We start from the raw sequence: 288,358 nt of genomic DNA, 5'->3' as shown, positions 1-288,358 counted from the left end.
CAGCCCTCCACGGCCAGGAACAGGTTCAGCATGGGCTGCACCACTTTGTCTGCATACACTTAATAGAGCTGTACCAGAAGATCACTCGGGCCCACAGCTTTCCCAGATTGTATTTCACAAATGGCCCCTTCCACCTCCTCGACAGTCAGTTCACGTTCTAACTCTTCCCTATCCTCAGCAGACAGCTCATGAAGGAGGAAATCTTTAAGGGGTTGTATGAGATAATCACGCATGCCATTAAAACACTGACATTAGAACAAACTTGTTGTGACAATGCTTTCTGTTAGCATGTAAGTTGTTACAAAGACTTGCCTTAAGTGCGCGCTGGACTTTGGAATAGTACTATTCCAACTCCAGTCCGTGCACCAAGATGGAAGGTGTTTGACTTAAAATCCAACACCACTCCACAAATGCGCCCCCTAAATCAAATCATTGTAACGACTTGCATGCCAAACGAACGCGTGGTAACGAAGCGTTTGTTCTATTGCCAGCCTTGTAAAGGTGCAGTATGATTCCAGCTTCGTTATAAAGGATGTTTCCCCTTTAAGGAGCTCAGTAGAATAGTCTGCAGTCCTTTCAGAGACAGACTTGTACATTGAGTCATAGTATGCTGCAAAGACCTCTGCAATTCCTTCCCAGTTCTGCATGGGGATTCCCCGAGGTACCTAGGGGCAGATTTATGAAGGCCTTGCGCCGCCGGTGCGTCACTTTTAACATGGGAACAAGTGACGCACCGGCGGCGCAAGGCCTTCATAAATCTGCCCCCTGGGTTTGAAGAATCCAGTTCCTCTCCTTATCCCATTTTTCCTACCAGGAAATCAGTTTGTTTGCTTTATCCCTAACATCATACAACTTACGGTGTGTCACTATTGCATGCATACTGACAATATTTTCAGCTAGCTCTCCAAGCTTCTGTTGTTTGAGGCGTAATTGATGCCCCAGACAAGGACTGTCCTGCGGCTCGCGGGCCTCAAGGGAAGCACATTTTCACTTGAGCGCTACACATTGTAAATTCTGCTCCTTCTTCTTTCCACCTATCAAGGCCTGGTCATAACCCCTCACGACTGTCTTAAATGCTTCACAACAGATGCCGTCAGAGTCCACCGTCTCTACTGCACGACCGATTGTTAGGCTCCAATTAATGTTCCTTAATATAAACTAAGGATTAGCCTAGGAATATATAAATGTGGCTTCTTCATATACATGTGTAATTGCCACACGTGGATATTCAGATTAATGTATCTGTGTATTGATTGAGATATTGATTAGTAATATTATAGAGCCTTAAATTATGCTGCTCCACCCTCAACAATTTCCGCCTGTACAGCACCACTTACTTAGTGAGTAAATCTACATTTTTTCCCCCAAACCAACATCAATGGTGCAATAGTTGTTCTTCTCCTCTGACGTCAAAACATTCATGAAACACTCAGCGACATATGTGGGGTTTGACTCCGTGTTGACTGAATACGTCTTCCCATGTGCCGTTCCTCTATACTATATTCACTGGCCTGGTGGCTGATGATCCTTCCTTCTACTACAGTGAGGGTACCTACGTCACTCGCCACCACTAATTAAATGCAACGCTAGAGCATTTAGTATATATTTATTGCATAATTTGGAGTATGAAGAGGACCAGCCTGTAAATGGCACACTGGAACTTGGACACTCCAAACTCCATTCTAGAATGCAAACATCAGATAAAGACCTGATCACTGGCCTACTAACCACCTTGACTAGATGGCAAAATACTAGAGTCGGCAGCATCTTTCTTAGGCTAAGGGCCAGTGATACTCAAAGTACGGCTCGTGGGCCGCATACGGCCCTCCTGACTTTTACGTACGGCCTTCCTGACCATGGGCGTCCGCAGGGGAGGGCAAGGGGGTGCGCTTGCCCCCCGTGGATCGACGGTCCCATTCCTTTTGGTCCGTAATGTTCAAGATTACAGCAGGCTGGTCCCCTGCGAGAAGCCCCAGGAGTTTAAATGATCTCTCACTTGGGGCCTCTCGCACTTCTCTTTGAACTCTAGAGGCTGCAGCAGCCCCTCCCCGACCTCGAGCAGACTGTGGACAGGCCCATTGTCATTCTCTCTGCTGCTGATCATCACATAAAGAATGACAATGGGCCGTCTGCATTAAACGTGCCTTGAAGGCGAGTGAGGAAGTTAAAATGTTGCCCCCCCCGGAAGGCGAGTGATGAAGTTAAAATTTTGCCCCCCCCTGAAAACATTTCTGCGGACGCCCATGTTCCTGACTTTTACATACGGCCCCAGGACAACACTAGCATCGAGCTACTGCTTACTCAAATCAGCACTAATATTAAAAATATAGTTTAAAAACTGGCAAACATTTAGTTAAAAGCTAACAGCCTGATTCATCAAGCTAAATTGCACTCGCAAAGGGCAAGATTCTCAGAATCTTGCCTTTTGCGAGTGCAATTTTTGCATTTGGGATTCATCATCCCAAATGCAAAAATCGCTATTTAAGAATTCGCATATTTGCGAGGAATTGGATTTAAGGAATCTCTAATAGAGATTCCTTAAATGCAATTCATCAACCAATTAGAAATAGCGAAATCGCAATATTTGGTCTCAATTTACCACCAAGTCTGACTTGGTGGTAAATTGCGAAAATAGTGTAAAAAGCACTTTAGTGCATTTTTTTCTTTTGCATGTTACACACACACATGTCCTTTGGACATGTGTGTGCGCAACACCTGTTCAAATGTGCATTTAAGGGGTGCTACAGGGTGTCCTTTGGACACCCCTGGCACCCTTAAAATCGCTATCTTATTTGCGAGTAGCAAATTGCTACTCGCAAATAAGGGATACTCCCCATTCATTCCTATGGGCCTTTTGGCCCATAGGAATGAATGGGGAGTTATTCCTTATTTGCGAGTAGCAATTTGCTACTCGCAAATAAGGAATGTGTAGGAATCGCTATTTATTTAGCAATTCCTACATGAATACCGTTTTGCGAGACCTCAATAGCGAATCGCTATGATTCGCTATTAGGGGCTCGCAAAACGGCCCCTTGATGAATCAGGCTGCTAATGAAGTTAAACAAATGAAGCAACTTCGGGGGTTCTGTACTTCTTAAATTTAGGAACACCTTCATTTTTAAAAACATCTTGCAGCAAATGTTCAAATATGATAACGTCTCAATACATCAGATTATATCAGTGCATTGCATTGAGAAGTATTTTTTAAAAACTGATAGTTTTCTAAAATTAATTTGGAAACATTCATGCTTCCCCCCCTACGCTGGCAAGTCAGTTGCTATGCGCCCCTTTGGTTGGCCTGGCTTGCTATAATACATGAACAACATTATCATTTATTAAATTAAACACAGGAGGGGGATTTGTACAGCGCACACCCTGAAGCCATGTATTTCGAGGTGCTCCTATATGTGATAGTGAAGAATAAGTAGGGAAAATGAAATACAACAATTGCTTAGGATCACACTATTTGGATAAGTGGGGAAGCCTGGATTTGTACACAGGTTTTCTGGCTTCACATTGTGCAATTCAGTCACTATATATGCATGCTTATCTACCCATACAGTGACCCCTCCAAGTTGCCACCCTGTTGCCATCAATGTGGCCCTTGCTCACACCACAGAGCAAACTTTGTGACCCCTCAGAAAATGTTTGTGAGTACCCATGGGCTAAGCCGATTCATCCTCTTGACCAGCATATCGCTACCGTGTTCCTTGATGGTGCCATAGACTCGATTCCACAGTGTGGCCCTAGAGGCCTGTTTCCTCAGTTGGGCAAAAGACTGTCTGGTGCTTTAGATCAGACCCTTTGCTTCAGGGTGAAGACCAAGGCTTCTAATTCTGCTTTTTTGGGGGCGGAGATCTAGAACCACTCCACCAGGACCTATTGCTATGTCCTCCGTGTACCCTACCTCAGCCCAGCTTTGTCAAGCATCCAACTACACTAACAAGCCCTGTCTTCCGCATAAAAGCCAGTCTCTAAATATGATTGCAGCAGGCCGTGAAATTGACTGTTAGGGTAATGGTGTCACTTTAGATGGGTGTAACCTTCTATTACTATCAGAATCAGCTCTAATTTTTGCAGTTGCGCTAGTTCAAAATCGCTTCCCGCTCTATACACATGTTCATTATATGGGCGTTGGCTATTCCTCAGAATTATCTAGAATTGTCAAAGGAAATAGGAGCCCCGCTGCATCTCAGCTTCATATTACGTCTGCGGGTCTCCTCTTCTGTCGCTCGGGCGACGCTATAAAAACAGTGGACACACTCCAAACTGGAGATTGCTGATACTTTGACCCCTGAGGCGTGAGCCGGGTGGTTGATACTTTTAATTGCTCTTAAAATCTTTTTGTACTCCTTCCCTTTGTGTCCTTTCCCTCCCCCCGGCATCAGCGTCTCGCGCTGCATACCACCGCGGCGTTTTCGAATCACGCACCGATATTAGGGTGTAGGATTCTGCGCCCTGTTAATTTTACCATCTATACACTCTGCTGGTGTTTGGTAGATTACTTGCCTCCCCCCTCACCGACTGGCCGATTGTAGGGCCGTCATCTCCGGGGGACCGAGCTGAGAGTTTAGTGGTGGCCATCTTGGAGAGGGCTCTCCTCTTCTGTCGCTCAGGCGACGCATAAAAACAGTGGACACACTCCAATCTGGAGATTGCTGATACTTTTACCCCTGAGGTGTGAGCCGGGTGGTTGATACTTTTAATTGCTCTTAAAATCTTTTTGTACTCCTTCCCTTTGTGTCCTTTCCCTCCCCCCGGCATCAGCGTCTCGCGCTGCATACCACCGCGGCGTTTTCGAATCACGCACTGATATTAGGGTGTAGGATTCTGCGCCCTTTTAATTTTACCATCTATACACTCTGCTGGTGTTTGGTAGATTACTTGCCTCCCCCCTCACCGACTGGCCAATTGTAGGGCCGTCATCTCCGGGGGACCGAGCTGAGAGTTTAGTGGCGGCCATCTTGGAGAGGGCTCTCCTCTTCTGTCGCTCGGGCGACGCTATAAAAACAGTGGACACACTCCAATCTGGAGATTGCTGATACTTTGAACCCTGAGGCGTGAGCCGGGTGGTTGATACTTTTAATTGCTCTTAAAATCTTTTTGTACTCCTTCCCTTTGTGTCCTTTCCCTCCCCCCGGCATCAGCGTCTCGCGCTGCATACCACCGCGGCGTTTTCGAATCACTCACCGATATTAGGGTGTAGGATTCTGCGCCCTGTTAATTTTACCATCTATACACTCTGCTGGTGTTTGGTAGATTACTTGCCTCCCCCCTCACCGACTGGCCGATTGTAGGGCCGTCATCTCCGGGGGACCGAGCTGAGAGTTTAGTGGTGGCCATCTTGGAGAGGGCTCTCCTCTTCTGTCGCTCGGGCGACGCTATAAAAACATACAGCTATGGCTCCGCGCAGCGGACGCGTACAGCGGGCGCGCCGTACGCGCGCCGGAGTCAAGCCAGAGTCCTGCCCGCCTGCGCTCGTCCGCGATCGACCGGGGCGCGGGGCAGGACCCTCTGGTCCTTCAGAACCAGCTGTTTTGCAGGGTACGTTTAGACACCGACTATGCAACACCAAAATGGACCTACTATCATTCTGTCAGACACCGGATAGTAGCTGTCTCCACACTTCACTGGCTGAGTCATTACCCCCCTATTACAAGACGTGTAATCAGACCTTGCCATTGTTTAGAAGGGAGATAAGGGAAGCAGCCAAGTTAAAGATGCTACTACTGAATTGTAGGTCTATGAAGAAGCATAAAGTCGAGATACATGATCTATTGGTAAACAGAGACCCGGACGCCATGTTCCTTACTGAGACATGGCTGGAAGAAACATCTTCTCTGGAGGTTCTTGAAGCTGTCCCCCCTGGTTATAGTCTTCTGAGACTAGATAGACAAAAACAGCGCGGGGGGGGGCTAGCTCTAATTTACAAATCAGAACTAGAATGCACTCTATCAAAAGCTACCCTACCTAACAGTGAGTGCGGCTTCTTTACCTTAAAAGCAGATCCTAAAAACATGGTTAGTCGATTATTGATATATCGCCCACCAGGGGGTGTTGCTTAGTTTGGAAACCAACTTTTAGAGCTAGTAACTCAACCAGCGATTAGACATAAAAGATTTCTTATCCTGGGAGACCTAAATCTCCATTTTGAAGATATAGATTGTAGTGAGGCACAAACCGTGGTTGCAGCACTGAACTCCGTTGGGGTCAGTCTGCTATCCACAGCCCCCACGCATCAGTTGGGCCATACTTTGGACCCTATTTTTTCTAATTGGGAAGGCATTAAGGTCCTACCCCCTGTCCAATTGATCTGGTCGGACCACAGCATTGTCCCATTTGAAATAGAAGGTGAATCCCCACGAACTAAATCTAAAAAACCTTTACCACAGAAGCGTAGGGTTTGGAAGAAATTTACTCCAGATCTATTTAAAGCTGCCCTATTAGAACATCCCCTGCCCCTAGGTAACACTCTACAGGAGGCATGGAATAGTTACGAGAACTGGATGTCCAATGCCCTGGACGAGGTAGCGCCCTGGACGATTAAACCACAGATAAGGCAATCTAGAACTGCCCGTGGTTCTCAGAAAAACTTAGATTGGCTAAAGCTAAATGTAAAACTGTGGAGCGGAGATGGAGGCAGAACTATGCTCCAGAACTCAAATTAGACTACAAAACAGAGCTAAAACAATACCAGAAATTGGTGAGATTGGAAAAAAGTATCTACTTTAAAAATAGAATTGAGCTAGCTGGTAACCCCACCAGAGAACTCTTCGGTATTTACAAAGAACTCACGGTTCCATCCAGGCTCGAAGCTCAAGATACCTACTCTGCTGAGTTGTGCGATCTTGTAGCTGATTTCATTGTGGATAAGGTTGACAAAATTCATGCCTCCTTTACAGATAGTAATGATCCCCTAAGTGATCGCAGGGATACTAGAGCCGTCTCCACACAGAAACTCCATTTTGCATGCTTCAAAATACCTGATAGACATGAACTATTAGGTATTATTAACAGCATACAATCTGGATCTCCCTGTGATGCGTGCCCAGTGGCTCGGTGCAAAGGAGTTATGAAGAGCGTATTAATCGACTATATTAGCCACATGGTGACATTGTCTTTTCAGGAATGTCACGTACTCGTAGCGTGGAAAACAGCACAGGTCATTCCTCTAAAAAAAAAAAAACAACATTCCCATCTCTCAACTCCCAAATCTCCGCCCCATCTCCCTTCTCCCCTTTTGTGCAAAAATTGTGGAAAAGATTGCTAACAGGCAGCTCATGAAATATCTGGAGGAGGAAACCCTCCTCCATCCGTCACATTCGGGATTCAGATCTGGCTACTCTACTGAGTCGGCCGTTCTGTACTCCACCGAGCGCCTTAGGCAGATAGTGGATGAAGGTGAGACAGCAGCGTTGGTTCTACTAGATCTGAGTGCAGCGTTTGACACCGTGCTGCACACAACGCTGCTGTCTCGCCTGGTGGAGATGGGGGTGACAGGATCAGCGCTTACCTGGCTACAATCCTTTTTGGCCAATAGAAGTTTTCAGCTGCACTGTCCACCCTTCAGATCTTCCCTACGGAAGGTAAGCCATGGGGTTCCTCAGGGCTCAAGCTTGAGCCCTACCTTGTTTAATATCTATATGGAACCTCTGGCTCACGTGGTGGAGGCATTTGGGGTGGGCATTGTTAGCTATGCTGACGACACCCAGCTGATGTTTAAGCTCATACCCGACCGCAGTGAAGACGCCATCAACTTTTCGAACTGTATGTCAGCAGTAGCAGTATGGATGAACAACAACTGCCTGCACATTAATGGCGAAAAAACTGAATTACTGGTGGTCGGGAGAGCGACATCAGCATGGTCTCGCCTATGGTGGCCCATTGAACTAGGGAGCCCTCCCATTCCCGTGGAGTCGGTAAGAAACCTCGGCGTAATGCTGGACTCTGACTTTTCTTACAAGGCCCATGTTAGTAAGGTGACTGGGAGGTGCTTTGGCTTATTGAAGGTTCTCCGGAAGGTTCTAGATCTTCTCCCTACCGGAGCTAGAAAAACCATTGTCCATGCCCTGGTAACTCCACACCTTGACTACGGGAACGCCCTGCTGATAGGGCTAAGTCAAAAAGGCCTTCACCAACTTCAGTGCGTGCAGAACGCTGCCGCACGCCTTGTGCTTGGGCTTCCGCGCAGAGCCTCGGGGAAGACCGCTCTGGCCAAGCTCCACTGGCTTCCAATTAGGGAGCGGATTAAATTTAAAGCCCTATGCTATGCGCATCGCATCGCCCAGGGCAAAGGACCTGACTATTTAAAGAACCTCCTTATCACACATCGCCCCACCCGGAATTTAAGATCATTTGGCGCGATGTTGTTTAAACCTCCCCGTATCTTCAGGGACAGAATGGGCGGTCACTCCTTTAGGTACCTAGCCTCCAAACAGTGGAATGCACCCCTGCTTCATCTTTGGATGGAACCTTCTGAATTAAGATTCCGGGGAAAACTAAAAACTCTTATGTTCCCTATCGTGTAAGCCCCCTAAGGCTTGTTAATATCTGCCTCTTGAATTCTATCAGCAATTAGCGCGGGGACACACTGTTCTTTGTGTAGCCAGGCGCTTTACAAATGACTTATTATGACGAGTCTTTACATGGGCAACTAAGGGACATTCAAAGTTGTGACTGCTGTTTGATTCAAAGTATGATGTGGCTAATCAGAGCAGTGAGCATGTTGCTGGGGCATGGCAAGTGGGCAGATCGTGTGGCAGTAAGGAGATAGTAGGAGATCTTAATCAATAAAATAGGTTTCCTATGGTGTTTGTGTGGTGATTAATGGAAGTAGTGATAATGCATGGAGTGACGCTAGGGCAATTTTCCTTGGAAAGTTTGTACGTTCTTTTTTGTTTTTTTATGTTCGTGAAAGGTGCGTCAGTGGAAAGGGTGTCTGTAATGTTTTCTGGGGGCATATATGCATTTAGTCAGTTATTGGTGCGTGGTGGGCGTATCTGTTCTTTTGTAAAGGTTTATACTTGGGTTTTTATATATTATTTCTATGTTTATGTGAGGAGGGAGAGTGGCGCTGTCACTCTGTCTGTCTATGGGAGCGGGCTCTTTGTAGTTTCCCTGTCTGTGATGTAGTGACTGTTCCACGGTTTGTGATGCTTTCAAAATTCCATGTCTGTGTGTGGGGTTCTATGATTTCTGTTGAGTCTTGGTACCTGGGCCGAGCGATTGTCACCTATACCTCTGCCAGGGTTTGTTTACCTTATACACTGGGCTTAGGCCTGCCTTGAAAAAGAGCAACTAATTCTACCAAACAGGGCCTGATCACCATTCTAAATAGTGCATTCTTCAGACTTCCTCATGCACTCAGGAGCTCACAACGGATCAGGTAACATTGTTATGAATGATGGAAAAGCTATGACCTTGGATTGGTTGGGGGAACTCTTTTCATGATATTAGTTAGTGACATTTTTGTCCGTTGTTTATTGACTATGGGGCGCAGTGGATGCGTTGTAGCCTGTGACTGGCTGTGGTTATGCATATCGGTTGCATATATGCTAGCTCGAGTTCTCACCTCATTCCATGTCTTCACTGGCACCTTTTTAAAGTCCTGGGCTTTTCACTTACGTGCCATTGCAATCAAGTGTGTTAATAATTTATTTGATTTGTTAGTAAGCGCAGACCACAACAAAATGTCCAAGTGCTGTACAATTAGCAGAGAAAATAAACTTTGTGAGCAATATTTCATTAGAGTGATGGAGTAGGTGATGCCATTGCGAAATGTAAAGCAGCAATTTGAGCCGCAAAAGTGTCTAGCAACCCACTGGGGAATAATATGCCTTACTTGGGAACTGTGGTACAAAAGGGGGTGGTAATGGACGGAGCATCTGATCCAATAAAACACTCACACCCAGTCAAAAGATCTGGGTTTAATCCATCACCATTCTTTAGCCCACTCTGCCACCCCAGTTCAGACATGGCTATATGCAAATCAGTCTGACCCTGTGCCTCATGGGAACAGTCCAGCCCGAACTGCCAAGCCATGCCTTCCCTGGACCGGAAACAAGCTTCCGAGGACCGGTTTCTGGCATTACAGCTGTCTTCAGCCCGGCTTGCTTGAATCCAGTGGCAAAGTGAGCAAGGGACTCACGTCTGAGCATACTCTGCCACACTTGTGGTGGCCAAAAGCGGTACAAAAGGGGGTGGTAATGGACGGAGCATCTGAACCAATCAAACACTCACACCCAGTCTAAAGATCTGGGTTTAATCCATCACCGTTCTTTAGCCCACTCTGCCACCCCAGTTCAGACATGGCTATATGCAAATCAGTCTGACCCTGTGCCTCATGGGAACAGTCCAGCCCGAACTGCCAAGCCATGCCTTCCCTGGACCAGAAACAAGCTTCCGAGGACCGGTTTCTGGCATTACAGCCGTCTTCAGCCCGACTTGCTTGAATCCAGTGGCAAAGTGAGCAAGGGACTCACGTCTGAGCATACCCTGCCACACTTGTGGTGGCCAAAAGCGGTACAAAAGGGGGTGGTAATGGACGGAGCATCTGAACCAATCAAACACTCACACCCAGTCAAAAGATCTGGGTTTAATCCATCACCGTTCTTTAGCCCACTCTGCCACCCCAGTTCAGACATGGCTATATGCAAATCAGTCTGACCCTGTGCCTCATGGGAACAGTCCAGCCTGAACTGCCAAGCCATGCCTTCCCTGGAACGGAAACAAGCTTCCGAGGACCGGTTTCTGGCATTACAGACGTCTTCAGCCTGGCTTGCTTGAATCCAGTGGCAAAGTGAGCAAGGGACTCACGTCTGAGCAAACCCTGCAACACTTGTGGCGGCCAAAAGCGGTACAAAAGGGGGTGGTAATGGACGGAGCATCTGAACCAATCAAACACTCACACCTAGTCAAAAGATCTGGGTTTAATCCATCACCGTTCTTTAGCCCACTCTGCCACCCCAGTTCAGACATGGCTATATGCAAATCAATCTGACCCTGTGCCTCATGGGAACAGTCTAGCCCGAACTGCCAAGCCATGCCTTCCCTGGACCGGAAACAAGCTTCCGAGAACTGGTTTCTGGCATTACAGCCGTCTTCAGCCCAGCTTGCTTGAATCCAGTGGCAAAGTGAGCTAGGGACTCACGTCTGAGCATACCCTGCCACACTTGTGGCGGCCAAAAGCGGTACAAAAGGGGGTGGTAATGGACGAGGCATCTGAACCAATCAAACACTCACACCTAGTCAAAAGATCTGGGTTTAATCCCTCACCGTTCTTGAGCCCACTCTGCCACCCCAGTTCAGACATGGCTATATGCAAATCAGTCTGACCCTGTGCCTCATGGGAACAGTCCAGCCCGAACTGCCAACTGTGACGGCATCTCACTTAAGTACACAAAAGCACTACGGCTACCAACAGGCCATGTGGGTGGCCACGCCCACATGGGCGGAGAAGTAAGACATTTAATGTAGTGCTGGGAACCTGCCGTTCCGAAAACTCGGCCAAGACCAGAGCTCCTGAAGAAATGTCTGTAGACATGAAACACGTCGGGGAGGACTTGAATATGGCGAAGCACCAGGCTGCTCAACTTTATTTTCCAATAAATTGAAGGCAAGATTCCCTCACCTGTGTGGGCTTCCCTCATTGCAGGCTAACTTTGGGGTTTGATATATATATATATATATATATATATATATATATATCAAATCAAATAATTCACACTTTACTCCTCGCATCCAAGGTTGTATGAATAAAGCACGAGCTCAAAAATGCATCAAAAAGGATTTTATTCCGTGACTGGCAACCAAAAAACTCGACGCGTTTCGGGAAAACTTCCCTTGCTCACTCGTGCTTTATTCATACAACCTTGGATGCGAGGAGTAAAGTGTGAATTATTTGATTTGATGTAAGGGCTCGCCACCCAGCACGAGCCGCTGTCGCGTTGTGGAGGAGTCAAGGCGGCGTTCGGCGTCTGCGGAACTTAATGAGTTAATATATATATATATTTGTATATTAGATATGGCATCTTTCGGCATGTTTCCTCTGACTTTTTGCTTTCTGACCTCTTGTTTTGATGGTATGCTGGACTTCTGATCAGGGCTAAAGTGCATGTGTCTATTCTTTTATATCTAAAACACCCGAAAGGGTTGAGAAATGCAGTCAAATCCTTACTTTTCTCATGTAATTCATTTTAATGATAAGCCGCAGACAGGTCTACAGTGGAGAAAAAGTTTGAACCACCGACAGTAGCCAACATTTCAGAAATACGGGGTAATGGAAATTGGTCTATGACAATATTGTTGTTCAGATGGCGCAAATCTATGCAGAGCCTAATCTTGCCATTAGCACATCTGGCTACCACAATGGGAGAAACCCACTCAGAGGATTCAATCCTTTCAATAATACCTTCTTTTACTAGCTTTTCAAGCTCTTTTTTTAACTTCCTCATGTACAGCTATGGGAATGTTATGGGCTTTGTAAACCTTCGGACACACACCCTCCTTCAAGCGTATTTCATGTTTGAAATTAACTAATTTGTTGATTTCAGTATTAAAAACACTGGGAAATTTTTTAACATCATGCTGCTGATTCCATTTTGCTCACCAATAACCATGACAGGATCAGGACTGTTAGGATTAAGGCTAATATCAAGCTTACCTTGTTCAAACTAGCTAAGCACTGCTGGACCTTTTTTTGAAACATAGGGCCTCATTTATGAGGCTGTGCGTTACTTTTACGCCGCCGTTGCGTCACTTTTTGTAACGTACCAGTGGCGTAAAAAATGCTCCTTGTTGAGCCTTAATTACAAAGTGACGCATCTAGGTAGATGCGTCACTTTGTAAACCCCTGCGCCACATTATACCTGCGCCAGGTATAATGTATGCAAGGGGGGACGTATTGACGCAAGAAAGGGTCGTAGAAGTGACGCAGTGAAATCTATGAGATTTCCCTGCGTCACTTCTAGGACACCGTTGCGTCAAAATCTTGCGCCTGCCTCACAGCAGGCGTAAGACAGACGCAGGCCCTTTCACATGGGCCTTGCCCCATTTGAAAGGATGCAATGCTGGAGTTGCGTCACTTTTGTGATACACTCCTGCAATGCGTCACTTTTGCGCTTACAGATAGGTCAGAAATACTGACGTATCTGTAACTCGTTGCGCAATAATGCATCATATTGTAAATATGACGCATCATTGGGGTCGCAAGGAGGGCGCAATGAAAAGTGACGCATCTCTGTTTTCTCGCAGCGATGCGTCACTTTTCATAAATGAGGACCATACAATTTAGCAGTGCATTGGTGATTTTTGAATCTGAAAATTAGAGTTCTAAAACCAAGAATGTCAATTCTCTCACCTGAATAACCTTCAGGATTGATGTCTGTAATCTCTAGATGTTCTCCTAACCTTTTTGCAAATTGGGATTTCCATACAGTCGCATTTACAATGGAATAAGGTGAACCTGAGTCAGCATATATTTGAATGTTCACACCTCCTATAGTCATGTCGCAAACAGGTTTCCTTTGTTTAACAAGAGTATTATCAATGTTGAGGATGGTGGATTCAGAATCTTCAAGGTTGAGAACAAAAGAATTACTATTCCTACAACCAGAACTGTGTTCTTCTTCATCACTGTCTTCACTATGGTCAATACATTTTATCTTGTTATTGTTGCTTCTATTGCAAGCTGTAGCAAAATGCCCAATGATACCACAATTCGAACATTTTTGTTTGATTGCAGGGCATAGTTTATAATTGTCTAAATGTGATTTATTATTACATCTATTACACCTCCAATTATTTTTGTTTTCATGAACTTTACTTTTAGAAGTAACAACTTGTTTTTTTCTTTTTAAAGTCTTCTCCCTTATATGAATGTTTAGGATTAATTCTAGCAAAAGTTTCATTGTTACTACTGATATCATTACCTTTTACCTGTTTTGCGCTTCTGCACGACATTTCAGACTTTCTCACAATGGCTGAAATGCTTTCAAGATTGGCATTGCCATTAACCCACAGTCTCTCCTGAATGGTAGAGATGTTGACATGCATAACTACTTGATCTCTAATCTTCCTGTAAAGTACCAACTTACAATCAAGAGAAAAGGCCTTAAGAGCAGATACATTATTGTCAACTGATTCATCTGTGTGTTGTTTTCTCTGAAAAATGGTATATCTCGAAATACCTATGCACACTTTGGGAGAACAAAAGCGATCAAAATCCTAAATAGCTTTCTCCATAACATTTCTGTCCCCTTCACCCTCCGTCCTAGGAAATTGATTGAACGCATTGAGTCCTTCAGGACCTAAATAATGTAAGAAAATACCTTTTTTTCTGCAGCTTTCATTTTACCATTAGCATCTAAGGTTTCGATATAGTTTAAAAAATAAGCTTTCCATTCAATCCCAGGCATGCAGGGCGTACTACCAGCAGACCAGAAGCATTGAGGTGGAGACAGTGTATAACCTTGTGCACACATATTTTCAACAACAGAGAAACTTGTTCACTAACTATGAAAAGATAGAAGAGAGAGAAAGAATAAGTAAAAGATTAGAGAAAGAAGAACAGTCAAAGCAAAGTAAGAAGAAAAGAAGAAATAAAATACATGAAAAACAATTAGTTAACATGGAGTAAAACACATCAGAGTTTGTACATCACGCTGTGTAGGAATATAAAGAAATTCCAACAGAAATCGTTAAGCAGTATAGTAGTGGAACACAAAGGGAAAATAAAAAAATAGTATGTTATGTTGTATCTTTGTAATTTGTCTTTAAGACAGGTGCCTCGTGGTAGGAATGCCATGATGTATTGTAGAATGTTGTGAGTGCATCTTTAGAAGAGTGGAGCGGTTGCAGGAGAGGAAGACTGCTTTGTAGCTGCTCCCTGGCGCTCACCTGTATTACCTTAATCCTACAATAAACTGGAATCAATATCTATGATTGATCTTGTTATTACATAGTACCATTTTTTTTTTAAATCCTGGATGGGTAAGTAAAAGGAAAACCAGGAAATGTATGAATAAATGTTCCTTGATGAAAGAACGAAACTAGAAAAGATGCGTTGTAATTGGAGATAGCAGTATGCGATGAAGCTTGTAAACCTTACATCGGTGAACAGGTTGCCATGGAAACTTGAAGATTTGTGCATGCGCAGCGTGAAATAGCTAGCGCGACGTAGCACGAAACACGTTAGTTACCTAACGAGGTAACGTCATTGGAATCCAGAGATAAAGTTCCGCAACTTGAAGTTTTGCACATGCGCAGCGTGGAATGGCTAGCGCAACGTGGTGCGTAATATATTGGTTACCTAACGAGGTAACGTCATAGACCTCAGAGACTGTTCCACAGAAGAACGGCTTCTTGGACTCGGGGAAAAGGAATGCCAAGTGAACCCCTGTAAGTGGAGATCTTTTAAGTAAAACACAGTCAGTATGAAGCTCCACGGAGTTGTGCTCTTCGAAGTAAAAAAAGAAATGAAAACTCCAAAAACAAAGCCACGATGAGGAAATAATCAGAGAGGAAAGTTCAGAGAATTACTAACATTTGTACTGCAGTAGAAAACTCGATCTGGATGGTAAAAATCCACATTCAAATCAGAAATCTGCTCCTTGAATACCAATCCATTGGATAGTTAGATGGTGGTAAATTAAAGGTCTCAAAAGAAGGTAAATGTCTCAAAATAAATGTCTGAAAAGGGGGGGTTTGGCCATGTGGGAAAAGAGGGTAGGTTGGGCCTTTAAGTAATACAAAAGGGGGAATTTACCTATGCCTCTAGTGTTAGTTGAAATCAATTAATGCACAAGAAAGGGTAAACCGAAATTTATTTAGAAAGAACAGCCTCAACACACGAAAATGACGACATTCTAAAAAGACCCTCATATTCCTGATCCCTTCGGGTATGCTGCATCACAGTATGTGCCCTTTAAAAATAATTCGAGCTGGATAGAGGACCAATTTTTCATAAAAAAAATGTTTTCCTTCTTTTTTTTAAAATACAGTTCCTACGGATATGACTCCCGCCCTGATGAGAGTCCTGTGATTAATACAGGGGACTCGAAACGCGTCGGCATCCACTTATTCAGTAAAGGATTTGTGCCACCGGCATTTGCTACATTCCCTGTGCCAAACAATATCTAAACACAGTAAACATTAGAATCATAATGTGGGTGTAATCACAACTGGTTTATCCCCCGGAATGTATATTCATTTGCGAACTGCAGCATTGTTTTTGTACTGTCCTTTGGCAACTGTTGAATGATTTTTTGCATATTAATTTGTTTTCTCACTTAGAGAGCACATTTGTATTGTATCATTATTTGTTTTGATATTGTCTTTGTTGTTTGCTATTTAATGATGATGTATGGCTCAATGTGAAGTTGAGGCTGTTCTTTCTCTGATCTGAAATGATAAATGTTCTAAAATTAAAAAAAAGAATGACATAAATTAAGTGTCAGGGCAAACTAATAAATTTCGGTTTACCCTTTCTTGTGCATTAATTGATTTCAACTAACACTAGAGGCATAGGTAAATTCCCCCTTTTGTATTATCAAAATAAATGTCAGCATGGGAAATTCTTAAAAGATGCTTCCTGTCCTCCAGCTCGTCGCCAAATTGTCAAGTAGGTAAGGAGGTGAAATGTAGATAAAATGAAGATTTAATCGTAGTAAAAAGGAAGCACCTCCGGCTACAACTCTTCCAGCACCGGGAGGCTCCTGGCAACTGACGACCTTTGCTCACAAGCCTGATCAGATGCTCTATTCTAGAACATCTAGCTCGTGCCATGAGGCAAGGTATTCAAAAGACAACATAAGTAAACAATGCGCGTGCATGCAAGCACGTGGAGGAATAGAACAAGCATAATGTAACAGTGTCCCCTGTGTAAATTTTGTCATTGATTGGTATTTCCATGATTGGCTTATTTGATTTACAAGTAAGTCCCTAGTATTGAGAATAAGTGTGCCCATCTCCTGTAAATCAAATGCTACTCGTGGGCCTGCAGCACTGATTGTGCCACCCACACAATTAGCCTTTCAAATGTGACTCAGACCTGCCACTGCAGTGTCTGTGCATGCAGTTTTAAACTGCCATGTCAACCTGGCAAGTACATCCTCTTGCTAGGACACACCCTTCACTTTTATTACATATAGATCACCCCTAAGGTAGGCCCCAAGACGCCCCATGGGCAGGCTACAGAGTATATAATAGGTAAGACATGTAGTGGTGTGTTGTTACATGTCCTGGTAGTGAAATACTGAGGAGAAGGGGAACACACCGTCGTCATCCCTCTCGACGTCGTCGTCGATGCTATCGACGTCGACGGAGACCGGGACCTTTTGCTGGTCTTCCTGCCTCTGGGGGGCCCCCCAGAGGCCTCAGCAGGGGCAGAGGGAGCCTTCCCAACCTGCCCAGACCCACCTGCAGCCTGCAGTCGCCTCTCTTCCAGGTCTTGAAGCCTAATCTTCAGCCTTTCCCTCAGGGTCCTTGCAGAAAAGGTCTGGCAGATGTCACAATCTTCAGGGACATGCTCTTCAGGGAGGCAAAGAATGCAGACGTCGTGTGGATCACTCTTGGCCTTCTTCCTTCCACATGCTGGGCACTTGTCGAATAAAGCAGGCATTTTAGATCCCTAAAAGCCTGAACAAACACACAGAAGTGAAAAGGAATTACCAAGAATCAAATGAGAACACTTTTAATCCAAAAAGTGAACAAAAACTCCAATAAACCCTTGAAAAGGGAGAGCTCAATGCACCAGGGTCCTGTAAGCAGGAGCCGGAAAAAAGAACTGAAAGTAAGTTGGACCTGCTATGCATTCTGGGATACTGGGAGAAAGTTCTGGAAGGTTCTCTGAAAGGCACAGTATCCTATTTAAGCCACATAATGGCAGCCTATGGGGCTTGTCTGTCCATGCCTTCCTCTCTATCATTTCTGAGGGGTTTTGCAGTAAAAGCAAGGGAAATCTGGACAGGCTTTGCTGTTTGTGGATTTTTGGTGGAATTTTCTAGTTGAAGTACTGGACAGTGTAGCCTGTGGATATAGGCTGCATTATTTGTCTTTAAATTTTCTCTTAAGTGTCTTTGCAGTTCTGCAATTTTCTGACAACTTAAGAGATTATTTTTGATTGCCGGGGTCCTCGCACATGGGTGGGACTATTCACTAGATTATGACTATAACAGAGATACCCCTACTACAGAACTGGAGTTACAGGACAGAAACTACTCCTTCCAGTGCAGATTCTCATTTAAAGATGATGGAAAGCTGGAGTTTGGGATGTCTGAAATCACAATTTAAAAATAAACCCTTTAGTAAAGATGGTTTTTAAATTGTGTGTTTGAAAACGCCACTTTTATTAAATGGGCATTTTCTTGCTTAACCATTTTGTGCCTGCATGTTGAATCCGTGTCTGGTTTAGACTGACAGGGCCATTTTGTGCCGTCACTCCAGACACTCACACAAAGGGAGCTGAGGTGTGCCCTGCATATCCTGATGGGCCTTCCTGAGCTAGAGTGGTGGGAGGAATTGTCAATGACACCTGAATAGGGCTGTGCCTGCCTTTCAAAATGCTGTCTCCATCCCGTCTAGTGTGGCTGGGCCAGGGAAGACAGAACTGGTTCTAGTAAGTCAAGTAAGACTTTTCTTTGAAGTTTGCCAAATTCAAAGACTAAAACTGGTACAAGTACCGGGGATCTGACCCCACAATTTCAGAATTCTTATGGACTAAGGGGGGACTTACACTTTGCTGTGTGCTTTGGTGTGCTTTGTTGTGCTGGCTTGCTGCTTCTGTCTTGGGCAGGGAAAGGACTAGACTGAACTTTCTGCAACTTATTTCCTGAGTTTCTTCGATGGTTTGTAGTAGAGCTTGCCTCCGGTTGGAAGTCTCAGGAACATCAAAGACTGCACTGGGAACCATGTGTTTTGTGCGGCAACAGAAGAAAAACAATAATGACACCGTCAACGATCCCTCTGCCAGCTCTGTGGCCTGAAGGCACAGCCCGGAGCATCGCCCCACTTCATAATGCAACCCTGGTCGGACCTCCGCAACACATGGCGCCATCACCGACGTCGCTTCTTGCACCATAACCTGAGGGCACAGCACCTTCATCACCTCGATTCACATCACTGACCTGGAATCACCAACGACGACGCTCCACACCGACATCGATACCGTTGCCTGCACCGTGGCCTGTGGACACCCCTTGCGAGGTGCATGTGACTTCAAAGGCCTGACAACTTCTGCACTGACCTCCGGAACCGATTCCTGCGGAGGCCTGTGGACGCTGGAAACACAGCCTCTTTGGAGCTCATCACAAGGTCCCTGACACCCTATATTTCCAAAGGTACTGTTTGTGGGTCTTCCCGACCCTGTAGCTGGCCTGAACTGTTGGATTTGTTGTTACGATGGCGTAACTTGAAGTTGATAGCTCCAGATGGAGCTATCAACTTCAAGGACCTGTGTTTTAAGTTTATTCTTGAAATATTCATATCTTTATTACTGTCTGTTGGATTGTTTTACAAAGATAAATATTGGATATTTTTCTGAAACTGGTGTGGTGTCATTTTTTAGTGTTTTCATTGTATTACTGTGTGTTATGTGCAAATGCTTTACACATTGCCTCTGAGATAAGCCTGACTGCTCATGCCAAGCTACCAACGGAGTGATCAGGGGTTATTTTGGGTGAGTAACTCCCTTATACTGACTAGAAAGAAGGGTCCTTACTTAGACAGGGCGCAACCCTGCAAACTAGAGACCCCCATTTCTAATACTATATATATTTTAGGATGAATGGATTATATGTTTTGCTGCAAACCTTTGGTCCCAGAGTGCAGTATTCAGCAAGTTACTATGACGCTCACAGGAGCACAATTTATATTATGCAAATGAGGGGCTTTAAAAGCGCTGCATTTTAAAGTAGAGGTGTTTTGCAGTGGCCAGATTGGCTGCACTGGAGCACGGGCCTGTGGTTCAATCCCTGGCACAGGCCACAGCTCAGACCAGTATCATGTGCCTCTGGGGAATAGCTCACTTAATCTCCCAACTGGCCCCCTTAAGGGGTGATATGTTCACGCGTTACAAATATGAATTATTATTATTAAAGAGTGTCTATAAATGGCCAGTGAGCAAGGACTATAACAGTTTGAAGTGCATTGGGCCTCAATACATGAATTGCACCTGGTTCACTGAAATATTATGAATAAAAGATGCTTCGAAGGGAAGTACATCTCTGTTTTCTTTAATACAGTTAGGAGCCTGGAAAAAAATAAGTGTGTGTGTGTGTGTGTATATGTGTATATATATATATATATCACAGAAAACTCCTCAGAAAGCACAGGAGACAGACCACAGGACCAGGACAATGCTGAATTCTTCTTTTTTATTTGCTCATCACCGTGAGAGAGTGCATAACGCGTTTCGGGCTCCCTGAGCCCTTGTTCACATGCAACATTTTGTTTGTACATTTTCTATTTTTATAGTGCCCAATTCTCCCGAGTGTAGCCACCCCTTCCCACATCATGTGACCATAAACATGAAAGACAGATTTATATTTAAAATGTCTGAATCTCCGTATAAATACGTATAAAATCACATGAGAATCTCAATCCAATTAAGTGCTTTCTGGATAAATCCATCCAACATTTTGTATCTAGAAGGGGGCAAAAGAAAAGAGGATAAAGCCATTAAAAGCAATCCCTCTTCACTACCTACAATGTATATCTGTATCTCATACACGGGACTTAACATTTTTCAAATACCAATTGGGCAACATTTTAGATATTATACATTAATTTCAAAAAAGTGCAAACAGTGCATGTCCATAAAAGTGCAAGAAACTATTGTGACCACTATTTTGTCAAGAAGGAAAAGGGAAGGAAAGTGCTAGAGTGCAGTCTGAAATCTACTCGTACATGTAGTACTTCAATCATATAGTATCAACAATTGGGTAATCCACCACATTTTGTTCTATATATACATTTGATAAGAAGCATTTCCAATTACAAGCAAGTATGTTTTTCAATTATTAAAATTCATAAAAACACCCAGTGTATAAAAAAGTTAGTAGAAAAGTAGAAAAATATATCCTATTTAAATATAGGCATTCAATTGCATATATTTACTGAAAAGGGAGAATAGATCAAGACAATTACATGTATTCCGACTAACAGGGACCCTGACTAGACGAAATTAAAAATGTATAGTATAGTAATGTATGTGGAAACTAATTAGACTAAATCACTAGATTGCAATAACCTCCAGGCAACAAGGAACTTGACTACCTGGGGGAAAAAACAGTGATTAGTGGTATAAATTCAAGTCGGGTATCATCAAAATATTGATACATGAGGATTATTAAAGAAAAGTGTGCAAATCCTCTGTGTTGTTAAGGCCATTCGGGCTTTTACTATCAAACTCCAATATCATATTGGACTCAAGCTGTCTCAGTTTTAGATTCCTGTCACCTCCTCTTCTTAATTTGGGTACAGCTGCCACAACATAGTACGATAAACAATTTAAATCTCTGTTATGTACTAACTCAAAATGGCGTGCAACTGGATAACTTGAGTCATGATGCAAAATTGCCCGCAGATGCTGAAGGATCCTGACGTGCACCTGTTTGACAGTACTTCCAATGTAGTTTAAGCCACAGGTGCACGTCAGGACATAAACTGCAAACTCAGTCTTACAAGTATGTTGACCTACAATAGGAATAGCGGTCTCACTGAATGGGGTAGAGTAGTGTGTCCTGTTAACCCCAAATTTGCAGGCCCTACAACTAGAGCATTTGCGGAATCCGCCCATTGTCTGCATCCAATTGGGTTTTTGCTTGAGTTCCGGACATGGTCGGTCCAAAACAGCTCCCATGTTGCGTGCTCTACGAAAAGTTATTGTGGGCTTCGGGGGCAACAGCACTCCCAAAACCGAGTCAGACAATATGATTTGCCAATTCTTAGTGATGATTTTCCTAATTGAGTTCTCCTGATCACTGAATGCTGTAATGAACCTAGGGCATAATTTATCATTGACTTCGTCAACAGACAATACCTCTTCTTCTCCAGCAAGATTGGGTGAAAATAAACCGTCTCGTGGTCTTAAGTCTGCTTTATTTAGGGCTTGTTCAAAAGTTTTCTTAGAGTAGCCTCTTTCCCGTAATCTAATCTCAAGATCCCTTACACACTCAATGAAGTCCTCATTTGTGCTACAAATTCTTTTAAGTCTGAGGATCTCTCCATAAGGGATACTATGAATGGTGTGCCTGGGATGAAGACTGGAGGCGTGTAGGGTGGTGTTCCCTGCGGTAGGTTTCCTGAATAGTGTAGTTTGTATTCTATTTGCATCATCAATGTATATTTTGACGTCTAGGAACTCTACCTCTTTTCTACTCATATATGATGTAAATTTGAGATTCAAATGATTCGTGTTGATATCATTGATAAACATCATGGCCTCCTCCATATCCCCCTGCCATATGATAAACACATCATCGATGTATCTGAGGTACTTGATTATTTTTTCATCTACCCATTTCTTGTGTGTTTTATTGAGGACCTGCTCCTCCCACCAGCCCACGTGTAAACACGCGTAGCTGGGAGAGAAGCAGGCCCCCATCCCCACACCTCGCAACTGTCGCCAGACATCCTTTTCAAAGGCAAAAAAGTTGTTGCATAGACACCACTCAATTAGACTTAGAATGGCTTTGTTGTGTTCATAGAAATGTGCAGGCCTACGACTTAGAAAGTATTTGGCAGCATTGAGACCATCAGTGTGAGCTATGCTAGTGTACAATGACTCTACATCTAACGTCATCAATATCATATCATCCTGCCAATCCACCATTTCCAGTTTCATTAAAAAGTCAGTAGTGTCTCTCACATAACTTGGAAGCAATTTGACAGGTTCTTGCAGGAAAAAGTCTATATACCGCCCCACATTCTCACCCATGCTGTCAATAGCTGAGATAATTGGTCTCCCAGATAATGGTGAAATACCCTTGTGAATCTTAGGTATAAGGTAGAAGATGGGTTGGGTGGGGAATTCTTTGTATAGAAATTTGAACTCCTCCCCTGAGATCAGTCCTTCCCTTCTCCATTTGTTAAGCAACTTATAAAGATTGTCCTTTGCTTGACCATATTCCTTGTTGCTAGACTTGGTGTAACATTCATTGTCAAGCAACTGCCTATGGGCTTCTGCAATATAATCGGATTTTGGCCACAAGACTAAGTTACCACCCTTATCCGCTGTTTTTATCACAATGTTGGGATTAGTATCTAGCTTTTTCATCAATGCAAAATAATTCGCTTGTTGTTGATTGAACTTCTGTCTCTTATTTTTATTGACTTTCTTATAAAGTTCTTTTACCTCCGAAATTACACAGTCATGAAAAGTGTCAATAGCATCCCTAGCCATCAATGGTAAAAAATCAGACTTGCCTTTATATGGAGTCAGTCCTGCTCCTTTCTGAGTCAAATTTATTTTGCTTAGTCGTTGTTGAGTTGATATTTCCTCGTCTTGTTGGATAAATTGCGAGTTTGAAGTTGTGTTTAAATCGTGTAAATCCAAAAATAACGGGACGTCAGCTGCTATTATCTCAGGAGCCCCTGAGATAGTGGCCAAAGTTCCAGAATTTGAGACAGTTTTCAATTTTTGTAATGTAAAGAACTTTTTGAGCTTGAGTTTCCGAATATAACAAAATACGTCAACACGAGTTGGCGCATATTTGAAAGATTGCGATGGACAATAATTGAGGCCTAGTGACAGTAGTTGTTCTTCTGCCCTCGTTAAGACCACATCAGAGAGATTAACGATGGAATTATTTATTGTTGTTTCTTTTTCCGCCAACCTTGTGGCTTCTTTTGCTGTGGTTTTTTGTTTTTGTTTCCGTCGTCTCTCACGTCTTCTTGCATTCCGGCGTTTCCGACTAAGTTCTTTTGTCGAGGTCGGAGTGTTGACAGTCTTTCCGAAACTAAAAAATCAAGCTCCTGCTCTATGTTGAAAACTGTCTCCGGTTGCTGCTGGGTGTATGACCCTATACTTGAGGTACTGGATGCACTTGACAGGGTATTAGAGTCCGTTGATGTTGTACTCAGCGTATCAGTGCCACCCTGGCCACTCCTGCTTGTGCTTACATTATTTTCCGTGGCTGTTGTCGTTTGTTGTTTGCAGCCTTTACCCATATATTGTTGTCGTTTCACATTATTATATTTACGTGCAAACGTGAAAATTTGGCCATTTGCGTAATCAGCCTGGTCCCGAGCAAATTTACTTATTTTCCTCGCTTTAATTTTATCCCTGTGTTTTTTCAGTCTTTCCAGCATAATGTCTTTCAGTTTTTTTGATGTTTCAGTTTCCACAATTTTGTTGATGTCTTCTTGGATCTTTTCAATGGTTACCAGAATTTCTTCCCGGTCTATGGCTGCATATTTCGTTAAAATTCGAACTGAATTCATGGAAGCAGCTAGATGGTTTTCTCCCCATTCCTTAAGCATCAAAGGATTTGGGTTTTCAAAACTGGGGGCGAGTAATATGCGCAACCCTCTTGGAACCCGCCCAACAGCTATGTATTTGGATAACGAATAATGCTCCCACCATTTCGTTATCTCGAGCCGTCTTTGCTTTTCTAATGCTTTATACAATGTTGCAATATTTGTTTCTTCTCCAGTTGATGCGCTCGCTGGGGGCTGCTTATTACCATCATATCCCGGTGCTGAGATCTGGTCGAATAATCCTTCAGCTTCCTCCTCCCTTGCACGGAATTCTTCGGCGGACATGCCTCTCCCACAGTGATGATAGAGCAACATGGTAGTTAAATTAAAATCTTTCACGTTCCAGAAACGCCAGCCACTTTTGGTTTTCTCTTCGTTTCTTTGTTTCTTGAAGCGTTTCAAGCTGATCGGTCCACACCGAAATGTAACTTTCCCACCTCCGCACTGCCAAAAACTAACTTTCACCGTGACGGCGTTCTCACCCCATGTTTTCACGGAGCCCTCCGACTCCGTTTTCACCTGCGGCTCCACACCAGTCGTCGATACAAACTGCTTGGCTGCTGAGGGAGCGTCTGCAAATATCCAACTAGAATACTTCGAAAACTCTCGGCTTGAGAGCAGAAGCCTCTTCAGGGAAAGGGGTCTGTGCACGAAGGCAAAGCCGACCTCCGTAATTATCACAGAAAACTCCTCAGAAAGCACAGGAGACAGACCACAGGACCAGGACAATGCTGAATTCTTCTTTTTTATTTGCTCATCACCGTGAGAGAGTGCATAACGCGTTTCGGGCTCCCTGAGCCCTTGTTCACATGCAACATTTTGTTTGTACATTTTCTATTTTTATAGTGCCCAATTCTCCCGAGTGTAGCCACCCCTTCCCACATCATGTGACCATAAACATGAAAGACAGATTTATATTTAAAATGTCTGAATCTCCGTATAAATACGTATAAAATCACATGAGAATCTCAATCCAATTAAGTGCTTTCTGGATAAATCCATCCAACATTTTGTATCTAGAAGGGGGCAAAAGAAAAGAGGATAAAGCCATTAAAAGCAATCCCTCTTCACTACCTACAATGTATATCTGTATCTCATACACGGGACTTAAAAATTTTCAAATAACAATTGGGCAACATTTTAGATATTATACATTAATTTCAAAAAAGTGCAAACAGTGCATGTCCATAAAAGTGCAACAAACTATTGTGACCACTATTTTGTCAAGAAGGAAAAGGGAAGGAAAGTGCTAGAGTGCAGTCTGAAATCTACTTGTACATGTAGTACTTCAATCATATAGTATCGACAATTGGGTAATCCACCACATTTTGTTCTATATATACATTTGATAAGAAGCATTTCCAATTACAAGCAAGTATGTTTTTCAATTATTAAAATTCATAAAAACACCCAGTGTATAAAAAAGTTAGTAGAAAAGTAAAAAAATATATCTTATTTAAATATAGGCATTCAATTGCATATATTTACTGAAAAAGGAGAATAGATCAAGACAATTACATGTATTCCGACTAACAGGGACCCTGACTAGACGAAATATATTATGTTAATAGGTTTGTAGAGCATGCAAATACCATAATGGTGTCTTGGTGATAATGTCAGATAATCTATCTTACATGAAGGCAGAGTGGTTGAGATGTATACCGCTGAGCAGAAAAGTCAGATTTTTAGCAGTTTCCAAACGATTAGGAAATTAGATTGCTTTTGAAGATGGTCGGGCATTGAGTTCCACCATTTGGATGTAACATGGGAGAAGCTTCTTACTTCCCAGTGTGCTTTTTTAGATTATAGGAGCTCTTATTAATATCAATCAATCAATCAATCATTTCATTTATAGACAGGGCTACACACCCGTGAAGGTCTCAAGGCGCCTTGGGGGTGGGGGGGCTGCTATTGATCGAAAACCCAGGTCTTGAGAAGTCTTCTGAAGGCCAGCAGGTCCTGGGTCTGTCGTAGGCTGGTAGGGAGGGCGTTCCAGGTCTTGGGGGTGAGGTAGGAGAAGGATCTGCCGCCGGCGGTGGTTTTCCGGATGCGTGGAACTGTGGCGAGGGCGAGGTTGGCAGAGCGGAGGCTGCGGGTGGGTGTTTAGAAGCTGAGTCGGTCGTTGAGGTATGCTGGTCCGGCGTTGTGTAGGGCTTTGTGTGCGTGGATGAGGAGTTTGAAGGTGATTCTGTTGTTGACGGGGAGCCAATGCAGGCCTCTCAGGTGGGGTGTGATGTGGCTACGTCGAGGATCAGTGGTGCCGAGGTGTTCTGGATGCGTTGCTGCCGTCTCAGGAGCTTGGTTGTTGTTCCTGCATAGAGGGTGTTTCCCTAGTCATGCCTGCTGCTGATGAGGGCCTGGGTGACGGTTTTTCTCGTGTCGGAGGAGATCCATTTGAAGATCCTGCTGAGCATTCGGAGGGTGTTGAAGCAGGAAGCGGAGACGGCGTTGACCTACTTGGTCATGAAGAGGGCGGAGTCGAGGATGACCCCCAGGTTGCGTGCGTGGTTGGTGGGTTCTGGGGCTGTTGCGATGTTGTAGCGATGTTGGCCCCCAGGAGTCGTCCCAGGCTGAGGGGGTGGGGCCGAGGATGAGGACCTCCATCTTGTCTGAATTAAGCTTCAGCTTGCTGTCCTTCATCCATTCGGCGACAGCCTTCATTCCTCTGTGAAGGTTGGCTTTGGCGGTGTGGGGGTCTTCGGTGAGGGATATGATCAGCTGAGTGTTGTCGGCGCAGGAAATGATGTTGAGGCTATGTTGTCGTGCGACGTGGGCGAGTGGTGCCATGTAGATATTGAACAGCGTCGGGCTGAGAGATGATCCCTGTGGAACGCCACAGAGGATCTCGGTGGTTTCGGAGCGGAAGGGTGGGAGGCGGACGCTCTGGGTTCTGCCGGAGAGGAAGGATGTGGTCCAGGCCAGGGCTTCTCTTGGATTCCGGCGTCATGGAGGCGTGCTGTTAGGGAGCGGTGGCAGACCATGTCGAAGGCTGCTGATAGGTCCAGAAGGATGAGGGTGGCTGTTTCTCCTTTGTCCATAAGGATCCTGATGTCGTTGGTGGCGGCGATGAGGGCAGCCTCGGTGCTGTGGTTGCTGCGGAATCCGGACCGGGATGGGTCCAGGAAGTTGTTGTCTTCGAGGTAGCGGGTCAGCTGTCTGTTGACGATCTTCTCCGTGACTTTCACTGGGAAAGGGAGCAGGGAGATAGGCCGGAAGTTCTTGAGGTCTTTTGGGTCCGCCTTGAGTTTCTTCAGTAGGGCGTTGATCTCGGCGTGTTTCCAGCTCTCTGGGAAGGTTGCTGTCTCAAAGGAGATGTTGATTGTTTTCCGGAGATGGGGTGCGATGGCTGTGCTGGCTTTGTTGAAAATGTGGTGAGGGCATGGATCAGATGGGGATCCGGAGTGGATGGAGTTCATGGTCTTGATGATGTCGTCGTTGCTGACGTTGGACCAGGCGGTGAGGCGACTGGTGCGGGTGGTGGTTGCAGGGGTGGTGGTCTCGGCGGTGGATGTGGGGGTGGCGGTATTGAAGCTGTCGTGGATGTCAGTGATCTTGCGGTGAAAGAAGGTGGCCAGTGAGTTGCACGGGTCTTGTGATGGTGGAATGTCGTTGGTGTTGAAGCTGGGGTTTGAGAGTTCTTTCACGATGTTGAAGAGCTCTTTGCTGTTGTGTGCGTTGTTGTCTAGGCGGTCCTTGAAGGTGGTCCTCTTGGTGCGGCAGATCTTGTAGCCTTCTGGGATGGCTATGGCGATGTCTGGTGCCGAGGTGGCGTTCAGCCAGGTCTCCGTCAGGAAGGCGACGTCGGGGGTGGTTAATCTAGGAGGAGGTCCCAGAGTTCGATGGCGTGCTTGTGAGCGGCGCGGGTGTTGAGGAGGACGCATCGGAGGTAGTTGGGTTCTCTGGTTGATGGTTTGGCGGGCCGAATGCTGGTGAAGCTGCAGATCCGGCAGGTGAAGGGCCCTTGGGTGCGCTTTGGGGTGGCCCGGTAGAAGGAGTGGTCTCGTCTGGGGTTGAGTGCGTGGAGGGTGCTGGAGTCGTAGTGCAGTCTGGTGTTGTGGCGGCTTCGGGGTACCGGGGTTCTGGTGCTGGGTGCGGTCCAGGCATGGACGGGCGCAGACGGGCTTGCTTTTGGCGTGCCTTCCGTGCGCCAGCGGCGTGGTCGCTGTGTGGCTTCCATATGAGGGGCTATGGGAGTTAGGAGCAGCTTGGAGCTGGAAGCGGGGTGGCAAATGGGGCTTAAGGGGGTGGGGCCGCAGGGAGTCAGCGGCGGAAAGCGTGAGGAGTGGGGAGCGGGTAGGAAGCAGAGAGGTAGGGCACAGGGCACTGGCGGCAGAGGAAAGGGCAAAAATAGGGGGCAGAGACCAGTGACGGTGGCAAAGGAGGAAAACAGATGGCACAAAAGAAAGGATAAGCGGTCCGAGGCAGAGGAGAGGAAGGACGACAGCAGTCAGGGGCAACCAGGCGAGGACGCAGCGGGCAGCGGGACAGCGGCACAGGGGGACCGTGTGGCAGCTGAGGGGGGCGACCTACCTGGTGACAGGGTCAAGGTCGCTCCCTTCACCACCGCGTGGCCTCCATATGAGGGGCTATGGGAGGGAGAAGCAGCTGGGAGGCGGGAGCGGGGTGGCGAATGGGGCAGCAGGGGACGGGCCGCAGGGAGTCAGCGGTGGGAAGGGCGAGGGGAGGGGAGCGGGTGGGGGGCAGGGCGGTAGGGCACAGGGCCCTGGCGGCAGAGGAAAGGGCAAAAATAGGGGGCAGGGACCAGTGACGGTGGCAAAGGAGGAAAACAGATGGCACAAAAGAAAGGAAAACGGTCCGAGGAGAGGAAGGACGGCAGCAGTCAGGGACAACCAGGCGAGTTCGCAGCGGGACAGTGGCACAGGGGGACCATGTGGCGGCTGAGGGGGGTGACCTACCTGGTGACAGGGTCAAAGGTCGCTGTAATAGACCACAGGGGTGCGTGAGGGTGAATACCCTTTCTTGAAAGAAAAGAGAACCAACTTGGTGTAAGGCTTTGTGAGCCTAGCATAGGGTTTTAAGCTTAATTTGTGCCCTGATTGGTGGTCAGTGCAGGTCTCTTAGAGTTTGGGAAACTGAACACAAGTTTGGAAGGTTCCTCTGCACCAAGGCTGCTGCATTCTGAAGAGTCTGCAGTTTGTGTCGTAAGTGGTTTTTCGAGCCTACATATAAGGCATTACAGTAATCTAATTTGGAGATAACTAGAGCTATGATAACAGTTTTTCTTAACTCCACTGGGAGGAAGGACATCATTTTCTTCAGTATCCTCAGAATGAGGAAACAGGAGGATGTCATTTGGTTTGTATAGTCAATAAATGCTAACTTATCATCAAAAATGACGCTCAGGATCCTTACTGCCTGGATTGGCAGTGGTAGAGGCCCAAGGTAGGAGGGCCACCATGTGGTATTCCAGTTGTTGCCAGACAGCAACACCTGTGTTTTTTCTGAGTTTAATTTTAAACAGTTCAATTGCATCCAACCAGCAATGCTGCCCATAAAGCTATTAAACTGAGTGGCGACTTAGGGCCCGATAACAACTTTGGCAGTGGTGCGTAGGGTCCTCCCCGTTGCTGCACCGCCAAAGCTGTGGTCAGGCCACCCACCAGATTAGGAGTATCCTTCTGTCTGGCGTGCTTTTTTTTCCTATTCCTATTGTGGTGCCTCGAAAAACAGGCACCGCAATGGGAACACCAAAAACAGTTCCGGCCATGCAGGAACTGGTGTGCATGTTTACCACGGGCTGCTTGAATTTAATTTTATTTTGGAAACTCCAAGCTCGGTCACATGGAGTTACAACAGCTTAAATTCAAATGCCAAGTGCACATTGTACATCTCAATGGTGCAGGAAAAAACAGGGTTACGGAGGACTTGTAAACTTGAGAACCATAATTTACTTGGCATCTGGTGTCACCAGGGGTTCCGGTATTTTAGCTCTTTGCACCGGTAAGAGAGACTTGTCACTTTCCAAAGGTATAAATCAAAGTCAACGACTGAAATGAACATTTTCTTCTAAGCGGCATCTGGAAGAGAAAAAGAACTCTCCTTTATTTTCCATTTTACTTTGGACAGTGTCTGGCAAATGATTATGGGGAGATTTTAATGTGTGTTCCTTTTCGTTCTTTGAGAAACTTGATTTTGTTACGGGCACAATGTATGAACATTTCTGAGCATAATAGGCATACAACGTGACCCAGGCTTTTAAATCTCTGCACCATGTATGTGTGCTGCATGGTGTTTGGCACAAGTTTAAGTTTTGCGGTGAGGACCCGACACTGGTCGTTGGTATTTAACCGGCTGGTCTTCATGGTGTTATAACTCTACAAAGTGCAGACACAATTAGCAGTGCACGTAGGAGTATGATATCTAAAATGAGCTGGGCTTGCATCAAATATGCTATAAAACTAAAACTTTTACAATTCTAATTAATGTTGCATGTATAGATTTGTTTTTCTTTTCTTTTATGTTTATGCAACACGTGATCTGCCTACACTATAAAAGGTGAGCTCAATATAGCGCCCTTATCTGTGCATACTTCAAACAGCAAATATGAATAGAAAACACTTTCAAATGTGTTCTAGAGCTGTGTTAATGATCCCTGACTAATGATTAAAGGAAACACACACAGAAAAGTCAAGTTACAAATAAATATATACAATTTTGTTTAAAGTCCTATTTAATATCCTGTCCGGGCATTTGCAGACTTAAAACAACAACAAAAGGCCAGTATTTTTCTCTTGCAAAGGTAGCAAATATATATATATATATATATATATATATATATATATATATATATATTCTCTGAAAAAAACCATAGGTTTCAGGCCTTATATAGTTAGGAATTAGCATTTTAAAAAACCTTAGAAATTCACTGAAAAAACCATAGGTTTCAGGAGTTATATAGTTAGGAATTCGTTTTTAAAAAACCTTTGAAATTCACTCAAAAAACTATAAGTTTTAGTGGTGTTATAGTTAGCTGGACATTTTACTCATACAAAACCAAGGAAATTGCTCCTATATAGTTAGTTGTATAAACTATATTTCGCGCACCCGCAATCCACTGCTGATGATGTCACATATTAGATCATTCATGACATGACATCACTGATGACATCATCCAGTGAAAGTGGTTTGCTTCGTTATTTAAATATGCATTATATATATAGCAATTTACATTGAAGAATGAGTGGATATATATAAATAAATATTTGGATGGAGGATTTAGTAGCAGTGTAATTGACTGTTTACTTGACCAATTTATAATGTCTCACTAAATATAGTGGATAGTGACTAAACTGTGTGAATATCTGTATCACTTTGTCAGTTGTTGTGTAAACTGATTCTACAGTTGGTTACTAGCTATGTGAAAGTCTATATTAGTTATTGATTAGTTAACTGAGTATTTGTATGGGAGTGTGAAAGTGTGTGTGGTTCGGTGGGGGGTGTGTGACTGTCCAAAGATGTGTGAATAGTTGATTCAGTAGATATATGAAGTTAAAACTACATGTTCTAACAGTTTGGGTGAGGGAATCGCTTTATGGGTGTGGTGATGAGCAAATATATTTCTCAAAGGTACAGGCCCAACAAACTAGAAAAATAAAAGGCAGTGTATGTGTCAGTTGTTGTATATAAATAAGTATACATAAGACACAATGATTGTGTGAGTGACTGTATGGATAACTGTATACTTGTAATAATGATTTTATAATTCACTAAGTATGACTTACTATCTAAATGAATAGAAGAAGTGGTGTTTGTATAAGTGTTTTGCTAAGTAAATATGTAAGTATGATCCATTGTTTGCATAAGTGAGTAGGATGACTTCATATGTGAATAGGATGCGTGCTGTTGTTTAATGTCGATATAGATGTATAAGTATTTTTGATAGTGTTCTATTGTTCATTGACAGCATGTATGAGTGAATCCATAGGTAAGTGATTAGATGTGTGTATACATCTATGAATCACTGAGTGGATTTTTAGATACTTGTATTGCTGTGACAATGGATTTAAATATGATACTCTGTATTTTACAAACAGTGATGAAAAATTGTGATAGTGTATGAAAAGGTGTATGTGATTGTCACGTGGATGATGTCATCAGTGATGTCATCAGTGATGTCATTTGAGATGTCATCAGTGATGTCACTGACCATGTCATGAATATCTAATATGTGACATCATCAGCAGTGGATTGCGGGTGCGCAAAATATAGTTAGTACAACTTAGTTACCATCCCACCTACGGGAAAAAACCACTCGGTTAAATGCCTTCTGCTCAACACGAGATCCCTGGTCAAACATAGTTTGGAGATAGCAGAGGTTATCCAAGAGGAGGATATAAAGATAGCATTTATCACGGAGTCATGGACTGATGCAGCATCAGGTCCAGACATAGTCAAAGCAACCCCCCAGGACTATGTTTGCCACACCCTAAATAGGGACAAAAGGAGAGGGGGTGGTTTAGCGATCATTTATCATAACACCATCAGAGGCTCTTTTCAACCCGGTCCCGCCGGCCTTGATGAATCACTGCTTTTTAACCTCACACTCTCAGATCATCAATCCTTTAGTGGTGGTCTGATCTATAGACCCCCAGGTGGGAAAGCCCAATTTTTCACAGGATTAAATAGGGCACTCGAAGCTGCAGCGTCCGCCCAAATGTTCACCCTTCTGGGCGATTTTAACTTTCATTTGGAAAGTGACGCGGACACAAATTCCCGGGAGCTAATCGACCTACTGAGGGGGATTGATATGACTCAACGGGTATCTGACCCAACACACATAGCAGGACACACCCTAGACGGGATTTTTACGAATCATCCCAACCTAAAAGTGATATCGGTCCTTCCAGTATTATGGTCGGACCACTCTGCAATTTATTTCACGATTCCCCTCCTCACCCCAATGAAACCTCTTAGCACAAGAAACGCCCCGAGACAGGTCAGAAAATGGAAGAACATCAAAGGGGACAAGCTGGAAAATATGTTAGAAAACTCCCTGATCCCGCTCCCCGACAATGTAGAGGAAGCAGCCATGTCCTATACAGTCTGGCTGGACCGTGCCTGCTCTCTTTTGGCCCCCCTCAAATCACCTATTCTACCCGGGCTTCCCCGGCTGCTCCCTGGTTTACAGAACAAATCAGGGAACATACAATACGGTGTAAAAAAACTGGAGAGAATCTGGCGAACGAATTACAGCGAGGCAGACAAACAAACTCTTAATCTAGAACAAAGAAGCTATAGAGAGAGAATTTTGCAAGCAAAAAAGGCCTTCCTTACTAAACAGATAAAAGAAGCCAGCAACACCTCCAAAGAACTATTTCAAACGGTCTCATCACTAGCAAACCCTAAAGCTACAGAAATTCCCCCCAGTCTTCCGCTCTGCGAAAACCTGGCTGGCTTTTTTCGAGAAAAGGTAGAAAACATCTTCTTTTCACTAGATAGCCGAGTTAAAACACCCCCCTCGAGGGAAGGCCCGGAGACACTAGGCCCTTCAGCTAGACTTCAACAATTTCAGCCCATCACTGAAAAGGAAGTGGTAAAGCGCCTGTTAAAAATAAAATCAGGCTCTCCTCATGATCCCTGTCCCACTGGTATAGCCAAACTAGCCCCTGACGTCATTGCAAGTGGACTTACTCCACTCTTCAATCAAATGCTGGAGAAAGGAGAATATCCCTCCATATGGAAGCGAGCATCCATCTTGCCACTACTAAAAAAAACAACCAAGACATTACCAATTTGAATAATTATCGGCCAATAGCTCGACTTCCTCTCCCCGCAAAAATTATAGAAGGCAGCCTCAATTCACAACTTAGCGCCTTTTTAAACACGGGGAATCACCTTGACCCTTCCCAACACGGGTTTCGGGCGGAGCACAGTACGGAATCCGCCCTGATTAAATCAGTGGAAGACATCAGGCAGGTGATGGATGCAGGAGGCAGAGCAGCCTTGATCCTGCTGGATCTCTCCGCGGCCTTTGATACGGTCCACCACAAACTGTTGGTGGACCGGCTGAGGGCCTGTGGTATCCAGGGAAAGGCACTAAACATCCTACAGGCCTTCCTGGCCGACAGAACCCAGGTAGTGGCCCTAGGAGATTACGAATCCCACCCGTTTGTGCTGCCCTGTGGAGTCCCTCAGGGGTCTTCACTTAGCCCAACCCTTTTTAATGTCTATGTTGCGTCCCTGGCCCCGGTGATACGATCGTTTGGCTTTCACCTCACAGCTTATGCAGACGACACTCAGATAGTGGTGTCACTCTTACCGGGAAATATTGAAAATACAGCAGACAGATTTAAAAACTGCATGCGTGAGGTGGATTGCTGGATGGCACAAAACTGTCTAAAACTTAATTCCACGAAGACAGAAGTATTGCTCTTTGGAGCCAGGGATAACTTCTGGTCCCCGAGCTGGTGGCCAGATGAAATGGGTCCGCCCCCCTCCCCGGTGGACAAAGTAAAAAACCTGGGCATTTTAGTGGACAATTCCCTGTCCTTTAAACCCCAGGTTAACGCACTCTCTTCCTCCGTGCATTATGTTCTTAAAACCATTAGAAAAATTCTTCCTTATGTGGAGAAGGAACATAGGAAAACCATCGTTACAGGTCTAGTCCTCTCCCGCTTAGACTATTGCAACAGCCTGATGCTAAATGCCCAGCAGAGCGTCCCTTATAAACTCCAACTATTACAGAACGCAGCTGCCCGCCTGATCACTGACACTCCAAAATTCGCATCAATTAGTCAGGATTTGGTGACTCTACACTGGCTACCTGTCCGCAAGCGAATTGTCTTTAAGGCGCTGTGCATGGTTTTTAAAGCCCTACATGACATGGGCCCCAGATATATGAAACGGCTCTTTCGCTGGCACATACCGGCACGAACATTGAGATCAGGGGAACTGGCCCTGGTCACGGTCCCCAGAACCAAAAGAGCTCGCTGGGGAGGCAGGAGTTTCTCCCTTGGGGCAGCCGAGGCCTGGAACAAACTTCCTCTCACGCTCAGACAATCCCAGGATCTGATGGCTTTCAGGAGAGAGCTCAAAACTTGGCTCTTTACCCACTAAGTCCATCTACTCATACCAGCACTAGCAGCCAGCGCCAGGACACCTCCGGGTAACAGAGCGCTCTACAAATGTGAAAATAAATAAAATAAATAAATAAATAAATAAATACTATATAGGAGCAATTTCATTGGTTTTGTATGAGTAAAATGTCCAGCTAACTATAACACCACTAAAACTTATAGTTTTTTGAGTGAATTTCAAAGGTTTTTTTTAAAAACTAATTCCTAACTATATAACTCCTGAAACCTATGGTTTTTTCAGTGAATTTCAAAGGTTTTTTTAAATGCTAATTCCTAACTATATAAGGCCTGAAACCTATGTTTTTTTCAGTGAATTTCAAAGGTTTTTTAAATGCTGAATCCTAACTATATAAGGCCTGAAACCTATGGTTTTTTCAGTGAATTTCAAAGGTTTTTAAAATGCTAATTCCTAACTATATAAGGCCTGAAACCTATGGTTTTTTCAGTGAATTTCAAAGGTTTTTTAAATGCTAATTCCTAACTATATAAAGCCTGAAACCTATGGTTTTTTCAGTGTTTTAAAAAAAAAAAATTGATTGGTTAACTGGCTTATTAAGTGTATCTTAGTGAATACATATATTAGCGAGTAATGTTTAAATATTTAAATATATGCATGAGTGATGTAATATGTGACGTCATCAGCAGTGCATTGCAGACGTGCAAGTTATAGTGAGTCCAACTAACTATAACGTGGGAATTTCAATGGTTTTATGCGAGTAAAATTTCCAGCTAACTATAAATTGTGTGAAACCTATGGTTTTTTCAGTGAATTTCAAAGGTTTTTTAAATGCTAATTCCTAACTATAACTGGTGTGTAACCTATGGTTTTTTCAGTGAATATATATATATATATATATATATATATAAAATTTCTATGGCAAAATGAAACCCCTCATTTTGTTCCTTTTCAAATTAAATGTATTAAGTGTTACCACTTTATTCCAATCAAGATGACTTCAGGTGTGCCATACTTTTGTCATAAGTAAGACTGTTAGTGTTCTAGTTGTTCTTTAGAACACTCTGGGACATTCTGTCATTGGGCTATAGTTGGGCTACATCTGGCTGATATTTGGGCTACATTTGGGCTCTTTTGTCTCTGGTGGCCATCTTGGGAGACTGCATATCAGAATTTTTTTAATGAAATATAAGAGGATTTGAGAAGTCACTCAAAATGTGCCCTAATTTTTCTTTCTTCAGCACTAATCATAATTTCTATGGCAAAATGAACCCCCTCATTTTGTTCCTTTGCAAATTAAATGTTTTAAGTGTTAACACTTTATTCCAATCAAGATGACTTCAGGTGTGCCATACTTTTGTCATAAGTAAGACTGTTAGCGCTCTAGTTGTTCTTTAGAACACTCTGGGACATTCTGTCATTAGGCTATAGTTGGGCTACATCTGGCTGATATTTGGGCTACATTTGTTTTTTTTGTCTCTGGTGGCCATCTTTGGGCTACATTGGGCTACATTGGGCTACATTTGGGCTCTAACATATATATAGCCCAATATATATTTTTTTAAAGTTAATTTTCGTAAAAACCACTGGAGCACATATCTTGAGACATAGCAAAGGCACATCGGGCTACCAGTCCCTACAATTTTGCCAAGTTTGGTGGAAAACCATTCAGCCGTTCGGGCTAAAAGTGAGTCCAACCGCCCTTTGGAAATTAACATGGGGAAAACACGTTTTGGGACCCCCCTTTTATCTCGGCCCCCGCTTGACGAATCCCCCCCAAACTTTCAGGGAAGGAGCGGAGCGCCGCGAGGCAAAGTTAAGGAAACTTTCAGGAAGATTCCTCAACCGGCACCAAAGTTATTCCCAATAGAATGTTGCGATTTCCCTATGGAAAACAATCCTAACTATATATACCTACTGGCTATCGCCAGTAGGTAATGTGTATATATATATATATATATATATATAAATATATATATATATATATATATATATATATATATATATATATATATATATATATTTTCAAACACAGGTTGCCTGCTATAGACGAGCCCACACAAGGAGGTAAGTATGCCTTTCATTTATTTGAAGGAAGCAGCAAGAGTAACAGCACAGTGCCTCGCTCAATTCTTCTGTCCTGCCGACGCGTTTCGTGCTTGGTCAGCACTTCTTCATGGGCTGTGGGCAATTCAGCTTGCGAGAAGGCACAACGCATTAAATCCCTGCAAATGTCCAAGTTCCCACCTCCGTGGGCGTGGCCACAGAGCGTTGAATCCTGGTACTTGTAGTGCTTTGTATTTTCCCAAGTGGGTTGCGTGCCTTCTCCACAACAATAAAAGTTTGTATTATCCCTGTGGGTTGCAGAGTACATCAGGGCTGCACCCCGCATCCGTTTAATCCTTCAATGGCTTCCTTGTCCTTACGCCGCCTCGTCGTTTGGCGGGGCAGCAGGGCTGCATGAAATGCAGAGGCACGTCATCCGCGGCTCAGGCGGGGCCGCAGTAACATTCAAACACAGGTTGCCTGCTATAGACGAGCCCACACAAGGAGGTAAGTATGCCTTTCATTTATTTGAAGGAAGCAGCAAGAGTAACAGCACAGTGCCTCTCTCAATTCTTCTGTCCTGCCTACGCGTTTCGTGCTTGGTCAGCACTTCTTCATGGGCTGTGGGCAATTCAGCTTGCGAGAAGGCACAACACATTAAATCCCTGCAAATGTCCAAGTTCCCACCTCCGTGGGTGTGGCCACAGAGCGTTGAATCCTGGTACTTGTAGTGCCTTGTATTTTCCCAAGTGGGTTGCGTGCCTTCTCCACAACAATAAAAGTTTGTATTACCCCTGTGGGTTGCAGAGTACATCAGGGCTGCCCCCCACATCTGTTTAATCCTTCAATGGCTTCCATGTCCTTACGCTGCCTCGTCGTTTGGCGGGGCAGCAGGGCTGCATGAAATGCAGCGGGCCGTCGTCCGCGGCTCAGGCGGGGCCGCATAACATTCAAACACAGGTTGCCTGCTATAGACGAGCCCACACAAGGAGGTAAGTATGCCTTTCATTTGTTTGAAGGAAGCAGCAAGAGTAACAGCACAGTGCCTTGCTCAATTCTTCTGTCCTGCCGACGCGTTTCGTGCTTGGTCAGCACTTCTTCATGGGCTGTGGGCAATTCAGCTTGCGAGAAGGCACAACGCATTAAATCCCTGCAAATGTCCAAGTTCCCACCTCCGTGGGCGTGCCCATAGAGTGTTGAATCCTGGTACTTGTAGTGTTTTGTGATTGAGCGAGGCACTGTGCTGTTACTCTTGCTGCTTGATTTTGTCTTTGCAGCCCATTGTTAGTCAGTAAAATATTGAAAGCCCACTTGGGCATTACTTGGACTGTGCATCCGAGCACTGTCGATAAGTTTGTTGATAAAGTTTGTTGACAAATTTTAGTGAAATGCGGAGTAGAGCGCAGGTAATTTACGGAATGCTCGTATTTGCCAAATAACATTTGAATGTTTTTTGCCAGAACCACTGCAATGTACTTACTACAAGCATAATTGTTATGTTGTTTTGCCAGGGAAAATAATATTTTCATTGTATTGGTGTGACTATATGCAAAAACTACGAGTCTGTCTTTCATGCCATTTGACATGTAGTTCATTACGTGCAGTTTCTTCATTTAAAAATGGCCACGCGCTTTTTCCTTTTGTCCAATGAGCAAGACTGCGTGGCAGTCGAAACGCGTTTGGCGGCGGCGGATTAAAGAAACTTTTATAATCCCACAAGCGTCGTAATCCTTTATTTAATAAATAGGACTTGCCCAAGGAGTCCTCCCACAACGACGCAACTTTCGTTCTGGAGCGGGCAGGATATGCTTGAGCAGCACCTCTGATTCAAATAGCTGCCACCCCCCCATATCGCTGGAAGACGGATGTCATAACAAGAAAAGTCAGCACCGGAGAAGAGGAGACGCCTAAGAGGGTCAGAGGACAGCTCGGTGACGCCATCACGGAACCGGGTAAGCCTGACTTACGAGTGCCAGCGGGGGAGAAAGTGAAGGTTTCTGAACGAGTGATTTAACACGAAGAGCAGAACCGGTTGGGATTACAGCTTTTAAACGCTGTTGTAATTGAAAATGGACGCCGCGGAGGTTCATGAGCGCGAGCAGGCGGCTCTCCATGTATTCACAGACATAAGCGGCCAAACTGACGACCTAACAACACCAGAAGCGGGCAGTAAGGTGCAAAACGATTTAATGACAAAGCTAAGGAAACTTGAGAAACTGCAGCGTTCAGAGATGTCAAAATGGTGGGAGTCGAAATCGTTGCAGCGCTATTTAGAAGTGCAGCGAGTTCCCCGGGGCCTCAGAGTAATGGTTGCCCCGTGCTATGTGGACCCCAACCCCGAAATGCTAAAGGAATGGGCTGCCAATAATAATGATTCATCCAGACGTATGCTAGGCATATTAATTAAATATGCCGACATCGATAGGCAGAAGATTTTGGCAGAAATAGGAAATTTGCTTTCTGATTTGAGCAAAGAAGAAGATCAATCGACCATAACTAAATTCAAAACGGAGTCCAAAGAAAGACTAAAGAAATTAGAGACTACTATTAAAGATCGCAAAGCCCTCAAATTCATAAGGGATAAATTAGACTATGATCGAGGCCAAATATATACTTTTGCCAAACGGTATGAGTCTATCAGGCAGCAGAAAACGTCTAAAAATACAACAGGAGCAGACGCACGGTCAGAAGCCAGTAGCCGACTAAGCTCCGATCCCGACACTGACCTAGACGTGAATATTCCTGCCCAGGGAGCAATACCCTCAGTAATAGAAGAATTTGGGTATTTAAACGTGGAGCGAAATTCAATCTGCGTCAAAGGCCACAAACACAGAGTGCAAACGAGGGGCAGCAAAGAGGAAAAGGCAGAGGTCAAACCGCCGGAAGGGGGCAATCCGCAGGGCGCGGTTATCAGAAGAAAAAGAAGAACGTGACAAAGTAGGGGATGACACGAAAGCACTATCCGTGATTGATCTGACCAATATAAAATTAACTGAGGATGAACTCAAGATCCTGGAGCTTGGTCTGTCGTTTTGTCCAGAGGCGGATCTGGATTATGTACAGACCAGAATAGATCTCTTTAAGTTCATAAGACTATTGAAACTTAAAAAACATTTTTTGATGAACCTGAGTCGAAAAATCACAGGCAATCAAATGGGTGAAGTAACACATGTGGATAACCTAGTGGTGGACGATATGGATTTAATGATGAATTTGCGAGCCAGCAATATAGTGGCACAAGATCAAGGGGCCAACAGTATTGCTGAAGCAATTGCCGAGGAAGAGGAAATAGATATCTTCCAGGATGCCCCTACTACTTTTCGGCCAAGTTCAAGATGTATTCCATCAGCAGCAAAAGATACTGTTGATGTATACAATGAACTGGTGCATAATGAACTAAAAAGTTTGGGCAGAGGCATTTATCCCAATAACGAAATGTCTAAAAAGCAAAAAGCGTACTATGCATTGATAAAGAAACTATCTGAGTGTGATAATTGCATTGTACGTAATGCGGATAAAGGGGGCAATGTAGTTCTTTGGGACAGGGAGAAATACCTGTTAGAAGCCTATAAGCAATTGAACAACAAAAAATGCTATATCAGAGTAGCGGAAAGCATGATGGTAAAAAGTAATGAACAATTTAACAAAGAACTACAAAGTTGGTATGATTCATCGTTGATAAATTATGATGAATTCATGTTTCTTAAAATTGATCAACCTACCACAGCAGTATTTTATTTAATACCTAAGGTGCATAAGGATATTGCTGACCCCCCGGGCTGTCCAATAATATCTGCTATTGGCAGTGCTTTGGAAAACACCTACAAATTTGTAGACTCTTTCCTCAATCCACTCACTAAGGCACTCCCATCATTTATACTTGACACCGGGGATTTCCTTAAGAGGATTTATGACATACCCTGGGAAGATGACTATCTATTGGTTACAATAGACGTCGCCACATTATACACCAGTATAAGGCATTCTGATGGCTTACGTGCAGTTAAACACTTTTTGGGGTACAAGGTCTATTACTCTGTGGTCGCATACTCAAATGATTTTACGCATGGTGGAAAAATGTTTGACAAGCAATTTTTTTCTATTCTATGGGCAGCTTTTTCACCAGGTGTGTGGTACTGCTATGGGGACCTGCTTCGCCCCCAGCTATGCTAATTTGCATATGGGCTGGTGGGAGGAGCAAGTTGTCCGGACGCAGTCCCAGAAAGAGTGGGAGGAACATATAGTTCACTGGAGTCGTTTCATAGACGACCTATTTCTGGTATGGAGGGGTACAGAGTGTGAAGTCAAGGCATTTATCAACAGCCTTCAATCGAATGATCTGAATCTCTCTTTTACCAGTTCCATCAGCAGTGAAAGTGTAAATTTCCTTGACCTCAGAGTTTATGTAGAAAATGGAAGGTTGCAAACTAGTCTCTACAGAAAACCCACAAGTGCTAATACATTGCTGCATGCGCAGAGCTTTCATCCCTTGAATTTGAAGTGTAGCATTCCCTATGGAGAGAGCCTAAGGGTTAGGCGTAACTGCAGTACCCCAGAAGAGACAGTAAAAGAACTAGGGGTGCTGAAAAGAAGATTTAAAGAAAGAGGGTACCCTGAGAATTGGATCGATCAGGGAATCTGTAAAGCGTCTAAAAAGAAAAGGGAGGATATTCTATTCTCAAACCAGAAGACCGCCCAACAGAAACAGAGTCAGTGTAGGTTCATAACGACCTTTTGTAAACAACATGTTGAGGTGAGAAGAATACTCAACAAACATTGGCATATCATCAAAAATTATCCCATTCTGGGGAAGGAGGTAGACAGGAGACCGCAAATTACTTTTAGGAAGTCTAACTCTTTCAGAGATTCCCTAGTGAGCAATACACTCAAAAAACCATGCCCGAAAAAAAACTGGCTAACAGAGAAAAATGGATTCGTAAAATGCCTAAAATGCAAGGCATGCACGCATGGTGTAAACTGTAATAAGTACAAATTGGGCCTTTCCAATAGGATGGAAAAAATTAAAGGCAAATACACATGCAAGACAGATTATGCTGTCTACGTGTTGCAATGCCCTTGTGGCTTGCGATACGTGGGGAGCACAATAAATGAAGTGCATAAACGCATTTTGCAACACTTGCGAGCTATTAAAAACTCTGACAGATCCTACCCTGTAGCGCGACATTTCGAGAGTGCACATAATAGAGATACTAATGGTCTTACATATTATGTGATTGACTCTATTCCAGTGAGCTTGAGAGGCGGTAACCGCCTTAAAAAATTGAGACGGTTAGAGTCTCGATACATTATCAAGCTAGACTCAAAACAGCCTAGGGGCCTCAATATTGAGGAAGATTTACATACACATCTTTAAAATGAATCATGTGAATACATATGGGCAGCCGCCTGTAGTAAGAGTACTAATTGATCACGAGTAGGAAGTTTATTGGACAGACATGCACGAAATTCACTGAATTGATTTTGATGATATTCCCATAGAAACTATATTCGAAAATGAATGTTGGCAGAATAAATGTACTAATTTAAGTGATTTTGGCATTTAATGAATTGTGGCATGATTAGAGCAGAATGGCATAGTTGGAGGATGCGTGAGCTCACTTGAGCTTGATTTTGACTTTGCAGCCCATTGTTAATCAGTAAAATATTGAAAGCCCACTTGGGCATTACTTGGACTGTGCATCCGAGCACTGTCGATAAGTTTGTTGATAAAGTTTGTTGACAAATTTTAGTGAAATGCGGAGTAGAGCGCAGGTAATTTACGGAATGCTCGTATTTGCCAAATAATATTTGAATGTTTTTTGCCAGAACCATTGCAATGTACTTACTACAAGCATAATTGTTATGTTGTTTTGCCAGGGAAAAGAATATTTTCATTGTATTGGTGTGACTATATGCAAAAACTACGAGTCTGTCTTTCATGTCATTTGACATGTAGTTCATTACGTGCAGTTTCTTCATTTAAAAATGGCCGCGCGCTTTTTCCTTTTGTCCAGTGAGCAAGACTGCGTGGCATTCGAAACGCGTTTGGCGACGGCAGATTAAAGAAACTTTTATAATCCCCCAAGCGTCGTAATCCTTTATTTAATATATATATATATATATATATATATATATATATATATATATATATATATATATATATTAATAATACTGAAGATCTCCATAATTTTCTGTAACATCCTGATAGATAGCCAAAGCATTCAATAGGCACTGTTTAACTAGTTTTTTAGTTTTCTTCCTCAGCTGGAACTTACCCTACCCGTTCCTTTTTAATTACATGTTTGGAATCATTTTTTATAGGTGAGGGGTTAATTTTAACATTTTGCACATTATTGCACACTCTAAAATTAGCACATTTGCACGCCATAGCCTCCATAGACAGGATGCTATCTAATTGTTTACATGATCTTTATATTGCTTGATTAGCACATATTTAGAGGATTTAAAGCTTATTATAACAGATCAAGGTACAAATTTACTCAGAAATAACTAAAAGATGGCGACAAGGGGACGGTTTTGCTTATTTTGCACATGGAGTCATTAATGAACGATTTTTAAATTATTAGAATTTATTTATTGTTTTAGCATTACTTATTTAACAGTGAATGATAATTTATTGTTATTTATTGTGTCCTGTGTATTTTTCAGAATAGTTATGGAAAAAACAGACTCTTTTCAATGAGCCACTCCGATGTTGACAATCGCATTCATATTAACCTTCCCATTTATGCAGTTAACAATTCAATATGTCATCGTTGAAATGTTCAACATCGTTTACCTGTACTGTATAAATACATGAAATACATGAATTAATGCCAATCAAGACACAAAATATATTTTTTTAATTGATTAATGAATGAATTTGTGAACAGAGGTTAAACAAAGCGCATTTGCTTTAGTATGTTTTCTATGTCTACTGATACCATTTGACAAAGAAAGTGCCTTAGAGTTTAATCACTTTTTTTCACTATGCACTATGGGTATTTAAATAATTTATGGACTGCGTTTCTGTATGTGAGCTAAGTTACAGAGGTAACCGAAACGCGTCATAAAACTGCTGGAAATAAACAAGACCTGAACTTCCACGATAATACTGGTGTCCATATCCTGTTTTCCTTGTGCTGACCGGCTGGTAGCGACAAGGAGGGATTTTGTATATATATATATATATATATATATATATATATATATGTATTACTCAGTACCAGTCCCGGTTGAAGCATCTGAACGGGCGGTCCGAGTAGGGGCTACCGGAAGCCCGATATATAAATACTCCGTTCTGCTCCTTTACAGATGTACTCGGACACAACACGCTGCTCGTGAAGATAATTTTATTGCAGGAAACTGCAATAAAATTGTCTCCTAGCAAGGGGGCCTTACAGAACATTTGTCGATTTTTGTTGATTTTTTTTTTTTCCTTTTTTTAAGGACTTGCCTGCATACATAAAAGACTCACTTGACTTTCTAAACAAAATTGAGAAACAAAAATGGGATCTGGAGTATAAATTTATTGTTTTGGACATCACAAGTCTGTAAACCCAGATAAATCATGAGCATGGACTGGAAGCCGTGACACATTTTTTGAGCAAAAAATCTTTGAAGTTCACTGAACACAATAAAATGATCTTACAGTTCACTGAATTTTGTCTAACCAACAATATTTTTGTATTCGGTGATGATTATTACCGACAAATCTCGGGCACAGCGATGGGCACTTGCTCCCCCCCCCCCCCTGTTACACAAACTTGCTCGTGGGCTGGTGGGAGGAGCAAGTGTCCAAAGTACCAGGAGGTATTGACATGAGTAAAGTAATCTGGTATCACTACATTGACGACCTGTGTATTGTGTGGAATGGCTCGATAGATTTGGCCAAATAATTTATTTGTAGTTTGAATAATAATGTGGTAAATCTGGAGTTCAGTGGGGAGGTGTGTTCAAGCACAGTAAATTTCTTGGATTTGAAAATAAGTGTAATTGAAAATAAACCACATGTGTCAGTGTACTGTAAACCGACAGCCGGTAACTCGGTATTACACGCGACTAGCAACCATCCGCCTAGATTGGTCAGGACTATCCCCTATGGGGAATTCTTGAGATTGAAAAGGAACAGCACGAGGGTATTGGATTTTGAAGTAGCCACACAGGCCAGTTTAAATAGATTTGTCAAAAGGGGCTACAATAGGGACTTTTTGGATGTAACTCTTAATAGGGTTAAAAATACACTGAGGGGATCCCTTCTTTGCAATGAGAAAAAGAACAAGGCAGAGACAGGAGACAATAAGTTCAGACTGATTACCACCTTTTCCAATTAAGCCAATGATTTGAGGAAAATTATGGAGAAGAATTGTCATATTTTGAAAATGGACAGTATGATAGGCTCTGATATTCCAGCTGCCCCTTTGATAATTTTTAGGAAGGCTAGATTGTTAAGAGATAGTCTAGTGCAAAGTAATTTCCAGACTAGTCCTAGCACTGGAGGAACCCTAAGGGAGCTTAGAGGTTTTTATCCTTGCGGGAAATGCAAGGCCTATGCAGGAAGTAAAAGAACTTTGACATATGAGGTGACAGGTCTTAAGACGCCTAGAACCATAAAGAAGTTTCTCACTTGTAATACTACTTATGTGGTGTATTGTTTAGAATGCCCTTGCAGACTAAGATATATCGGTAGTACTATTCATCTGAGAAAAATACGGGTATTAGAACATATGAGGGCGATAGCCAAAAAAGATGCCACCTGCCCAGTCGCAAGATACTTTGCAGAGAAACATGGTAGTGACAGGGAGCTGCTACGATACTATCGTCTAGATATGATTCCAACTAGCATAAGTGGTGGGGACAGGATCAGGAAGTTACGCAGGCTTGAATCAAGATATATTATTGACTAAGAGCCAAAAAGGGATGAACATAGGGGAAGAACTAGCTATACATCTGGGGGATTACATTTGTAACATTGTAGGCTTTGACAAGAAACAAGTGAATGGATCTGTGGATAATTCCGAAAACGTTTTGTAGTACTCAGGACTACATAAAAGAAATTTATAAATCTAATGTTTTATTGGTCGATGATGCATGAAATGAAGACACTACAGGGAAGGCAAGGCCATTACTCGGCGTGATTTTAATTCACAAGTAAGCCATAATAGTGATTCCAAGGCTGGGACTAGTATAGCCGTGTGCAAATGCCGATATACGGCGATATGACTAATGCATTAGGCCTATCTTATTTATATAACCTTTATGTCTAATTTCATTTTTTGATACGGTAAATGGAATATGTAACGTAAATGAATTATATCATACATTGCAACGTAAGGCGATTGAGCATTTTATATATTTTATATATAGGTATATTTATGATGCTATAGACATTGGGATTTTGTCATTTAAGACATGTTCCAATATGGCGTCTGTGAAAGAGGGTGAATGGTCCTTCATATATATATATATACATACATACATATATATATATATATATATATATACATATATATATATATATATATATATATATATATATATATATATATATATATATATATATATTATATATATATTCACAGAAAAAAACTGAGGTTTCAGGGACGTTATAGTTAGTTGGACATTTCACTCATACAAAACGATAGAAATTCCGCTGTTATAGTTAGTTGAGCTAACTATAACTCACGCCCTTGCAATGCACTGCTGATGATGTCACATATGACATCATTCATGACATGGTCAGTGACATCACTGATGACATCACTGATGACATCTCAAATGACATCACTGATGACATCACTGATGACATCTCATTTGACATCACTGATCACATCACTGATGACATCATTCATGTGATAATACGATGCACCTCCTCACACTCTAATATAACCTTTGATACACCCAGTGTTAAATACAGACTACCATTCTTGAAACCATTGACACACCAATACCAGTTACTACATAGGCACTCACTGATTCCTAGATCTACACACACATCCACTCATTCACCCATACAATCACTCATACATACAGTCACTCATCAATGCAACACTATCATATGCACTCATACACCTATACAGACACTCACACACTGCCACTCATCCATGGAGTTACTCACACACCTAGTCAGTCATGTAAAGAATCAATCACACTTCCATTTCCTCATCTATATAGTTATACACACAACACCTTACTTATTCAAACATATATTAACACATACTTACTCTCTTATACAATCACTGATACAAGTACACATTGATCTGCACAGAGTCACACACCTCCCAGCCAGCCACACACACACTCAGTCTCCCATACAAATACTTGGGCAACCAATCAATAACCCATATAGGCACTCATATAGCTACTGATCAACACATGCAGCAGCTTACACAACAACAGACATACTGATGCACACATTCACACAGTTTAGTCACTAACCTATGCATTCAGTAGGACACATTTAATCACTCACTCATAGTCAGTCACGCACCTACTAAATCCTTCATCCAGACACTTATACATCCACTCATTCTTCAATATGTAAAACATATTTAAACTTTACAGAAAAACACAGTCACTGGATGATGTCATCAGTGATGTCATCAGTGATGTCACTGACCATGTCATGAATGATGTAATATGTGACATCATCAGCAGTGGATTGCGGGTGCGCCATATATAGTTAGTTCAACTAACTATATAGGATTAATTTCAATGGTTTTTTATATGTTAATTCCTAACTATATAAGGCCTGAAACCTATGGTTTTTTCAGTGAATATATATATATATATATTCCCACGTTATAGTTAGTTGGACTCACTATAACTTGCGCGCCTGCAATGCACTGCTGATGACGTCACATATTACATCACTCATGACATGGTCAGTGACATCCCTCATGACATCACTGATGACACCATCCAGTGAATGTGTGTCTTTCTGAAAAATAAAAATGTTTTATATATGTATATGTAAAGGTCTGTATGGTTTGGTGGGGGTATTACTTAACACATAGATGCATCCATGACTGACTCACTGTTTGTATGTGTTTTGAAGACAGCATATGTGCAGGACTGTATGGGTGGATGAGTGTGTATATGTGTGTGTTAGTGAGTGAATGACTGTCTCACTAGTGTTTTTATCAGTAACTACATATGTTTTAATCTAGTATATGTGAGTATTGATGTATATAAGTGAGTATATGTGAGAGTGAGAGATTGTAAGATTTCCTGTTTAAATAAGTATGTGTTTCTGTAAGTGATTGTTTAAGAGAGTAAGTATGTGTAAGTTTCCTTAGAAGTAAGGTGGTAGTGTGTGTATAGCTGTATATGCAAATAAATGGATGTTCAATATTTTATTTGCATGTGTGAGTATGTGTGTGAGTAACTTTTGGATGACTGTCGGTGTGTAACAAGATATATAGGTGTTTCACTACATATGATGAGTGAGTATATGTATGAGTGACTATATAGAACTGTTGGTGAATGAGTGGATGTGTATATAGATGGTGGAATTACTGAATTGGTTGTTGTAACTGGTATGGGTATCTCCATTTTTGAAAATTTTAGTTTCTATTTTTGAATATGTGTTTCAAGGGTTACATTACACTGAAAAGAGGTCTGTCACTCTGTCACAAGGATGGTGTCATCAGTGATGTCATGAGTGATGTCACTGACCATGTCATGAGTGATGTAATATGTGACATCATTAGCAGTGCATTGCAGGCGCGCAAGTTATAGTGAGTCCAACTAACTATAACGTGGGAATTTCAATGGTTTTATGTCAGTAAAATTTCCAGCTAACTATAACTGGTGTCAAACCTATGGTTTTTTCAGTGAATTTAATAGGTTTTTTAAATGCTAATTCCTAACTATAACTGGTGTGAAACCTATGTTTTTTTCAGTGAATTTCATAGGTTTTGTAAATGCTAATTACTAACTATATACAGGGCCTCAAACCTATGTTTTTTTCAGTGAATTTCAAATGTTTTTTAATAGCAAATCTCTATAGCTATGAAATATAATATTTGTATAATGAATTTTATATTGAATATTTATGTAATACTATTTTTTATGTATATTTTTCCTTTTTTTAATTTTTTTGCCCTGGAGCGCTCCCGGTGTGTGTACCGGTGAGCGCACCGGTAAGCGCAGATGCGGCGCGCCCCGGTGCGCGTACTGGTGAGCGTCCTGTTAGCGCTATTGCCGCGAACGAAAACATCATCGTGACGTATCGCGTAGCCACTTGATGCGTCTTTTGACGCACGGCGTAAGCGCACCCGGAAGCGCCCGAGCGCATACGATTGCGCAACGTATGCACCCCCGGGCGCGCCCCGGGGCGCGTAGCGTAAGCGCGTCGGGTCATGTGACCTGAAAATAACACTTTTCATTGGTTCAGAACAGTTTGTTTTTCCAAATGATGAAAGCTCCCACCTTTTTTCCTCATTCTCACTTTGTTGTTTGACTGAGGAAGACCTGTTTGCAGACCTGAGAAATGGCTACAGTAGCAGCAGCAGCAGGAGCACCTCAACCACCACCACCACCACCACCACAAGGACCACCACAACACCATAGTGGTGGTGAAGAAGAAGAGGAGGAGGAGCAGGAGGAGGAGGAGAGGCAGTTCCTGCCTGAAGATAATCCCCCCTATAAACCGAAAGAGCACATTGTGTGGGAGTTTTTTAAAATCCCAAGGGGCCTAAAGAAAGTCAATGCGCCAAAACTGACATGTCTGATCTGTGGCACTGTACTTTCCAGGGGGAACCCTGCCAAAATGTATTCTTTTGGCAATAATACCATGATTCGCCACATGCAACGCAGGCATCCAAACAACTATTCTGCGGCAGAGGTCAGAGAACTGACCAGAAACCCCTCCCAATCTTCTCCCAGCACCTCCAAAAGCAAAAAACCCACTCCATCGGATCCAGAGGCAAGGAAGATGGTCCCAAACATCCAAACCCAGTTTGGAGATTTTAAAATAGTTTGTATATTTTGCGGGACTACAATTTCCTATGGAGAACAAAGCATCAAATTGATTAACCGTGCTGGAGACAACCACAAGTGCAAAAAGAAACCTTAATTTTTTCCTGATTTTTTTTGCTCCAGTTGAGCCGTTTACAATTCCCTGTTTTTTGTTTGTCCCCATAAAAAATACAAAAAAAATATAAAATTGTTCATAAAAGCCAAAAAAAGCAAAAAATGTTCAAAAAAACAATAAAAAATATAAAACAACAAAAAGAATAAAAAAACAGTTCTTTTTAGAACTACCTCCAATTTATAAAAAAATGCTACATTTTAAAAAACTCTGCCATTCTTTTTTTTCCATGGTACGCTCCCCGGTACGCTCCCTGGTGCGCGTACAGGGCGCTCCCCCCCCGTGAAAATCGAAAAAAATAATATTTTTTTTTTTTGCCCCGCAGGGCCCTTTTATGGCCCCCACATCAAACCTAGGGGGTATGGGGGGGGTCTACCCTGCCCCCTTTTGGTCATTTCCCCCTTTGTTTTGGCCACCTCTTGTGTCTCGATCCTACCGAGGCACAAGATGGCGGCCGCTCCGGACTGTTTGGAATGTTGACAGACACCCGAGAGCCAATCAGCTTTCCGCTCGCGAACTCGCGTAGCGCGCTGGTGCGCGCCCCGGTGCGCGTACCGGGGCGCGCTTATAGATATATATATTTTTTGGAACCTAAATTACTCAAAATCCACTGGAGCACATATCTTGAGACATAGCAAAGGCACATCGGGCTACCAGTCCCTACAATTTTGCCAAGTTTGGTGGAAATCCATTCAGCCGTTCGGGCTAAAAGTCAGTCCAACCGCCCTATGGAAATTAACATGGGGAAAACATGTTTTGGGACCCCCCTTTTATCTCGGCCCCCGCTTCACGAATCCCCCCAAACTTTCAGGGAAGGAGCAGAGCGGAGCTGGCCATTTTCTTGGAGAAATTCAGCCAATTCCGTCCATCAACGCCAAAGTTATTCCCAATAGAATGTTGCAGATTTCCTATGGAAACTAGGTCCTAACTATAACTACCTAAGCATAGGATTAGCAAAGTGCCATCCACGTCGAGATAGAAAAGGACAAAGTCTTTTGCCATTTCTACAGCAAAGTCTTAAGCATAGGACTGACACAATGCAGTCCTTGCCGAGCTGTAAAATGACAAAAGCCATTTATCACTCCAGGCACAGTATTACAGCTTTCAATTGGTGAAATACCAACTCAAGCCAACCTGAAATGAGTAAAAGCAACACCTGACACAGTGTTTCGCTCTAATTAGAGCTCTTCAGAGAGGTATAGCTTTGTCCAGACACAAGGGAGCACCCAGTATAAGTCCAAACAAAACCCTTTTAGGCATAGAGTGACGCATAAATTATGCAAAAAAAGAAGGCGAGAACTGTGGGTAGTTTTCAAGTTTAGGTGGAAAGCAGCTCCTGTTAGAGCACTCTCAACACCAGCGACACTCTAAATCTGCTCACCTCAAATGTCTGTTTTTCTATCAAAGTCTTTAAGCATAGGATTAGCAAAGTGCCATCTATGCCGAGATAGAAAAGGACAAAGTCTTTTGCCATTTCTACAGCAAAATCTTTAAGCATAGGACTAGCACAGTGCTGTAAAATGACAAAAGCCATCTATCACCCCAGACACAGTATTACACTCATACATTTACTCACTCACCATATGTCCTCATACACCTATACATCCTGTTAAACACCGCCAGTCATTCATAGTTAGTCACACACATAGTCACTCATGCTAATAAAGAATCAAACATCCATTTACTTGCATATACAGTTATACACACACCACTACACGTACTTCTACAGAAACGTACACATGCTTACTCTCTTAAACAATCAGTTATAGAAACAAACTTATTTATACAGGAACTCTTCAAATCTCTCACTCATACTCACTTATATACACCAATACTCACATATACTAGTTTAAAACATATGTAGTTACTCATAAAGACACTATTGAGACAGTCACTAACACACCCATTCACTCACTAACACACCCATACACACAGTCATCCACCCATACAGTCATGCACACATGCTGTCTTCAAAACACATACAAACAGTGAGTCACTCATTCATGCATCTATGCGCTAAGTGATAGCCCCCACCGAACCATACAGACACTCAGACACTCATACTGATACAAAAAAAACAACTAATAACCTATATAGACACTCATGTAGGTACTTACCAACCCATGCAGCCACTTATACACAAAGTGAGAGACTGATACAGACATATTTACACATTACTCGCTAACCCATATATTCACTAAGATACACTTAATCAGTCAGTTATACAATCAATTTTACAAAAAAAACATCCATTTAGACACTTATTTACCCATTTATTCTTCCATCGACCTTGAGATATACATATATAAAAAAGATGTAATTTTCAGAAAGACACACATTCACTGGATGATGTCATCAGTGATGTCATTTGAGATGTCATCAGTGATGTCATGAGTAGTGTCACTGACCATGTCATGAGTGATGTAATATGTGACATCATCAGCAGTGCATTGCGGGCGTGCGAGTTATAGTTAGCTGAACTAACTATAACAGGGGAATTTCAATGGTTTTGTACGAGTGAAATGTCCAGCTAACGATAACTCCCCCTGACTCCCTTATCATTTCTCCCTCTTCCACTCACTCCATAGTACCCCCCTTTACAACTACACACTTTATTCTATGCTCTTCCCTCCCCTTGACTCCCTTACCACATCTTTCTCTGACTCAGTTCCCCACTCCCCCTTAACTGCCCCCACATATTCCCCACAATCACCCTCCAAAACCTCACTGCTTTCTTCAACAACTCACAATCCAACAAATACACCACCTTCTACTTCCTCTATGCCACTTTCACCGAATTGTCTGTCCGAAATGAATACCTTTCCTACATCCTCCTCCTGTTCACCTCCGCTCTCCAAAAATGATCCTCCCCCTCATTATAATCCCTCCCCCCTCCAGGCTTTCCTCCTCATCCTCCACACGTTATCCCTCCCCTAAACAACCCTAACTCGACCAACAGCCCAATAAATACGGACCCATAGCACTCATCAACACACACACTGGCTTCCCCTACCATTGAACTTGTCCTTATGCCCCTCATCTTAGAACTCTCCTCACTCTGAAGCAATATCTCATTCCTTACTGAAACCATCTCCTCGCACAACGACACTCCTCAACACATCCACATATTGTCCGCCAAACTCTATCACCAACAGAAACACTCCTCCTTCTAGAAACTACACAACCAGCACCTTACCCACTCAACCTTCCTTAAATATCCCTCCCTACAATACCAACATACCCACACCGCCACAACTTGGTACTCGCCCAATAACCTCTGAAGTTAACAGTTCGACTAACTTAACTTCTAGCAACTACACAACCAGCACCTTACCCACTCAACTTACCTTAATTGTCCCTCCCTACACTACCAACATACCCACACCGCCACAACTTAGTATTCACCCAATAACCTCTGAAACTAACAGTTCCACTAACTTAACTACCTCTCGCTCACCACCCTCGTCCACTATCCCCCTTCTTCCGACCTCCCCTAGACCACCCCAACAACTTAGACCTATTCCCCCTTGTCCCCCACTACTCGCCCAATAACCTCTGAAGCTAACAGTTCCACTAACTTAACTTCTAGCAACTACACAACCAGCACCTTACCCACTCAACCTTCCTTAATCGTCACTCCCTACAATACCAACATACAACCGCCAAAACTTGGTACTCGCCCAATAACCTCTGAAGCTAACCTTTCCACTAACTTAAGTACCTCTCCCTCATCACCTTCGTCCACTATCCCCCCTACTCAACTGTCTACCATCCCTGTTCTCTTAGGAATAAGCAGACTCCCCCTTCCTCCGACCTCCCCTAGACCATCCCAACAAATTAGACCTATCCCCCCTTATCCCCCCTCCAAATCGCCCGACCCCACTCCCCTCTGATGCATGCTGATTAATTGCCGGTCAGCCTCCGGCCATGCTACTGAGATTGCTGAAACCATTCTTAGTGAAAACATTGACATTGCATTCCTAACTGAAACCTGGCTCACCTCCCACTCCACTCCCATCCTCAACTTGCTTATCCCCCCTGGTTACTCTATCATTAAAAAAGATAGAATCGAACAAACAGGAGGAGGACTCGCTCGTTCATCTACAAGACCCTTCATCCTTTGAATACCTTTGCGCTGATCTCATTATGCCTGACTCCCCCACCACCCGGTTGCACACTATCTACCATCCCCCTGGAAATAACATCCCTTTACGGAAGAGTTGACTGATCTTATTATACAATCATCGCTCTCACATTCTAAAAATCTGTTCCTCAGTGACTACAACATCCATTGGAACAAAAGTGATGATCCTGCTGTCATCCTATTTAATGATACCATGGACATCACCAATATGACCCAACTCTGCCATTCTCCAACCCATAACAAAGGTGCCACCCTTGATGCTATTATGACTAGCAACGATCTGGCCTCCCTCTCAAATATACTTCCGGTTGACTGGTCTGAACACTACCTTATCCTCTTCACCATGAATAGATCCATGACTCTCCCCGCCCCCATCAGCTCTTTACCTAAGAAATCCACATGCAACCTTCACCTTATTCCTCCTGGCGAATTGGAATCCACAATTAAGGCCCACTTACTTCTCCCCCCTCTCTCTGACAGCACCATCGACCTAACTAACCATTATAACAATTCTATTCTTGAAGCCCTCGACCAAATTGCTCCAATCAAACTCAAACAACAAAAAAGCAACCCTCCTAAGTCTTGGTTACATTCTGAACTTAATAACGAAAGACGGACCCTTTGACATTCTGAACCGGTTTGGAGGAATCATCCAACCGTTGACAATCTGGCTCTCCTTAGAACTGCTAGGGCCCAGTACAAAAAACATATCTTTAATGAGAAAGCCTCCTTCTCTACGATCACAACTTGATCAAGCCAGAAACCGCCCTAGAGAACTCTTTAACATTGTTAAAAAACAAACCTCCACTGGCCCTCCTAAAAAATTAGCCTCTATTGACAGATGCGAAGAAATTGCCAGTTTCTTTACGAACAAAATCAACAAGATCAAACTATCCTTCTCTTCCCTCCCACTCTCACTTCAACCTACTCCCATCCTATACACCCTCCCCAACACTCCTAACTCTCCTCTGTCTAATTTTTCCACCCCTCTCGATCCTTCTCATCCCCTCCCTGCTCTCCCCCAACAAGATACCTTTCTGAAAATAAGCCCCGCTGCTAAAAACAATGCCTCATGGAGTGATTTTAGTCCAGTATCTGATTCTACGATCATTAATATCATTGCCAAACTAAAACCTTCCTCCCACTCCAAAGATCCTCTTCCAGCCCTTTTGGTTCAAGAACTTAAATTTATCATTGCCCCAATATGGACCAAAATCATCAACTCCGCTCTTTCCACTGGCTGTGTCCCCACCTCCCTTCAGCTTGGTCAAATCTCACCCATTCTCAAAAATACCACTGCTGACCCCAATGACCTTAACAACCTTTGCCCTATCTCTAACCTTCCATTCCTCTCTAAAGCCCTCGAAAAATGTGTCCTATTGCAATTAGAGAAACATATCGCCTCCTTCAACCTCCTTGATGTTTTCTAATCCGGCTTTAGAAAGGGTTGCATACAGAAGCTGCTATGCTAAATATCACTGACGACATTCATCGCTCCCTAGAAGGGGAATCCTCATTACTAATCCTCCTCGACCTCTCAGCTGCATTTGATACCGTCCACCACCCCACCCTTCTCAACACTCTCAAAGACCGGTTCGGCTTAGATGGCAACGTATTCAAATGGTTCTCCTCATTCCTTCAAAACAGATCACAGCAAATCAAGCTCAGCCACTTTCTCTCTAAACCTCAACCTGTCTCACTCGGCGTCCCTCAAGGATCCATCCTCTCCCCAACCCTATTCAATCTGTTCATGGAACCACTCACCCTCATCCTCAAACAAGCTAATATCAATTACCACCTCTATGCAGATGACACCCAATTATACAGAGACATTCTCCACCTCAATGAGACCTTGACCAGAGTTCAAACCTGGTTCCATCGGAACCATCTCAAACTGAACTCGAATAAAACTGAAATCATCCTTTTCTCCCCCAAAAACAACCCCCTTATCATTCAGCTCTGGATAAATGACATCAAAGTTCTTAACTGCACACTCTCCACCTCTAATTCTGTCAAATCCCTAGGCATCAGTATCGACCAGAATCTAAATCTCATCCCCCACATTAAAAATGCATCCAAAAGTGCGCTTTTCACCCTTCTCCACCTCAAGAAACTTAAACCATTTATTCCAGCAGATGATTTCAAACTTGTTGTCCAATCGCTTGTACTTTCCAGGATTGACTATGGCAACGCCACTTTGGCTGGCACCCCTAAAATCCATCTTGCACCGATGAAATCTGTCCTCAATCTAGCTGCGAGACTCATCTCTGATTGTAAAAAATGTGATCACATCTCCCCCGTCCTCAAAAATCTCAATTGGCTCCCAATAGAAAGAAGATCCACCTACAAGATTGCCTGCATCACTCACAAAGCTCTTCACCAAAATACCCCTTCTTACCTTACAACAAAACTACACAAAGCAGGTTGCTCCCGGTCCCTGAGGAACACAAACTCCCTTGTATTGCTCCCACCCAGACTCAAATGTCAAAAGACCCAATCCCGTGCGCTCTCTGGTAACGCTCCTACAATTTGGAACTCTCTCCCTAAGGATCTTCGCTGTAACCCCTCTTACCCTCTCTTCAAAAAGGAACTTAAAGTACTTCTTCTCAACAAGTATTGGGATATCTAATGTTACTGACCCTGACCATGTTCATTCTCTCACTCCCCCTCTCTTCACCCCCCTCTCTCTCCTAACTTTTAATATTAATTTTCCACTTAATTTTATCTCTCTGTTTCTTTGCCCCCTTAGCCCTGTTGAATGCATTATCATACTGTAACTCTTTTTTTGCTTAATTGTTAATTTTATCTCATTATGTTCACCATCCTTGTAAAGCGCTCTGATACTCTTGGGTCCAGTAGCGCTATATAAAACCTATGAAATAAATAAAATAAATAAACATATAAATATATATATATATTTTTTTTTTTTGTTGCCAAAACAACTTCCAAAGAGAAGAATCAGCCGCACATCACCAGCGAGGTTTGCATCCTGAATTTATTCACAAACGGCAATCCTAACATGTTTCGTTCTTTCCTCGAACTTCCTCAGAGGTACGCCGTAGATGCTTGCATAGTTGTCCGTGAACCCACGTGTTTTATATATATGTGTGTATGTATGTAAACGTGTGTATGTATGTGAATGTATTTTAAAAATACCACAGTGACAATTATACTTGCAGCCGCGGGTCCATGGGCTGTTAGGGCTACGCCCCTACGCCCCAATGGACGCACCGCGGCTGAGGATGACTTAACTGCACGCTATTAATAACGGGTCTAAGAATAAAACCTACACTCATTTCCAGATTGGCGCCCGTTATTATTTTAGTACTAAAATGTAATGACATGCGAAACAGACATATCAGATCGCATCTAATCAACATAGGAACTCTGAACTAGCTGCCACTGCCTTTACCAATATTCCTGGTCTCCGGATCTGTCTAGCTACTTTATCACAAAAAACAAATAGGCATTCAGTTTTCTACTTAAGTGTGCACTTTCCAGTTTGACTATATACACAGACATACATACACATACACACACATATACGTACACACACACATATACACATTGTGTGTGTGTACGTATATATGTGTGTATATTGGAAAAGAGTGTAGGTTTTATTCTTAGACCCGTTATTAATAGCGTGCAGTTAAGTCATCCTTCTAAGCAATTTGTCGATGCGTTTTTATGGTGAGAGCTGGTTGTCTAAAAGATATTTGGACGTGAACAATGATTAGACTTGACTGTGCTCTGCAGCATCTTCTTGTGGCGCTACTCGCCGCCTAGAGCCACCCGGCGTTTATTTGTGTTTCTGGGACGTCATCTCTAGCGGCCCACTGTGTTCTTTCCTCCGGAGCACCGTGGCTCTTGGCTCAAAACCCAACTTGTGCTGGTGCTGCAGAGCGGCACCTGTCTGAGACCGACGCCAGCTGTTCACTGGGTCCCTAGTCACATCTTTCAAGCGCCCATAGTCCGGGGATCCGTGCGAGAGCGGTGAGTACCACGCCTGCAGGGTTACCCTGCAGCATTCCTTGGCATTTAATGTTTGTGTTTTTTTTTTAAGAAGATGGGGGACCTAAACTCCGACGTGTCTTTCGGTACGAAATGTGGTGGCGGGCACTAGGACCTTGCACAGGAAGGATGTATTGGGAATTTGGAACATTTACGTCTTTGTTTTTGGGATCCTGCGTTTTTGTTTGCTAAACTGCTTTATCCTAATAACATTTTTTTGTGGCAGTCAAAAATGTCAGGCTCCGGAACAAGTACTTTTTGTCGGCAGTTTTACCTATTGGGATTTGTTGTTGATGTTGTAGCGATTAAATTTAGCCTGAATGTAGTCTTGTGTAACTAATTGGTTTGTATAAGAAAATACATGCTAAAACTGGGAAATTATATTTTCGGCAGATTTAGTGCACGTGAAACACAGGTGCGTTTTCCAGATGCCGATGCTTTCTTTTAATCTGAGCCCTTTAAATAATATTTTTGCTAAAGCAGCCACACTATATGATTAGAGTGAGTGGATGGTATTAGCAGTACGACCACACGCAGTCTGGGTACGGTGCCTATTCCTCCAACTGATCATGAGAACGCGTTGCACGCTCAGCAGACATGCCCTCATGCTGTCAAAAGGAACTGTTTGCATTATTGAAATCTGCCGTAACTGGCCCTCTTCAAAGTATCCAGAACTTCTTGTTGTGTCCACTCTAGAACGACTACTTGCTGTGACAGCCTTTGGCAAAGTAACGAAAATTAACTGAAAGTGACCAAAAGGGTTGCAGATGAATGTCGGTGTATACTTTAATGCCAAACCGGAGAGTAGACCGTAGGTCTTCGGAATCTTCTTCTAAGCTGTCCTTGATCCAAATTATTCTTGTCTGGCCCCTACCAAAAATGTACAGTTAAAATGGTGGTGGGGAAGGAGAGGGCTAGGTTTGGTAAATTACATTAATCAAGCACTGGCAATGCCAATAGGTCTAGCCTATGGAAGAGCTACCACCTTGCCAATGTGTTTTAGCCTTGTTGTCTGCTGTTCAGTATGACTAAATGTTAGGGGCATAGAGGAGCGTGGAGTGAAGAAGAGTGGCAGGGTGTAGAGCTGAGGAGAGGGGAATACTGTGTTGTGGAGTGGCGTAGAGTGTTTGTAGAGTGTCATAGAGTGTTGTTGAGAGGAGGGGGCATGTAACAGTGTCACAGGGTGGAGTTGCATAGAGTGGAGTGGCGTTACATTTCGCAGGGTCGAGTAAAGTGTCTTGAGGTGGAGTGGAGAGACATACGGAGAGTGGAGTAAAGTCTCATAGAGTAGAGTGGCATAGAAGTAGAATGGCGTAGAGTGGTGAAAGCAAGGTATGGTAGTGAACTGCCATTAGACAACACATTTTCATTGAAAATGACCACTACCTTTGCACACAATCAGTTTTACTGATAAAATGAAACGGCACACAAATGATGTGTGCAAACGGTATCACCTAGTATATTGATCATATTAAAATATTTGTTTCCAGCACACTTAAAATTACAAAATAAATGTGCTTCATTTGTGCTTTCCTAATTCTGATAAAGTCTGAAATATTTGAACAGTTCATTTAGCGACATTTACATTTTGTTGTGTTCTAGGAAATAACCTTTCCTTTCACACACCCAGATTAACTTTATAGTCAGAGAAAGAACAGTAAAAAACACGCTCCCTCCGAAGACAATGCATGACATTTTACCTCCATCTTCAAATGCACAGCAAATGTGACAAGATAATAAAATGTAAAGTCCTGTTTATAGAATGCGAGCACTCGTGCAAAAATACAAAAATCGAGTTAGAGAGCTGATGAACAGGCTATGCTCCACGACAGGGACAAAGACATGCTGAACAGCCTAAAACAAATAAAGCCAGTAAATAGAATGCAAGTTTTTTATTTATTTATTTAAGTTTTGTATAGCGCTAGCTAGACCCAAAGGTATCGGAGCGCTTCACATCAAATACAAATAAGCATCAACAAGACAGGTAGGTCGAAGCAGGGTAGGGTGAACATGGGGAAGTAAAAGTCTATACAATATCAGCATGAGGGCACAACATGGCGGAGATCAAGGGAGAGTCATCTGGTTCTCTCTAGGACCATAGAGATAGTGAACTCTCAAAGTCAGACGAGGGATTCTCGTTACGATCCAGCGCGCTCAAGAAAGACGGCTTTGAGTAGTATCTTGAATTTCGGGAAGGAGGCGGTCATCCTGATGTTGGTGGGATGGAGTTCCATATCTTTGGAGCATTACCCGCAAAGGACCTGTTAGATGTTTTACCTTTCTGTGATTTCAGAGGAATGAGTAGTAGCGTGTTGGAGCTTCTGAGGTTCCTAGACTGACCAGCTCTATTGAGTTTATTGGCCAGATATTCCGGTTTTGCTGTATGCAGGGCTTTGTGTGTGAGGCACGCTGTGCGGAAGTTGGCTCGTAGGTTAATAGGAAGCCATTTCAGATCCTTGAGAGCCGGGGTGATGTGCTCATATTTCTTAGTTCCCGTGACCATTCTTGCTGCTGCATTAAGGGTAGCAGTCAAAGGACCTAGGTGGGATTTGGCTGTTCCAGTCAGAGTAGCAATGCCATAGTCAATCCTGGAGAGTACCAGTGCCTGAGTGGCCTGTTTCAGGTCTTTCAAGGGGAGGAAGGGTTTTAGTTTGTAGAGAAGTTTCAAGTTAAGGAGAGCACTTTTGGCAGTTTTAGAGATGTGTTCATGTCCAGTTTTGGTCCAGAGTGATCCCCAGTGATTTGGCGGAGGTTGTAGGAACAAGAGGAACATTGAGGGCGTTTAAGGCTTTGAGCCATTCAAGTTTTTGGGGATTTTCACTTTTGTTTGAGATGAGGAGCACTTCTGTCTTTTCTTCATTAAGTTTGAGGTGGTTGGATGAGAGCCAATGTTGGACCTCTGAGAGTGTGCCATTTAGTCTGTGTATGTCTGCGATCAAAGTGGTTTCCAGGTAGAGTTGTGTGTCGTCCGCATAGAGGTGAAAGGGGATGTTGGAGTTACTTAGAATTGTAGTTAGGGGCTCCATGTAGATGTTGAAAAGTTGTGGAGAGAGTACTGACCCCTGTGGGACTCCTCTAGTAATGGGGAGGGGGTCCGATTTGAAGCTTTTAATTTTGATTATTTGTGCGCGGTTGTTGAGAAAGGAGGCAAACCATTTGAGAACTGTCTTTTCCAAACCCGCTCTCTTCTGGAGGACATTGAGTAGTAGGTTATGATCCACTGTGTCAAACGCTGCCGAGAGGTCTAAGAGGATGAGGAGGCTACATCGGTTGGAGTCGAGAGACATGTGTAGGTCATCTATCACATTGAGGATTGCGGTTTCTGTGCTGCAGCCCTTTCTGAACCCAGACTGGTGTGGGTCAAGAAGATTCAAGATCTCTAGGTGATGGGTTAGCTGAGACAGCACACATTTTTCCAAAATTTTCGATAAGAGCGGAAGGTTCAAAACTGGTCTCAAGTTGTTCATGACCATAGGGTTGAGGCCGGTTTTTTTTTAGGAGTGGCGCGACTTGACCTAGTTTAGGCAGTCAGGAATGGAGCCATCGCTCAAAGAGCTGTTGATGATCTTGGCCCAGATAGGGGCTAGATTAAGTTTCAGGTCTTTGGTCACTCTCGAGGGTAGCTGATCAAGGGAGTGTGACGAGGGATTAGCAGTGGCAATGAGATCACTTATCGCTTCAATTTGAATGGGTTGGAAGGAAGACCAGCAAGTGGCTGCGGTTGTTGGTCTTGAGTGGGTAGAAGCAGTGAGGAGCAACTCTGTGAGGGCGGCGGGCATGTCGCTGAAAGATCGGTCAATTGAGGCAATTTTGTCGTTGAAGAAGTTAGCAAAGTCATTGCACTGGGATTTGGACGCTGTTAAGTTGTCTGTCATAGGCATGGAAGTTTGGTTCCTGATGATATTGAAGAGTTCTTTGGGGCGGTTTTTAGCCTTGTCTAGAGAAGAGCAGAAGAAGGATGACGTTTTGTTCTTGAAATGATTAAGGCAGGTTTTGCGAGCTGCCTTGAGTTGGTCCCGGTTGAGGGCAGTGGGGTTGTTCCTCCAGGATCTTTCCATGGCTCTTAGGAGTCTACGCTCATCCTTGATGTCAGTGGAGAACCAAGACCTGGAGGGAATGCTTCTGTTTTTTTTTTTAGTTTTCTAGGTGCCAGCTGATCCAGGACGCGCTCCAGGTTGGAATGATAGAGCGAGGTGAGCATCCGGGTTCAGGTTGACCGAATTCGCTCTGGGTAGGGATGCGAGATGGGCTGGGGGTCTGGCGGTTTTTCAGTGGGGCGGGTCTCTTCTCTTACCAGTGATGACTTGGATCGAAGAAAGGGGTGAGGGGTGCCGGGGTAGAGCTTGGGCTGGATGGTTAGGAGGGGGTTTGTAGGATGCGACGAGGGAGCTCACTTCCTGTGGGGGGAGAGAGAGGGAGAAGTTCTTCTGGGACAGTCAATTCGTGATTCAGTCCAGGGTTTAGTGAGAGGAGGCCGAGAGCCTGGGGGGGGACAGGGACCTGATCATGGGGAAGGAGTCATTCCTGATGGGAGGTTGCTGGAGGTGGGGAGGTGAGACGAGAGGGGGGGTAGCTGGAGTTTCTCTAGGGAGGAAAGGGTTTCTTTCAGTCCGAGGATCAGCGTGGCGATCTGGGCTTCTAGAAGGTCCAAGCGATGTGTCATCATGGGAGCTTGGGGCGGGGATGTAGGAGGGACCGGTTCCGGTTTAGAGAGGACTAGGGAGGGAGAGGGGTAATGAGGCGAGTTGCTGTTTGGAGGGATAGTTGGGGAGGGAGTGACTGAATCTGGATTGGGGTTCAGATGGGCGAGGAAGTTGATTGGGGGCCTGGGGTGTTATGTGTTTGTTGGAGTGGGGGGTTGGATGATGGATGGGCAGGAGGGGGGCAGAGTTCTGGAAGGTAGGGAGGAAGGGGAGGTGGCCGGGGGATTGGGAGATGGAAGGGAAGGAGGGGGGGGGGCATAGTCTGTGAGGTAGGGTGGAAGTGGAGGCGGCCTGGGGTGGGTGAGGGGAATTGAGGGCCGGGGCTGGGGGAGGCGAATGACTGGTGACGTGAATAGGCATGGGGGGTGGTGAACGGAGAGGTGATGGAAGCCTGCTCTGCGGCTTAGGGGTTTGACATGAGCCACTGGGGGGGGAGGTGTGTGGCTGGTGAGGGTAGTGAGCAGTAGCCGTCTTTAGAGTGGGAAGAGGGAGTCGAAGAACTCTAGGTTTTCATCTTTCGCCTGAATAAGAAAGGTGCCATTCAGGAAAATTGTGATGGTAATGTCTCCGGAGAGACTGTTGGTTAAGGGGGGAGATAGTTAGTTTCTGGTTGTGGTCTGTGAGGGTGGTTTTTGAGACGGGGAGGAGTGAGTTAAAGATGGTAACCCATAAGTTAGGTCTTGAGGTGTGAAAAATGAAGTCCATTTTTGTTTGCCCTCTCGATGAGCAGTGGTAGGTGTCCACGATAAGTGTTTCGGGATGTTGCCTAATTAGATTCTGTTTAAAGTGTTTTTTTGCTTTGAAGGAGAGTTTTTGTGGGAAAGTTATGGTGTAGGTGTTCTCACCAAGAGGGGAAAGGAGTTTCTGTAACGGGCAGGACTGCATGACTGAACTCATGGCCGGAGGCATCCTGGAGCAATTAGGGGGAAGGGTTTGTTGATCTACTGGAGTGTCCAGGGTAGTTAGAGGTTGGAGGACTAACTGCAGGATCCTGAGAAGGAGCTTGGCCTGAGGCCACCAATGCACCTCTAAGGTCAGAGGAGACGGCACTAGCGAAAGGGCTCCTTACATTGAGGTGAGATTGTTAGATTGTGGAAGAAGCGAAGAGAGTAGTGGTAGGGTCAGGTGGCCGCCATATTGTGGGCCGTCAGCCTTAGGGGGGGGAGAAACGTGCAGGGTGGCGTGGGGGACCGAATAAGGTGCCCTTGATGATTGGAGATTCCACTTTTGCGTTAAGCTCCTTGCATAAAGCGTGATAATTAGGTTGCGGCAGAGACGAAAGGCAGCGCAGCAGGGGTCCAGAGGAGTGTTTCTTGTTCAGAAGCTCCTTTAATCTGAGGTGATGTCCGAGGTGGAGGCCCTATAGGTGCCAGGCAGCTCTTAGCAGTGGATAAAAGAACTGGAGCTTGCGTGGGGGGCGGGTATTGTGCCTGGAAAGCGGTTAAAGTACCCTCTGTTCGTGGCGTCGGGCGTGCGTAGTACTCTGGACGTGTCAGCGGGGGCTAAAATGGTGAGATTCACGATCGGAATCTTTTCAGAGTGCTAGGATGTCCGAAGTGGCAGCCATCTTAAGTTCAGGCATCCCTACAGCAGGTGAGGGACGAGTAGGAGCTTTTTCGAGGGGCTGGGGAAGGTGCCTGCGAATCCGATAGTTAGTCAAGTGGTCGTGACGTCAGGTAGACGCACCTGGGGCCCAGGAGATGAACATCATGCCCAAAGACTCCAAATGTCTTTTGTTTTAGTGTCGAGTCGCCATCTTGGGGGAAGGTCGGGGACCAGGGGTGTGCTTCTTGGTCTGAAGATCCTTTAATTTGCAGTAATGTCCTAAGTGGCGGCCATATTGAAGCCAGGCAACCTTAGGAAAGGGGGAAATGAACTGGAGCTTGCGTGGTGGGCGGGTAGGTGCCTGCAGAGCGGTTAATGCGCCTTCTGATCCTGGCGTCAGGCAGGAGAAGTCCTTAGGTCGTGTCAGCGGGGGCAAGTAAATGTTAGTTACGAAGCGAATGGTAAGCAATGGGCGGAATGCATTCCTAGGTCAGCTTTCAGAATGCCCCCAAGAAACTTTTGGCAACCAGTTAGCCTCTCTACCTGGTAGGCTTCGACCTAAAAAGGGAAGCAGTTTACAAAAGCCAATGTTTTTTCATTTTTGAAACATAAACTCAAAACACACACTTCTGAAGTATATTCTTCTTTTTTGTCAGTGATATCTGACCTGTCCCTAAATGATCAATAAAACAAATTGATGCAGTACTGGCACATAAAAAGTACAGTTTTTAAAAAAGTTAAGGAATGATGCATACCTCTAAGTCTTTTGAGAGCCCAAGAAGAGTGAGATTCACAGATTCTAAATGGTGATCCCAATTAAATTGATTGAAAACTCTTCTCACTGTTACAAAAACAAGCATTTCCGAGCAAATAAGCCCATTGGAGTTAGTGGAAGCATGCTTCTGGTTTGTAAGGCGGTGAGTCCAAGGAAGATGACACTTACCAAAATAGGGTGAAATGAGATGCATGCATGATGCTCACAGCCTGTTTTTAATAGAGGTAGCAAAAAGCAAAGCTCACAGCTACTTTTCTTTACCAAGTGCTTTCTAATTTTTAGCATTTTATGTGTATTTACAACGCTTCATTGATCGAAATATTATTATCACAGCCCTTGGTAAAGAAGGACTGCCCATTCATGCTGCAGGAGTTGTGAGATGTACTTTTTTTTTTGTCTTTCTCAAAGCAACATATCTGACATCTGTTGATTTAGTTATTTTATTAAAACATTTGCCTTGGCACGTTATGTCACCCTTTACTGGGTCAAGGTGAGCTGACATGTTGCAGTAGGCTGGAGTTACTCCCACTATTCTCCTTCCTTGTGCCACTGGTCACCGGTTAAGGGAGACATAGACATATGCGTGGAGAGAAGTGGATGCCAAGTAAAACCCCAAAACTGATATTACCACACCCAACTGTATGCCTGGACCAAACTACTAACCAGTAAAATTGAAATTGAGGTGTGCGTATTGCCCCACATACTCGAAATATGCCCATGTAGAGAATCTTACAATATTTACATTATACATTAAAAATTACACACAGATATGTGTCCTTAGAACATGCACAGTGAAGTACTCGGGCAAGCCTCCTCACCCCCAACCACCCACATATTTTAGATAAAATTGACATTTCGGATTATGCAGCCCAGCTACTAGTGAACATTTTGGATGTGGGTTTCAACTCCATGAAATACCACAAGCCTAGTTTCATCACGTCCTTGAATACTGGAAGACATATTTTGGGGTAAGGTTGAGCTATATTGGTCGTCTTGGGGGAACTGCTTCATGAACTAGCCTTTCCCACCCTCCCTCAACTGCTGCAGTAGGCATCTTGTGCTAAATTGGACAGCATGGAAACCCTAGAGTACAAGACTTAGGAATCCATTAATTATTAACATCTTATTTGATACTTTGGGCACAACAGGGCCACTTGAGTGACTAAGATGTCATTTTAGCATTAGGTAGAAGTAAATCATGCCCCATGGGCCCAATCGAAGACGAGGGACTCCAAAATAATTTTAGTCTACAAAAGCCCTCCCCCATCTCCTACCTGTTTGGTGCCCCCAAAGGAAACCGCTTCAATTTCAAGGTCTTCTCCTCACTTGCTTAAGAGGACAAGCTCAAGTTTCACTATGCAATAGGATAAGAGTAATAAGAAGAATATCGAATCACCAGTACGGCAGTTGAAGTTGATTTCATTCACCAGTACCTAGAGAAAGCTGCAAAATGGTTGTGTTGATGCCAATGAAAAGTAAAATATTCTTGACTGAAATAACTCTTAAGTGTGAGGTTTCGATGAAATTTGGGTGTAGCGGTTGCAATACTGAACTCTGTGTTATTGTTGCTGAACTCATTTTGGAGAATAGGAGGGTCCCAAAAGAGAATTTGGAAAAGGTTTGTACGAGACCATCTTAGTTTTCTTGATGATATGTAGCTAGAGGGTGGCATCAGTGGCTATGGTAAATCAGAGTGACTTGGCTTTGGGTGAAAGCTGGGGATCAAAACTGTACAAGTTCGTATTGAGCCAGGGCTGAACTAGTTGTTGTTTATTGCTCTTGGGAAATTGCAGTTATTCTGTATTGATGGAGTTAAGCTTCATGTAGATGCTGAAGATCCAGAACTTGCTGAGGCGTTGGTTTTCATGGAGCAGAGGAGACTTTCAATGATCGTTACACATCATCTGCTTACTGGTGATTTGATGTTTTAAAAAAATGTTTTATCAGCAAATAGTCTCTCAAGTGTCTCCCTCTAATATGAAGGGGACAAGAGGGGGTACTGCACAGATGATCAAATCTTTTGGAATCTGGAGGTGCACATGTGAGCAGACTGGTGTCAGTTGTGTAGGTTGGAGAAGAACCAGTGAACAATGTTTTCAGTGAATCCGGTTTGAGAATTGAGATTTAGTAATAATGGGAGGCAGGGGTCTTCTTTGTCTGTGGCCAAGATGACGTTTGTAATGACATATTTTACTTAAACATAATATCCAGTGTTCCAAGATTTTGGAAATATATTTAATGGAGAATTAAGTCAATATTATAATTTTTCAATTGTGTGTTTTGATTTATACTATTGGTGGGAGTTGTCGTTTTTTATAAGACTATCTCTACTTCTCTCTGAGGCCTCAACTTGTAAGATTGCTGTAGCCTTTCTGCATCCATCCATGTTCTCATTCTCCTCGCATTCACCCAGCTATGTACTAATTAATCCATCCAGACATGCACTCACCATTCCATTTACTCGCTCTCTCATTTACCCATGGCCCACTTATTACTTTAACTGGTGATATTTGCCAGTGCTTATTCATTTGCTGCGATAAAATGAAAGCTCAGAGAAACTGACCGAGAGATGCTAAGAAGAACAATCAAAAGCCCCAGTAAACCTATTTTGGTATTCTTATCCACCCATTTCAGACTAAGAATAGCAATTTCAAGGTTTTGCGTGCACAGTGCTTCCATTATCTCTTGTATTTAAAAACAAAAGAAAATCTTACAAGGGCTTAAAAAACTGCCTGGTACTTACCATTGCTCCAATGTGGCACACATGTCAGTTTAATTATCATTGACTAGCTCCCATGTCACTCTTGTTTCTTAGCTGGTCAACGTCACCCCCTCACTTCAGTCGTCGTACCGTGGAGCCTGGAACAAGTACTGCTTCCGGTGGCCTGTGGCCTTCAACTGGCCACTCATTAATCTTACCTACACTCTCTTACCCGTTGCTTTCCTCTCTCAATGTCGTTGTTTGACCTGCCCCCTTCTCGCCCTCCGTTGTCTTGCTTCCCCCTCGTATGTTGTTTATTATCCCAGACTTACAATACAACCAACAAGGGCAGTGGACCTCCAAAAAGACACAGCACCCACACCGTTATAGCCCTGAATTTCAAAGGTTCGACAATATTTCATGTCTTGTGTACACAAACTTGTATGCAACTTCTGCACAAAGAGGTGCTCCCTCCCTCTGGGGAAGCAAATTGAAAACCTAAAGACCAAGGGTGCACCCCATATAAACAATCGATAAACGCAACTGCTGTTAGCAAGTGAGTAATAATAACTTCTGCCCAAACCAGCCAACGCGTTTTGTCCACTAGACAATGGACTTCTTCAGGGCAAAAATGATGAAGAAGTCCATTGTCTAGTGGATGCAACGCGTTGGCTGGTTTTAAAGAACAATCACAAGAAGCATACGTAAAAGAAGAAGATTACTGGATTGTGCAGGAGTTATTATTACTTGTTTGCTAACAGCAGTTGCGTTTATTGTTTGTTTATGTGGTGCACCCTTAGTTGTTATCCCAAATTGGTTGCTCGTCTGTAGAGAGTACATTGTATATACCTTTAATAGAATTGATGTGTTTTAGAATTCTATGTCTGTATATGGTTCAATGAGTATTCTGAGAATGTTAAAAGTGCATCTTTCATATTTGGTCCGTACTCGGCTTTACAAGTCATGGGTTCCTGGCTTGGAAATAAACTTCCAACTGAAAGACTGTCATTTTGGAAATCTACTTATTTCTACATCTGGAGAAGTACTCTTTACATTGATTGGCAACGAGGATGGGGGGGGGGGAGATGTAAAGAGTACTTCTCTTTACATTGTCCGCGCCCTCCCCCCCATACAGTAAAGGTAAATGCCGGCCTCTATGTGGGTAGGGTCAGTTTGCGCTTCCACCTCATTTGATTGCGGAAATCACACAAGAAGGGCAATCATCTGGCCGGGCACCTTGCATGTGCGCCAAGTCCCTGCTGGGCCAAACCTCATTGAATGCGGTTCAGCGGACAGCTCTTGCTTGAAGTCTAACAGAGGTGCCTGAAGTAAGTGTGTCCTTTGGGAGCTGTCTGTGATCTGAGGAAGGAGCAGGCAGGACCCCTCCCCGGCCCTCCTCCAACCCATTTACCCCACCCAAGTATGCTGTGCCCCTCCTCTCTGAAGTTGTTATAAAAACAGATGTATAGGCTGCTAGCCCAGTGAAGAAGCTGTGCTGGTGGCAATAATGTTAATTCCTGCTCCCCTGCATGAGCATCCTTACATCGGAGCAACCAAGGAACTTACCACGAAGACCCTCATCACAATGTATTCATTTGGGAGCCCTGCAAGGTAAATTCATCATGTTTGACTCTGTTCTTGTTATATGTCGCTATTTCTTTCCAGTGTGTAAAACCGCACTGTGCTATCCGATGCCAAATGAGCTGTGTCTGTTTTTGGTGTAATCTCATTTTATGTGATTAGTTTACAGTTTTCTTTTCCAATTACTTAACTTTTGGGATCCAGATCCATCGGCATTTGCCTTGGGTCTTTTGGCCAATTTCTGACTGGTGGCACTTATAAGGAACATGTATTTAGATGTTCCCCTTCCTTATCTATTTATTCTCCTGACTGAAATATCGCTGTGCCTAGGCATCATGGTTCCTCGTCTGTGGACAAATTGCCCTAAGAGACTGATACGCAGGTATTTGCAATTGTCATTGCTATGGAATTATCATTCATTGTTTGTATTTTACTGTGTAATTTTTTTCTGAAATGTTTTTATGATGTACTCTTTTATGGCTGGTATACAGCCGAATAAAGATTTTGACTGACTGACTGGTGGCAACCTTGTAATTTTACACCTGTTGTTGCTAGTTTGTTGTATTCATGGTGCTCTTGTCAGTGAAGTGAAGCTTGCTGTACACTCGCATAATTCACAAGCTTTAAGCGCGGTGTACTAATGAGGTTTTGAAAAGGGGATATTCTTACTGGACATTTATTTCTAGCTATTGATGCTCAACTAAGTAAAAAAAAAACCTCTTGCCGTCTTTTAACCGATTTTCAAATATTCCTTAACACAAATCAGTATGGCTGAAACCTACATTTTGCTCACTTCTTGCTGTGTAGGGACTGCTGAGAATTCTGCCGCTTTTATTACTGTAGCAAGACATCCACGATGTCCATGTTTGTTCTTTCGTTCCGTTAGCACTTTATTTCCGTAAAGGTTATGTTGACTTGAGCAATTAACTACACTTTGTTAACTCATTCACTTCCTTCCTGTACATTCAACTGAATGCTAAAAGTCTCCCTCTCAATGTCCCGTTCCAAAATAATTTCAAGTCTGCAGTTTACCACAACAGCCACCTTTTTTTAATTTAAAAAAACATTTTTTTTTAGGTTGAGCCTAGCGCAGCGCATGCGCTGCTCTATGAGAGGGCCTCTTGGAATCACTCCATACATTCAGACAGCTTTCAGAAAGCTCATGCATGTGGGTGTCACATCAATTGGCCTTTTTGTGTTGCTTTCAAGAAGTGAGAGCATGCAATTTGCCAAAGGCGAGTGCATGTCCCACCTCTTCTTAAAATTTTCACTACCACGGCGTTTTGCTGTCAGGAGTGAACAGGCTTGTAGAGGCATTCCTCCATGGTAACATGCTTTTGCTTGTTATCTGCTAAAGCAATTAATTGCCTTTCCGAGCACTGCCGCCCTTGCTTAAACTATTATCCTGTTACTAATTGATTTCCAGCCACTTGGCTCCAGGGCGCGCTTTGCTTTGTTTCACCACAGACCCCCCCACCCCTCTTTTGGCCACTTCCCACCCCTCGCAGCTTCTTTGTTTAATGTAGCCCACACAAAACTCAGGTAGCCTGCCGTTGATTTAACTTCTCTTAATCTCCCCATGCCTCCCACCTCTCGAAGCTTCTTTGCTTAATTTAGCGCACACAAAACTATTTATTGCGAAATGTCTCAGTTTTTGGGTCGCACAATGTGGTCACCCTAAACCACACATGAGCCTACAATTCAGGACTTCTTGATGCTCTGGTTTCCCCTTCCAAAACTAACCTTGCCTCGGCTGGCGAGGTTCAAGCAGGGTGCCCAGGTAAGTCCACACCATCAAGAATGCAATACTGGGGGTCCAGGATTTTCTTTCACAAATCCCTTCTGGTCTGGCGGTTTGCTAGATGTAGTTTCATTGATGCGGACATTACAGCTACCAGAATGCGTCATGGCGTTTTAAAAAAAAAAACAAGGCTTATGTTAAGCACGCTAATACCCTTGGACAAAGTTTGTGCTAAATAAACCTGCAAAACAAAAAAGAATAAATGCGGAGGACTGAACTACTGTGTCCTTGTGTGACATTCAGTCACCTCACTACCACCCCTCCCTTCGTTTCCACGAGCACCCAGAGAAGCCCATTCCACCCACCCTTCCAAGTTCTGAACTCCTCCCCCACCATTCTCTAATTGAAGCCACCACATGACAGTGTAAATGGTCTGCAAAATTAATTCAGTTATTCCGAGACGATGTTGCGCCGTACCTGCTCTCGCTGGGAGCGTATTCTTTCCATATTCAGAAACATGAGGCTGTTCTGGGGATGTGACGTGCATGTAGGTGTGTCTGGGCTCAGCATAGCTCTACTTCAGCTCAAAAGGCTGCAGGGCACTGAAAAGAGTGGTCTGCCAGATACGTTGTTGTGACGCATTGTTCTTTAAAGCTGCACTGCTACAAAGCTTGTGTAAATTGCCAGGGGCAGGGCCAGGCCTGATAGACGCGGGGTGGCTGTTATGGGTCCCCGGTAAGCACATCTTGTGAGCAGTAACAGCTTTCAGCTTCTTTTCGATGCGTTCCACACATTTATGGCAGCACACGAGTTATGGCTCTCGAGACCGCGCGAGGCAGAGGTCGGCCTGCAATGTAGACGATGGATGTTCGAACACAGCATATACTTTTGTTTATCTGGGAATGAGATTAACAGCTGATACCCACCGTGCAAGGCCCATCCTCTGCAAAACCCATCCAAACAGAGCACTTCCGGCTCTTCAACAGACAACGCATAGGCTGCCTTTTAAAACCGCAAGCCCATTTTAAGGCAAACCACGAGCAAGGGCAATATCCACACTACTGGACCCATCAGGATTACAAGATCTGAATCTGGGCCTCATCTGGAGACTCCACCAGTTGAAAGCAGATGGACTTACCAGGTTAAATGTAGGATACAATTAGAAATTAGACATGCGTTGCAGCATTTTTTAATGTTATTTATTTTTTAATACAGTTGTTCAACTATACATAATATCATCCTAATTATATATAAGGTAACAAAAATGCTTATAACACTTATAAAGTTTTTAATGTACTGTACAGCAGACACACTACGCTACACAACAGCTTAAACACACTGGCAAAGGCAATAGCTCTTGCTAAACACTTATAAGGTCCCAAAGGCGAGACCTATTTCTATGCAAATGCTTGTTTTAATTGACACTGGTGCTCTGCTGCCTTTGGCTAGAATTGTGCTATACAGACACCACACACATTGACATTATTAAACCATTGAATACTAGGAGCAGTTACACATATGACCTTGTGTGTCTGCTCTTCTCCACATCAGCTTATGTCTTTCGCTCCTTCTTTTGAGGCAGATTTTACAGTTGTTTTTAGGTCTCGCCTACGCGGCGCGCATGTGCTGCATAGGAAAGAGTCCTGTAGCCATCGATTGCCTTTGTCAGGCTAAAACGTGCATGCATTCCATTGCCTTCAATGACAACGTGTGCACGTTTGGCGATTCCCTTGCGGGAGCGAGCTTGACACCATATGTTCGTAATTAAGTTACAAACATATGGTGCCCCTGGCTCGCTCCAGCAAGGGAATCTGTGTGTTCTCTTGGCTGCACTCTCCCCACCCCTCCCACTGTTTTACTTTCGCGGCCGCGAAAGTGTTTCAGTGCTTGTTTTCTTTGGCATTGAGCCATCCTGCACAGTTTCTTGCCTGCCCCCTGACGCTCTCTCTGCCAGGAACAGGCGCGTGCCTACACAGAGATATTAAACCAGCCGCCGGCGTGCAGAGGTACCGCGGGTATGTAGCGCTTCTGACAGGGGCCAGGGCAGCATCAAGGCGCAGGGCTCACACGCACGCTCAAGTACATCGAAGAAACAGTATTTCACAGCCTTTCACACTGCTTGCTCCACAAACAACGTGCCAGCCTGTGGATAGGGCAGGAGACCGCAAAGGCTCCACGTGGAATAATTCATGTGAGTCCCGGGCGCTGGTGGGGTCACTTGAGCATCAGATAGGTGGGTGTTCCACAAAGCTGTCACCCCACACTGCTACAAAAATTCAATTTACAGCCCCAAAAAACAAGGGGCTCAGCAATGAATAACTGCCCATGATGCGATGCCCCCTCGCAGTGACTGTACAGCCAACGAGCTTTACTTCTGACAACCTTGGAATAATAGCGCCGTGCAGGGCATGGCAGTGATTTACCGATGCTATTTTATGCTTTTCTTAGTCTTTTCAGAATGAGCGCTTTATTCATACGCAGACTAATCAGATTCAAAACAGAGGTAAGAGGAACAATGCCTTGACATCGTGTCAGCGCCACCTTGGCTCTACCATGAGCAGTGCTGGCTATGTCTTGCATGCTGGGAGGAGCAAGCCAAGTGTCAGCATTTGGAGCAGGAGGCGCCTAGGCGTGACATCGCCTTCAGGGCAGCACCGGCAGCCTGGCATTGGGCTCGGGTTCAAACCTTGGCAGCCTCCTCAAGCTGCAAGTAACGGGAAACTTTGAATGAAAACTAGAGATCTACTGGCTCGTGCCAGGGGGTAAAGACCAGGGTCCGTATTACAATAAGTGCCCTTGGAGCGAGCCTCTGTTTTACAAATACCCGACCAAGATATTTTTGAATTCGCACGAAATACTGTTCGCCCCAAGTGAGTTTAGGCAGTGCATGCGCTTACCAAGTTTGATTTTAATATGTGCGCTTCTTGATTTTTTTTTTTTTAATTGCCTGGGCTGCAGACATGAGAGGCATGCGAGGCTACTGCTCCCCCAGCCCTCCCAATCCCAACTCTCTCCCCCTACCCACCACAAAATTCAGCAGCACATCGCTCCTCTGCAGAAACTCAGTACCGCACCTACACCCCTATCAGCGCATGCCCAAAGCAGAGAGCAAGATATTTTGTAATTCACGCAAAATGCTGTTCGCCCAGTACACTCAATTTTAGTAGGAGGAAAAACCCTGAGACACGCCTGCAAAAAGCAGCAGAAAGTTGACGAAATGCGACCCTTTTTCCTCCTCGCCCACGTAAGCATTACCACCCAGAATACCTGAAGACCCAACTCCCTCATTGTATCAGGGCCCTACATCCTGTCAGTGTGCATTTCAATATCACGGAACTGCATCATTGTCTCATCTGCCTGCACTTATCGGTCATGGGTTGTGGGGCATTTTAAAAACACTCTGGGAAAACAGCCAATCTTTAACGAATAAGCAAGACTGTTCGGCGTACGACGCCTTTAATCCCAATATCAATATTTACCAAATAAAGAGACTGGCTCTGGAAAGCAAGAACGGGTTTATTGCTTCAGTAGAGAACACAACAGGCCTGACACAAGTCTATGTCTTCAGGAGGTGTTCTAACAACGTCTCCGCGGTCCCACATTATATACAGTTTACAGTAAGTTTATTGGTGGTCAAACATCCTTGGAATTCCCGCCCCCAGCAGGTTCTCACAGAGTCCCAACAGTTGATAGTCCCCCCTCCCACCCGGATCTTGATTGGTGATTGATCTCACACAGCCGGACATTCCAATGGGGACTGTAAATGCGTGGGATCGGTCAGATCTAAGAGTTATGTAGATGATAAGATCATGCATCTCTGTGTGTGCAACACGTCCGGCAGTGTGGGGGCAATAAAGTACGTCCGCAATGCTTGGTTTACAGCCTGGGACCGGATCGAGTGGCCAGGTGCGGTTGGGGGTTATCAAAAGGGCCTGATCGAGCGGGGAGGATGAAAGGGCATGTGGGTTGGGCACGGGAAGTGGCTCCGGGGCGGGTCGCCCTGAGGATGCTTTATGACTCTAGCATGTGTGCTTGGGGGCTGCCAGCGCGCGGGGGATGATTGCGAAGTCAGGGAGACGTGTAGGTGACTCGCAAAGCGTGAGATGGCCGTGGCACCTAAGATGGATGCCGTTTACGTGTGGCCGATGGCTCTTGTTAAGCAAGATGGCGCCGGTTATGTTCACGTTTGTCGATTCTATTTTCAACAACACGCTGTAGCATACTTTAATATGCCTCTCTACTGTTTCTCATCTCTTTCCCGTCTTTTTATTTTATTTATCAGTGTTTTTTACCTTTCCAATAAAATCGCCCGTCACTGTCTCCTTACCCGCCCCCTTCACTCTTCCTCTCTCCCTACTTTTGAGGTTTCCTGTCTGCACCCAAATGTCAGAAGAGCTATGCCATTTTTTTGGAAAGGTGTGTTTTTCTTCAGCTGTGGAGAAACATGGCCTTCTGTGTCTCCATTGATCATAATAAATGAACCACACTTGCTTAATAGGCTTAAACCTTGTCCTTATTCAGCGGCCCACAGCTAGTTTCAAAGCAGGTAATATTTACCACAGGTCTGTTTTTAAGAAACCATGAAAATGCAGCCTCTCTTTCTGTTCTTTTTACTTTGCTAAATACAACCCATGTTGACCTTCAAGCTGTGTAAGGGAGTAGGGCTGCAGACATGAGAGGCATGCGAGGCTACTGCTCCCCCAGCCCTCCCAATCCCAACTCTCTCCCCCTACCCACCACAAAATTCAGCAGCACATCGCTCCTCTGCAGAAACTCAGTACCGCACCTACACCCCTATCAGCGCATGCCCAAAGCAGAGAGCAAGATATTTTGTAATTCACGCAAAATGCTGTTCGCCCAGTACACTCAATTTTAGTAGGAGGAAAAACCCTGAGACACGCCTGCAAAAAGCAGCAGAAAGTTGACGAAATGCGACCCTTTTTCCTCCTCGCCCACGTAAGCATTACCACCCAGAATACCTGAAGACCCAACTCCCTCATTGTATCAGGGCCCTACATCCTGTCAGTGTGCATTTCAATATCACGGAACTGCATCATTGTCTCATCTGCCTGCACTTATCGGTCATGGGTTGTGGGGCATTTTAAAAACACTCTGGGAAAACAGCCAATCTTTAACGAATAAGCAAGACTGTTCGGCGTACGACGCCTTTAATCCCAATATCAATATTTACCAAATAAAGAGACTGGCTCTGGAAAGCAAGAACGGGTTTATTGCTTCAGTAGAGAACACAACAGGCCTGACACAAGTCTATGTCTTCAGGAGGTGTTCTAACAACGTCTCCGCGGTCCCACATTATATACAGTTTACAGTAAGTTTATTGGTGGTCAAACATCCTTGGAATTCCCGCCCCCAGCAGGTTCTCACAGAGTCCCAACAGTTGATAGTCCCCCCTCCCACCCGGATCTTGATTGGTGATTGATCTCACACAGCCGGACATTCCAATGGGGACTGTAAATGCGTGGGATCGGTCAGATCTAAGAGTTATGTAGATGATAAGATCATGCATCTCTGTGTGTGCAACACGTCCGGCAGTGTGGGGGCAATAAAGTACGTCCGCAATGCTTGGTTTACAGCCTGGGACCGGATCGAGTGGCCAGGTGCGGTTGGGGGTTATCAAAAGGGCCTGATCGAGCGGGGAGGATGAAAGGGCATGTGGGTTGGGCACGGGAAGTGGCTCCGGGGCGGGTCGCCCTGAGGATGCTTTATGACTCTAGCATGTGTGCTTGGGGGCTGCCAGCGCGCGGGGGATGATTGCGAAGTCAGGGAGACGTGTAGGTGACTCGCAAAGCGTGAGATGGCCGTGGCACCTAAGATGGATGCCGTTTACGTGTGGCCGATGGCTCTTGTTAAGCAAGATGGCGCCGGTGATGTTCACGTTTGTCGATTCTATTTTCAACAACACGCTGTAGCATACTTTAATATGCCTCTCTACTGTTTCTCATCTCTTTCCCGTCTTTTTATTTTATTTATCAGTGTTTTTTACCTTTCCAATAAAATCGCCCGTCACTGTCTCCTTACCCGCCCCCTTCACTCTTCCTCTCTCCCTACTTTTGAGGTTTCCTGTCTGCACCCAAATGTCAGAAGAGCTATGCCATTTTTTTGGAAAGGTGTGTTTTTCTTCAGCTGTGGAGAAACATGGCCTTCTGTGTCTCCATTGATCATAATAAATGAACCACACTTGCTTAATAGGCTTAAACCTTGTCCTTATTCAGCGGCCCACAGCTAGTTTCAAAGCAGGTAATATTTACCACAGGTCTGTTTTTAAGAAACCATGAAAATGCAGCCTCTCTTTCTGTTCTTTTTACTTTGCTAAATACAACCCATGTTGACCTTCAAGCTGTGTAAGGGAGTAGGGAGAAGTATGGAATAGGTAATTGTTGTACAATGCCAAAATGAAGCGCACAGTGAACTATTTTCACAACGTTTTTATACCATAATATCTTTGACGTTTTGTCGGTCACCCGTGATCACCCTTCTGCCCTTACGCCTGAGGCTCGAGTGTGCCCTCCCTCCCGAGAGCTTGCACGGCGAGAAGCGCTAGCACTGCAGCGTCGCCATTTCAGCGTGTGATGGACTGCAGCAGCGATTACCAGCAGATGAGCCGGCGCCCGGCAGCAGCCCCCAGCAGCACGGCTATCAGCAGCAACACCCGCACACCGGCCATGGGGAGGGCGGACAGCGCTGCCACCAAGCAAAGCTGACCGAGGTCCGGTCGCAGAGTGTCCGCATGGGGCTCGGCCCTTCACAGGTATGCAGGAACACCTCGGCACAGAAGCGGGCACAGCAGGGAAGACCACCGTTTCTACTCCCAGACACCTTTCACCTTTCTTTTCTCATGAGTTCGCCCTCTCCCTGTCCTCAGTCTTTCCTCACCAGCCCCTGCTGTCCTTTACACCTGTCCGTTCCTCTTCGCCCGCCCCTCTCCCTCATTGGTAGCTGCTCCCCATTTCACCCGTATTCTCACTCCCATATCTCTTCCTGCTGTCCTTTTTATCAATCCAAAATCTATCTCTTGCTCATTCGTCTCTGCTCTCCGTTTATCCGTCTTCCCTCTCGCTCTCTCTCTTATTAGTCCGTGGTCTCTCTTTCACTCATCTGCCCTACTAGTTCGTCGTCTTCTTGCACCAGTCGGCCACTCTCCGCTCACACATCCCCGCTCTGCCTTCTACCTGTCGCCTCTCCCTCACTAGCCCCTGCTCTCTTAACTAGTCTGTCGCCAACCCCTCGCTGGTTAGTGCTAGTCAGTCTGCTATCCAGTGAGTGCTCCCTGCTCGCTCCTCCTTTCATCCGCATATCTACTCTGCCCGCACTCCTCTTCTTCACCGTGCCCTCTCCTGCGCACTAGCTCCCGTGAACCATTCCCCCGTCTGCCACTTTCCCCACGCTAGTATTTAGTATCCATTCACCATTCGACCCCCACCTCGGCCCCCTGCTTTCCCTCGCATCCGTATGTCCTGCCTCTCCCTCGTTGCTATCCGCTCTCCATTTCATCCCTCTGTCCCCGCTCCCACACTGCCTCCTGTGCTTCTTTCAGCAGGCTGTCCCCGCTCCACTCACTGGTCCTCTTCTCACCCGCCTCTCCCCACTAGTCCGGGCTCCACTTTTCATCATTGGGCCTCTCTATCAACTCTTGTTGTAGTTATCCATTCGCCAGTCTGCTCTCGCCGCCCTACCCCCAAATTAGACCCTCCTCTCCGTTTCGTCTGTCTGTCCTCTCTCCCTCGTTAATATCTGTCCGCCTGTCTCTCGCTCTCACCAGTGCCTGCACACTGTTCTCTTTCACACCAGTCCATTATCTCCGTCCCTCGTTTGTCCCTCCTCTCTTTCTCCTCCGCTGGTCCCCTCTCCCTAGTCCCCGCTCTCTCTTTTTCCGCCCATCTGTGTCCTGCTCCTCTCACTGGGTCGCGTTTTTCTTTCGGCAGCCTGTCCTCCCTCCGCGCACTCGTCCCTTCTCTCTCATATTCATTCGCCTCCATCCCCCTCACTATGATCTGCTTATCTTTTCAGCTGCCTGCTCCCTCTCCCTTACTATCCCTGCCCTCATTCCACTATATCAGCGCCCCCTCTCACTAGTCTCTGCTCGCCTTTCTATACTCCTGTCTCGCTAGCCCGGCTCCCCCTTTTTCCCGTCACCAGCACCATCTCCCCTCTTTCGGCCTTGCCCTCTCTTTGAACGGCCCGTCCCTTTCACCCAACAAGTTGCTGCTTTCCTTGCCTCTCCCCGTCGGCCTGTCTCCCTCGCAGTATAGATGTATTTCTGACCCGGGCTCACTCATTAGCCGCCCCCTACCCATCCAGCAATGGTGCAAGGATGTGAAATGGGCCCGCCTCCCCCAGCTAGAGTAAAGTGGGCCCCTCTCAACCCCCCTGGGCCCCGGTGCCACAGCTGCACAAGTAATGTTCTCATAAATGTAATATAATGTCCTCTGCCCCCCCCGCCCCTATTCACCTTGCACCTAACCCGCTTTGCCGCACTTTCCTGATGGGTGGCTCTCTTCGCAGCAGGTGTCTTGGCCGGGTGCCTGGTCATTCCCCATGGCCCAACGCCCTCTCTATCGTGGTCTCTTTTTTCCCCTCACTGAGTGACCCTCCCGCATCCTGGCCCCCGGCTCGGCCCCTGCCCCCTCCCTTCTCCTCACCATGACCCCACGCACAGGTCTCAGACCCTCCCTCGCACATCTGGGCTCCCGCCCAGCCTCAGGTTTCTAGAGCGCCAGCATCAGCGCTATGCCAGCCCCTCCCGGGCTCCCAGACTCGCCCCTCCCATGTCTCTCCCACCACACTCGCTGCCTTTACCAATGTTTCATCAGTCACCTTTGTTTGGGAAATGTTGGGGATTTTGATTCTTTCGGTTTGGGCCTCCCACGTTCTATTTTATCTATGGTATAAGTTTGTTCATTTGTCCTGACCTGTGACCTATGGTTTTACCCTTTAGGCTCCGACCTTTGAATTTGAGCTTCTGACCAACCAATGCCATTTGCTTTCTGTTATCTGATTTTTTTTTTTTGTGTGTGTGTGTGTGTGTGTGTGTGTGTGTGTGTGTGTGTGTGTGTGTGTGTGTGTGTGTGTGTGTGTGTGTGTGTGTGTGTGTGTGTGTGTGTGTGTGTGTGTGTGTGTGTGTGTGTGTGTGTGTGTGTGTGTGTGTGTGTGTGTGTGTGTGTGTGTGTGTGTGTGTGTGTGTGTGTGTGTGTGTGTGTGTGTGTGTGTGTGTGTGTGTGTGTGTGTGTGTGTGTGTGTGTGTGTGTGTGTGTGTGTGTGTGTGTGTGTGTGTGTGTGTGTGTGTGTGTGTGTGTGTGTGTGTGTGTGTGTGTGTGTGAGTGAGTGAGTGAGTGAGTGAGAGAGAAAAAAGTCATGAGCAATGCGGATCGCTCTACCTTTAATAATGCCGAGACCATTGCATTGTAAATGCTTGTCTTTCCTTCCACTCGAAGGGCAGTTCGGGTGGTGATGAGGACCTGCCAGGGGCCCGTCCACCTGGGTTGCAGACTCTCCGACCTCTGGAAATTCTTTATGATGACGAATTCGCCAGGTTTGATATCATGTCCTGAACCCCTGGACACATCCGGAATGGCATGCAGCACCAGTTGGTGGATAAGTGTTAATTTGGTGGTGAGCTTATGCAGGTAATCAGACATTAGTATGTCCGGGACATCATTAATGGTGGATGGTTTCGGTGCTGCCCAAACATTCATTGGCCGGCCGAAAACCACTTTGTAGGGTGTCAATCTATGCTTGGTTGGGGTGGAGCGCATTGATAGCAATGCCAATGGGAGTGCGTCGGGCCATTTTAACCCAGTGGAGGCAACTCTTTTCGCAAGTTTCAGTTTTAACGTGGCGTTGTGCTGCTCTACTAGGCCTACTCCATAAAATTCGACAGAGGCCGTACCTAAGGAAGAATTCTTTCAACAACACCTTAGCTGTAGCCGTAGCGGTATTGTCTCGAGTGGGGTATGCTTCCACCCATTTGCTAAATGCACACACAATGACTAGGACGTATTTGAGACCATGGCACCTTTCTAACTGTATGTAGTCCATTTGGAGGACTTCAAAGGGGTGATCGGGGACTCCAAACCCTCCCCGTGGTACCGCTGTCCCCTTCAATCTTGCTGTTGTGCCATACTCTCGTGATTAGCTCGTTCATGGGGGCAGATCCTATGTGTGCGGGTAAGTGTGCCATGGTCAGTATGGGGATCAGATATGCGTTTGGTAACAACCATTTGTCACCGTCTTTTGTTCTCCAGCAGCCTTCCACATCTTTCATTCCCACCCGTGCCCATTCTGTCAGTTCACTCTGTGTGCCTGTCGTTGGTATGTCTCTTATAGTGGCCCTAGTGTCAGTCCAGTGTTCTGCTTGTGACCTGGTCACATACATGCGTCTGTCTTGTGCTGTGGTTTGAGCGGTAATGTCTGCTAGAGCGTTTCCCTGTCCAATAAGGTCGGTCACCTTCTTATGAGCCTGGCACTTGATCACTGCTAGCTGCTTGGGGAGGAGTACTGTTTCTGTCAATGCAGAGACTAGATCTCCATGTAGGATGGGCGTGCCGTGTGACGTCAGGAACCCTCTTTCCCTCCAAAGGAGCCCGAAATGATGAACCACCCCAAAGGCATATTGACTATCGGTGTATATGTTGACTGTCGTGCCAGCTGCTAGGACGCATGCTCGAGTGAGGGCAATGAGCTCGGCTGCCTGGGCAGATCGCTGGGTGATGCGGGCAGTTTCTACAACAGTTTGGGCTGTGGTTACAGCGTATGCTGCTGAGGTAGTGCCGTCAGGGAGTTTGAGACATGAGCCGTCTACCCATAGTTCCCTGTCTGGTTCTGGAAAGGCAGTGTCTCGGAGGTCAACTCTACTCTTATTCTGTTCATCAGTGAGCGTAATGCAGTCGTGCAGTGAAGTCATATTGGGGTCGCTTTCAGGAAGAGGCAGCAATGTGGCCGGATTGAGGGCGGGACATCGTTTCAGCGTAATGTGTGGTGCTAACAGGGTCAGTTCGTATCCAGTCAATCGGGCACTCGTCAAATGTTGTGTCTTAGTCTGATTCCGCAATGTGTCTACTGCATGTGGTACTAGCACTGGGATGGGGTTGGAGAGCACTATTCCCTCACTCTGTCGAATGGAAATTGCTGCAGCTGCTACGGCGCGTAAGCATGCGGGCAGTGCTCTGGCTACCGGGTCAAGGGTGGCGGAGAAATACGCACAGGGTGTAGCTTGTTGCCAATTGCTTGTGTCAGAACAGATAATGCGCACCATCCCTTTCGTGCGTGTAGAGGGAAAATGGTTTGGAGTAGTCCGGTGTTCCTAGAATGGGTGCTGAGCAAAGGGCATCTCGTAATTCTTTGAACGCATACTGACATTCGGGTGTCCAAGGGAGTGGAAAGGGTGTGTCTTTGGCTAGGAGGGAGAGAAGGGGTTTGACAATGAGGCTAAAATTCGGTAACCATTGTCGGCAGAAAGAGGTGAGGACAATCAGTGTGCTGACGTGTTTCTGGGTTTTGGGAAGAGGAGTGTCGAGAATGGTCTGGATCCTATCTGTTGTGAGCGTCCTTCCTTCCTTTGACAAGAGGTGTCCTAAATACGTCACTTGGGGTTGGCAGAAATGTACTTTCTTGCGGGAGACCTTGTGACCGTTCTCAGCAAGAAAGTGCAGTAATTGAAGGGTGGAGGTAATTGCTATGGGATTGGTGTCTGCTGCTAGCAAGATGTCGTCTACGTATTGTATCAGTGCTACCCCGTCTGGCAATTGTATGGCGTCCAGCTGTCGTTTTAGTGCCTGGCTATAGATGCTCGGACTTTCTGTGTACCCCTGTGGTGCTTTACAAAATCTGAATGAGCGAGATGTGAGTGTAAATCCAAAAAGGTAGCGGCTGTCATGAATGGGTATTGAAAAGAATGCGTTCTTGAGGTCGATTACAGTAAAAACGGAGGCACTGGATGGGATAAGGGTCAAAATGGTGGTGATGTCAGACACGACTGGGTATTGGGGCACTACGATCTTGTTCACCTCCCTTAGATAAATGATAAAGTGGTAGGGTTTTCCGTCTCCCTCTCCTTGCTTCTTTATGATCGGCAGAATAGTACTGTTACAAATGTTGCTCACCACCTCTTCCACCACCCCTGCCTCTACAAGTGAGTGAATGATATCTGTGAGTGCTCTCTCTCCCTCTGGCGATATTTTGTACTGCGGTATCTTTGGCAAAATCGCGTCCTGTTGAATTGTCACATGTACTGGGTCAATCATCATCTGTCCTACGTCTGAGGCAGCCCTAGCCCATAAGAGTGAGGGTAGAGTATCCAATAGGGATGTGTCTGCTGTGGAAATGGGATACATGTGTTGGGGTGGACTATCTCTCTGTTGTGGGTTATTGTCATATAAAATGACTCTCACTCCGTCCGGGGAACTTCGGATAGTTGCACGGAAGTGCTTCAGCAAGTCGAGGCCCATAATAGCGTCTGGGGTGTTGCAAGAGAGAAGGAATGTTGTGTCAGTGATGTTGTTTTCTAGATTAAAAGGGATGGGTCTAGACCAAGGGTTAGTGGAGGGTGTACCATCAAATCCTATTGAGGTCACATGTGAGCCAGGCAAGGGTGCCCTTGGAATCTGTTGTTTGGATAGTGCACTACGTGTTGCTCCTGTGTCTACCAAAAATGGCGACTCTGTGCCCAGGACCTTTGCGGTAACATAAGGGCCTTGCTGATCAACATAGAGCTGGACTGGATCCCTCCCTTGCCTTTGGCTGTCCAATGCAAGGTCATACATTTTGTCGTAGTCCGATTGCTGATACTGGTTCTGTCGGGGACGGTCAAAAGCATTCGTCTTACCTGGCCTTTCGTCGCTAATGTCGTTTGTGTGTCCTCTTCCTCGTCCCCTACCTCTGGGCCCATTCGCTACTTCTCTCGTGCCTTTGTCTCTATTTATCGCTGCCATGATCGGGCATTGGGATTTCCAGTGTCCAAACCCTTTGCAAAATGCACACTGATCTTCCCCTAAGTCTCGGCGTCCGTTGTATGGGGCAGACACGTTATTCCTAGGTGGTGGCGCTCTAGGGGTACTTTGTTGATATCCTCCCTTGTACTGTTCCCTTCCTGAATTTACACCTTGTAGCTGTGCGATCATGACTCTTTCCTTTAAGTCTTTCTTTTCATTGGCCCTTTCGTTCTCGTTTTTCTGGTGCTCATAGTACTGGGCCATCTGGAGGATGGCTGCTGGTTTAGAAGCCGCCCAACTACTCTCACTAGTCTGTAATTTCTGTGAGACTTCTGGTAATAAACCTTTGACATAGTTCTGTACGAACAAGTGGTGTCCGGTTGCAGTGGACATGTCGTGTCCACTATAGTCGGAGAACACTGTCTTGAACCGAGAGAAGAACTCTGACACATCTTCCTGCGGCTTTTGGCAGCAAGCTGTCACGATAGACCAGTCTATCCTTTTCTCAGGGACTAATGTTTTCACTTTCTGCACTATTTTGTCCGGGAGGTCTAATATCGCGTTTAAGGGTTTCTGTCCAGGGTGTCGTTGCTTATCCAGTCCGTCTAGTTGTCCCCAGGTATGTCCGAACAGATCTGAGTGGTCTACCTTTCTAATTTGTTTCCAAACATCGGCTGGCAGACATCGCCCAAAGAACTAGCCGATGTTGGCTAGCGTCATGATCGTCGACGCGTACGGATGGACGGCTGACCCACGCAAGCCGTCGTTGTGCTCCGAGACGTGCTGAGGCCCCGCCCACGAAGGCAGCACGATCGAAATGCTGGCGTTCTGCTGCTGCTGCCTTCCCGCTCCCGCCGCTTAGTGTCCTATGGCCGAAAACTGCTAAGGATTGCCACAAGTGCTTGGAGAGGACCTAGCTGCCGGGTAATGACCGCTCGCTGTATAGCTGTATAGCTGTAGCGCTACTGGATGCGGCTTGACATTGTGCTCGGTGATTTGGCTCGGCGTCTTTTCAGAGCGAACCCGGATCTTCGCCGCTGGTTGCCTATCGGCTTTTGCTGTTGCTTCACCGCTCTTCCGCTGCCTCACCTCCCTGCCCCCTTGCATTTCTGTTCCGCGGGTGGTGTTGCCTGGGCCGTGCAAAAACACTGACGCTGGAGAGTGGAGAGTGGATGAAAGGGAAGGCGGAATACTGCCCTGCAGCTTCTGTTGCTCACTTCTCACTCGCTACGCCTACGCCTTCTCCAACACAAAAAAAAAAGGCAACATCAAAAAAGTCATCAGGAACAAGACGGCGACCACACGTTTTTGTTGCGACTGCCATAGAATTGCCGCAATTGCCGCAAATTGTGTATTGCCAACTGCCTCAAACTTCCTCAGCGTGAATACCGCGCATAAGCAGTAAGCACCTGAAGTTCTGCTGTGGGGGGTTTCAATAATCAGGCTCATTATCAGAATCATTAACCTGTTTCCAACAGTCTCCAACTGCTACCAAGTGCTACCAATTGCTTATGCAGTGAGTGAGCGTGTGTGTTTCTGCCAGTTTGCCAATTGCCAATTGCTACTGCTCAGCCCTGCCATTGCTAAGGGTCTGCCCTTTGTGTTTGTCTGTGTCGGTCTTCCCCGCCGCCGCTCACTCAGTTACCAGCTACCAAGCTACCAAGCGGCCGCCTAGCGGGGAGACCGCAGGTTCCAGAAATCTTCGTGGACTTCTTCACTTTCATCTTCCATTTTGAGGAATCTGCGTATTTCTGTCAATCGTCTGTTTTCTAGACGACTCATACCATTCCTGGCCATTTTTTCTTTTTCTGGCTTTATTAGCCATCGCCTTGCTCCGCCGCCATGGCAGCAAGAATAAAGGGCAAGCAGGCCAAGCAGGAACAGGCAAGGGAGTTGTTGAAGTCGATTGCTAAAACCCCACCCGTAGTTAAGGGGGAAAGAAAAAATAAACGAAAAACTCAGCAAAAAAACGTCCTGCGACAAAAGGCCACAGTGACACAAGCAGGCAGAAATAAATATAATGCTTTAATGCTTTAAGAGAACCAGATGAAGAAGACGACAAGGACAATGATGATGACAAGGAGGAGGGCGAAGAGGGCGAGGGAGACGAGGACGCCGAAAATCAGTCCCCACTCGACCAGTCAACAGAGCCAAGTCCACAAGATGATGCGGAGAAAGACAAATTAAAACAGTACCCCCTTTTCTCTAAACCCCTCCTTCAGCTGGGGCAACTTTCAAGCACCCCCCTGCGAGGTGGGATGAATCTGGGAGGGAAAAACGATATTCCGGTGCAAGATGATTTGAGCACTGGAGGAGTGCTAACCAGCTTTATAACGCCTGAGCTACCAGAGGCAGCATTACTGGCAGTGGGAGATCAGGAGGTCCTTAAAGAAGCGACTCTTACACCACCTTCAGCACCTACAACATCAGCCCCAGATAACAGCCTAAGTCATAAGTGCACCATGAAAACCTACAGCCAAGAGTTAAGCCAACAGACATCCCAGGCGTCCCAGATATCTCAAGAGGATGGGTTATTTTTCCCTTCCGAATATCTCAAAAACAAACTCAATCGAAATTATGCTCGGAACCATCCTTCAGGAGCTAAGAGATTTTAAACACTCCCAGGCCCAGGAGATTTCGCACTGCACAGTAGGCTCACGAAAATGGAAGAGCGCTTGGGAAATATTCCTTTAAAGATTACCGAAGCTGAAACTCGGATTTCTTCCCTGGAGGATTCTTTATCAGCAATTAAGAAAGACCTGCTGGTGGCCAATAAAGAAAGAGCCCAGCTAGCAGAAAAAATGCAGGACCTTGAAAATTATAATAGGAGGTCGAATTTACGCCTGGTAGGCATACCTGAGGGACTTGAAGATAAGGATGTAGTCAAGTGGTCAGAGTCTCTCCTGAAAAAAGCTATACCCGAACTTCAAGGGGACTTAACAATTACAAGGGCACACAGAGTCCCGGCACACAAACCTAACAACTTGAAATATCCGCGTACAATCTTGCTTAACTTTTCTGATTTCAGAGTGAAGGAGAGAATTTTAAACACTGCATACTCTAAGAAATCATTTAATTTGGAAGGTGTAAATAATTTCCGGATATTTTCAGATATGTCGGCGGCCTCTGCACACAGACGAAGGGACTTTGTGAAACTGATTGACTCATTCAAAAGCAAGGGAGCACAAGCAATGATCGTGCAGCAGTCGAAACTCAAAGTATTGGCCAAAGGGAAGTATTTTTACAATCGTTCATGAAGCGCAGGCCTTTCTAGAAAGCTTAGGAGCTTAGCTCACAGCTGATTCTGTTTTGTCCGTCGGGCGGGGCTAAAGCAACGCCAGGAAGCACACAAGGATGCAATGTAATGGCATCCAAAAAGAAGAAACATCAGAGAAGGACGGAAGTGGGACACGGGGGGGGGGGTACCGTCCACTCTAGGAGGGGGTGGGGGTTGGGGTGGTGAGGGGAGGTGTTGCAGGGGAAAAAAGAGAGTTCATATATTGAAGAGTTTTCTGTTCTACTATCTAGTTCTGCACAGTCATGGAATGGCCAAGATTAATAATCTTTAATACAGCTTTGATGTTTGCGTTTTTGCACAGGGGAGGATATAAATTGCTGCGTACAGATGTACGGGTTATTTGCCTATTTTGCACAAAGCGAGGGGTCTGTTATCATAAATATATGCACTGCTCATTTGCCTATTTTTGCACAAAGAAATGGTCTGCTGCTAGTATTATCTGCACTGTTTACCTGCCTATTTCGCACAAAGAAAGGATTTGCTGCTATTTATTTGCTGCTATTTGTATTTGCACTGCTCATTCGCTTATGGCTGCACATAGAGTTGTTGTACTATTGCACAACCCATTCGCCTCATTCGCACAGAGTGTGTGTGCTTGCCTATTTTGCACAATGAAATAATTTGCTGCTATCTATTTTTGCTGCTATTTGTATTTGCACTGCCCATCTGCCTATTGCTGCATATAGAGTGTTTGCCTATTTTCTTATTTGCCTATTTGCACGAAGAGAAGTCTTTAGATGTTTATTGTGCTATTACACTGCTCACTCGCCTTATTTACACAGAGAGTGTTTGTTTGCTCGCTCCCAGTATTTTCTGCACAAATGCTACCTGTCAATATTGTGGTAGAATGACTCTATCTACGGGTTTACGCATAGGGAAAGGGCTGGCTAGGGTTCATAATTGCACTGCCTGTTTGCTCATTTGCACAGAAAGAGATTGCCAATGTGTATAGCCTGAATCTTAAAAATATTTTCAGAATACATATTCCCAATGGGCGTTTCTGAGCATGTCTCTAATTATCGCCCTTTTAAAACCCAAACAAAATGCTGAAGTTTATCTCCTTTAATGCAAATGGTCTGAATAATGTTCGCAAAAAAAATGCCATCGAATGTTGGCTAAAAAATTTAAATCCTGACATTATTTATCTACAAGAGACCCATTGCAAAGACCAGGTGGATGCAGATAAAATATTTAAGAGCTGGGCCGGTTATACAATATCAGCTTCAGCCGGATTGGCGCAGAGAGGAACATGTATATTGATAGGAAAACATCTAGACTTCACTCTGGCAGGTACAGCCACAGACCCCAGAGGTAGATGGGCTGTGGCATATGGGAAAATAAACAATGTGAATATTATTTTAGCTACAATTTATGCCCCTATCCTAGATGATTCTCAGCCAATCTTGGGGCTAAAGAATGTCTTAACAGGCCTTCCCGGGTTAATAGTATTGGGGGGTGATTTTAATTTATTGCAAAATCCTTTACTAGACTCGTCCAAAAAAGATCGCCGTCAAAACAAACCGCAATCAGCGTTGGCGATTCAAAGTTGTAAATTAGACCTTGATATCAGGGATCATTGGCGAATTAACAACCCTCTCAAACGAGAATATTCATGCTTTTCGGCTAAATATAACTCAGCTTCAAGATTGGATTTTTTCCTAACCTCCCATGAGCTATAGTTATATAACTATGTACATTTATCCAATGCTTTTTCGGATCACGCGGCGCTCTCTATGGAGGTAAAACTGGGACCACAAGATATAAGTGCTTCGAAACGATGGTTTTGTAATAAATCCAATCTCCTAGATCCCCAATGGTGTACAGAAATCGAAGAATTTATAGACCAGTTCTTTGCACAAAATAGAGGGACAGCCCCATTAAACACGACTTGGGATGCATTTAAGGCCACTCTACGGGGTTTAATTACATCTAAAGAAATCCCAAAATATAGGGCAATAAGGGAGGAGAGAAGCAAATTACAAATTGATCTTACAGAGGCAACCCAATACCACTACAGGGTGAGAACATCGCATTCTGGGCAAAAACTCTCCGAGGCTAAGGGCAGGATGAGGGATTTTTATTACGCCCTGGGCGAAACTAATAGTAATTTTTACGCCCAGAGGATATATGAAGAGAGCGAGTATACCGGGAAGCTCCTGGCATGGCAAGCCACGGAAAAACAGGCTCGCAATAGAATAAATCAATTAACCGACCCCATTACTAAACTACACGTTAAAACTACAGCCTCAATCGGCGAGTGGTTTTTGAAACATTATGAGGGAGTCTATCAAATAACTGAAGAGGCCTCATCTGATTCAATAGGGGAGTTTTTATCCCATCTTACAATTCCCAAGTTAGAGGATGGAGACAAGAAATGTCTCATCGAGACTTTCTCAGAGTCTGAACTAGATGAGGTGATCGGTTCCCTCCCTAATGGTAGGGCCAACGGAGACGATGGTCTCCCGATCGAATTTTTAAAACAATTTGGAGGAACTTTGCGTAAAGAACTTTTAACCTTAGTTAATGATCTACTCCAAGGAGGGACCCCCCCGGACTCTTTTCACTCCGCTGTAGTGGTTAGTATTTTAAACAAGCATTTGCAATGCAATAGGTCTCGCATTAGGAAAGTTTGAGCCATTGGTATTGTAAATTACATTTTTTTTATTTATGTGTTGGTTGTGAAAATAGCTATAGTAATAGCTAAAGTAATAGCTTTGTCATTTACAATGCCAATAGTTTTAACTTTCACAAATGTGACACCTATAGCATTTGTAATGCAATATGTGTTGTATTTTCACGAAAATCCAAGAACAGAAGTGAAATATTAACATTTTTTTGTGACATTTATAAGACAGACGTCATTGTTGTTCGAGTACTTTACGCTGGTGTTTGTATTCCTGTAAATCCCCAGTGTTGCAGGGTGCTTAAGAATTTTGTGATCACAGTGGTACTGTATTCCGGGCTGGGGGGAGGGGAGGAGAGAGAGAGAGAGGGAAGGGAGGGGAGGAGAGAGAGAGTGAGAGAGAGTGAGGGGAGAGAGGGAAGGGAGGGGAGGAGAGAGAGAGGGGAGAGAGAGAGAGAGAGAGAGAGAGGAGGAGAGAGAGAGAGAGAGAGGGGAGGAGAGAGAGAGAGGGGAGGAGAGAGAGAGAGAGAGAGAGAGAGAGAGAGAGAGACAGGGGAGAAGAGAGAGAGAGAGAGAAGGTGGGGAAGAGAGAGAGAGAGGGGAGGAGAGAGAGAAAAGGTGGGGAAAAGAGAGAGAGAGAGAGAGAGAGAGAGAGAGCTTGGGCTATAGTATGCGGCAGCGTTGGGTATAAAAAATAAAAATAAAAAAGAGGGCAAATTATGCGGTATAATGTAGCACATTTTGGGTGCATGGGAGGACTAAACAGGTGCAAGCTGCGGAAAGATAGTGGGAACACAAGTCACTTTGGGGACATTACCTGGCCTGTAGTCACATCACACGGCTGATGTACGCCCATCCAATACCTGGCCTCTCTGATTCTTCCCTATCCATTCCTTACGGAATGGGATAGGGGAGACCTAAAAATGGGTTCGGACAATTTAGCAAAAGACGTATCGAGCCACTCTTCTTTATCCTCAATATGCCCACACCCGCAAAACTCGCACCTGATTGATGGATGGGTTTATAGGCAAAAAGATCCCTTTTACTGGTTCAGTGACCTCGGAGGAAGAGGCTCGGCATTGATACTGGACATTCAGCTTGCAGACAACTAAGCGGTGTGATAGTAATAGCAACTCTTACTTTACGTTAAGATAACCCTGCTGTGAAGTTTCAGGAAAAGGCATAAGCTCCCTTCACACCTCCATATGAGGGCGCCACCTTACCTTCGTCCTCGTCGCTTCTGGGGATTTCCTGGTTTTCTGCCCCGAAACGACAGAAAGGGAACTTTGCTGGTTCGAAGCTAAAAGTGAAGGCCTGTGGAGGAAAAAGGCAGAATGAGGCCCTACTCTGTGCAACATGGTAAGTTCAGTCGCCATGGTTACACAGTTGTACCCGAAGACAGTCTCAGTGCAAACGCAGCCCGATGCCACCCACTCTTGCTTCTGCTGTCCGTCATAATATTTATTAGGTGTATGTTAGACCTGCCTAGTACAAGCGGTAGCACAGCGTGTGGAGGAGTGGCTGCTAGATGGCGATGCAGGTTTGTGCTACTCTTGGCAATATTGTACAGATTATAAAAACACATGTACACTTTGATGTTCCCGGCAACTAGAGGGGGGGGGGCAGCATTTGACTCGCTCTATAAAGTACGGGGCTGGCATAAAAAGCCGTGTCCCAGACTGCAGTGCGACAGTCCTGGAAGGGGAACCGATTAATGTCAGGAGAGTGCTCCCTTCCAAAACGCGTAGACTCCTGCTTCTTTACAAGAATCATACACCAACCTCAGGTGACTGAGGTCACGGGCTACACGTTTCTAGACACATACCAGGTGTTAGTTACTTTAATGGGACCAACACCCCTGGAAACAAGTCACATATAAAAAGATGAACTCGGGACTCTAAAAGTGCTTCCAATGGTCCGTCGTCTACCAGGAAGAGGGAAGGGCCGCTGCAAATAGTTTAGTGGCATTTAGGCATATTTACAATCACGTGTAGGCTGTGAACGAGTGGAAGACGGGGTCCGCTTCTTCGCAGCCCCCACCAGTGTGCCCTTCTAAATCATTCCCGCCCCCCGCACCTCCCTCGAACTCACCTCAGCGCCATAGCCGCCCTCCGTCAGCGCGGCCTCCATGATCGAGATGGGACCTGGAAGTTTGGGAGAAGCAAACGGCGGGGATGAGCGGGGTCTACCACAATGCGTTATTTGTTCAATCACATTTTACATTCCTGTGCCCACTACAGACGGGTTTTACCTTTTAATGGGGCCGAATTTCTGCAACCTCACCCAACACATCTATTTACCACACCTGCTATAGCCCCGCTCCCCCACGACTTTTATGTACCTTTTGCAACTATTAACCGAGGGGAGATGGGTACATATTAGGCGTATTCGGTCTTAGTGCAGAGTACTGTAAGGCCTCACACCCTCAAGAGTTAGAGCCGCCCCAACCCATTCCATGATTTTCTCATCCTTGACCCACAGATTAAAAAGACAGCATAATAAATTGATGCCTAAGTGCGTAAAAAGAATCCATACCTGACTCCGGGGGGTTGTTTCCTATGCTGTGCCTCGGACGGTCTTCCTGCGTCTGCCTTCCAGGGTTTGTCGTATTTTCAGGGTCTGTCTGTTTGCTCCGAGAGCGTCCTTTGGCCCTGGTAGGATTGCGCGGCCTGCTGCTTGCCTGTACCACTCCCCCAGGAAGATGCGTTTAGGTATCAGCTCCTTCTTATAGGGCGGTCTGGTTTGGAATTTCCACCCCAACCCCACAACTACCCTTTCACCGCCCCCAGGATCTGAAAATGCAGCACGCCCACCTACCTACAAACAGATTGTAAATAAGTAAAGATGAGTGGTTAGCGTAGGGCAGGCTTCCGGTCGGATACCCCACCCCCTGCTCTCTTTGGAGGGGAGGGGCGCACGCGGCTCTGCAGGTGCATAGGTAGAGACGCGCGTGATTTACAAAAACAAGCATTGTGCACCCCGAGGTGACTAAAAGATAAATGTGTACATTTCCATGCATAACCTGTTTCTTGTTATAACTGTCCTTTAACCAGTCAAAACGAAACCTAAGAGCCGCGCGCGTGAGCTTCTACCGTAGACAGCTCACGTCGCGCGGCTCTTAGGTTTCGTTTTCCTAAGCGCATGGCAGAGTCGCGCTCGCACACATGCGCACTCACGAGGTCAAATCCGAGATCCGAGACGGAAAGCGCGTGCACCTCCCCTGTCCCAGCGCGTGCACCTCCCCCATTTACAAAGTATACTAAAGTATACACGAGGTCCCTTCGCTACGCTCGACCTAAAAAGGAAAGGACAGGGAGAATATAAATTCGTACCGACCCATAAGTCTATTAAATACAGACTACAACATTTTTACGAAGCTTTTAGCAAATCGATAGAATAAAATAGTGGGACGCCTGGTAGTTAATGATCAGTGTGGTTTTATTGCAGGCAGACATCTCCACTCAAATACAAAGTTCGTATTGGAGGCACTAGATTTTTTTTAAATTAATAAAGTGAAGGCCCAAATATGGTTTTTAGACGCAGAAAAAGCGTTCGATCTGGTGTCATGGAACTGCCTTTTTGCTATTTTGCACAGTTTTAGTTTCCCGAAAGTTTTTATTTTTCTTTTATAACAACTATATACGAATTCTAGGGCACAGATTATTATCAACAATTCTAATATTGGGACATGCCGAGTCACTAGAGGTACCCGACAAGGCTGCCCTCTGTCGCCAATATTATTTGCATTATTTATTGAACCGTTGGCAAATGCGATTAGAAATATACGAACTGACACAGTCCCGGTAGTCGGCATGACTAACATAAAACTCTATGCCGATGATATTGCCCTGTTTTTGGATTCTAACCCCTTAAGTCAAGCGAAAGTTTTAAAAATATTCTCTGACTTTCAAAAATTAGGGGGTTACAAGATTAATATTAACAAGACGGTAATTATTTTACTAAATTGCACTGTAGACACTTTAATCCCAGAATTTAGGCAAATATACAATCGATTGCCGAAGAGATATCTGGGAATATTTATATCGGATAACTTAGACGATTTGTTCTCACTTCATTATTCACCATTGCTAAAAAAAAGTTGGGTCTCTTCCGGAACGCTGCAACTTATTACCCCTGTCTTTAATAGGCCGAGCAGCACTTATACAAATGTCAATTCTACCTCCTTTTTAATTTTTTATTTAATGCAGCTCCCTGTGTTATCCAGGTCTCCTTCTTTAAAAAATTGGATGCCTTGATTTCTTCTTTTGTTTGGGCCCAAAAGACCCCCAGGCTTGCACTCAGCACTTTATATTTCTCATCTGCACAAGGAGGGTTGTCCCTCCCAAATATTAGAGAATATTATTCTGCGTCATTTGCACACCACAGTTTTAGGTTTTTCTTTTAAGATACTAATGAGGCAGACAATTCTTTATGAAGAAGATGTTGTCAGAAGTAAAAATAACTCATCCAATTAGAACCACGAAGGATCCAAAGAAAGTTCGCTACGAATCCCTCCAGTGGATTTTCAGTCAGAAAATCCCGTTTCTGAGGTTCCACTGTATTCCCAGAATATGTAACACAACGGACTTGAATAATTTTAACCTTGGGGAAGAGGGGTGTCTGGATAGTAAAATAATAAATCTCTGGAAAGATAATGGCTTTGAGAAAATTGAGGACTTCCTTGTTGGTAACAGGTGGAAGTCATGGGAACAAATTGCCAGACGGGTACAACATTCTCATTCCATTTTAAATTGGTCTTTTTTTATGCTCAATCCAATACTCAGGGAGCTGGATATTGTAAATCTTTATTATAACGAAACTATTTCAACAGCATTGAATAATAAAATTAAACAAAAGATGAGTACTTGGATTAAAATATTGAAGGAGAATAAGGAGCAGGAATTGTCCAGTAAGAGTATTGAGAGGTGGAAAAAAAGGGAAGATATCGAAATCAACCAACAAGTATGGGATAAAATAAATAAATTTAACAAAACTATCTTTGGCGGCGCTAATTTTAAACGCATGCAATTTTATAACAAATGGTTGATCTACAAAACTCCTTCTTATCTCCATAATATCTTCCCCCTAGTTCCGGATAAATGTTTCCGCTGTGAAGAAAAAGGAAACTGGAAACATATTGTTTGGGAATGTCCTAAAATTCAGCCACTCTGGAAGAAAATTTAAAAATACCTCTCCCTCGAGCTTAAAACCTCTATAATATTTGACGATGTAGTCGCTGTTTTAGGCTGTTCAGCGATTCACACTCAGTATAATGAATTCTTTTTTATTGCTTCTTTAATAGCTAAATCGCTTATTCTACAGTCCTGGAAAACCAACCAAGTACCGACATTTCAGGCTTGGAAGGCTAAATTATTACGAATCCAGGGCAGGGAAAGAAAATATGCGTTAAGATCTGGGGCACTAAAGAAATATGAAAAGTTCTGGAGTGTGTTCGAACAATAATTCTTTTTTTTTTCATCTACTTTTCACTGTCTGATAACATCCAAATCTTAGGTGTATTCCCAGATTCATTAGTCTGCTTTTATGCACTTTGCACTTTATAATTAAGCACTGAATGGTTTAAAATGTATTATGTTTTTTCTATTCAACTTTGCACTTTATAATCAAGCTGTTGATAATCAAACGCCAGTATTGATTTGTATTTATATTTATACGCCATGTACTGTACTAAATTTCTTAACAGTTGCATTTTGTAATATTGATATTGTTTGCATGAACTCTCAATAAAAATATATAAAAAAAAAAAATGATCGTCGATCCTAGGACTGTGCCTGACTCTGTGTAGAACGCAGTAGAGTTCTTTCGTAAGTCTGGCAGGGATTTTCGAAATGTCAAAATGTCCTGTCTATCCCAGGGCTGATATACCCAATTATAGACCACCCTTCCTTTAGCTTCTTGGTGATTTATATCTTCATGTGTTCCTTGTCCTCTAGGGGGGACCCAATAGGGGGCGGCTTCCTTGATGGGCATCATGCTATCTACTCTGTGTATCGGGTGTTCTGTTATGGTTGATGCCGCTTCTTTGCCTGTCTGTCCTTGTTCCATAAGGTGGCGAAATATTTCCAACGTTTGGGAGATTAGTTCAGCTATATCACATTCACTCTCGTCTCCTATGTCTACCTTTCTGTACAGAATTATTAGCCGGTCTGGCCCTTTTGTGCTATATTTTTCTTCATACGCTGTGAACATATGGTGGCAAAAGCGCACGACGAAGTGTCGTTTGCGATTGTCGGTGTACGAGTTACAGATGTCCGTTAAGTGTTCTTCAGTTTCTTTCCTGTCGATTAGAGTCTTAACTATTCTATTTATTCCTGCTCGCTCATCTTTACTGAGTCGCGGGATTCTCACAGACTCCTTTATTTCCGTTCTGTTTAGCGTGTTATCTGATAAGGCATTTGTCGCGAGAGGCTCGGTCGGCGCGGAGGCCGTGGGTACCGGGGCCCTGGCGTTACCTTCAGTGGTACTCGGAGGTTCTTGCTGTTGTACTAGGGGATGGGTAGGGGCATAAGGAGGGAGCATATAGATAATCGGTGGACCTAGAAGTAGATCATCATCGATCCTTTGTTTTGATGGGAGCTCAGGGTAAAGGGTTGAGGGAGCTCTAACCAGGTACTGACCCGAGATCTCCGCCTCCCGTTCTTTCCTAACTTTTTCCCTTTCTAGAATTTCTTCTTCTAACTTTTTGCCAGCTAGGTGAGCTGATTTTCGCAGTTCCTTTTCTACTCTTGCTTCCTCTCTTTTCTTTTGTTGCGCAGTTTCTATTCGCCATAAGCCGAAGCTGTCAAGCATAGTTGGTGTAGTTTTCTTTTCACGTAAAGCTATCTCTAGCACATCTATTTTAGCAGGATCAAAAGATCCCGTCAGTGGCCACTAATTTTCCCTATCTTTCTTCGTATGTTTATGCCATAGCTTACTGTAAGCTACAGCGACTAGTCCATATTTTATAAACATGTCCTTATTAGGGGTGCCTTCCTGTGGAGCCAGATGATCGACCTCTAATAAACGGTCCGGGTTGAACCAATTACCAATCAGTGGGGAGAAGATGGGCATTACGTATAATCGGACAAATGAAAATCTCAAACAATGGTGGACAAAAGTCCGCACTACCTATCCTTCACTGCCTGCAAAGAGAGCGAATATTCCTACTCTTCGTTGTTTGCAGACCGAGAATATCTCAAAGAGAACCAATATATCAATTAGCTAACGAGCTAAACAAACCAATAAAGCGCAATACTAGTATTTAAATAACAAACAATCAATCATCCTACTACTTACCTTACCTGGACCTTATGGACAGTTCTTCGTCTTCCACTTCCAGCGCCCGATCGTCCTCTTTTCTCCGTAATTAGCCGCGGCACTCCTGTGGGATCCCAGTCAGGACCGTAGGTCACTCGAGAGAGGTCCGTTCATAACTGGTGAAGTTTGGATGATCGGCGCCAGACGAGGGTCTCTTTCAGGCAGGAGCTCTTCCCGATCTTGCAGTAGTTCACTCCGTCGTTAGGACCTCTCTACTTGGACCCACGTGTCGCTGATGGGCCCCGCGTTGGGACGCCAAATTGTGGGAAAAAAGCCAATCTTTAACGAATAATCAAGACTGTTCGGCGTAGGACGCCTTTAATCCCAATATCGATATTTACCAAATAAAGAGACAGGCGCTGGATATCTGGAAAGCAAGAACGGGTTTATTGCTTCAGTAGAGAACACAACAGGCCTGACACAAGTCAATGTCTTCAGGAGGTGTTCTAACAACGTCTCCGCGGTCCCACATTATATACAGTTTACAGTAAGTTTATTGGTGGTCAAACATCCTTGGAATTCCCGCCCCCAGCAGGTTCTCACAGAGTCCCAACAGTTGATAGTCCCCCCCCCACCCGGATCTTGATTGGTGATTGATATCACACAGCCGGACATTCCAATGGGGACTGTAAATTCGTGGGATCGGTCAGATCTAAGAGTTATGTAGATGATAAGATCATGCATCTCTGTGTGTGCAACACGTCCTGCAGTGTGGGGGCAATAAAGTACGTCCGCAATGCTTGGTTTACAGCCTGGGACCGGATCGAGTGGCCAGGTGCGGTTGGGGGTTATCAAAAGGGCCTGCTCGAGCGGGGAGGATGAAAGGGCATGTGGGTTCGGCACGGGAAGTGGCTCCGGGGCGGGTCGCCCTGAGGATGCTTTATGACTCTAGCATGTGTGCTTGGGTGCTGCCAGCGCGCGGGGGATGATTGCGAAGTCAGGGAGACGTGTAGGTGACTCGCAAAGCGTGAGATGGCCGTGGCACCTAAAATGGATGCCGTTTACGTGTGGTCGATGGCTCTTGTTAAGCAAGATGGCGCCGGTGATGTTCACGTTTGTCGATTCTATTTTCAACAACACGCTGTAGCATACTTTAATATGCCTCTCTACTGTTTCTCATCTCTTTCCCGTCTTTTTATTTTATTTATCAGTGTTTTTTACCTTTACAATCTATCGCCCCTCACTGACTCCTTACCCGCCCCCTTCACTCTTCCTCTCTCCCACTCCCTTCTTTCGAGGTTTCCTGTCTGCACCCAAATGCCAGAAGAGCTATGCCATTTTTGTAGGAAAGGTGTGTTTTTCTTCAGCTGTGGAGAAACATGACCTTCTGTGTCTCCATTGATCATAAAAAAATGAACCACACTTGCTTAATAGGCTTAAACCTTGTCCTTATTCAGCGGCCCACAGCTAGTTTCAAAGCAGGTACTATTTATAAAGAACTAAACTCAATGTCCACAGGTCTGTTTTTAAGAAACCATGAAAATGCAGCCTCTCTGTTCTTTTACTTTGCTAAATACAACCCATGTTGACCTTCAAGCTGTGTAAGGGAGTCGGGAGAAGTACGGAATAGGTAATTGTTGTAGAATGCCAAAATGAGGCGCCCAGTGAACTATTTTCACAACGTTTTATACCATAATTTCTTTGACGTTTTGTTGTTTTTCTCATGCTAGTAGTGTTGTTTGACACAGTAGCGAATGACTTACTTCACTGATGTGTTTAGGTACCACTAATGCGATACTTTTGCCCACACTAAAATTATTTTTGCGGGTGATGTCTGTGTAAGAGTTTGTAATGCTTTTTAAAGTGTCAGTTTATAAACCACTTTCATGTATATGCCACATACGATTTCCAACAGCATTGCAAAACCGAACACAATGCTCATAGACCAGTCACCTATGAGTCACCAGTCAGTGTTGGTTTTTAGTCAGAAGACTTGCATTATAAGATTTGATTTTTTTTTGGGGTTCCCTGCAATTAGCAGAAAGATGCCAGTGCATGAAAAGTGTGCTTGGTTAAACATCCAACTGATTGGTTCATGTATAGGACCTCAAGATTGGCCAGTCTCAGAGCCACATATTTCCCTCATTCTTTTTGTTGGCTTTTCGGTGCGGAAGATCTGCATATGGGTGGGGAAAGCAGAACTTCCAATACCAGGCTACTAGGAAGTATGAAACAGAATTTGAGACAAATGGACGAACATGTAGGCCAAATGTTTGCATGCAATAAAAAAAAAGCATTGGCATAGCCAATAGGTCTCACCTTCGGGACCTTATAAGTGTTTAGTTATCCAGCACAATATCCTTGGTGCAACGACATCAACTGTTGCATGGCTAAAAACTAATAAGGTCCCAAAGGCGAGACCTATTGGCTATGCCGATGCTTGTTAATGTTAATGTTATGGCTAATACGAGCTGGAGGCTGTGTCTAAAGGGATCCTATGGTATTGCAGGAGAATGGAACGTCTAGATTGGTGTGGCCTTGTGAGTGCAGACAAACCTAGAGACTAAAATGTATGGAATTGCAACAGTAGGTAATGTCTAAATTGCATGGTCCTGAGAATAGCTTATCTACTTAATTTTAAAAATATATGCAATGATACCAACCACACGGAAGACATTTGACACTATAACAACCTGTGACCGAATAAACGTCTGTGATCAAATCACTCTAAAATTATGGAAAAAGAAAACGTATACTGTGGGAAGAATCCTTGTCTCTAGTTGCTGCTACATAGTGAACAGAATGCTTATGTCTGTACTTAACTCATCCAGCACCGTTTTGCAATTCTGCTAGACACCTAAGTGTTGATTTTCTGCTACCTAGAGATTATAATAATTATTATTATTATTTGAAGTATGGATATACAATGCAATAGTATAGAAATGTTATACATAGAGGAGGCACTACTCCCATGACTGAAAAAAATGTGTCCTGGTTCTTCATAAAAGATAATCTCGGAAGAGCGCAGTTGTGTGTACATGGATGTATATTTATTAATATATACGTTCTCTCGGGAACAAGGGAAATGCAGCTACAGACCCCATATGGTATCCACTGAAACCTGGGCATTGTCCCCGTCCATTTTTGTTATTAGGAATCCCGTAGTCTGAGAACTGGTTAGGGCAGTGCATCAATAACTTATTAGAACCACAACCCAATTTTCAGAATGACAAATCTTTTGTGCAGTGGACATGAGGTTGACGATGTTTTAATGTAACTAAAGTATCTTGCGGTACCCCCCTGCCCCACTTTTAGCCTGGTATCTGGTGTAACCTTGACTGAAAGTGTGCTGGGTCCCTGATAATTTGGTCCCTAGCACCAGTATTATTTCCCTAAAACTATACATTGTTAGGCACCACTTCAGCCACCCCTCTAAGTACCTTGTAAATGGTACCCCTGGTACCTAAGGAATTCGGACTGAAGATGGTACCCTGAGGCTGAAGCACCACCTGTGCCACCCTACATCATTCCCAAAAAAGTACCTTTTGGCTCTAACAATGCCCTTTGATGTGCTGCGTAGTTGAGTAAATGTCTGACTTAAATCAGAGGATAGTGGTTTGTACTAGTTTTTATGACTGTGTGTAGGGAAGTGCCCCTTTTTATTGTTGTCACACTCACATTTTGCCCTGTAAATGATTTGATTTAGACTGAAAGTGCACTAGGTTCATGCTAACCAGGTCCCCAGTGCCAGAGCTCTTTCCCAAAACTGTACAATTGTTCCCCTCAATTGGCAAAACCTTTAGCACCCTCTGTAAGCCCATAGTAAAATTGTACCCTGGTACCTAGGGCCTGAGGTTCTAATGAGGGCCCCCAAGGGCTGCAGCACAAATTATGCCAACCTGGGGCACCCCTCACCAAGCACATACAAGACTGCCATTGCAGACTGCGTGTCTTGGTGCAGACAAAAGTGAAAACACAACTTGTCACACATTGGTATGTGCCATGTTCCCTACCATTGCACATAATAAATCCCCCCCCTACAGCAGCCCCAATTGCCCTAAGGCAGGATGCCTCGCTCACGCCTACAAATGCCTACACAACAACGGACCCAAATACCTCAACAACAGAATCAACTTCCACGTACCCAAAAGAAACCTCTGATCTTCTAACCTCGCACTGGCTGAAACCCCTCTGTTAGACCCGGGATCCCTGGTTGGCTGTGGTAGGTACCTAAGGCCAAGTAGGGACCCGCATTCCAAAATCAGGGAAAGGAAGGTCACCACCTTAGATAGCTCGCCTCACCCCCTCGGTAGCTTGGCACGAGCAGTCAGGCTTATCTTCAAGGCAAATGTGTAAAGTATTTGCAACCGCGCTCACAATAACCCAATGATGACACACAAATAGACTCCACACGAGTTTTATAAAAATGAGTATAAACTTTATATAAAAAAAAAAACGATAAGACCACACAATATAAATCCAACATATGAGGATGTGTACTATTTCTCCTGGCCGTTTGTTAAGCCAGCCCTTGTAAGTTCTGGCGGTATTAATGAGCACTTCTAAACATTCTCCTGATATCCTAATATCATGTCATGCAGTTATTAATGCTAGAATCAGGAACTTTTGCAATGTAAAAATACTGTAAGACGTAAGCAGCAATCAGACACTCTACAATGAAAAGAATGCAATGCGTAACGCAACAATCTGGCTCTTTGCAAGGTAAAATAATGCAAGCGTAATACAACCACCAGGTATGTCGTTATGCAAAAATAAGGCAATGCGTAATACACTATCCAGGTAATCGTTATGCAGGAACAATGCAATGCGCAATACGCTAATCAGGTTGTTCGTTATGCAGAAACACTGTAATGCGTCATACGACAATCAGGTACTCTGTTATGCAGAAATGGAATAATGCGTAATACACTCGGGCCCGATCACCGGGTCTTAGACAGTCTCTCCGCCTCTCCTCTGACTTGCAGCCATCCTCTCAATAGTTGCCCCCCACACGGGTATGATGGAATCAAAAGTGCAGCTCCAAGCACCGGCCCCTGTACTGCCACTCCCTTGGCAATACGGGCCGCGATACAAGCCGAAGCAGAGGCTCGCAGGGCCAACACAAGAGAGAGAGGCCGAGAACGTCTCCCTCCGAGCTTGCGCCCTCCCCCAGGAGTCGGCACTCGTTACCTGGGGGGCGCGAACCCACTCTCCTCTCCTCGTCCAGTGGCTGGGCCTCCAATGCAGCTTTGTGAATTGGCAACAGCGGCTCGGGCCGGCAATTCAGCTCCTCTGGGACTGCCGGTCCGGGCTGCTTCAGTTACGAATATCTCAGGCTGCCACAAAGCACATGCACACTGAGTCTTCCTTAAGCTTCAGGTGCATGATCACTACTCCACACACAGGTCTCGGGCTGCACGAAGATCACATGCATATCGTTGCTGAAACTCACTTTGACTTCGGTGCACACGATAACAAGGCAAATCCTCACGAAGGTCTCAAGGTGCCCAACGCACACGCCAACGGCGTCGAGGAGACTCACCTGGATTCCGGTGCACACGATCACTGTACAATCCTCAGAAAGGGGTCAGGCTGTGTAGTGTAGTTCCTATATTCCCAATAGGCTCTGCGCATTGGAATAATATATTCAGCAGTGTAGACATAGGACTGAGGTCAGCTAGGTCTCTACTGACTATATTAGACTTAAGTTTTTGCCAGCTAGCTCAGAGCTCACTAGAAACTTTCTCGAATAAACGAGGAGGAGTTTAACCTCCCTGGATAGACAAGAAGGGATTAGCTTCTGACAACCATAAAACATGACAACTTTGCTCCCCTCAGAATAAAAGTGTATCTCTAGAGTCGTGTGAAAACAATAGACCGCTATTTCACTCAGTCAAGTGAGCATACTTAGTTTCACCAGAGTGCAGAGAAAAGAAAGACGGGCGTTTTCAATAAAAGGTTGTTATTTATTGACCAGTCTTCTTTCTCATACAAGAGAAATGAATTGCCACAATTGCAATACTAATAGTAAAGTAAAGTGCGTACAGTAAAAGGAGGATTAAGAAATAATACTGTAAAAGCATTGATATGGTTTCTTAGCCATAAGATACTTTAAAATAGATAAAATATATACATACTTATATACACTGACTAACGTACTCAACTGGTGCTTCTAAATACGCCTACCCCGGTGTACCTGACCTAAGCCTAATACGTGGGAAGGAGTAAGTAAGTAGCAGTTTAAGTTAAGTTGGTTTTGCCAAGAATCTGACTCAAGAATTCTCTCTAAGGTTTTAGTCAGCTCTGTACCTGGGTATTAGAAAGCAGGAGGTCTTGTATCTCTCTCTCAGGACTCGATATCCCAGTAACCCGCGAAAGTATCTGGAAACACCGGAGCTGGATTTCTCGGCAGGAGAAAAGACAGCGTCTCTCTCAGTGCGTCAAAGGGGAGGGGCAGCGTCCCTGGGCTCTCGCATCAGCTGGGCTCTCGGGCAAGTAGATAGCTGCTCTGCTCCAAAACCACCACTGTGTGTTTGCTTTAGGCAACATTGGTATATTTATACCTGAAAGGTGCCGGGTTTGACGTAAGGTTGGACATAAGATGTCAATAAAGATGTCACTAAGAACTGGCCGTTCTTACAGTGCTTTACAGGAGTTCTAGGATGAAATCAAAACCAAGCAAGGGGGATTTCCCAGGTTGCTGGAGGTTTGGTTTGTTTAGAGAACTCGTTGTGCTTTCTAGGAGTCTGGGGAAGTAGCCTTGCTTAATGTGACAGCATGTGCTACGACTGAATATGGATATGATTACTATGTCGTTATAGGGATATTATTGATTATAACCGAACAAGGGCATAAAATAGTAATATCGATTTAGACTCCTGGATAAAAACAAAATACCCACTCCACAATCTAATGTCCATCATTACTAAAACTAAGCAATAGTAAACATTTAAAGGTGCATGTGTATTCCAACCCACCCCAAAATACATTTTTTGCATTTGAAATGGTGTATGCGAAATACATGAAAATTATATTGGTACTGTACGCTTTTCAAGCAGTGTAATCATTCAGTTAAAACGATGCATATATATGATTAGCTGAACGATTTGCGAAATTTACACATGAAATGGCTCTTAATACAGAAAGAAGGTTGAGACCATTCCATCACATATAAATACAGTCGCTGTAAATGTGCTAGAGGCTGAGGTAATATATTGTCTCTAGAGTTCCTAAAAATAGAAGCTCTGTTCTCTAAGAATAGTTCTACTTTAAGCAGAGTACATGTGCCGGAAAAAGGTAAATATTTTGGAATCAAAGAAAAAATAATTTTGCTTTCAGTGGGAGGAAAATAGTTCCAAATATTTTCAGTAGCTTTTGTTTATCAAAGCTGAAGGCCGAATTCAGAGTTCAGGGAATGCTGTGTGCTCGTTTGCTTAAAAGTTATTCTTTTTGTTCAGGGGAGAACATCATTTCAGACTGACTCGCAAAAAAGTTGTCTACGGCTTCAGGTGAAAGTTCGATTAAGTTCGAAAATGCCGCAACTGAGCAGTCTCGAGCATGATTGCTATCGTCGGTGTCAGGATCAGCAATGCTCACAGAAGGTCGTACCTTGGTGATGTTGCTCTCCTCTCGTACTTCACTACCACCTAATCGTAGTGGCGAAGTCTCAACGAATGCCGTCATCAGGATGGGTAACCGCTGGGGACAACACGATGCATGAGCCGTTATCGGACTTAGCAAAGTATCTATATCCATTGGTACTGCTGATGGTAGTGTAAGACAGACATCCAACACGCATTCTTCTCCGCATATCATACATCGAAGCACAGGTAAGATGCAATTCTGCCAGATGGTTCTGAATGAAAGAAACCAGGTCATATTCAGATCTCTTAGCCGGGCTAATCCAAGGACTTTAGTTATGCGGTCCTGATAGCGTATAGCGGGGATCGTTTCTTCCATTGTTGCTGGAGTCTTGTCTTCGACTTGGCTTGCCATATCGAAGCAGAAGGATCAAAAATAAAATGCCTGCTACGAGTCCCAACAGAAGTGGTAGGCCGCCAAAGACAGAATGGACAAAATTAGGAAAAATGCCCAGAACTGTTTCGAAGGGTGTTAACAGGACCGAAAAAATTGTCTTAAATATATGTGGGATACCACTGGTATCAGACATATTTAGGATTTGGCTTAGTATTTCTGCGAAATGCCTGGGGCAATTTGTTGATAAAAGGGTATGTATCTCTGCCGTTGTCCTTGCAACTTGCAGATCATACGTTTCTTTTGATGACGTCAAGGGCACCGTTGTCTGTAAAAGGACAGACTTTATTCTGCTTAAAGTATCAATTCGAATAGAAGAGATATTCAAAGAAGGCCAAATTTTTGCCTCCATGTCTGGAGTGCTGTTTGGATACAATACTTGCATACAGCAAGTGACCATGAAACTCACGCTCACAAGATAGGCTTTTTCTGGCACCATGCCACAACAGCTGTGGTCCACTATTAGAATGTAACTCCCGTTAGAAAGTCGTCTAAAGAATGGCTCTATTTGTGTTGCAGGTGTGCCGTGCTGGTGACATGAAAGGTTATTTGAAGTCCCCTCACAGGCCCCATGCAGGTCAATACCTTGACACAGAAGTATACCGCTTAGTGATTGTTTACAATTTTTTCCACTAAGAAATACATTCTGTTTCTTTTCACTATAACATGTGTGTGTGTGTAAGGCAATTTCCATGATAACTTAATGTACACTTTACCCAACCTTTCATACTGGCCCGCTGGTATGTACTCTTGACAGTATTTAAATTGGAAAGTTGTTATCTGAATTGTGATTATTCCATGTATTATCCATTCAATGACAAGTCTTTCTGACATTGTCAATGGTAATCTCTCAAGTTTATCAATGCTCAGAATTGTATAGTCTGCTCCTTTTTGTGCCAAACTGATTTGTGTATCAGTAAGGTTAAAGATATTTTCTTGTTTTGCGACAGTGTATAGGGGCTCAGGAGCTTGTAGATCTTTGCAGTTTGGTGGCCTGCTGAGTTGAGGGTCTGCATGTATTTGATGATGCTTGGTTCCTCTCTGTGTAGGTTAGCTTTCGTTATAGCTGTCTTGATCTTGAGGAAGTTGTAGAGTTCTTGGTTCGGGAGGTCGTGTAGCTGCTGTAAGTTTTGGAAAGTCAACGGTTCCTGTTTGGTTTCCATCTGTTTGGGGAGACTGATTCCTTTCTCGATCCATATGTCGTTGTGCATTGTCGCTCCGTGGTAAGTTACTTTTGTATTGAACCAGATAGATTCCCATGCTGTGCCTTTCAACTTCTGCATCATGCGTCTGTCTATTTTCATCAGCGCTTCCCTCGTGTGTTTCAGTATTGGGTTGGACCTTTGGGGGTGTCTGTTTGCTGTTAGAAGAGCTATTGGCTTGAGGCCTCCCAGGATGTCTTTCTCTACCTCTAGCCAGACTGGTTTGTATGATTGGGTGTCGTCTATCCAGGCTATACCCTGCCTCGCCAGGAAAGAAAATAACCAACACATGGGAAACACTCCTAGGCAGGCAACTAAATGAAAAAGAACGGGCAAAAATGTGGAGCTCAGCGACAACAAACAAAGTCACCCCACAACTAGCGCAAACCAAATTTTGGCTCCTCCACAGGGCCTACTGGACACCGTCCAAGCTCCACAAGGTCGGCATTGCAGAGTCGGGCAACTGCTGGAACTGCCAGAAAGAAGAAGGCACCCTCGAGCACCTCATCTTCAAATGCGTGAAAGTCAAAAGGTTCTGGACACAGATCAACACCTTCATAAACGACATTCTCAAAGCAGACCTAACAATCAGCTTCGCAAGCCTAGCAACAGAACACCTGACCGCGAACCTAAACAGCAGAGAATAGAGAGACCTACTGGACCAGCTCCTCACGGCGGCCCTAAAAATAATCCTGACAAACTGGAAGAACACTGCCAAAGCAAACTTTAAAACGTGGATTAATTGGGTCACCTTCCTGAGAGGAGCAGACAACATCACAGGCAATTTCTCTAAGGAGCACAACGCTAAAGTACACATGTTGGGCCCACTCGACGAGCACCTGAGAAAGACCCAGTAACGACAACGACAAGTGAGACCCCCGACGAGTATCGGAGGAAGCCACCCCCCCCCCCCTTCTTTTTTTCTCTCCTTCTTTCTCCTTCACCCCCCCCCCCCCCCTTAACTGGGGGAAAACAAACGAAAAGAGCGCGCTTTCACAAATGGACTGTAGATATCAAAAAAAAAAACTTCCAATGTATATTCCACTTATATATTTGTATGTTCTCTTTTTATAACAATAAAAACTTTTAAAATAAAAGTAAGGTTAAAGATAGAGAATAATGACGTTGTGTTGATTAAACGCCAGGGCACGTAGCCTGAACGCAGATTTTGCAACGTCCAGCCAAGCTGTACAATAGAACGTAATTGGGACTGACCGTGCTGTAACATTAGTAAGTCCTGCTCTATTATATCAATAGCAGATGATACAATACTGTCCAGTGAATATATTCTGGAGGACAGAGTCATTAACCCATTGTCCACAACAGAAAATGATTTTTCCAAATTAATACGATCAATTCCTCTTATCTTTTCTGCTGTTTCAATTTGCGTCACTTTCCAAGCTTTGTTGTAAGTAGCGTATATACCGGCCGCTATGAAACGTTTTTGACGCTGTTTGCCTGGTCCCATTATGAAATCACGCAAGTGAGCACCGTCTTTAAGTAAAGTCAAGTGTTGCTTAATTTCAGCCAGTGTGGATTTCTGTAGCCATTCGAGGCAGAGTTTTCCTACACTGTATGTTGTAACTATCCCTGGATGTTGTCTCTGGGAGTATCTAGAGTCTGGCCTGGTCAACTTGAACCCCTGTATTTTGTTCAGGAATCTATCTTGACAGTGATTTGTGTCTGTGGGCCAGATCAACCATTTTTTCCAATCAGGATGTGTTCTGTTTTGGTTAAAAATATGTGATACGTCTATCTCAACATCTGTAGTTCTATTACTGACAGGTGTTGGCTTTGGAATAGATGGTTTGTTTAAGCGTTTAATTTTGGCTAGGCCAAGACAGGTTGTCTGTTGAATCGTGTCATTCAAGAATATAATTTGTTCTGGGATCATGCAGGCTCTAAATAGTGCTTCTAAACTTTGGACCTGCCAATCTTTTGTACCCCAGATCGTTTTTGTCTCAATGTTATGTTTCCAAAAATCAAAACCAAATGTAGTCAATTTTTCATAAAATGTTTCCGAATAGATCAATTTAGTATTTGTCAGCATTGTTTTCATTCCTGTCTTATTTAACAATTTGAAATAAAACGTCTCTGCATCACTTGTGTTAAATCCTGAGAAGTATGGGAATTTCTCGTAAAATGTCTTTGAACTACCTTTTGGTGGAGTTCACAATGTTCCCATTGATTATAACTAAAAACATTTCTAGGTTGAGCAGATTTGTGCAAATAATGGTGTGCATAGTGATTGTAGCAGTACATTTCCCCATAATTAGATGAATCCTGTAAGAAATCATGTTCTGTAAATTTTGCTGACATAACTAAATCTGACATCATATCATTAATACTTTCAAAGTCCCAATCATCAGAGAATGTACTAGGTTTTATAAAGTCACTTAATGAAACCTTGAACTGGTGTGGATATTTCAAGAGCTCGACCGGGCCATAGATTTCGTAATCTGTTTTTGTCCCAAGCTACCCCACCGGGTATTGGATTGGCTGTGACATTCACTGATGATAGTTCTCTTTTCTCGATGTGAGATGACTTGTGTGGCTTTAGGACCAAGTTGATGTTCTGACTTGCTGTGTCCATTGTACTGTATTTTCCCTCAATGAATTTCCCCAAACAAAGAACCATGATGAGCCAAAGCAGGAGGAAAAGTACACCTAACACAATCCAAAATTCAATCCATGGAGAAATCAGATAGGTTTCTTTGAGTTGATGAAATAGTTCAGTTACTTTGTTTTTAAAAGTTTTTGTTGTTGGCATTTCTTCAGGTTCGCTTGGATCCTCAGAAAAGTCATCGAAATTGATGAAGTAGCCTGATGCAGTTCTGTCAATTGTTGGAATCGCTTCCGGATTTTTATCTGCTTTTGGATTTTTTGTTTCTTTAGCATAGTCTGAGGCTACATCGTTGTAGACAGGTGTGTCTTGACAAACTGTTGCAATTTGGGTTTCAAGAGGCACAAGTTCCATGGCATTGTTGCATAGTCCTTTTTTATTCACTGCAGGTTTATCAAATGTGATTAGTCTCTCAGTTTGAACCTCTTGTATTGTAGCAAGTTTTGGTGTTCTGCTACATCTTGGGAGTCCACTGGGCCTACTACTTATTATTGGCCACATGATTGTGGTTTTACCAGGTCGATGGATACAACTCGGTTCTCCTTTTTACCAGCAAGGGGCGGTAGTACAACTGATCTTGTTCCGCTGACAGCTAAGACAGGTACTGTTTTTCTGTAAGAAGGCCCAAATTCCTTCTTCACCGCGATCTTCTCTCTGACCAGATCCCCAATTTTTGGAATCCAGACAGGCCTTGCTGGGACAGGTGGTTTATCTTCAGTGGCTGTTGGCTGCTGTTTTAACTTTACGTTGCTCAGGTCTTTTCTTGTTTCATTTAAGTCCTGTAAAATAGCCAAACGATCTTTGATATCAAAGCATTTTTCTTCTACCACTGAAGTCTGACTATCTAAGTCCTGAATATGCATTCTAGTCCCGAACAATAGTTTGTACGGACTGAAACCTTTTAGAGAATTTCTTGGCAGATTATTAAGACTACGTTGGACACTTGTTAAATGTTGGACCCACCCATCACCCAAACCTAATACCCTCGCCGTTATAGATTGCATTATGTCTCGGTTTTTTCTTTTCACAATCCCATTTCCCTCAGCATGGAAGGGACAAGAGTACCGCAATGCAATGCCCATGCTGGTCATGGCCTCCTTATAAGCTCGAGAGCTAAAAGCAGGACCCTGGTCAGAATGTAGCATGCCAATTGCGTATGTGCCGATATAGACTCGCAAATCTTTTATAACAGTTCTGGCGTCAGCAGAGCGCTAGGGCCACATTTTAAGTGAATCTAGTCTTAAACATAAATGGGATGCATTTTTCCAGCTGGATTTTGTGTATTGATTGTCTTATGCTATCTATACGAAGAGCCATGGCAATACTCCGGCTGGTTCGCCACTGCGATCTCTGTTGCAGTTTTGACAGTTTATTGCAAATTTGTGTTGTTGCAGGCTCATCCCCGGCCACCAATATTCTGATTGTAATTCTTTCAGAGATTCATTAATCTTTTGGTGCCTTAGACCCAATCCCATATGTGCTTCTTGTATCAAGAATCAAGAAGATTCTCCTGTTCGTGTTTGGAATCACTCTATCCCCCACTCCAGGGATTCGAGCAAAAGGAACGGAGTTTGCATCTATTATGTATGTATAATTGCGTGGATAGTTCAGAGGTAATGCTGCACAGTTGCCTTGTAAAGACGTTTTTACTGCCAGCATGGTTTCTCCGTCTATGTATTTTTCTGAACGCTTTTTTGTGGCTACGGAAGCCGGATTAGTTGCTTCGGCTGTGGCTGTGTCAGCCAATGAATTCCCTGCAACGTGAACGCCATCACGTTGATGACTCAGTTTATGGATCACGTGAGTCTTTTGGAACTATCTGTTCCCAGAGTGTTTTATGCTTGATTGTGCCACCTTTCGCATCTTTGAAACCGTTTTGAACCCAGTTCTGCAAGTCATTATTGTAAGATTTGACGCAGTAATGCGAATCGCACACTATTAGTGCGGGGAATTCGCGATCCGCAATATCGAGCGCCATCTTTAAAGCTAGTAGTTCAGTTCGTTGATCTGAACTATCTTTTACAGATTGAGTCATAGTTACCAATGGTCTCAATTTTCCTTTGTGCTACCGGCATTTAACAACTGCGCACGCAGCACTGTATTTAATTTTACCCCCAACTGCGGGTTGTGCTGATCCGTCTGTATACATTAAACAGGCGTAAAGTTGTAGAGGTAGAATCTCGATTGGCAGAGGATATTCTAATACATATTTTAGATTTTTTTAATTTTTTCATTTCAGGGTCAAAGTAGTATTTTATATCTTCTGCAGCAAGAGAATTTACCCATTCGATCCATTTTGGATCTAATGCCACGTTAGTCAAATTGCGTGGGCTTGTTAATGCCTCAAAGGCTGATTCTGCTGTTAATACAGTTAACCTTTTGCCTTGTGCTTGGGCTCTTTCTTTTGCTACAGCAGTTTGAACCGCATTTACAATGTTTTCTGTAATACTGAATGTTTTTTCAGCTTGGGTGTACAAGTGTGATTTGTAAGCTAGTGGTACCTTTTCTCCCTCATTAGAGGTCAGGTACGTGAATCCGCATCTTCCTGGGATGATTCGGATTACAATGTTGCGTGTGTTATCGCGAGTTTGCAATTTTGTTTTATGTAACATGTCTGCTTGCAATGATCTCAAAATTTCTGTGTGTTTTTGAGTCTAATTGATTGGTTTGAAATCAGGTTTTATTAATTCATAGAGAGGTTTAACCCTCTCTGCATAATTCAGAATGTATGTTCTTCCGAAATTCAGGAAACCTAGTATTGATTGTGAGCTCTTCAGCGTTTTTGGTGCTTGGAGTACTGCACATTTCTCTAAGAAATTGTCCGCTAGGCTTTTGCCTTCACTTGATAATTCGTATCCTAAAAATAGGACTGTTAGATGGGCAATTCTTGATTTTTTTAAAGTTGAATTTGTTACCCTCTGCTGCAAACCCAAGTATTATGCTGTTCAATCTTTTCAAGTGAGTATCCAAGTCATCATCTGTTAGATAGATGTCATCGACATATGATAATGTCTCATCATCATATATTTGGAGTAACTCTGTTACTCTTGCTGAGAATAATCCTGGGCTATTCTTGAATCCCTGTGGGAGTCGACAGAAATTTCTACGACCCCATTATTGAGAAAGCGGTCAAATACCTGCTTTCAGGTGCAATGTTTTGACAAAAGAATCCATTAGAGATGTCTAATGTTGTTTTGTATTTTTTGCGCACAATGTTATTCATTAGTGCTGCACTGTGTGAGTTGTGTACTGCAAAAGTTTTGCAACATGAGTTAAGATGTCTGTAGTCCAAAACTAGACGATATGAATCGTCTGGCTTGGAGACAGGAAACAAAGGATTGTTCATTTGAGAGGTGCATGTTTCAATCACCCCCTGGTATTCAAGTTGATCTAAGATCTCCCTGACTTGCTTTTTAGCTTCTTGCTTAATTGGGTACTGCCTCTGTGCAGTTGGTTGACATCTTAACTGGATTTTGTGAGGAGGAGAGTCCTCATCCCATCCAACATGATTTTTAGGTCGAGCGTAGCGATAGACCTATTGTTGGCGTGTTTCGGGGAATGTGAGACAGCGATCGCCCACGCGCCTCGCTGTCTCAGATTTGTCCATGTGAACGCGCTTTAGTATCTAGCTGCTGGCAGCTTGCTGGAGACCGCTTCAGTGCTTTCGGTTTCGAACTACGTGTTCTGCCTTAAGTATAAAAGCTTGAGCGCTTTCACTTTTAGAGTGCGTGTCTTTTTTTTATTTTTACAGCACCAATTACTGTTAGATATTTAGTAAGCTTAGGCCAGACATTTTGTACATTATTCCGTTGCTAGCTTTGACAATAAGGCAGACTTTAATTTAAGTGCGTGTCGTGTTATTTTCTCCTACACAGTAACTGCAAAGGCAGACTTTTTTTCTAAGCGCGTGTCGTGTTATTTTCTTTTATTATTTCGTTGCGATCGCACACAATGAGGCAGACTTTAATTTGAGTGCGTGTCGTGTTATTTTCTCTCATAGTAACTGCAAACGTAGACTTTCCTTTTAAGTGCGTGTCATGTTATTTTCCCCATTTCGTTTACAGTGCCAAATACTTTTCAATATTTAAAAAGCTTAAGCTTAGAGTATTTGCCATTTTACACATTAACTGTAAAGGCAGACTTTTCTTTTTAGTGCGTCGCAATTACTTTGCAATATTTATTAAGCTTAGTCTATTCGTTTTTTACATTACTTAGTTGTTATATCGTAAGAGCAAAAGGTATACGATGTTTCTGAGTGCGTGTATGTGTCTAATGGCGCTTTGCTTGTCGTTGGCGCCATATTAGGTGTGTTCTGCAGAGTAATTTGCAAGTCTTGTTAAAACCAGCGTGATGTCAAAGTCGTTTTGAATAGTGCCATCCTTTGAAAGTTAGCGCCATAGTATGCACATAGTTTGCTTTGTTATATGGCAATTGTGTTAAAAGGAGCTGCTGCCCTATTTTTGTAAGCAGTGAGGCAGACTTTAATTGGAGTGCGTGTCATGTTATTTTTCCTACACAGTAACCGCAAAGGTAGACTTTCTTTGTAAGTGCGTGTCGTGTTATTACTCCTTATTATTTCGTTGCAATTTCACATAGTAAGGCAGACTTTAATGTGAGTGCGTGTTGTGTTATTTTCTCCTACACAGTAACTGCAAAGGCAGGCTTTCTATTAAGTGCGTGCTGTTATTTTCCCCTTAGCTTACAGTAGCAAATACTTTTCAATATTTAAAAAGCTTAATCTTAGAGTGTTTGTTTTGTACATTCCTTCCGCTGCCATTTCACACACATTAACTAGAAAGGCAGACTTTCCTTTTTAGTGCGTTGCAATTATTTTGCAATATGAAAGTGGTTTTGAGTGGTGCCATCCTTTGAAAATTAGCGCCATAGTATGCACATAGTTTTCTTTGTTATACGGCAATTGTTCAGGCATCGATTCTTGGGGAAGAGCATGGGTGTCGCATAAGAGGCAGAGCCAAGACTCGATGCAGCTTGTAGTTCTGCCCCTATACCCTACAGACCAAGGACCATAGGAAGGCCGATGAAAAATATTGAAGACTTGGGGGCCCTTCGACGGAAGCTTCCATACGATTTGAGCGTGGCATTTATTCATGATACACTTTTTGGAGATATATTTAAACAAGCAAGCATAACGTAGCACTGTAACCTGCTAACTCTGACTTACTTAGCCACAAGTCAGTGACGCCGAAAAATATGGCAATATGTGTTCTAATATGATACAATAGCACCATGTGAGGCTTTCACAATATTTGATAGGGTGTTATTTGTTTACAAGGTGCCGCGTGTCTGAGTTTGCTCACAAAATATACATGCCTAATTTGGCTTAATAATGAAAACATGCTTTACGTAATATAGGAGACAGGCATGTTCCATCAACAAAGTAACTGCAGGAGCATACTTGCTGAGTACTGTTAAAGCTGTTTTTTGCAACGTGACTTAACGTGGTGTTTTTAATGGTAGTGTTGTATCAAATATTCCTTTACAGTAAGTCTAAATCGACATACTAGTTTTATATAGTACGTGTGTGTTGGCTCTGTGCATTTCGGTTGGTACTTTGCTGAGGACAGCTTAATGGCTTTCTTTTTGAAAGTACGTGCTTGGTGGGGGCTTTCCTTTCTATGAAATCTTGAGGCACATTTAAAATGCTTATAGTTAGTGTTGTTCGTTCACAGCATGTTACATAAAAAACATGGCATTCCTCTTTGAACGTGCTTTTTTTTTTAGAAGTACGTGTAAAAGTTGCGTTTCTTAGAGGCTGGCGTTCTAGTATTTCTCTGTTGCTGTTTTACAACCAAGGTTGTAACAACCAAGGTTGTAAATAGAGGGGATTATCAGGTGTTACATGGTAATTTATTTCCTGTTTGATATGCAGGGTCATAGGAATGTTCAGGCACGAGCCTCGCTGTCTCAGATTCCTCCTCGAGGGCGCGCACGGCGCCGTGCCCCTCTCGTGCCTCATTCCCATGCGCAAACACACTCCACACTCACGCATGCGCACATACACAGCCACACGCATACACAGGCACACACACACACAGGCACACACACACTGCATACACACACACAGACCCACGCGCACACACACAGACACACGCACAGACACATTCGAACACACACAGACACACGCGCGTACCCCCCCACCCCCCTTCCCACTCACCGGGCTCTTTCGGCGTGTTCCGTGTCTCCTCTGCAGCGCTGGTCGGGCACTCACCGGGCTGTTGCTGGGGATCGGGCTCCTCTCTGCGCCAGTCTCGTCTCGTCGCGGCACCAGGGGGTAGGACTTCACTTCCGGGGCTCCCTCCAGCACCTGGGAGCCCCGCAACACTCTGGCTGTTTTGCTGTTGGCAGCCCCGGGACTCTCCTCAACTCATGGGAGCCCCGGGCTGCGGAGAGGCCATCAGTCGGCCGACTTCACTTCTTCCTCGGCGGCGGCGGCGGGCGGGACTTCGTGCCGGATTGCAGGCCCCGCCCCCGTCTCGGCCAAAAGTGCCTGACTTCCGGTTTTCACGGAGCAGGGCTGCGGCGGTGATTTCTTTCGGGGGCAAGAGGGGTAGGCACCCTCGAATTAAAATATAATTATATATGCGAGGTGGGCACTCGCAAGGGACCTAAAAAGGGGTCCCGTAAATAATTAGATAAAGTGCACTCGAGGCACTCGGGGCAAATGCCGGGTGGGCACCAGCCTGGTAACAAAGCGCTCTCAAGCGTACAAGCATTTGCAATGCAATAGGTCTTGCATTTATGCGAGTTTTAGCCATTTGCATTGTAAATGACAATTCCTTTTATTTATGTTTTAAAAACAAAAATAAAAGGCGTTATTTGCAATGTCAATAGCTCAAACTTGCGCAAATGCGAGACCTATTGCATTGCAAATGCTTGTTGTATAATGCAGGAGCTTGGGCAACTGCCCATTTTCTTGCATATGTATATTTTTTATGAATTGAAATATGATTTGAGAAGGCAGGCATAATCATTTCTTCGCCATGAGGGCACTCCCTGACAAACTCTGGTGGCCAGTCTTTCTCAGCTAAAAGGATGTCATAGCCTTTGGAAAGGTTATCCCAAAATAGACCCCTTACTTTCCTAGTCTTATCTCCCTCTATACGTAATGTTATTTCGTATATTTTATGAGGTTTGCTAACTCTGGTATCTGCAGTTTCCACCTGAATGTATTCATTCGTGTCCACTGTCTCCAGATGATTCATCAGGATCTTGCGAGCTATGGTCACTTCTGCTGCGCTGTCTAGCATTGTCTGGGCCCACTCTCCGTTTTTCAGTTGTGTCCTCAGTATCCTCGGCATGTTTGATTATTTTAATACTGGCTACCTTCTTTCTTGGAAATTGTAACTTTTTACTTTGTTGAGCAGGTTCCTTGTCTTTTGACTTGACGTGCTCTTCCCTGTGTTCTGACCGTCCTCTTCTTTCCGATTTCTGCGAGGAAGTCTGAAAAGATCGAGAGGGTCGTGTATCAATATCTTGATATCTATCCGGTTTCTTTAGATTATCCCTATTTCTAAGGTTGTATCTTTTCTCAGAGGGCTCCCTCTGGGGAGACTTGTGTCCTTGGTCCGGAGATCTTTCTCTCCGCCGAGGAGACCTTCCTCTGGACTGGAATCTTTTTTCTTTGGGAGTTGATTGTTTATTTCCATCCCAACTCTTTTTTGGAGTATTTAGATTATTTTGAATAAATAGCTTTTCAGGATTTTCAGTTAGTTGGGGTTTTACTGGTTTCCCACCCAAACTATCTCTTCCTAGTTCTTCATAGGATTTTTCTATGATTCTGGCAAGTTCAATTGGTTGGTCTGCTATATCTGTTTCTTTCAATTTCTGGCGGATTGCCACAGATGCTGCTTCTCCTTTTATGTTGGCTAATAATATAGCCGAGACCTGCTTCAAGTCTTTCAGTAATTTCATACCCAGAGTTAAACGCAGGTTCTGGACCGTTTTCATTTTGAATCTGTCTTAGTACATCTGGTATTACCGCCATGGACGGAACACCATGTGTTTTAGTGTAAATGGAAGCAAAGACTGTGCCCCAAATGTCACAGTCCTCCACATGTGGTGCGATCCCCATTGGAAGGCAGATAGTCAGAATTCTGTGTTTCTCAGTAGGGGTAGTATCCGGAAATACTGCCTCTATTTGAGTGATTTTTTGTGCTAACCAGAATGGAATTTGTTCCCGTTTTGCGGAAGTGTTACCAAGACACGATTGTATGTTCTGTGGTGTTATTTTGTTTGTGTTCCCCTGATGAGCGGTCAGCTGTGGAATGTTAATTGCTGGTTGGACTGTTGTAGTCCGCATTACATATTGGACTAATAGTCTATGTATTTTAATCAGTTGTTTTAGCTGTGCTAAAAGTTCTGGTACTGACATTTTTTCAATGTCTGGATGTGGTGTGTAGCTAGCTAGAACCGGCCACGTTGCTCCTGGTCTACCTAGTGGACCGAGCCTTGTGATGTGATTATTATGTTTTAGGGCGCCTTTAAACCAGAGCAGGTGCTCTTGGTATTTTAATGGGATTTCAACCTCCTCGAAAGGGGTGTATTCATCCGGAGGTTCCTCTATTTTGTAGTAGTGGAAGTCGTGTGTGACAGCGTTTGCTGCTGGAAAGTTTATCCATGAATAGAATACCTCTGTCTGCCGATATTCATGGGCCTCAATTACGAATACGACTATTCCACCTCTCGGTGTTAGTCCGTTTTCTATAAGTTTAAGAGTTATAGTTTTCCTTATGTTGACCGGAATGAGTATAACACTCGGGTCATTTTCTTGGAGACTTGTGTCATCCGCCAGGAGTCGAGCTGCTATTTTAGCTGCCTCCCTCTCTTCTTCACTTTCTGACATTTTTACTGACAGAAAGGTTTTTGTTGCAGATCAAGTTTCAAGGAAACAAAGATTAGGTGCACAATATTTTGGAACACTGTATCCTTCAACGTTGACTAAACCAAAAAACTATACATAGGAATCTCTTCCTACTAAGTTTTGGCGGATTTTAACCTTTTACCCACTCCAGACGTCTTTTGGAGTATTTACGGGAAAAAGGGTCTGTGTGAAAAAGCACGACTGAGTTACTCTAACGTCTTGCGTTAGATTTATAGCCTTACCAAACGTAGGGCGCCATGTAGTGTAGTACCTATATTCCCAATTGGCTCTGCGCATTGGAATAATATATTCAGCAGTGTAGACATAGGACTGAGGTCAACTAGGTCTCTACTGACTATATTAGACTTAATTAGTTTTGCCAGCTAGCTCAGAGGTCACTAGAAACTTTCTCGAATAAACGAGGAGGAGTTTAACCTCCCTGGATAGACAAGAAGGGATTAGCTTCTGACAACCATAAAACATGACAACTTTGCTCCCTCAGAATAAGAGTGTATCTCTAGAGTCGTGTGAAAACAATAGACCGCTATTTCACTCAGTCAAGTGTGCATACTTAGTTTCACCAGAGTGCAGAGAAAAGAAAGACAGGCGTTTTCAATAAAAGATTGTTATTTATTGACCAGTCTTCTTTCTCATACAAGAGAAATGAATTGCCACAATTGCAATACTCATAGTAAAGTAAAGTGCGTACAGTAAAAGGAGGATTAAGAAATAATACTGTAAAAGCATTGATATGGTTTCTTAGCCATAAGATACTTTAAAATAGGTAAAATATATACATACTTGTATACATTGACTAACGTACTCAACTGGTGCTTCTAAATACGCCTACCCCGGTGTACCTGACCTAAGCCTAATACGTGGGAAGGAGTAAGTAAATAGCAGTTTAAGTTAAGTTGGTTTTGCCAAGAATCCGACTCAAGAATTCTCTCTAAGGTTTTAGTCAGCTCCGTACCTGGGTATTAGAAAGCAGGAGGTCTTGTATCTCTCTCTCAGGACTCGATATCCCAGTAACCCGCGAAGGTATCTGGAAACACCGGAGCTGGATTTCTCGGCAGGAGAAAAGACAGCGTCTCTCTCAGTGCGTCAAAGGGGAGGGGCAGCGTCCGTGGGCTCTCGCATCAGCTGGGCTCTCGGGCAAGTAGATAGCTGCTCTGCTCCAAAACCACCACCGTGTGTTTGCTTAAGGCAACGTTGGTATATTTATACCTGAAAGGTGCCGGGATTGATGTAAGGTTGGACATAAGATGTCAATAAGGATGTCACTAAGAACTGGCCGTTCTTACAGTGCTTTACAGGACTTCTAGGATGAAATCAAAACAAAGCAAGGGGGATTTCCCAGGTTGCTGGAGGTTTGGTTTGTTTAGAGAACTCGTTGTGCTTTCTAGGAGTCTGGGGAAGTAGCCTTGCTTAATGTGACAGCATGTGCTAAGACTGAATATGGATATGATCACTATGCTGTTATAGGGATATTATTGATTATAACCGAACAAGGGCATAAAATAGTAATATCGATTAAGGCTCCTGGATAAAAACACAATAGCTGCACAAAGCACACAAACACCACATCGCTGACCCTTACTTGGACTCCAGGTGCCCACGATCACAGGGCACGGCTTGCGAGCTGCAACAGGCATGCACTCACAGCGCCGCTGAGAATCTCAGGGAAACTTTTATGTTCCTGTGTTTCCAAACAGGGAGTCAGCTCACCTCAGGCCCTTGGGGATAAGTTACTTCAGGACACAGCACACAGCAAAGTCCTTCAAGCAGGGGGACACAGCACACAGCAAAGTCCCTGTAGCCTTTCCTTGGTTAAAACAGCAAACTGCAGTCCAGCCCCAGAACACACAGCAAGGGTCAGTCCTATCCTTCAGTCTCTTCAGTTGTTTCTTCCTTGGCAAAGGTCCTCTTGACCTCAAAGTAGCTCTAGTCTTGGTCACACTTGATCAAGCCCTTCTCCAAAGTTCAGGGGCTTCAGTTCTCATAGTTATACCCCTCAATGGCTTTGAAGTCTTTGTGTTCCAGGGTGCACTGACCCCTGTTCAGACCAGTTCTGGGCGCCTCCCTGCCAGTGACCCCTTTCTTCCTTTGATTAGTGGGGGTCTGGATTCTCAATCACTAAGCAGTAGACAGGACAATTGTTTTATAGTAGCAACTGAGGCCTCTTCACCTCTAGGGGCTCCTCCTCCCCCTACACTCCAGATGCAGGTCAGCCTGTTACTGTCTCCCCTCCTCCCCTGGGTCAAGACATTCCCCAGAGCCTATCGCTTTCAAATCCAGACAGTCAAGCCACAGCCAGGCAGAGACGCACTGAAATGTCCGAGCACAAAACCTCAGCCAGTTCTAAAAGAGTGGATTCTGAACACACAATGCAAAAAGCACCTTCATAAAAAGAGTTATTACATTGTGAGTTCGGGCATACAAAACTTCACCTTTCCATCTTAAGCCTTTGGGAAGATAGGCTGGAAAACATATTACACAGCCTTCCCATTCTATCCTATGAGCTAGATGGCCTTTCAACAGTGAAAAATGAAAATGGAGATTATTTCTCTGTCAGGACATGGCACACACCTTAATACATGTCCTACCTTTCACATGCACAGCACCCTGCCCAGGGGGTACCCTGGACCTACCAAAGGGGTGTCTGATGTGCATAGAAAGAGAAGGGTAAGGTCTGGCAAGTGAGTGCACTTGACAGAACTACTTGGCAGTTTAACAAACTGTGCGAATGCCCTGCAATGGCAAGCCTGAATTCCCTTTTGAACCGCTTGGCCGCGGCGGTAATTCCGCCGTGGCGCTGGTGGGCAAGGAAGCCGTGCAGCGCCACCATGCTCATGACAGAACCACTCCGTCAGGAGCGCGCTGTGCTTGTGACGTAGTGGTTTCGTCACGGCCCCGCCCGGTCAATAGAACGCGCCGCGCAGGCGCGAAATCACTGCAGCGCAGGTGCGGCGGCCGTGACGGAACCACTCCGTCACCAGCACAGCGCGTCCGGGGCTGGTGACGGAGTGGTTCCGTCACCAGCATGAATGTGGTTAAGGCTATTTGTGTGGGTGGCACAAATAGTGTTGCAGGCCCACTAGTAGCAGTTGCATTACCAGCCCTGGCACACATAGTGCACTTTTCTAGGAACTTTACTTAGTAAGGCAAACCAACCAATTACCATTACACTGTATACATGGAACACTTGCACTTTGACACTGTTTAGCAGTGGCAAAGTGTCCACAGCATCTAAGTCAGTAAAAAATAGCGGAGGTAGAGGCAAAAAGTCAGGGGTTATTACGCTAAGAAGTGCCAGGTCTAACACCTGCACATCCACAGAGCCAGAGCAGGCAGAATATCCTTCTCTCACTTTGCAGCCAAGACCTGGAACGAGCTACCAGCAGACTTCAGACTTGTCCCCTCCCTGAACACCTTCAGGAAGACCCTCAAGACCTGGCTCTTCGGCTAAACAGATCTGCCCCCCTCAACGCCTTGAGGCCCTCATGGGGGAGTAGCACTCTTACACTTCACTGATTGATTGATTGAGGGTATACCTGCATGAGCAGGAATGCCCCTGTGCTGGTCAGTCCTATTACTGCCAGTACAAGTGACCATATGTGCTGGACACATGTGAATAAAAGTACACTAACTACATGATGGCTTCACTGAAAATAGGGATGTTTGGTATCAAACAACTCATGTTGATAAACCCCCACTGACCCTTGTGTTGGATTTGCCAATAAATGCACCCAGAAGGCACCTTAGAGGTGCCCCCTGATAACCTACCAGCCTCTGGTGTACTTGCTGACTGGTTTCAGTCAGCCTGCCTGCTGAGACGCTGGTCTGACCTAGGGTGAGCGCCTTTTGTTCTCAGGAAACCCAGAACAAAAGTCTGTCCGGGAAGGGGGTGTAACACTCCCTCCCACAGCATGACCTGCTGATTAGCCTTCCTCGGGCGGCAAGCCTCCAAGGGCTGCTGCGTTTGAAATGTTAATCTGGCTCCTTCTCAGGAGAGGAAGCTGACCCTTTTATCCAGGACCCCCTTGGCACCTGGACAGGTGAAAACCTCATGTAGACCTACCACCTCCAGGCTAGTACCCCCCCTAAGGTGGGCTACTGTGAGGTGGACATGCGTTTTCAGAAGTAGCCATCTTTGTGTGATGGCATACTTAGAAAATCTGAGATATGGTTATGCTCACTTCCTACAGGAAGCGATCTTATTGGGGCATATTGACCCCAAAGGTCAGTAGTCCATTGGCTACTACCCTACACTCTCCTAACACACCTAAATTCAGTATTTAAGAGAGCCCCTGGCACCAGAGAAGCAGACCCTGTCGACCTAAGAAGGGACACAGAAGAGCTGCATAACCAGAGAGGAAAGAGACAAAGCAGTTGACCTGGTTCCAACACATCCAGCCCAGCTGCATTCCATGTCAAGAACTGCGCCAAAGTTGACATGTCCTGCAGCTGTAAACTCCAGATCCTTGGAAGGGCGGCCTGCCTTCGATAAAAACACAAACCTCCCGTTAACAGTGGACCTGGTCTCCAGCATCCTGCAGAAACTCAAAAGAAAAGACTCTGAGGCCTCCGGAACCGCCAAAAACCGACAACTGAATCCACCACAGCATCTGTCGCCTCCAGCTGGTGTTGAAGTGGGCCACCAGTATCAACAAGGTCTCCCAGTGCCTCAAGAGCACAAGTTCATCGTGATTTCACCCCTCGAGGACTCCCTGACATCACCTGCAGTCTCTGCACGCAGGCACTCTTGTCTGCAACTGCTCCCAATAAGAAAACCTGTCACCTAAAGACACCCTGCATCCATATTAGCACCCGGCTGTGGAGAAGAGGGCCCCCTGTTGTCCCTACGTCCTTGAGCATCACAAGCCTTGAACCCATTTATTGGTTCACCCAGACAGGCTTTCCAGCCAGAGCCTGCAACCTTTTTCTGCAGTGACCTATCTCCATTGAACCTATTGGGCTACTGATGCTGTTTTGCACCATGTGCTCGGCTGTCATCATGCCGCTGGTGGTGGTCTGTTGGTGCTGCCTTAGACTTTGCCCGCCACTCACCTTTACTTGTGGAGATTGGTCTTGTAAGTCACTATACTATACCTGGTTGCAAACATTGTTCTTCCTTTCATAGGATAACATTCCAAAACTCAGAAACTGCACCGTGTCCATTTTTAAAAGTGAAAAGAATTTATATTTAAAAACGTACTTACCTGAACAATTGTTCTCCGATGCCTAAACATATATAAAGATACTTGCTATTATTATAAATTGGTGTGGATCTCCTTGACTCGTAAGTGTCATTAATTGTTCATTGTGTGCATTTGCAAATGTTTGCACTGCTCTCTGTTCTGCCTAAAGCTGCTCGACCACACTACCCCCTAATACAGCACTTTGGGATTGCATAGCAAGCCCCTGTCCACTCTTAAGGGAACCCTTGGACTCTTTACCCAGTATATAAGGTTCTTGATATATCTTATAAAGAGCCAGCTTCCTACACTGTACCACTCACCTGCTAGTTGATACCTTTTATATGACCATTAGGCATTATTTTGTGTAAGAATCTTAATCACTATTGTTGAATGTTAGCCTGCATTAAGTGTATTGTTAATCCCAAAATGTAACTTTGTTTCATATTTTAATGCATCTTTTTCTCATTTCTTCCCATTGTTGACATTTACTAGGAAACTTGTATGCCTGCTCTGATCAGGTTACTCTTCCAACCCATTACACGAACACTGTGTCAAAAGGACTTTCATGCGAAGTTGCATTTAGTACTGCAAAATCGTTACTCATATGCGATCCATCCCTTTGTCGGCTCTTTACATTCCAGGGTTACAACACTCCTTTTCTTTTCGACTTTGAGACAAACACTCCACTCTGGAAATAAGTCTGTTTATCCCACTTTTCACTATCTAATCCGTTGGGCCTGCAGCTTCCCAAACGATATGGCAGAGCAACGCTTCTGCGTGGAATATGCCAAACGTGGAACAGCAGGGTGTAAAAAATGCAAGGAGAAGATCTTGAAGGGGATGGTGCGAATCGGGAAGGTGGTGCCTAACCCATTCACAGAATCTGGGGGTGACATGAAGGAATGGTATCATGTCAAGTGCATCTTTGAAAAGCTGGTGAAGGCACGTGCCACCACTAAAAAGATTGAGGACATCACTGAGCTGGAAGGCTGGGAGGAGCTGCAAGATCCAGAGAAAGAACTGATAAACCAACAGGTCACAGGTGAGTCCTTTGCTTTGGTGCCAGTGTGATGCCAGTACAAGTCACACCTTGCACTGTTATCCCAATGCTACAAGCCATACATTTGTGATGTACTTTGTTCTTTTTAATGCTGCTAGACTGCAACACCATTTTCCTCTCACTCCTTGTTACCGTTAAGCCAAGACCCCAAACTAGATGTTAATCAAAGATTACAGCTTTACATTAAAAAACCTTAACCTCTTGCAGTAGGGTTTGGATTTAGCTTTTACTTGTCGTATAAAGGGGATATGGTAACCTTAAAGGGAGCTAGCAGGCATTACTTCATCTCTCTTCCGTAACTGGTGCTTTTTCATAACATCTGTGGTTACTGTTTCGAAATTCCCATTGGGCTGCCCTAAATCATGTACAGTATGATTTTTGTTTTAAAACTAGAACAGCTCTTTAAAAGAATGAATTTGGCATCTATTTCAGAATAGTTCACACTGGCCATACATCCATTAATTCTGTTCTTAAGTTGCATAGTTTTTAAAATTGCTTTGGGTCACACCATTTTTGCTTGATAATACTGACTAAATAGAATTCAGTTTTTGTGTGTGTATATGTATAGTTATGTGTGTGTGTGTGTGTGTTCATGTGTGTGTGTGTGTGTGTGTGTGTGTGCGTATATATATATATCTTTATATTGTAATTGCATTTATGTAGCACTTACTGCCCCCTTACGAGGCGTCGAAGTGCACTGAGCCCATAAGGATTAGTGGTGAATTAGTGAAGTGAAATATGAAAGTAATTTGAGTGGTGTAAATGTTAGTCAGTTATTTGGATTGAGAAGGAAAGTGGAGGGACAGAATAGGGAAAAGTTTTGCATTTATATAATGCTTGCTTCCCCTGATGAGATGTTGAAGTGCATTTTTGTCGACTAGCATGCTACTCTGGGAACACATAAAGGATTAGTAGTGAATTAGTATAGTGAAATATGAAGTGATTTGAGTGGTTGATATGGTAGTTTGTTATTTAGATTCAGGAGGATAGTGGAGGGATAGAAGTGGGAAAAGGTTTGCATTTATATAGTGCTTGCTACCCATGGTGAGGTGTTGGAGTTTCAGTGACTAGCACGCTGCTCCGGAACCCCAACAGGATTAGTGGCAATTAGTATAGGGAAATATGCAATTAATTTGAGTGGTGGACATGCTAGTCTTTTATTTGGATTTAAAAAGAATAGTGGAGGGAAAAAAGAAGGAAGGGTCTAAAATGTGTTTTTTTTTAAAGTTTATATACACTTAATACTTGAAACCTCTAACTATATAGAGAAAAGCAGGCACACTCCAGTAGGATAGATTCCAGCCTTTATATTAAAGGCAATGCACCCAACGGGTTTCGCCAACTATGGCTGTCTTGTTCACGGGTTAGAACTCATTCGTGCTGCCAGACTTTTAAATCAAACAGTGTTCAAATAAACATAAATAAAGGACTGCGGATACAAGCTAGTGTGTGGTCAATACCTCACAATATTGTCTGTAATTACATGCAAGTAAGGAAGTTACACGAGGGAACTGTATACGAGACGCCAAAATATAATGTAATTTCATGTGCTGTAACAAGTATGCCTGTGAACTTAAACTAGCACAATTGATAACTATCTCATAATGTTATTCTAACAAGTGTTGCAGAACTTACTTAAGAAAACCTAGCTAAGGCGGTACACTCCTGAAACCCTTAAGACTGCCACCAACAAGGTGGAGAAAATAGAAAGTGAAGCCCTGTTGGTTACAGGCAAGAGAACTTCAAATGAAGTAGAGCCACTGAGATTTGTCACCACCTACAGCAGACAGGCTAATATTATTAGGAATATGCTACCCAAACATTGGCATGTCCTTCACGCGGATTATATTATTTGAAAATATGTGATCTCCCACCCCAAAATCTCCTTTAGAAAGAGTAGGTCACTCAAGGACATGTTATAGACCAACAATCAAACATTTATGTTTTAACATGATTTAAAAGTCTGGCGGCACGAACAAGTTCTGACTTGTGAACAAGACAACTGTAGTTGTTGAAACACATTGAGTGCGTTGCCTGTAATAAAAGTAAAGGGTGGATCTATCCTACTGGAGTGCGTGTGCTATTATCTACATTGTTGGACATTTCAAGTATTGCATTTACTTGGTTCCTACACACGTGCATGTGGCGCAATTGTACAGATGGTGGAATCCGTGGGACATTGTGAATTTGTGTGTGTGTGTGTGTTTATATGTGTGTGTGTGGGTGTGTGTGTGTGTGTGTGTGTATATATATATATATATATATATATATAATCTTTTATGTGTACACTGTGTTTATTCTTTGATCTACATTCACACTGCAGGTGGCTCCTGCTTACTTAAAAATTCTTGATACCTAGGAGCCATTTCTTTATTTCAGCCCTGTGTAAAACATAAAACATATGTTATTAAGTTTTTCGGAAGCTCGATTTACCATTATGATGTTAATGGGAAGTGTACTTCTGCTGCGGTCTGTACAGTATCCCTTTGCTAGTGTAAACTTGCACTGTTGCTACTTATACTTTGATGGCATTGAGTTATGTCAACTTGTATATGTGTATACATGATGCGTGTCTGCTGCGTGTGAGGTGTCAATAGTGTGTAGATGAGAGAAGCGCATAAAAGAGAAATGGCTCTCTCGTTCAGCTGCTACTCAGTTTAAATTTGTTTGATCGAATTCCTCTAGTTCCAGGGTTACCTATCTGCATTACTTATCAATAATGTTTTACTACGTTGCTAACAAAGGAGTGAGTTGCTTATATTGATCACTTTCTGCACCCAGAACTTGCATCCAAGGTAGGAGCCACTCCTAAGAAGACACCAACCACAAGCAAAAAATCACCTGGGGCTCAGACCACACCTGTGAAATCACCGGTGACCGCAGCAGTAGCTCCCAGCCCCAGTCCTCGGAAGTTCCCTGGCTTCACAGGTGGGCTCAAACATCTTTTTTTTATTTAGTAACCTATTCAATTGACAGTTACGTTACTGTCTGAGTTAAGTGATTAGCTTCATACCGAATAACAAAGATTGTGTTTGCCATGACTACTCTTTGTAGTTCAGTGGCAAGGTGTCTGGTGTCTAGTTCAGTTTGTCATCGTTGATTTGATCAAAGCAAAGGGATTGGGACATTACCTGTTGTCAGTTGGACCTTGCCTAACAGTCATTTCACGACTTCCATGTTTTGTTCGAGCCTATCCATCGCTAATTTTGTGGGTTCAGTTTTGCTATGAATTCAAAGGGTTCGACAGAAGTTAACTCCTATGCAAATATGTCCTGCTGTGTTTATTACTTCAACTTAGCAGCAAATGATTCCATGGAAAATCAGTGTCCTTTTCACTCTGCTTTAATATGCAGATTACCAGTTGTAAGACCATATTGCGATAGTCAACATTTATTTTCTCTGTTGCGCTGTCTTCTTTCTTAGTTTTTTGTGTGTGTGTATGCCTCAATTTCTCATGAGGTGTTGCAGAAAAGTAAGAGTAACCTTTCTTTTTTGAAGATGAAATTTGAAGTTGATTTGTTTGTGCAGTATGTGTATTTTTAATATTTGCAGATATTTTTCAACATTCCTTTTTGTTAGTGACTTGTGCTCCATACTGTGGAACAAAGTAAAAATAAAACAACAACCTCGGAGCAAAACAATCTCCTCATTCTTCACATGAGCATTAAAGCTGTGGTGTTCTCATGCACTTTTTAATGTACAAAATCATCCTATTTGTGAATGTAGAATGTTGCAGTTCCTGTGTCAGAGTTAATTGGCTTAATGCTTGGCTATTTCAATACCTTTTATCTATGTATTGTACAACCCTTACATTAAATCCTTCAAAACCTTGCAGTAAGATTTGTGCCCATAGATTCAGCTATTCTGCTCCATCATTATGCCATGTTTGCATGGATCTGCAGCATTGGCTCTGGACCCTTCCCAGGATCACTTTTAAGGTGCTATGCAGTGACCACCTGATCCCTTTTATGGAAATTTCAAAGATTCTTTCAATCCTGTCTTGCCAGTAAAATTCTCAGCAGACCTTTATGCTTGTCCAACTCTTTGCTTCTGAACATCCCTGACTTTCCAAAGGTTAAGGGGTCTGTTCTCTGAGTGTCTAGTATGGCCCACTGGCTTATAATAAATGCCTTGCTGAGGATATTGACGCTGTCGACTCTCTTTTTAGAAGCATTGTTTGATTTTCAATTTCATGTACTACCCCATTCAATCTTCAGCTCCATATCTAGTTTGTTGAAATACCTGTGTGGTACATCAACCAATAATATTCTAAACAGGAATTACATCCTTCACAATGCATTCAATGGTCAGGAGGCCCTTTTTAGGTCTCGCTGAGTCAGCGCATGCGCTGCCTGCCAGACATTTTGTAGTGTGCTTTTAAAAGTGCTACCCCAGCCTTCTGCTGGCCTAGCACTTGCATTCAAGCGTGCGGGCACGTGCACTCCCGCCAGCTTGCTCCATGTTACTCTCTCCCTGTTAGTTTGCTTCCCTTCCCTCCACCACTGTGTTGCCCCCCCCCCTCACGCGCATTCCTCGCATCGCTTGATCTGGCTTTCCTCTCGCTTGAGCGTGCTCTTCAACGCTCCTCCCTCTCCCTCACCACAGAGCGCGTCTTACGGCCGGACCCTTTCACCTTGCCAAGCTGTCTCCCATGTGTTCTCTGGGGCAGGTTTTTATTGTAAGGGGCTCGGGTCACGTCGCTATGCCTAGCTGTCCCCATCCTTCTCCTCTGCTTCTTTTCATGCCCCTGTTTAACTTGCACTTTACATGCGAATTAAACAAGCGCCGCCGGCCCGGGAGACGCAAGAGCACTTTAATTGCCTTCACCTGGCCCAGAGTCCATCTACGTCACCACCAAGCCGCTCTGGGATTGGCACCAGCTCTGAGGGTTACCCCGGCAACAAAGGGGCTTATTTTTCATGACCATAGATCCAGGAAGAGCCAGGCGCCCTGTGAGCAGCTGAAAAAAGCAGAAATTAAACCGAAACCACCAGCCGAGGCTGTAAAATCACACGCCAGCCAGTCACCGGCAAGCAGTTCGGAGCTTCCGTCTTCGGGGTGAGTCTATCAGAATTTGTGTGTGTCTGCCCATACTTTTCATGACAGTGCGTCACAATAGATTACAGTGGGCTAACGGGAACACACCACACAGGGTGAGCAATATATTTCATATGTTTGTAAGTGGGACTTAACCCCTGGATTAATTTTTTCGTCGCCTCAGTGCTTGTTTTCTTTTCTTTATCCCATGTTCCTCCTCCACTCAGCTCCCATGTCTCTTGCCCCGGTACCCTTTGCACTGTCGATTTTACCCACTCCATGTCTCCTCTTCCAATTTGTCCCTCGGGTTTCCGGTTCCTGTTCCCCTGGCACTGCCTGTTCTACTGATCTCCTGCCCCTACCCAGCCAGTTCCTGTCTCTGTCCCCCTGGCACGGTCTGTTTTTACTGTCTCTGTATCAACTGCCCTCTCCTCCAGTCAGCACCCACATCTTTTGTCCCCGTTTCCTCAGCACTGTGTAATCTATTGACCGATACGCTTTTCTTGTCTACTGTCCCTGGTACGATTTATTTTAACTGTCTCCCATCCCTACCTTCACCGGTTCGGAGCATGACTCCACCTATTATGAAGACGTTGATGATGAAGGCGATAATGAAAACGACGTCGAGGTAAGGGACGACGTATCCCCCATCGGAGCCGTCGATGACGACTCAAGCGATGAACCAGGCCCAAATGTGAGTACGGGGCCCAGAACAGACACTGAAAGGCTTCCAAGGGCTCAGGTCGAGGCATCGCCGGAAGGCCTTAGCCAAGATCAAGAGGAACGTTCGATAGCCCCGCGTCTCGGCCCGGCTAAGAACATATCACACGAGCCATCGGTCGCACTACTAAAAGCGAAACCGAAAGCCATTGAGTCAAAATCGAAACCGAAACTGCTGAAGACAGTCTTCGGATCGACGACTTCGAACATGTCGGATTCTACAAAGAAAGCAAGTGTTGACGACTCTACGAGGTCAACAATGAAGGCCGTCGAGCCAAAGATCGGTGCGCTGAAATCCATCACCAAAGTCAAGCAAGTCGAACAGACGAGGTCGACGGACAGCGACACTAACAAGGGACTCGAATCTCGGAAGGTTCTCGATCCGAAGCACCGAGTCGACAGGCCGAAGCTCGTCAAAGCCCTCGAGCCGAAACCCAAAGGCTCCTCGAAGGAACACGTCGAACCGAGGCAAAAGAGCGCGCCTCCGACACCTCACGCACCGAAGTCAACGCAAAGCCAGCGGCATACTGACGAAAGGGCTGCGTCGGTTGGACATCTATCGACGCCGGCCCCGAAAAAGGTCAGTCTGTCTAAAGACTCGCAGCCACCGATAAAGTTTGGACTGCCCCCAACTGCACGCCCTAAGGCGCTCGATCCGAAAAAAGGGGTCGAGACACCCAGGTCGGTGTCGACTGGAAAAAGAAGTCATCCCCCAGAGGAGGACATTGTATACCAATAGCCCTCCTATGATGAACAGTCAAAGCTGTATATCGACTCCGAAACTGGCACACTTTCCATCTACCAAAGGAAAATCAGGTCAGAAAATCCTATCGAATCATATAAAATTCCACTCAAAAGGAAAAGGGATTCTTCTACATCACCTGTCCTTTTTGACACTGTAAGCTACCATGGCCAGGACACTTCTGGTTACTCGCCCACTACTGAAGATGTGGGGTATGACTATGGTGGTCAATATGATTACCCTGCGGACACAGATCAAGATGACCACACTCAGCCATGGGCAGACACTATTGACCCTGGGGAGTCACAGACTATTCGTGATACTCCTTCTTATCATGTCAAGACTTCCCCAACAGAAGATACAGCTGCGTTTAACGCATTAATAGAAAGGACAGCACAAAATCATGATGTGGAAATGCATGCTGACCCAATTGAAGAGGACTTCTTGTTTGACACTTTCTCCGTTTCAGAGGAATCTGTTAAGACATTGCCAATGTTGAAAGGTGTTCTTAACCACTTCGGCGCTAATGACGAGCTCAGCTCGTCATGAGTTGTGCCACTCGCATGCTGATGACGAGCTAAGCATGTCATGTAACGCGGCTTTTTTAAAATCGCAGCGGGAAAACCACTAGCGCGCATGCAGTTAAACACGCAGGAGACATTTTCAAAGAAACCGCAAGAGTTATTAACCCCAGGATTGAAAGGAAGTACAGACCGGCGCCTGTGGACCCTACATACATTAGGGGACAGCTGCCATTGGACTCTTTAGTGGTATCAAATGCTCGTAAGCATGCCAACTCGCAAACTATTGGTGATGCTCCTCCTCCATACAAAGAGTCTAAAATCTTAGAAGCATCTGGGAAAAGGGTAGCTGCTCAATCAGCTAATATCTGGAGAATTTCAAATACACAGGCCCTATTAGCCAGATACGATAGGGCGCATTATGACACACTAGAGCAACTGCTACAGCATTTGCCTGATGCCTACAAAGAGGGAGCAAAAACACTTCTACAAGAAGGGAAGCTAATATCCAACGCATCCATTAAATGTGTGCTTGACGCAGCAGACACCGCAGCCAGGGCCATCAACACAAGTGTCATGCTCAGGAGACATGCTTGGTTGCGCATCTCTGGTTTCAAACCTGAGATTCAGACCACATTATTAAATCATAAGACTGTGAACCCTTATTTTTTATTTGGTCCTGATGTAGACACAATCTTAGAAAAGATTAAAAAGGACACAGAGACAGCCAAATCCATGGGTGCCTTGCAGTCACAACAATTCAGAGGCGGCTCCTTTCGTCGCTCCGGTAACAGAGGAGCTACAAGAGGCCAGGCATCCCAGCAGACTCCATACAGTAAAGGGAGCACACAAATCACCTATAATAAGAACAATAGAGGTGGATACCCTGGCAACAGCAACAAGGGCAGAGGACGAAGGAATAACAACACCAGATCCTCCGCCAATACTAAACAGTGACGCCATGTCACTGCCCCCAGACCATGTAACACCGGTCGGGGGACGATTACAACAGTTCCTGCCAGTCTGGGAGAGCATTACCACAGACAGGTGGGTGAGACAACTTATTCAGTACGGCTATTGTCTAGAGCGAACGTCCACTCCACCCAACATACCCCCAAGACACCGTCCTATGTCCGCAGAGCACATAGACTTATTCCAGCAGGAAGTCATCAGCATGCTGCAAAAAGGGGCCATAGAACTCGTCCCTATACAGCAGCAGGGTACCGGGGTGTACTCGCTGTACTTCTTAATCCCCAAAAAGGACGGGTCTCTCAGGCCAATACTGGACCTCAGGCCCCTAAACCAATACATCTAGTCAGAACACTTTCACATGCTCACTTTACAGCAGGTTCTACCATTACTCAGTCAGGGAGACTTCCTCGCAACATTAGACCTAAAGGATGCTTATTTCCACATCCAATACATCCAGCACACAGGAAGTATCTCAGGTTTACCATACTAAATCAGCACTACCAGTTCAAAGTACTGCCTTTCGGGGTGATAACTGCCCCAAGGGTGTTTACCAAGTGCCTAGCGACAGTAGCGGCGCACCTGCGGAGGAACCATAATCACGTCTACCCCTATCTGGACGACTGGCTTATCCAAGCAAGGTCAGCCCAGCAATGTGCCAACCACATGTCCCGCACGATTTACCTCCAGCACAGCCTCGGATTCTCATTAAACTACACAAAGTCTCATCTCCAACCTGCACACGTACAACAGTACCTGGGAGCAACAATAGACACTCTGGCAGCAAAGGCTCAGCCAAACTCAGCAAAAATCAGCAGCATTCAAACGCTGATCCAGGGATTCAGACCCCAACACTCGCTCCCGGCACGGGTGTTTATGCAGTTGATAGGCATGATGGCCTCCTGCATCTTCATAGTCCCCCACGCCAGACTGCACATGCGTCCGCTTCAGAAGGAGTGCTTAGCACAGCAGTGGAACCAGGCTCGTGGGCAATTGAAAGACCTAGTGTTGGTGACCGGTCGCGCATTCAACTCTCTGCATTGGTGGAACCCACAAAACCTTTGCAAGGGTCGACCGTTCCAAGAACCTGTACCACAAATAGTGCTGACGACGGACGCATATCTCCTGGGTTGGGAAGCGCATGTCCTCCATTACACAGTCCAGCGGCTGTGGAAAACTCAACAGAAGAAGATGCACATCAACCTGCTGGAACTGATGGCAATCTTCATGGCAATGAAGGCGTTCAAAGTACATTTGTGCAACAAAGTCATGTTGATCTGGATGGACAACATGACTGCCATGTACTACATACAAAAGCAGTAAGGGACACACTCTCCACAGTTGTCACATCTAGCGCAAAGCATGTGGAAGTGGGCCATCCAGAGGAACATCTTCCTCATGGCGGAACACCTCCCAGGCAAGGACAACCAGATGGCGGATCTGCTCAGCAGACACAGCCACCAGATGCACGAGTGGGAGATGCATCCCTCAGTGCTGCACCCGTACTTCCAGCAGTGGGGTCACCCAGAAATAGACCTGTTCACCACAAAGGAAAACGCAAAATGCCAAAGCTTCGCCGCCAGGTTTCCACATCCGCAGTCTCAGGGCAATGCGATATGGATGAACCGGTCAGGCAGATTTGCGTACGCTTTTCCACCATCCCCGCTCATACCGCTAGTGGCACGCAAACTGCGACAACACTCGATGACACTCATCCTAGTTGCTCCAACGTGGGCAAGGCAACCATGGTACACCACGTTCCTGGAACTTTCCGTGGTGCCTCATCAAAGGGCCCAGATTAACACCCAGTCTTTTAACGCAGAGCCATGGCGACATTCAGCACCCAGATCCGCAACAGTTGAACCTTGCGATCTGGCTCCTGAAGTCATAGTTTGGTTACCTCAACTTGCCTCCTGACTGTATGAAAATTATCAAAGAGGCAAGAAGACCTACTACCAGGGCATGCTATGCGGCGAAGTGGAAACGTTTTGTCATCTATTGCACCAATAATGACATAAATCCGCTAGACGCATCTACTCAAAACATCATATGTTACCTGTTGCATTTACACAGATGCAATCTGGCTTACAGTTCCATACGTATTCACTTAGCTGCTGTGGCAGCTTATCTTGAGAACAGGCGGCAATAATTTGTAATAAGTTGTACTTCTGTGATTTTGATTGCCCTGAGCTGAAACCTAGTTAAAACTTATTTATTTGAATCAGCCATACAGGTGTGGTCTCGGTCTTTGCATGCCCTTATTGTTTCAGTGGATGCGTGTGCTGTGTAGTCACTTTACACCTAAGCTTTCGGGTGCCTACCCGCTCGAGCCAGGCTACCCCTGGGGAACTGGTGACCCCAGTTTCCTACAGTACCCATGCTCGAGATTTCAAAAGTATGTTAACTTTTATATCTTTATGAGTGAATCTTGTGAGAAAATATTTAGCTGATTAGTTTTAGCTATGTAATCTTTTTTGTTTGACACTGGTTAGTGTATTTGTCATTTTGATGTATGCCAGCTTTTTCTCCATTGGCCATGTCGCTCCTGTTCTTATTTTGGTTCTGAACTCACTCCTGTGTGCCATGCTTGCTGTACTTTGTGCTTCTGCTGAACACCAGTACGCCATGACTGAAGCTGATGAATGAATTGCATACGTTCTTAAGAAAAATATATAAATCGATCTGCATATTTTGTGATTTTAGCAATCGTGGAACATATTTATTGCTAACCTCATCTTTATATCTTTAGCAAAACCAACAACACCATCTCCAAGCATCCCCCACAGTAACAGCATATCTGCGAAGCGATGTGACCCAAAGCACAAGGACTGCTCATTACGAGAGTTTCGGAAGCTCTGCACAATGGTTTCTGACAAGCCAAGCTATAATGTCAAGACTCAGATCATCCAGGACTTCCTGCAAAAGGGCACAGGAGGAGGTAGCCGACACATTCAGGGGTCTTTGCAAGGGCAGCTGCTAGACGATGACTGGCTAGTGGACTTGGGAGGGACACATGTTTGACATTTGTGGTGGCATAAGGAGGTTTCATTATTCCACTGAATGAATATGATGGGGTTAGAGGGTGTGCTCATGTCTGTTCACGTTCTTAGGATCCTATCCACTCAGTTCTTTCTTCCTTCGCAAGAGTTGAAATATCAGTCAAAAGGTGCTGGTTTCATACATCCATATGAAAAATGAATACAGAGTTCTGAGCAGTGACAGCTGCTCCCGGGCAGTAGCTGTGGAGAGTGAAGGGGGCAGGGTTTTTAAAAATTCACTTGCCTGCCTGCCGCCGCCTCGCCTCCGCCCTCTCCTACTCGGAGAACCGGAAACTTGAAGCACCCGGGCTCTTTAAACCAATCACAACGCTGCTGTCACAATTACAGCAGCGTCCTGATTGGTCTGAGCGCCATAGTTGGGCGCTCAGACAGGGACTGGGAGCCTGGACATGTTCTCCACCCAGGTTGTGTATTACAGGAGAACATCCTAAGTGCTCATTACTGTTTGGCCAGCCAAAATGCCATGTGCACTTAGAAAGTGCCCCAACCGCTCCTCCCGCTACTCTGTGAGCAGCCAAGCCCCGCCCTGCAAACTACCTCCGCACGGAAAAATAAAATAATAACAACATTGTGTTATTATCATTTTATTTATCCTTTTTTGCAGTGCTGAAAAGCAGTGGGGTGACGCGCTCTTCTGCCTTAGCTGTGTAAGTTATGTCTGTCTTCATTAACAATTTATCATATACGCACACACCTGTGAGAAGCATTCTTATTTAAAAAACACAAGATCAACTTAGAAGTTAAAGCTTGCATGGATTTAAACTTAAGCCTGTCCGGTTTCAAGCAGATGTTAGCAGTGACTACATAACACACTAGGCTCTTCTACCGTGATCGGCAACAAGAATCTCTGCTTCAGATGCATGAAACCGTGCAGATTGCACATAGGGTTCTTCAGTAGGCACTTTAACCTTCTAGGCCAGTATATGACGTTTCGAAACTGTGATCAGGTGAATAAACACAGATGTCTAGAGTAAGGCAAGATGTCCTAACAAATTTTCTTGTCCAAACCACGCGATTTGGCGTAACGAAAATGTAGCTTTCAAATGTACTGAGCATGAATGAATGAACCCTTAAACCCTTTTAGAGATTCAGTTACTTTACCGAATTGCCAACTGGGTTCAGGAAATCATAAGGAATCGCTATGTGGAAGGGACGTGTTTACAGCTTTAGTTCAAAATAGCGATTCCTTATGGTATGTATTAATGTTTCGTGACTAAAATGTAGATGCAAAACATTAATATTTTACCAACAGCTCATAGTAGGCGGTAACCCATTCCCAAATGGGAAGGGGACCCCTTCACTTCATGACTAGTAAAAAAAAACAAAAAAACATTTTTAGTAGTTTTACAAACGTTTTCCTTGCTGTAAACGCATCCAGTTTTCCTTTAGGGAAACCGAGCTGCAGTAAGAAATAATTGCTTAACTTAAAAGCAATGACAGACATGGTGGTCTGCTGACCTAAGAAGGTGACCATCCCTGTGATGACAGTGAATCGTAGTGGGTTGTAATTTGTGACCTAACTCCTTAATATTCATGAGAATGCGATTCAGTATTTTGTGAACTGACCTATTAATTAGTACACAGGTCGGTTCGCAGAATACAATTGGATTCGCTCAAAGTAGGTTTGCACATTGCGCCCACTTTTAACAAATCCAATATACGTATGTCTGGCCCCAAAGTGGATTAATGCCCAGTATTTTGCTATGAAAATTAAAAACCTCTGTTATCTTAAACTGCATTCTGTTTGTGACTAGTAAAGTAAGCCATAACATTTCCCCCATAGCATTTCCTATTGTTTATTTTTCTAATAATACATAAATGCTTACTGTCAATGAATTCACCCTAAATGAGACTATTTGCTAACCCGCCCCCAATCTCTAACTTACCGGTCCCTTCCTGGAAAAATTATTTCCCCCCACATTTTGAACACTGGATTGCCTTAACATCTGATGACAGTTAATGCTCAAGCCAGGCATGCCTGGTTGCTCTGCATTGACCAGCTCACTGCCTAGTCCGCGCAGAGCAACAATGCACTGCCTGCCACCTCTCGCCCATTTACAGGCATACAGCAGAAAACTGCAGGAAAGGACTGGTGCAGGCAGTACCTAGTTCTCCATTCTCATACTCCTTCCTGTTGTAGAAAACTGTCTGCTGCAGGCAATTCAAGCACCTCCTTTTGCTACAGCTCGTCGATGTGTGCGATTACCTTCCAACTGCAGAAGGCATGGCACTGATGCCTTATGTGACGTCACACCAATTGTGCAAATTGTAGGGTGTGCAAACATAGATTCTGTCCTGAGCTGTACAATCTACTCTGGCTGAACAACAAATGCTGAGTGGTAGGGAATATAAATGATACTCATTAAAATAAAAAAAAGCAGTTTCAACTTTTCTATGTGTAAATTGCAATTTGAGATTACTTATGAGTAGGGCCACTTGTTTTTTGATGCCCAGAAAGGAACCCATCTACTTTTATATTTCACCGTCAACCTAATTTTATGTTCTTGAATACAATTGATTTCCCCAACTGTTCACATCTTGTGGAGAAGCCAGTGTTGTAGGCCATGATGACTGTTATTAGGCGAGTCTTTTTTTTTTTTTTTTTTTTTTTGCATCGTAGTTTTTGGTTTCCATTTGCCCACAAAAAACAGGCTAATGTTATAACTACCCTGACGTGTGTAACCTAGATGTAAATTTGTGTGGAAGTCATTTTCAATGTGATGTTGGTCCAACTTTTTATTCATGAGCAATATCACGGGGCTAACAAGCCATGTTTTATGAATAACATCAATCTATCCTTGTCTTTAATTGTAATTTTAAAAGGCATTCTCCCTTCTCTCTTGGTGCAGATGGTTTTCATGGTGATGTTTACCTGACTGTCAAGTTGCTGTTGCCAGGTGTGATTAAGAGTGTCTATAACCTAAATGATAAGCAAATTGTGAAACTGTTCAGCCGCATTTTCAGTTGCAGTCAAGAGGACATGGTACGGGACCTGGAGCAGGTGAGAGGATGCTGATGATGTGCTTTCTTTTATGTCAGTATGCCTATTAGCAACTAGTGGTTGGCTTGTAGTCCGTGGAAGGAGACCATCACCTTTCTTATCATTTGGAACCTGAACTAGAGAAGGGCTGGTAGGTGCTACTCATTATTTTCAATATCGCAAGAGAACCTGTTGGGACATGTACTGAGAGAATGTCTACATTTTCTTGAATCTGCACAGAAAAAACTCTGCTCTGCTCAAGAGAGGGCAGAGCATCATCTTAATTTGTGTAACCCTAGTGAAGACCCACAGCAATACAGTGGGGAATTACTCCGAAGTATTAAAGAGTGCTGTGGGATGTAATCTTGAACTGCGCCCAAAGCTGTTCATGTTTGGTGAGGGAGGAAGAGCCATTGTGGAAAGGCAGCATGTGCAGGTCTGCTTGCATGTCTGGATTGCCTGCTGCTGATGTTTGCAAATGTAAAGCGAAACGGGTAATGGAAAGGATATGCTTGTTTTTACTTTAAAAAATATTGTCTATAAAACCTAATTTCTGCATATACGTCAGACTAGTCATGCCATTCAATTGAATACAAGATTGTTCAACTGTAAAGAGTGGATTAGGTAGAACCTACTAAAGTTAGCGCCGTGCCTTACTCATTGCACCACTTTTAGGACTGGATCACCTAATTCTTTCTTATCCCTTTTTTTGGGTGAGTGAAGGGGGATGTGTCGGAGACCGTTCGTATCTTTTTTGATGAAAGCAAATCTTTCCCGCCGGCAGCCAAAAGTGTTCTGACCATCCAGGAGGTGGATGACTTCCTGATGAAGCTATCTAAACTAACAAAGGAGGAGGAGCAGCAGAAGGCACTGGAGGATATTGCCTGCAGGTGAGCATGTTCTGTCACAAATGTAGTGTTTGTATGATTTTTGGTAGCATTGTCTACAGATGGGTGGGAAAGGCATCAGATAATCTGTCTTTCTACCTTGCTCATGCCCTCTCATTCTCCGGTCCAGGGAGCATGAGCTCGGTCTGGACTTTTCCCATGAGGCACAGTGGCACAGTGTCAAGACTGATTTACATATGGCTGGTTCTAAACTGGGGTGGCATGGTGAGAAAAAGAATGATGGATTTAACCCAGATCTCTTGACTGAGGGTGAATGTAAGAATTATTCAGCATTCCGTCCATCAATTGTTTGCGTAATACTCTCTTTCTCCATGGCACACGTATCTACACTCTCATTCTGCTAGACATGTATGGGTTAATTCCTTTACCTAAAACCGACAACCCCTTTGTGTTACCTCTGATCTATTTTGTTCCCAATTTATCTTAACTCTGATCTATTTTGTTCCCAATTTATCGTACCCTCTCCATTTCTCTTTCTCAACTATTCAACCCTTCTCTCACTTTTTTTAACGTATTTATTTTCTGATTTCCAATGACAGGGTGACATGCAACAATACATCAGTCAATAAAAGCACTGCACCAAGAAAGTATGGCTAAGTAGGATAAAGTGCTAAACAAGGAGGTACTACTGATACTGTTCCATACCACGCCCTGCGTTTGAATGGTATTCTTGCAGCTAAAAGCGGTCACGCATGCACACGTTGAACCAAATAACAACTCTCATTGCAAATAATCCTCCACCCCTGTTTCGCCCTCACCCCCATTGCTTCCAATCATATACCAAAATGGCGCATTGGGATAAGTGCTCAGTAAAGGTCAACGAGCTATACCACAAAGTCAAGCAATTGTACTAAAACGTGGCTAGTCAAGGAACAAAGTCCTGACTTATATGCGTCCTTGCCCCTACGTCCCAATAATCTCCAGCATGTCTATTCATCTGGGGAGTCTAGCAGTATTTGCGTCATAGCTCCCCAGACCAACAAGGTTTCAGCAGCCCTCTCTCCCCTGCTTTTTGTCTCATAAGTGCCTCTTCAGCACCAGCCTATTCAATAAGGCCCTAATTCCAAGCCTCTACTTTTTGGGGCCAGTGGATCTCTAATCTCTGCTTTGCCACAATGAGCCCCAGCTGTGCATACCTGCTACCTAGTGTTTTTTTAGGGTTATCGGGGGTTGCCCTAGCAGGCAACTAAGCATCTGGGGATGTCCTAGCCAGTAACTTGTTTAATACCCCTTCTCTCTCACTTTGCCTCTACGTACCAGGTTCAGTCGCCATTTTACTACCACTTTAAAAGAGAAAAAAAGAATCCATTTCATCTCTTTACCTGCAGACCTTTCTTTAAAAAAATAACCACAAATTTTACATGCAAGGAAATCAGGGTATAGAGGTTCAGAAACAATGTTCTTGATCCCCTACATTCTGACTTTATCGTTCTTTACAAAACTGCTTATCCATCCTAATTATCCTCCAAAACCTCTAGGCTGCTTTGGGTAAATTTCTAATCAAAATAAAAAACTGTTATTGTGCCATTAGATAAAATTGTCTAATCGGGTCTATTAAAAACCCTTTCTCCCCTTGACATTGCTGGCACTGCCATTGAATGGCTCGCCTCTTACATCTCATTGCTTATTCTACATTGGCGTTCTCCCTGGCCTTGCCCACCTCTCTTCCGCTGGGCGTCCCTCAAGCATTAGCCTTTGGCCTACTACTTGGCACGTTCGTCCTGAGTGGGATTACATTATACTTTGGATCTGACGGCACAGATGTTCTTAGTCTGCTCCTTTCTCGTGGCCCAAATACTTACTCCAGTTTTGTAATGATTAATATATCTACGTCTGAATTATCTATGGTCTCCTCCAACTCATTGTCATTGTGTTCATTAATATCATTTCCACCTAATGTCCTCTTCTGCTAGAAATTCCAGTGTACTGCTCAATAACCCTCATACTATTCCCCACCTTTAAAATAAGGCTCAAGACTGGATCTGGATTCTCAAAGTATTTTGTCTGTTTACTGGTAGGTGGTGCTGTGTGACTCCGCAATTATCTTGCACCTTCATGAAAGTGAAGGTACCAAGGTGTACCTATGTGCCACCTCTCTGCGCTGGTTCCTTTCTTTACTACCCCTTGCTGCAGATCTGGACCTCCACTCCCAACCAAAGAAAGTGTGCCGGGGAAAATGTCTCTGCCCTAGATGACGAGTTTTACACTGTGCCATGACTGTAGAAAGCAGATGTCTATCATGGATCTGCACTTTTTTTTCTTGTTGTACTTTTTTTGGTCACAATTAGAATTTGTGTGACAAATGCCCTCCGATGTGTTAGAATGTGATCGGGAGCGGGTATCAACGCTCTACATTATGGAACACAAGAAGAGTTAATCTTGAGGCAGTATTCCCTCTCCAGGTTTCAAGGCTGTTTCTACTCCAAATCATCCTCCTGTGTCAGATTCAGATCTATTCCTCGACTAAGTTCAAGTCTCGACCCAAGCTCAAGAAGGCCAGGCGCTTTTCTTTCTCTCTCACCAGTCTAGATCAGATGAGAAGCCGCACAGTCTGCACTCTGAGAACCCAGTTACTCTGGCTTTGTCTGTCTCATGAGATGGACAACTTGCTCACTCGTCTTTATGTTGATTGCTGGATTGTACATTGCCTTACAAAATGATAGTGCGTTGGATATTACTCCTGAGAGTGATTTAGAATCCCCATAAGGTCAGAAGAAATTGCCTACAGCAGAAGCTTTTAATTTTCAGCTGCCTACAATAGGAACAAAAGCTAACTAGTTGACCAGAATCTTGCTTGCCTATCTCATTCAAAATCTGCCCCTGGAAATTCATGAGCAAAGTCAACTGGAATGTATTCCCTTCTTATCATCCAGTTATGGAGCCAAAGCGCATTCAGGCATATGGAAAGAGTATTTCCTCTACCAGTTTAACCCTACTCTTTCTGAACGTGGTCTGCTTTTAGACATTGCCAATGAAATCTTAACACCCGTCCTTGAGGAGTTCAGGGCAACCTTTGCCCAAATGATTCAGGACAGATAAGACACTGCCAAATATGTGCCAAGGGCCTGTCCTAATGCAGTGGACTACATGCGCACCAGTATTGTCCTCGGGCATTGTGCCTGGATGGGAATAGGATTTTCAAGCAGTGCCCAGGTGTCTTAAATGGACTAGACCTTTGATGGGTTCAGACTCTTTGGGGAAACGTCTGACTGCTTTAGAACGATTACTGCCTACTCTCTAGGCTTGCTGTCACCGACCTGTCAGTCCCACCAGGAGTACTGAAAGTTCAGAGGCTATTTGCAGCATCTGGCTTGTCATCCGCTCTAGCCCTCAGAATCTGTGTATCAGCCCACTCAGACTTCGTGCAGCTGTAGTGGGACGCGGTGGTGGCGCAGCATGCATGCCCACTAAAGGAAACATTCTTCCACCTCCGCCTTGCCAGCCTGCCCTTCAAAGCTGCTATGATCCTATCTTGCAGGACCACTCACAGCAGTCGGTGGTAGGATTCAATATTTCTTCCCGGCTGGAAATCTATCACTTCAAGTTAATGGGTGGTTCAATCAATTAATTACTTTCTAACAGATGATCATAATCTTATACACAAACTTTCAGAATAAGAGGAGTTGTTAGAGAAGAAAAAAGAACAGAATAATAGCAATTTGTAGATGCAGAGGTCCTGTAAAAATATTCTGGTGCTCAGCCCACAACATCCTGTGGACCGGGCATCCTATTTCTGCTGGAATTTTTCTTTGACAGGGTTTCAGTTTCATGATTTGGGAGCAGGTATAAAATGGTTACAGCAGCTCACATTCAGCTTTGGACCCACAAATTATTTCAGTGTAGAAGCTTCCTTTGATGTTGCTGAGTTCTTTTAGGTTTTAGTGATGTGATTGATGCATACATACTGGATTGTTTAAAGAGTCCTAGCATTGGATTGGTGCCGAACGGGAAGCTTAAATTCTGTGTAAGTCAGACCTTGTATGAAATCCAAAAAGCATTTAAATGGAGTGAACATGAAAGACCTTATGAAGTCTGATCGCTAACCTCCTTATCTTCAGTCCCATGGAGGTCCAATTCCAATCAGAAAATGTACTGCAAACGTAAAGTTAAAAAGTGCATAGTGTAGACCATTACCGGTTGAGTTTCTTTTAGTGTTGTAGAGGGTTGGGTACTCATATACAACATATAAAATTAGACACCTGTTTTGATCTGAGCATCTTTGTTAATTTCTAGTTTGCATTTTTTGGGAGACTGACCACTTCACAATAGAAAAATAGATCTTGAATTCGATGCCCAAGTATCTGATTTCCTTTAAGTGAGCACCCCCTCTCCTAATCTCACATAGTTATCTGCAATAACTGTAAGATCAATTAAGAAGTAAAGACCCACATAATCTGTTGATCATATAGGCAAACAGGGTGATACTCCCTTCCGATTGATTACTGAATAACCTCTAAGGGATGCTCCCTGTTAGCTTGGAATAGGTCCACTTGATCTTTTTCATGTGCGGGGGTTAAATTTTGTTTTAAAGAAACTGTACTAATTCATCCATGCTGTCATTGTAGGTGTACCTCTAATGACATGAAGTGCATCATTCGCCTGATAAAGCATGATCTGAAGATGAATTCTGGTGCTAAACATGTGTGAGTATACAGCAGCTCTCACAGTTGAATGTGTAGGCTAATAATCATATTCATTCAGAAAATACACCTGTGCCCAAGGCTCATTCCCCCGACTGGATAGCACACAGTTAAACAATGTAAAGCTACTTCTGTACCTGTGCCTGCTGGTTTCTAATAGCCTAGCCTGTCTCCAGCTGAGGAGATCAAATGTGTTTTTCTGTGTTTTATGGGGTCTGTGGCAAACCCTAAGGACCTCGACCGTTGATGAGGGCCTTATTGCACAGAACATCTGATAAGTGTTGTTTCTAGGTTTGTTGCTTCTCAGGGGGGCATTTTGAAGTTGGCAGATGCTAACCATCCACCAGATACCTCACCCTCCAACCTCACAATTTTCTTTTCATAATTAGAAGGAGTGGAACTGCAGAGTGTTTTTGTGGTAGAGCCGCAACTGGTTCTGTCAGCGGAACTTCTTGGCCTGACATCGTTTGTCCAACATGAGGTTCAATTAGGGTTCAGCTGCCATAAATGATTTGTCCTTCCCATCACAGCTTAGTGGTCCTGAGAAGGAAAATATGAAAATATCTCTGACCAGCAAATCCCCAATATGCTTGTGTCTGAAAACCAAGGCGAGAATGCAGAGTGGGCTGCCTAAACAAGGAGGCCCTCACGCCATTCATCTGTGATGCAAGAGCATCAGCCACATTTCATAATCAAAATCCCAGCCAGTAAGCCGAGATCTATAAATGTAGCAGATGGTCTTTTTCTTGTGGCAGAGCCCAGTCCTTGATCCCTCTCTTTATAATATCTGCATATACCCATGGTCAAGCTAAGTCACTCGTGTTTAAAGTGAATTTGAATTTGCAAAACCAGTAGCCCTGCTTTTAATGTGCTATTACATGCAACCATCATTGTTGCTTTCTTGTTTGTGTGACATATTTAAGAGCACCCCTTTGCCAGTACTTGGTCTTTTTTAAATTACATCTACATTGTGATCTTCTTGCTTTCACATTTATTATCCAGAGAATTTTTTATGAAATCCATTTGACTCAGAAAAGTTGCCAGACCTTTAACTTGTTGATTCCGTAGAGGCAGCACAATTTAAATTTCCAATTTCCAATTTAGAGAATGGCCTTTGAAAAAGAATTGCTTTATGATACCTTCACAATCAGAGTGTAGATACCAAGTCTTACCAAGTGTCCATCCAAATAATTTTAAAGAGGGAGATTAGAATACCATTCATAAGCATTTAAGCATTGCGTTAGAGATGATTGCAGGAAGCTGGCTTTTTATGTAGTGTACGAAAAAGAGGTACGCTATGTAGGAAGTCCAGACGACCCTAATTGGTTTATAGGGATTACATTAATAATCTAGAATGCTCTCATTTGTGTCTTACCCTTGGAGTTACTACACCCCCTATATGACCCCTTCCTGCGGGGAGTAGGCATAACCCTGTTCCAGAGACCCAAATTTCACCACAGCCAACATGGTGAAATACTAATTTTCATGTTCACTTCAGACATCCCACCTTATGGATGTGACTAACCTGGAGGTGCAACACACCTCCTCTATTAGCTAATTTCCTGCCTGTCCTGGTACCAAATGGGCCGCAGGGCAGGGGGTGGCATGTCCCAGGTCTAGGGAATCTGGGGTTGCATATCAAAGGCAGCAAGGGCTTTGAAGCTCCTGAGCTTGCAGAGCCCGAAAAATCATTTAATTTTTACTAGACTAGACCTTCAGGTCTAGTAACCTACAAAATCTACTCAACCTAACTGAAATGCACTTGACATCTGTCTGTGAAAGCAAGCACATATCATAAGTTAACAAGATTTAAAGGAATTTTTATTGCTCATTTACTTTGTGAGCAATTTCATCTGCTTTCAGAGACCGAGGTCAAAAGGCTGTTCAAAAGTCTGTTGATTTCCCCACTCACCAGAAAATTGAAATAGCTTGCCCTAATAATGTTGGCTTCTGCAGGGGGCCAGAAGCGCTTCTGTGGTGACCGGCTGAAAGGACCCAGTCTGTCAGCACACAAAGAGGCTGGTAGGTTTCCAGGAGGCACCTCTAAGTTGCCCTCTGGTGCATGTCATAATAAATCCACAACTGGCTTCACTGTGGATTTATTAAGACGGGGTGTTTGATGCCAAACACCATAGGTTTCAGCGAAGCCATTATGTAGCTGAGTAATTTGTAATGACCAGTGCCCAGTTCATACCTTAAGATGGCTTCACTGTTCACTTTCAATATATAGTAATAGATCTAGACATCGCAGGGGCGTAGGAAGCTGGCTCTTTAAATAGTGTACCAAAAGGAGATACACCGTGTAAAGAGTCCAGGCAAGCCCCAAAGGAAATACAGAGGCACAAATGACACCCAAAATGCTCTCTTTTGTGGAAAGTATGGGCGACCAGTTAGGCATATCAGAGGGTAGTGCTAAGCACCTCTGAGGGAAGCCAGATTAACATCCCAAAGGAGGTGAACTCTTTGAAGCGCCTTGCGTTAGTTAGAATTCTTATTTACAGGTCATCCTGTGGAGGGGGTGTAAACACCTACTGCCAGAGCAGGCTTTGTTTCCGAGCTCCTGAGAGCTTAGGCCTTCCCCTCTGGGGTCAGAAACTTGTCTTTGGTAGCAGGTTGGTTGGGACCAGTCAGCCAGCAGACTAGTACTTGGTAGGTTTTCAGGGGTCACCTGTAAGGTGCCCTCTGAGTGCATGTATTAATAAATCCAACAGTGGAATCAGTGTAGGTTCATTAATATGAGGTGTTTGATACCAAACACCAGATGTTTTAGTGACGCCATTATGTAGCGGGGGAACTCATTCTGACCAGTGGCCAGTTCATACCTTAAGATGGCTACCCTGCTTACATGCAATAGCTAGTAATAGAGCTAGACATCACAGTGGTATATTTGCTCATGCAGATATGTTCTCACATAAAATATAATGCACCTTGCCTTAGGGCTGAAAAGCCTGCTGTAGGGGTGACTTACATATATTAGATGCAGTGACTTTGGGTTGACACACAGGAGTGTCCTGTCAGGTTATGTTTTCACTCATAGTTTGCACCATGTCACGCAGCCTGCAATGGCAGTATGTGTGGAATTTATGAGTGGGTTCCTTAAGGTGGCATAGGAAATGCTGCACCCCTTTGGGACCCTCTTTAGCACCCATGCCCTAGGTACCCGAGGTACCATTTACTAGGTATTTACCGGGGTGCTAAATTCTTTAGCCAGTTTTAGCATAGACCACCTTGTTTTGGGGAAGTAGCACTGGCACTAAGGTCTGGTTAGCAGGCCTCAGTGCACTGTCGGAGTCGAAAATCTGCATCCAGTAGCTAAAAGGGGGCAAAAGGTGGAGGGCTAACTGCAGCATTGCAAGCCCTTGTGTCTTTTAAGGGCATATCTGTTCATGCAGATGTGTCCTTGCATGTGCTATAGTGCACTCTGCCTTAGGGCTCTTCAGGCTTGCTCTAGGGGTGGAGGTGGGGGGGGGGGGTGGATTTACTACCATGTTGTTAGTAATGTAAAAGATTACTTTTTCAAACTGCCATTTTCTGTTAAGGCATGTGAGCCATTTTATTCATTAAAACAACTAGTCTAAGTATTATTAATTGTTGGGCTGCTAAACCATGGGGCTGAATTGCCATACGATCCAACATAAGAGGCATACTATCTGTTTCCTTCTGCCAAGTAAAGAAATGTCATGTCTGTGCAGATCGTCACCAAGTAGATATGATATCTGTGTTCATATGCAGGGGAAGCTCAGGGGGAGGTGCCCAATATCTCTTAGGCTTTTAGGCACTGATGCTTGTTTCCTTTTTTTAAAGGTTAGATGCCCTGGATCCTAATGCATATGATGCTTTCAAGGCCTCAAGGAATCTGCATGATGTTGTAGAACGTATCCTACGGAATCAACAGGAATCTGAGAAAGTGCCAGGCTTGAAGCGGGTACTAAGTGTACAGGCCTCCCTTATGACTCCTGTGCAGCCCATGCTGGTAATGAAAGTTAACTGCAATCTTCGTATGTGCTGCTTCATATGCACTTCTCTAGAACCTACATTCATGAAAGGCATTCAGTTTGGTCTCTGCATTTTTACTAAAAGTGAGGAAGTTCTGATTTGGTGTGAGGTTTTGTGCCAGAGTTATTTGACTTGAAGGGTTATGTGCTTGTTTCCTCAGTATCCATGTATGTATCTACGTAAGCAGAGTATTAGAAGATTTGAGGAGATCTTAGCTGTGTGCAACTAATGTGAGTTATCACCAACTCCTTCCCTTAATTTACTGTCTTAAGGGATACCTCTTTTGTAAGGATTAAATCATTTAATACAAAACAGGCACAGATCAATTCAGCAAATTACATACCATTAATCCCACAGTGCAAAAATTCCACCTACATAAAACTTAATATGACTGAAGCGCAAGACACCTTTTACTGCAGCCTACAGAAAACCATGCTTATCAGCATTTTTTGATGATTACTGAAACACCCATAAGCCAAACAAGTTTGCTAAAATCAACAAAAAACCTTGGAGGGAGAGACAGACGAAGGAGTGAAGAAAGGGTCGCAAGGAAAAAAAAAGGAGGGGTAAAAGAGGGTTCCCTGGATCATTGATGAAGGGCTCACAAAAAGCAGAACCTTGCCATGTGAGGCAATAATGAAAGTCCAAACCTCTGTTATCCAAGCCTGGCCGCATGGGCATAATTGAGGGTTTATGGAGTTACTTGGACAAATAGATAAAGTGAGCCAGCATTAAGGCTTTGAAACATCCTTGCATTACTTGTTGACTTTTTGACATGCTCCAGAGAGAAGCAGGCCTCATCGTTATAGGATAAATACATCCTGCCATCCCACAACACCTTCAAAAGTGCAAGATAACATATTACAGATTAGATTCACTGGTTTAAAAGTACTTTTCTTGTTGCCTGGTGCTTGGGTTACTGGACTAAGTTCTAGAAAAACAATAATTTGCTTGTTCTATACTTGTGGGTTGTATTGGGAAAACAGCCACATTCTCACACTTGAGATCTCATCGATCAGAAACATTTAGTTCCATGATTAATGTTCCACCAACCGATGCACCTGGGGCGGGGGCTTTCTGTCTTTAGAGAGAACCTCCTGTAAGGTGAAAGCAGTAAGACAAACCCCGTCTGCTCTAAAAAAAATACCCTTGTAACTTTTCTCTCTGACAATACAAGACTGCTGAAACATCTGAATGCTGGCCATACGCTTGACGTTTTCAAAACTTATTAGAGCATTGAAATTGGACACTGTATTAGTGAAAAGTACTTAGTAGAACTTCTATTCCTGTAAAAATGGAGAAGAAACACTGGCATAAAAGATAACAAAGCACTACAAGAAATGTTTGACAGTAGATCCCAGAACTTAACAAATTTACACAGATTTAAAATTCAGTAAATTGGTAAAGAAGGTCACGTACCCTTATATGGAAAAAGTGTATTTTATGACAGACAAAATAATCAAACTGTTCAGACTGACTTTTTAGGGTGCTCCAGAAAGAAGTTTATAACCTTCTCAGAAACATCATCCTATGATTCAGAAAGCAATGGGACAGAGGAAGGCCTTTACATCTCAGCTTATGACTTGACTTGAGAGTAACAGAGCAACACAGAGTATATTTTATAGGCCTCGCCTGAAACAGCACATACATGTCGCTGACCAGGTACTTTGTTTACTTAAAGGGGCTTAGAACCCGCCTATTGCTTAGCAGTGGTTGGCTTCATCACCCTTTTAAAACATTTATTTTTTATTGGAAGCATTTTATTACAATTTTACATGACAAAAGTAAAACGTTTGCCTTGCCAGTATAAAAACCATTGTATCGCTGTAATTTCAAAATCCAGGATTAAGTCAAGATACATAGTGTCCACATTGCTACAATTTGACCCTCTAGGATTATCTGTCCAACAGGCCATGGTAATCTCGCCATTTTGTTTCCAAATTATCTCATACTTGCAGCAACAACCCCATGTCTTGTGAATGGTTTCCTCCAGTTTGCCACACCAATCCATGACCTGATTAGGGGGCCGTTAGGGAAGTCCAGCCATGGGCAATGTCTCTCTTGGATATTAGCATGCCTGCTCAAACCAATATTCTGTCCACCCTCGTCCTCCTAGATCATCAAGTATACCAAGTAGGGCGATTCTAGGTTCCCTAGCCACAGTGTTATCCACCACGGCAGACAATACATAAAAAACCGCTTTCCATAATCTTGAATTGATAGACAATGCCAAATAACATGGAAAAACATCTCCCACCTAAGTCCCGCACCTATAAAATGCGTGAGAGGCGAGAAGGCATACCTTTTGCAGGTGAAGAGGGGACATGTAGGCCTGATGTAAATGCTTAAACTGTATAAAGCGGAGCCTAGCAGAGATCATCAAAGTTCGATGGACCATACATGCATCTCTTCAATGCGCCTCATCCAATTCCCCCACATTACCGTACTATCTCTCCTTCCAGAGGGGTCAGTGACATAGGTGTGTGCACTACCAGAGTTTTGTAAATTTGGTAAACCCCCCCCCCCCCTTTGCCTAGATGGCCCAAAAGAATCTTTTTTTGAAGTGCTTATGTTCAGGAATTTTTGTAAGGCATCTTGTTATGTATGTAGTCCGCGTCTTAGCTGCAAATAATAGTACAATTGGCAGATGGGCATGTGGAAATCAGATTGGAGCTCCTAAAATGCCTTTATGTGACTGCCACACCACATGTCGCCAGCCCCGATATTCCAATGATGTGCAATCCCCTAAAACCTTCTTGAGTGGTTCCTGCTCCAGCCACCGGCCAACCCACAATGGGGTTTCCTCTGTCAACTTGCGGGTCCTACCCTGCCACCTCAAAGCAGCCCTCCACACTCCAAACACCTCCTGGGTAACTGCTGGAATGTCAGAAGGAATGGGGGCACTATAGAGGATATGTAGGATGTTATCTACGCCCAGGTTTGCCAATTCACCTGTGTATGCGGGATCGTTCCACCCTCCTGGCAGCCATTTATTGAAAGGGATTAATTGTGAAGCCCAGTAATACAGAAGCATGTCTGCCATAGTGAGGCCCCCATCATATATTGCCTGTGTACACTTGCTAAGGATTACCCTGGAAGGCCGCCAGCACAAAGAAACTTGCGGCTCAAATCAGGTCTGTGGGATGCGCAAAAAGGGTAGTTTTGGAGGGTATATAGGAACTTAGGAAGGATCATCGTTTTATACAAAGTGATTTTGAGGAAGTGCCTCTTTTGACATGGTTAGCCCTCACTTTTTGCCTGTTATTTGATGTGGTTTTGATTGTAGTGCACAGGGTACCTGCCAACCAGGTCCCCTGGGCCAGTGCTTCTTGACCCATGCCCTACCGGCCTGTCTGCAGCTTCAAAGACCCTGCAAAAGAAGGTGAAGCTTATCCTGCAGCCAGAGACTTCCAGAACCTGAGGAAGACTACCTGCCCTGCAGCAAAGACCAGAGACTCCAAAGGACAGCGGATCTGTCCCCAAGAAACCTTACACAAAGGACTCTGGTGCTCTCCTGAACAGTTAGTCCTGCCCACTCTGTAACCGACACCTCCGGCCCGTGTCCAGGTGGCCCACCAATCCAGAACAAGTTCCTCCGTGTTCCTGACCTCAAGTCCAGCATTGGCTGACCCCTCCTGGACTCCCCAACAACGCCTGCAGCCTGAATCCAGATACCCCCCTCCCCCGACCGGCTCCGGTAGGAAGAAAAGGACACCCATCCACCCGAAGCCCCCAGGCCTTGGTGAGATAAAGTTACACTGCCCCTACGACCCTCCCAACCGTAACTTTTTTTTATCAATAATTTTTTTATTATCATTTTCAGTCATAAACACAACGCAGTTTGCATAATATGCACATTTTGTATAAGGCACAGTTCGGATTTATCAAGAATACATACTTGCCTGTATCCCAGGTAAGAGTCCATTGATACCCAATGAAGCTGTGCGCTTCCATCAGTTGTGTCTACATCCGTACACCTTATCGTTAAAAACATCAACAGGGATTAAACAATATCCAACAACTATCCCTCCCCCCCCCCCCCTTTTATCTTTGTTCTGTTTCATACCATGTCAGTCGCGCTTGTTACTACCTTTGGTCCAGTGTAAGGTGCCTATCAATCAGTCAGGTGTCAGTGCTTGTCCATCTGGGTACTCAGTGACCGCATCTCCCTGCACGACGCCACCATCTTGAGAGCATGTTCTTCTGATCCTCCTGCAAACAAGATATCATAGACGCCCAGGCCTGTGTATCGTCTTCCGCCTTTTCATCTTTCCTTATAAAGTTCATCCGAACCAACTCCGCGGTTGCCCATTCGTTTATGTCTCGCACCCAGTCTGCGTGCTTCGGGGATCTGGGTTGCATCCAGGCAATAACCACTCGTCTTTTGGCCAGCACTAAGCCCTAGCTTACAAATCGTCAGCTTAATTTTTCATTCATAGTTGTTGGCAGTAACCCCAGTAACACTGTCTTAATATCCCGTGCAATAGTCCACCCCGTGGCCCTTCCCAGTCTCCCCAGTACTTCTTCCCAGTACAGCTGTAGTGTAGGACATGTCCAGATCATGTGAATAAATTCCGCTCCCTGGGTGCGGCATCTAGGGCAACTGTCCTACCTGGTAGGATATATTGCATGTAGTGTGCGCGGAGTTAAATAGACTTTATGTATAATATTATAATGTAGTAGTTTAAAGTGCACATTTGTGCTAACTCTATGAACCCCCCATGGATCTTCCACCATTCCGCCTCCGTGAGGGGCTCTTCCAGTGCCTCATCCCATTTCTGCTGGAAGCGCAACGATTCCTGAAGGATATCGTCTCTTAAGGCTCTATACAAAAATGATACCAATCGACCCCCCCGGGCCACTTCCAGCATAGTTTTAAGGACAGTGGTAATGGGTGGTTCCTCCGGAAAGGTGTGCCATAATTCTCATGCGACCCTTGCAATTTTGACATATTGTAAGAACTGTCCCGGTCCTAGGTTAAAAGTAATTTGTGCCTCCTCACGGGTCAGGAAGCAGCCATTTGCATACATGTCCCCCATCAGTAGACAGCCCCCCTCTCTCCAGCGACTGATCGACATAGAGTCCGCTATTGCCGCAAATGGGTACTGTCCATAAAGGCGCATCCATTGCATATGGAGCATGTCGGACCACCTTATGTAATGCCTGCTCCCATACAGTTGCCGCATGTTGTATTATGTAGGGGTACCCTTCGGGGACTGCAGATCCCATCATCAGTAATGCCACCTTGGATTCCCCGCCATAGGTTCCATCCAACAAATTGTTCTCCCCGTTATTGTCGTCATCAAACCATCGAACCACGTATTGTAGTTGGGACACCACATGTTTAGGTGTGGGACCTCTAAGCCACCTCCCTCCCATGCCCTCTGAAGGGTCGCTAGACAAACTCTTTGTCGCTTTTTTCCCCACAAGAGCGTACCAATGAGGGTGATAAAACACGATCTGGGCAGTCCATAAAAAGAGTGCTGGAAGTGGTATAGACAGCGTGGGAGAATATCATTTTGACGATTGCTATCCACCCCATAAGTGACAATGGTAGCTCCGCCCAGAAACTCACCAAGCCCTGCAATCCGTCAAGGACCCTTCCCATATTGGCTCCATACAAAGCCAATTCCCAGATATCTTTCCCCTTTTGTGGCCCAAGGGAGGCCGACATTCGGTCGCACTTCCATGGGAACAGCAGTCATCCTACCCAACAGTGTCACCCTTTACTAAGCAGGGTTAATGCGCAGTCCTGAGATGTCTCCAAATCGCTCAAGTTCATGCATGAGCAGTGGGATAGATTTTCCCGGCTGTCGCAGATACAATAACGTATCATCTGCGTATAATGATATTACATGATTGGTGTTACCCAATTTTATCGCCCAATTGTCCATGACTGCCCGTAGGCAGACTGCTAGTGGTTCCAAGGCAATCGTGAAAAGTAGAGGCGAAAGCGGGCATCCCTGCCTCGTTCCTCTGCGCATTATTATCTGTCTAGACACAGTCCTGCTCTTCCACACTCTGGCCATTGGGGTCGCGTAAAGCAGTTGTGCCCATTTAAGGTATTGCTCCCCAACCCTACGTTCTTCAGAACCTGCCACATGTAAGGCCGTTCCACTGAGTGGAATGCCTGCTCAATATCAAGAGATACTGCCACATTATCTGAGTCCGCGAGGCAGGGGGCATGCCACACATGTGACAACAGTCGTAGATTATAGGTAGTATTCCGCCCCGGAATAAACCCCGTCTGGTCTGTATGAATCGTGCGTCTCAGACAGGAAAGGAGACGGTTAGCCATAATACCACTCAGTATCTTGGCATCTATATTCAATAGGGAAAGGGGCCTATAGGAGCCTGGCAGATCGGGATATTTATCCTTTTTGAGGACCATAGCCACCAGAGCCTCCCTCAGAGTAGGTGGGCAAAAGCCCGTTTGCAACGCCTCATTAAATACAGCAAGCAGTCCATCCACTAAGAGCGGTGCGAAGCTCTTGACCTTTTTCTGCTGGGAGCCCATCTGATCCCAGGCTTTTTGCCGGTTTAAGTCGCCCGATAACCCCAAGAATTTCATCTCTAGTGATTGGGATCCCATCTCCTCCCGCTCGTCATCCCTGATTAAGGGCAACTGCACTGCGCCCAGATAGCCTGCTATGTGTCACAGCTTCAAGTATACCCAGTTAGTGTAGACTTTTGCCAAATGCTTCGCTAAGGTGTCTGCTATGGTCTGCTGGGGGAAGTGCAATGTTCCATCCTCAGTTCGTATCTGTAGCACAGGAGTCACTGAAGCCTCCAGCCAGAGCAGATGCGCCGGCAAGGCTCCAGTTCTTTCCCTTCCCTGTAAAGTCGCTGTCGATTATGTCGTATATACGTATTTCTCCAGTCTACGGATGTCTGTCATTAATGCTTCCTTAGCGTCAGTCCACTCTTAGTTTCTGGGGGTGAGAGCTGATTTCGGCTTGTAGTTTTCCCAGTTTGGAGTCATGTAAAACATCCCTTTCCAGTTGGGTCCACACACCATAAGCAAATTTTATACATACCCTCTGACAACCACCTTCATCGCTTCTCATTCAGTGGCCCGGCTAGAGGCTGTCTCCCAGTTTTCTCTAAAGTAATTACTCCGTTCTGCTGATACTGTGGCCAAGAAAGGGGGATCGGTTAACGCCTCACTCCTCAGATGCCACAAAGGTATTTGTGGGCTGACTCTGTTAGTCCCCAACTCTAACAAGACCGGGGAATGGTCCGACAGGTATCGTGTCTGGTACATTACATTCCCAACCGGGGGACCCAGTTCGAATGACCAGAACCAATAATGAAATCTACTTGAAGTACCCGGAGCAGGGGTTTAGCAGGATAACTGCCTCTTTAGGGGGAAATGCTCCCGCCAGATATCTCGGACTTGGAGGACCTGTAGCATGAGCTTTCGAGCCAATGTCATCCTGTGTTTGGTGTGCATTTTGGGGGGCTCTCTATCCAGCCCACTGTCCAGCACACAGTTAAAATCCCCAGTGAACCAAACCAAAGTCCCAAGGCCTCTAAGAGATCACAAAAAAAGGTGTGTCTGTAATCGTTCAGGCCATATACGTTTATTAGACAGATTTCGGTGCCATCAAGTCTGCCATGCAATATAACATATCGACCATCCATATCGACCACATGATGTAAGTGTTAGAACGGGACTCCCGGTGCCACCCATATAAGGGCACCCCTTGCAAACCCAGAATAAGAGGTTGCATATATCTGCCCTCGCCACCGTTTCTTCAAACAGTCACCCCAGACATGAGTTTCCTGAAGGCATGCCTCCGGCACATTATACCTCTTCAGGTAAGCAAATATTCGTCTACGTTCATCAAATGCAGCAATACCCCGTACATTCCAAGTAAAGAATTTAGTCATGGTGGGCGCCATAGCATTCTCCCCCCGACGTCTCCCCTGGAAGGGACCCACCCATCTCGCAAGCCAACACACAGAATCCCCAGGTCATACAACCGTAGGTTGTTTACACAGCATTTCACATGAAGGAAGATCCAATCCCAAACCAAACTTTTAACTTCCAACTTCCCCAACAACCCCCACCCCTTGGGCATCATGTCACTCCACTTCCCGGCAAACCCACACACAGTGAGGGCATGTAGACAACGCCCCCTTAATGAACACCACACATTCAAAAGAATACAACTATAGAATTGCAGTACAGTCATGTGAGTGCCTACCCCATCCCATTTCATAGAAGTGAATGGCAAGCTGCCGAGGTGTGAGGTCTAGCCTCCAACTCCATCGGCAGGAACCAGTCACTTAGGGGGGCATGCCCCCGTCAGAGTAAGCATTGCCTACAAAGAAAAGGTCCATATAACAGTATATTACCTGTGCATCACACCACAGACTCCCTGTATTAGGCTGATCTTACCGGGGAGGAGTGTCCATCAAAAATCAGAGCAACTGACCCAGGAACACCGGTAGAACTGCTTGACAATCGCCACTTATGGTGCTGGCATTTGGGGTCATGTTGACATTAATTCTCTACAGATTGTTGGAAATACCTTCTTCAGATTCTTGCTGGCAGTCCCAACAGCACTTCCTCCCATATTTGCCATGCATAATTAGGCATGCCATATATATCGGACATCATCAAAATCCAGCCAGTCCTATTGTGGCATAGGATCTGGACGACAGAGAAAACATTACTTAATCGGCAAATCCTTTTTTTAATTTATTCTTTTTATTAAGAGAATCAACATAGGATACAAAAAATACAACCAAAACAGTTGCAGTACAAAGCAGTAATCAGTACTTACCAACAGCCGCAGTGTACCGTACAAAAACATATCATGGCACAGGGTTTACAGTGCAAAGTACATGTATCATTTTGCCATAGTATTTGATCATTAAATGTCCTCATTGTCAACCACCAAATAGGGACCTACGCTGACGGGAGTACATAGCAGACCTCTACTCTCATTCCTGGGGCCCCAGATTTTTGTCCATCCATTGATGCGGGCAACCTCTACTCTCCTAGACAACCCTCTTCGCTTGTATACACCAATCCATATCTGACTCCCAGGCAGTATTTCTGGGCTGGACGCCTCCCTTCCATGTTCTAGCTATATTGCGCTTTTAATCGTCAAATCTTGAACGATAGTTGTAGATTACAAGGGGCTGCGCATATCAGGTAGTTAAATTATATAAAAACGTTTACATCTAACCGTGCCCACCCAGAATATTATAGTGACCCTTGCACCTTAAGTGCAGTAGCCAGGAAAGATTATTATTATTATATTATATTTAAGTTTATAAAGCGCTCAGCTACCCGTAGGTTTCCCGGCGCTAAAACCAACAAAAGGAGAGGGGAAGATCTTAAGAGTAATTGTTTGTGTCTACTGGAAAAACATAGAATTGCCGCCAAAATGGGAAAATCAACTGTACAAGCACATCAACTTATGCTGACCACACACATTATCCAGCCCTACCTAAGGAACATCGAAGCTGGCTATGACAGATTCCTGTTAGATTGGGTATTATACATAGAACAATCAGTTTTCCTGATTTGAACGATTGGTCAAGACCGATGTGTAAATGTCCTTGTGATGACCTATTCCAACAGTCAAGTTTAGTAACAATGGGGTAACCAAGTTTCCCTCAGAACCTGGGCAATCGTATACAAAAATAACAGTTGGTTCTGTCGGGTGAGTATTATTTCTTTAAGCAATTTAACCAATCATGAGTCTATTCATAGAAAAAACAATTAGTCATAAGCAACACACACATATACCATATGGGTTATTTAAGAGTCTTTATAAGTTGCATCAATTATAAATACCTGAATCACATTTGCAGGGCTGTCAAGGTGCACAGTGAAATACAATATTTGACCAGGTGACATTTGGTGCTCAGTGATATAGTGATAGTGCGTAATATATACAGAGAGACTGGGGGGGATTTCAAGGATTTGAAAGGCCAGAAAAGCAAATATTTTAAGTAGATCTGCGGACTGAATAAATAAGTCTCATCGCAGAGTCTTTCAACTGGTCCAAGGGATATTTGTTGATGTTTCAACCCAGGGTCTGCACTACTGTGAGGTCAGTGCGGGTCTTCATCAGGGTGGGGACATGGAAATGACAGCCTGTAAGTATTAAGGTGTAATGGTCAGGTATGTGTGATAGTTGTTCATGTGGTGCTACAATTAAATTAGTAGCACCCACTGTGGTATAGACTCACCTAGGAAAGCCCAATCGGGCTTGCAGGGTGTAGCACCATATATTTCTCTTTATTTAGGTATGGCTGGTGTCCTAGTGGGAGCGAGAAGTCTCCTCTACAGTGTACATCCTCCTTTGTCAGGCTTTCTAGACATGGTTACAAGGAAATGGGTGTGGAAATTAAGATCTATTCCATTAATCATGTCGTTATCATTAGTATACCCAGAGGCCTATTAGGAAAACTCACCCAAATTGGTTCAATTGGTTAGATCGCACTTCATGAGTATGGCGCGTTCAAACACGGCTCTGCGGACAAAGAGTAATTTAATTAGCCTTCTCTGATCCGATCTCTTAAAAACTGGCAAAGTTACAGTCTAGCATCTCCCCCATAGATCGCTCACCTTTTGGTACTTGTTCCGGTTAATTGGAAGATGTGGCATACGTCCTGTCTTGCCGGTTCGTGTCAACCGGTAACTCGATCACGGGTTTGCTTAATGAACCTGTTGGTGCCAGCTAGACGTTCGCGTGGACGTCTCCGCGAGGCAAAAGCGTCAGGAGGTGGTTGCTAGGGAACGGGCTAAGTGTCGCCCATATCTACGTCATGCGCTTGGGGGCAGGTCTGGTTGCTAAGCTATTTTTAAATTTAGGAAAACTATTTTGATGTGAGCCCTTTAAGTGTATGACATGGAATGGACTGCTGATCATGCAAATAACTGATTTGTGAAATTTGTATACTTTGTATTTTAAAATTTGCGGGTTTGATAACCATGTTGTATGCTGTTTTTCTGCTTTTATGATTTTCTTATTCAAGAATTCGAATTAAGCTTTATTGAATTGAATACAGGGTGTAGAAGGCCATTTGTGGAACAGTTTTAGGGACAAAGCACTATCACAGGGGACCTAGTTGGCAGGGACCCTGAGCACTACAATCGAAACCACATCATTTTCCAGCCAAAAAGTGAGGGGCTAACCATGTCAAAAGAGGCACATTCCCATAGCCCTCCTCCCCGTTTGTCCCACTTTGTTTTCACCCCCTCCCCAACCTCCTGTGCTCCATTGTTGCTTCCATCCCCCACCCTAACATCCTGTGTTACGTTGGCCATCTCACAGTCCTATCTCAAGCTCCACTAAAGGCTTTAAATCACAATGAGTGCACTGTCATAAAAATTAGTCAGCCTTGTAATGCAAGATTACAGTACAGAGGAAAGAAAGGGTAAAAGGAACAAATCCCCAAAAGTAATTTTCACTGTCAACATTGGATTCTTTTGTTACCAATTATATAATCAAGGATCGTAGCTTCAAATTCTTTGTTGTTATCATCTTTTGTCTTCTTTTTCTCTCACTTTCCTTCTGACTGGAACATTTATGTCCTCTTTTTTTCTCTCCTCTGCACTATCTGATGCAGGCTGAGGCTTGCAAGTCTGTTGCCTATGCCATGAAGAAGTGCCCTAATGGGATGTACTCAGAGATCAAATATGATGGTGAGCGTGTCCAGGTGCACAAGAATGGCGACCACTTCAGCTACTTTAGCCGCAGCTTAAAGCCTGTGCTCCCTCATAAGGTATATGCAGGTTCCTTTTTTTTGGGGACAAGGCCTGAAGATTGTTGTCTTTCCACTGAATGAGACTTTTGTTCCCTTAGTACTATCCATACTGATCTTCATGACCCCATAGAAACATTTGCATGTAATTGAATTCTTATTGCTTAGCAAATACATGGTTGAATACTGTACATCCTCTACTTTCTCAGTATGTGGACTTAAAGTTACAATTTGACGAGAATTTTGGGAAACTAAGCCAAAGAGCGAACTGAAGGGAGGGATATCCAAATTTTGTGAACATGCTTTTTTGTATGTTTTATTTGTGATTTGCAGCTTAAAGACCATTTTCTTTACCTAGGTAGCACACTTCAAAGACTTCATCCCCAAAGCTTTCCCTGGTGGTAATAGCATTATCCTGGATTCTGAAGTTCTTTTGATTGATACGAACACTGGAAAACCTCTGCCGTTTGGGACATTAGGCGTACACAAGGTAAGGTAGGGGCTGAAAAAAAACAGCATTTCGGTGATGTAGTTATAAAGGTGTTAGCATCTTTCCACAAAAAAAAGGCAAGGAATGCCCCACCCCCTTATTGTATGCACACATAGGAGATCATGCTTTATTGTGAGCTCTCTCTGTTTTTAAATTGGTGAATGCCCCTTAACCACCTGCTCACTCAATAAACAGCTTGCTGCCATAAATCGTGTTCTCTTCACCATACCTTCTTGGGAACAGAAGGAAACCACACTTGTACAAAAGTAGAAAATCTTTCATTTTTGTAAATCTCTAAGATCTTCACAGCTTGTCAGCTCTGCATCAGAAGAAGTTTTCACTTCTTGGATTTATTAAGGTGTTGAGGTATGATTGGATAAATCAATTTAACAATACTGTTATCACTTTTTATATTAGCTAACCATTTTTAAAATGCTCAAATCAAATCCAGTCTATTCATCAACACATCAAGCTAGCTCCTAATCTTTAACTCTACGTGTATGTCCTGAACTACTAAAGCATACTTTCCAATGTAATCCTTTTTGTAATTCAGTTCTTAGGTATGTGCTTGTGCGCTTGCAGTCATATTAAAAGTATAGGTTCATGTTAACTACCACAACCAACTACCACAACCAACAACAGCTCTAGTCTTGGGAGCAGAGCTACCTCTGCTTTAACTTGAAACCACACGAAGAAGCAAGTAACTAAATACATGCCTACGCTGGAGTCAGTTAAGTACGCCTTCCCTCGTAACACTCTGCAGCACCACACAGTGCTCATAAGACCTTGAAATTGACCATTCTTGGGTAACAAAATATGAGCCCGGAATCATATAATCGAGACAAAATTATGCTTAGCTATCTCACTGGTCACACTTACTGATGCAATGCAAAGCTGCTTGCCACCCATTCACCTTTACTATGTCTCTTTCCTACCTATCAGTCATCAACTTTCTGAAGTATATCTTCTTCCTCCTTCAACTACCAACCCGCCTCCTCTTACCTGCATGCCTACCCCTGTGCATCTTTATTCCAAACTCAAATGTATATCTTTCTTCCACCTTGCTTTCACTAATACCCCAATTTCTGTACCTTGCCAATCCTCTTTCCGTTCTCCTTTCCTTTATTTCTCAACCTTGGACTCCTCACATCTTCCAACCATCTACTCTCACTCCCCAAGTTTTAACTTTCCTACATCTACCACACCACATCTACTCTGTTTTCTCTTAAATAACAGATCGTTGAACGAGAAACATCTCATTGTTTATGAAATTATATAAAACTGTCTTGCAGAGAAGCCTCTACATGCTATCCATCGCTGAAATCTATGTAATCAATTTTGCAACACTTGTCATAAATAAAACCATACTCCCAGGTTACAAAATACTTATAAAAAATCATACCAATAAGAAAATCGGGAAAAAGGCTAACCATTGCAAAACTACATCCCTAGCAAATCCATCCGCAATTCCATTGTTGTGTATCAAAAATCTTCACTCCTCCAGTTCCCTCCATTTCTCACCTTCATGCCCTTCTTCTTGCTTATCTACAGACCTCTTCCATACAATCTTGCATTCGTGGAGCCGTTCCTTAACTTTGAAGATCACATTAAATTATCCCAACCTATGCCTACTTGAAGACCTCATTACTGTGCTAGACAAACCTGAACTATCCTAGATTTAGTGCTTAAATCTGACCTAGAATTGCTGTTTTAAGTAGTATTAACCCCCTGTGTACTGAAGCTGCTATTAAAGGCCATTTCGATTGTGTGCTAATGATTAGTATTAGTGATTCTGTCACATTTTGTTTGACTGGGCATTTAGCAGAATTTGGTGAGATTTAAATCTGCTGTAATCTTACAGATGTGCTTTACATTTACTTACTCTGTTTCATTTTCACTCATTACAGAAAGCTGCATTCCAGGAGGCCAACGTCTGTCTGTTTGTTTTTGACTGCATTTACTTCAATGGTGTCAGCTTGATGGACAGGTATGTGTGAGGGGTGGATATTAGAATGCTTGGCAGCTCGCTGAATGTGCTGCTTCTATGACTGAAGTGGGAGCAATCTTTATTGTGAATAAGATCACCTCCCCTAATGACATAGGATCACCACGCCTAAGGACATAAGTGGGTCTATGAGATGGCATTGAAAATTTTATAGTGCAGTAATGGAACTGCAGAGCTTATGTCTGATAACTCCAAATGATGACCTTATGTGGCTTATGTTTGCAGGTTTTGCTATCTGCAAACTTTGTGGGTCTAAACCGGGGCCTTAAATTTACGTGCTTACAATATTTCAACCATTCCAGGCTATTTTGCCATTGATTAGCCTTGCTTCTTGAAACTATTGGCTTGCTTCAGGTCTTTGAAGAAGAAAAGGCTAGCAGAGAGACACAAAACCAAGTGAAGGTACTAATCAATACCTGAAAACATTGGCTACTACGCTATACCTCCCTTTCCTTTCATTAAAGAGGATACCTTTGGTTCACCTTACCCAGGCTACAAATGCTCACTACATATGTAGGAAGCTGGCTCTGTATATGGTATGCCACTAGGTGGTTATACCGTGCACAAAGTCCAGGGGTTCCCAAAAAGTGTACAGGGCTCAATGTAAAATTGATTGTGCTCAATTAGTGATAGTGTAGGCGAGGAGCCTTAGGCCTAACACGGAGGAGTGTAAGAGATTTATAGCAGAACATTGAACTATAAAGGGCAAAGAATTCATGCAGGAGATCCACACCAATTTTAGAAAATATACTTTGTTTTTATTTTATTTTAAGACCAAGATCTTTTCACAAGGTTAGGATGTTTTTAAATAAAAATACTTTTCACTTTGAAAAATTTACACTTTGAAACTTTTCATAACAGTTCAATGTTCTCCTATGGGGAAAATAATATCACGATTATATGGGTAAGTAACACACTTTCATCTCTAGTCTTCGGGACCAAAGGTCAGCAACGGTCAGGTGAGTATCAAAACTCGGCACAGGGGCGGTCGGGTGCAGAGGTCAAAATCGAAATTCTGCCCAATGCGTTTCAATGGTGCCTGTGGGTGCCTGGCGCCACACCGCTTGCAGGTAAGTAGATTGGTTGCAGGGGCCAAGCTTTTTGTGATAGCACCACCACTGTGGGGGTGGGGGGGGGGGCACAATGCTGCACCAAACGTACACCGCCAGCGGCAATGGGATGACGGGGCGCAAAATCAGCATCGGGCACCCAATGCTTTTGAATTGAATTTCTTCTTTTGGCAAACAGGCTTCAGACTTTGCACCGGAGGTTTCAGAAACCAATGACAGCAGAGGTAAATAGAAATGTAGGTGATCCTAGGGGCACCATCGGTTCAGCTCACCAAGGTCCAGGGGGCGCATTTCGGCATTGGAGTCTTTTTACCAGAGCTGATCGGGGCGGGGGACTCTGGATTCACACTGCTGGTGCGCTGTGGAGATAGGGAGAGGTCAGCCAATGCTGGACACGAGGTTAGGATCGCTGGGGAGACTGCACTGCACAGGTAGGCCACTCAGACTTGGGCCATGGGCATCGGTGGCAGAGTGGGCAGGGATCGCGGTTCAAGCTGGACCCGGAGACCTTGGAGTGGTTTTCTTATGGACAGGTCTACTGTCCACGGGAGATTGCAGTCTTTTTCGAAGGCAGCAGTCCTCCCAGGGTTTTCAGAGTTCACTGGCAAAACAGCTTGTAGGTTTGCAGAAGATGGAGACAGGCCTGTAGGGCTGGGGCCAGGGCAGTAGTCTTTTCCGCAGGGATGTCTTTTTTTCTTCTTAGGTCATCGCAAATCTATTTTCTAGGTCTGGGGGAGCCAACTAAATACTAGATTCAGGGGTCTTTTAGCAGAGTAGCAGATAGTGCCAATGAGCACCTTATCTGGGTTGACTACACCTTCTATTATGGCACCCTCTTGTGGGAGGGGGCAAAGACCTAGCCTGATTGGAGGGGTCTCCTCATCTTTAAGATGGCGGGAATTGAAAGATGTGCTTCACCTCGCCTCCTCAACTTAGGGGTGGAGGTGGCAAAGGTGGGCACATCTCCAATTCTCCTATGGTTTCCCGCCCAAAGTGGGGGTGTAAACCGTGGACTACCGTCTGCTACTAGCAGCAGAGCCTGGGGGTCTCATTATAAAGACGTCGGGCATTTTAAGCTTCCCCTGCGAGCACTGGCTCATCCTGGGATGTCCACTGTTTCTGGTCCCAGAGAGCAAGGGCTCTCTACCCAGGGGTCCTAAGGACCGGAACTGTAAGTGTGATACTTGCCTGTATAACCGCATTATTGTTTTATTCCATAGGATAACATTAAACTGGTTAGAAATTGTTCTAAGTGTCGACTTGTGAAAGTTAAAAGTATTTTCATTAGAAAATGTACCTATCTTATTGCGAAGATCTTGGTCTTAAAATAAAGTACAAAAAAGCTTATTTTTCTACAATTGGTGTGGATCTGTTTTTTTGAGTTGTGTTTCCATTATTGGTCAAAGTTGTGCAATAAATGTCTTACACTCATCTCTGTTAAGCCTAAGGCTGCTCTACCACATGTCACTAATAGAGCACTTTAGGCTTACATTGAGCCCTGTGCACTTTTGGGTAACCCCTGGAATCGCTGCCTAGTATAACCACCTAGTGGCATTCCATATACATAGGCAGCTTCCTACTTGAACCATGTCAACTTCTCTACAATGTTGAACATCAAAAGGCACTCCAGATCACGCCTGAAAAGCATGTTTGTAGTTACATTCTGTGTATGTCACCTTAAACCACAACCTAGAGTTGTTTTGTTTTTTTCTTGCTCAAGAGAACAGATGAACAGAAACTAACCAGGGCAACAGGCAACAGGTCACAGGTCAGACATAATCAGTCTGCCACTTTGTTTTTAACCTTTTTAATAACTCGCGCCGCTTACCTGCACTGTTGAGTCTCCCCTGGTCCGCAACGGCTGGTGGCGTTTGTGCGGAGGGGATTGACCACCATTTTTCCCTCACGGTTCCAACGCTAGGTCAGCGCTCCACACACTGCTGCAGTCCCGCCGACTTCCTTGTAATCAAAAGGGAGTGCGCCGAGCGGACGCGCAGTTTGACATACAGAAACTAACCAAGGCAACAGGTCAAACATAGTTACTGTCTGCCACTTTGTTTTTAACCTTTTTAATAACTTGCGCAGTTTACCTTTACTGTTGGGTCTCCCCTGGTCAGCCGCGGTTGGTGCCGTTTGTGCGGAGGGGATTGACTGCCATTTTTCCCTCACGATTCCAGCGCTAAGTCAGCGCTCCACACACTGCAGCAGTCCCGCCCACTTCCTTGTAGTCAAAAGGGAGTGCCCCAAGCGAATGCGCAGTTTCACACACGGAAACTAACCAGGGCAACAGGCAACAGGTCAAACATAGTTACTGTCTGCCACTTTGTTTTTAACCTTTTTAATAACTTGCACCGCTTACCTGCACTGTTGGGTCTCCCCTAGTCCGCCGCGACTGGTGCCGTTTGTGCGGAGGGGATTGACTCCACCATTTTCCCCTCATGATTCCAGTGCTAACTCAGCGCTCCTCACACTGCGGCAGTCCCGCCCACTTCCTTGTAGTCAAAAGGGAGTGCGCCGAGCAGACGCGTGCCGAAGGCTCGCCAAAGGCAAGCCCGTCGCGCATGACCGTCGCCAGGCGCCCGTCACTCGGCCCATTTTGTATGTCATTGCTCTACTACTTCCCATTAACTACCAGTGATGCCTATCATTCAATATACTAGTCAGGACCTTCACATTTTAAATAAAGCATGCTCCCTGGAAACAAGCATCATCCCTTTCCTAATCGCCAGGGTCCCCAGTACTCGAGAGTGTCTCCCCATCAGAGAGCAAGCCAAACTAATTGATAATAACATCAAACACTCAGAGCCCAACCATGAAAAACCAGAGTCTGAGTACCTGGTGGTTCTCTACTGTAATGCACGTTCTCTCCCCAAACATGCACTTGATATCTGGTTCCTACCTGATTGTGATAAATCTGACCTCTGCTTTATCACCAAAATGTGGCTTCATGAGTCCTCACAACCCGATTTAGCAATAGCCCTACCCCACCATTACCAGCTGATTAGACAGAACAGGAAAGAAAAGAAAGAAGGAGGCATAGCCATTGCTTTTAAAACAAATACCAAAATACATTCTATGGAGGCATCCGGGCTGATTGGGGTGAAATCTGTATCTTTACAATAGAGAGTTCAAGAAATGAAACATGGAAAGGTGCGCATCTATATAGACCCCCTGGAAATAAAGCCTACTTCTCGAGAAATTTAATAGAGACCATTGCGCCATAAGTCCTGGCGGCAGACAATTTCATACTTCTAGGAGATTTTAATTATCACGCTGAGCACCAAACTACCCCTACACCCTTGACCTGATCACCAGCCCTGACACATTGGGCTTAAAACAACTGATAATAGGTCCCACCCATATCGCTGGTCACATGTTAGATCTACTATTTACCAACTCGCCCTATGTAAATGTCAACCAAATTCTCCCCATCGTATGGTGCGACCACCATGTAATTTTCCATATGGGCCGATTATCAACTCTACCGGGTAGAACTAAAGAACAGAAGTTAAGCAGGTCATGGAGCAAGATTAACCTCGAATTATTCCCTACAACTTTTGTTCCCCTCTGAGATGACCAATGTTAACCAGACAGCCAAAGGTTTTGAGACCGCTATTGTCACATCCTTAGATATATTTGCTCCTAAGTAAACTAATTGCCCGAAAAAACTGACCCCCTGGTTCACCCCGACCTAAAAAGCGATAAACTCGCAGTCAGGAAGGCGGAACGCAAATGGAGACTTACAAAAAACACAACTGATAGGTATCAGTACAAAACCTTACACCGTCGCTACATGGATAACATGGCCATGGCCAAAAAATCCTACTTAGGAGACAGAATCAACCAAGCCTCCAACTCCAAGAAGGAGCTATACAAGGTCGTGAAGGAATTTACCTTCCCCCCCTCCTGCGTACCGTCACATACTGCCTCGCAGGTGTGGGTGGATTCCCACACAGCTTTCTTTGTAAACAAGATAAACGATGTTCACAAACTTTTCCCCCAATCTATTAAATACCTCACCTCCCTCGGAGCACCAACTCTCCTAAAGAATTTAGTAAATTAACAGTGGAAGAAACTTCCGTCATACTAAAGAAGGATGAAATCCGGATTGCCGACTGATACCGCATCCTCCCAGATCTTATCTAAAATTGGCCCAGCACTCATTCCCAACTTAACGTACATATTGAATCTTTCACTATCACAATCCACTGTACCGTCACACTAGAAGGAAGCTATTTTCAGACCTATCTTGAAAAAGCCATCAGCTGACTCCAAACAACTCGCCAGTTATAGACCAGTCTCTCTCATACCTTTTTTCAGCAAAGTAATGGCATCTACGGTTAACTACCAACTGTCCAAATATTTAGAAAGTAATAATCTGTTAGACTCATCTCATTCGGGTTTCCGGTCTTATCATAGCACTGAAACGGCTCTGGTCGAGATCATCGATAACATCAGGTTTTCTCTAGATGCCCGACAGTCCGCCATCCTGATCCTACTCGACTTGTCGGCTGCCTTCGACACCATCTCTCATGGCATTCTTCTGGAGCGACTATGGGAGTGTGGTGTCGAGAGCCCAGCACTACAATGGCTCAAGAGCTACCTGACGGAACAGTCCTCTAAGGTGCAAATAGGGGGCTTCTGTTCCAAAAGCCAACCTTTTGACAAGAGAGTTCCCCAGGCATCAATTTTAAGCCCCACACTTTTTAACCTTTATGTGTCGCCTTTGGCTAAAATAAAAGGAGCTAACGGCTTTGGTACAGTCTCCTACGCAGATGACACGCAATTGTTAATCACTCTCGATGCAGATCCCACCGATACACAACGTAGATTTAAACTATGCATGTCATCAGTTAATTAATGGATGTCAAATAATCACCTACTGCTTCATGCGAGCAAGTCAGAAATCATGCTCTTTGGAGCTGCGCAACACATTTGGACCGCTGACTGGTGGCCACCCTTCCTAGGGCTGTGCCCCCCACCCAAGACAGCTGTCCGTAATTTGGGAGTTGTTATGGACAATAAACTTTCCATGGCTGACCACATCAACTCCGTAGTTTGCATTAGCTATGGCTTAATGCGCTTTCTTAGAAAAATCTTTAAATTGATTCCCCTTTGCTCCCGGATGCCCCTTGTGTAGGGACTCATCAACCGCTTGGACTATGGTAACGTGTTGTTCGCATCCATAAATAAAAAGCTTCTGACAAAGCTTCAGGTGCTGCAGAACACCGCACAAGACTGATCTTGAATCTCTCCCTCCCCCGATCACTATCAGCTACCTATAAGAAAGAGGGTTACCTTTATATTATGCTGCTTGGTACACAAAACATTGAACAATAATGTGCCAGCTTATTTAACAAAGAAACTGACCAAACATCAGCCAGTTAGAACCCTCTGCTCATCCAGCAAACATTTCTTAACTGTCCCCAAGGTCCGCACTGTAAAAAATGGTGGCAGGTCCTTTTCCAGAACTGCACCTGAGCTATGGAACTCACTGCTGATACAGCTACGCCTGGAAACCGGCCACAAACAATTCCGTTAAGCACTCAAAACATGGTTATTGTAACATCTGGTCCTGCCCCTATTTAGATTTCCGTCTTCAGCGAAGTGCTATGAGACCTAAGGGTGATATATGCACTCAATAAATACCTAATACAATACAATACAATTAAAGGGGGGCCTTTCTCGAGAAAGAGAATGTTAATTTACCTCCTGAATATTCAATGTATAATTGGCTATTGAAAGTTCGTCTTTTGATTTGAGCACAGGGTGATTTGGGACATATAAAATGTTACGTTCAATGGCATATGTGGCTGTAGATACAAATGCTCTGCATACTTCTGCATCTAGTGTTGCGTTCGTAGTTGTGCAACTTTCTTTTTCTTGGAAGAAGTCTTTCGAGTAACAAGGTCAAGTGACTCTTCCTCTCGATGAAAATGCTCATGAGCATCGACTCCTTTGTTAGATTGTTTTCTCTCCACTGTCTGGTTCAGATGGGCGTGCCTCTCCTCCATGTTTAACCTCGTTCGGTAGGAGTCTTCGGTCCTATCCTGTCTTTGACAGTATAGTACATCTTGATCGCCTTTTTCGAAAGTGCTGCCATGCCATAATCATCTTCAGGTCGGACATTGATCGATCGTCCTTTGGGGTGCCATCAATATCCGGGCTACCTTTCTGCTTGCACTGTCGGTACGGAAGATGTGTTCGAGGTGAAACAAACACCTTTTTGATTCTGCCTGCAGTGTGTCTCCAAATAGCCACACACTGACCTACAACAGGTGTGTAACATCTGCCTGTCGCCAACTGTGATGCCTGCAAAACCTTCCGATCCAAAAACACACTTCATGATCGAAGGGTACGTCAACTTGAAATGTCTTGCCACAATGAGGACAATACTCACAACCTCTCTGGGGAGGAGCCGGAAAGTGGGGGTGAAAATGTAGCATTCTCCGTTGAGGAGCTCTCCGGTTCCGATGTGGAGGAGGAACTCTAATACACCCTGCCTCTCTGGTAGTACATGAGCACCGTTGACCCAAACCCTGCTCCACCAAAAGAGTCCCAAACACTCAACCCTTCTACTGCTACAGGTTCCTGGACCGCCACTGCCTGCAATCCATGGTTAGATCTGAAAAGAGACGTTCGAATGCCCCGTCTTCAGGCCCGGCACTGAAAAGTGTAGTTAAACCTAAGCTTTTTGCTTCGGCATCCACCTCTTCGGATCGAGCGCATCCTTTGGTCTGCACCAAGCCTTTGTAACTGACGCTACACAAAAGGTTTTTATACAGGCTGCTTCTGGGGCAATAACAATAGAGGAAGAGGTAGGGGTGCTTCAACATGTGGTGCAGCCTAGGCCTCCAAAACAGCGACTGCCCTATCCTTCCCCTGAACACATAGCACCTGTCAGGGGAAGACTACAGTTGTTTTATCTGGGCTGGGAAAACTATCAAAACAGACCAATGGGTACTAGCCATTCTCCAGCATGGCTACTGTCTGGAACTCATTAACACACCACCCAACACCCCACCTCTCAGTAACAAACTATCACAAGATCACTTAATTTTCTAAAACAAGAGGCCCAAGCCCTATTTCTCGAAGGAGCTATATAACCAGTTCGCCATCATCAACACGGCACAGGGGTGTCTTCCCTGTACTTTCTAATACCAAAAAAAGGACCGGTCACTGAGACCAATTCTAGATCTTAGAACTGTCAACTACTACAGCCTATCAGAACATTTTCACATGGTCACTCCACTAGATATCATTCCACTACTACAGATAGCTGGCTTTAAGCCACTTTGGACCCAAAGGATGCCTATTCCATTTACCCATTTATCCTGCTCGTTGCAAATACCTCAGGTTTGGGATATCAGGAAAACACTACCAATTAAAGGTTCTCCCCTTCGGTGTCAATACTTCAATGAGGGTCTTTACAATGTGTCTAGCAGTAGTAGCATCACACCTACGTGGACAAAACATTCATATATTCCCTTACTTGGACTATTGACTAATCAAAGCCAACGCTCTCCTGCAACACATACAAATGACAATAGATCTGCTACACAAATTCGGGTTCTTCATCAATGCCCCCAAGTCTCACCTTCCACCTCTTCAACTATACTTAGGAGCAATTCTCAACACACAGTTAGGACTTGTTTACCCCAATCCCACTCTGATACAAAACTTACAGCACTTTTACCTCAATTTCAGATGAACAGCACACTCATAGTTCAGAGTGTTCTGTGTCTACTAGGTATGATGGCATCTTGCAGTGTCATAGATCCCAACGCAAGAATAAACATGCGCCCACTACAGCAGTGTCTTTTTCGTCGGTGGTCTCAGTCACAGGGTCACCTCGAGGAGCTAGTCTTGATAGACTGCCAGACTCTCCATTCTCTGCAATGGTGGAACACAAACAATTTGTTTAAGGGGCGGACTTTTCTTGACCCTTTAGGTCCAATCACTCTAACTACAGATGCTACAGAGATGGGTTGGGGTGTACATCTAAAACACACACACAATGAAATTACTTGGAACTTCAGGCAGGATTACTTGCCCTGAAAGCATTCCTTCTCCATATATATATATATATGTTCGAGGCATATGGGCTGCAGATGATGCTTTTATGAATAGATCGCCATCTGGTGTTGGCCTCGGATGATTGCACTTGTTTTTCTCTTGGAGAAGTCTTTTGTAGTCACGAGGCTGGTGACTCCTCCCTTGGGTGATAGTGCGCATGGGCATCGGCTCCATCCTTGGATTGTTTTGCCTTAGTAGGGTTAGATGGAGTAGTATGATAGAATACAGAAAGAGATGCCCATGTAAGTGTATCTAAATAAGATAATGTTGGAACAGACACAGGTTTCCGGGGAGGCAGGGAGGGCATGTTCCAGTCTGCAGCCCTCTATGCCAAGAACAGATGCATACTGGTAAGTATATGCCTCCGTTCGAGGCATATGGGCTGCAGATGGTACATTTATGAATAGATTACACAGCAGTTTTCTCCCTAGCGGTGGTCACCCGTGTCTGTTGCAACAGTTTAAAATAAAGCTTTTAATACAGCCTGGCCCACCCTTGCTTGTTGTGTTGCCTGCACGTGAACACAGTAGTGTTTTGTGAAGGTATGCGGTGTAGACCAAGTTGCTGTGTGGAAATGTCATCTAGGGGTATGTTCCCTAAGAATGCCATAGATGCCCCTAGTTTGCGTGTGGAATGAGCTCTAGGGGGAACAGTTAGTGTTCTTTTTGCTTTTATGTAACATATTTGTATGCATTTTACGATCCACCTGGCAATCCCTGCTTTAGAGATAGGGTTGCCTTTGTGTGTTCCTTAAATTGTTTTTTTCCGCCATCGGGTTCGGATGAGGATCGAAGCGCTCCGGATCGACTTCGAGAAAAAAGTTATATTTCGGTGTGTATTCCCTTTCCAATTCGGCGGTATTGTTTATCGAGCGCAAGTTCATTCCCATTTCGGCGGGCTTCAACGTCAACACCAAGGATTTTCAACTCTACGTCGACGAGACCGGGAGGCCTATCTCGACATACTCCAGCCCGGAGTCCATGGAAAGGACTCCATTTAAAAAATGTCCAACGTGTGGTGCTAAATTCCTACACAAGGACCTACACGAGGTGTGTAACCTCTGTTTATTACCTGACCACGAATCCAGGGACTGTGAAGCCTGTGCGGCTTTCACCTCCAAGTCGACGATTAGAAACAGTCGAGCCCGAAGACACGAGGTGTCGAGGATGGAGTCAGATGCAATCCCAGAACTGTTCGAGGTCCAACACCCCGAAGAGGAAGAAGAAGATGAGGACGGGTCGGGGTCAAAAGCAGACGAGTCTGATGTGAGTGACGACGTCCCTTTGCCAAAAAACCAACCCAGATTGGTGTCGACCCCGCCTTCGAGCCCGGTCAGACAACCGAAAAAAGTTTCCGACGCCCCGCCTTCGGGCTCAGCAACGAAACCGAAACACTCGGCCTCCCACCATGTCGGATCGGAGAAACAGTCGACATCGACACCGATGCTCCATACTAAAGAGAGCTTGCAGTCGAAACATTCCATGTCGAAACTGAAACATGCTTTGATGTCGAAGACTCCCTCGACACCGAAGAAATCGGACTCGAGCAAACTCTCGGTGCCGAAAACACATAACACCGAGACACAAAAGTACCTTTCGGACCCAAAGACTTCGGTACCGACACAGGAGCAACAAACCGATCCAAAACAAAAGACTTTGTTCATTGATCCACAAACTGGCAAGGTGGTGACAAAACTACCTAAAAAGAGGAAGACTCAACCATTGGAGGAGAAAGCTCCTCCTCCTAAGAAGAGAACAATGGGGACAAATACAACTCCTCCCCTTTCTCCACAGCCTATGGACACACCCTCTTCTCCTCTTCCTCATACTCTACCAGCTATCCCTCAACCTTCTACACCACGCCCATCTACACCTCAAACAGATGTAGAAAGTGACACAGGGGATGGGGACCTTCCTAGGGAGCATATCAATACTATCCCAGAAGACACAGACCCATGGGAAGATTGTGACACAGTGTCAGATAATGATAATAATCCTGACCTGTATCCCTCAAAACCCTCTCCCCCTGATGATAGTTCGGGTTTTGCTCAATTAATTAATAGGGCAGCAAAATACCACAAGGTAGATTTACATACGGAACCTCAGATAGAAGATTTCCTTTTAGAAACACTACCTGCTGCACAAAAATCATCAGGGACCCTACCAATGCTTAAAGGTCTCCTCACTCACACATCAGACATATTTAAAGATCCTGTGAGGGCTAGGGTGTTAAACCCAAGAATTGACAAAAAGTATAAGGCAGCCCCAAAAGACCCAGTATTTATTAAGTGGCAAATACCTCTGGACTCGCTAGTAGTCTCAAACGCCCGTAAGAGGGAAAACTCACTAACAGCAGGAGAAGCTCCACCTCCTGACAAGGAGTCCAAGTTAATAGATGCCTCTGGCAAAAGAGTAGCATCCCAAGCAGCAAACAGCTGGCGCATAGCAAATACTCAGGCACTACTTGCACGTTATGATAGAGCTCATTATGATGAGTTAGAAAAACTCATTACACATCTCCCTAAGGAACATCAAAAAAGGGCAGATCAGCTGATACAAGAAGGGAAGATAATAACCAACACTTCCATTAAGTGCGCCTTAGACGCAGCAGGCACTGCGGCAAGATCTATAAACACCAGTAACATGTTAAGAAGACATGCATGGCTCAGAGTATCAGGGTTCAAACAGGAGGTACAAACTTCTTTATTGAACCAGCCTTTAGATGGGAAAACACTCTTCGGCTCAGGTACAGATGAGGCGTTGGAAAAAATGAAAAAGGACACAGAAACGGCTAAGTCAATGGGAGCATTAAAACAGCCATCTCAGAGGGGTTCCTTTCGTAGGTCCACCTATAGAGGCGGATCAAAGAATACAGGCACAAGCCAGCAAGCAACCTCTTTTACACCAACATCACCTAGAGGTAATTCGAGAGGTAGTTACAGAGGTAACAACAACAAGGGTAGAGGTCTCGGAAACAACAACAACCGCAACTCTCCTACCCCAAAACAGTGACTTCATACAGCTCCCCCCAGACCATGCAACACCGGTCGGGGGACGCCTATCACAGTTCCTACCTGTCTGGGAAAACATCACATCAGACAGGTGGGTGAGACAAATTATCCAACATGGTTATTGCCTAGAACTCACAAATACCCCACCAAACATCCCCCCAGACAGCGTCCAATGAGTCACGATCATCTGACATTATTAAAACAGGAGGTACTATCACCGCTACAAAAGCATGCTATAGAAAAGGTTCCACAACGTCAACAGGGAACAGGAGTATACTCTCTATACTTCCTAATTCCCAAAAAAGACGGATCTCTAAGGCCAATACTGGACCTCAGACCTCTCAATGCATACATAAAGTCGGAACATTTCCACATGGTCACGCTCCAACAGGTACTTCCTTTACTAAAGAAAGGGGACTTTCTTTCTACACTGGATCTAAAAGACGCCTACTTTCATATCCCAATTCACAAAGCCCACAGAAAATACCTCCGGTTTGTAGTACAAGGACAACATTATCAGTTCAAAGTCCTTCCATTTGGAGTCACAACAGCACCAAGGGTGTTCACAAAATGCCTAGCAGTGGTTGCAGCACACCTAAGAAGACAGCAAATACATTGGACGACTTGCTAATAAAAGCCAAGTCACAAAAGGAATGTCTTCAAAACACACAAAAGACAATTCAACTGCTGCACCAGCTAGTGTTTACGGTGAACTACACAAAGTCCCACCTGCAACCAGACATGGTTCAACAATATCTAGGGGCTACTATAAATACAGAAAAAGCCATAGTATACCCCAATCCAGTCAGGATTCAGACAATGCTCACATTAATTCAAAGATTTCAACCTCAACACTCCTTAACAGCTCGAGTGTTCATGCAGTTGTTAGGGATGATGTCCTCTTGCATACTGTTAATCCCATATGCCAGACTACAAATGCGTCCGCTTCAGGAATGTCTAGCAACACAGTGGAATCAGGCTCAAGGTCAGATTACAGATCTGGTGTTGGTAGTCGACCGCACGCATCGCTCTCTGAAGTGGTGGAATACAACAAACATTTCCAAAGGGCGGTCGTTCCTAGAACCAATTCCACAGGTGGTGCTAACAGCGGATGCATCGCTCACCGGATGGGAAGCTCATATGGACAGATACACAGTACAAGGGAGATGGAGTGTACAGCAACAAAGACTGCACATAAATCATCTAGAACTACTGGCAGTGTTCCTAGAATTAAAAGCTTTTCAAATGCATATTCTCAACAAAGCAGTCCTGGTCAGAACAGACAACATGACAGCAATGTATTATATTAAAAAACATGGGAGGACACACTCTCTCCAGCTATCCAGACTAGCACAGGAAATTTGGAGATGGGCCATTCCTCAAAACATCTATCTGTTAGCCGAACACCTACCAGGAGTTCAAAATCAGATAGCAGACATCTTAAGCAGAGAGTCAGAACAGATACACGAATGGGAACTGCACAACCAAATACTGCAGCCATTCTTCCAAAGATGGGGACAACCGGAGATAGATCTCTTTGCCACTCATCAGAACGCAAAATGCCAAAGCTTCGCATCCAGGTACCCACACCACCTGTCGCAGGGCAATGCATTATGGATAAATTGGTCCAACAAATTTGCATAAGCTTTTCCCCCTCTCCCACTAATTCCATTAGTGGTTCGAAAACTGCAACAGCATTCAATGACCATGATACAAGTAGCACCCACATGGGCAGGGCAGCCGTGGTTCACCACGCTCCTACTCACAGGCGCCACACCAAAAATTAAGAATCTCACCCATGCACCTTACACAGAACCATGGAGAAATAATGCACCCAGATCCCAAACAACTGAACCTAGCGATCTGGCTCCTGAGATCTTAGAATTTGGATATTTAAAATTTCCCTCCAAACTGTATGGAAATTATCAAGCAAGCAAGATGTCCCACCACCAGAGCCTGCTATGCAGCAAAGTGGAAAAGGTTTGCTGTATACTGTAACAGTAACAACATCAACCCTCTGGACGCATCTACACAAAATATTATTTGCTACTTACTACACTTACAGCAATGTAACCTTGCTTACACCTCCATTAGAGTACATCTTGCAGCTATAGCAGCATACTTGCAAAACAGGCAACATCTATCCCTGTTTAGGGTACCCGCAATTAAGGCTTTCATGGAAGGCCTCAAAAGAGCTATTCCACCAAGACTACCACCTTCCCCTGTCTGGAACCTCAACATAGTACTCACCAGACTAATTAGACCACCTTTTGAACCTATGCATAGGTGTGAAATACAATTTCTTACATGGATGTGGCTTTCCTTATAGCCATTACCTCCCTCAGAAGAGTGAGTGAGTTACAGCCATTAACAATACAAGAACCATTTCTACAAATACACGAGAATAAAGTGGTTCTTAGAACAAACCCAAAGTTCTTGCCCAAAGTAATTTCAGCATTCCACATGAATCAACCAGTGGAACTACCAGTTTTCTTTCCAAAGCAACAAACCGTAGCAGAGAGGGCCCTACATACACTAGATGTCAAAAGGGCAATATTATATTACATAGAAAGAACACAAACTTTCAGGAAAACCAAACAACTATTTGTAGCGTTTTCCCCAACACACAAAGGCAACCCTATCTCTAAAGCAGGAATTGCCAGGTGGATCGTAAAATGCATACAAATATGTTACATAAAAGCAAAAAGAACACTAACTGTTCCCCCTAGAGCTCATTCCACACACAAACTAGGGGCATCAATGGCATTCTTAGGGAACATTCCCCTAGATGACATATGCAAAGCAGCAACTTGGTCTACACTGCATACCTTCACAAAACACTACTGTGTTGACGTGCAGGCAACACAACAAGCAAGGGTGGGCCAGGCTGTATTAAAAGCTTTATTTCAAACTGTTGCAACAGACACGGGTGACCACCGCTAGGGAGAAAACTGCTGTGTAATCTATTCATAAATGTACCATCTGCAGCCCATATGCCTCGAACGGAATATGCTACTTACCAGTATGCATCTGTTATTGGCATAGAGGGCTGCAGACTGGTACATGCCCTCCCTGCCTCCCCGGAAACCTGTGTCTGTTCCAACATTATCTTATTTAGATACACTTACATGGGCATCTCTTTCTGTATTCTATCATACTACTCCATCTAACCCTACTATGGCAAAACAATCGAAGGATGGAGCCGATGCCCATACGCACTATCACCCAAGGGAGGAGTCACCAGCCTCGTGACTACAAAAGACTTCTCCAACACCAGATGGCGATCTATTCATAAATGTACCACTCTGCAGCCCTCTATGCCAAGAACAGATGCATACTGGTAAGTAGCATATTCCATATATATATCTATCTATATCTATCTATATCTATCTCTCTATCTCTCTATCTCTCTATCTCTCTATCTCTATCTCTATCTCTATCACACTGCCAATTGGATAGGTATGACACCCCTCTAGCTGGATGCAGATACTACCACTAGTGAGGGTACAGTTGCATGAGCACTGTACCCCTACAGTGTCTCAGTCCATTCTTAGACCTTGGAAGTGCAGTAAAGACGTATAGAGTATACGGTCTGGGAGTTTGTCACTACAAACTCCACAGCACCATGATGGCTTTACTGAATTCTGGGAAGTTTGGTGGCAAACTTATTAGCAATATTATACACACTCAGAGGGCATCTTAGAGATGCCCCCCTGAAAAACAACCAGCCTCTGATGGGTTCCCTAAATTCCAGCTTGCCACCCCAAAACAAGTTTCTGAACCCCTGGGATGGGAGCTTTTGCTCCCTGAGCGCAGAAACAGTCTTTCCTGGGTGGAGGTGTTCATACCTCCCCCAGGTCAGGAAGAGCCATCTGTGGCATGGGAGCCAAATTAGCACTCTGCACCAGGCCGTCCCTGTGCTGCTGTGGGTACACCTTGTGTGCTTGTTTGGACTCCGCTTTGCCCTGAGCTTAACCCTAGGAGCTTTTCTCTCCCTCAACTGTGTGGCCTGTTCGTGAGCAGCCACCAACCAACGGCCCCGTAGCCCCATAGGCTAACATTGGGCCACAGCACTCTGCGCCCGGCCGTCCTAGTGCTGCTGAGGGTGCTTTTTGAGTGCATTCCTGACCCTGGGGGAACCCTTGTTCTAACCCAGAAACTCAAGCCCAAAGACAGTTTACTTACCTGCAAACCAATAACCTAATTTTTCTCTATTGAATTGCATTGACTGTTTTCCACTGGAAATATGTTTAAGTGTTGAGGGTGGTTTGTATGGAAACCTAAGAGACTGTGTTTTGACAGAAACTGTTTTACTTACCTTTTATCTAGGAAATGCCCCAGGATTATATCCAGGCAAATCACACTGAGTAGAAAAAGTAATCTGAAAAGTAATCAAAGGTTGTCCAAAAGTTATTTCAACTGTGATTGAATCTTTGCACAAACCTGTAACAAAAACCATTCTCATCCAGCTTGCTTGTTGATCAATCTGCCTGGAAAAGTACAATTCTATTTACCTGTACTAAGTCCTGCTTGGTTCTACAAATAAAATTCAACCAATAGTTTGAATTGGTCTGAGTACAACAAATGCTTAACATTACCCCTCTGATCAAGCCTTATTGTTCGTCCACACTAACACAAATAAAGAGTAAGGGATTATCTACTTTTACCTCTGTAAGCCTTTGGGGATCCACTGGACTCTGTGCACACTATACCTTACTTTGGAATAGTATATACAGAGCCAGCTTCCTACACAATCTATCTCACAAGGTTGTCCTAGCCTGGACGGACAATATGACAGTCATATACTATCTACCAAAACGGGGGTGGGGGGCGCAACACAGTCTTCCCAGTTGATACACCTCCCTCAGACCTTATTGAACTGGGCTCTTCACCATGTAAATGTAAATGTAAATGTAGTTGAGCTTATATAGCGCACAGCTACCCGCAGTGGGTTTCCCGGCGCTTGCTTAGGGAACCCTTCCTGGTATTCCCCTGTGAGATAGCAGGGTATCCACAAGGTGAAAGTCAGGCATCCCGCCGCGAGGGGCCGTTGTGGAGATTAAGCAAGCTATTGCCCAGAGTCGCAGAGTGTGAACCCGTGAGTCGAGGAGGCACCGGGGCGAGAATTATCGAGTCCGTGGAATTTTTAGCCCAAGACCCGCCGAGGCGGGGAATTGAACCCTGGTCCAGGACCGATCTCAGCTTCCGGGTCTGCTGCCTCTAACCCCTGAGCCACACTTCTCCATCACATTCATTTGTTGCCGTAATCTCTGCGGGGGACGGACAGTGATCTTGTGGACCTGCTCAGCAAGATACAACAACAGATTCACGAATAGGAATTCAACCCACAAGTCCTCTGACATTTCTTTCAAAGTTGGGGGCTCCTCACATGTACCTGTTCGTCACAAAAGAATATACAAAATCCCACTATCGAGTGGTCACGCACTATGAATGACTTAGTCAGGGATCGTTGCCTAAACCTTTCCATCTGTCCCTCTCAATCTATTTCTAGTTCGGAGACTCAGTCAAACATCTCTCAGCATGATACTTGCAGTTGCCACCTGGGCATTACAGCCCTGGATCACAACGCTCCTTGATCTCTTAGTAGTCACACACCAGAAGTTCCCCAACAGGCCGGACTTTCTCACTCAGAATCATGGACAAATCGGGCACCCTGACCCCAAGATGCTCAACCTAGCGATTTGGCTTCTGAGGTCTTAAGAGTTTTGTCATTTACATTTGCCATCAGAATGCATGAAAAATTCCTATAACAGGCATGCAGACCTACACTAAAGCCTGTTAAGTTGCAAAATGTGAGTGCTTTGTTTGCTATTGTTAACCTAAACACATTAATCCTATCAAAGCTACTATACAGGACATTAATTTCTACTTACTTCATTTACAAAAGTATAATTTGGCATACACTTCCATTAGATTACATCTTGCTGCAGTGGCTGCATATCTCCTAAATAGACAGCACTTCAGAATTCCTGTAATTAAAACATTCATGGAAGTACTAAAATTAGTAATTTTACCAAGTGTGCCTCCAGCACCCTCCTGGAACCTAAACAATGTGGTTACTAGGTTCATGGCTCCTCCTTTTGAGCCATTACATTCATGCCTGCTTCAGTTTCTGTTATGGAAAGTGGCATTTCTAGTTGCCATAACCTCACTCAGGCGTATTAGTGAGCTCCAGGCATTAACCTTAGAAGAACCATTCTTTCAAATACATAAAGAAAAATGAGTACTACAGATTAATCCAAAATTCATACTAAATGTAGTTTCTCAATTTCATCTCAATCGGTCCATTTAACTGACTGTTTATTCCCTAACCCTGATTCAGTAGCAGAAAGAGCTCTTTACACCTTAGATGTAAAAAGAGCACTCCTCTACTTCATAGCTAGAACTAAAACTTTCAAAATAACAAAGCAACTGTTTGTAGCTTTTTCACAATCACATAAAGGTTGTATCCAAATTCGGCATAGCTAGATATATATAGTAAAATGTATTAAAACTTGCTCCATTAAAGCCAACAGGCCTTTACTTGTACCTCCCAGAGTACACTCTACTAGTAAAAGAGAGTAGCAATGGCTTTTTTGGGAAATATCCCCATAGCTGAAATTTGTGAAGCAGCTACATGGTCTACACTACACACATTTACTAAACACTACTGTGTAGACATGTTAGCATGTCAACAAGCCAATATAGGTCAGGCAGTGCTACGTATACTTTTTCAAACTACTGCAACTCCACCTCGGCAGCCACCGCTTCTTTGGAGGTACTGCTTTACGGTCTATGCAGAGCATGTGTATGTACAGCCACACATGACATCGAAAGGATTGTTACTTACCCTGTAAGCATCTTATTGTGGCATGTGGTGCTGTAGATTCACATGCACCCTCCCTCCTCCCCGGACGCTTGTGGTGGTTGCAGTTACCTTTTACACAATTCTCTTAGCATGGACATCTTTATACTGACACTCTTCTTACACTTGTTTCTCACAGAGACTTGAAAGACTTCTTCGAATAAAAACAAGTTGCACACTTCCGAACCCAACACTAGATCGCAGGAGCATTCAGAGCATGTGAATTTACAGCACCACGGGGCAGATGTATCAACATCGAGATTTGCGAATCTCAAATAGCGATTTTTTAGAAATCGCTATTTGAGATTTGCAAATTGGTATGTATGTAGAAAATCACATTTTTTTGCGATTTCTTAAAATTCCTTAATCACGATTAGCAAATTGCGAATCGCAATTTAGGAATAATTTCCCATTCATTTCTATGGGCCAGGAGGCTCATAGGAATGAATGTGAAGTTATTCTCAATTTGCGATTCACAATTTGAGAATCGCAAATTGAGAATAAGTTCAAGGGTGCAAGGGTGTCATAAGGACACCCTGGTGCACCCCTGAAATTCACATGTGTGCGCATATGGCGCACATACATGCCCTAAGGCCATGTATGTGCGCCACATGGCACCTTCATAATGCAAAAAAGTGCTTTTGTGAAAGAAATCGCAAATTACCACCAACTTCAAGTTGGTGGTAATTTGCGATTTCTTAATGGGAAATCGCACTACTTGGGTGCTTCATACATTGCATTTAAGGAATCGAAAAATTTGCGATTCCTTAAATGCAATCGCAAAATAAGGAATCGCAAATTTGTGATTCCTTATTTTGCACTCAATTTTACTACATACATACCATTTAGCGAAAATGAGTTCGCAAACGCCGAAATTCGCGTTTGCGAACCCATTTGAGCTTCATACATCTGCCCCTTCATGCCACAAAGTGATGTTTATAGAGTAAGTAACCCAATCCTTCTCTTATGCTTGTCACGCTCCTTTGAGTGCCCATGGACATGTGTAAGATTTCCCTGGATGTGGCTATTCCACCTAGTTTCAGAGCCCAACCTGCCTTACTCCCCAGACCCTCCTGTCTTTCCTGAGTGACTTTTCCACATTACTCTAACAGCCTCCATCCTAAAAGTGAAGTGGTGAATCACAGAATAACATGTCCAAGAACCCGCAAGCTCTGGAGCTGATCTGTATCTGCTCTCTCCTGACCCTGAGCCATCCGCATAACCATCTACAATGGCCCAGTGCCAGCTGCCTGGTTAGGTAGCCTAGGAAAAGTCCTGTTAGCAGTGGAAAGCATATTGTTATGCAGTTTGGGCTCTCCTGCCCTGAATGTAAGCCATGCTGTTGCCTTTCCTTTTGGCAACATTTTCAATTGAGGAAATGTTATGCTTTTTTCTTCGCATGTATTTTGTTGAACATTAAAACAATGAAAGTGATTTAAACTGCATATGTATTGCAAGTAGATCATTTCTATTGCCTGATGGGTAATAAGTCCTTTTTTCCCCCAAGACCTTTACATGAACGTCGGAAGTTCCTACATGATAACATGGTAGAAATTCCCAACCGGATACTCTTCTCTGAGATGAAACATGTCACTGTAAGTACAGCCTATTCGTTATTTTTCTCATATATTTTCGTGGTTTAAGTGGAATTGTACTATCTCCACCTCCAGTGTCTCCGGGCACAGAATTATTTGGTCCATAAACTCCAGTTCTGTTATTATTCCTGTCAGGAGATACTCTGAGGCCCTTACACTGATGTTTTCCATCTGGTCAGAACAGACAGAGCACATCTGCTTTTTTCTACCCGTAAATGGGTGAAAACTGCCACTAAAAGGGCCCAGTATTTCTGGGTCCATACAGTTATTCGCCATTCTGGGTAAAAAAAATTGTGACCACTTTCTGATGTCGGGATACCGGACAGAATCAGGTATTTTGGCCCTCTTGTATCGCCACACAAAAACTGTTGCTCTTGTAATTGGGGACTTTGTATCAAAACTGGATCACTGCAAATGTCTCACCTCATTTGTCAATTTACTTATTTTTGATGCATACTCCCGGTGATACAATATGAATTTCACTTGGTGGCAGACAGGATGGATAAACTTCACCTCAAGCAATGGCTGCTCAGCACCTGCTGATGGACTCTAACTAGGAAGTGACAACACCAACCTACATATGACACTTGGAGTGCTTGCTTTGCTTCTTATTTTTACGTGCCTTACCAGTGTAGATCTGGCGCTCGTCTTTGATGCTTGCCGAATTCCTCAAACTCTTCGACAGCACTTCCACAGTACATTACGTCAAATGTCACCTCCTAAGGTCTTCAGGGTTCAGGTCCCATGTGTAGGAAAGTGCCCTTTTTTGACATGGTCGCCCTCACTTTTTGTCTGGTATTTGATACAGTATTGACAGAAAGTGCACTTGGTTCCTGCTGCTTCCGTCCCCAGTGCCAGATCTCTTTCCCTAAACTGTACAGTTGGTTTCCCCACCCACACTCCCTGTAAGTCCCTAGGAAATGATACCCCTGGTAATTAGGGGCAAGGAAGCTAAATCCTGTATTGTGCCACCCTACGGGACCTCTTACAAAAATCATGCAAACTGCCACTGCAGGATGCGTGTATTGGTGCAGACAAAATGGAATCCACTATACAGCACACAGCCCTTTGTTCCATGCCTATAGGCACTGCATGCAGTATAGGTAATTCACCCATACAGCAGGCCTTACAACCCTAAAGCAAGGTGCACAATGCTCCATGTGAGGACCTATCTGCATGAGCAGATATGCCCCTGTGCTGGCTAGTCCAATTACTCCAATACAAGTGACAAGGGAAGCCTTTTTAGGTACATGTGATTGGTACTGGTCAAAAACAAGTTCCCGGGCTAGATGATGGCTTCACTGAAAGTAAAGATGTTTGGTAACAAACATCTTTTACTAATAATCCCACAGTGGTTCTAGTGATGGATTTATTAATGCATGCACCCAGAGCGCACCTTAGAGATGCCCCATTGGCTACTATCCTACACTCCCCTGACGCCCCTTAATCCAGTATTTAGGAGAGCCCCTGGCACCAGGAAATCCGATCCTGCCGAACTGAAAAAAGAAGATCGACACTGAAGAGCCGCAAAAGATAGAAAAAAGGAGCAGCTGCTTACTTGATGTCAACCCTACTTGTCTGCCTTCTATTTTCGTCCATTGCGCCAAAACTGACTCGTTCTGAGGATGCTGTACCTCCAAAAGCATGAGGGGACTGACCGCCTTTCTCCAAAGACCCAGGAACTCCTGTGAAATAGAGGAGCTGCTTCCTTGCACCCTGCAGGCACCCCAAGAGACTAGTGAGGACTCCGGACCACCGACACTGTAAAGCATCACAGCACCAGGGCTGCCTAGCCCAAGTCGAAGTGAGCCAACAGCCTTAGCGTGGTCCCCATACCCTCCAGACGAAGACCACCTTGGTTTTGCCTACTGTGGACATCCAGATGCCACCTGCAGCCTTTTTGTGCAGGCCCCCTCTTCTGCGAGTGTCTCCAGTGACACAAACCCAACGCCTCAAAACACCTCTGCACTCTGCCGCCCCAGTCCATGGAGAAGAGGACCAAAGGTGTCCCCACATCCCAGAGTATCGTGAGACCTGACCCCAGTTGGTTGTTCAGCCTGACTGGCCTTCCAGTCCCTGACTGCAGTGACTTTGTGACCAGAACGGTCCCCATTGACTTACACGGGGCACCCAGCACTGTATTGCACCTCTGCACCCGACTGACCTTGAACTGTCTGAGGGGACTTGTTGGTGCTGCCTAGGACCTTGTCCTATACTCTCCTCAAGTCCTGAAGATTGGTCCCGTAAGCTGTTGTAAAGTACCTGTATGCCGTATATGCTTTTCATACATAGGATAACATTACCGCTTCAGAAGTGTTGCTTTCTGAAAACTATAAACTTTTCTATCTCAAAACGTAGTTATGGGATTTTGATTACCTTGACACTAAATGTTATATAAAGATATGGGTTATTTTTATAAATTGGTTTGGATCTCCTTATTGAGTCGTGTGTACCATTTATTGACTGTGTTTGAATTGCACATGTCTAACTCCACCACACTACCCCTAAGAGACCACATTGGAAATGCTAGAGCAAGACCCTTTCACCCTGTAAGGGAATACCTGGACCCTTTGTACAGTATACCTTTTTTTGATTTACTCTGTATCGAGCCAGCTTCCTACACTATACACTTGTTCATTTGATTAAGCGTGACTGGTTTGTGCCACAGCTACCAAGGACTGAGCTAAGGGTTTTATTGAAGAAACCTAACTGGATATGATAACGATTTGACATTATTACATGGTGAGGTCTCACAGCCACTGTAGGAAGCTGGCTCTTTATGTGATATACTGTAAGTAGCTGACTCTTCATATGCTATTATCACTAGGTTTTAATACCGTGCACAGAGTCCAGGGGCTTCCCAAGAGTACAGGGCTCAATGTAAAACACAAAGTGCTCTATTAATGGTAGTGGGGGCGAACAGCCTTCGGCCTAACAGAGGAGTCTAGGACATTTATTGCACAACAGTGATCAAAAATGGACACACAACTCAAGAAGGAGATCCAGACCAATTTTATAAAATTAGACATTGTTTTTACTTCATTTTAAGACCAAGGGCTTCGTAATCAGGTAAGTACGTTTTTAATTAAAAACCCCAAATCAAAACTTTTTCACACAGTCCAATGTTATCCTACGGAGAATACAAAATTGAGGTAAAACAGGTAAATATTTAACTTACAATCTCAGTCTTCGAAGCCAAAAGTCAGCTAGGGCCAGGGGTCAGGTAAGTACCAAAGCTGCACCACCAGCGGCACAGGGGTGGCCGGGTGCAGAAGGCAAAATGGGAGTTTGACCCAATGATTTCCAATGGAAACAGGGGGTGCTTGGAGCCACACTGCTTGCTGGTAAGTAAATCGGTTGCAGGGGGCCAAGCTTTGGGGGTTAGCACAAGCACAGTGGGGCCTACAAAGCAGCACCAAACTTACACCACCAGCGGCAAAGGAGCGGCCGGGTGCAGGATGCAAATTCAACGTCGGGAGCCTAAAGTTTTTCAATGAGGATTCTCCTGATGGCATAGAGGCTGCAGGTGTGGCACTGGAGGTTGCAAAAGGAAGACCAACGACAGCAGAGGCGAGTTGGGATGGAGGGGGTCGTAGGGATACTGTTGGTTCAGTTCATAAAGGACCAGGGGCTTCGGGTGCAGGAATGCCTTTTAACGTTGGACTCTTCTTACCGGAGCCAGTCGGGGAAAGCCTCTGGATTCCCACTTCAGGCACTGTCGTGGAGGGCAGGAGAGCTCAGCCAATGTAGGACATGAGGTATGGATAGCCAGGGAGACTTCCCTGGACAGGTGAGCCACTCAGGCCATGGGCGTCTGGTGCAGACCGGGAAGAAGATGCGTATCTGTCTGGATCTGGAGTCTTTGGAGTAGGTTTCTTGAGGACAGGTCCGCTGTCCACGGGAGATTGGAGTCTTTTTCGATGGTAGCAGTCCTCCCTGGGTTTCAGAGGTCACTGGCTGCAAGCCAGGTCGCAGGGTCGTCGAAGCAGGTGACCGGCTGGTAGGGCTAGGACCAAGGCAGTTGTCTTCTGGCTTCTGCCGCAGTGTATCTTCTTAGGTTGGCGCAGATTTGAGGGCCAGGTCTGGGGGAAACCACCTAAATACTAACTTTGGGAGGCCTTTTAGGGAAGTCGCAGGTAGGGCCAATGGGCACCTTACCTGGGGGGACTACACCCTCTATTATGCCGCCCTCCTATGGGCAGAGACATAGACTTAGCCCTAATTGGAGGGGTCCCCCCTTCTTCAAGATGGCGGAGACTGAAAGTTGTGCTTCACCTTGTTTCCACCACTTATACCTGCAGAAGTGCATAGGGTCAACGTGCCTGTGTAGCCCTGGGAGAACTCTGGGAGGAGGGGGGCGAGGGGTGGAGTGGGGGACCGTCGCTATCCGGGGACTTAGCACCCAGAAGCTGCTGTAGTGTGGACTGTACTTCCTTGATGGAGAGCGGTGCCACAAGGTCCTCTTTGGCCTGCTCTGGTAGTGTAGTCAGGGTTAAGGTCTGTAGGTAAGGGAGATGTACTTCTTCACTCACTGTCGAGTCCGCCATATAGACCGTCTGGAGGTGAGACCGGAGGACCTGCAGTATTGCTGTGTCGGTATAGACCGTTGTGCCTGTAGGCTTGTGCAGCGCCACTATTGGTTTGAGGGGTTGTTCCCTTCTAATGATCCAAGCTAGTAAGTGGCCTGATTTGTTCCCCTCCCTGTGTAAGCGCTGTCGGTATTGGCTGAGGGTATATTTATCTAGCCTGTCCCAGCTATCACATATGCTTGTCCGAATGTCCAATTCCCTATTCTCCTCTGATTGGGCAGATCAGTCCTGGGTTTGTACTTCCAACAGTTCCACCTCCTCTACCTTCAGCTCACTTTGCCTTGCTTGCGAGCCCCACACGTCAAGCTAAAGCAGGCCCCTCTCACTACAGCCTTTAGGGCCTCCCACTTAGTGGCCCTAGGAATGTCCGCTCCTTCCCAGTTCAGTGTGATGTAATTTGCCAGTGCTACCTCTGTGCTGTTTACCAATCTGATCGTCCAATATCTCTGACTGCAACCTCCAGGACCTCGTGCGTTGGTCTGGGGACCCCTAGCTGACCATACAAGCAATCGGGGAGTGGTCTGAGAGGAAGCGGGCCTGGTGTGTCACCTCAATAGCCAGTTGGGATCGAGGTTCGCTATTCACACCCTATCCAACCTAATGTCCGTGTTTTGTGTCGGGGGAGTAATAGATGTTTACTCTCTGGGTGGGGTGTCTCTGGCAAGAAATGTCCTGAACTCCTAAGTTCCCCATGACCTCGCTGAGTTTCTCTGTTATTCGTTGTTTAGTTCCTCTACGAGGTGGGCATCTGTCGAGCTCGGGGTCCAGCACACAATTAAAATCATACACTCAGATAAGTGGCACCTCCAGTTTCGAAGCCAGTATTTCCTGAAGGGCGTGGTAAAAATCTGGGTGGCCTACATTTGAGGCGTATGTATTTAATATTGCTCGTTCCCTAACGTCCAGCTTTGCCCGTAGTAAAATATACTGTCCATTGATGTCCGCCTCCATGTTTTGCAAAACAAATGGAGTCCCCGGGGCTACCCAAACGAGTACCCACCTGACATACATGGAATATGATGAGTGGAAAATCTGTCCCCTCCATTTTTTTGCGAGCCTCTGGGCTCCCGCCTCGTCCAGGTGGGTTTTCTGCAGACATGCCACCAATACGTGGTGCCTCCATAGGAGTGACAGGACCCTATAGCTCTTAGTACATGTGCCCAGCCTTCTTACATTCCAACTCATAATTTTAGTCCCCATTGTCCCTGTGTTGTACTGCGTTAGTATGCCCCTGCTCCATCTCCCGCGAGGACGGCTTACCTGCTGTATGCTGTTTAACTATCATATAACCATGTAATGTGAACAACCCCCAATAACACCCCCCGCTCCCCCAGCCTACGGGCAAATTACCTGCAACAGTGCATGTGGTTAAGCCCTCCCCATGCTTGTGGCAGGATGTGCTCAGCCACCCCATTGGCCCAACTGGGTCCATAGAACTTCCCTTGAACAATTTCAGACTCCCATCCTTGCCCACCCGCTAAAATCAGGATGCTGGTCCTGCAGTCACTACCCTCCCGGGGTATCTATTTGTGCCGGCAGGGAACCTGCTAACCAGAGAGCCCCTACCCCACACCCCCAGATATCCCCTCCCATCCCCCTGCCATAAGCCCCCCGCCGCCTAAGTGGTGCGGTACATGCTTGCCTATCGGCAGTGAGTCCCAATGTTCTGAGGCGTGTCCATCCCCCCTTCTCCCCACCGCCTAAACGGCTGGGAATCTTTTAGGGGTGCAGTACATGCTTGCCTATTAGCAATGAGTCCCAGTGTACTGAGGCATGTCTATCATTTCATTTCTGGGGTAGACAGGGCTGAGTCAATGATGGTCTCCGGGAACACTTTGTTCGTGAGGAGTAGGGTGGCACGTACCATTTCCAATGCAGAGTTTTCCCCTGATGTCTTCGGCTGGGAGTTATCCGAGCCCGGGACTCCACCTGCATGGTTCCATTGTCGCCCACTGTAATTCTCTGGTGCTCCGGTGAGTCGCCGTTCATTGTGTGATTTCTTCGCCGGCCACCCTGAGTCCTTGGAGGCCTGGATCCCCATTCTTTCCGAAACCCTTTGCGCTCCTACGGAGGGAGAGCATCCCATTGGAACTCCAACCACTCCCACACTTCCTCAGGGGACTCAAAAAAGTGGGCCTTCCCTTGCAAGATATCCTTCAGCTTGGCAGGGTAAAGCAACATATATTGTAGGTGCAGCTCCCGGAGCTTCTGTTTCACTCCAAGGAACGATTTTCTCTGCTCCTGGATCTGCCTAGTGTAGTCTGGCTACACTGAGACTTTTGCATTTTCATAAGTTAAGTCCGGGGCCTCACACGCTGCACAAAGAATACAGTCTCTATCATGGTAATTTAGGATTTTGGCAATTATGGCCCTAGGAGGGGCTCCCGGGGGCGGCGGGGGAACCTACGCCCTGTGCACCCTCTCCACAACAAACACCTCCGAGAGCCCACTGTGGCCCAGTTTGGTGCGTATCCAATGTTCTAGGAAGCATTCAGTTTTGCCCTCCTCAGCACATTCCTGGAATCCCCAGGACTCTGACGTTGCTGCGGCGAGCCCGGCCCTCCGCCTTTTCAGCTCGACGTTCAGTGCCCCTGTGGTGTTGGACAACTGTGCCAACTGTTTTAGGGTCGCCACCTCACCTTGGAGCTGTATGATATCACCCTCTGCTGTGGATACTTTATCCGCAACCTTGCGCCAGTCTGCCCTGAGTAACTTCACGTCTATCAATACCGTCTTGATCTGCTTCTCCGGGGCAGATCTGGACCCCTGAATGGCTGCCAGAAGCTCTGCTCGAGACCGCTCACAGGAGGCTTCTCTGTCCCCGTCTGGGCCCGTCTATCTTGTGATTTGATGCGTAGGGAGCCGCTGGGTGATGTACTATGTGGCCTCTTTGGGGTTGGACGCACGAGCAGGTTTTTCCTTTCCCATTTTGTTAGGCCCCCAGTATGTCCAGTTGCTTTTGTCAGAGCAGGGCCCACCACAGTGTTGCTCCTGGCTTTTTGCTTTTACCTCTACCTGCCCGCAGGGGTAATGGCAGGACCGACCCCCTGCTTTCTGTTGTGCCTGTACTGATCTCCGCGTCTCATGCGGACCCTATGACAGGTGGATTGAACCTGGTCTCCTGTGTGTTCTAGTTGTTTTTGTCTGTGCGGGAGTCCCCCACAGAGCTGGTCCCAGCCTTTTAGCATTTAATTCCACCTGGCCTCAGGGGTAATGTCAGGACCGCTGCCCTCCTTTCTATCGGACCTGCTTGGCTCTCAGCGGCTCCTGTGGTCCACTTAGGCAGAATGACCTTGGCCCAAATGTTCCACAGGCCCGTGAAGGTCTGCCGTAGTTCAGGCAAGGGCTAGCCTGAGATCACAGGAGTGCGGTGTCCTACCGCCCCTGGCACCCCGCTTAGTACTGTCGCTCACCCTACCTGTGCAGTAGGTCCCTGGACTGCGTCTCTCCCAACAAGGGCCTCCTATGTCCAACTTACTTGGCGGGTCTGCTGCCGCTCGCATGTGCCACACAGTCCCAGTTCTGGTCAGGGACTAGGCACACTGGCAGGCAGAGCCCCCCTAGTCTTCTGTGCCCCTCGCAGCCTCTTTGTTTTCCTGGGTCGGGCCCTAGCTGCACTCGTCCCTGCTTCTCCTCCTCCTCCTCCTCCCTCCGTTCATAGCGGAGGCCCGCCAGTAAGCTCATTCCTGGGCACTCGAGCCCCGATTCAGCCCCCCAACCCGGGCCAAGCATGTCACTCCCAGGCACGGCATAGGCCCCAGGCTCAGTCAGGCGCTTCAGTATGCAGACACCTCCTAGATCCAGCTGGTCTCGTGGTTCCCCCCGCTTTCAAGTCCGGGCCCCAGCTACTCACTTCTTTGGTAGACCGCTGTCCTCCGGCTGCAGGGGAAGCCCGCCAATATCTTCTCTCCGGGACTCCGGGGCCTCAAGCCGGCCTCTCAGCCTAATCCGATTTCTCCTCCCCCAGGAGCAGTTGTGGCGTTCCGGGCAGGGCCCGGCTACTCACCTCGTCGTACCCCCTCATCGCACTATCTTTCTGGGTCTGCAGACCTCTCCGCCGCGGGCACTTCACAGCCCCTTCTCCGTTGATGTCTTGGGCCCCGTCTAGGTCGTAGGCTTCCACAGATATCAACCCTCTCGTCACAGCGGGACAGGTGCAGGACAAACCCAGGATCAGCACAGCCCGGCTCCGTGTCTCATGCCGGCTTCCACACTCCCATGGGCAGGCACAATCTCTGGGCCGGATGGGCAAGGGAGGCACCTACCTCCTTAATGCCGGTCGGGGGCTCGTTGGCAGGCAGCACGCAGCCTCTCGGGACTCTCCACCCAGTCACCCGTACTGGGCGACCACGTGATTACTGGCATCACCTCGTCTAGGCCCCTCTGAGGCGTTGAGCCTCGTCCGGCTCCAGGTAGGCAGCAGAGACCTCTCGAAGGCCAATTTAGTTTTGGCGGCCCTGGCCATAGTTTTGTCGTTTGTGCCGGAACCCCAGGCTCTCCTGTAGGGCCCCAAGAGCAGTGGGAGACTCGTCAGACGGCACCCAGGGGTGCTCGCTTGCAGGATAATTGCAGGATTATGTGGTGGGCAGACCGGGAGCCTGTAGAGCTTACGTCCAGTCCGCCATGTTGCTCTGCCACGCCCACCCAATCATATACATTGTTACCACTCAACCAACCTACTGGTATTTTCACTAAGTAATCTGCAAAATCGACCCAGGATTGACCTTGGGTTTTCTTGCCCTCCCTGAACTTGATCCTATACTCCTCCGTGCTGAATCGAACGTCTTCAATCAATCATCAATTCATGATGTCCAAGGATGCAGCATCTTTCTCATTGAGTGTCAGGAGTCTATCCCTGCACTTTCCTGACACCATTTCCCACAGGATAGCACTCCACAGCTTCCTGTGGACCTGTGTACTAAGACAATCTCTCTCAAAAGTAATGAATCACTTAGTGAAATCATCACCCTCAAAATATTTAGGGAAAATCCCTCTGGGGATTTTGGAGTCTGCAGAATCCACCTCCCTATTGATTACTTAGCTGCTACCAGGGGTGGGTCCTAGGCCCATCTCCGTTCTTTCTTTCTCTATGGCTAGGAGTTTAGCTTCTAGAGTTATCTTCCTTGCCAGTTTCAAAAGATCTGCATAGTCCGTGTCTGCTTCATCTGGGTCACTACTGGGGTCACTACTACCAGAAGCGTTGCTATGTGAGGGGGTAGTGACAGAATTAACATCCTCCCCATCTACTACTACTTCATCTTCTTCTATTTCTTCCCCAGTTGGGGCAATTTTATTTGCCAGGGCCTTGTCATTATCTGCAAGCAAATGCTGGAGAACGGCTTTATTGGTTTTAGGACCCATGGCAAATTTCCATGCTTTGCACAAATCTTTAAGTTGAGGAACTTTAAGATGTGCATAGGGACCCAGGCTGAGTTCCTGGCTGGCCCCTGTGGTATCATGGTGTTTAATGTAATTCGGGTTTTATTAGTACTTTTTTCCCACTATCATTTGTAGTTGGATGGGCATTTTTCTTCTTCTTTTTTGGGGATCATGTTCTTTCGGCCGCGGAAGAAACTGCTCATAATTTTGTATTATGATAATGATCTGATGCATGATATATCCAGTTGGTTTAGCAACTCTGTGGTGCACTGTTTTTTCTCTTTAATTTCCGTCTGTAAATAATCAGTGGGTTGCTTGGGTATTGTCTCACACGTAAGGACTGCATCCAGGAAGACGGACAAGGAGGTAATGACCAGGTTACATAGAGGTAATCTTCATTTATCTGAGTCTTCCTTGATGCAGTCCTTAGTCCTGTCCTCTCACCCTGGTCATGGCAGGGGATTATTTCCAGTTTGGTGTGCATTTTACATGTCATTTTGCGTGGTATTGTACAGGATATGAATCATTAGTTCCTCCCTTTTGTGGTGGCGCCTGGTTAAAGGGGGCCATCTTGGAGGAACTTTTTTGCTTCAGGTAGGGAATTGATTCTGCCAGAGAGGACATGCGTCTTACACATAAGGACAGCATTAAGGAAGACCAGGGCTCGGCGTAAGGAAGATTATCGGGAAACATGGCATTCCTCCCATCACTTTTTATGCTTGACCAACTGTCAATCACAATCATCACCTCAATCCTCCCCGCTCGGGATAGAATATTTAGGTAACCAGATCCCTCCTCCTCATCACTTAATTAATCTCACGTGGGTCTCTGAAATCATCCTGAAGCTTATCATATTTACTCACCATGAACACGGTAGGTAGTGTATCATAGTTCTCCTTTTAGCAAGAAGCAGTGTAAGAGACGCAAATAAACACTGCATGTCCCTTTCTTCCATTTAGGTGTAAATAAATAAATCATAAATCATACGTTCTTATATAGCGCCTTTCACCGTAAGGTCTCAAGGCGCTTGCTTTGGGAACCCGTCCTGGCTTTTCCCTGCGAGATAACCCCTAACTGGGCATCCCCAAGGTGAAAGCCAGGCATCCCCGCGGTGGGGCCGTTGTGGAGATTAAGCAAGCTATTGCCCAGAGTTGCAGAGTGTGAACCCATGATTTGAGTAGGCGCCGAGGCGAGAATTATCGAGTCCGTGGACATTTTGAGCTCAAGACCCTGCCGCGTCGGGAATTGAACCCTGGTCCCGGGTCTGACCTCTGCGTTCGGGTCTGCCTCCTCTAACCGGTGAGCCATACTTCTCCAGGTGTAGGCCTAATATACGGTATTCCATTGAGCTTACAATATTACATTCAGCTATATTCTTCACAGCCTTCACCACCCAACCCAGAATACAGTTACAACAGAGCATGTCCACACCATGTACAACAAGTTTACGATGTCACAACCGCATGTCTGACATTTCTGTGTTCTAATTGGGTACATATTGTGCATGAATGGTGTTAGGCCTGCACAGAATTCTGCAAAATGTACCCCAACAGCAATGATTATTACTCTTAGGCTGATTTCTTTCTTCAACTCATTGGAATTTAGGTGTTGCTCACTGATTTGTAGAGGGATTTATACCTCAGCCAAAGGGACATTTCCAGATGGTATTCTACCTACATTCGAGGACAACAACTGCTCAGCGGTATAGATTCTGACCCTGCTTCTTCTATCACTGCTGCTGAAATAGAACATCCTTATGGAACTTCTGGCTGAACAGTTGGGAGAACCTCTGCTGATCTTAAATAAGTCTGTTTTTGACCTCAACATGGCAGTACCAGTGAAGTTACATTCAATTCCAAGTGCACACCTCAAGGCAACAAGAAAATATCCACTGTTCCCATTGTACCCTAAATTTCAGAGTGCATGTCTGAACCAGTAATTTCTGGTGGTACAGACTGAATAGACTGACATAATTGAATGCTTTGCCATCTTACCTTTTTGTTTGGTTCAGGACACATTGGAAGAGTAATTACAGTCTTTTTGCACTCCCTGTGGGAGATGGCTGGTCTAACCATGCTAGACATTCAGGACTTCTGCTACTGATAGACTGGCTGGATGCATCCAAATGACTCTGTGGTACAACTTAGATGTGGTTTTCAGGGCTATGGCATGGGTTTCATTGGGTAGCATTCTTGGATTTGAGGGGCTGGGTTCTTGTCCTGGGCTCAGGTCTGACTCTTCATTATGCCTTTGGGTGGTTGAGGGGCTATCCAATCAGTAAGCGGATATTTCCCTTGAGGGCTTTGATCAAAGCATGGTCATTACCGAATCCTTGCCACTGGCCTCTCTGGCAAGGTAATTCCATGAGCAGTCCTAAATTTAGGGATACCATTAGTCAGGCTTTACCAGGTCTGATTCTCCTCTGCTGTAATAATTGGCTCCCACCACTATAACTTGTGGCCAGATAGTCTGCTCGGAGGCTCTGACTAGCAGTTGATCATGTACTCTCTGAACACTATAGCCTGTTTTAGGAGATTATATCTGAGCTGCAGGCGACACCAGGTGTAGGGAGGATCACAAGGATCCTGAAAACATGGAAGGAAGAAACTCCAGACCATTTGGTCCTTCTAATTAGAGAATGATTTACTCTATTTTTGCAGAATCCTCCAGTAGTAATCCTTCCTTATTCCTCCCTTACCACCTTGAATGGGGGCCTTCGTAACTTGCTTCAGAACGGGGCTTTAGTGAGCCTGTTTATAGCGGTTTCTGTGCCTTTTCTGTACAACAATGTTTACAGGTGTTTCCCCGATATCACCACAAACATTGCCTGCCGCAAGCACAAATGCATGCTGTCTCCCATACCTTTAAAGGCACCTAGTTAGCGCATCTTCACAAGTTCAAAACTCTCTGATTTAAAAACATGGGTCAATTTGTGTAGCTTCCTGATTCAAATGAGGGCCTATTTTAATTTGGTGCCCAGTCCTGTTTTCTTTCTCAGTCTGACCCTCGCCAAGTAAACCCCGTTCTGAAGTTTAAGTTTATGCACAGCTGTATTAAATGTGTACATTTAAATGTAGTGTATTGCTATTTCTAAGTTCATCTGGTCCAGTAGAGCATGACTGAATCATTGAAATCCTTGAAAGAGAGATGTTCGAAAACTAGTTGCAGGCAAGTAACCACCTTCTATTTCTCAGAAGGCCTTATTTAAACAAGAAGGAGACCTGTAATGTCTTCCAAGAAGCTAGTCCCTGTTTACCCAATGTAAAAAATTTACAGATGCTTTTAGAAGGCTTTGGAGCATTTGTTACCGAGACAAATACTTATTTTTTATGAGTATACTGATTTACTCACTGCTTGTTTGCTTCCTCCTTGCTTAGAAAGCTGCGGACCTGGCCGACATGATTACCAGAGTTATCCGTGAGGGGCTGGAGGGCCTCGTCCTTAAGGACTTAAAGGTAAGATAAGGCCTTGTCATTCATATTGTAAGTTACATGTGCTACAGATCAAGCTTTTCTTTCTAGCTCATTTGCCTTTATTAATTTCTACATCCTTGCATTTCCTCATTAAATTGTCCTCTATCTCTTCTCATATGTAATTCTATGCCTCTTCTTGATTCAGTCCATTTTTAGGTTGAGCAGTGGCATGCGCTGCTTGCAAGACTTTTAGTAAGGGGTTTCAGAAAGCCCACCAAGCTCGCCACACGCTCGTGCATGTGCTTTTGTTTTGCGCACAGGCTATTGAGCTTTGCGTGCGTCTTTCTAAGAAAGACAGCACGCAATTGGGCAAAGGCGGGACTTGCTCCATCCACGGCCTATTGCTTACGGTTACCCGTATAGGCACCATCTTTTTTGAATTATCGTGCCCAGGCACGGGCGCGATAATTGAAAACAAATGTTTCGCTGTGGCGCGCGCACGCACAACACTCGCCTGCTTGTTTTCTCTGCCAGACATTCCCCCACTGTTTGAGGAGTTACTCATCGGACTCTGAATACTTGTGCCGGGGGTGAGTGACGTCAGCTGCGCTGCTCCTCAATGGCCCATGGCCCAGCAGCCTGCTGCCTAAAAGACACTGAGCAGCTCGCCGAAGAGGTAAAAAACTAAAATGTAAGTCCAAGGCTGAGGTGAACCGCAGGTCACTGTGTCTAACAAATATGAAAATGTTGCCCGATGAAGGGCTCGCCTTGTTATTTAACAAAGACTGTCAGTGCGCAAGATTAATAAGAAAGAAAACGCACACGGTGTCACTGCGCGGTGACCCCTCAGCTCTGGACAGGGGGCATTCAAGAGGAAAAATACTTTCAAATATTCTCAAAGGAGCTCACATCAGTCTCGGGCGAGAGGCCCCGCGACTCGTTCTGCCTTTTCCCTCCATCTGTGCTTCGAGCCTCACGAGGGAAGTGCAAAATAACGACCGCCTTAAAATATGAGTAGCAAAAGCGGCACCATTTTCAGAGTGTGAATTTCACCCATGTCCTTGAGTGGTGCGGTGTCCACTAAGGAACTTATTCATTTATTTATTCCATTAAATGTGGGTTCTTGCGGTTTCGACTTCTGGGCGACTTCAGTATAAAACGGCCCTCTTCCAGCTTCCATTAATCGATTCACGACTCTTTTTGCAGTCTTCTGGAACTTACTCAAGTGCTGAAGTAGTAGTGGTGTTGTAAATCCATATTGATGTGTAATGCCAGTGCTTTGGACAGTTAACTGTATTTGGACAGAGTTGATGTGCATTGGCCGTTCAGCATATTGGTTCCGGTCCTTACATAGCACAGATGATTCAGTCCCATTTTGATGGGGTGCAGTACTCTATGCAACTTGTCCACATAGCTGATAAGACTCCAGTTCTACAAAAGATGTAGAAAATCCAGGCACAACATTGCTTGATGTAGGAAAATACCTATTTTTATATGATCACCCAAAAGTTGGACGGATGATGTTGGTCTTTCGACTCTGCAGTGCACTGGGCCCTGCTGTACAGGCCCCAGTGCATGTGCTCTAACCCCTCAGGCATGTATGTGTGTTTGCTTATTCCATGATTTGCACAGCTACTTTACTGTAAGATCCTAGTATATAGTACCTTGGTTACCCAAGGCTATTAAGTTAAGTGCCTCAGTGGACTGCAGCAATTGTGCCACCACTGATAGGACCAACTGAAAGTATTGCTCTAAGTCTGCCACGGCAGCCTAATCAGGGAGCATCTAAACCGCCAGCTCCACATGGCAAAATAGCCCTTTTTGCAAAGCCCAAACCTGGCTTTTCATTGTCCCTAAGTAACCCCTAAAGAAAGCCTTATAAATCCATAATGCAGGGTGCTGATATTAAAAAGGAGATGTTTCAATTGTCGTTTTTACAATAGCAAGACCAGGAAACCCTTGGCTCTGAAATTTCGCTGGCCCACATGCTAAGTTATAACTTCCACTACTTCAGGGTTTCAAATTTATAGTTGCTTTAAACCCGACCTATTGCTGAAGTCGGATTTGAAGCAACTTTTAGGGCAAACCTCTGGTAGCCCTTCCTGACTGTCTGCAGCTGTTGTCCCTTGAACCAACAGGTTGCCCCCTGCTTGGAAGTGTGAGGTGCTCCCAGAAACAGAGAACAATGAGAGCTGTTGGGGGGGGAGGGGGGAAAGGTGTGACCTCCAGCAGAATGACTACCAGGCAGCGGCCACAGATGGCTCAGCTTCAAAGAGTCTAGCACCTCAGTGAGCAAATGGAAATCATCCCTTAGCCCAACCGCTCCTTCTCTTCTTATAAGTAGAAAGCATGGCATCTCATCCAGAGGCGGCAAACTTGTTGTGAAATTGGTTTTCCCAGAGGAGCGACTCAGTATACCTGGTATACACTAGGGTGTGCCCAGACTTCCTCACAGGGGGAGAAGCCCTAAGCCATCTTGGATTCAGGCAGAGAAGGGGACTCTGGCATTGCTATTGAGCAAAATGCACAGGAAGGGATGTAAAGTAGGAAGAGTTGCTCTGTGGGAACTGTAGCCTCATTGGTTAGTGAGCTCTCTTCTCCCACAAACACTATGCCATTAATGTGCCACACCTGGTACTCAGTTTTGAGATCACTACTAGGCTAGACCGAAGAAGGACTGCTCTGCTGCTCCTTGGACCTGGCAAAGAGACCCGCGAAGAGAACTGGACCTGATGTTCCGGCTCGTGGAAAGGAACTGCACTTATGCAGTACAGAAGAATTGACTCCAAGGGCAAGGTAGCTAACCTCCTATTCAGCACTAGGGCTACAGAAGCTAATACACACCATCGAGAGCCCCGCTGTCCAGGAAACCCTGCCCCACGCTGGATGATGAGGTGCAGCATGGAAGACAGTCTTAATCATCTCAAGGTGCCCCTAAGGTCTTTGGACCCATAACCAATGTCAGAGGGATTCTGAACCCCAGAAAAGAAAGACTTGCTTCCTGTAAGGAACCGTTGAGAGGCCAGTTGGGCAGTGACGATTGGGCCTGCACTAGACTCCACAACTGCATTGTGAGAGATAGTTCTGAGGCTGGACACGACCACTGACATTCGCTAATACCAGGGCGGTCCCAGAACACTCGCCACTTCTCTTAAGCACCTTCCACATTCTGAATTCCCAGCATCAGGACCACTTCTTTGCTGGCCGCAGTAAAGGATAGAAATTCAGGAAGGACCCTGCGACTGCTGGACCTGACAGGTAACTGTCCCCCTGGACCTCAGTAGTCCCCGAGACTGGTTCCCAGCTAGTTGTGACCTGTCCAAGTGAACATTAGTAGCTGTACTAGCCTGCTGGCTCAGAAACCTCAACGCCATTTTAATGTTTTGCTGCATTCTTGTTTAAGTGAACTACAATGATTTACTGACCTTGGAAAAATCATATCGCCAGTTTCCCTCAGCAAATTTTCGCTGTTTTGGTGTCTATTTATGGTTTAATCTGGCTTTATTTTAAGAAGGGTATAACTACATCAATCCACCTACCGAGATAGCTGGTTGGGTGAGCTGAAGTAGGCGCAAACAGACAGGACAGGTAAGTTCCATGAATTTGATTGCTCAAAATCGAATACTAGAACACCATGTCTTATCAAACTGCGGCATAGTATGTGTGACGGTTGCCATTATCTACTCCATTCCCATGAGTTCCAATAGTTTATGAAGCCAGTCCAACTTTGTCGGGACAACAACACCTGTTTACCGGCTCCAATTGTTAGTGTGATGGCTTGCCCATGGCATGCTTTCAGAGGATAGGTCAATGCGTTCGGGAATCCTAACAATATATAACTAGGGAACCTAGTCAATTCCGTGTCATGAATTATATCAGTATAGACCTGGATTTAACACCAGAAGTGTTGGATTTTTAGGACACTGCCATAACAGTTGCGTATGGGTGCCTACTTGGCTCCATTGTCGCCAGCAAAGGGGGTCACCCCCACCTCCTGGTTCCTATAGGGTGGCATCATAATGGGTGTAGACACCCAAGGTATAAAACCCATTGGTCCCTACCTGTTACTCCCTTGTAACACTCCTAAATTTAGTATTTAAGTGGCTCCCCCAGACTCTGAAATTAGATCTGTAACAAATTAAGAAGCCTGGACACTGAAGAGGAGCACCAGCACAAGAGAAGAAGGATCAGTCACAGACTCTGCACCAGCCCTGCTGGCATGTCTGCTGCCTTTCGCCTCTGCTACAAAAAGACGACTCGTCCTGCAGGTCCAGGGACCTCAAAAAACGTCACCCACCCGCCGGACATTGAAAGGCATGATTGATGGACTCTCAGAAAAACTCAGTAGGAGATGAGATGCTTACTTCCATGCCTGCTGTTTGCCTACAGGGAAGTGGCACAGAAAGGAGTGGGGTTCCCACCCTTTGAACTTCTGTTTGGACACCCTGTTAGAGGTTCTCTGAGTCTTGTGAAGGAAGGATGGAAAACACTTTTCCGAGAGCCAAAATAAGACTTAGTGAATTATGTGCTTGGCCTGCACTCCAGGGTGGAGTCCATGGAAAAACAAGCCAAAACCTTCAGGCCATCCAGGAGCTTCAGATGCAATGGTATGACCAAAAGGCTGCTATGGTTGATATTCAACTAGGGTAAATGGTATGGGTATTGGAGCCTATGGCACCTAGCGGACTCCAGAACTAGTGGAGTGGGCTCTACCCTGTCCTTGAAAGAAAAGGAGAGGTCACCTATTTGGTGGAACTTGGCAGTTGCAAATATCCCAAAAGGGTTATACATGTCGACCAACTGAAGCCCTACTTTGACAGCGCTTCTGTGACCATGTTCATTGTCACAGATGAGTGACAGGAAGCTGAGATTCAACCTCACCTTGATCTCCTCTCCAGCAATCCAAAAGATGGGTCTGTTGATGGAGTGGTCTTGTCAGACACCCTAACTGACCAACTTCAGGCTGATTGCAGGCAAGTCTTCAATCGGTATGCTGAGCACCTCTCTTTGACCCCTGGTCAGATTAGCTGGTGTACTCATGATGTGGACACTGGTGACAGCCTACCTGTCAAAAACTAAATGTTCGAGGCATATGGGCTGCAGATAGTACATTTATGAATAGATCGCCATCTGGTGTTGGGCTCGGATGATTGCACTTTGTTTTTCTTCTGGAGAAGTCTTTGTCGTCATAGATGACTCCTCCTCTCGGTGTTAGTGCGCATGGGCATCGGCTCCATCCTTAGATTGTTTTTTTCCGCCATCGGGTTCGGATGAGGATCGAAGCGCTCCGGACCGACTTCAACAAAGAAGGTTATAACCGGCGCGTATTCCTTTCCAAATCGACGGTATTGTTATCGAACGCGACTTCACTCCATACCGACGCGGTTCGAAGGACGACGACTACGAGAAACTCGACGTAGTCCAGCCCGGGGTCCATGGAAAGGACTCCATTCAAAAAATGTCCAACGTGTGGTGCTAAGTTCCCACACAAGGACCTACACGAGGTGTGCAACCTCTGCTTGTCCCCTGAACACGAATCCAGGGACTGTGAGGCCTGTGCAGCGTTCTCTTCAAAATCGACGATTAGAAACCGTCGAGCCCGAAGACACGAGGTATCGAGAATGCAGTCACAAGCAATCCCGGAGCTGTTTGAGGACCAGCACCCAGAAGAGGAGGAAGAAGAGGCCGACGAGGCGGGGTCTGAAGCGGACGAGTCCGACGTCGAGGAAATCGACGTCCAACAAACCGTGAGTGACGACGTCCCTTTACCAAAGAACAGACCCCGCACGGTGTCGACCCCGCCTTCGAGCCCGGTCAGACAACCGAAAAAAGTTTCCAACGCCCCGCCTTCGAGCCCGGCAACGAAACAGAAACCGAAACACTCGGTCTCCCATCATAGTGGTTCCGGTTCCGATAAACGGACCACATCGACACCGAAGCTCCAAGTCAAGGAAAGCTCGAAGTCGAAGCAGTCCATGTCGACACCGAAGCACGTTTCGGCGTCGAAAACACCCTCGACACCGGGGACATCTTCGATACCGAAGAAATCGGATCCGAATAAAATCTCGGTACCGAAAATACAAATGGACATTCAAAAGAAAAAACACCTTTCGGACCCGAAAACTGTGGTACCGACACAGGAACACGGGACTGATCCTAAACAAAAGACTCTGTTTATTGACCCAAAGACTGGCAAGGTAGTCACAGAACTACCTAAAAAGAGGAAGAATGAACATTCGGACGACAAGACTCATCCGAAGAAGAGAACAATGGGGACGAATACAACTCCTCCCTCTTCTCCCAAACCTAGACACACACCATCTTCTCCTCTTCCTCACAATAGGCCAAATATTCCTCCCACACGACCATCTACACCTACAACAGATGTAGAGAGTGACACAGGGGAGGGGGAACATCCTGGGGATGATGAAGACACAATCCCAGAGGAGGCAGACCCATGGGAAGAGTATAATGTAGGGTCAGATAATGATAACGACCCTGAATTGTATCCCTCAAAACCTTCACCTCCTGATGACAATACTGGTTTTGCACAACTCATTAATAGAGCAGCAACATATCATAAGGTAGAACTACATGCAGAACCTCAAATAGAGGACTTCTTATTAGAAACACTACCTACTGCACAGAGAACATCAGGAACACTACCAATGCTTAAGGGCCTTCTCAGTCATACATCAGAGATTTTCAAAGACTCAGTGAGGGCTAGGGTATTGAACCCAAGAATCGATAAAAAATATAGGGCAGCTCCAAAAGACCCAATATACATCAAAGGACAAATTCCTCTAGACTCACTAGTGGTCACAAACGCTTGTAAGAGAGCAAACTCTTTATCTACAGGAGAAGCTCCACCTCCTGACAAAGAGTCTAAACTAATAGATGCCTCGGGCAAGAGAGTGGCATCTCAGGCGGCAAACAGCTGGCGCATAGCTAATACGCAAGCACTACTTGCAAGGTATGACAGAGCGCATTATGATGAGTTAGAAAAACTCATCACACATCTCCCTAAAGAACATCAAAAGAGGGCAGATCAACTCATACAAGAAGGGAAGTTAATTACTAACACTTCAATAAAGTGCGCCCTAGACGCGGCAGACACTGCAGCAAGGTCTACAAACACAAGCATCATGTTAAGGAGACATGCATGGCTCAGAGTATCAGGGTTCAAACAAGAAGTACAAACATCGTTACTGAACCAACCTTTTGATGGGAAAACACTTTTCGGCACAGGGACAGATGAGGCCCTAGAAAAGATGAAGAAGGATACCGAAACGGCTAAATCAATGGGAGCATTGCGACAGCCGACACAAAGAGGTTCCTTTCGTAGATCCACATATAGAGGAGGATCCAAAAATACAGGTACAAGCCAGCAGCAAACCTCTTTTACACCTACATCACCCAGAGGTAATTCTAGAGGTGGCTACAGGGGTAACAACAACAAGGGTAGAGGTCGCGGAAACAACAACAACCGCAACTCTCCAACCCCAAAACAGTGACTTCATTCAGCTCCCCCCAGACCATATAACACCGGTCGGGGGACACCTATCACAGTTCCTACCTGTCTGGGAAAACATCACATCAGACAGGTGGGTGAGACAAATTATCCAACATGGTTATTGCCTAGAACTCACAGCTACCCCACCAAACATCCCCCCCAAACAGCGTCCAATGAAACAAGATCACCTGACACTGTTAAAACAAGATGTACTATCCCTGCTAGAAAAGCATGCCATAGAGAAAGTTCCACAGCACCAACAAGGAACAGGAGTATACTCCCTATACTTCCTAATTCCCAAAAAGGACGGGTCTCTAAGGCCAATACTGGACCTAAGACCTCTCAACGCATACATAAATTCGGAACATTTCCACATGGTCACGCTCCAACAAGTACTGCCTTTACTGAAGAAAGGGGACTTTCTTTCTACACTGGATCTAAAAGACGCTTACTTTCATATCCCGATTCACAAAGCCCACAGGAAATACCTCAGGTTTGTGGTAGAAGGACAACATTATCAGTTCAAAGTCCTTCCGTTTGGTGTCACAACGGCACCAAGGGTGTTCACAAAATGCCTGGCAGTGGTGGCAGCTCACCTAAGAAGACAACAAATTCATGTCTTCCCATACTTGGACGACTGGCTAATAAAGGCCAGGTCACAAGAGGAATGTCTTCAAAACACACAAAAGACAATTCAGCTACTACACCAGCTAGGGTTCACGGTGAACTACACAAAGTCACACCTACAACCAAACAAGGTTCAACAATATCTGGGGGCTACTATAGACACAGAAAAAGCCAAAGCGTACCCCAACCCAGTCAGGATCCAAACAATGCTTACAGTCATTCAAAGATTTCAGCCACAACACTCACTACCAGCAAGAGTGTTCATGCAACTATTAGGGATGATGTCATCCTGCATACTGCTAATACCATATGCCAAACTACAAATGCGTCCGCTACAAGAATGCTTAGCGACACAGTGGAATCAGGCTCAAGGGCAGATTACAGATCTGGTGTTGGTAGACGACCGCACACACCGCTCTCTGAAGTGGTGGAACATAACAAACATTGCCAAGGGGCGGTCGTTCCTAGAACCAATTCCACAGGTGACAATAACAGCGGACGCATCGCTCACCGGATGGGGAGCACATATGGACAAATACACAGTACAAGGAAGGTGGAGTGTGCAGGAAAGAAGACTGCACATCAATCATCTAGAACTACTAGCAGTGTTTCTAGCATTGAAAGCCTTCCAAATACATGTTACCAACAAAGCAGTCCTGATCAGAACAGACAACATGACAGCAATGTATTATATTCAAAAACAGGGGGGGACGCACTCTCTCCAACTATCCAGACTAGCACAGGAAATTTGGAGATGGGCCATTCCTCAAAACATCTATCTGTTAGCCGAACACCTACCAGGAGTCCAAAACCAGATAGCAGACATCTTAAGCAGACAGTCGGAACAAATACACGAATGGGAACTGCACCACCAAATACTGCAGCCATTCTTCCAAAGATGGGGACAACCAGAGATAGACCTCTTTGCCACTCATCAGAACGCAAAATGCCAAAGCTTCGCGTCCAGGTATCCACATCACCTGTCGCAGGGCAATGCGTTATGGATAAATTGGTCCAACAAATTTGCATACGCTTTTCCCCCTCTCCCACTAATCCCATTAGTGGTCAGGAAGCTGCAACAACATTCAATGACCATGATACTAGTAGCACCCACGTGGGCAAGACAGCCGTGGTTCACCACGCTCCTGCAACTCTCACAAGTGCCACATCAAAAGCTACGAATTCTACCCATGCACCTTACACAGAACCATGGAGAAATAATGCACCCAGACCCAACTCAATTGAACTTAATCCTAGAATTTGGGTACTTAGATCTACCCCCAAATTGCATGGAGATAATTAAACAAGCGAGACGTCCAACCACCAGAGCATGCTATGCAGCTAAGTGGAAGAGGTTTGCTATACACTGTACTAATAACAATATCAACCCTCTGGACGTATCAACAAGGGAGATTATTTGCTACTTATTACACTTACAGCAATGTAATCTAGCGTACACATCTATCAGAGTACATCTAGCAGCTATAGCAGCGTACCTACAAAACAGGCAACACATATCACTGTTCAGAGTACCAGCGATAAAAGCATTCATGGAAGGCCTTAAAAGAGTCATTCCACCAAGATTACCACCTTCCCCAGTCTGGAACCTCAACGTAGTACTCACCAGACTAATGGGGCCACCCTTCGAACCTATGCATAGGTGCGAAATACAATTCCTTACATGGAAGGTGGCTTTCCTTATAGCCATTACCTCACTCAGGAGAGTAAGTGAATTACAGGCATTGACAATACAAGAACCATTCCTACAGTTACACCAGAATAAAGTGGTTCTTAGAACAAACCCAAAGTTCTTGCCTAAAGTAATTTCAGCATTCCACATCAATCAGCCAGTGGAATTACCAGTCTTCTTTCCAAAGCCACAGACATGGCAGAAAGAGCTCTACATACACTAGATGTCAAAAGAACCATTTTGTACTACATAGAAAGAACACAAAACTTCAGGAAAACTAAACAACTATTTGTAGCATTTTCCCCAACACATAAGGGCAATCCTATCTCTAAAGCAGGCATCGCTAGATGGATTGTAAGATGTATACAAATATGTTACATTAAAGCAAAGAGAACATTAACTGTTCCTCCTAGAGCTCATTCTACACGAAAACTAGGAGCATCTATGGCATTCTTAGGGAACATTCCCCTAGATGACATATGTAGAGCAGCAACTTGGTCTACACCACATACATTCACAAAGCACTACTGTGTTGATGTACAGGCTGCACAACAAGCCAGAGTGGGCCAAGCTGTATTAAAAACTCTATTTCAAACAGTTGCGACAGACACTGGTGACCACCGCTAGGGAGGTAACTGCTTTACAATCTATTCATAAATGTACCATCTGCAGCCCATATGCCTCGAACGGAATATGCTACTTACCAGTATGCATCTGTTCTTGGCATAGAGGGCTGCAGAGTGGTACATGCCCTCCCTGCCTCCCCGGAAACCTGTGTCTGTCCCAACATTATCTTATTTAGATACACTTACATGGGCATATCTTTATGTACTATACTACACTACTCCATCTAACCCTACTATGGCAAAACAATCTAAGGATGGAGCCGATGCCCATGCGCACTAACACCGAGAGGAGGAGTCATCTATGACGACAAAGACTTCTCCAGAAGAAAAACAAAGTGCAATCATCCGAGCCCAACACCAGATGGCGATCTATTCATAAATGTACCACTCTGCAGCCCTCTATGCCAAGAACAGATGCATACTGGTAAGTAGCATATTCCTTACAGGCAGTCTGATTGTGTCAGAGAGAGCATCCAAGGAGAAGTTAGCAAGATGCTGGGATTGGGTGTCCCTCAGAGAGCCCCGGGCCAGCCCAGTTGTTTTAGTCCCCAAACCACACACCAATGGTGGGAAGAAAGAAATGAGGTTTTGTGTGGGCTATAGGGGTCTCAATGCTGTGACAAAAACTGATGCACATCCATTTCCTAGAGCAGATGATTTGATTGACAGGATGGGGGCAGCCAAATATCTGAGTAACTTTGATCTTTCATCTGGTCTGACCCCTGGAACACTAGAAAAAATAGCTTTTTCTACCCCAAGTAGGCTCTTCCAGTTTACTGTGATGTCCTTTAGAGTAAAGAATGTCCCTGCCACCTTCCAGAGGTTGGTGAACAAAGTCCTTGCTGGGTTGGAAGCCTTTAGTGCCGCTTATCTGGATGATATGGCTGTCAATATCTCCACTGGCAGGATCACCTGATCCACCTTGGGAAGGTCCTTGAGGCTCTGAAAAGTGGAGACCTCACTATCGAGGCAAACAAGTGCCAGATAGAGCAGGGAAAGGTTGTATACTTGGGCCACCTGATAGGCTGGGGCCAAATGTAGCCACTCCAACCCACGAGATGCTCCAAAAACCCACACCCAAGTCAGGCCATTCCTTGGCTTGACTGGGTATTATGGGATGTTCATGAAGGATTATGGGTCCATGGTGACCCCCATTGCTGAACTCACCTCAAAGAAGATGTCCAAGAAAGTGAATTGGACAGTGAGCTATCAAAAAGCTTTTGACACTAGGAAGGATGCAATGTGCTCTGCCCCAGTCCTGATAGCTCCAGATTACTCCAAGCAGTCCATTGTGCAGAAAGATGCCTCTGAGCTTGGGATAGGTGCAGTCCTAGCCCAAACAAATGATGGACCTAACCAACCTGTTGCTTTCATAAGCAGGAGACCACACCCAAGAGAGCAGCATTGGAGTGCCATAGAGATGGATGTCTTTGCTGTGGTCTGGGCCTTGAAGAAGTTGAGGCCATACCCGTTTGGCTCTCACTTCCTAGTTCAGACAGACCACAGGCATCTCAGATGGCTACAACAAATAAAAGGTGAAAACCCCAAACTGTTAAGGTGGTCCGTATGTCTACAGAGAATGGACTTTACAGTGGTACACCGACATGGGACTGCCTGTGCCAATGCAGATGGCCTTTCCAGGTACTTCCACTTTGAAGACTAAGACACTCCAGGAGAAGTTTAATTTCATCCTCTTTCGTTTGAGGGTGACGGGCATTGTGACTCTTTTAACATGGTTAGCCCCCCAATTTATGCCTGGAAAATAACGTGGTTTTGATTGTAGTGCACAGGGTCCCTGCCAACCGGGTTCCCTTTGCCAGTGCTTCTTCCCTAAAACTGTACCACACGATTGGCAACTTCAGTCCTCTGTAAGTCCATAGTAAATGGTACCCTTAGTGCCTAGGGCCTGGGACATGGAGAAGGTCCCCTAGGGACCTCTGACCAAGCACATGCCATTGCTGCTTGCATGCCTTGGTGCAGTGACAAATGACTATGTTGATATAGCACACTGCCTGTGTGTGTTCCATGCCAACCAGCACTACCTAATGTATAGGTAAGTCACCCTTCTAGCAGGTCTTACAAGACAGGGTGCTCAATATCTCAGGTGTGTGTATATCTGCATGAGTAGATATGCCTCTTCAACATTTAAGCCTGATCTTAATATTGTAAGTGCCAGTGAAGTCATAGAGAGTACATGGTCTGGAAACTCGACAACTTGAGTTCCCTAGCACCATGACGGCTTTACTAAACCTAGGAGTGTTGGGTACCAAACAACTCCTGTCAATAAACCTGCACTGATGCCAATGTGGGATTTATTTGAACATATACCCAGAGTGCACCTTGGAGGTGCCCCCTGAAAAGCTACCAACCCTGGTGTTGTCTCTGACTAGCTGTGGGCAGCCTGTCACTACCAGATATGTTTATGGACCCCTGAGTCGAGAGCCCCTGCTCTGTGAGGCCAGAAAAACAGCACATCCCGGGCGCAGATGTTTTCCCTCGTCCCCAGTGGCTGCTGCTCCTCTAAGGCGGAGGAGTGTCGCCCCACTGCCTTGATGCAACAAAAGAAAGGAAAAATAAAATGATAATAACTAATGTTGTTATTTTATTTTTTCCTCCTGCTGAGGCAGCTTGCATGAGGTGGTGTAGCTGCAGAGCAGTAAAGGAGGGTGCAACCCTTCTAAGTGTGGAGTGACTGTTTGGCCGGCGCTCTTGGGCCAGCCAAAACAGTCATGTACACTTTCAGTGTTCTCCATGCTGGCTACAATACAGCCTGTGTGGAGAACATGATGACTTCACAAGCCCCTGGCTGAGCGCCGTGTCACGGCGCTCAGACCAATCACAACACTGGATTGCAGTGTTGTGATTGGCTGCAGGGGTCATGGGAACCCTGGCGCTTCCTGTTTCTCCCAAGAAGTAAGAGGACGCGGGAGAGGTGGCGGCCAGGAGGTAAGTGATTTTTCCCCCCTTTTCTTTTTTTTTACCGATTCCCCTCTACCACCCACCCCACTGCAGGTGGAAGGTAGGAGACGCAACTGATTAGGGCTATGCCCTCTTCCACAGGAGAGTGGCATAATAGTGGGTGTAGATACCCCAGGTAAAGAACCCATTGGTCCCTACTTGTTACTCCCCTGTAACTCCCCTACTTCTAGTATTTAGGTGGCTCCCCCGGGCCCTGAAATCCGATCTTTGAAGACCTAAGGAGCCATGACACTGAAGAGCCGCACCAGCACGATAGAATGAGGACCAGTGACTGACTCTGTGCTAGCCCTGCTGGCCTGTCTGCTTCCTTTCGCCTCTGCTACAAAAAAACGACTCTTCCTGCAGGCCCAGTGACCTCTAAAGCCCTGGGAGGACTGCCAGCCTCTGATAAAGACCCTAAATCTCCTGTGGTCAATGTACCTGTCCAGAAGTAAAAGAACTGTGTCCCCTGAAGAACCGCAAACTCACCTCTGGATCCACCTCTGCACTCAATGCCCACGGTCCAAGTCCAAGTGGCCTGCCGGTCCTGTAAAGGTTTCCCAGGGCTACTGAGCACGAGTCTCCTGTGGGCTGACCCTGAAGGTTTCCCAGCGCTACTTAGCACGAGTCTCCCGTGGGCTGACCCTGCCAGCCTCAACTCGATGACACCCCCTGAACGTAACCAGCCCTGTAAGCTGTTTCCCGACGCCTGATGACACCCTGCCCCCAAAGCTCCTGGGGCTTGGGTATCCTGGCCGATGGTGTCCTACGTCCCCTAGCATTTCTACATGCCTCGGAAGCTGTGGGTTTTCTTCGTCCAGACTCCTGGTCTTAGACTGAAGCCTTTCTTCAACCTCGATGTCCTCTATTGAATTTCATTGGGCGCCTGACTCTGCACCAGTGACCCCCCCCATGGCACTGAGTGTGCAAGTTTGGTGTTGCCTTGTAGCCACCCTTGTACTTACCTTTATGCCCAGAGTAGTCCTTTTTTCTGCCCTTCGAGAGCACAGGCTCACACATGCAGGTGGTCAGAAACCTCTCTGTGGTGGCTGGCTGGTCTACACCAGTCAGCCAGAGCTCTAGTAGTCGGAAGATTTTTGGGTGCACCACTAAGGTGCCCTCTGGGCTCATTTATTAAGAAATCCATCACTGGAATCAATGTAGGTTCATTAATACGAGATGTTTGATACCAAACATCTCTAGTTTCATTGAAGCCATCATGTATCTGGGAAACTCGTATTTAGCAATGTCCAGCACATGTACGCAAAATGGCTTCCTTGTCCGCTTGTGCCGTCTAAGGATCAACTTTGACATCACGGGGGCATTTCTGCTTGTGCAGATATGTCCACACATGATTCTAATCCGGACACCGACCCCACAGAGACCGATCATCCGACAAGGGATGTCGGCACCGCAGAAGCAATCATACAAAGTTGCCCATCTGTCCTTTTAGGTCCCCACCTCCAGATCGTCACCTGAAGCAAGTGTCTCTGACCGCCGTGACCCAACACGTCAAAGCACTTCTGCACCCGAGCCCCACAGCCCGAGTCCCAGTGAACCAATGGTGTCTCTAGCACCCATATACCCCATCACCTGAGCTTCCCCTTGAGTTCTGCCAGACTGGTCCCCCAGTGCCTGCCTGCCTGCAGGCTGACTGAAACAGAGTGCCTCTGATCCCTGCGAACCTCTGGACCAAAGACCACTGCACATGAGTCCCACAGTCCAAAGCAAACGATGGAGCATCCTGACTCCAGAGAACCTAAAGAGGCCAGCACCCCTTTGGGTTCGAACTGACTGCAACCCCAGTCTTTGCTTGCAGCTTTTTTGCAGGAGCCGTTTTCTATTCACTTTAACGACCTGCCCGACACCAAAAAGCACAGCTATACTCGCATGCCGCAGAGCCAACCGAGGGGACCTGTTGGTACTGTCTTGGACTCTGGCCCCTTTAGGAAACTGGGTTTTTGTTGCAATAACTTCACTTTTTGCCCCCTTTTTATCTACTAAATGCTGTGTTTTAACTCGGACAGTGCACTGAGGCCTGCTAACCAGACCTCAGTGCCAGTGTTCTTTCCTCAAAGCATGGTGGTGTCTAATAGTAACACGATTGACAAAGGATTTTAGTACCCTTGCAAGTCCCTAGTAAGAGGTACCTCTAATACCTAGGGCATTGGTACTAAAGAGGGTCCCTAAGGACTGCAGCATATCTTATGCCACCCAAATGGACCCACACACAAATTCCACACAGACTTCCATTGCAAGTTGTGTGACCTGTTGCAAACCATGAGTGAAAACATAACCTGGCATACGCCTATGTGCCATGCCAAAGACACTGCATTTAATATAATACAGTGCTGCAGGCCTTTGAACCCTCAGGCAGGGTGCATTATATTTTATGTGGGGATATATCTGCACGCGCCCCGGTGATGTCTTTTTCTATTGCTAGATGTTGCAAGTGAACAGGAAAGCCATCCTGTGTGCCATGCCAGTGTCACTGCATTTAATATATGTAAATAACCCCTACAGCAGGCCTTTTGCAGACAGCATTATAGTTTATGTGAGGACATATCTGCATGAGCCAATCTGCCCCTGTGATGTCTAGTTCTGTAGTAGGGGATCTCTGTGTATAGTCATAATCTAGTGAATAGTCCCGCCCATGAGCGGGGACCCCGGAGCAATCAAAAATAATCTCTTAAGCGGTCTTCTTTGCAGTCCTGCATAGACACTTAAGAGAAACTCAAAGACAAATAATGTAGCCTATAATTACAAGGCTACACTGGCCAGTACTTCAACTTAAAGTGAAAAGGATAGCCAAATAAAATCAAATTTTACACATATTGCCAAGTTTCACCCAAACCGCCGGATTGGTTTGTTGGGATGGGCTTGCCATTCTATTCACTAGATTATGACTATACATAGAGATCCCCTACTACAGAAGGAGTAGTTTCTTACCTGTAACTCCAGTTCTGTAGTAGGGGTATCTCTGTTATAGTCATAAGCGCCCGCCCTCCTCCCCGGTGGAGAAAATGATGATGTACTGTATGCTACAGGCCTTGCTTTATACACCTTCAAAACGAACTGAAAGTAAAAGGACTTTGGCTGTACATCCTGGGATACCGAGGGTCTCTGAAGAGTTCCTTAAAGGCACGGTATCCCTTTTCCAGACACATAACGGCAGCCTATGGGGGCTTGTCTGTCCAACCCTTTCTATCATTTCAAGGATTTTGGTGAAGGGAAGTTTCTCTATGGGTGAAACTTTGCAATATGTGTAAAATGTGATTTTATTTTTCTATCCTTTTCACTTGAAGTTGAAGTACTGGCCAGTGTAGCCTTGTAAAGCTGCATTATTTGTCTTTGATTTTCTCTTAAGTGTCTATGCAGGGCTGCAAAGAAGACAGTTTAAGAGATTATTTTTGATTGCTCCAAGGTTCCCACACATGGGCGGGATTATTCACTAGATTTTGACTATAACCGAGATACCCCTACTACAGAACTGGAGTTACAGGTAAGAAACTACTCCTTCTATTACTAGATATTGCAAGTGACCAGGTATGTAATGGGCACTGGTCAAAACGATTAACCCATCTACATAATGGCTTCAGTGACACACATGGCATTTGGTATCAAGCACCTCGTATTAATAAAACCCACACTTGATTCGGTAATGTATTTATTAATACATGCACCAAGAGGGTTCCTTACAAGAACCCCATGAACCCTACTTATCCTCTAGTGTTCTGCTGACTGGTCTTGTCCAGCTTGCCACCACAGACTAGTTTCTGACCGCCTAGGAGGTGAGAGCCCCGCTCTCAAAGGTCAGAAACAATCCCTGCTCTGGCAGGAGGTGTTTTCAGCTCCTCCAGCAGCAAAGCTTCTGCCGCGTTTGAATATGCGAGCATTGTTTCCCACAGACCTGGAGTATGCCACGCCCTGCTCTGATGCCAATTTGGCACCAGGACAGGCGGAAAATTAGATAGTTGTTGTATTGCGCTTCCAGGGTGGACGCACCTCTATGGTGGATAGCCTGAAGTAAACATGAAGAAAAGGATTCCACCAACTTGAGTGCGGTGGAATTAGAAACTCTAGGACAGGGTGATGTCCACTCCCCACAGGAAGGAGGCATCTAAGGGATATAGTGACACCAGGGGTAAGTAGCCCCTCACTCCCCTTAACACCCCTGAATTGAGTATTTAGTTTGCCCCCTGACACCAGTAAATCAGATTGGACTACTGTAAACTGAGTAAGAAGGAAGAATGACCGACTAGAGAGAAAACTGAAGACCTGCACTGAAAACATTGGCACAAAACCCTGCCAGAGTGCTCGCACTTCGACCATCGCTGGAATAACTGCGCAAAGAGCAGGACAGCATTCCCAAACCCCTTGAAGGGCTACCCAGCACCTCAACAACCGGGAAAAATCTCTTTGGAGCAGAGGAGGTGCTTCCCTGCACCTGCAGGGACTGAAAATTATCTGCCCGGTCCTCCGTGTTGCTGGCTGTCGGGCCCACGAAAGGAGCAGCACAACCGGAGAAGATCTACATGCTTCAGGAGGTCTGAGCCATCTCCTTGCTAAGTTTTAAGATGCCACGGCCCCCAGGACCAATACTCCTAAGTACCGGAGCAGTTGCTGCAACTAAGGCTTGTTGGTGGTCCAATACGGACTCCTATAGCACAAAAATAGACCTACCGCAGAGGGACATCAAGGAACTGAGAGTGGCCCTGCTTCCCGTTTCCCCTCTTCACCGGGTCACCAAGACACAGAGTGAGTCTCTGACTGCCGCGACCCGACGCCTCAAAGCACCCGTGCACACGGAGATGTCAGTGACAACGGGGTCCTGAGACTTGCTTTTGGCCAGACTGGTCCCCCAGTTGCCGCCTGCAGCCTCTTTCGTCAGGGATTGAGAACGGCAAGAGTCTTCAGCAGGGTGACCCCGCTAGATAAAGCCCCACTGCACACAAGCCCCCCATCCCCCTCAAAGTGTCCCTGCGTGCCCAAGACCCTCAACACCAGAGCCCGCCCTTTGAGTTCTGCCAGACTGCCCCACCACCAGCCCTGCTTGCAGCCTCGTTTCCACAGGACTATTTCCCATCGAAGTGCACGGGGCACTTGATGCCGAGACGCACCTCTTCACCTGGATGCCCCAGTATAGTCTGAGGTGACATGTTGGTGCTGCCTTGGAATGTGCCCCATACTCCCTTTAAGTCCAGGAGAACAGTCCTGTAAATCGTTGCTAAGTGACCGTATGCAGTAGTTATTTATTTCCCACAGGATAACATTACTGCTTGAAGTCCACAGTAAGTGTATTTTATTGTGACTTAAAAACTGTTAACTCTAAAAGTACTTACCCAATACGATGATCTTGGTGTCTAAATTCATTTAAAATCTGTGTTGTTTTTGTAAATTGGTGTCGGATTTCTATAATGAGTGTGTGACTCATTTACTGGTTTAATGTGTGCAATAAATGCTTAACACTATCCTCTAATACGCCTAAGCCACTTGCCCACACTACCAGAAAAAAGAGCATTTTGGATTATTACATGTGCCTCTGTAAACTAATATGGGTTGCCTGGACTGTCTGCACAGTGTATCTCGTTTTGGTGCACTATATAGAGAACCAGCTTCAAACATCCCCTACTTACCTTAAGTCCTGAAGAACAGTCCTGTATGTATTTAGCAAATGGTTCTGTGCAGTGTATGTTGTTCCACACTTTTCGGTACACAGGGTATGTAAGAATGATTGCAAGTCATGTGTACTCTATATGTTGAACACTATGCTACCATGATAGTGTATAACATACATGAAGAAGTAAACCTCATTCACATAACGGAATTGTAAACAAGCACCCAGAGCACCTCAAAAAGTATTTTGTCGCAATTTTTGACTGTGTGTCTACAACAAATGCTCAGCACTCCCCTTTGGTTTCCCTAAGTTGCTCAACCACAGTGTCACAAAATAGAGCACTTGTGATTTTTGAAGAAAACATTGTAAACCAATAAGGGTTGCCTGGACTCTCTACACAGTGTACTTCGTTTTAGTGCACTGTATAGAGAGCCAGCTTCCTACACTGAGAATATTACCAAGATACCAGTAGTAGAGATGAAAGTGAAGGAGGCCCTGCTAATAAGAGAGGTCCCTTTTGGGGCTAATGATATAGGAAGAAAGGTGTAGGTATGTGTGCTTAGGCTTTTCGGTATCAACCAATGGATAATTCCAGCCAGCATAATTAGATAGGATGAATATATTTGCAACATTAGGACACTTTTCTTTCTTTGTCATTTCTCACCCCTTGTTTATAGGGTCCCTATGAACCAGGGAAGCGTCATTGGTTGAAGGTGAAGAAGGATTATCTGAATGAGGGTGCCATGGCAGACACCGCTGATCTTTCAGTCCTAGGAGCATTTTACGGGCAAGGCAGTAAAGGTGGGTGCACATGCCTTATGTGATTACTAATCTGTTACTTGAAACCCAAGGCATAAATTGACTCGGATGGCTAGGCAGCAATAAACCTTCTCTGCCATACCAAAACCACCAGGTGGGTATAAGCCAATGCTCGACTTAGATTGATGTGTGTTCTCTAACCCGAGTTTTCATCCTAAAGAATTACCGGGGCTGTTATCACCTAAGTAGTTGTATTTTTCATTAAATTCTGTTCCCACACACCAAAGTCAGCATGCACTAACTTGTTGCGATGTCATGTCTTATCACTGATTTCTTGTGCATTCTGTGTGCAGTGCAAGTCCCTCGAAGATAACCCCCTCCAAGCTTGCTCCATAACAGATGTGAATGCCTCTTCTCCTTGCTGCAGGTGGCATGATGTCGGTTTTCCTTATGGGCTGCTATGACCCAGATTCCCAGAAGTGGTGTACTGTCACAAAGTGTTCTGGGGGATATGACGACGCCTGCTTGGCCCGACTTCAGAAAGAGCTGGACGTGATAAAGATCAGTAAGGTGAGATGTCGACATTGATATGTCTGCTGACTACACTTGACCCTGCCTGAAACCCTCTTGCAGGGCTGGGGGATTGCGGGAGAGCTGGCTACTGAATGAAGGTTGAGGTTTTACCTTTCCTGCTTATAGTGTACCGGGGAAATGCAGTTTGTCATTCAGAGGTTGAGTGAAATACTCTGCCCACCTCCCTTTGTTGGGCTTCAAACAGATGTAGTTTCAGTGCTCATTGCAACAATTAAGGTGTCGAAATAGACAGTTACTTTAGTAACAGGGTGGAAACTAAAATCTTAAACTGAGCCCGGTTATAATGTAATTTCCTGGACAAGTTAGTCTGGAACGTTACAGGCTGTTTGTTGGTTTCGTTCAGTTCTATGCTGCACTGAAGAATGTGAGCTGGCAAACTCCCTGATAGTCAATGTTATGTGCAGATTGAGACACAACTCGGCAGACATCTATTTTTTTTATATATGGGTCTGTAGGTCAACAGCTCAAGTGAATCGGGTTGTATGTGCTCTCTCGCTCCACCTTGCAAACCCAACCCATGGGAGAAGAACACATCAAGGGGGAGGATGCCTTTCTTTGCATGCAGTGGCAAAGTGACAAGTCAGGCCATCGGGGAAAGATAAAAGTGATGCTCATCGTAGACATTACGTAGTGGTTACTGTGGAAATGCACCACTCATCTGTATTCTACTAAACCAGCATCAGATGATTTAACTTCAACGCCTTCACCATATTACATTGTAAAAATCAGTATGTTATTTTAGATTTCTTTTCCCCTTTGGTTGCAGAGCTATACTTGTGGTGTCAAAAGCAAGGGGCTTTCTGGGGAATGGTCCTCTAACACTACTCATGTTGAAAAGTGACTGCTGTTAAAGCTATTTTTTTATTAAAACGAAAAGCAGTGGTGCATTCCATTTCATTGTGTATATCTACTTGATAATGCATAAATAAGTGCAAGAGATTCACTATGGTCCCCCTTCACATATCTGTTTTGTTAGACAAATATATTGTAGTAAATATTGTTGTGAAAACCTATTTTATATGCAAATGTTGTATGAGTGATTAGTCTAGCGTTAATAGGTAGGTCATCGGTCATACTTCAGGGTGGTTTCTGTTTACAGGTAGTAGTCGCTGTTTTCCCCAGAAGATATACCCTTGATTTATAGGTTTGTTTACTTTAGTGTTTTGTATAGAGAATGCATTCAGATTACAGAACTGGGTGCTGGAGGAGATGTATTTTGCGTGACTTTGTAATGCTGTGTTCTTCTGTCTTGCATTTGGAGTTACACCCCATTCATCAAGAGCTTCTTAAACCAGCCAGAGCTCATGTGACAGGAGGTACGCCTGTAGAAAACTGGGCTTTTTTTGCAGTTACCATACACTTTTTGCCCCTTTTTTAGCTACTGGATTCTGATTTTCGACTCTGGCAGTGCACTGAGGCCTGCTATCCAGACCTCCGTGCCAGTGCTCCTTCCCTAAAACAAGGCAAAGGCTATTTGTGCTACAATTGGCTAAGAATTTTATCACCCCTGTAAATCCCTAGTAAAAGGTACTCCAGGTACATAGGGCAGGGGTACTAAAGAGGGTCCCTAAGGGCTGTAGCTTATCTTATACCACCCACATACAAATTCCACATAGACTGCCATTGCAGACAGTGTGGCATTGTGCAAACCAAGAATGAAAACACATGTCACCCACCAGTGTGTCATGCCAAAGTCACTGAATCTAATATACGTTAGTCACCCCTACAGCAGGCCATAAGCTCTAAGGCAGGGTGCATTATATTTTACGTGAGGACATATCTGCATGAGAAGATATGCTCCTGACATGTCTAGTTCTATTTCCAGATGCTGCAAGTGAGCAGGGATGCCATCTGACGGTATGTACTGGGCACAGGTAAACAATAGTTCCCTCTGCTACATAATGGCTTCACTGAAACATATGGTGTTTGGTATCAAACACTTCACATTAGCCACATCGCTGCTTAAGAGTTTCCCCTGCTGTGCTGGACAGCAATGAAAACGGGTGTGGCATGACGAGCTCAGCTCGTCATTAGCACCTGAGAGGTGTATGCCATGACGAGCTGAGCTCGTCATGAGCATGGAAGGGGTTAATAAACCCACACTGATTCCAGTCATGGATTTATTAATACATGTACCCATAGGGTACCTTAGAGGTACCCCCTGAAACCTTTCAGCCAGTGTGCTAGCTGACTGGTTCAGTCCAGCATGCTGCCACAGATGGGTTTCTGACCCCCAGGGGTGAGAGCCTTCACTCTCAGGAGGTCAGGAACAAGGCCTGCTCTGAGGAGAGGTGTTATCACCTTCTCCCCAAGAAAGGCTGGTAAATTAGCATTCCGAGGCTTCAGAGAGCCTACCGCCTTTTGAAATGCAAAACTTGCTTCTCTCACAGGAGTCGACCCCCTTTCTCCAGAATCCTTTGGCACAGCGGGAAAACTAGCTATGCAGGAACCGTGTTGCACTGCCAGGCTGGAATTAAACCAAGAAGGGGGGACTAAGGGCTTTGTTGAGGTCCAGCATACATGCCCAATCAAAGACGAAACAGAAGAGCATGCAGTTCCTAATAGGGCCAGGGAGGCAAAGTCAGCCAAAAAGGGAATATTATCCCTTAGTAGTGGAGTGAAAGAGGGGGGATCCCTCCTTACGGAATTAGGGCCTTCACACACCCAGCCAGCTGGGTGTCATGCTTCATCATAGGACGTGCTCCTAGTCAGGTTGGTGCTGAAATACCTGATGGGCTCCCTATGAGGGGCTCTTTGGCGGAGACCTTTTATTCCTTGCCGTTTGGTGTCGTGGGTGTGAGGGACCTAAAGGTGTAGATGTACTAAGTGAGGATCAATGGACCGTGTAAGTGTTCAAACAGATAGAAGTCGAAACAGATTTTTTTTTTAATGAATATGGCTTCTAGCCTGACAAAAAAGTTAAAGTCGCGCACTCCTGAAATAATGTGTCAGGATCTTGCGCTCAACTTCATTTGGCCGACATGTTTCTTGCCTATGTGTCAAGGTGATCTAGCGGCAATTCATCGGGACCTAAAAGAACAAATCTACACAACTAGTGGTGTTCTGGTTAATAAACCACTGTGAGCACCACTAATGTGGTACCTGTAAATGTGGTGGCCAACCCAAAATAGATTGGTCACTCGCATCATCAACTCCCAGCAAGTAAAGACACCTGAAATTTCAGTGTCGTGGCGTTAACCGCCAGGTCGCTGCGGTGTGGTGGAATTAGGAATTCTGAGACAGGGTGATGCTCATTCCCCTCAGCAAGTGGTTGTCTTGGGGATTTGGTGACCCCTGGGTTAAGTAGCCCATTGGCTACTACCCCTCACTCTCCTAAATGGAGTATTTAGGGGACCCCTGATACTGAGACTACAGATTTTGATGGTTCAAGAGAAGGAGTGAACATAGAGGGTCCTGCCACGAAAGCCAAGGAGCAACGACTGACTTGTCACCAACCCTCCCTGCCTGACTGCTGCCCCCAACAATCGCAGAAGAAGCAGACTCTTCCTGCTGCTGTGCAGTCTTAAAGAAAACCGGAGGGCTGCCAGTGCTTCGCCAGTTGCCTGAAGGAACTCCCTTGGAGTAGAGAAGCTACTTCCCTGCATCCGCTGGCACCAAAGATGCAAGGTGCGGTCCATCAAGTTGCCAATCTACGGCCAGCCCGATGCAGCAGCTCTGTGATCCTGAATGTCTGATCTGTCTCTCCATGAGTGAGAGCACACTAGAACATACCGGATTCGCACAGGATCAATACCCGTGTTCCAGACCCCTTGCAGCAACCAAGGCTTGTTGTTCCCAGACAGGACACCAACGCCGAGGGATACAGACCTGCACATCGAGGGACTTCAGGGAGAGTGAGACCCACATTGTGAGTGTCCCAGCTGCCCTGTTTATCCCTCCTGCTAAAACAAAAACCAAGATGCGAGTCTGTGACCGCCGCCACCCGAGTCCTCAAAGCACCTATGCACCCGCACTCCAGAGCCAGAGTCCAAGATAGGTGAGAGTGTCAACGGGGTCCCCATATCTACAAGAGCTAATCCCATGCTCTTGTTTACCCAGGCTGGACTTCCAGTCACTGCCTCAAGCCTTCTTATGCAGGCCCCCTCTATTCCAAGAGACTCCTGCACTGGAATCTGATCCCAAAATATACCGCACCGAGCATAAGTTGATCAAGGGTATCCCTGTGTTGCCAGAGGATATCAAGGGTCGAGACCCCCTGTGATTTCCCCCATACTGACCCCCAAGTCCCAGCTCGCAGCCTCTTTGTAACCGGACCATTCTCTCTTTGAAGTGAGTGGGACACCTGACACCATGACGCACCTCTGCACCTGGATGCCCCAGAGGTGACCTGTTGATGGGGCCTTGGGCCTTGTCCCATACTCACCTCAAGTGCTGATGAACAGTCCTGTAAGTGGTTGTCAAATGCCCAAACACAATGCATGTTTTTTCTCCATAGGATAACATTGCCAATCCAGAAAAAACACTGTCTATTTTCGGGAGCTGTAAAAATTCATAGCTCGAAAACTACTTACCCGATTCCAATGACCTTGGTATCTAAATTTTTCTAAAAGTGCTTTTTATTTTTATAAATTTTTGTCAGATTTTTTTTTGTGTGTCTCACATTTACTGCCTTTGTATGTGTGATGCTAAGCACTACCCTCTGGTATGCCTAACTGCTCGCCCACACTACCACAGAAGAGAGCATTTGGGGTGTCATTTGTGCCTCTGTTATTCCTTTGGGGTTTGCCTTTCTGCACAGTGTACCTTTTTTTGGTGCACTATATCCAGAGCCAGCTTTCTACAACACCTAAAGGGCATCTCCACCCCCAGCAAGCAGTGGGGTGACTGCACCTCTGTGGAGTGCTTGCACACTGGATCTGCCTGTCAACGTTTTCTTCATTACTCAATGAGTGGGCTCCCTTGCCTTCTCCTCCCTTGTGGGATACGTGTGTGTTGGGTGTCAATCTTTGACATGAGTGACAGGTGTTGAACAGAACTCAATATGCTTGGCTGCACCGATTGGTGGGTTTTGCAGTTGTTCTCCTTTTTGCAGGAGAGGCATGTTCAGGGCTCCCTGTATTTGACCAGCATTATAAGGTGTGCGAGCAGGATCCTCCTTCCTTGCGTTGTCTGTAGTAAGTTCCCCCTCCTTCATGTGTTGCTGGCTGGGTCATAGCTGCCTGTGCCGGTCATCCCTGTAAATATCTTGAACTTGACCAGTTCTCACTTGTCTGCTGGGCAGCTCAGATTGCCTCGATATGAACGGAGGACAAAGGCTGAACATTGGGTTGTGGTACTGTAAGTACGATTTTCTGCTTCATCTATAGTCAGCCTGCGTGACCTGTCCAATACAATTAAGGTGCGCGGGAGGGACCAGTGACTGGATACAACCCTAAAGTTTAGTTACCAGTTGCTACTGGTGTAACCTGGTCTTATAGTCTTGGTCACCGTTCCTGTGTTCCTGGTGTTGAGAAATCTTTTTCATAGACACCCTTTTCAAACATATGGGCACCTAACGTTTTGGTACCCCTGGTATTGGTGCTTGCCGCTTTTACATCTGCCCCTTTTGAAAACTGTGATCCAGTTGGGTCCTTACCTGGTCTCAGTGGAATTATGTTCCGACTGCACTGTGGCTTCTGAATTCCTGGTAGGTACTGGCACTCACCAGTTGTTTTGTTTCAGTGGGTCATTTGTGTGCACCCGTATCTATGTATTTAGGTCTGACCTTGCTACAGGGGGACGGTGTTTAACTGGTTTACATCCTTTCTTGAGGGTCGCCGACAAACGGTCTGGGCCTCTCCGAGCTCCGCCGAGATGCCGCCATTGGGAGTCGGGGTTCCACAGGGTTCTGTGTTGAGCCCGACTCTCTTCAACATCTTTATGACACCTTTGGCGGCACTGGTGGAGTCTTTTGGGGCCCGGATCGTGTCCTACGCGGATGACACGCAATTGCTTTTTGCGTGTGGGAAGGATCAGGCCTTCGATGGAGAGAACATCCGGGGGTGTCTGGAGCTGGTTTTTAGTTGGCTTCAGCGGAACAGTCTTAAGGCCAACCCCAGCAAATCGGAGGTGCTGTTCTTCGGCTGCTCCCATGACCCTGATTGGCGTGCGTGGTGGCCCTTGGATAGTTGTCCTCCTGCCCAGGCATCGCTGGTGGCTAAAAACCTGGGAGTAAAGTTGGACAATAGCCTGTCGCTGATTCCACATATTCAGGGTCTGACTGGTACTTGCTATAGGATACTCAAGATGCTCCGGAAGTTCCTACCTTTGCTCACAGAAGAGCATAGGAAGATTACAGTGCAAGCCTTAGTGGGCTCTAGATTGGACTATGCGAACGTCCTCTATATAGGACTCCCGGACTATCTTGCTCAGCGGCTGCAGGTTGCGCAGAATTCCGCGGCCCGTGCGATCTTCGGCCTTCATAGGCGAGCGAGAGCTTCCGCATTGGTGCAGTCGCTTCACTGGCTGCCCATCCGAAAGCGGGTCATGTTCAAGGCTTTGACCTTGGCGCATAAGGCGCTATTTGGCACAGGAGCAAAGTATCTACAACGCAGGTTGGCCTTCTATCGTCCGACTAGAGCACTGCGCTCAGAGTCTTTGTTTCTGGCCATGGTGCCACGAGTGAGGAAGGCACGCACTGGGGGTCGCTCCTTTAGCCTGAGGGCCCCTCAGTTGTGGAACACCCTGCCTTTGGCGTTACGATCCTCCTCGAATTTGCTCCTGTTCAGGAAAGGCCTGAAGACCTGGCTTTTTAATCTTTAGGATTCTCTTTCTTTTTTTACTTTGTTTGTTGTCTGCATCGGTGTTATGTTTTTTATTCTGAGCTGCCTCGATAAAGCGCCGGGACACTCCCTTGGAGTAGCCGTGCGCTATAGAAATAAATATATAACATAACAGGTTAGCAGAGCACTTTACCTATGAGATATCGAGGCTCATATAAGATGTATTCTTGTTAATGTAAAAGTAAAAAAGGAATTGTGCAGAAAAATTGAATTTTACTCACTAGTCAATGAAGTATAGTTTGGCAGAGTGGGATTTTAGATCTTGTCAGAAGATACATTGCTCTGGGTTACATCTTGTACAGCCAGGAAGGGAGTTCTAAAGTCTCGGGACTGGGTGTGAGAAGCCTTGCTTAGATGTTGTGACTTTTTGGAATTGGGGATTCTTAATTCCTTGGGTTTAGTTTTCAACACATGAGCTTCACTTATTTCTTCAGTTAAAAGGGTAATCTGCTAAGGATTATTTTACCAGCTATGCATGCCATCTTAAAGTTGATACTTACCTCAAGCGTAAGCCAGTGAAATTGTATTAGGATGGGTGTGATATAATGGTCCATTTTTTATGGGGCGCCTCTAACGAGTCATGTCGGCTGCATGAAGTATAGCTGTGAAGGAGCAGTAGAAGATTTGGGATGGCATGGCAGCTCTGCGTTATTTCCACCCAAATGAGCGAGAGATTGAACTGTGTTCGATGAATGCCAGAAAGGTCAAATTAATAACTATAAACTTGAGAATTGCTTTTGATTTAGCTAAAAATGTATTTTAGGAGTCCTTTTTAGGTTTTGCCTGGCGAAAAGATGCGCTCTGCGCATCTTTTTCGCGCAGGCGAAAACCTGATGAGAACTGTAGTGTGGCTTTGGGTCGGCCCTCGTCATTCATTGGCTGGCTCCATAAATGGAGCCTAGCCATTGGACGAGGGGCCTGTCCGTCAATGCCGGACCAGATTCGGGGGCGTTCCCGAGATTCTTTGGCTTTTGCCGACGTCACGCGACGTCAGCCGAAAGCCGGGAACTCCCCCGAATCTGGTCCGGCATCGACGGCAAATTCCTGTGAACAACGACACATTAGAACTACAGGAGCAGACGCTGTGACGTCACTCTGTAGTCCTGAGTCATCTCACGAGAGCAGGCATTTCAATGGGTAAAGCGCCTCTATTTTGGAAATTCTAACATTGATCCCTGGTCGCTCTACTAAGCGTGGGCATAGGCGACGGCACCCGCCCTCATTGCAGCCGCCGTCATTTCGGAAGTGGTTGGCCGGCCGGCCGGCCAATCCTGGCGCGGCCGGCCGGAAGTCCCGCCCCCGCCCGGAGACGCATGGAGCCCCGGAGGAGAAGTGATGGATGGTGCGGGGCTCCCGTGTGCTGAGGGAGCCCCGGGGGAAGAGACGGCAGGAGCGGAGCTGTGTTCCTTCAGCTGACGGATCCGGTGAGTTTGCAGAGAGGGGAAAGCCGAGCGGAATCCTGGCCCGCCCCCTCCGCCTCCTCTCTGCAGATATGCTCTGACTCCCCGCCGCCTCAGGTACAATAAGCGCAGTGGCAGGACACGGAGGCGGCGCTGCTGCTTGGGCAGCTGAGGATCGGTAGCCCCTGCGCCTACCTCCAGTCCCGAGCACGTTTACTTGGCACAGGAGCGGAAGACGCAAAATACCCCCCCCCCCTCCCCCCCCAACAAACCTACCTACAGTTTCTATGGTGCACCCGCCTTCCTGCTCGGGCCGTGAGGAGCCCTCAGCCGCCGCCCCTGTCTTCGGCGAGGCCCCGGAGAGGAGGAGTTTGAAGGTTGGTAGGGGGGCGGGGGCATGGATGTCTAACGTTAGCGGCATTAAATACAGCTACTGAATTCAGGTTTTACTTGTTCAATTCCAGAGACCAGCACTGCCCCTTATCCCCGTTTCAGCTCAGCCTCTCATCTTGCCCATGTCGTTCACAAGAGTACCACCGAGCCCGGTGATAAAAAGCCCCGGTAGGATTGTAGGGCAGTGTGCTAATAGCAAGCTGTTACTACCAGGGCACCTGCCGGGAGGCTGGCATGTGCCCTCGTTTGTGCACACTTCCTGGCTTGCCTGTGACTCCCATTTCACAAGTGCTCACACGTCGATGCCCCGGCTGAGGACCGGAGGGCACTGGTTCCCGGTGTGTAATAAGGAGGAAGGGACTCACCTGTGCCAGGCCCGCTGCAGACCTCACCCCACGGCCGCTCCTTTCACCCTAATTATCTGGAGGTGAAATCAGGTGTCTGAGACCTCGCCGTGTACGCCCAGAAGAGACGGGCACCTCCGTCGTCAGAGAGACGAAGCAGGAAGTCCATGGGGCAGGAAGCGAGTGTGGAGCAATAGCTGCTGCCCTGGACCGCTGCACACCCGTGCCAGCCGGGCCTGTTTACTCAGCGGCGCGCTGCATTCTGGGGCTTGTATTTTGCGTTTACCTTCCGAAGGATGAGCGTTACATCTCAGCACACAAAGTTAGGTGTTCTAAAGTGCTTAATGAACTTGAGTTAAGTGCAGAGTGAAAATCAGCCATTTACACGGGGCTTTCAGTGGGAGCGAAAAAAGGTGTGTGTGTGTGTGGAGAGGGTGGTCTCTAGAAGGTGCTGAACTCAGTGCTTCGCATTATGTGGCTATCTCAGCTGCTGGCATTGCCACGGTCCCCCATAAAGGCTTTTTAACCAGCTAAAACTTCTGGAGAGCGATGTGGACCACTCCAGTGTCGCACTGTATTTGAGAATGTGAAAACGTCTGTCTTTGGCTACTACATCCTGCCTTGGCTTTCTAGCAGGGTATGTGTATAAATGCCCAGTATTGACATTTGAAAGTATACTTCAGGGGTGCGTGTATGCATGTGCAGCAGGGTATGTGTGTGCTTTGAAATCTGGGTATCTTTGTCTTCAAGGTGAGTGTGTGTGTGTGTGCGTCAGCCTACTGGGAGTATGTACTTCTGTCTAAAGGGGATCTGTGTCTGTACTTGCGAACGTCTGTGCATGATAGAGTTTCTGCATTAGTGTGTCTGCACTGTGGTGTGCCTCTGTGGGGAGGGCTGTGTGGTACTGTGCAGGGGTGGGTGCATCTGTGTAGTGTGGTTGTCTCTGTGTAATTGGGTTGTCTGTATTTCCAGTGGTTAAGCAATAGGCGAAGACAAAATGTAAATACCCATTGGTAAAGAATTAGGAAGACAGCATGGAGAATTTCCAGGTTTGAGCTAATAAGACAGAATCAACAATATTTTGGCGTATAGACTGAGTAACAACTGGTGAAAGAGGTAATGAATGTCAGTGCTGGAAGCGAAATTAGTGCACACCCATAAGGCCTAGTACCACATTCAAAATAAAAGCCGTTTTTTTAATGGACTCTGCTTGTGCCTCCGTGCGCCCCTGTTGCGCCTCTGTGTGCCCCTGTTGCCTGCTTGTGCCTCTGTGTGCCCCTGTTGCCTGCTTGTGCCTCTGTGTGCCCCTGTTGCCTGCTTGTGCCTCTGTGTGCCCCTGTTGCCTGCTTGTGCCTCCGTGTGCCCCTGTTGCCTGCTTGTGCCTCCGTGTGCCCCTGTTGCCTGCTTGTGCTGTGTGGGTGTGTGTGGAGGGCTCCGTGTGGCTGTGTGTGTGGGAAGCTTTGTGTGGCTGTGTGTGTAGGAAGCTTTGTGTGGCTTTGTGTGGCTGTGTGTGTGGGGGGCTCTGTGTGGCTGTGTGTGTGGGGGGCTCTGTGTGGGTGTGTGTGTGGGGGGGGGGCTCTGTGTGTGTCATTTGCGGGAGATAAAGCTAGTGGCATTGTAAATGACAATGCCATTTATTTATGTTAAAAAAAACATTAATAAAAATAATGTCAAGAGCAATGCCAATAGCTCTAACTTTAACAAAGGCAAAACCATTGCATTGTAAATGCTTGTCGGTTCTTATTATTACCCAATTTTTTATATTTTTTTAACAAAATGTATGGTGCTATTCCAAATCTTATCCTAAAGCGATAATTGTGTTTTTGACCCTCATTTTATCGTCCTCTGTTTTCTGTTCCAAAATAAACTATACTTTTTGTATTGAGTGTACCGTAAACTGTCAGCTGCTAATATGTTATTATGACAGTCTACATAGCATGGGTTAGATTCACCCTCAGTGTGGAACCCCATTGAGCTGCTGGGGAGTCGGGGGGGGGAATTGGCCTCTTCCACCCCACAGGTGCATTGACAGCCCAGTTATGACGTTCTCCGTTACAGCAAAGTTCACCATTATTCCAAAGGAAATGCAGTGGCAGGTGAAATGCGCAAGGTTTTGTTTTAATACATCTTAACATATTTACAGGAGAAATGTAAGGGAAATGCAGTGGCAGGTGAAATGCGCAAGTTTTGTATTAATACAGCTTAACATATTTACAGGAGAAATGGTGGTGAGAGTAACATTGTTATGCGGGTAATCTCAAATGCCAACTTTATTGAGGTGACCTCATTGGAAATAAAGATCAACTTCAATGAGCTTCCTTATCACTGTAATGTTTAGATTTCAAATTTACAAAGACATGTAAGGCAGTTAACATAAAGATGCAATTGACTTGGTCTACATCTTCTGAATACGTTTGTCTTTCGCTATAATGTTCTGTAGACAGGAGTCTCTATGAATTTCTCTATATTTGCTCATGGCTAAGTACTGCTCTGTTAAGGATTTGAAGGATCATCCTGGAGATGTTACAGGGGTTATTAAAATCCCAAAAGTTAAGGTACTACTGCAAGCAGCGTAGGTGGTTTGTGGCACCCTGGTGTGAGTTGTTCTTTGTGTGGTTATGCACAGCCCATTCAGCTGTTCATTACCCATGGTGACAACGTATTACTTTGGACCGTTGTATAACAGTTGTCTACATTACTGGTGTCTCCTTGCATTTTTTTGCATTGCCCCCCAGAATCCCAGGCTCTCCACTGCCACTCCAAGGCTGGATTTCATGTGATTCAATCCGATTTTCTTTTTTCATAGGACCCAACTAAAATACCTGGTTGGTTGAAAATCAACAAAAACTACTATCCAGATTTCATCATCCGGGACCCTAAGGTAAATGACACAGTGGAATGTTCTGTGTTGAAAGGTAATCTAGTAGTCTAATATATCATTATAATCCTCTGTATATTCACTGTAGTGATCTTTGACCACTTGATGACTTAAAAATGGTTTGGTGGTTCATAGGATAAAGTAACAGTATTAAGGCTTTACCTGTGATTTCTTCCTACTGGATCAAAGGCATTACGTGAAGGGCGTGCACTTAACCTGTTGCAAAGAAGATACATTGTCAGTGCGTTTAATGCCTTGGCTTATCTACTCAGAGTACCAATTTCATTCCTTGCATCTTCTTATGAATAACGATGTGTGTGCATCATGCTTTAAAATAAATTGGAACTGTAGTGATCTACAACTATAGAGTCTTTTGCTACTAGAGAGGTTGTTGCAGCTGCATCCCTGCTTTGATCATCCTTTGCATTGCAATGACACATGGCTTTCAGGTAAGCCGTACACCATGTTCCAGATTGTGGCCAAGCAGTGTTATTCCACTGTGGTTGCAAGTTAACCATACATTCTTTACTAGATATTTCCAGTGGTGCCACTCCTGCTGCTCCAAACAAATTTACAGTTAGTTGGAGAGCCAATACCTACGTTCTGTTTTTGAAATGACTGTGAGACCCTGTGAGAAGGGGACAGAAATTAAATAATCCCTTTGTACATTCACAAGCCAAACTATGGGCATGTAATGCAAATGGTTTGGGAAATGGAATTGCCTACATGAAAGCAGTGTTGTGCATCAGGTGTGGCTAAAAACATATGCCCCATGGCTGAACTGTTACCTGTGCAGTTCCTTTGCTGAACCACTGCATCTGAACCTGCACTGTGAAAATGATAGTATTGAAAATGAGGTTGAAGATGGAGGAGAGGAATTGGCTTCTATTGTGAATGAAATGGTATATGCAATAGACGTTCAACGATATGGGACCTAAAGCTGGATTACAGGACTATGTTTATCCAGGCACAAAGATTACAGAAGATCGTATCACGTCTCAAATGTAAAAAAAAAACCTTCTTTAGAGAATCCTAGTTTTTCACTCTTCAGTAAAGTTGCATTTATCATTCCCACTCTAACATGCAAGAAAAATAGTCCCTTGTTTAGAAGAGACCACTGCTGCATGCTGCACTTACAGAAACAAATGTCACTTCTTAAAGGAGCTCATCTGCCTCGTGCTACATCTGGCATCCTCTTGATGCACCTTTGAGGTCATTGCAACCTCTTTTTACTGAATGTGTTTACAATGAAGCTAGTACACTCGATGTCTTTGTGGTTGTGTTTATTCTTCCTGTACGTGTATATATTCTGGGTTTTGTGTGCAGAAAATTGTCATCAATAAATCAGTCATTTATAAGTTTATGAACTAAATCTAGGGAATTGTATTAGATCCCAAAATATGAACGAGGTACGCCCTCCAGTATTCCAGGCACTGAATTCTAGCACAACAATGAATGGCGTGGCGCAAGAAACTGGACTGCAGTGCTTGACATACATAACATTTAAAAAACAAAAGTTTTAAGGCTTCATTCAACAAAGAATTTATTAAAAAAGAGGAGTCTACTTAGCCTCCATTTCCTCTAAATCGTCTTTGCATTGAAAATGGTATACAGTTGTGGAAATGGATTGATCATTTGACAAGTCTTCTTTTGGTGGCATATCCTGAATAAGTTTCACATTTTTAATGTGTAGTTATCCTCCAGGTGAACAGAGGGCTATAACTTGCTATAATCTTACACTCATATACATACGAAGCCTTGATATATATGTATATAATAGATTTTCTTTCACTTACATCAACTATGTCATTTGGCTGAGAGGACCTGTTACTTACAGAAAGTCATCCCCATGACTTAATCGCAGTCATAAGATTACTGTAGCTTAAGGCCACTTTGATAACTCATCGGTGGACATTTCATGGACCTTTATTAGCTTGGCTTTTGTTGTTGTCTTTATAAATGCTTAGATATATCTTAACTGTTTTTGATGTAGCACAATAGGCACATGGCAGGAGTGTCTAATAAACATTTTAATTGAATTGAAGAGGCGTCTGAAGACTGATATTATCTTCTTTTCTGGTGCTATGATGTTCAATTAGTTTACCAACATTTCTGTCTGCATTGATTGTTGCAGATTATTTGTAGCTTGGTTCTTATTAGTTGGCAAGTCTAAGGTAGAATGTTGATTGACCTTTAGAGAAGAACTAAGCTCAAAGCATTTTATATCCAAACATTGTTCATTACTTGCCCTGTCTGAATAGGACTTTAGTAGGAGCCTCTGCTTTATTTTTCTCTAGAAAGCTCCAGTATGGGAGATCACAGGAGCTGAGTTCTCAAAATCAGAAGCACACACTGCTGATGGGATCTCCATTCGCTTCCCTCGTTGCACCCGGTTCCGTGACGATAAGGACTGGAAGACAGCCACTAACTTGCACCAGTTGAAGGTGAGATGGTATTCCTATACACCATGCAATAAACCACCAACAAGCATCATCTGACTGTGTTTACATAAGTCAGGAGAAAAGCCTCAAAGTGATAGTAGAGACGCATATGCCTTGCTGCAAGCTGCTTGGGATTGTGATTGAAATCTGTAGAATGACCGAAAAATAATAATGAATTCTGACAGCCGTTGTCACATAATATGCAGCAACTTAGAGTATTGCACTAATGGCACTATGCTTCTTTCCCTGAATTTCCAACTTGCTTCTTTTTATTGTGAATAATGGTATTTTGCCGGACCTCACATAAACAGGGGCCCTGAGGGAAGTTCACTTGAGTGCCAGGGCTTTATTATGTTTTAGACATCTCTATTTGTTTAATTTTTGTCTGTGTGTTAAAATAATTCAAAGCCAATAGAATCTTCTATTTGTACTAAAATAAATAGATTTTCTTATGATGTGAATTAAAACTAAAAAAATTCTATACTTGTTCGAGGTACGTGCTGCCTGATTGGAAGCACCTGAAACATTCTATTGAAATTTTATGTTGTGATTTATTTATATTTTTTATATGTACTACTTCTTTTGCAAGTATATGGCCACTTCATTAGTTAGGTGTATATACAAATCCTCTGCACACGTTCAAAAGTAAATACATAAAGTTACATTAAATATCACAATGATGATTGTCTTTATATTTTCAGATGTCTTTAATTCAAGATCTTTAAGCCTTCTTAGCTAAAATACGTGTTTCATCGCGGTTACAAGGGATTACCCTCCGACTTCTTCAGGGCTGTGGTCAGTTTCAAGTAGTCTCTTAATTCCAGTGATAATTCCGACCCGGAAGTTGTTCCTATAAGTACAGCTCCTGGAGAGGTAGACCAATTAGTCTTGTGTCACAAATATAAGGGAGTTTCTTTTAGAAGAGCTGCCCCATCCGGCAGTATTAGGTAGAACCCTTCGGAGCTCCAGTCCGTGGCGTGATCGCCGTGCAAATCAGCAGACTGTAACATCGACGAAACACGTGTTTTGTTAAGGCTTAAAGATCTTGAATTAAAGATATCTGAAAATATAAAGACCAGCATCATTATGACATTTAATGTAACTTAATTTTTTTATTTACTTATTTAAGTATTTATATAGCCACTATTACCCGGGGGCGTCCAGGTACTTGAAGAGTCAGCCCTCAGTGTACATTCAATGTCATATTTCCAGTCCTTACACAGTGTTACAGAGTAAAGAGCCATGTCTTTAGTCCCTTCCTAAAAGACAGCAACTCGGAAGCATTCCTCAAATAAAATGGCAGCTTATTCCACCATCTTGGAGTAATGCTGAAGAAACTTTTACCACCCTGTGACCGAAGTGTACATCCAGGGATATGCCATTTAAAGCGCTTTATCAGTAGCTTGGATCTGAATTTTGTAAGGCTTTAAACCTTATGCGCTTCTTCATCTGTAGCCAATGCAGAGTGTTGAGGGCATGTTTAGCTGATGTATATTTGGCTAATCCAAAGAGCAGTCTTGCGGCGGAATGCTGAAGTACCTGTAGCTTTGCTAAGACCGATTTGTTTACTCCAACCAAGATGCCATTGCAGTAGTTCCAGTCTTGATAACATCAAGGATGATACCACAGTGTTCTGTAGGTTTGTTGGAATAAACGAGAGCACTTTCTTCAGGATTTTCAAGGTGTAATAAGTAGATGCAGTAAGCATTTTTATATGCTGGGAGAAGGAGAGGGTGGAGTCCATAATGACACCAAGATTTTTGGCCTTGGTGACTGGAACGTGTACAGTTCCCAATTCTGATGGCCATCAATTTGAGGACCAAAATGCTGTATCCTTGCCGAAAAGTAAAACCTCAGTTTTATTTGAGTTTGACTTAAGGCTGTTTTCGGCCAACCATTCACTAACACTTCTCATGCACTCCTTAAATTTCAATGCAGTATCCTGTTTTTCGCTTCAAATTGATATAATATGATACAGTTCAAAACCATGAGTTTTATGTATCTACTTTTGAACGTGTGCAGAGGATTTGTGTATATATAGCATAAGTGGTCTGCTGGCCACAAACATGGGGATCTGGTAGTTTTTCCCTACCTTATGCACCATCCAGATTACCTGCTTTAACTGATTTGTACTTTTGATAGACCTTAGAGCGCCATCTTGGCCTGTTGCTGACCACCGACTGTATAACTAACATTAGGTACGTGTATTTTTTTGTGTTTATTTTTGTGGCATATGTTGCAACAAAAGCAATGTTAAAAATTAGTCATTGCATCAATTTACCATGGTCATACTTCCTGGCATAATTATATTGAAGAATGTTTTAATCTCGGGAGCCCTGATTATATCGCTAGCACTGCGGTGGAAGTCTAGCACACAATAAAAACATTTGGTGACCTAAAGCTGGCCAGGCTCTAGTTGGTTCCATTCTGAAATTATTTCCCTCCGGAACATAGTGGTGCACCTGCATAGTCCCCACTTTAAACAACTAGTTTCTGACACACCAGTAAACATAGAGGCTGACTATTCTCAGTGCTTTCTCTGCTCTGTTCCTTGATGTTGGCCATTGTAGGTCAGTTACATTTTTCTCCCAAAAATTGAGAGCTGTTACCGTATAAGTAAAAGCTTCCAAAAAATTACTTTCTCCAATATTGGATCTTTTTTAGATTCAAATGCTTGAATCATTCCCCGTCGTCAAAGTGGGAGACTCTCCAACAGTATTCACAAATGGTTAACTAAATATGATACATAAAAAAAATATATATGTTGTCCCAGTAATGACCTAATCAGTTACGGAGAGAGTGGAAACCTAGCACACATGCGCCCCAGGATCCAGGACAGTGCAACTTCCACTTATGTTGTGCCTCGATCGTTGATCACACAGACTAGGCTTTAATAGAAAAGGTGCAATAATCAGTTGGCACAAACACACTGTGGCAGGCTCATCAGCCACACAGTAGTATTTAATAGAAGGGGCAGGTACACTGGTGTCACTGACAACAACCAGATTCACATGATGGAACTGTTGGCACTACTTGCATGCTCGTACAGGTTGGAGATAGGTTACAAGAACACCATCACCACCACCATTTGGGTTTGAACACACAGATATAGGTTGAGACTTAGTCTCAAGACCTAATCCTCTTTAGGAACACCCTCCATTTCCATAAATTTTAAACACCACCAAAGGGTTGTTAAAAATGTCGGATCTTGAGCAGTATAAAAACATAAATTAAGAGTCTGGAACAGCAACATTCTGGTGATTTGATGGTTCAGTTGCCTTACGGTTTAGAAATGCCCGTCATAAGTGTAAAGAACAAAGGAGTGTAAAAGCTCAATTGTGTGTTTGAAAAGAGATTGCCATGGCAAATCTATGCTTTTATCTATTGCTGTACATAGATGTATATAGGTATTGGTCACAGGTACAAGCCTCAAGTGATTCATTTATCTACCCATAGTGGACGTGTTTTCCTGGCCAATGGACAGACAAAGCTTTAAGGGTCAACGCATACCCAAGGTCTCTGCTGGTTTTGCACCAAAAACCAAACTTCTTTCGGGTAATTGTCACCTCCAAAACTACCACAAACTCTTCAGTGGGGGTCAAATAAAGGGTACCAATAGACTTTTGTTTACTTATCTTAACCAAACCCCACAAAATAGCTCCTCCCAGAGCACACTAAAAACTCAGTGAAAATTCCCAGAGACGAAAGCTTACAAACACTGACTTGGCCTAATTTCCTTTGAGACAGAAGTCTAAAGATTTTGAATTGCCAACCAAGACATGTCACTAAAGGAGTATTACTTTCATCTTTCGTTGTAAGCATTAGAAGCATTACTAACAATAGGGACCATTGATGAGTTCCCACAGGCTAGGTATATATTCTGTACATTTATTGATCTGCAAAGAAGATGGATTGCTGAGACCAGTTCTTGACTTGTATCCACTAAACTTTCACATGAAGCTGGATAGGCCCAAAGAGCAGATTTTAATTCCTTTGCTGGCAGAGAGTGGTTGTACGGCAACCATCAACCTTGTACATGTATATTTGCAACAGGTCTCTCAGAAATTCAAAGGTGCTGCACTGTTCTGACATCCAGGGCCTCAATCAAATGTTGGTGGGCCCGCCACCGACAGGCCTTTGGTGGCAGTCTCACTGACATCCATAGAAGCAGTCTAACTGCCGGATTATGATCAGGCGGTTGGAGGCATCGATCGTAGGGACTGACCAATGCTTTCCTACAGTCCCACTGCTGTCAGGGCAGCAGTGGGACTGTATTCCCACCAATAGGGACAGTACCTGCTCAGGCACCGCTGTAGGGATTACGATGTCCGTTTCACTCGGCCTTGTACATGGCAGTCCAACCGCAATATACAGGCACTAGCAGGGCCCCGTCGCCCGTTGGGCTTCCCAAGCCCCATAGCGGAGGCTATGTGGTTTCCCCCCCCCCCCAAAACATCCAAGTGTCATGTACCTCAAGGTGCATGACACACGATGCATTGATGCTTCAAACATGTCTATTTATATTGTGGTGTGTGCTGCGGCCATTTTCCGGCCCACAATAGAAAATGATATGTTTCTGACCGCCTTCGTGCCAGTCGGATTGTAATTTGGCAGGTGAAAACGTCAGCTACATGTTGGTCGGTATCCATCCCGCAATGATGATAGTCGGATGATTGTCCAACCACCATCATAATAAGACCCTTAGTTTTTGATCTCAAATATAAAATGCATTTTCTTTAGTCTTTAATTTGCCGTCTGGCACAAATTAGAATGAGACATCTAAACAACACCCGGAGGCCATCAATGCTCTGCTACACATACTTCACTTCAATAAATGTTTTTCACCCACTGGGTCAGGGATTTTACACTGCTGCTTATATTTGGCACTAAATACATGGAAGAAATGTTATGACCTTGGCACAGAAGGAGATCGAGGACTCATGGGTTAGTATTTCCTAGTGACATGATTGCTGACTAGTGTAGTATGAGAATAACCTCAATGAAGGGTAGGGGAATTTGGTCAAGGGGAACACCTCTTTTAAATACCTGATATCGCTGGATATATTTCCATTTGTTCTGCAACCTTTGTATTTCACTGCAGAGAACCCTAAGGTTAAGAAAATAATTTCAAAATCTGCACCAAATTATCTTTAGAAGGTAGCAGAAACATGAAACTACCCAGTGCTCAATGATAGGCTGATGAAGGGAAATTAGTTCAAGCGAAGGCAGGCCGACAAGCCCACTATTGGAGCTACTGGGGTTCACTGTAAACATTTAGAAACGGATCACCAGATTCAATACTTTTAGGAAGAGAACTAACTGCAGTCAAAGCATTAGCTGACTTTCCAGAGGAGCATTCCTCCTGATCGGAGGATGGATTAGGTTGTTGTGGACAGTTTATCATACTTTCGGGCATTACAACATGCTTGATTCAAAAGAGCATTCCATGCAAGCCTTTAGCTTGTGGTTAAAGAGTTAAAAATATTTATTTATTTTTTAAATAAATATTTTTATTATTTTCTAAAACAATAAAAGCTTAACGAGATCCAGTTAGTCATACAGTATCTTAGGTTAATAATCATCATGTAAAACAGTATATCTTCAAAGCCTTTGCCGACCACTTTGTAGCGTGACCACGTGCCGATCAAATATGTTGGACATCTCCATATGGCAGTCCTCTCCCCTAAATAGCAAGATTCCCTCAGTTTGTCGATGAGCCTGGAAGAGCTATCCCTCTGCGGACCTGCTGAGTGTCCCCTGCTATTACATCAAGACCATAATATTTCCTCCACTCTCCCCATACCTTGTGAAATTTCTTTGGGCAGCCCCTCGCCTTGTAGGTGACCCTTTCAGCTGCCATATACATATCCATCCCTATTCTCCATTCTCGGAGCGTTGTTGTGTCTATGGCTCCCCATTTTCGCCATACGTCTCTTTTTGCCACTACCATCGCCAGTGTGGTAAAGATTAATTGTGGTCTACCCAGATCAGAGTCATTCGGGATGCCCAATAATATAAATATGAGATCTAGGGGTATAGTGACTTCTAGTATTTTGCTCAGTTCCTGTATTATCTTTTGCCAGTAGGCCTGTATCGGAACACACTCCCAGATAATATGGTAAAAATCGCCTTTCCTGTGTCCACACCGCTGACAGTTGGGGTCGTTCGCTCGTCTTATCTTGTATAGTCTAACTTGGTCGTAATAGGCCCTGTGCACTATTTTGTATTGAATAAGGCAAAGTTGTGATTTAATCGCCACCTCCCTAGGGTGACCCAGTGTCTGTTTTTGAGCGTGCCCAAATTTCCTTCCTAAGTAGACCTCAACTTGCCAAGTCTATCTGGTGCATTATTGTTCAGGGTCTTATATGTTAGTGATACAGCCTTAGTCGTGATATGCTCCTGGAGCAGTCTCCCTTCTAGCGGCAGGTATTCTGGCAAAGGGGAGTCATCTTTGTTTTCTGCTTGCCTTGCGTGTTTAAGCTCTGCATATTTGAGGGACTGGGATGGTTGTATTGCAAATTCAGTCTTGAGAGCGTAAAAACGTTTGAGTTTAACATTATGTAGAATGTTTCCTAACATGGAAATACCTATGTCATCACACCCTCCAAATCCCTTAACTTTCAGCATTTCTTTGAGCCAGGTGCAATGCCACAGGGGCGTCTCTTTGGTAAGTTTATGTTCCCATCCCATTGCCTTCGTTGCTCTACCCCATGACTGTATTGTAACTTGGGTGGCCGGAAGGAGCTTCCTCTTGCCTCTACCATCATATAAATAGTACAGAAATGTGCGGCTGCTCATGGTTGCCTTCTCTAATCTGTAGGTGGGATGGGCCCCTGGTGTGTGTGTGTATCCAATCGTTAAATGGGGTTAGGTGCTCTGCCCAGTAATAGGCTTCTATATCGGGTAGCGATATCCCCCCGTTGTATTGACTGCGCTGTAAGGTATGAAGTGCAATCCTGGGCGGTTTCCCCAACCATAGGAATGAGCGTAGTTCTGCCTCTATCGCTCAGAAGATTGTTTGTGATAGGGGGAAATATGTATTTTGTAGAGCATATAAGAAGCTGGGTAGAGTAATCATTTTGAACATGGAGGCCCGACCTATTATAGTAAGCGGTAGTAATTTTCATCGTTGCACCTCTCCCTTGAAGTTCGTAAGTTTAATGTTTTTCTGGTAGCAGAGGGCTTTATCTATGATACAGTAAATTTGCAGACAGGTAAACCCGCTGCACGCAGTCTGGAGATCTCCGGAAAGTGTGGGCCATGTATTAAACGCCTGGGCTATATATCACTGATTTATTCCAGGTTATTGTGTATCCAGAGTTTTGTCCTTAGTTATCTATTGTTTGGATCAGGTTGGGTATCGTTGTGTCTGAATGCTTGATATACAATAGTATGTCATCAGCATTCAAAGAGATCTTTTTGTCCATGTTGTCCTCTGAGTTGATTTGAAATCACCGTATCCCTGGGTGTTGGCGCACCAAACAAGCCAGGGTCTCTATCGTGATGGCAAAGAGTAGTGGGGAAAGTGGACAGCCCTGCCTAGTACCACATCTTATGGGGAAGTCTCCGGAGTTCCTGCCATTCACCTGAACTCTTGCCTTGGGGTCTTTATACAGTAATCCCACCCATTTCCTAAAGTAAGGGCCCAGTGGCATAGAGGGGGATTGGCATAGAGTGAACTGGCATACAGTGGAATTGTATAGAGTAGAGTTTGTTGACATAGAGTGCAGTGTTGCAGAGGGGGATGGCATAGAGTGGAGTGGAGTGATGTAGAGTGCAATGACGAAGAGTGCAGTAGTGCATAGTAGAGTAGTGTGGGGTAGGGTGCATCGGCATATAGTGGAGTGGTGCAGATAAGCGTGCAGTGACACAGTGTGAAGTGGTACAGAGTAGAGTGGAGTATGCATGGTATGGTAGCATACTGTCATTACAGACGACAAAACTTCAGTTGAAATAAACATTACATTTGCACTCAAATGGTTTTACTGATAAAAGTATATATCACACAAGCGTGGAAATGGCATAACCCAGTGTATTCATTTGATCGTCAGCACAGTACATTTGCCGGCATTTAAATGCTATTATGTGTTAAAACATCGACAGCTTTCTTCAAGCAGGCCCCAATAGTCGGCAAAATTGCCACATAATTCCTCTCACTTTGAAGTCAGAGAAAGAAAAATTAACACCAAGCTCCCTTGAAGACACAGCCAGACATTTGACCTCTGTCTTTTAAAGCACAGTACATGTGACAAGATAAGAGTAAGATTTAAAGGCCTGTTAACAGATAGAGAGTATGTGGAAGAATAGAGTAAGAAAGATTAAGGCAGTGGGAGGGACAAACTCGAGCTAGACAGCCTAAAGCAAATAAAGCCAGCACATATCTAGAAAATGTGAGGTGTGTTTTGTTTTATTTTTATATGTTCTTTTTATTGGGGTTTTGCAATGAAGAAAGAGAACACAAGTACAACATAATTTGCTGATATATGGGGATTGACAATAAAAGTTGTGACTAAACTTAGCAAGAGCTACAATCATTACAGTTGGTAGTTGGAGTCCCATTAGAGCAATGCAACAAATCACAAGATATAATAAACGGAAATAAGTTGAGTAGCAGGATATGGAATTGGGGCGGAGGCAAGTACAGCATGTAATGCAGATAGTTATGAACGGCGGAGACAGTAGTGGTGGCATGAGATATCAGAATTGGGAATTCAGTAGCCAGTGTCATACCCATTGTGTAGTAAGGTTATGTTATGGTAAACTTAATTTGTAGAGCGCACGTACACCGGGTTGGTTTCTTGGCGCTACTCTGAAGGAATTATACTAAGGTGTTACTAGTATGCCTGTTTGAATAGCCATGTTTCCAGGAGTTTGCGGAAGCTCATGAGGTCAGTGCAGGATCTGATCTCCAATGGTAGGGAGTTCCAATATTTGGGGCCTAGGGTAGCGAATCTTGACCCCCCCTGTGCGTTTTAATCTGAAAGGAGGTGTGGTCAGGAGATGCATGTGGGCAGATCGCAAGTTGCGGACGGGGGAGTACCTATTGATCAAGCTGTTGATAAATTTTGTTTTTTTTTATTCAGGGATTTGAAGATGATGCATCCCACCTTGAAGGCGCATCTCTGGTTTATTGGTAGCCAGTGTAACTTTTTCAGCAGAGGGGTGATATGTTGGCACCTGTTGCCCTGAAGGATCAGCCTGGCCTCCTGGTTTTGAACCATTTGAAGGTGGTTGGTGAGGTAGGCCGGATTGCCAAAGTAAAGGGAGTTGGCATAGTCGATGTGTGATATTACCACAGCGATGACTGCCTGTATCTTTGCTTCCTGGTTAAGGAACCTGCTGATTTTCCTTGTTTTTCTTAGCTGGAAACAGCATGTTGAGATCACAGATCCAATTAGATTTTTCATGGTCAGGTCATTGTTGATTATGACCCCGAAGATTTTTGCAGATGTAGAGGGGAAGGGGGATAGTCCCAGTTCTTTAGGCCAGAAGTGGGAGTTCCAGGGATTTGATGGGCCACCTTTGAGGATGACTTCCGTTTTATCCGGATTCAATTGAGGTGGTTGCTGTTCATCCAGTCACAGATGAACAGCATTGTCGTCTGGAATTCTCGAATAGTGGTAGGGGAGTTATTGATCAGAAATATTAATTGAAATTCATCTGCGTAATTGAAGGTTTGGACTTTTCTTTCTTTTAGTGCATGGAACAGTGGGAGGAGGTATAGATTGAATAAGTGAGGGGAGAGTGAGTAAGTAGGTCAGTTAATTCCGCCGAGTGCGGACCACCTGCTGGGTCATTGGCCCAGCTAGTTGAGATCACCAATGAGTAGTATTTTCGTATGATTAGTTATGAGGTGTGTCATCTGCTCGCTCAAGGACTGTGGGAACTGTGGCATGCTCTGTGGTGGTCTGTACAGAATGACACAGACTAATGGGGCAGAATCAGACTCTAGTTTAATCACTAGGTTCTCTAATTGTGGTAGTTCAAGGGGGGTAAGTACTGAGAATTCTAAGTCTTGGTGTATTATAGCTGCTACCCCCCCTCCATTTTTTCCATGGTGGCGGTTATCTTGGAGTATGTAATAATTACTAGGTAGTGCTGCTAAGATATCAGGCGCGGAGTCCTGTGTTAGCCAGGTTTCTGTTAGCAGAAGGATGTCCGGTTCTTCAGTTGCCAGAAGGTTGTGTATTTCAGGTTAGTGTCTGACCAGGGAGCGGGTATTTAGGTAAGTGATTAAGGGTTTTACATTGTTTATAGCTCTGAGGTTCGTGTTTTTACTCGGATGTGTATATTCACCGACTTTTGGGAATGAGGATCTATTTACCATTATCCCATTTGCGGCTATATTCACCCTACAGCGCTGGTCGATTGCTAGATTGTTGGAGTGGAGTGATTTCAATTGGGTCGCAGAGTAAGTAGTAGTTTGGGCATAGTAGCTTGCCCTGGTCGGCCGCGGACGGGCACAGACGGGCTTGCCTTTGGCGCAAAGGCGCACCTGCTGCGCGCGTCCGCTGCGCTCCCGCTTTGCTGCCACCATTTGTATCCCTTGGCAGCCCCAGCCCCTCCTCCTCTGCTCTGATTGGCGCTCGGCTGGCGGCTCCACCAGGAAGAGAGTCGAGCTGGTATGGCTGCGGGTTTTGGCGCAGTGAGTTTAATTTTTTAAATATCAGTGCATCAATTCATCAATTAAATTGTGACTTTTCAAATTCAAGCAAGAACAGTTTTTAAAAACAGAGTGGGCTTAGCGCTTTGCGCAGGCAGCGGCACCTTCAAAGGTAATGCTTTGCAGGGAAAAGGGATATGTGGGATGCAACTTCTGTGGTATCCTGGGAAGATTTATGAGGGTGAAGAGAAGAGCAATAATGTCTCAAATAGAGGGAGTCTGTGAGGTGGAGTCCGGGGGAGGTGGTGAGGTGTATAAACTGTGATAGGAGTGTGTCCCTTTCAGGAGAGATGAGATGTTTGCCAATGTGGCTTGCGTCTTCGTCTTGGAGAGCTACCATCTGCGGTTCCCTATTTCCACATCGCATTGTGCCATGCCTCCAAAGATGGGGTGATAGTTGCCTTCCAATGTAGTGTAAGCATTTGTTTGGCTAGCAGCAGAGCTAGACTAGCAATATGGGTGCAGACAATGTGACATTTCCTATATTTAAATATGCTAACGGCACTATCCCCCCAGGAGTTCAAGTCAGTAAATTTTGTGACTTCACGTAGTGTGGTATGTATACCTTGCCAAAAGGTTTGGAGAGCGGGGCAAGAACATACCATGTGCTGGAGATCAGCTTCATCCGACCGACAGCGGGGGCAAGTTAGATTTGCTGTAGGGAAGTGCCTATTGAGTTGTGCAGTGGTACAGTACGCACGGTGTAACACGTGAAATGTAGGTTCTTGAATCTCGTGTTTCTCGAGACACAGTGTGGAAAGGCCAGTGCCTGCGCCCATTCCTTATTGTGTAATATCCTTCTAGTTTTGTCCTCCCATTTGGTGTGGAGTGGGCCCAGAGAGATACCACTGTGACTACGGATTGCTTTGTATAGCCATTTGATCAAGCGCCGTCCATCCCCCTTGGTAAGTATCGTTTGTAACACAACATGGGTTGGGGGTTCTTCATCCCTAGTCCTCCACAACCAATAGTAAGTGTTATGAAGTTAGCGGTGGGTAAGGAACTGCCCAGCCGGAAGGTCAAGGTCTGTCTGAAGTTGGGTAAAAGAAAGCAGTTGCCCATCAGAGAACACGTCACCAGTTGTGTTAAGGGAAAAATGTTGCCAACTATGCTGTACTGTGGCAGAATATGGGACTCTTAAGCGCAGAAGTCCCACTAGGGGGGAGTTTCGGAGCATATGGAAGGGCATGGCGCGTAAGAATGACCGTTCTGCAGTTGCATTTGGAGGCAACGTCTCCTTGGAGTGAGCACAGAGAGTCAGGCAGTGACTACGGTAGTAAAAGCCCTCCGATGGCTGTGGGGGTGAGCGTTGGGGAGTCATGGCAAGTCTTGCCATGGTTACAGCTGGCCATCCACCTGGTTACCCATTCCAGTTGGGCTACCAGGAAATGAATTTCAAAGGAGGTGGAGCCTAGCCCGCCCTCAAAGGAGGGTAATAGCAGCTTCTGCAGAGTAATCAGATGGCGGCTGCTCCCCTAGATGAGTTCAGTCCTCATTGAGTCGAGGTCTCGAAAAACCCACAGGGAGGAGTCACCGGGAGATTGGTGAAGTAATACAGAAGACGACGTAGGATCACCATCTTTGGCTATGGACTTTAGCACCCCTGTAAGTCCCTAGTAAATGGTACCCTTGGTACCTAAGGCATGGGTACTAAGGATTGCAGCATATCTTATGCCACCCTGAGGGACGTATACACAAATCCACCCAGACTGCCAGTGAGGCTGCGTGACTTGGTGCAAACCATGTGTGCCATGCCAATATCCTGTGCCATGCCAATATCACTGCATTTAATATATGTAAGTCACCCGTATAGCAGGCCTTTGGCAGGCAGGAATTATATTTTATGTGAGGACATATCTGCATGAGCTGATATGCCCTTGTGATGTCTAGTTCTATTACTAGATATTGCTGAACAGGTATGTACTGGGCACTGGTCAGAACAAGTAACCCAGCTACATAATGATTTCACTGAAACATGTGGTGTTTGGTATCAAACACCTCATATTAATAAGCCCACACTGATTCAGTGATAGATTTATTAATACCTGCTCCCAGATGGTACCTTAAAAGTGCCCCTGAACCCTGCTAGTCGTCCATTATGCTGGCAGACTGCTCCTGTCCGGTCTGCCTCCACAGATGAGTTTCTGACCCCCTAGGAGGTGAGAGCCGTGCTCTCAGCAGTCAGAAACAATGCGTGCTCTGGCAGAGGTGTTTACTCCTCCTCCAGCAGGAAGTCTAGTAAATTAGCATGTCCAGGCTGGGAGCTTCAAAGAGCACTCTGCCTTTGATATGCGAGCCTGGCTTCCCCCAGACCTGGAGGATGCCACCCTGAGGACCATTTGGCACTAGAACAGATGGGAAATTAAGCAAGGACTTGTGATGTACCTACAGGCTAGTCACAACCCTAGGGTGGGCTTACCTGAAGTGAACATCTTGGTTGTGGTGAAATTTTGACCTCGGGGACAATGTAATGCTTTATTACCACAGGAAGTGGTCATCTCTGGGGTGTAGTGACCCCAGAGGTACTCCCCTAAATTGAGTATTTAGGTTGCCCTGATACCAGGAAATCATATTTGTCTGCCGGGAGAAAAAAGGACAAAGAAGAGTCCACTGTGCGAGAACTGGCGACAGCAACTGCGCCAACCTTGACCCCCTGCCTGTTGTTCCTGACTATTGCTCATACCCGGCTCATCCAGAAAGCAGTGACATCCCCCATAGCTGTGTAGGAGTGACCCACAACTTTCACTGGCCAGAAACATGTTGCTTGGAGCAGAGGAGCTGCTGCCCTGCATACTGCAGGCACCCAAAGGACCAACGACGAGAGCCTCTGCCAGCGCGACCCCTGCCGGACAACGCTCCACGAAGCCCCCAGCCCGAGTTCCTGTGAACCGATAGTGCCCCTGAGGCACAGACACCCTCAAGAGTGGAACCCACCCTTGGGTTTCACTGGACTGCCTCCACCCTCTCCCCCAGTTCCCACCTACCTGCAGCCTCTTTCTGCAGGAAACAGGAACCACAAGAGCCTCTGTACTGCCAAGACTCGACGCCTGAAGACACTACTGCAAAGAGCCTGAGGAGAAGTGAACCAACGGGGCCCATGGGGTCCTGAGACCCACCTTTGGAGCAAGTGCTTCCAGCAGTGTGACCCTGCCGGAGAAAGCACCCCCAACTCGAGTCCCAGTGGGCCAACAGTGTCTCTGTGTGCCTGAGACCCTCAAGGACTGAGCCCCCCTGTGAGCATGCACGTACTGGCCTCCCAGTCCTTACTTGCAGCCTCTTTTGAACCAGATCACTCACCATTGATTTAAACGGTGCACCCAACGCTGAATTTCACCTCTGCACCCGGACACCCCAGAGCTATCCAAGGTGACCTGTTGGTGCTGTTCTGGACCTTGCCCCATACTGACCTTAAATCCAGAAGGAAAGACCCATAAGTCTGTGCTTAGTACCTCTATACAGTAAATGTTTCTTTACACATATGATAAGATCACCGCTTTACCGATATAATTGCCAGTGTATGTCTGTATACTGCAAAACCGTGAAACCTCACCAAATGCAAGTGTATTTCTATATACTTTCAAGATAGTAATATCTCAAAACAAAGTGGCAGATTTACAAGAAGGTGCCGCAGTGTGGCACCACAAGCCCCTTGATTGCGCCACGATGCAGCACTTTCAGAGCACAGAAATGTGACATATTTACAATGATATGACGCATTCCTGTGCTCTCCACTGCACTGGCGCACAAACAGCTGCCATGCGCCAAGGATGCGTGCGTCATGGGGAGATTGTTTTTGGGCAGAAAGGGGCACCTTCCTGCACAAAAACAATCACTACAGGCATTTTTCTCTTTCAATGCGTGCTGTAGAATGCAGCACGCATTGAATGAATGAATGAATGAATACTTTCTTGTAGAGCGCATGGCTACCCTCGAGCATCCCAGCGCTTGAAAGAGGATAAATGAGGAGGAATGAAAACACCCGTAGGGTGGCATAGCATACTGACGCATTCCCAGGTTTCCAAATCCTCGTAAATCTGGAAATGTGCCTGGTTCCATGATTGTTGCGAGGGGAACACCCCTTTCTCGCAAAGTGCTGCGTGTAAAGGGGCAGTATTTACAAGGACAGGAAAAGCCACACAGGTTGGCTTTTCCCGTCCTTGTAAATATGTGGCAGTGTAATGCGCTGCCAGTGCTTCACAAAAAGTGACATGCTGGCAGCGCAAGAGGCTTGTAAATCCTAATTGCGAAGTTCTTGGCATCAGAATATATATGTAAATAAACATTTTATTTTTCTTAAATTGTTGCGGATTTACTTTTTAGGTCGAGCAGAGTAGTCTGCTCGAGACCTATTGCTGCCCGTATTTGGGAATGTAGACACGAGATGGGCACGAGCGCAGATTTCACCACGTGGGCACCGTGCCCCTCTCGTGCCTCATATTCCCATGCGCAAACACACTCACACAGCCACACTCACGCATGCGCACATACACAGCCACACGCATACACACACACTGCATACACACACGCACCCCCCTTAAACAGACCCACGCGCACACAGACAGACACACACACAGACACACTCGAACACACACAGACACACACGCGCGCACCCCCCCACTCCCTCCACTCACCGGGCTCTTTCCGCGTGTCCCTCGGCAGCCAGCATTCAGCGTGCAGGGTTCCAGGACGTTCTCCTGGCAGTTCCTTCCTGTGTCTTTGCAGGCCCCGCCCACGTCCCAACGAAGGCTGCCTGACTTCCGCTAGCTCTTTGCCAACTGGTAAGGAGACGTGATGACGCGATGTGACTGGGAGGCACTTTCTTCGTGGAGGTCTTGCTGGAGTATTGACTCCCCGATGACGTGTAATATTTAGTAGGGTGATGGGCTGTTACGTGGACTTATCTCCTGCCTCCAAAGGCACCGCTTCACACATATCCCTTAGTCTCCTTCATCTCTGTGTCTTCTATTTCCCCTTCCCCATCTCTGTTAGAGAGCGCCACAGACTCCGGAAGCATAGAAGGGGACGTCTAGCATTGCCAAACGTGGTTCTGTGTTCTATTCCCACAGCGCTGGAGGCTGGGTACTAAGGCTATAACACTGTTACCAGGACCCCATACCTCTCTTGACTCACACAACACAGCTCACAAGAGACAACCTCACCATCTCCCTCTCTAAGATCATATGTCAGCTCCCAGGAGGCAAGTCCTCAAGCCCTCCCTGTAAGAGCACAGCCAAGCTAACAGGGCATGAGTCCTCCATTCCCCCCTGAAATAACATTCCACACAACTCACAGGAGACAAGATCGCCATCTCACTCCCGGCTCACAGGAGAGGAGCGCCTGACACCGGATTAAACAAGCATTTGCAATGCAACACATTGCACCTTTATGCGAGTTTAAGCTATTGCCATTGTAAATGACAATACCTTTCTATTTATTTAAAAAAAAAAATCATAAATAAAAGGCATTGTTATTTACAATGCCAATAGCTCAAACTTAAGTAAATGCGAGACCTATTGCATTGCAAATGCTTGTTGTGTGTGCATCATTTATTGACTCTGTGTGTGCAACAAATGTCTAACACTCCTATCTGATGAGCCAAAGGCTGCGCAACCACAGAACCCTAGATGGAAAACGTTGGGATTGCTGGAGCAAGCTCCTGTCCACTCATTAGGAAAACCTGCACTCCTATCCCAGCATACCTCTTTTTGATATACTATATTGAGAACCAGCTTCCTACAAGTAACATATCCTTTCTTACGTTGCACTGTTAGATGCCTAATTAGACTGCTGCTTCTTATCTCTTGAATGATGAAATCTGAAGTCCTTGCACTCTGACTCCATATGGGACTGCGGGCCATGTAAAATTGATTCACTTTTTCTCTGTATAACAACATTGTGGTATTCCTCCCAAACAAGTGGAATTACTTTTAAGAGCAAAATGTTCCACAGAGAACATAGACCAATTCAGAGTGGCTATATAGTCTTATTACACCCTACAAAGTTCTAGGTGTGTGATTTCCTGTTTCTACTTACGGCTGCTTTCCATGCCATATGATATTGATGTAGTGACTTAGTGTGCTTTGTTTGCCATCTGTTAACTGCATTGCCTTTCGGAGTATTTGGAAAGTTGTAATTATCTGGATAATTGTCAAATTAATTGTGTTTAATTTTCAGAAACTGTACTTCTGTTCGGTATTCTGTTTTAAGTAATAGTCCATTTTTGCCCCCAGAACTCCGCTATCTCTCCAATTACTTGATGATTGTATTATTGCTGTGCCACTGTACAGTGCTTCTTTACCTTTGGCTAGGTGCAGACTACAGAAATAGAAAATGCAATCATAACGTATGTTGAACCTGAAAACCCACTGAAGAAGAAAATAATGTTTTGGGTGGAGTTTGGTGATTTCTGGCATATGATTAATGAAATGTTCTCTATGGCAGATCCCCACTAAGGGTTCTTAGTACTTAAACGTCTGTAGGATATACCCCCCTTACAATTTTTTTAATGTGAAGTAAATTGCATCCGTAGCACTTTACCGCCCCTTTAGGTTTTTCGTTTTTTCCAACATAATCCGGGCCAAAGAACATACATTAGCCTAAGGTGCTTGTAGATTTGATCTGACCCCAGTGAAGGGTATTTTCCTATACAAGTATTGCAGTTTTAGGTTCGATGTATAAATAAAATTAGAGTTTTCTTGAACTCATCTAGCAGCCCCTTGTTTCTCTACCTCGCAGGAACTGTATCAGCTCTCCAAGGAGACATCCGACTTCATTGTCATGGCTTCTACTTCCCAGGATGAGGATGGCTCATCTGAAAACAGCAGCCGGGAGAATGAGAACAATTCAAGGCCCCCAACCCCTCACAGTACCCCAAAGCCAGCCCCTGGAAAGTCTCCTGCCAAAGCTAAAAAGCAGGAAGGTAAGATAGATGTTTCTACTTTGTCAATCAGCGTTTCCCCTCCTGCTTCATGCACATTACAAATGAACACACAAAAGACCTTCACTGGCTGAAGTCTGCATGTTTATCTCTGTTCCAAGGCCCCAAGCCGCTTCCTCAGAAGAAGAAAGCAGAGGAGCAGCAGAAGGCAGAAAAGCGGAAATCCCCAGCAACCTCATCAGAGCCCACAAAGAAGGTATGTGTGTTGTAACTTGTATTTAATTGGGACTGAAACCATCTATCTTTCAGTTTATGTAAAGTGGAAACAAAGTCTGATGTTTGTTCTGTTAATTTAAACTTGGTGATTTTTTGTGTTTGTTTTTTTAAATTGGAAGACTGTCTTACAACTGTAATGTTATTAAATACATTCAAAGTTATCTTTTCCTCTGGGCCATACATGTGTAGTCCTGAATTCCTAAAGCGTGATGAGGACTGGGTTTTTGCTGCATGACTCTTTTCTGAATTCACATGCTATGCATTATTCTGCCATTTAGTGAATGGGTCCAGAATTATCTTTTCTCTAATCCCCCTTTTAGGTCTCGCCTAAGAAGCGCTTACGCGGACTCTTCGAGACATGCTGTATTCAGGATATGGACATGAAGCTCCACCCACTTTCCACCCATCTTTTTAATTGGCTACTGTCACTGTCCTTTGTAAATGGTGGCTATTCATTGGTCAATAAGCTTACTAGTCCTTCATTAGTACCGCCTATTCCCTTCTTGTAACCTCCCATGAGGACATTCCTTGTTACGTGTGTTGTTACTCTGTAGGTTTTAATTCCAAGCTCAGAGCACTATTTTCTTAAATGGTTTCTCCTGCCTGCATTTGCAGGCAGAACACCCTCTCCTCCAACAATTTTTTTAAATGTACGCAGTGCGGCACTCCTCGGCAGGAATTATGGCCCCCACGCCTTTCTTTTATAATTTGCGGCACCAAATGCAACTGCATGCCTTTCTTTTTCTGTTAATTTTACTTTTTTGGGGCAATGGCGGCACCTGCACTTCAGCTTTATACATCTTAAGCTAGAGCGATGTTGCCGCGATTGCTTCAAAAGTAAAGCAATAGAAAAAAGTGCATTTTCTCTATTTCTTTACTTTTTTTTTTTTTCACAACCAATTTTATTGAGCAAAGGAGCATCAGGAATGTGGCATCTTCACACACCAAGAACACCACAACAATATCAAAGCAGCAATGATATAGGCAGCAAGTGATAGAGCAGACTCAGTATAGGCTCAGCATAGACACTCCCCAGCAACTTACCCTAACCCACAACACTACCCCCCCCCCCCGCACTGAACGCCCCCCCCAACCCCCCTTACCACACGTGTATAGAAGCAACAGAGAAAAAATAAAAAAAATAAAAAAAATTAAAAATACATAAAGGTAGGTGCAATGCCACCAGGGCGTCGCTGCATCAGGCCAAAATTGTCACCGTAATCAAATGTCCTCCTCCTGCTCCGCCGGGGGGTCCAAGGACAGACCACGATAGTCGGCCCAACGCTTCCAGATTTTGTAGTGTTTGCGCGGGCAGCCCCTCGCTTCAAAGATCGGCCTCTCCAGACCCATAAAATAATCCAGCCCAGCCTTCCATGCAGACAGAGGGGGAGCCCTCACCGACTTCCACGCCCGGGCCAGGTCCCGCTTGGCCACGACCAGCCCCAAGAGCAACAAGTGGCGCTTATACACATTGCCCCCAATCCCTTCCATAATATGCAGTAGGCCCAGCCGGTGGGTACGAGGAAGGTCCCAGCCCAGGACCTCGGCCAGGCAACACCACACACCCCTCCAGAACCCAGTCAGCCGACCACACGACCACACTGTGTGCATCAAGGAGCCAGGCACCGCCCCACATCGCAGACACTCCGAGGATGCAATCAAACCAGCCTTCCACAACCGCTCACGCGTATAATAAGCACGATGTAAGTATTTGAATTGGATGAGCCGGAGCCGGACCGCAATGGCGGTTCCACGTGGGGATTCCAGCGCCTCCCTCCAATCGTCCTCATCCAGGGGGCCCACGTCCGCCTCCCACGCCTCCCGAAGAGAGTGAAGGGTGGAGGAGCAATGAATAACAAGAGTCTGGTAAATCCTGGAGACCTTCTTGTCCCCCAGGTCCCCCATAAACACTTTAGCCTCGACTGGGCTAAACTCCGGCAAAGAGTCAAGACCGGCGATGCTCGGAGTGAGGGCATGCCGCAGCTGGAGGTAGCGGAAGAACTGGGACTGAGGCATTTGGAACTCTGTGCGGAGCTCCTCGAAGGATTTGAGGGTGGCGCCGGACACGACCTGGCCCAGTTGTGTAATCCCAATGGCTTCCCAACCCTCAAACCCGGACAGGGCCGCCAGCTCCGGGAGCAGGCCGTTATGCCAAAGCGGCGTCTCAGCCGTCAATCTGCCCCACCATCCCATGCGGCGTAGGGACTGTCGCCACACCGCAAAGACCACCCCGGTGACCGATGGCAACCCACGGCGCAGGCGAGCCGAATAAAGAATGGTGTGGAGCGTGTGATCACCCATGAGCAGTCGTTCCAGAGCATACGCCGGGTCGCCCCTATCCCCATACCACCATTCATTAAGGACAAGTAGTTGGGAAGCTTGGTAGTAGGAGAGTAAATCCGAGGTGGCCAGGCCACCACAATATGTGGACAGAAAGCACGTCTTCAAGGCCACTCTGGCTGCACCGCCACCCCACAAGAAGCGGCCCAACACGGAATTCACCTGACGGAACCACTCCAGACCAATGGGGTGTGGGAAATTCTGGATTTGGTATAGGAGCCGCGGAAGCGCCACCATCTTGAATATAGCCGATCTCCCAAAAATAGTGAGCGGCATTCTGGACCAAGTTTTGACATCAGCCTGGACCCGTTCCCACACCGGCAAGACCCCACGTGCCCAGGCCACCGCCCGTGACTCTGAGAGAAAAACGCCTAGGTATTTTAGGCCATCCGACGCCACTCGCAACTCCGCAGCCCAGGGGTCGGTCACCACCCCGCCACCCAGCACCCACAGGGTCGACTTATTCAGGTTGAGATGAAGACCCGAGACCTCGCCGAACTCCCGCATGATCTCTAGGACCCGGGGACCCGATCGCCGCAGATCCGTAAGGAAGAGGAGGACATCGTCCGCATACAGTGCAATCCTATCCACCAGGTCCTCATTCCAGAAGAAACCACGCAACTGGGCATCCGCTCTTATTCGCGACGCCAGGGGTTCCATGGCGAGGGCAAACAGGTACGGGGACAGCGGGCAACCCTGCCGAGTACCGCGACCTATACAGAAGCGCCCAGAGGTAGCACCGGCCACACGGACCGAGGCCGTTACATTAGTGTAGAGGAGACGAACGTACGACAAGAAAACCGGCCCCAGGTTGAGTCGGGCCAACAGCGCGAACAGATATGCCCAACTCACCGAATCAAAGGCTCGGTCCATGTCCGCCAGAAGGAGTGCCGCCTGTTCATCTCTAGCACCCATGGCATCCACCGCTGCCTGCGCCCGCCGAATATTATGCCGGGTGGCCCTGCGAGGCATGAATCCAGCCTGGTCGGGGTGGACTAGATCAGCAATATGGGGCAAGAGGCGGTTCGCCAAGGCCTTAGCCAGAATCTTGGCCTCGATGTTAAGAAGGGAAATCGGCCTGTAGGAATCGTGCCTGTCCGGTGCCCTGCCCGGCTTCAAGAAGACCACAAGTTCGGCATGACGCCAATCCGGTGGCAGCTCTCCCCGAACCCGTGCCGCCTTCAGGGCGCGGCGATAGTGGGGCCCCAGCTGGACGTGAAACTTTTTATAGAATTCACTTGGGTAGCCACTCGGGCCGGGCGCCTTACCCGTATTCAATTGACCAAGGGCTTCCCCGAGTTCCTCGGCCGTAAGTGGGGCATCCAGGGCGGTCCTGGTCTCATCGGGGATGGCCTGCGGTAGCAGGTCATCAAGATACGTGGATATCTCGCACGTCTCCAAATGATCACGAGGAGCGTATTGTGCCTCGTAATAACGGGCAAAACTAGCCGCCAGCGAACCCGGGTCGGTCATGACCGAGCCGTCATCCGCCGTAAGGCCCGGCAACACTAGGGGCTGGAAGGTCGCCTGGCATAACCTATGCAGCATAGAACAGGACTTGTCGCCCCACTGATACACCCTGCTGCGCGTGGCGAGCCACGCCTGCCGGGCTTCCTCGTAGAGGACTGAGGCGTACGACTGTTGGGCCTGCAGGAGCTGCCTCACAATACCTTCGTCGCCCCCGAGCCGACCACGCTGTTCCAGCTCCTCAACGCGGGCCGCGGCGGTCACAATGGCCTCCCGATGTTTTCGCCGAGCAGCCACGCACCAAGCTATATCAATGCCCCGAAGCGTAGGTTTCAGCGCCTCCCACACCACCATCGCGTCCACGTCCCCCACCAGATTCTCGCGCCAGAAGTGATCGATCGCCTCGCGCAGGTGATGCACATACTCAGGCCGCTGCAGCTGCCATGAGGACATCCGCCACCGAAACGGCTGTTTTGTGGAGGGGAGGGACACAGTAGCTAGGACCGGGGAGTGGTCAGACAGGCCTCTGGGAAGTATCACAGCATCACTGACTCGACTCAGACAGGCATCCGGCACGAACAGATAATCTAGTCTCGAAAAGGACCCATGCACCGCCGACACATATGTGAATTCACGTGCAGCAGGATGAAAGTGTCGCCACACATCAACCCAGCCCAGACCACTCGCAGTCGCACACAGTTTGGTGGGAGCAGCAGCAGGGGGGGGATCCGAAACAACAGGCACCCGCCTCAGGCGATCCAGGCCCACATCCATAACCTCGTTCCAATCGCCTCCCACCATGGTCAGTACCTCCGGAATCTCATCCCACAGCGCAAACAGCCGCTCAGACAAGGCCCACTGCAGAGGGGGGGGGGGCGTATATGCTACCAAAAACCACCTGCTCGGTACCCAACAGGCCTTTGATGAAAATATACCGGCCCTGAGGATCAATCCATTGCTTTTCATGCACATAGGCCACCCTGCGGTGCACCAAGATAGCCACTCCCCGCGAGCCCCTCGTGAAGCCCGCATGGTACACTTGCTGAAATCCAAACCTCTGGAGGCTAAGGGCCTTAGAGCCCAGCATGTGGGTCTCCTGAAGCAGCAGCACATCTACCAATTCTCTTTTCCCCCAACGCAACACAGCCCCACGCTTGATTTTATCTAGCATACCCCTCACATTCCACGTCACAACCCGCAGGGACTTTTGAGGAGACAGAGTCGTATTATCAGCCATTATCAATACAGTGTCCAGTATCCGGCCCTCCGCCCCACCCTGGCGCACCCCACAAAGCAACAAAATCAAAAGCCACATACACGTGCGGTCCCACCCCCCCAGCCCAAACACTCAGTACCCCAACACCCACCAGGCTACCCCCAGCCCAAACTTCCCCAAACGCCAACAGCAAGGCAACCCCCCCTGCGCCCCACTCCCCCAACCCCAATACCTCAGAAAACAGTGAAGTATCTGTCGCGGCATGGAGAGATCCGGGTCCAGAACAGAGAACCCAGGACTCGCCATACCAATGGATCCCAACACCCCCATTAGCACACACACACCACCCCCCCAACAACACCCACTACTCGTGTGGGTCTAAGGCCCATAGAAACCGCCACCCGAGCCCCGCAGTGGCTCAACCCAGAGCCTCAGAGTGGTTCAGGAGCATAGAGATAAGCACGACTAGAGTCATAAGGAACAGTCTCACCAGCCGATCCATTCCAGCACAGAGCAACACCAATGTCCAGGCTCCACCAGGGTTCAACTGCCAGCATTGGAGTGTTCAGAGTCCAGAGTTCCGGTCGTCCGCGTCGTACTAGCGGAGGCTGACCTTTTCTTAGATCTGGACCGTCGATGCCGTCCCCTCCGGTTAGGACGGTCCGTCCGCTCCGGTGATGACCTTTGGGACCCGCCAGGGTTCAGTCCCGGTTGGGCATGTGGCCGAAGCCGCACCGTCTCGTCGGTCCAGCGGAATACCTCCTCGGGAGTATCGAAGAAGTGTGTCCGGGATTGGTGTACCACCCGCAAGCGGGCCGGATACAGAAGAGAGTATTGGAGCTTCAGGCCGCGCAATTTAGCCTTGGCGGCCACAAAGGATTGTCGCTGCTGCTGAACCATTTTCGTGTAGTCCGGGAAGATCATTATGGTGTGATTTTCATAAGTAAGCGAACCCTTGTTCCTCGCCTCCCGCAATATGGCGTCGCGGTCATGATAGTTCAGCAGCCGGGCAATGACCGGCCGAGGACGCTCCCCCTCAGGCGGCCGTTGAGTCAGGGCCCTGTGTGCCCGTTCAATCACAAAGCACGCTGACAGTGTCTCCTCGGGGACCCAGCTCTCCAGCCAGCGGGTCAGGAACCGCTCCATACCATCCTTCTCACACCGCTCCGGAAAGCCGATAAAACGGAGGTTGTTTCTCCGTGCGCGCCCTTCAGCATCTTCCACACGGGCCGCAAGGGTCTTCTGGACACATTCCACCTCCGCCATTCTTTTCTTTAGGGCACCGATGTCCGTTTCAGTCACCGAGATGCGAGATTCAGTTTCAGCGATCCGCGCCACCGCGTTCCGGAGGTCCTGACGAAGCAGTGTAACATCCGCTCCCACTGCCCCAATCTTGGCATCAAGCATGTCCCGGGATTGGGTAATGGCCGCCAGGATAGCCGCGTTGTCAGGTCCCGATCCACCTCCGCCGCCAGATGCCCCGGCGCCGCCACTGGGCCCGGCAAACTTGTCCATGGGGCCCTGCTTAGGCGGGCCCCCTCCACCACCCCTGGTCATGGCCGCTCACGGACACCGCAGGTCCTCACACTGAACGGGACGGGCGCCGCCCGCGGCAGGTCCAGCAGGCCTTGGGCAGCAAGTCCACTGCAATGGGCACAGGAGGTCTCCGGCCCCGCCCCCGGACGCCGGGGCTAGTGACCGTGTAGGAAACTGTGGCAGGCCAATGCGCCCCCGGCGTGACGAAGCTCGAGGCCCCGGCTTCACAGGACCGGACAGGCCCCCACTACACCGTGACACCCACAAATGCTCTCAGGAACAGAGGAGGTAGGGCACCTCCGTAATCCTCCGGTAACCAATGCTGCCAGGCACGGCCAAGGTCTGCGCCGCCGACGCCACACGGCCGCCCCTCGGTGGTCCCAAAATCAAGGTCCCCAGCCTCCAGCCAGCCGCCAGGCCGCAGACCGCCGTCGGCGCCTCAGGGTCTCAGAGGGGACGGAGCCGCCAGATCCAGGCACCGGAGAAGACAGGGCCTACCTCAGGGCCGGCGGCGCTCGTCAGGCTCCACCCACGGGCCCGGGGTCCGATTGTTGCAAGGCCGTCCGGGGTCCGCACTGCTGACGTCACCCCCGGCAGCGCTCCGGCAGTTGCCACTCGGCGTCTCCAAAATCGAGGTCCGCGGCTCACGGCCAGTCGCTGGGCCGCAAACCGCTGTCGGCGCCACAGGGTCCCGGTGGAGCCAAACTTGCGGGATCGCAGCACCGGAGAGAGCAGGACACACTCCCGGATCGATGGCAAGAGCTAGGAATCCCCTGCGGGCTCGGGGGCCAGGATAAATGAAGAAGGTAAGTTCGGGCCGGCGGGAGCTCTACCAAGCTGCGACCGCCATCATCGCCCGCCAAGCCACGCCCCCTATTTCTTTACTTTTTAAGCAATTGCGGCACCCGCTCTTTAGCGTAAGATGTTTAAAGGTAAAGCACGGGTTCTGCCATTGTAACAAAAGTAAATAAATAAAAACAAAAAAAAATGCGTGCTGTCGCCATTTTTTTTTTACGGTTTGTTTACTTTTGTTACAATCATTGCACCTGCACTTTTATTTCAAAAGTAAAGAAATTAAAAAAAAGTTTTTTTCTATTTCCTCACTTTTGAAGCAATCGCAGCACCCACGCTTTAGCTTCAGATGTTTAAACTAATAAAGTTTGGAAATAATGGTCTAAGGTTTACTACGACTTTGATTTAAGAACCTCCCTAGACACTTTGTTTGCTATTTTCGATGTTTTAAGCTAAATCGCGACTGCCGCGATGGTTTTACTGAGAGTTTGAGCTATTGGCATTCCATTAATATTAGCAACACCAATGGCCATAATTTTCTGTCATGTCCATCCTCCTATGATTGGAGAAGTACGCCCTGGTACCCACCTATATATAATTTTTCTGCTGTTGTACAGGAAAAAAGAGTTTGAGTTCCAGGGCTGTCAAAGTGGAATTGAAGGAAGGCATCTATAGAACAGAGCAAGCGAACTAAAAACCGTTGGATACAGACATGGCATGTTAAAGAAAGACCAAATGCACTGAATAACAAACAAAATGGCTTTGCCTCATGGGAGACCCAACAGTGTGGTCAGAGAATGTATAAAATGGGTGTGGGCGATGGGTAACAATCAAGGGAAAGGGAGAACAATTCTTTTAGGTTCTGCCCAAAGTACCACCACAAGTTTGCCCAAAAGAGCAGTCACAAAGTCTTCAGTCTCTGCTTGCTGAAGGACCATTGCACTGAAGACTGCAATGCTCGTGGTAAGTATCAAGCTAAGATGGTCATTGTAAGAGAAAATCAGCAGTGGGTTCACTATTCCATGATGCAAGCAAACCTACCTCAGAGACCTTGGTCTGTCGAGTGATGACGATAGAAACCCTGAAGAAACTAAGATGATGCAAGGAGAAGGGTCTGATGTTGAGAAAACATTTGTTGACCTAATAAAAACACCAGAGGTGGCGAAGAAAGGAGAACACTGAGGAAAGGAGATTCACAGATGAAGCACACTCCAAAAGTATTGTAGGACCGAGCTGAAGATTTTCAGACTCCAAAACCTCCTCAAAACCCTTGACAAATGAATGTAGGTTGAAGCAAAAGTCGGCCCATGGATCGCAACATAATGACACCGGTTTGATGCCTAAAAAAAAGGATCGGGGATGGGAAAGGAGTCTGAACAGGAACCTCTGACTCCGAAGAGCAATACGCTGCTGACCCCCGTTGCTAAACAAAACACACTTGATTTCAAAAGGAAAAACACAGTCTCGAAACCGAAATTGCTGCAATCCTCCATAATTTCGATTTCGACACATCCCTGAAAGGATTTGGAATCATGTGAGAAAATGGGGTTCTGTTGCAGCTTCCCCCTCTCCCCCACACAGTCTTTTTGTCGGGCTTTGATGCAACTTTGACTGTAGAGTATTGGGTTCCTACTGTGCAATTTCCCAGTACTAGTGTCCTTTCCCTAAAACATGTCCACAATTGGTACCCCTTGACCCCGTGTAAGTCCCTAACATATGGAACCCTGGGTACCTACGGCCTGGAGGCTGAAGAGGGCCCCTTGGAATCCCCTCATTAGGACCATGCCACTGCCCCTGCAGTTGCTATGTCCCTGTGAGGTGAAGAAATTGGCAAGTCGACATGGCACACTGCTTTTCTGCCATGTCAGCTAGCACAACCTACGATCTAGGTAAGTCACCCCTCCAGCAGCCCTTACCAGCCTTAAGGGATGGTGTACTATATTCCAGTTGTGGGCATATCTTCATGAGCAGATATGCCCCCCACAGTATTGGGTACTTTCTCTTAATATTGTAAGTGCCAGGGAAGCCATAAAGAGTACATGGGCTGGGAACTTGACAACTCGAGTTCCACACCACCATGATTCCAGTGTGGGATTGGTTATTGAATGCACTCAGAGGGCATCTTAGAGATGCCCCCCGAAAAGCGACCAGCCTCTGGTGGGATCTCCGACTGGTAATCACCAGCCTGCCACCACCAGATATGTTTCTGGACGACCGTGGTGAGAGCCTTCACTCCCTAAACCCAGAAACAAAGCTTTTCCTGGGTGGATGTGGTTACACCTCCCCAGGTCAGGAAGAGCTATCTGTGGTAAGGGAGCTTCAAAGGCCTTGCTGCATTTGTAACGCAACCTCTAGCCTCTCCTGCTATCAAGTGCAGGCCCCCTTCATATCTCCCCTCCTTTTCTGCTGGAACACAGACGGGAAAACTAGAACAGCCCATAAGGTGAGCCCACCTCTGCCAACCCTACCCCTCAGGTGTGGGTGCACTTTGTGTGCTAACTCTGATCCCCCTTTGCCTGAGCTTAGGTCCAGGAGCTTTTCTCCCACAACCTGGTAGCCTGTTTGTGAGCAGCCACCAACCTGGTGGACCCCGATCCCCTATTGGATAACATTGGGCCTCTGCACTCTGCAACTGGCCACCATAGTGCTGCTGAGGGTGCTTTGAAAGTGCATCCTTGACCCTTTGGGAAACCTTGTTCAAACCCTAGAAACTCACCCTTTAATTACCTGCAAAACGAAAGCCCTACTTTCCTCCATAGTATTGCATTGAGTGTTTCCTCTGAAAAAGTGTGGAAGGTGTTTTGTATTGTTAACCTAAGAAACTGTGTTTTGGCAAAAACAATTTTACTTCCCTTTTATCCCGGACATGTCCCAGTGTGATTTCTAAGCATATCACACTGAGTAAGAAAAGTAATCTGAAAAGTAACTTAAAAAGTAATCATACAGTACCTGCAAAGTAACTGAAAAGTAATCTCATCTGTTTCTAAATACTTGACCTACCTGTATACAAACAAGTACATAAAACTGTATTATTTCACTTACCTTCACCAGGCCTGGCTTGTTTCTAGAAATAAAATACAACTCCATAATATTTTTATACAAAACAAATTGGGCAGAGTTCAGTCTTTGAATGTGTGAAATCATTTCTTACCTGAGTGTGTACTATAAATGCTTAACACTACCCTCTGATAAAGCCATACTGCTCGCCCACACTACCACAAATAGAGAGTAAGTTATTATCTACTTTAGCCTCTGCCTACCTTTGGGGATCCACTGGACTCTGTACACACTATGCGTTACTTTGGTATAGTATATACAGAGCCAGCTTCCTACTGATCAACTTACCTGCAAGTGGTGTGGCTCCAGGCCCCACCTGTCTCTATTGAAAAGCATTGGGCCGAGCTCCTATTTTGAGCTCTGCACCCGGCAGCTCCTGTGCCACAGGTGGTGCGATTTTGGTACTCACCTGGCCTGTGCTGACGTTGGACTCAGAAGACTGAGATTGTAAGTTTAATACTTAACCTGTTTTGACTGTGTTATTGTTTTCCCCTTAGGAAAACATTGGACTGTGTGAAAAGTATTTTTAATTTATAAAATACTTATCTTATTATGAGGACCTGGGTCTTGTTAAGTTATGTTATGTTAAAAGAACTTGTACAGCGCACGGTCACCAGGCGGTTTCATGGCGCTCAAAACGGAGGGGCGAGAAGCAGGTGCATGAGTTACTCATAGGCTTGTTGGAAGAGATGAGTCTTGAGCAACTTCCGGAAGGAAGCATAGCTGGAGCTAAGTCTGAGGTTGCTCGGGAGAGAGTTCCACAACTTGGGGGCTAGGAAGGAGAAACACTGACCGCCGTGTTTTTTCCGATTGAACCGCGGGATGACAAGCAGGTTGTAGGAGGAAGAACGCAAATCTCGCAGGGGGGCATAGCGCTGGATTCTAGACGCAATGAATGCTGGGGCTAGATCAGATAAGGCCTTAAAGATGGTAAATCCAAGTTTAAACAAGCAGCGCTTAGCTACTGGGAGCCAATGAAGGTTCCTCAGTAGAGGCGAGACGTGTGGGTGTTTAGGCTGGTGGAAGACTAATCTAGCTGCCTGGTTTTGCACCAGCTGTAACCGATGCAGTTGGTAGGCAGGGATCCCAACATAGAGGGTATTAGCATAGTCAATCCGGGAAGTAATTAAGGCCATAATGATGAGGATGAGTGCCTCTGTAGTCGGAAACCTGCAGATTTTACGAATCCTGCGAAGGTGAAAAAAGCAGGAGGAGGTAACTGCATTTATTTGAGGCTTCATTGACAAGTTACTACAGATAATTACGCCAAGACTTTTGACCGAATTGACAGGGTTGGGAGGGGCGCCAAGGGAGGAAGGCCAAAAGTTGGTGTTCCAAGGGTTGGCTGGCCCACCCAACAGAACCAGCTCCGTCTTATCAGGGTTGAGCTTCAGCTGGCTATGATACATCTACTCAGAGATGGAGAGCATGGTGGATTGAAAGTTGGCACGGGAGGAAGGGGCAGAGTTGATAGGGAAAACCAGCTGAAGGTCATCAGCATAGTTAAAGATGGTAACCGGGTTATGACGGAGGGAGGCTATGAGGGGCTCCATGTAAAGGTTAAACAAGAGCGGCGACAGGGCCGAGCCCTGCGGAACTACACAGGTGAGGGGAAAGTGAGATGCTGAGTAGATGGACAGGTGGACCGCCTGGGTGCGCTGGTGCAAGAAAGATCTAATCCACGTCAGAGCCATGCCCTGAATGCCAGCGTTACTGACACGGTCGATCAGTATTTCGTGATCGACCGTGTCAAAAGCTGCAGACAGATCCAATAGTACAAGGGCCTGGGAGATGTTCTTGTCGGCACCTTTCCTCAATGCGTCCATTACAGCCACGATGACAGCTTCGGTGGAGTGGGCCGGCCGGAAACCAGCCTGCTGGGCATCCAGAAAAGAAAATTCCTTAATGAACGCACTGAGGCAGCCAGTGACATGGGCCTCCAGAATCTTCCCAAGATAGGGAAGGAGGGAGATAGGCCGAAAATTGCTCTATACCGAGGGGTCGGCATTCAATTTCTTTAGGATGGGGACCACAACAGCACGTTTGAATGAGTCAGGGACGATGCCTGTGGCTAAAGAGTAACTAAGCAATTCAAGCGGGGAATCCGGACAAGCCAAAAAAGCCTCCTTGAGGATCTGTGGGGGGCAGCAATCGTTAGGTGAGCCCGAGCTCACTTTGTATAACAGGGATACAAAGTCAGTTGTGGAAATCGGGGGAATGACATCCAACCGGGAAGAATTCACAGGAGGTAAGGCCGGGGGGGAGGGGGAGGAAGGAGAGGGAATATTATTTTTAATAGTTGCAATTTTATTAATAAAATAGGAATTGAGGGAATCGCAGAGAGCCTGTGTAGGTAGAGGTTGGGCAGTTACTCGGTCCGGTGAAGTAAGCTCATTAACGATGGAAAAGATCTCCTTGGCTTTAGAGGCCGAGTCAGTAATTTTCTGGGAAAAATAGGTGGTCTTGGCTAGCAGGATGGAAGTTTTGTAAAGTTTCAGCAATACAACATAGGCGGATTTAAGTTCCAGGTCATAGTTGCGCCTCCAGCGGCGTTCTGCCTGACGGAGGGCCAATTTGTCCTTTTTTAGCTGCTCTGTAAACCACCGTTGGGCGTCATGAGGACGTTTAGTTTTTATGACCTTCAGTGGGGCAACTTTGTTACTGGCGGACACCAGCCAGTGCTCAAGATGGAGAGCCTGGCAGTCAACTGGAGACTGGCCAGTGGGGGCGGTGGCAGCCAGTATGGAATGGAATTCGGCCAGGTTGGCTCTTTTCCAATTACGGGTTGTGAGATTGCAGATCAGAGTGGGAGGGATAAGCGGTACGTTTTTCAGGGAAAAGGAAATAAAGCAATGATCAGACCAGGAGCAAGGGGAGACTACGGGGGGAGAGATGTCGAAGTCAGAGGTCCAAACTTGGTCCAAAATATGGCCTTTACTGTGTGTCGCTACTTTAATATGTCTTCAATAAAGTACAAAGTATAATTTTCTACAATTGGTCTGGATCTCCTTCTTGAGTCTTGTGCCATTATTGATCACTGTTGTGCAATAAATGTCCTGCACTCCTCAGTAATAGGCCTAAGGCTAATCATCCACACTACGACTAATAGTTTAGGTTGTGCATTAAGCCCTGTACACTTGAGAATCCCTGGACTCTGGGCACGGTATTACCACCTAGTGGCAATATCAATATACAGAGCCAGCTTCCTACAAATCCCAATAAGGCCTGTGGAAGACAAAGGGCAGGATGAGGAAAATCTTAACTTTGAACCGCTGAATACACCGAAGCTCCGAGAAGTGGAGCACGGGCTCTTCTGCGAGGAAGAGGAACAGTATGAGCAGGGACCTTTTCAGGGCCTCCAGACCACAGATGGGACTGGAAAGACCTATAAATTGATTCATAAGGGGAGAGTGTCGACTCTTATTACTCTAGGCCCTCACTTCCTGATGACCTAATGGTGTACAGCATAAGCCTTGAGAGGTTGACAGCTAAGTAATGCACCTCAAAGAGGAGCAGCCAGAGTAATGTTTTCTGTTGGAGACCAGTATGTCCTCACAGAGGAAATGCCAGTATCTCTTGAATCTCCCAAGTATCCTCTACCACAGGACGGAAAGTTAGAAAGAACAAGTATCTTGCAACGCAGTGACGCCCAGAGTGAAAAAGAATAAGTAACCCTCCTTCCAAGACTCCGCATATTTTAAGGTCAATGTGGTAGCATATGAGCCAGAAAGAGAGCTCATGCCCTGATGTCTTCTCATACTCCTCCTGACAAGATGAGGAAGAATGGAGATGTGGAGAAAAAGTTAGAGAGCACTGCTGCCACCCTTTGGAGGATAGCAAACTCAAATGCACTACTCAACTGATTTGGTCATCAGCAGTGGGAGTATATCGGAAGCAAATTCAGCATCTCGACAACCATTACAACAAGTGGGCCAAAGCAATAAGAGGAAAGAGTTGTTAAAATTGACATTGGATGTAACTGATACAGCTAGCAGACAGATCAATACAGACACTGCCCTCAGAAGACATGCCTGGCTGCTAGTGTCCGGATTCATCCACAGAAATTCAGTCGTCAGTCATACATGTACCCATCTCAGCAATAGACCACATGCTTCAGCAAATAATAAAGCACAATGAGACGGCAAAAGCCATGGGCCCCTCTTAGTTTGAGGTCAATCATGAAAGGGTCCGTACCAGTAAGGAAAGCAATGGGAGAATGAGGCTTCCAACCTAGCCCGCAACCCATGGCCAAGTGATTTTCCGTCAAAGGCCTAAATCATTCAACACCAGTAGGGGGAAGAATGAAAGTAGATATTAAACATCATATGACATAGGCGCTGTAATGAATCTTACAATGGACAGCTCAAGACTGAGAACTCGTACCAAAAAAGAAGTAGTTCACTTGCAGCAAGAAGTCTAAAAACTCCTCCTCCAAAAGCAAGCAATAGAAAAGGTACCAAGCAAGGATATCAGCCAAACAGCATACTCAGTCTATTTTTTGTATCCGAACCATGCCCAACACTAAGACCTATTCTATACCTCCAGTTTCTGAACAGACTGATAAAGTCCCAGAAATTTAACATGACACCGTAGGAGGTCATCACACAACTAAGAACACAGAAGTAGGCAAGCCTTTCAAACAATGACTCCCTCTGTGACCATTGTACAGAAGTGTCACTCGCCTGTTGGTGATGTACCTGGGCATCAGGGGACACAAGCCGGGGGTGTGTGTGTGTGTGTGTGTGTGTGTGTGTGTGTGTGTGTGTGTGTGTGTGCGTGCGCCCCCCCCCCCCCTTTGGTTGGTATACGGCCGCAGAGTGTTCTTCAAGTGGGCGGACCTCAAGCCCCTAGAGGCGCGGTGGGCCAGCGTCATAGCTTTGAAAATGCACCTTTTGGCTATAGGCAGCCAATGTAGTTTGCGGAGGTGGGGAGAGATATGGTGTCTGAAAGGGATCCACTAGCCGAGCGGCGGCGTTTCGGACCATCTGGAGTTTTTGACATTGGCCTGTTGTGATACCTAAATACAGGGCATTGGCATAGTCAAGATGGGAAATGATCAGTGCCTGGATCACTGTCTTACGGCAGTCTGCGGGAAGATATTTAATAAGCCGTTTGATGGTCCTGATCTTGCCAAAGCAGGAGGCTGTCACTGTTTGTACCTGGGTGTTGAAGCTGAGGTGGTTATCCCAACGGACCCCAAGGTTTCTTACTGAATCTTTCGGCGTGGGGGCTTGGCTCAGATCTACTGGCCACCATAGGTTGGAGTCCAGGGGGATGGAGAGTTGAAAAACAGAATCTCCGTTTTTCCTGCATTAAGTCGAAGGGAGTTGGCATCCATCCACTTGGAGATGTCCCTAAGGCAGGTTTTTAGCGGGTCGAAAGCAGAGGAAGAGGGGGAGTCAAAAGTGAAAAGAAGCTGAATGTCATCAGCGTAGGAGGTGGATTTGATCCCTGTCTGAGCGATCAGTTTTGCCAGGGGAGTGAAATAAACAATAAACAGGAGCGGACTGAGGGAGGAGCCCTGTGGGACTCCCCATTTGAGTGGTCTGACTGTGGAAGTGTAGGGGGGGGTGAAGACCTCCTGTGTACGGTCTAAGAGATAAGACGTGAGCCAATTCAGCACAGTGCCGCCTACGCCCAGGTCCACCAGCCTCCTCAACAGGATCCTATGAGAGACGGTGTCAAATGCTGCTGAGAAATCCAGCAGCACTAACACCGCCCTTGATGTTAATAGCACTAGCATCTGAAGTTTTCAGATCTGGTGGAGATGGGGGAGGGTCAATTGACTCACTTGCTAGATGCAAATCTCACCCACACATCACTGAAGGTCCGCCTAACAGTCCTAGTGTCGTAGACCAAGGGACATATAGGGAAAACGTTCTTCAATACACTATTCATCTAGAGATTCCTATAATAAGCAAAGAGGATAGGCTACCAAGTTAGGCACCCGTACCCATGTGGAATCTAAATGTATTGCTTGCGCTGCTAAGGGGTTTTTGGGGCGTACGTCTGACATCACATGACGATACACTAAATCGTGGTTGACAGCATCCAGAGAGAGAGATAAAAAGTGACAAGAGAACTTTACGCTTCTAGTCCCAACCACCAGTGTGTAGAGTAATGCTCAGCATGTCAATCCAGAAAAGTCTTCAAGCAACAAAACTGCTCCTACAGGTAAGTAACAATTTTAATCCAGCTGCCAGTGTAAGAAGCAATGATCAGCCATTTAGAAAAGTTCATAGTACGATTATGATATTATGGGGTTTAGTTAGGGGAGCATTAGGCAGTTTTGGTAGAAAAAAAGCACTTTTCCTTTTCTGAAACTGGGGAGTGAAGGACACATTTATCACATGGAGGTGGAGGTTATTCCAGAGAATGGCAGTGTAGCAGAAGCCTTGTAAAGAGGTGTGGCGAGATGTACACCTTGGTTGTCTTGTTTACTAATTTTAATAGCTTTGAATATGGTGCAGTAAATTGAACTTGAACTATGAACAGGAAGTCAGGGCGGTTTTGGAAGGAAGCGATATACTCCTTTTTGCTTGAATCTATAATTAGCCAAGTTACAATGTGGCAGGAAACCTTTCGACAAGGTAGACTTTGGAAGCTAGGGAGGAGGGTGCTGGCCTTATCGACGATGAAATGGGAGAGCTAGTATGAGAGAGGGCTTCACCTGACCTACAAGGAACAGCTATCTACGATTCAGCATTGGTAAAGAGGGTTGTGGAGAATTGTTGTAGATTCATGATACCAGTAGGAGGCTGGAGGATTATTGTGATGATGACAATGAGCTCAGTTTTGATAGGGATAGGCCTGAGCTATACAGCAGTAATTCATTGCTGGATGAGGTCTATGTAGTATATTACGAGGTGAATGCAGGTGGCCAACAGCACCTTCATATAATTAGGCGGCATCTTCTTACTGGTGAAGGGTCGTGTTTTGTTTAGCTAGTGGGACTCCTGTGAGTTACATGTAGATTGAATGTCATAGCAGCAAGAATGTATCTTTATGGGACAGTAGGTGATATGGCTGAGTATCTAGTTGCTTCGTCATCTCTGGTCTAGAATCAAGATGAACCAACTGAGAATTGTTTGAGGGTTATTCATGAGGGCCAACAGAGTATGAGGGAGGACTTGGAGATTGGAGTCTAACAGTGCCAAAGATTGCAAAGAGATCAAGAGCTTCAAAGGCAGGGGGTCTCCCTTATTTGTGATCTTCAGGGCATTGATTTCTTGGGTAGCCACAGTCTTGATGCAGCGGGGATGAAAGCCTCATTGTTCCACCTGGAAGAGTTTGTGGGAGCCAATGTGATCTTTGAGTTTCAGTGTAATAGCTTTTTTTAGGACTTCGGTAAGGCAGGGAGGTGGATGATGAGGCATTCTGTTCAGATGCTGGGAGAATGGGAAGGAACTTTTGTGCAGTGGAGGTGCTAGTGATATCTAAGTGGGTCTTCACCTAGCACATGGTATTTGGCATTACGGGGATGTGTTTCTAGATTTTAACCCCTGGATTCTATTTATTTTTTGTATATATTAGTGTTGGAAAACAAACCGCTCAAAAAGCATTAAGGGAAAAGGTACAGGAATGTTCCAACAGTTATGTCGGAGTTACGTACTAGTAGCACAGTACTGCAAGGATACATATCATCTGGCCAAGTGTTCATGGTTGCCTTATGTTGTAATTTCTTGTTTATGGGCAGTATTGAGTGGTGCCTTGCATTATGAAGCCGCTGTGTCTGTAAAATGTGTGGGAGAGTGCCAGGCTAGTAAGTGTCACCCCCGGTCCCTCCGCCTCCATTAGCAAGAGATTCATCTAATCCCTTGATACTTAATTTACTTGATCATTTCTCAAATTTCCGCACAGGCTTTGCATTAATTTTCGGGGCACACTTAATTTGTTCTTTGTGGTTAATGCCTCTTACAGATATTTATTCCACAAGGGCATACTGTTTACACTTTTCTCATGTTGTGTATATAGTTCAATAGTACATTCATTGAGTTACGGAACACAAGGATTTGCTGGAGAATATTGTACATTTAGCAAAGAGGAACAGCAGTTGGTCATGTATTTTAGTCAAAAGCCGTTGTAGATCATTTAGAAGAGTGCTGGCCCATAAGAATGTTGTTCTGTAAGAAATGGTTTTTTAATATAATTGTAAGTGCACCCTCATACCATATGTTTGTTGCATGATGAGAAGTGGTTGTACATGGTTGATACTAAAAAGATACCATTATGGCAAAATATGTGCACATGACTACCACCAAAAGTGTTTTAAAAAATAGTGAGGATTAGATTTTCTTGTTGGCATATAGAATCCTAATCCCATCTGCTTATCACAGGTGAAAATATCTGACTCCAGTCATCGTAATGGCCACAGCAAGACCGTGCCCACAGTGTCATCAAAGGTAAGAGCTTATTATCTTACTCTGAGTCTGGTTCTAGAGGGTTCTGCAAATGTGATAGGGCTGTCTATCTAGTGTGACAGCACACATATTCGGGTAGTGTTTGCAAATAAACAATGCATTCCTAGTGTCACATTATGGAATATTATGGGCAGGGCACTTCTTGGGGACATAGTGGCACATATGGCAGAGTCATTTTCTTTAGTTATTACACTGGGTGGTGTAAGCATGTGTCAAAACATGTCTCAGTGGTGTTTTATTAATTTCCAGGCTGGCTAAACCCATCCTTGGGCTTTTTCCATTTTTGGCTGGACATGATTCAGGTTGATTTGAGTCAGAAAAGCCTTTCAGATTCACCGAATGGGTTTTGTGATCCTATAAGGAGGAGGCCTGAAATGGCCGGCTCTCCTAATTGCAATTTGCAGTTGGGTATGTGAATGGCTTGTGACCACAATTGCAGTTGCCATTCCTCAAAGAAGTTAATAATCTATTCCCAAAGTGGAAGCCGATCCAGTTGGATAGCTTTAGGGACTCTGTTGAGTAGCCTTGTGGAGTGCTGGCAGTGGTCTTTTATGAGTACCCAAATAGAAACCTTTCTTCTTTTTTCCATGTACAGCAACTTGCAGTTTACTTTGAGTTCTATTCTCTGGCTTCCTAAATGTGTAGTATCTAAGACAACTCTCATTGCATTTATTTGTGTTACAGAGTATGCAATTCAGGAACCATTCAAAGAGCAGAACAAGCAGCAGCTACTATGGTTGATAGCGAGTGTAGACGAAATTGTGTTTGTGGGAACTAATGCTGCATGAAGCCCTCTTTAATGCGGAGTTATCCTCACCTATTAAAAAGTGTCCATGTGCCAAACTTGTATTTTGAGTTTTCATTCCGTACGTGCTGAGAATAGTGCAGATTGTATAATCTTGAACGCAAATACTGTGGGTATGCCAGTTGCATTATGGCATTTTTTGGAGAAAACTATTTGGCTGTTGTTCAGAATGTAAGTCTACATGTTGGCACATCAGAGCTGAGAAAGAAGGTTTTGGTCCACGAGGACTGATCCATGTGACATTCTCAGGCAAGCCTCTATGTAAGTGATTTATACTTAAATTCATTTTATGTCAAATATAATATTGGTATTTAATGAAAAACTGGAAGGATCTGACCCTCTTCGATGAATGTTAAACACCGATGTTCTAAATGACAGTTTTTACACCTGAGGTGCAAGGTGTGCCTTTCAAGGAATGTTGAATGAACAGTTAACGCTTCAGAAACCACCCATCCAAGTCAAATCATCAGTAATTTGCCATTATAAATTAGTTTCTGACCAACAGAAGGAAGTTCAGTAGTTCCCTCGGTTGGGATTTTGAAGGAGGGGGGTCTAGGAATATAGATACATGTATATTATCCCCATGCCCCCAGTCTGTCAATTTGGTGGAGACGTTTATTATTATTTTTTTTCCTCATTTGTGCGATCTTTATAGTTTTTAGCAAACCAGGTCACCTCGTTTTGATTGAATTTCTGCACACCTCGTGTACTTTGGATTTTTCCATCCCCTCCTAGAGTGGATGACTGGCTTTGCCAAGTCAATAAGTTTAGGAAACTAGATAAACTTAGGGGGGGGGGGGGGGGTGCAAATGTACGAAATACTGGGACCTTTGGGACAAGAATATGGCATAGGCTAGGAAGGGACGTCCAATGATTTCAATAAATGCGATCACTCAGTTTCAGTGGATTCTCCAGGGGGCCCCATGGTGGTGGATTCCAAAGAATTGGTTGGTCTTTTAGACATGGTCATGCCTCTTACTTTGGGCGGTTTACTTTCCTCAATCAAAACGAGGTGACCTGGTTTGCTAAAAACTGGAGAAGTTTCTTGAGCCCCTTTGTAGAATAGAGACAAAACTCCAAGAGTCAAAGACATTTACCTCACTTGGTGTAATACATACCATGGCAGTTGTTGAAAGATTTTAGCTTTCACCCCTCAAGACCACTCAGCACCTAGGTCCAACCTGTTTCGGTTTGCAAGGTTTTAGGCTGATTAGTTCAAGTAAAATAGGGATGTTGATGCCCAGATTATCACTCAAACCCCAGTAGCAACTTTTTCGCACTGACATGCGTAAAAAGAACTGAAGAGATGTTCAATAGCAATAAGAGCCAGATTGAGTGCCTGTTGCTTTAAGCTTAAATGTTAACACAAATGTTGTACATCACACACAAAAGAGCAGTCGGGTTTCTGCAGTGGTAATTGAAGCAGCAATATGCGAGCAATGATTTGCAGAAAGAGGTAGGGTTTTCCATGACAAAACACTTGACGTGTGAAATGGAGAATAAGGACAACAAATTATGACCCCACCCACCCCCCTCGCCCCCCATCATCCCAAGTGTTATGGACATACCCGGTACCCTTATGTGTTTTACGTTCTGTTGCCTAATTTACAAATCCATGCTTCACCAAAAGACAATCCCACCCCAATAACAATGCCATCTCAGGTGGTTGATCCCTCATAGGGAAGGGGGAAACCTTATCTAAAACTTTAATCTCTTCCTTTCCTCCTGCAGTGAGGAAAAAATACTTAAGCACACTCTTAGACTCTAAAACACCGCCTCTCTCCTTTCAACCGTACATTAAAGAATCAGGAAGAAAACTGAAGCCACTCCTTCTGTCAACACTTGACTCTACTCGCCTGCCTATTGATAGTACCATGTATCACAAACAATTTTCAACAACCCTGAGACTTCACTCCTCCCCGCCCCCCAATTGTCTCTGTCTCAAATAGATCTATTGCTTCAGTTTTCTAATTCCTGATGCCCCCATCATATGTACCCCACCCCCTTGCCTACATGTAGTGCTTTGCAGCCCTTTGAGATTAGGTCTGTTCTTCACAAATACCCTTAATAAATAACTTGGGGAGGTGGGGAGTATCTCGAACTGGCACCGTGCTGGAGTCATCAGCTTTTGCCGTTACAAGGGCAAGTTCACCTCTACAAATACCATGCATTTGCTCCTACATTGCTAAGATTCTGTCATGTTCTGGTGAATGGAATCCTCCATGTTATCCTTTCTTGACGAACTGGAGCAGTAGGCACTGTTTTGGGAAACGCCACCACAAATAGTTGTGAGTTTGGCTCTGAATCCCATAAGTACAAATAATATCACTGGTCTGAGTAAGGCTGAACCTTTTTCAGTGGATTTTTTTTATGGGCCATTTATGGTGACGTTTGTGAGTCCTCCCAGCAAACCTTTCAGGCCACAGCAGCATCGTTTCTTACTTTACATTTCTCGCTCACATAATAAGTGAAATGTCACTTATGAACGCTACAAAAGTTGGCATGGCTTGCCCTGCCTGACTTGATGGAGGAAAACAGATGCTCAACTTGTACCTTGTTGCCTCTCCTATTGACAGTGAAATTTGATCAGCTGTGTTTTTTAGTGTTATTTCTGTTATAGCTCGAGTGTGCGCCCCCAAAGTAGTCATTCTGAGAGTTGCAGCGTCGCAATCTAGATGTCTGTAAATATACCGTTTATGGAAGGCAGATATGTTGGTAGGTGGGAATGGGATCTGCTATCTCTGTTTACTTGTGTACATTAATCTGAAAGAAACAGGTTAGTATTAAATTCCTTACCTTAGAATATCCCCAGGCGTCAGTCTGGATCCGGAAACTTTTGCGTAGCAGTACCCCTGCGCGTCGGTAGGCGTCGTCTGCAGGCGTCCCCTGCGGCTCCGCGTCGTCGGCGTCGTGCGCCGTGATGACGTCGCTGGAGTATATAGACGCCGCCTCCGCGCGCTGACGTCAGTTCTTCTTTTTTCCGCGCCAGTTAGCGCAGATCCGAAGAGCAGTACTCCGGTCTTTGACCAAGTTTTTTGATAACTCTATTTCGGTGCCGGTAGGATGCCCGGTTTTAAAAGTTGTGACGGGTGCGACCGCCTGATGTCGGTCACCGACCACCATCGACTCTGCCTCCGGTGCCTGGGCGCGGACCACGACGTCGAGTCCTGCGTCGACTGCCGGGCCTTGACGAGTAAGGCTAGGCGGGAGCGGTCCCGCAAGCTGCTCGAGCTCCGGATATCGGCCCCGCGTCGAGAGCGGTCCCGGTCCGGCCGGAGGTCGAGGGAGCGGTCGAGAGAACGGTCGCGGAGCCGCCACGAGCGCTCCGGAAGTCGTCACCATTCCTCCGGTTCCTCAGGTAAGCGACACAAGAAGTCGGGGCGTCGTCATCGCACCCCCGACTCCCCCCGACGCGGCCGGGGGTTCGGGTGGCCCCACCCCCGCGGCTCCGCGTGGGTCGCCGACGCTGCCTGCTCCATACCCGTCGGTCCCTGGGCAAGGCGCGTCGCGCGAGGAGATAGAGGAGTTCCTCATGGCCATGAGGGCGCTGTCTCCTCCGACGGGGCCTGCGGGCCCGGTGGTCCCGTCCGGGGGCCCGAGCGGTTCGGGTGCTCCTGCCCCGGCGCCGTCGGGTGCTCCGGCCCCGGCGCCGCCGTCGGCTCCGGCTCCGGCGCCGCTGGGCCCTTCAGGGTCGTCACCGGCTGGTCACCCGGCCTCTCCGGCGCCGATTCCATTGGGGCAAACCGTGGTGCCGCCTCCGCGCGGCGCCGTGACTCCGACGCCGGTTCCGGCTGGCGTCGGGGCTCCGGCTCCGGGCGGCGCCACCCCCCATTCCCTCTCCAATTCCGGACGCGGAGTCGGACCGGCGTCGTCCGACGCCGAGTCCGGCGCCGATGGGGCCCATTGGCCCCGAGGAGCCGGTCTACATCGAGTATCCGAGTATGGTGATGATGAAGATTATGGAGAGGGTTGGGAGGGGTCTGAGGACCCTCTGTCACGCGAGTGTCAGTACGACGTGGACTGGACAGGTGACTTGGGTGATGCCAGTGGTCTGGACGAATCTCCTAACCCTGGTTTTGTCTCGCCTCCCACTGTGGCGTCGGAGGCTGGGGCTGCCTACTCTGTGGTGCTGATGAGGGCTGCCAAGGCCTTGAGCCTTGAGCTCCCCGTCGCAAAAGTGAAGCCTAACATCCTCACCGAGGTCTTCAAACCACAGTCATGCCCACAGGAGCCTCTGCTGCCGTTTAATGAAGCCTTGACGGACGTTCTGTTGGGCACGTGGTCCAGGCCCGCTTCAGGTTCGCCTGTTGATAGGAACGTTGCCAGGCGCCACCGTCCGTGTCCGGATGACCCTAAGTTCCTGTCCACCCATCCCACCCCTGAGAGTCTGGTGATCCAGGCCTCAACATCCCAATCCGTATTCCCGTCGGCCCCGCCCGACCGGGAATCTTAGAGGTACGACCAGTATGGCAAGAAGGTCTTCTCGTCCCTGAGTGCGGGACTGCGGTCTTGCAATACCGCATGCCTCTTGGGCCGCTACACCCACTCTCTGTGGGATACGGTCGCGGAGTGTCTGCCGCAATGCCCGCAGGAGGTACGGGACAAGCTCGGCCAGGCTATGGTTGAGGGCCGAGACGCGGCGAGGTATTCCATCAGGTGTGGTCTTGATACGACCGACTCGCTGGGCAGAGCGATGTCCACGACGGTGGCGATTCGTCGCCACGCCTGGCTGAGATCCGCCAATTTTTCGCCGGATGTCCAGAATGCCTTGATGGACATGCCGTTCGATGGCAGTCGCCTGTTTGGCGACAAAGCGGACAACGCGCTTGAGCGCTTCATGGACTCCAGGGTCACGGCCAAGTCCTTGGGTCTCTCGACCCAGCGCCAGCAAACGGGTTCGTTTCGCTCCTTTCGTGGCCACGGAAGGGGCGGTCCCACACGTGCTGCCAGCCACGCACCGCAGAACACTTCTCAACGCGGTGGCGGCCGTGGATTCCACCGTGGTGGCGGTCGGGGACAGCGGCGAGGTCAGGCCACACCTCCCCCCGCAGCAGCCTCCAAATCCTCCTAGTCCGAGCTTTCAGGCCCATGTGACGCCAGTGGGTGGCAGGGTTCGCCATCACCACTCCCGCTGGCGCACTATCACATCGGACAGGTGGGTGCTGCAGCTCGTCCGAAGGGGCTACTCCCTCCCCTTCGAGACCACTCCTCCAGCCATGCCACCGCAGAACCACCGTGTGTCGGGGGACCACTTGACACTTCTGCAGGAGGAAGTTACGGCCCTCTTGGCCAAGGGGGCCATCGAGCGCGTTCCTGGGCCAGAAGTAGGGTGTGGTTGCTATTCCCACTACTTTCTGGTACCCAAGAAGGACAAGGGGGGCCTGCGTCCTATCTTGGATCTACGGAACGTCAACGGCTTCCTCCGGAAGGAGAAGTTCAAGATGTTGACTTTGGCTCAGGTCTTGGCTGCTCTAGACCCACTAGACTGGATGGTAGCGTTGGACTTGCAGGATGCGTATTTTCACATCCCCGTCCTGCCGGCCCACCGGCGTTACCTGCGGTTCACGGTAGGCCACGAGCACTTTCAGTTTATCGAGCTCCCATTCGGCCTTACCAGCGCCCCACGGGTGTTCACAAAGGTGATGGCGGTGGTCGCAGCTCATCTGCGCCGGTTAGGGGTTTCAGTCTTCCCCTACCTCGACGACTGGTTGTTGAAGGCGGGCTCGCCCCAGACAGTCGTCCACCACCTCCAGATGACGGCAGACCTCCTGCACGAGCTGGGGTTTTCCATCAACGTGCCGAAATCACACCTGTGCCCCTCTCAAAAGCTCCTTTTCATCGGAGCGGTTCTCGACTCGGCGCAGTTTCGGGTTTATCCTCCGGAACGGCGGGTCCGGGATATTCAGGCTTTGATTCCCATCTTTCAGCCGTTATCCCGGGTCTCGGTCAGGTTGACGCTGCGACTTCTGGGACTGATGGCCTCCTGCATCCTTCTGGTGCATCACGCCAGGTGGCGGATGCGGGCTCTGCAGTGGGACCTGAAGTTTCAGGGGGCCCAGCATCAGGGCAACCTATCCGACCACGTCCTGATCTCGGAGGGCACTGCGAGACAGTTGCAGTGGTGGCTTACGGACCGCGATTGGGTCAGGGGCAGATCCCTCTCCCTTCCCCAACCGGAGCACGTAGTTGTGACGGACGCGTCCCTCCAGGGCTGGGGAGGCCACTTGGGAGAGGCGGAGATCAGAGGCATCTGGTCTCCGGCGGAGTCCCGGCTCCTTATCAACATGTTGGAGCTGCGGGCGATTCGCCTAGCACTGAAGGCATTCCTCCCCTTTGTCAACGGGAGTGTGGTGCAGGTGTTCACGGACAACACCACTGCCATGTGGTACTGCAACAAGCAGGGCGGAGTGGGGTCGTGGACCCTTTGCCAGGAGGCTCTGCGCCTCTGGCAATGGCTGGAACGTCAGGGCGTGACTCTGACGGTTCAACACCTGGCAGGTTCTCTGAACACCAGGGCGGACGAACTCAGCCGTCGGTGCTCGGTGGATCACGAATGGCGTCTGAACTCGGACGTGGCGAAAGGCCTCTTTCTGCAATGGGGAGAGCCTTGGTTAGATCTATTCGCCACAGAAGAGAACGCGCAATGTCATCAGTTTTGCGCGTTCGGGTTTCCAAGACGGCACTCGCTCGGCGACGCCTTTCGGCGCGAGTGGAGCTGCGGTCTGTTGTACGCCTTTCCGCCTATACCACTTCTGCCCAGAGTGCTGAAGAAGATCAGGCGCGACCGGGCTCAAGTTATCCTTGTGGCTCCGGACTGGGCTCGAAGGTACTGGTATCCCGAGCTACTCAGCATGTCAGTCGGTCCCTCGATCCGCCTGCCCCTTCAGGAGGACCTTCTGTCGCAGCAGCAGGGGACGGTCCTCCACCCGAACCTGTCCAGTCTCCACCTCCATGCTTGGAGATTGAGCGGCGACAGTTGAGGCCATTTGACTTGCCTCCTGAAGTCTGTGATGTGATTCTGGCAGCCAGGCGTCCCTCCACAAAGTCGGTATACGCCTGCCGGTGGAACAGATTTGTGGCATGGTGCACAGCAAAGGCTGTGGATCCCCTTTCTGCCCCTCTCTCCGAGGTTCTCCTCTTTCTTCTCTCTCTTGCCGAGCAGGGCTCTGCTCTGGGCACTATCAAGGGCTACCTTTCTGCCCTTTCCGCCTTCTTACGGCTACCTGATCAGCCGTCTTTGTTCAAGTCCCCTATTGTACTGAGATTCTTGAAGGGCATCACGCACATGTATCCACCTGTTCCGTTCGTGATGCCTCAGTGGGACTTGAACCTGGTTCTGACTTTCTTGATGTGCGCTCCCTTTGAGCCGCTTCATTCCTGTCCTCTCCGTCTTCTCACTTTAAAGACGGCCTTCCTGGTTGCCATCACCTCTGCCAGGAGAGTGAGTGAGCTCCAGGCTCTTTCTGTGAAACCTCCTTTCTTGTCTGTTCATCCTGACAAGGTGGTTCTCAGGACTAGACCTTCTTTCCTGCCCAAAGTAGTTTCGGCTTTTCACATCGGGCAGTCCATCACCTTACCCTCCTTCTTCCCGCCTCCGCATCCTTCAAAAGATGAAGAGCGGCTCCATCGTCTGGACCCAAAACGTGCGCTTTCATTTTATATGGATCGCACACGCCAGTTCCGGGTGGATGACCAACTATTTGTTGGCTACGTGGGTGAGAAGAAGGGGAGGGCGGTACAGAAACGGACCATCTCTCGGTGGGTCGTCCTGTGCATCAAAGCATGCTACTCTTTGGCTCGGAAGGAGCCTCCTGTTGGGCTGAGGGCCCATTCCACTCGGGCCACGGCGGCTACTACTGCCCTGGGCCGGGGAGTCCCTTTGCAGGACATTTGCCAGGCGGCTACGTGGGCCTCGCTGCACACCTTTGCGAGGCATTACTGCCTGGACAGTCAAGTCCGGAGGGACGGCTTCTTTGGCCGTTCGGTCCTCCAGGATTTTCTGGTGTAGGATTGTATTGGTTCGCAGACCCACCACCGGGGTTGGTATTGCTGGGGTATCTATTCTAAGGTAAGGAATCTAATACTAACCTGTTTCTTTCAGATACACAAGTTACTTACCTTCGGTAACGATATATCTGTAAGAAACAGTAGTTCGTATTAGATTCCTTACCGCCCCACCCATCCTCCCCGTTCTGCGAACTGATACCTAGGGTTAAGGACATCCCTTTCAGGGCCCTAGTTTCACATAGCACCAGTGTTAGTTCTCACATGGCTCTGCGTGTTCTGGCGCGGAAAAGCTGTGTGCAAAGAACTGACGTCAGCGCGCGGAGGCGGCGTCTATATACTCCAGCGACGTCATCACGGCGCACGACGACGCGGAGCCGCAGGGGACGCCTGCAGACGACGCCTACCGACGCGCAGGGGTACTGCTACGCAAAAGTTTCCGGATCCAGACTGACGACTGGGGATATTCTAAGGTAAGGAATCTAATACTAACTACTGTTTCTTACAGATATATCGTTACCGAAGGTAAGTAACTTGTTCTTCTAGTCCAAGCATTTCTGTATATACAATTCCATTAAGATGTTGAACTTCTCGTGGTAAAAAGGATGGTTTTCCCAGAGGAGTTGCGCGTGGAATAAAATTGGGAGAAGCGTCTTGTAGTAATTTCAGAGGGAATTCATTGATCGTAGCTCCAGCATGGTCACCGAGAAAGCTGACCGGGTCGCATGACTATATGAAAGGCAACTCTAAAAGAAAGATGTTAATGTCTGTGTGGTAACCAAGCCTGCCTCTGTTGAAAAATATTGTGAGGACTCCTGGAAGAATGTGGAGCGGCTTCGAACAGCCAGAGTTAATAATTTACTGTATCAGATATTGTGGTCGCTCGATAGACCAGATTTAGCATATGTAGCACTCACTGTGCTGAAAGTCATCCATGACAAAGTTCTCCAAATTAAAGTTGTCAGAATCCAGCGCTTTTGAATGTTGGGAAGAAAGGGTGCAGTGAGGTTAAGAAGAATGTGAGGATTTAAATAGTTGACATGTACAGGACGAATACATTATCCACCAGAAGCAGAGCTTGTGCTATGTAAGTACATTTAGAGTCTTTCAAATGTATTCTGAAAAGAAATGTCAATTTTCTGCCGATCATGAATTCTTTCATATGTGTCGGGTCTACTACTCCGTCGACATATCGGTGTTATGTACAATATTTCTATCTCCACCCCCTCATGGTCCTTGTTCTTCTTCCACAGACTCTGCTGGACATATTTACAGGTGTGAAGCTCTACCTTCCGCCTTCTCTGGAGGATTACAACAAACTCCGACGCTACTTTGTTGCTTTTGATGGAGACATAGTGGCAGACTTCGATGCATCAACTGCAACGCATGTGATGGGTAGCATAGATGATAACCCAAGTGCCAAACAAGTCACCCCTGGCTGGATCTGGAAGTGTATTCAGAAACGGAAGCTAATTGCACCATGCTGAAAAATTAAAAATGAACACCAGGTGCACCCTGGCTCGGACCAATCTTAGATCACCTTTATTTAAAGGTCAACTTGAATATTTCTGAAGATTTTTTTTCACATCTCATTTTAGTACAAGTCATGTGCTCATTGTTTTTGTCACATGGGCTCTGAAGCACGACTCCACTTCACTACATTTTGGGTAGTCCTATGTCTTTTTCCCCTGCCCCAAAGCAGTCCTGTTTTCTCTATGGATCCCCTTGCAACATTGTAAATTTTTTTGCGTTAAAATTTCCTTGCTGCCCTAGGTTTTACAATCGATGCCTCTTAAAAATGGCAAAAGACACACTTGCCCACTTTATATCTGCTCTGCTTGGAACAGCCTTTGTGCTTTTATTTTTCTTTTGATTGTACAATATTATTCCAATTCTTTCCAAACTACTCCTTAGTATAGACTAGGTAAATACTGATGGGTAATTTTCGCGTGTCAAATTACATTTGGGTAGTTTTAGGCACCCCTATTTTGGCCACGACTAAAGAGTGCAGAGAACTCCCACCTTTATTTTTATGTAGTGTTAAGGGTTACCATATGCATCACTTCTGTTGTTTCCAGTCCTGTCCTTTTAGTTATCCTTATGTTTGTGAGCTGTAGTATTGATTCACTTTCATTCCACCACTGGCCTAAAATACCATAGGAAAACCCATGAGTGGAAAACATTGGTCCCAATGACCTGATGCCCCCCTGAATTGTTTTGCAGGGTATCTTCGCATAGCTTCAGAGCATTTCTTTAAAGACATCCTAGACAATATACCTAATATGTTAAATAAATTATTCTATTACATGGAGAAGGACATTAGATATTAAAATTGCAAATCCTTTGTGTTGGTCAGTTCTAAAATAGATTGTTGTAGTGCAGAAGGCACCCCTTTCTTGCAGTGACTATGGGTCTGATTTAAAGTTTTGTGGATGTGATTTACTCACAGAGCGATGAACGAAATTACTCCATCACCTTGACTGAATACCTGCCCACCAAATTTGGAGATGCCCAATGCACATCTCTTGCATTGACCGTAACAGCGGTTCCTGTCAATGCATTGAAAGTTTGACAGACGGCTCTGTCAACATGACAGACCCGTTCAGCAAACATTCAATATTATTTTTATTTCAAAATCCTAAAGTGGGATTTTCGTTTTGAAAATATAAAACGCAATAACCTGCTCGCCATGGGAGACTTCTGCCATGGCGTGGAGGTAATTTAAAAGTTTTCATGGGCCCTTACCGTCAGGTTTTACCTGGTGGGGACAGACATTGTAAACGGGCCTCTTGACTGCCCACTCTAAATCAGGCAGCCGATCAAATGGTCAAACCTTTGATGACTCTTACTCTTTCGGGCTGTCATTGGTGTATGTCAGTGGTGGAGACGGTACGGTGTAGTTGACTCTAAATGAGGCAGCGGAACTTCACTTGAAACTCTGAAAGGGTGTGTTGAAGAAAGGGACCCATTCAAGGAAAGGGGGCGAAGAAAGAGGTGGTATTTAGTGATTTTTATCATCTATAGAACCAGAAGACTGAAGTTTTATTCCACTTTTTTGACATACAGTTGACCTTCCCTCTTACATCTATTCTAGTCAGTGCAAAAATGTCAAATACTTTTTGAAAAAAAAGGCCAACTCATTTCGTGTCATTGTTTTAAAAACAAAACAAGCTACTAACCTTACCTTTTTATGTATGGATTATCTATCAAATGAGGTAGGGAAACAGTTCTTTGGCAGAGTAGAGTAGGTCTCTCATCTGCAATCAGCGTGAATGTTTTCCAGTCCCCCTCCAGGACCAAATGGCACTGTAGGAAAAGAAGACAGAGTATGAGCCAATGACCCAGAAGTCAGCTGTTGTGTGTTTAACGTTATTATCTGGTATCGTTTTCACGGTACTGCTTTGTTGGAAGCCTAATTCTGGACTAGCCTGTCCTCCTTTTTATTCTCAACCCCGATGATTGAATGCATACATCAACTGTGTAGGGAAGTATTTACTAAACCTATTTCAATGTTGCTCCTAAAAGAAGGCTCCCTGGAGGAAGAGAACTCTTATCTTTGTTCTGTCCGAATCAACTGATTACTGCATCATCCTCTTCCAATATTTTCCCCCTTAAAAATAATGTAGTTCGTTTAGCGCTCTAAAGTTGGGCATGGGGTGATGTGAAATAGAGTGGCATTCTCGTAAACCTTTTTTATTGCTCCGCATCCAAATGGAGATTTTTATGTTGGATTATTTGTCAATACACAGTCCCATACCTTAAAAAGCAAAGAATGGAGTTCATGGTTCTGTCTACCTTTCATTCCATCCCTAAAACAGCTGTGGAAGCAAGATTGATTTACCATGCGTTAGGACAAAGATAAATCTGTTGTATTGTGCAAGCTGATTATGAGGACTTACATGCTTCCTGATGTTTTCTTGGAGTATTAATGGTTTGGTCCATAAACCATAAATGGATTGGCTTCAAGAATCCATTGGTGTAATCATTACGTAGCTCAAGGTTGTGCGTGTTGAAATGAAGAACATGAATCTATGGTGCTAAAGGTCTGTACACCCGTTAAAGAATGTTTCTTTTATAAGCAAAATAAACTTAAACAGGGAATGTTTGGGATCATTTAAAACAGTAAGACTGATCGAGAAGCTGGACTTTTTTTATTGTGTGTGGAATATTAAGTCCTATGTACAACCTAACTTGGTTTCTTTTTTCCATAGAAATGTATCCTCCCATTTATTTCTAAATGGTACAGAATGATTAAAGCTATGTTTAATTATGCAATAGGTGTGTATGTTGGATAGATTTAAAAAAAAGTTCATTGTTTGAATGAATAGAATATACCATGTCAGTTAACCTAATGGTGCTCACTGCTTTAACTTGTTGGTCTTTCAGTGCTGTGTGTACTGGTCTTTATGATGCCTAATTCTTCCCTTAGATTCCGAACGTTACGACATTCCTCCAGGTGCCAGACTGGATAAGGAAAGGTTTCCCCCAATTAATAGAACTGCAGCGCCATTCGGTGGAGCCACGTTACACCTTCACCCAGATTTCACAACATCAGCTACACAAGGCGATATCGGGCATGCTTGCTTGCATAAGGCCCTGAGCTCTTTTCGGTGTTTTACCAATAAAATTTCTCAGCAGTCAGCAGCAGCTACGTCCAATGTCACCACCTAAGGTCTCTGGATTGAACTCCCTTTGATGATGTCACAAGTAGATGTCTGTATCAGATTCAAGCAACATCTGTTGTGGTGTTTAGAATGCGTCCATGACCCCTCAGCCTGTGACTGGTGCTCCTCAATGCACATGAAGGCCATCCGCCAGATTCAAGCCAAGTTCGTTTTTGGCAAGAGCTGAAATGGATACTCCCAAGCCGTCCTTAACTTCTCCTTCACGTAAATCCTTGAGGGAGCTTGATCCTCCAAGTAATCCTTTTGTAAGAAGCACAAAACCCCCACAAAGAAGTCATTTTCTTCATCAAGGAAATGGTCTCACTCCTTGGACCATTCAGACATCTTTTCCTGATGTCAATCAATCAATCAGAGTACTTGTAAAGCGCGCTACTTTACCCGTGAGGGTCCCAAGGCGCTGAGGGAGGTGGGGGCGGGTACTGCTACAGCTCGAAGCGCTAGGTCTTGAGGAGTCTTCTGAAGGTGAGTAGGTCTTGGGTCTGCCGTATGTGGGTAGGGAGGGTGTTCCAGGTCTCTTCCTTGTTGCCTAAGCAGTTTCCGGTTCTGAGAAGATGTAGTTGCATTTTGTGTCTCCCATTCTTCTGACCCTTCCCAGTTCAAGGACTATAATTTGTCTTTGTTGAATGTTTCAGGATGGGTCTGATACCCTCTGAGCCACTTTCATAGGCTGGGGCTGAGCCTACAGTTTGTTGATTGTGTTGGATGCCACCTAGATGCCACCCAACTCTGCATCTTCGAAAGCTGTGAAGTTGGGGCTATCTCAATAGAAGCTTTTGCTCACAAAGATGCCAGTCTGTGTGCCTGTAGTGCCATATATGATGCTGACCTCTGAGCAGATTTCTGTGCCTGTTCCATCTTTGATGTCTTCTGACATTATTAAAGAGGCAAAAAGAATATCTGTACCTGTTTTTATGATAAACCTGTTACATCACATCCTTATGGCCCAGAAATTTGCCTAGATAAGACACACTTCACATCTAATTCTGATGCCCTGATTTAGGGATTATTGGTGCGTGAAATGACAACTTCCTCTTCTTTATACTAAGTTTTTTATGCCTGGAAACACATCTGAAAATGCAGCATGGAGTCTGTTGATGCAAATTCCCGATCCACGGTCATGGTGGTAATTTTGCACAGGCATACCTCAATATCTTCCACAGGCTTTTTGGGAGAAGTGCAGGTGGCATGACTGGGCATGTTTTCGATGACAAGCGGCTATTTGAAGGTAGAGCTGACCCCTCCGTAGAATGTCCTTAACAAGAGTTGTTCCACTGTACTTTTTTGTATGGCTGTGTGTTAAAGGAAAAAGCTGGTCTTTTGTCTGCCTTCTGTAAATACGGTGGGAGGACAAATGTCCAAACCTCCATTGGCCCGAACCCTGCGGGGCTGTCCGAAAGAGTATGTCTGTGGCAGAGACAGAGTGGTCTCCATTTCTGACTTACTTAAGATCCTCCTGACTCTAAATAGGTGGGCGAGTTCACGGTGAGGGTGCTCCGTTGCAACTCCATGCTCTCGCCTCGAAAAAATAAATCAGACCCTTGGTTTGAGAGTAATTTATAACTAAATGTAGATTGGCGATATGCAGGTATATCATGTCTTACTGGTAGCGTGGCTCCTTTACACTACTACTCATGTTCTGGGACCCCTAGAGGCAAGGAACTCATGCTGCTGACGTTTGGAGGAACAGTGTTGTCATTTGATTTTGTCTGCTACTGCTCTCTAGTTCCGGGGCTTTTTTTCTTCCCAACTGGTTATGATTTTATGCCTGCAGGCAGTACTACCGTAAAAGCTTCTTCATAAGTGCCTGTCTGGTGCTCTATGAACTAATGCATCCACTGGAGGAATCCTCTGCTGGTGTGGGTTTCTAACCTCAACTTTCTCAGCTTGTGCTTCCTCATCTAGTGTATCTCCAGGATCTGGAAACTCTTGCAATAGCTCCAGTGTGCGGACAGCGTCATTGGCCTTTGTGGTTACTCCACCTGCCTCTAGACTAGATGACCGGGGCACCATAAAGTCACTGCTTCAGCTGCTGATGTCACTTACGCTTTTTTTGCTTACTGAAAATGTTCAAATCGTATTTTGCCAGTGAGCAAGGATGTCACCCCTGAAGAACACAGAATCATCCTGTGCCATTTGGTACTGTCAGGCTCACATTGAGTGATTTAGGGGCAGTAAGTGAAGAAGTCATTACTTCTCATACTCCTTGATGGCTAGTGCTCACTGTCTTCACTGTGACTGAAGTCCCTTTTTCTCAATATTTCCCTTTGCTTACAGTTTATACATGAAGAATGCTAGTAAAAGGAACCAGGTTACATCCTCCCATACCTCACTGGAACAAGAAATAGTAATAACTTGCAGCCGAGGTGGCGCTGATGAAGACTGAAGAGTAATAAAACGGATAAGGACAACCCTGAGTACAGACTGATAAAGCAAGGATAAATATGGGGATGTGTGTAGCAGGAGGAACATAACCAGGGCTGGATGAGCCTCGTCCCTCTGATGTGTGAATACCGAAAGTCTTAAAGTTAGGATTTTTCTCAGTTTAGGAGTAGTCCTCAACTGAGGAAAATCCTAACTTAAAGTCTTTCGGTATTCACAGAAGGCATTTAGGAAGCCTAAAGTTAGGACTCCTAACTTCTGTGAATACCGAAATGAGTAAGTGCCTTCTGTGATTACCACAATGAGTAAGCGCCTTCTGTGAATACCAAAATGGTAGTAAGTTTAGGATTTTGTCTTACGTTAGTTCTGTGAATCGGGCCCTAAGTCTTTACTGTAACGTCTGATGTTATTTTACTGAGTTATTAGATATTGTAAATCGACCACAATAGCTCCTTTCCGCAGTCCGTTTGACTAAATGGATAATCTTTGGCTGGGGACCAAATCATAAACTTGCTTAGCATGGAAACCGTCTAGCCCTGTGGTTCCCAAAGTGTGCGCCGTGGCGCCCTGGTGCGCCGTAAAGGAAGCCAGGGGCGCCGCGCCGCTGCGCAGGATGTGGGTCTGAGAAAAATATGATTATCCTCAAAATGCAGTGGAACTGCGAGCTGACAATTTTGGAGCTGGGGAACCGGGTTCGAACCTCGACGTCAGCTCAGAATCCTGTGTCATTCTGGGCAAATCACTTAATCTCCCAGCGCCTACCAAAACAGAATAAATGAATGTATCCTTGTGTAACGTGACTGGTGCTCTTCGGGTCTCCTAGTAACATGGAAATAAAAAAAGTAATGTCAGCTTTTGTGCAAATGACTTGGGATTTTCAGCTCAGAACTCCTGCTGAGTACAACTTCACTATAATAGTTAATCATTTTCTGTAAACTCCTTCAAACCTAATTTTGTTGGTACGCATATGTCATTCCTTAAATAGAACAAGCACTAATGTTTTCTCTAGCAGTGCGTATTTGCTACATTGTCTGGGACCGTTGCAGGTATTGTAAATAATGGTTTAAGTGTTCATGGAACCAAACACAATATTACCTGTTTGTATTGCTAGGCAAAATAGCCGTAAGTGTTTTCATTACAGCACTGCACTTTTTATTTTTTTGCCATATCAGAACATGAGGCAAAATGAAACCTGACACCTTATGCTTAAAGAATGCAGTAGGAGGAGCATGGGGCCATGTGTTAAGCAGTAAAATAGAATGTATTACCTTCGCATTGTTGCTGCAATAGCGTCAGTCTCCACCCCATGGTAATTCATGGTTATGCTCATCAATTCAATTATGTCTATGTGGGACCTGGGTGCTTCGTCCTACAGTGCTGAATCATACTTCAAATTCTGAGTTGAGAATTATTATTTGTTTGGATGTACTAACTGTTATCTGATTAACTCTGTGTGGCAACTTGTTTGAAACTGGACTCTAACTAGTAAGAGACTAGTAAGTTTAGTAAAGTTATTATTGGACGTATTTTTTTTTCCGGCTATGTGCATTCAACTTAATCGCTTTGGATATTTATTTTGGAGACTTGCTGTTGTATTTGATGTATTGGGTGGGTGCAGGGTCAGGGGCCTGGTGGAGAGCATTGGGTGCGTGCAGGGTGAGAGGCCTGGTGGAGAGCGTTGGGTGGGTGGGTGCAGGGTCAGAGGCCTGGTGGAGAGCGTTGGGTGGGTAGAGGGTCAGAGGCCTGGTGGAGAGCGTTGGGTGGGCGCCTTATGCCCTGATGCAGCAGCTCTCTGCCAGCTTCTGTCTTTGCCTCACTCCTCGTTGAGGGGTCATCACTCGTGACTGCTGCATGTTGGAGAGTGTGGTGTGTTGTCTTTCAGTTTTGTGTTCCTGCTCTGCTCCCTCGAGGAAATCCTCCTGTGAATCCCTTGTGTGGCCTCGTCGTCCTACATATATGGTCCTGGGTGAGGGCCTCCATCTGGTCTCATAAATCCCTCCCAGTCTCCACTGTTTCATGTAGGCACACTGCGCACCGCGGACCACACACAGCTTCATATATAGCGCTGTATACAGCGCCTACTGGTTATACGTCTTCAGAGGCTGTTTATGAATTTATGGTGATGTGAAAAGCCTCTTGCGCCGTGCTCTTTGTAATTTTACTACGTCATCTGTTTCAATGCTCCCCAAAAGCAGCACAAGGCCCCCCTACCAAGTATTTTTTGCAGTTTTGTAAACTCCACCCGAAGGCATCAGAGCGCTTTACATTAGCACCAGTTGCGTTACAGACGGACACATTCATTTTTAGGCACGGGGAGTCCATCATGCTTTTGAAATGGTGCCATTGTTCCAGGTGGCAGCCCCCTCCATTGGGTGGGAAGCGTGCAAGGGGGTGGCCGAGAAGGGTGCAAGGCAGAGAGGAAAAGGGTGCAAGTCAGAGGGGAGAAGGGTGCAAGGCAGAGAAGGGTGCAAGGCAGAGAGGAGAAGGGTGCAAGGCAGAGGGCCGAAGGGTGCAAGGCAGAGGGGAGAAGGGTGCAAGGCAGAGGGGAGAAGGGTGCAAGGCAGAGGGGAGAAGGGTGCAAGGCAGAGGGGAGAAGGGTGCAAGGCAGAGGGGAGAAGGGTGCAAGGCAGAGAGGAGAAGGGTGCAAGGCAGAGAAAAGAAGGGTGCAAGGCAGAGGGGAGAAGGGTGCAAGGCAGAGAGGAGAAGGGTGCAAGGCAGAGAAAAGAAGGGTGCAAGGCAGTGGGGAGAATGGTGCAAGGCGCAGAGGGGAGAAGGGTGCAAGGCAGAGGGGAGAAGGGTGCAAGGTAGAAAATGGTGCAAGGCGGAGGTGGAGTAGGGTACAAGGGGGAGGGGGAGAACGGTGCAAGGTGGAGAGGGAGAAGGGTGTAAGGCAGAGGGTTAAAGGGTGCAAGGGGGATGGTGATGAAGTTAAAAATTCCCCCCCCCCCCACGAAAACATTTCTGCGGATGCCCCTGATCAGAGCCCACCTCACGTAAACTTCTTGTAATGCCACAGAGCTCCTTGAGCCTTTCTCTAGCCTGGTTACTTTTAGTGGGAGTGCTTTATGCATTGAGATGTACTTTATAAGATCTTTGTGATTGCAAATAAAGTTTTATGACCGTGATGGCTACTCTCTGAATCCTTCATCACGTCTAGACTTGATTCTTCATGTAGACCAGTGGTTCCCAAAGGGTGCGCCGCGGCACCCCGGTGCGCAGGTAAAAAAATGGTGGGGAGCCTCGGCCAACTGCCAATTAGGTCAAGGGAGCCACGGGTCAAAAAAGTTTGGGAACCACTGGTCTAGCCTCAAGCCATTGCTCCATTTAATTTAATCAGGGAGTATTTTTCAAGGAGAGTACATAAAACACTGATTTTTTGGATATGGTTGAGACCCACACATTAAAAAAACGTAGTGTATGATATTTTTGTCTCAGGAAAATCAATATTCCCCCTTCATCCAGGTCAATTTAGGGAAACTTTTTCATGGTGGCTAGAGGGGGCAGATATTTGCAAACTTAAGCAACTAGTCACTCAACAGACTTTCGTCATTATGGTGGGGGAACATGCATGACCTGGCAAGCCCCAAGCTGTGGTCAGCCCAGCAAATGAAGTTGAATGTTAAAAGCTATCTTTCTGGTATTGAAAGCATTTCATCCCCTCCGCTCATTCCCTTGGCGGGGGAAGTTATCAGAGTCCTCTTTGACTACACAGCAGCCATGCTCTGTGTGAGTGAGAAAGGCAGGAGGAAGTCTGACACCCTGTGCCAACTGGCTGTCCAGCTATGGTACTTATTGTTTCAGAACATCATCTTCCTTATTGCTTTTCACCTTCAAGAGAAAAGTGACATTCACAATGACACCATGACACCATGACAGATTGTTCTATACACAAGTGGCAGATTAATGAAACTGCTCTCTAATTAACTTTCAGCAAGTGGTGATTTCCTAATATTGATGTGTGGGCGACACAGGGTAATCAATAGTGCCCCAATTTGCATCTTGTCTTGTACAAGGAGAAACTTCTACAGCCCTCCATATGGTTTGGCCCATGCCCCTAATAAGCTGACTCTTAGGGCCTTTTTAAATGGCCGGAGAGGCTCTGAAGAGGTTTGCCCCCGCTGTAGACCATCTATCAAATACGTTTGTCTTTACCTTTTAGGTGGGGCATTGGAGGTCAAGGACTTTAGCCTCTCTACGTATTACCAAGGCACAGGCAGGAAGGAGATTCATCTGTGGCTTGTCCAGTGGTTGAGAAGGCTCCTTTCAGGGGAGGTATCGAGACCGCTGGCTTCCTTAAGTCATCATACCAACTGGATTTGTGAAAGGGCTCACTGGCATTATATTCAATGTCCGATTCAGTACCAAAAAAAGAATGTAAAGTGTATTGTTATTTCTGTAAATGTTGCGGAGCAAGCAGCGGAAGTGGCACCTCA

At 45.6% G+C, this 288,358-nt stretch overlaps 1 protein-coding gene across 2 annotated transcripts; it reads left to right on the top strand.

Moving 5' to 3' along the window:
- Positions 1-58,616: 58,616 nt before the first annotated feature.
- On the top strand, positions 58,617-281,136 carry LIG3 (DNA ligase 3). 2 transcript variants are annotated; one of them, XM_078679597.1, is made up of 21 exons: positions 58,617-58,802; positions 124,425-124,974; positions 127,774-127,920; positions 135,731-135,919; positions 138,890-139,041; positions 139,744-139,910; positions 144,494-144,571; positions 148,373-148,541; positions 160,160-160,315; positions 160,653-160,784; positions 162,692-162,771; positions 183,318-183,405; positions 196,751-196,828; positions 216,495-216,618; positions 217,004-217,146; positions 228,896-228,970; positions 231,265-231,411; positions 248,807-248,990; positions 249,110-249,204; positions 267,969-268,034; positions 278,115-281,136. In XM_078679597.1, the coding sequence occupies exons 2-21, from the start codon at positions 124,434-124,436 to the stop codon at positions 278,346-278,348; spliced, it is 3,045 nt and encodes a 1,014-aa protein (XP_078535723.1). In that variant the 5' UTR covers positions 58,617-58,802; positions 124,425-124,433; the 3' UTR covers positions 278,349-281,136. The 2 variants fall into 2 exon arrangements, with proteins under 2 accessions (XP_078535723.1, XP_078535722.1); XM_078679596.1 differs by lacking the exon at positions 278,115-281,136 and adding an exon at positions 268,737-268,886 and having other exon boundaries at positions 58,648-58,802.
- The last annotated feature ends 7,222 nt before the right edge of the window (positions 281,137-288,358 follow it).

Source organism: Lissotriton helveticus, chromosome 3_1, assembly GCF_964261635.1.
Source record: "Lissotriton helveticus chromosome 3_1, aLisHel1.1, whole genome shotgun sequence".
Lineage (NCBI taxonomy): Eukaryota > Metazoa > Chordata > Amphibia > Caudata > Salamandridae > Lissotriton > Lissotriton helveticus.
The sequence above is the reverse complement of the archived record's forward strand: the minus strand, read 5'-3'. Positions and strand labels throughout refer to the sequence as shown.

Excerpts from the sequence above, each read along its gene's own strand:
- LIG3 (XM_078679597.1), top strand. The coding sequence starts at position 124,434 with ATGCCTGCTCTGATCAGGTTACTCTTCCAACCCATTACACGAACACTG. Across the intron at positions 144,572-148,372 it reads AATTCTGGTGCTAAACATGT|GTTAGATGCCCTGGATCCTA; the intron begins GTGAGTATACAG and ends CTTTTTTTAAAG. Across the intron at positions 231,412-248,806 it reads CTAACTTGCACCAGTTGAAG|GAACTGTATCAGCTCTCCAA; the intron begins GTGAGATGGTAT and ends TCTACCTCGCAG.